This window comes from Mus caroli, unplaced genomic scaffold, assembly GCF_978045245.1.
Source record: "Mus caroli unplaced genomic scaffold, Mus_caroli_1 scaffold_16, whole genome shotgun sequence".
NCBI lineage: Eukaryota > Metazoa > Chordata > Mammalia > Rodentia > Muridae > Mus > Mus caroli.
This window is the reverse complement of record NW_028227271.1, coordinates 86,787,914-87,076,271: the sequence shown is the minus strand read 5'-3', so window position 1 is coordinate 87,076,271 and position 288,358 is coordinate 86,787,914.

The window sequence follows — 288,358 nt, the reverse complement described above, 5'->3', positions numbered from 1 at the left end:
ATTCATGACATCCTTCAAAGCCAATAATAAGATCAACATTGGGAAAAAAAGAACATTTCATTCAAATTGAGTAATGCAGTTGAGGAGCTCATTGACACCCTTCAAAGTAAATTGATTTCTGCTTAAGAGTCAATAATGAAAATCACACTGGGAATTCGGAAGAAAAAATTGTGTATTATGAAAATATTTATTTTTTATACCAATAGATTAAATAATTTGATTTCAAACAAATAGTGTTGAATTGTGAAGATAATGCATATTTTAGCTTCTTATTATGTAACATTTATTAGACTGTCCAGTAACTCAGGGAAGATTTTATTCAACGAATCAGGATATCAAAAATAAAAACTATGTGGCTGGAGAGTTGGCTCAGTGGTTAAGAGCACTGGCTGCTCTTCCAGAGGTCCAGAGTTCAATTCCCAGCAACTACAGGATGGCTCACAATCATTTCTAGTGGGATCCAATGCCCTCTTCTTGTGTGTCTCAAAACAACTACAGTGTATTCACATGTATAAAATAAAAAAATAAATAAAATAAAATCTGTAAGAATTTTTCCTAATTGAGGTTAAGTTATGATATTACTGTCTTATAATAAATGTTTTATGTATAGGACATGTATCTGCTATGACAAATAAATGATGTGTAATAGAATTTATACATATAACATGAATAATATATAATAAATTATACACATAATACATAATATTCACAATAATATATATTAGAAATTATAAATACTATCATATATACATATATATGACATATACAAGATACACACAAACACATATATATGTAATTTGATTTTGCTTGTTTATGTATGTATGTTATGTATGTATGTTTGCTAAATTTTGATGTATTTAAGGAACATCTAGATCAAAGTACAAAGAATATTATAAGAATGAATTTATCAAGAGCTAACAAAAGGAGAAATGCCTTACATGTATATATGTAGTACTCTTCATATACTATAATCTATGCAAAGTATACATGTTGGGAGCGACCCTATTTGAATGTTAACTGCCTTGTCAGCCATAATCGCTTACTTACAAAGTTGTGGCCTTAGTGGAAAAGTATGAGCTTAGTTGAGATTTCTGTGGGGAAAAGTTGAGGCCTCTATGGGAAAGTGCTACCCCCAGTTAAGAACAAATACCTATAGATATTGTGGACAGATACCTCGCAACCCATTCAGTTCTGTTCCTCCTGCTGAACTTTTTACCTAGCCAATATCCAGCTTTTGGGAACAGATGCGTTCTCCCAGAAACAAAGCGATTCTGAGTCATCCCCTTCCCCATACCCTGCTTCTTTGGGCATACAACTTGCCTGGGAATAATAAAAATTTGACAGCTTGATCAATCAGACTTGCTGTCTGTCCTTGTGTTTCTCCCCTCTCATTCTCTCCACAGGTGGTTCCCCAGACCCTGTTCAACTGTCCTGCGGGCCAGGACATATACATGTGCATGCTATCCTATATAATAATTTTATTTTGTGTATATACATATATGTGTGTGTGTGCATCGATGTGCACATATATTCATGTAACAGACACAAACATTCTTACTACACAAATGTACAAAATAAACCAATTATCGAATATTTACAAACATACAAATACTATTTTAATAAGAATTTTTGGTGTATGTACTAAAAGATAGTATTTGATTATAAACACTTATGGTGCATTACTAAGAAATTTGAAAATTATGAACAAAAATATTTATGGCGAATAAAACAGTCTATGTGCATAAAATAATATTATTGTACTATATCCAAAGTGTAAATGGCTCAGCGTTCTTGATTATCGATTGCAGAAATAAAATGTCTTCTATTGAGAAACATCATGGATTCCTATTGCTGCACAAATAAATCAAGAACTGGCTGATAATAACTTCAGCAATTTCAGCGTAAGCAAATCTCACTGATTTTATGATCAGTAAAAACTCAAATGTTATCACAAAGGGCTACATAGACATTTTTGTCATGTATGTAAGACTGAAAATGTAAATGATAGTGGTGCAGAAATCTTCACTAAGGCTTGGTGTTAAGAAATGACTGAGGGGTTTCATGGTGGGATTGCTGTTTCTATGAAATCATAATCACTCATGTACCCCCCAAATTAAGCTTGTAAAACCTCCCCAAATCATATACTCTACATAGATTTCTGTATAAAACAATACTAAGTTGAACTATTATATATTTATCATTTCCCATTATTATAAAAGATACTATTCATTGTTGAACATGAATGATCTGTATTGTTTTAGCAAGTATTGTGCTAAATATTCAAACTATTATATTTCAAAACTAAATAAAATATAGCCATTATATTTCATATTGATGAATTAATATGTGCTAAGGAAAGGTGATGATGGCAGGAGAAATAGCTAAGTGTTTAAGAGCACTGCGACTATTGTATAGTACTTAGATTTGGTCCTAGCCCCTTACCTTACACACCTGTCACTTCCTTTCTGGAGAATCCAAATCCCTCTTTTAACCTCTCTTAGCATCAAGCACACATGCAGTTTTTATTCATACATGCAGGAAAATACAATGAAAATCAAATGAAAAGAATTGTTAAATTTACTATGCACTGAAATAACTGTAAAATTAGTAAAATTAGAAAACACAAGGAAGCCACAAACGATCACATATTTGAAGTTAAATAATCAAGACCTGTGATATAAAAATAAAGGCTAGCTGATCAGTGGTGGCACACGCCTTTAATCCCAGCACTTGAGAGGAATAAGTAGGGAGATTTCTGAATTCAAGGCCAACCTGGTCTACAGAGTGAGTTCCAGGACAGCCAGGGCTATACAGAGAAATCCTATCTCAATAAATAAATAAATAAATAAATAAATAAATAAATAAATAAATAAATATTTTGTAAAGTAAGGCTATTGTTACTACCTGTCTATATTTTACTTATATCTGCGATGTGCAAATGATGGAGTATATCACAAATGAAGAATAATTCTAAACTGAATGAATCTTTGCTCTTTTCTTCTCCAAATACAAAAGAAAATGTTCCTCTAAAATTGGTGTTGAATCAATTTAGACTACTGGTCATGATTCTAATGGTTTTACCTACTACAACAGGCAAAGGAAGAGAAATGAAAATGTTAGTACTTTATAGGAACCGATATTATTGGAAAATAATATGATTGATTAGAAATCATAAAAAAATTCATGACAAATATTAGTAAAAATGGTAACAACTATTTATGTTCATAAAACTATTGACTGTAATAAATATTTTCTACCAATAATGCAAACAATTATTTTAGAAAATGTTAGAAAACACAAAATATCAACATTTAAATTAAAAAAATAAAATGGCAGATCATGTATGAAAATCTACAAGAGCACAAGCCTCTTCCGGTCTGACCAGCACCGGGTTAGCTAGAGCCCAGGGTCGGCTGACACCCGCCAGCTACCCACAACACCCACCAAAGGATCTTAAGACTTCTGGTGAGTGGAACACAGCTTCTGCTCCAGTCCAATCGTGCAGGACCTGAGATTGCTTTGGTTGGGGAGGCAGAAAACTGGCCTGAGTAGGGCCACAAGCCTCTTCTGGTCAGACCAGCACCTGGGTAGCTAGGGCACAGGATCGGCTGACACTCGCCAGCTACCCACAACACCCACCACAGGATCTTAAGACTTCTGGTGAGTGGAACACAGCTTCTGCTCCAGTCCAATCGTGCAGGACCTGAGATTGCTTTGGTTGGGGAGGCAGAAATCCGGCCTGATTAGGGCCACAAGCCTCTTCAGGTCTGAACAGCACCGGGGTAGGTAGAGCGCAGTGTCAGCTGACACCAGCCAGCTACCCACGACTCCTGCCACAGGATTTTGAGACTTTTGGTGAGTGGAACACAGAGTCTGCTCCAATCTTTAAACAGTGACAACAATAACAACTAACCCCAGAGATTACCAGATGGTGAAAGGTAAACGTAAGAATCTTACTAACAGAAACCAAGAGCACTCACCATCATCAGAACCCAGCACTCCCACTTCGCCCAGTCCAGGGCACCCCAACACACTGGAAAAGCTAGACCCGGATCTAAAAGCATATCTCATGATGATGGTAGAGGACATCAAGAAGGACTTTAATAACACACTTAAAGAAATACAAAAGAACACTGGTAAACAGGTAGAAGACATTAAAGAGGAAGCACAAAAATCCATTAAAGAATTGCAGGAAAACCAGACCAAACAGGTGATGGAATTGAATAAAACCATCCAAGACCTAAAAAGGGAAGTAGAGACAATGAAGAAAACCCAAATGGAGGCAACACTAGAGATAGAAACACTAGGAAAGAAATTTGGAACCATAGATTCGAGCATCAGCAACAGAATACAAGAGATGGAAGAGAGAATCTCAGGTGCAGAAGACTCCATAGAGAACATCGGCATGACAATCAAAGAAAATACAAAATCCAAAAAGATCCTAACTCAAAATATCCAGGAAATCCAGGACAAATTGAGAAGACCAAACCTACGGATAATAGGAGTAGATGAGAATGAAGATTTTCAACTCAAAGGACCAGCAAATATATTCAACAAAATTATAGAAGAAAACTTCCCAAACCTAAAGAAAGAGATGCCCATGAACATACAAGAAGCTTACAGAACTCCAAATAGACTGGACCAGAAAAGAATTTCCTCCCGACACGTAATAATCAGAACAACAAATGCACTAAATAAAGATAGAATACTAAAAGCAGTAAGGGAAAATGGTCAAGTAACATATAAAGGCAAGCCTATCAGAATTACACCGGATTTTTCACCAGAGACTATGAAAGCCAGAAGGGCCTGGACAGATGTTATACAGAAACTAAGAGAACACAATTTGCAGCCCAGGCTACTATACCCAGCCAAACTCTCAATTACCATAGATGGAGAAACCAAAGTATTCCACGATAAAACCAAATTCACACATTATCTTTCCACGAATCCAGCACTTCAAAGGATAATAACAGAAAAAAACCAATACAAGGATGGAAACCACGTCCTAGAAAAAGCAAGAAGGCAATCCCTCAACAAACCTAAAAGAAGACAGCCACAGAAACAGAACTCCAACTCTAACAACAAAAATAAAAGGAAGCAACAACAACTTCTCCCTAATATCTCTTAATATCAATGGACTCAACTCCCCAATAAAAAGACATAGACTAACAGGCTGGCTATAGAAACAGGACCCAACATTTTGCTGCTTACAGGAAACTCATCTCAGAGAAAAAGATAGACACTACCTCAGAATGAAAGGCTGGAAAACAATTTTCCAAGCAAATTGTAGGAAGAAACAAGCTGGAGTAGCCATTATAATATCTGATAAGATTGAATTCCAAACCAAAGTCATCAAAAAAGACAAGGAAGGGCACTTCATTCTCATCAAAGGTAAAATTCTCCAAGAGGAACTATCAATTCTGAATATCTATGCTCCAAATACAAGGGCATCCTCATTCATTAAAGATACTTTAGTAAAGCTCAAAGCACACATTGCACCTCACACAATAATAGTGGGTGACTTCAACACACCACTTTCACCAATGGACAGATCATGGAAACAGAAACTAAACAGGGACACAGTGAAACTAACAGAGATTATGAAACAAATGGATCTGACAGATATCTACAGAACATTTTATCCTAAAACGAAAGGATATACCTTCTTCTCAGCACCTCATGGTACCTTCTCCAAAATTGACCACATAATTGCTCACAAAACAAGCCTCAATATTTACAAAAATATTGAAATTGTTCCATGCACCCTATCAGATCACCATGGACTAAGACTGATCTTCAATAATAAAATAAATAATAGAAAGCCAACACACGTGGAAACTAAACAACACTCTTCTCAATGATACCTTGGTCAAGGAAGGAATAAAGAAAGAAATTAAGGGCTTTCTGTAGATTAATGAAAATGAAGCCACAACATACCCAAACTTATGAGACACATTGAAAGAAAGCCTTTCTAAGAGGAAAACTCATAGCTCTGAGTGCCTCCAAAAAGAAACTAGAGAGAGCACACATTAGCAGCTTGACAACACACCTAAAAGCACTAGAACGAAAGGAAGCAAATTCACCCAAGAGGAATAGATGTCAAGAAATAATCAACCCAAATATAGCTGTCTCTTGTGAGATGATGCCGGGGCCTAGCAAACACAGGAGTAGATGTTCACAGTCAGCTATTGGATGTATCACAGGGCTCCCAATGGAGAAGCTAGAGAAAGTACCCAAGGAGCTAAAGGGATCTGCAACCCTATTGTTGGAACAATATGATGTACTAACCAGAACCCCGGAGCTCTTGTCTCTAGCTGCATATGTATCAAAAGATGACCTAGTCGGCCATCAATGGAAAGAGAGACCCATTGGACTTGCAAACATTATATGCCCCAATATAGGGGAATGCCAGGGCCAAAAGAATGGGAATGGGTGGGTAGGGAAGTGGGGGGCGCTATGGGGGACTTTTGGGATAGCATTGGAAATGTAATTGAGGAAAATATGTAATAAAAATATTAAAAATTAAAAAAAAGAAATAATCAAACTCAGGGGTGAAATCAACCAAGTGAAAACAAGAAGAACAATTCAAAGAATCAACCAATCAAGGAGCTGGTTCTTTGAGAAAATCAACAAGATAGATAAACCCTTAGCCAGACTCACTACAGGGCATAGGGAAAGTACTCTAATTAACAAAATCAGATATGAAAAGGGAGACATAACAACAGACCCTGAAGAAATCCAAAACACCATCAGATCCTTCTACAAAAGGCTATACTCAACAAAACTTGAGAACCTGGATGAAATAGACAGGTTTCTAGAAAGATACCAGGTACCAAAGTTAAATCAAGATCAGGTTAATGATCTAAACAGTCCCATATCCCCTAAAGAAATAGAAGCAGTCATTAATAGTCTCCCAACCAAGAAAAGCCCAGGACCAGAGTTCTATCAAACCTTCAAAGAAGAACTAATCCCAGTTCTTCACAGACTATTCCACAAAATAGAAACAGAAGGTACTCTACCCAACTCATTCTATGAAGCCACAATTACTCTGATACCTAAACCACATAAAGACCCAACAAAAATAGAGAACTTCAGACCAATTTCCCTTATGAATATTGATGCAAAAATCCTCAATAAAGTTCTCGCTAACCGAATTCAAGAACACATCAAAACAATCATCCATCCTGACCAATTAGGGTTCATTCCAGGGATGCAAGGATGGTTCAATATACGAAAATCCATCAATGTAATCCATTATATAAACAAACTCAAAAACAAAAAACACATGATCAACTCATTAGATGCTGAGAAAGCATTTGACAAAATCCAACACCCATTCATGATAAAAGTCTTGGAAAGATCAGGAATTCAAGGCCAATACCTAACCATGATAAAAGCAATATACAGCAAACCAGTAGCCAACATCAAAGTAAATGGTGAGAAGCTGGAAGCAATCCCACTAAAATCAGGGACTAGACAAGGCTGCCCACTCTCTCCCTACCTATTCAACATTGTACTTGAAGTCCTAGCCAGAGCAATTAGACAACAAAAGGAGATCAAGGGGATACAAATCGGAAAAGAAGAAGTCAAAATATCGCTTTTTGCAGATGATATGATAGTATACATAAGTGACCCTAAAAATTCCACCAGAGAACTCCTAAGCCTGATAAATAGCTTCGGTGAAGTAGCTGGATATAAAATTAACTCAAGCAAGTAAATGGCCTTTCTGTACACAAAGGATAAACAAGCAGAGAAGGAAATTAGGGAAACAACACCCTTCTCAATAGTCACAAACAATATAAAATACCTTGGCGTGACTCTAACTAAGAAAGTGAAAGATCTGTATGACAAGAACTTCAAGTCCCTGAAGAAAGAAATTAAAAAAGATCTCAGAAGATGGAAAAACCTCCCATGCCCATGGATTGGCAGGATCAACATTGTAAAAATGACTATCTTGCCAAAAGCAATCTACAGATTCAATGCAATCCCCATCAAAATTCCAACTCAATTCTTCAACGAATTAGAAAGGGCAATCTGCAAATTCATCTGGAACAACAAAAAATCTAGGATGGCAAAAACTCTTCTCAAGGATAAAAGAACCTCTGGTGGAATCACCATGCCTGACCTGAAGTTGTACTACAGAGCAATTGTGATAAAAAACTGCATGGTACTGGTATAACGACAGACAAGTAGACCAATGGAACAGAATTGAAGACCATGAGATCAACTCACATACCTATGGTAACTTTATCTTTGACAAGGGAGCAAAAACCATCCAGTGGAAAAAAGACAGCATTTTCAACAAATGGTGCTGGCACAACTGGCGGTTATCATGTAGAAGAATGCGAATTGATCCATTCCTATCTCCTTGTACCAAGGTCAAATCTAAGTGGATTAAGGAACTCCACATAAAACCAGAGACACTGAAACTTATAGAGGAGAAAGTAGGGAAAACCCTCCAAGATATAGGTACAGGGGAAAAATTCCTGAATAGAACAGCAAATGCTTGCGCTGTAAGATCCAGAATCGATAAATGGGACCTCATAAAGTTGCAAAGCTTCTGCAAGGCAAAAGACACCATCAATAAGACAAAAAGACCACCAACAGATTGGGAAAGGATCTTTACCCATCCTAAATCAGATAGGGGACTAATATCCAATATATATAAGGAACTCAAGAAGGTGGACTCCAGAAAGTCAAATAACCCCGTTAAAAATGAGGCTCAGAACTGAACAAAGAATTCTCACCTGAGGAATACCGAATGGCAGAGAAGCACCTGAAAAAATGTTCAACATCCTTAATCATCAGGGAAATGCAACTCAAAACAACCCTGAGATTCCACCTCACACCAGTCAGAATGGCTAAGATCAAAAATTCAGTTGACAGCAGATGCTGGCAAGGATCTGGAGAAAGAGGAACACTCCTTCATTGTTGGTGGGATTGCAAGCTGGTACAACCACTCTGGAAATCAGTTTGGCGGTTCCTCAGAAAATTGGACATAATACTACCAGAGGATCCAGCAATACCTCTCCTGGGCATATATCCAGAAGATGTTCCAACCGGTAAGAAGGACACATGCTCCACTATGTTCATAGCAGCCTTATTTATAATAGCCAGAAGCTGGAAAGAACCCAGATGCCCCTCAAGAGAGGAATGGATACAGAAAATGTGGTACATTTACGCAATGGAGTACTACTCAGCTATTAAAAGGAATGAATTTATGAAATTCCTAGGCAAATGGATGGATCTGGAGGGCATCATCCTGAGTGAGGTAATATATTCACAAAGGAACTCACACAATATGTACTCACTGATAAGTGGATATTAGCCCAAAAACTTAGGATACCCAAGATATAAGATACAATTTGTTAAACGCATGAAACTCAAGAAGAACGAAGACCAAAGTGTGGACACTGTGCCCCTCTTGGAATTGGGAACAAAACACCCATGGAAAGAGTTACAGAGATAAAGTTTGGAGCTGTGAAGAAAGGATTGACCATCTAAAGACTGCCATATCCAGGGATCCATCCCATAATCAGCTTCCAAACGCTGACACCATTACATACACTAGCAAGATTTTGCTGAAAGGACCCAGATATAGCTGTCTCTTGTGAGACAATGCTGGGGCCTAGCAAACACAGAAGTGGATGCTCACAGTCAGCTATTGGATGGATCACAGGGCCCCCAATGGAGGAGCTAGAGAAAATACACAAGGAGCTAAAGGGAACTGCACCCCATAGGTGGATCATTATTATGAACTAACCAGTACCCCAGAGCTCTTGACTCTAGCTGCATTTGTATCAAAAGATGGCCTAGTCGGCCATCACTGGAAAGAGAGGCCCATTGGACTTGCCAACTTTATATGCCCCAGTACAGGGGAATGCCAGGGCCAAGGGGTTGGGTTGGATGGGTGGGGGACTGGGGGGGGGAGTGTATTGGGGACTTTTTGGATAGCATTGGAAATGTAATTGAGGAAAATACCTAATTAAAAAAAATTAATATTAAAAAAAGAAAATCTACAAGATATTGTTGTAGTAAACATTAGCAAAATTTAAATGAATGGAATCTTAATGTATTATAAATTTAACCAGAAGGGTTTGAGTTCTGCTGAAACATTTTCTGACATTCAGTAGAAATATGCAGTTCATATTGGGGTGGAATGTAGGTATCTAAATAAATAATTTTTCAGAATCTTATTACATTAATAAAAATCAGCTTATTGTTGAAAAGAAACTAATGATACAATTATCAAAACTAAATATGGATAAATAAAAGTAAATATAGGTTAGTCACAGGTATATTCATATAACTAGTACCGCTTATATTATATTATAAAAAGGAACCAGATGTAAAATAATATTTATATATATGAAAACTCACCTTAGAAAAGAACATTATTTCAATAAATACTGATAAGGATCTGGGATGTTCAAATATGAAAATAGTATCTGAATATTTAGAAAATTCTCAAACACATTTTAAAGAATTCACATAAAATGGTTGAAAAATCTTAGACTTAAGAAATTCTTCATCTCCTTTTGAAAAGAACAATGATGCAAAACTTCAACAGTTCTGGGTTCTGAAGAAAGTAAAAAGTAGAAGGAAAATATATATTGGGGACAGTCTGGGATAATAAATTCTAGGCCACCACCTGTTGAAGACATAGACTACCATTTATTAACCAACCATGCAACAAAAACCAAACAACCAACCCAACGAACAAACAAAACAACAAAATATTAGATAATATAAGAACATTTTGCATGATTTTGAAAATGTTAACTATATTTTGTCATAGTTTCTGGTCGAAGAAGAAGAAGAAGAAGAAGAAGAAGAAGAAGAAGAAGAAGAAGAAGAAGAAGAAGAAGAAGAAGAAGAAGAAGAAGAAGAAGAAGAAGAAGAAGAAGATGAAGAAGAAGAAGAAGAAGAATTGAATTTACCTTCTTCCCTCCAGGTACCAGAATTATGATTTAACTTGTTTATCAGTAAAATTCGTCAGAAGTTAGCAGGGTACCACTTGTGATTTTCTATGACTTTGAGTGCTTCACTTCCCACCTGCCATCTCACCTGGTGTAGTACACTCACCAGCAAGCCATCTCAAATTAGGAAAGGATGAGAGGTACTTGGAAAGCCACACCAACTGTGCTGAAGCCAGCAGATGCAGCACACTGCTGCACAACAGATGCGGATTGAAAAGTAGTCATTCTGCCAACACCAAACCCCATGAACACATTGTAGAAAAATGAAATGCTCTTTGCAGTCACTGAATAAAGGAGTTGTTTGACATTGGGTATTCTTTTGGAAAAAGGAAGTATGAATATTAAGAATAAAGTATGTTTTTTTCATAAACCACTTGAACTAAACATAAAGGAAATACTGTCAGTCAAATCCTCCGCCAGAATTCTGAAATCTACTACAATGTATAGGAAAGCTTATTTGACCCTGCTTTTTAAATATGTCTTAATTTATCTTTGAAACATAGCAGAGATAAATATCATGTGGAATAAGTACTGCAAAACCATCCTCACAGGAAGATAATTCATAAACATCAAAATAGGCAAGATCACTAGATGAGAAAAGCATGAATTTACCAAAAGAATATTGTTATATTAGGTACTTGCCCATTTCAAAGAGGAAAGTGGATAAGAGAAATGCAAGAGAATCAAAAGAGGAAAATGATATCACAATGAATGGAACAATGCAACAAGAACAGGTCAAATTCTGATTTAAAATAGCATTTTCTTATTACTAATCTGATTTCTGTCATAATTAAACAAATAAGACAATATTGAAAGATTTGTCTTCTGACTGTGTACTTTAAGTCAAAGACTGGGCTGGCTCATCGATTGACAAACCCATAGTGCACATGAATGAGAGAGAAATGATCATGTCTAGTAACAAGTGGACTAGCAGACACAGCTGTCTACATTTCTCTTGATTTTCTTGATTTTCATTGTTTGTGTATTTACAGAAGGCAGGGAACATAGAAGAACACTAAAAGCACTGTATGTGTTATTGCTATGGAATGAATGATTATCATAGAATGGCTTATGACAGGAGGCCTCTAAGATTTCTAATGTATGGCTGAAGTAGTCCATCTTTAATGAAGAAGATATAAAATTACCTAAGCTCATCATTATTTTTTTTTAAAGATTTATTTATTATATGTAAGTACACTGTAGCTGTCTTCAGACACTCCAGAAGAGGGCGCCAGATCTCGTTGCGGATGGTTGTGAGCCACCATGTGGTTGCTGGGATTTGAACTCTGGACCTTCGGAAGAGCAGTCGGGTGCTCTTACCCACTGAGCCATCTCACCAGCCCCAAGCTCATCATTATTAATCAAATAAATCGCTTCATATATTTTTCTTATTAGTTGACTACCCTCTGAAGGAGAAAGAAGTCAGCAAAAACACAAACTGAAAAAAAAATGAATTAGTGAATTATTTTGAAGTGAATGTGTTAGTTTGAATTAGGATGGCAACCACTGGTCACATATTTGAATGACTGCTTAATCCTCAACTGGTGGAACTACTTAGAAAAGATCAGGAACTGTCATCATTTTAAAACTAAATGTTTTAAATGATTATATTAATTATTATTTCTTAATTAATTTTCCTAATAATTAGCCATTTGAAGTACAGTGTAATCACACCTTAAGCAAATAATGTTGTTTTAAAAGTTGAAGAAGTGATTACTTTATTTATTTACATTCCAGTCTTTGCCTCCTTTCAGTTACCCCTCCCAGTTTTCTTTATAATATTCCTCCACCCCTTTCCTCCTAGAGTGTGTTCTCACCCCATCCAGACCTCCCTCTTCTCTGGGGCCTCAAGGTTCTCAAGGATTAAGCTCATCTTCTACCACTAAGGTCTAATCAGGCAGACCTCTGCTACATTTCTGCCAGTGGCCTTGGACCAGCCACTGTATACTACAGGCTGCTGGCTCATTCTCTGGGAGCTCCCTGGACTCTGGGTTAGTTTAGATTGCTGATCTTCCTATGGGGTTGCTCTCTCTTTCAGCTTCTTCAATCCTCTCTCTAATTCAACAGTAGTTGTCCCTGACTTTAGTTCAATGGTTGGGTGTAAGTACCTGCCACTGTCTCAGTCAGTGCTGGTAGGGCTTCTGTGAGGACAGCCATGCCAGGCTCCCTTCAGTAAGCACATCATAGCATCAGTAATAGTGTCAGGCCTTGGTGTCCTGCCATGAGTTGGATCCCAAGTTGGGCCAGTCAGTGGACCTCCTTTCCCTCAGTCTCTTCTCCATCTTTGTCCCTGCAATTATTTTAGACAGGAACAATTCTCCGTGAGGAATTTTGAATGTGATTTAGTAACTCTGTCTTTCCACTTAAGGTCCTTGTTTATCAATTGGAGGTGGACTCTTCTAGTTCCCAACGTTGGGCATTTTGACTAAAGTCATCCCCAGTGAGTCCTAAGAGTGTTTTACCGCCAGGGTCTCTGGTACTCTCTAGAGGGTCCCACCACCTTGCACTCCCCAAGGCTTCTTATTTCCATTTATTTCCTTGGCCCTCTGGACTTCTCTTCTGTCTGCCCTATATCTGATCCTGTTCTCTTTTTCTCTTGCCACTCTCCACTCCCACCCACATCTCTCCCTCCCTCTGCCTCTTGTGATTGCTTCCTTCCCCCTTCTACATGGAATCGAAGCCTCCATATTTGGACATTTCTGCTTGTTAGACTTCTTACAATCTGTAGGTTGTATCCCAGGTCTTCTGTACATTTTTGGCTAATATCCACTTATCAGTGAGTACATACCATGTATGTCCTTTTAGGTCTGAGTTACCTCAGTCCAGATGATATTTTCTAGTTCCACTCATTTGCCTGCAAAATTCATAATGTCCTCATTTTTAATAGCTGAATAGTATTCCATTTTGTTAAGGAACCACATTTTCTGTATCCATTCTTTGGTTGAGGAACATTTTTTTTTCCAGATTCTGGCTATTACAAATAAGGCTGCAATGAACATATGTCCTTATAGTATTGTGGAACATCTTTTGAGTATATGCCCAAGAGTGGTATAGATTGATCTTCAGGTAGAACTATATCCAATTTTCTGAGAAAACAATAGATTAATTGAAAACAGAGTTTTCAATACCACCAGCAATGGAGGAATGTTCCTCTTTATCCATATCCTTGTCAACATCAGCTGTCACCTGAGCTTTTTATCTTAGCCATTCTCACTGGTGTGAGGTAGAATCTCAGGGTCGTTTTGATTTGCATTTTTCTGATGACTAAGGACTTTTGAACATTCCTTTTTTTTTTTTTTTTTTCTTTTTTCTGTTTTTTTTTCGAGACAGGGTTTCTCTGTGTTGCCCTGTCTGTCCTGGAACTCACTCTGTAGACCAAGCTGGCCTCGAACTCAGAAATCCGCCTGCCTCTGCCTCCCAAGTACTCGGATTAAAGGCATGTGCCACCACACCCCCCCGGCTTGAACATTTCTTTTTTTTTTAATTTTTAATATTTTTTATTACATATTTTCCTCAATTACATTTCCAATGCTATCCCAAAAGTCCCCCATAGCGCCCCCCACTTCCCTACCCACCCATTCCCATTCTTTTGGCCCTGGCATTCCCCTATATTGGGGCATATAAAGTTTGCAAGTCCAATGGGCCTCTCTTTCCAGTGATGGCCGACTAGGCCATCTTTCCATACATATGCAGCTAGAGACAAGAGCTCCGGGGTACTGGTTAGTTCATCATGTTGTTCCAACTATAGGGTTGCAGATCCCTTTAGCTCCTTGGGTACTTTCTCTAGCTTCTCCATTGGGAGCCCTGTGATACATCCAATAGCTGACTGTGAGCATCCACTCCTGTGTTTGCTAGGCCCCTGCATAGTCTCACAACATTTCTTTAAGTGATTCTTAGCCATTTGAGATTCTTCTGTTGTGAATTCTCTGTTTAGCTCTGTACCTAATTGTTTAACTGGGTTATATAGGTTTTTGGAGGTTGACTTCTTGTGTTCTTTATATATTTTGTATATTAGTCCTTTGTAGCATGTAGGGTTAGTGAAGAATTTTCCCCAATCTGCAGGTTACTGATTTGTCCTATTAGTTGTGTCTTTTGCCTTACAGAAGCATTTTGGTTTCATGAGGCCCCATTTATCAATTGTTGACCTTAGAGCCTGAGCCATTGGAAAATTTCCCCTTGTGTCAGTGAGTTCCAGCTTTCCCACTTTCTCTTCTATTAGATTCAGTTTATCTGATTTTATGTTGAGGTCCTTGATCCACTTGAACTTGAGTTTTGTGCATGGTGATAAATATAGATCTATTTTCATTTTCCTATATACAGGCAGCCATTTGGATCAGCACCATTTATTGATGATTGCTTTCTTTTCCCCCTATATGTTTTTGTTTGTTTGTTTTTGTTTTGTTTTGTTTTGTTTTTTGGCTTCTTTGTAAAAGATCAAGTGTCCATAGGTGTATGGTTTTACTTTTGGGTCTTCAAATCTATTCCATTGATGGACTTGTTTGTCTCTGTACCAATACCATGCAGTTTGTTTGTTTGTTTGTTTGTTTTATAACTATTGCTTTGTACTATAGTTTGAGGTCAGGGATGACAATTCCCCTGGAAGTTCTATATATTTAACTATTATTTACTTAAAATTTACCAAGAGTTTATTTTCCTTCACTTTTCTGAAGTCTACACCATTTGTAATTCCTGACATTGGTCTTATTCACTTTAATTACTCAATTCTTCATGTTCATGAAGAAATCATAAAATTTTCTTAGTTTCAGAGAAACGTCCACATTATTTTTCATTATTTTTAATTTAAAATATAACTTATTACTGCATATTCTTATTTTAATTATTTCAATGTTTTGGGATTTGTATGTATTTGCTTTACTTTTGTATTCTCTTAAATTTAAATATTTCATTTTACTTATTTCATTTTCTTCTAATATATCCAGTAAAGTCTATAATGTGTAAATTATCTAATGAAGTTAACTTGCTTTCATGAATCACTACATACTCATATTTTCCCATGGAATATTTTTATATTTCTTATTTACCATTAAATATTTTTAATAACTGGTTTTTATTTGTTCAATTTAAGTTTTTTTTGTTTTTTGTTTTGTTTTTTGTTTTGTTTGTTTGTTTTTTGTTTTTGTTTTTATTTTTTCTTTCATTATTCGAGACAGAGTTTCTCTGTATAGCCCTGGCTGTCCTGGAACTCACTTTGTAGACCAGGCTGGCCTCGAACTCAGAAATCTGCCTGTCTCTGCCTCCCAAGTGCTGGGATTAAAGGTGTGCGCCACCACCACCCGGCCAATTTAATTTTTTAATTAAAAACATACAACATAGTTTGGTCATATTCTTTTCTCTCCTTAGCTCATCAATGACCCCCCCCCTTCCCATATTTGTACTCTTGTGTTATAGGGATACATTTAAGGTACTAGCTGCTCAAAACTGTCAACCCGAGTCCCAGACCTGGTAGCAAATTTCACAAAACCCTGTACCCTCTCCAAGAGTATAAAAGTATGATGACAATATAGAGGTTTCCAAACCAGAGTCTGAATTATAGTACACAGTAGAAACTCTTTTCAAACAATCTTGTGAAGGACACATTCACACACACACACATACACACACACACACACACACACCCCACATGCATAAACAGGCAAGCACACAGAATACAAATTATATTAACTAAACTGTATGACAATGTTTTAAACAAAGACAAATATTCACAGAAAATTCTTTCCTGCAGAATGCATCATCTTTCTTTCTTTCTTTCTTTCTTTCTTTCTTTCTTTCTTTCTTTCTTTCTTTCTTTCTTTCTCTCTCTCTCTCTCTCTCTCTCCTCTCTTTCCCTCCCTCCCTTCCTCCCTCCCTCCCTTCCTCCCTCCCTCCCTTCCTTCCTTTCTTCCTTCCTTCCTTCTTTCCTTTCTAGTAGTTTTTTTCAAAATCTACATTATTTAGGGTTCTTAAACACATCAACCTCTCTTGTAACCCATAGGTAGGGATAAAAGAAGGTTAATAGGAAAAACAGTGTTAGGAATTTGTTTAGAAGTAGTTCCCTTGGGGTAATTCCACTCCTTGTTGTCAGGATACCAGCAGTCCAGTTCAATTGCAAACACCAATCATGAAACTGTAATGGTGGCATGATCCAGTCCAAACTGCAAGGCTTTGCCAAATTGGCATGCATGCGTGGAAGCAGACAAACTCAGCCATTATAGCATATGACTTTTTTGGGGGGGCCCATTTATTTCTAGGAAGTGAAGACCAGTGGAGACTGGCTGTATAGAGAACACATAGGACACTATTTTATTATTTCTTTGGCTTCTTGATAAAACTTTTATTTCTTTAAATCATTCTCATTAATGTGATGTTCATCATGAAATTTTGAGGCTTCTTATACAATTCCTATTAGTAGTTTATCAATTTTCTCCTTCCCTTGTGCAAATCTGTAAAGAATTGAATGTTAGTCATATGCAATGGCTTGCTTCTACTTCAGAAGGCATGTTGTAATTATATAAATAAAAAAGTTAATTATGAGTTATCAGAAACACATTCATCACTCACTTTATACAAAACCAGTTTTTATGCAATAAAGAATCATTAATTATATTAAGATATTCTGAATCATCTAATAATACCATACAGAGTGCATGAAATTCAGAATTAGAACTATGGCATGTAAACACTTGTTCACTGTTCTTATTTTGTCTGACTTATAACCTGCCATACCCATGGTCTTTGAATCAGCACAGAATGGTGGTACTTCGGAAATTGATGTTCTCTTTACAATATGTGGAAGAATAATTATATTTTTAAAAGCATATGATGGATGGATATTTCTTATTAATCTCTCTCAAGTATTTACTACAAGCTCTTTGCCAATCTTCATTGATCACCCGAAATGACATGATCTCTACATTAATAAGAGGTTGTACAATTTGGGCCGGATCTGTTCCTGACAGTGGGCATAATCATATTCTCTTCTTTAATTAATTCAGAAAAAAAAATATATTCATTTTTAAGTTAATTATTTTATGTATCTACATTCCAGACATTGCTACACCTCCTGGTCCTACCTCCCACAGTTCCTCATCCCATTCTCTCTCCACTTTGCCTCTGAGAGTGTGTTCCCACACTCTGGTATCCCCCTCCCCTGAGACCTCATGTCTCTACAGGATTAGGTACATCATCTCCTACTCAGGCCAGAAAGGCATTCCTCTGCTACATAAGTGCCTGAGGATGCAGACCAGCCTGTGTATGCTCCCAGTTTTGTAGCTTAGACTCTGGGAGCTCAGGGGTCCATGTTAGTTTCCATGGGGTCATCCTCCCGTTCAGCTCCTTCAATCTTCCCCCCAATTCCTCCATAGGGTCCCTGACTACAGTCCAATGGCTGTATCTGCATCTGTCTCATTCAGCTGCTGCTCGGGCGTCTCAGAGGGCAGCCAAGCTAGGCTCCTCTCTATAAGCAAGGACATCATAGCATCTGTAATAGGGTCAGGCCTTGGCACCCCTCATGAGAGGGATCCCAAGTTTTGTCAGTCACTGGACAGCCTTTTCTTCAGTTTCTTTACCATTTTTGTCCCTATATTTTGTTTAGACAGGAACAATTCTGGGTCAGAAATTTTGACTATGGGTTGGTAACCCCTTCCTTCCTCTTAGAGTCCTGTCTATCTATTGGAGGTGGTCACTTCAAGTTCCTTCTCCCTACTGTTGGGCCTTTTGTCTAAGGTCACCTTATTTGATCCAAGGTATCTCTCACATCCCAGGTCTCTAAGCTTTCCTAGAGGGTCCTTCCACCCCATCCCCACACCTAGAAGCTGCATATTTCCATTCATTCTCCTGGCCCTCACCTTTGTGGTGAGTGGGAATGTGGAAGAGAACTCTCTCAGGGTTAAATGGGAGAGAGAATGGGGTGAAGAACTTTGGAAGGGGGGACTTGAAAGAGGGGGCAACATGTGGAATATAAATAAATAAAAAAATTTAAAGAAAAAAAAACAAAACAACCAAACCAAACCAAACCAAACCACCACCACCACCACCACCACCACCACCACCACCAACAACAACAACAACAACAAAACATATAAAAGTAGTAAGAATCTAACCTTTTAGTTAGAAATCTAGCATTTTCTGTTTATTGAATTTTCCCTCTCTGCCATCACGCTAATTTGTAGTTATGAAAAACTGTTTACTTATTCAGCCACCAAGCTAAAACCAACTAGAAGAGGTCAGCATCACATAATTCACAAAAAGACACATCCCTAAGAACTTAATGTAATCCCACAAGTATGCACCCGTAGCATCATTTAACATTTCTTTCTTAATTGTGCTGTCCACATCATATAGCCTTTTAAATTTTTCTTTGTATGACATTCAAGAAAGTAAGTACAGTTCGATTATTTGCCTACTTTTCTATGTCTTTTTTATACCTATGGACTATTAACATTTTTACAGTACAGATAACTTTCTGGCATTTCTTATCTCAAACACATGAAGAATAGAGAGCAACTTAGATGAAACTTTAAATATTGGTTAACTATTTTTTAACGTTAATATCCATATCAGCATAGGCAGGTGCTACCATCTGTTTTTAAAGCCCTTAGGAACATTTAAGCTAGGATTTAACTACAAACAGAAAACAGCATTTGTTCCACATTAAAGAGAAGGGACACTGATGTAAGTAAATTTACAATTTACCAGCAGTCCTCCAATTAAATCACTGTCAATCAAAATTGGTCCTGGACATTCTAAAATTTGAAAAATAATTAACTACATTGGATGCTCACTTTGCAGTATTTTGTCTTTTATTCAAATATGAGTAATTATTTCCACGCATCTATCTTTCTTCAATAATGAAACTGCAATTTGCCATCCTATATTTCCCTTTCAGTTCATCTTTTCACCATCTATATTACCTTATGTGATTTTATAGAATTGTCCAGTGCCCTCAGATATATATATATACATATATATATATATATATATGCTGTCATGCATTAAGACACAACCAGCATCAACTCTGACTAATCTGAGCTTTTCTATATCTACTTTAATAACATCTTCTTGTTTGTGACTAAGTCATTTCACTCTCCATATCATATTCCTTACTAACCACTGAAAAATTGAGGAATAGAGCAGAAGAACAGTGAAGGATTCTAAAATCCATAGATCAAAAAGTAATAGATTGTAATAATATATATTTAATACAACATGACTCCCATGCATTGGACCTACCTAAACTGTGGTTGATTCGATAAGACCTGAATGTAAAATAGTCAGTCAATATTCTATCATGGAAGATAGAAGGCCTCTTAAGTCCACAATTCTAACTGACTAGGGATTGAAGATGGATCCTTGCATGTTTATCATGCTACAATTACTGACTCTATCCACACTGAGTATCTGAGCAACAAAAATTGTAATCCTTGTTTTTGGTTTTTTTATTGTCATTTTTTTATGGTTTTAGAGCTTTATTGTAGAAAGGCAGGGGGAAAGAGAGAAGGTAGAAAGAGGGAGAGAGGCTGGCCATGGCCATGTGAAGAGAGAGGGGAAGGGAGAGAGAGTTGTCATTTTATTTTTAAAGAAGTCATGATTTCGAAGTAGGGAAGGATGGCAAGATTAGGTATGAATCTAACATTGTACTTAAATTATACTGACGATTCTTCATTTAGTAAAAGTAATATTTTACATTTTTCATGATTCATTAGTCAATCAACATGAAATATGGAAGATACATTGTGTTTATTGATTATATATCTATCACTGGAGTGGTTTCATAACTCCCCAAAAGGAACATTCAAGAAACAATTATATGTGAAATAGTGGAGAGAGATGTATTTTCATTTAAGGCGAAGTATATGAGTCTAATGTTTTAAATAAAAACAAGAATAGAGGATATCAATATAAATAATTTGTTAAAAGAAATAGAAATGAAAGCAACTGAATTTCACATGAAATTTATATCTCTACTAGATTTCATTTAGGAGATAATTAGTGAATATTAGTTTTCATAAGGACATAGGATAGAGATATTCATAAGTTTCAATTGTAATGCAAACCAGTAAAGATGTCTCAATTAGCATCTCTAAACATATAATGCCATTTCAATATTAATGATTATAGAAACACAGAGACTTTTATGCTCTAGAAACAGTTTTTGTTATTTATTTTGTTGTCAAATATAGACATATATTTGACACACATATAACAGACATAGTTTCATACTTAATATTGTAACATGTGCTCATCCAAAAGCCTGCCTCTGAAAACCATGTCCTTAGTACATTGTGAACCAATCCTGATAGAATTCCTCTAAGAAATTAAAATATTAAATGTTAAAATATTAATTAATATTGATACACTAGCACTCTCAAATAGTCATTCATTTTTGAAATATAGTACAGATAGCCAGTTTTCAGAGAATGAAAACAGAGGTCACCAGTATGCAAAACAAGGATAAAATTGTGGCAGTTTTTGTAGTTCCTGTTTATTTCCTTCAGGAAGCCTGGCTTTTGCTAAGTTTTCTTTCAGAAGTTACAATCCTCTTTCACAGACAGGTCTACTGTTTACTTTAGTTGATATAGGATTTGCAAAAAGGTTCCTTGTTTCTCTTGTCTTTAATTTCCTGCTGCTGTGCACCAACTGTGTACCAGAGCCCTTGTTAGTATGTGAATGAAATCACTTTTAACACTTGGTGATTTGGATGGCAACTATCTTAATATATCATCCTGTAGGCAACAGTGCTTTTTCTCTCAATGTGTGACATAATCACTAAGCTTGCATATGAAGCTGAAGAACTTACATATATCCTCTGCTTTGGAGATATTGTTTATTGCCTACTTGGCATATCTTTTCATAAACACAATACTTCAAAAACAAATTATCCATATGGTTGGATTAAAGAATTACACTTTCTAACTATATAGATAATATTATAAGGATGAACATAGAGGGCATTGAAGTTTATAAGATTTAATATTTTTTCACTAAAATTAATAATTAATGTTTATTTATGTATATGTCTTGACCACAAGAAATCTATAGCTCAGAAAAATTACTATATACATTTTCAATTTTCTTTAAAATTCATATATTATGAACTCCATCTTCTAAACTTAATAGTATGATCCATTTAACTATATGAACACTGTTTTTCAAAGCTCTCCAGAAACTTCTCATTTACATGTCTGGAATTCTACAGTGATTAAACAATATCTCCAGATTTTCTCTTCCCTCAAGACTTTGGAAATGTTTACTCCACTGATTTTATGATTCTGGCCCTATGGATATACAATGTCCTTAAGGCTTTTCTATATTATAACAACTATCTGTAGCATATTTTCTCCATTCAGCCACCATTGGATATTTAGTTGGTTACTATGGATCAGATATTGTCAATCATGCTACACAGGCTCTGTGTGAACATGTTTGGAGATTTGTCACTCAATTACTTTAGGTAAATAGAATTGTAAGAAGTACCATATGCTTGTTTCATATGGCAGCTCTAATTTTACCTTTTCAGTAATTCTGATGGTGACTTCTAAAATTGGTACACCAGATAACATCCCTTTAAGCATTATACTAATGGTAATAATTAGTACTTCTTAAGACTTGTTAGTATTTACTATAGTCATTATATATATATATATATATATATATATATATGAGTTTTTGTCTGCATTACCCCAATAATACAATTTCACTTTTTTAAATCATTTGCACTCTCACTATTGAAATTTAATTATCCACCTACATAATTCACACAACTGAAAATCATATTGTATGATGAAAATTTATTTAAAAATAAAATTTTAAAATATAATAAAATTGAGTTATCTTTACTAGATAGTATATAAATAATTTTGATACTTTTCTGTTGTTTTTATACTATGTGGTTTGTTTCTTTATAGCACTAGATATTTTAGTTGATATATTATCTTCTACTCTTTCTGCTTTTCCTGGTAGTATGATTCTGATTACCACAAATATTTCAATACCTAGATAAATATTTTAAACTTTTTGTTGATTTTAAAAATTTCATAGCTTTTGTTTAGGTTGATCAATTTAGAATTTACCTATGCATTTGTTTAGATATGTTTGACTATTTTATCTTTTTCTTATAATCAAGTATTATTGCATTATCTAATGCTCCTAATTAATTTTGAATAGTAAGATTACCTCATTCATAAATGTTCCATTACTGTTGGACTATGGAATCTATTATTAAATTGTACTTTTCCTCTACAATAGACTACACTATAGTAATTACGTTTCTGTTTCTCTAATACAAGGTAATATACAGAAAAAAGATATTTATTATGGGATTACAACTCCAGAGAGATGAATCCAGCATGACTGAGTCCAGTGACAGTAGCTGGGGAAAATGGTATCAGTACTATCTGAGAACTCACAACTGTAATTACAATCAGGAAGCAATGATAGTAAACTCACAATCTTGTGAACCTTTTAAAACCTTAAGGTACTTGTCTTGTTATCTACTATTGCCGCTTCTTAACTTTGCCCTAACAGCATCACCAATTTGGGACAAATTATTCATATTCCATAGACTATGTTGGATATCTCACTAAGATCAGCCACACCCCCTATAGTGAAATCAGTTCTCTAAATTGCAATTAATTATATTCTAATACATTTAACAAATATATTTCATAAATTCTTTAGTGAACTATCAGTTTCATTTTCTTCACTTTTAGTCTTTCACAATACTCTATAGACAGACTACAACATCAATAAAGAACATGATATAAATACAGTTCTATATGTACATTCTATAGTTTTGGTCTAGTTGTATTGCTACAATATGATAAGGTGCAATATGATCCTTCTCAAGGGGAGGCTCCAAGGCCTGACACTATTACAGATGCTATGGTGTGCTTACAGACAGGAGCCTAGTATGGCAGCCCTCCAAAAGTCCCAACAAGCAGTTGAACACATACACACACACACACACACACACACACACACACACACAAATAAATAAATAACAACCAAAAAAAAAAAAACAGTCTAGAGGAATTTTAATCGAGCAACATGGATGCTCTTGAAAGGGATCACATTTCAAGACCTTCTATGTATGTACAACCTGGCTAGAATGCCGACATGCCACACACCTCTATTCCCTCTGGCTAGAATACAGAGATATGCTTAGAGCACACCTTTAAATCTTAACAATAAAGACAAGGTTAGTTTGTAGAAAGAAGGAGCCATACTGAAATGTGATATCTAAGTTGGGGACAGACAAAGTGATGAACTAGAGAAAGATTTGATAGAATGAATCAGATATAGAACATTACCAAAATTAACCATACATACAAGAAGAAGAAGAAGAAGAAGAAGAAGAAGAAGAAGAAGAAGAAGAAGAAGAAGAAGAAGAAGAAGAAGAAGAAGAAGAAGAGAAGAAGAAGAAAGAGAGAGAGAGACAGAGATAGAGATAGAGAGAGAGAGAGAGAGAGAGAGAGAGAGAGAGAGAGAGAGAGAGAGAGAGAAAAGAGATGGGGGATGCAGCCTTACATATACAGTTTTACAGAGACAGGTTGCAGGTGAAGGCAGGAAGTCAGAATGAATTAGAAAATTAGAAGGAACCAGAAGATTAAAACAGATTTCCCAGAGTTCATTGGAGGCTAAGTGGAGTTATTCAGTCAGAAGTCAGCTTGGAGGGGAGTTTGGACCAGAACAGCCAGAATTCCAAAAGAGCTAGAAGGGGTGAGCTTATCCAGCAGCATCAGAGCTTATCCAACAATTCCATCCTTAGATGCAGACACCAAAACCCAGACACTATTGTGGGTGCAGAGAAGTGCTTGCTGACAGGAGCCTGATATAGCTGTCTCCTGAGAGGCTCTGTAAGATCCTGACCAACACTGCTGCTGGTCATCTCAGCCAACCATTGAACTGAGTACAGAGATCCCAATGGAGGCATTAGGGGAAGGAATGAAGGAGCTGAAGTGGCCTTATCTGACATCATTAGGAGAAGAGGCCCTTGGTTCTCTGAAGGATTCATGCCCCAGTGTAGAGGAATGCTAGGGCAGTGAGGCAGGAGTGTGTGGGTGGGTGGGAAAGCACCCTCAATGAAGCAGGGTAAGGAGAAATGGGATAGGGGGTTTGCAGAGGGAAAACCTAGAGAGGGGATAACATTTGTAATGTAAATAAATAAAGTATGCAATATGTTAAAAAAAAAAAAAAGGGAAGACTTACTGCAAGAACAGATACAATGGTTTCATAGCAGACCAGGTGTAGAATACTCCCAACCACTTGTTTGCTACAGGCCTCTTCTCTCTCATAGTAGCATGCAAACGATGTTTATTGGATTAATCTTCAATGTCAGCATTCTTAGATCTTTTTCATTTTGACAAAGTGATTCACAGAAGACTCTTTGGACTGCCTTGTTATTTTCCTATACTACGAGGTATTATATGCTTCAACCTGTCCCCAATAGTTTCCTCACAAAAAGTGTCATGAGGGTGGGTGGAGATGAGAATTATAATTTATAGATGTTTTTTAACAGTTTTTTTTAAAAATGGTTACTTTTTACAAAGGAGGAAAACAACAAAACTATATCTCTGTAGTGGTGAATTAGTTAAGCTGCTTTGGCTTGCTGTGGGTCGCCCTTCCAGTCACCTGCCAAGAGCATTCAGTATTCATGAATGAAAGACACACACACACACACTAATTCCAAAATTGCCTTGACTAGCTCAATGACTGAGCATTTTGAATTCTCCCCATGGCTGGCATACATTCTCCTCTCCAACTTTCCTGTGTCAATTTGCTAAATTAACAGTTCATCTCTGTTACCCCAGACCCAATCTGGGAAGTGCCCACTGGGGCCATTTTCCCAAATTCTTCCATGGCTGGTTGCTTTCTTCTCTGCAGCTCTTACATCTGATCCTTCTCCTGCAAGGTCAAGGTGACTCTGTCTCTCCTTGCTCTCCCGGACCCTTAACCAATGCAATCTGATAGTCTTGCCTCCATCCATCAGCCCAGCCAACTGACTGTATGGCAATTCTTTATTATCAATCCACTGACGGCTGGGGACAGGGACCCTCAGATCTGGAAGTGTGGATATTTAGGAGCTGAGATAAGACAAAGCATTAGAACCAGTCCTCAGCATATTTCAGATTGACTGGAAGAGAAACTCTCAGCTGTATTTTAGAGTTCACAATGTGTGTGGTGAGACAGTGGCTGGTTGCTTTCATCTTTCTGTTGTTTTCAATCTGCCATTCTATGATTACCATGAGAATCTTAAAAGCCAGACTGTTACATTCTCCTGCATTTGTCTTCCTTTTGAGTTTTGTAATATTATTATTCATGTCTTATCACGAGAACTATAGTTGTTAAAGCACAGCTGAAGAACTGTGTATGAAGAGGAGAACTATGTATGATTGAAGTATTTTTAGTATAAAATATTATAAGTAGAGAAATGAAAAGGATTTTTTAATTCTGATACCTCCTTTATCTATTAAGTGGTAAATCAAGGTGGTATATACAAATATTAATTGACATTTCCATGACCTTTGTTATTGTTATTCTAGAAAGTCATTAATGATAAGACTTTTTTTTTTTGCCCTATGGGGTGGTTAGTTTTGGTAGTATTAAATTTGAAGCAGTGTAGGCAACCAAAATTCATGCATACTGGTTAATATAATAATTCATCTGCAATTAATTTAATTTCAAAAGGTACACTCATTAATATCTATATTAATTGTCAAATAGTATAATTTAAGACTATAGGAAGTATAATTAACATTACAGAAGTGTCAATTTTATTAAAATTCATTATTTCATAAGAGTAAGTGATAATGTAATAAAAAAACTTTCTCAGGATTATTTAAATACCATTTTATGATGTTTTGACTAGAATTTTAGTCTAAAACCTCGTGAGGATTAAATCTTTCTCCCTGATGAAAAACTATATCTGTAATATTGTTAATGTATAGTTTTGTTGAAATATGTTCAGGTATGTCTAAAGACTTAAATATGATAGGTCTCTGTAGGCTTTCTTTGACCTGCTGGTCCCCCAACTTATGGATCTGTTTTGGAGGCTGTGAAACCGTTAGGATATCTCACCTGGTTGAGCTCACTGTGGGCGAGCCTTTCAGGATTATGTATGCCCACTGATCTGATCCAAAAGAACAACCTCTGTCCTGTAAACTCACTGATGGCCCCTCAACCACTGTAGTGTGTATTCTCTGAAGCTATGAACCAAAAGAAATCTCCCCTCCCTTGAGAAAAGTATATTGTATGAAACAACATTTAGTAAAGGGATTTGTTAATAATTATATGCAGGGAACAGAGAGGAAAATTTTAAAGAATGTTCCAGTTATCTTCTAGTTTGTCAATTTTCACTGTATCATTGTGTCAATATTTACAAATATGGACATAATTATTAAAACTTTTCAAAAGCAACCTTAATTTTTTTGTAGCTTTTGAGCCATATCTTAACATACAAGCATCACTTTCAATCCATGATAACTCAATCTTTATATCAGGATAGTAATTCTAAAAGATTGTCTCTCTTCTTTTTATACTCTTTGTCAAAGTGAAAACTTATCTTGGTAAAATTGCAGTCTCTGCAATTAAGAGGCATCATTTGCAAGTAATTAAAAGATAACTGATTTTAAATCTAAAACCAAACCGTTACTGGTGCCTTCATGCTAGTGTCTAGTTTTATAGATAGAGAAGGTGCTAATTACTTAGAGGTTTCACAACGCTAAGTCCTGTCAAATCCTTCAGTGCTTATAGGATCTTGTGAATGCCAAGGTAATAAAATCTTCTTACTTTAATGCAAATGTGTGCTCTGAATTATATAGTAGTTCTCAATTTGGTGAAGGGAAACCAGTAAGTATTCCAAATGCCCATACATGTGAGCTCTGTAAATTTCCTGTGAGAGATGATTCATTACTTTGAAAACATTGATCAGACAGATGTTACATTGAATTATTTCCTGTAGTTTCTCTCAGTTTCCTTCATTTGTCAGTGTATAGGAGAAATACAATTTTATTTTTCTGCTCCAATATTTCTACCTCATGTTCATCTTTTGCTTTGAATGTGTATGCAGCTATGTTTTTGCAAAGAAATCATGGCAAAATTAATCTTTCAATCATGATGTTCTGTGAATAATTACTCATAAAATAATCATCTGGTATTATTCAATAGTGTATATTTTTGGAAATTAAAGTTATACTTTGAAATCTTTTCTAAGTTACATTTTAGTTTAAAGACTTTTATATGCTTAATTGGTTAGTTGTATTACTGATATGTATTATTTACTAAAGACTATCCATTTCTAGCCCAGAATTAAGAAAAAATTCAAAATATTAACTTTAAATATACACGATCATTGTTCTAAAGGAGAAAGGAGAATCTCTGCTACCACAATATATATTGTAAGCTTGTCACAATACAAATATTATTTCAATAACAAATAGCATGTAAGTTACAAAGGGGCATAAGATTGTTAACCAAATTATTCCTAAGCAAAATTAAAATTAAACAATTAAGGGATAGAGCTATAACTTACTGATCAATAATGTATAATTCTTTTGGTATGTCCAGATCCCAGAAATGATGTAAAATTCTGGATGCAGTCCTACTTGTAAACCCAAACAGTGACAGATTAACCAGAAGGATGCTAGGATATCAGCCTGTTAAAAAAGTAGGAGCTGAAGGGTCAGAGAAAGGCCCTGTTTCAGAGGAATTTACACCAAACATGAAACCCTGGAACCTGCTTCATACTTCCATGTGTGAATGAATATGTCTCAACACACATGGGAATAAATCAAACACAAATCATAGGATTAATTCCATATCATAAGTTAGGATAAAAATTTAGTGTCCGGAGAGAAAGCACAGTAGTTAAGATCATTCTTCAACCTGGCATAGAACCTTGGTACAGTGTCATCACACACAGTGGCTTACTAACATTTGTCACTCTGGTGCAAAGGGATCACAAAACTCCTTCTGATGTCTAGGAGTATCAAGCCTGAGTGTGGTGGACATACATAGAAGATAACCAAACACTCACATACATAAGTTCAAAACACAACAAAATGTCTTAAAAATGAGTATAAATTTTAACATCATTTTATGAGTTATGGACAAGGTCTAAAGGTTAAGTTTTCCTTACTTGAATTTTATATAAGTTTCTTTTTTTTTTAATTTTTAATATTTTTTATTACATATTTTCCTCAATTACATTTCCAATGCTATCCCAAAAGTCCCCCATAGCGCCCCCCACTTCCCTACCCACCCATTCCCATTCTTTTGGCCCTGGCATTCCCCTATATTGGGGCATATAAAGTTTGCAAGTCCAATGGGCCTCTCTTTCCAGTGATGGCCAAATAGGCCATCTTTCGATACATATGCAGCTAGAGACAAGAGCTCCGGGGTACTGGTTAGTTCATAATGTTGTTCCAACTATAGGGTTGCAGATCCCTTTATCTCCTTGGGTACTTTCTCTAGCTTCTCCATTGGGAGCCCTGTGATACATCCAATAGCTGACTGTGAACATCCACTCCTGTGTTTGCTAGGCCCCTGCATAGTCTCACAAGAGACAGCTATCTTTGGGTCCTTTCAGCAAAATCTTGCTAGTGTATGCAATGGTGTCAGCGTTTAGAAGCTGCTTATGGGAAGGATCCCTGGATACGGCAGTCTCTAGATGGTCCATCCTTTCATCACAGCTACGAACTTTGTCTCTGTAACTCCTTCCCTGGGTGTTTTGTTCCCAATTCTAAGAAGGGGCACAGTGTCCACACTTTGGTCTTCATTCTTCTTGAGTTTCATGCGTTTAGTAAATTGTATCTTATATCTTGGGTATCCTAAGTTTAGGGCTAATATCCACTTATCAGTGAATATATGTTGTGTGAGTTCTTTTGTGATTGTGTTACTTCACTCAAGATGATGCCCTCCATGTCCATCCATTTGGCTAGGAATTTCATAAATTCATTCTTTTTAATAGCTGAGTAGTACTCCATTGTGTAAATGTACCATAATTTCTGTATCCATTCCTCTGTTGAGGGACATCTGGATTCTTTCCAGCTTCTGGCTATTATAAATAGGGCTGCTATGAACATAGTGGAGCATGTGTCCTTCTTACCTGTTGGGACATCTTCTGGATATATGCCCAGGAGAGGTATTGCTGGATCCTCCGGTAGTACTATGTCCAATTTTCTGAGGAACCGCCAGACTGATTTCCAGAGTGGTTGTACAAGCTTGCAATCCCACCAACAATGGAGGAGTATTCCTCTTTCTCCACATCCTCGCCAGCATCTGCTGTCACCTGAATTTTTGATCTTAGCCATTCTGACTGGTGTGAGGTGGAATCTCAGGGTTGTTTTGATTTGCATTTCCCTGATGATTAAGGATGTTGAACATTTTTTAAGGTGCTTCTCTGCCATTCGGTATTCCTCAGGTGAGAATTCTTTGTTCAGTTCTGAGCCCCATTTTTTAATGGGGTTATCTGACTTTCTAGAGTCCACCTTCTTGAGTTCCTTATATATATTGGATATTAGTCCCTTATCTGATTTAGGATAGGTGAAGATCCTTTCCCAATCTGTTGGTGTTTTTTTTTTTTGTCTTATTGATGGTGTCTTTAGCCTTGCAGAAGCTTTGCAGTTTCATGCGGGCCACTTGTCAATTCTCGATCTTACATCACAAGCCATTACTGTTCTATTCAAGAATTTTTCCCCTGTGCCCATATCTTCAAGGCTTTTCCCCACTTTCTCCACTATAAGTTTCAGTGTCTCTGGTTTTATGTGAAGTTCCTTGATCCACTTAGACTTGACCTTAGTACAAGGAGATAGGAATGGATCGATTCGCATTCTGCTACATGTTAACAACCAGTTGTGCCAGCACCATTTGTTGAAAATGCTGTCTTTCTTCCACTGGATGGTTTTAGCTCCCTTGTCGAAGATCAAGTGACCATAGGTGTGTGGGTTCATTTCTGGGTCTTCAATTCTATTCCATTGGTCTACTTGTCTGTCACTATACCAGTACCACACGGTTTTTATCACAATTGCTCTGTAGTAAAGCTTTAGGTCCGGCATGGTGATTCCACCAGAGGTTCTTTTATCCTTGAGAAGAGTTTTTGCTATCCTAGGTTTTTTGTTATTCCAGATGAATTTGCAGATTGCACTTTCTAATTCGTTGAAGAATTGATTTGGAATTTTGATGGGGATTGCATTGAATCTGTAGATTGCTTTTGGCAAGATAGCCATTTTTACAATGTTGATCCTGCCAATCCATGAGCATGGGAGATCTTTCCATCTTCTGAGATCTTCTATAATTTCTTTCTTCAGAGACTTGAAGTTTTTATTATACAGATCTTTCACTTCCTTAGTTAGAGTCACGCCAAGATATTTTATATTATTTGTGACTATTGAGAAGGGTGTTGTTTCCCTAATTTCTTTCTCAGCCTGTTCATTCTTTGTGTAGAGAAAGGCCATTGATTTGTTTGAGTTAATTTTATATCCAGCTACTTCACCGAAGCTGTTTATCAGGCTTAGGAGTTCACTGGTGGAATTTTTAGGGTCACTTATATATACTATCATATCATCTGCAAAAAGTGATATTTTGACTTCATCTTTTCCAATTTGTATCCCTTTGATCTCCTTTTGTTGTTGAATTGCTCTGGCTAGGACTTCAAGTACAATGTTGAATAGGTATGGAGAAAGTGGACAGCCTTGTCTAGTCCCTGATTTTAGAGGGATTGCTTCAAGCTTCTCACCATTTACTTTGATGTTGGCTACTGGTTTGCTGTAGATTGCTTTTATCATGTTTAGGTATGGGCCTTGAATTCCTGATCTTTCCAAGACTTTTATCATGAATGGGTGTTGGATCTTGTCAAATGCTTTTTCTGCATCTAACGAGATGACCATGTGGTTTTTGTCTTTGAGTTTGTTTATATACTGGATTACGTTGATGGATTTCCATATATTGAACCATCCCTGCATCCCTGGGATGAAACCTACTTGTTCAGGATGGATGATTGTTTTGATGTGTTCTTGGATTCGGTTAGCAAGAACTTTATTGAGGATTTTTGCATCAATATTCATAAGGGATATTGGTCTGAAGTTTTCTATCTTTGTTGGGTCCTTTTGTGGTTTAGGTATCAGAGTAATTGTGGCTTCATAGAATAAGTTGGGTAGAGTACCTTCTGTTTCTATTTTGTGGAATAGTTTGTGAAGAACTGGGATTAGATCTTCTTTGAAGGTCTGATAGAACTCTGCACTAAACCCATCTGGTCCTGGGCTTTTTTTGGTTGGGAGACTATTAATGACTGCTTCTATTTCTTTGGGGGATGAAGAATAAAGGGTAGCAAGAATGTGGTCTCAGGAAAGATGCCATTAATCATGATTATACAAGACTATTTAGAGAGACATGAAATTCTTATGAAAGTTTCTCTATCACTAATGACTTTTAGATGGAATTCTGAAGTAAAAAATAATGTATCATAAGGTAAAACTAGTACATAGAAGTGTGTAGATATGCTAGCTAGCAAAAATATGAATGTATTTATTGTGAATATTTATTAAATAACATATTATAAATACAAATTTACTTTATATCTTTAGTTATTACACACTAAACAATTTGTTCAAAATGACAATCATATATATAACAAAAATGGTTGAAATGTTTATTCTCAATAAAACTATGTTTTCACAAGTATTCTGATCTTTTTACATCTAGTAGTTTACATAGTATTAACTTTGCATTGGGAAAAAAATATATATATGAGTTCAAATTTTTATTTGGGATGATCCTAGTACCAACTTGTTTATTTATCATAAGATTCATCACGTAAGATTCATGTGATTTAATAAAACCACATTTCTACTTACTTATTTGTAACTATCTTTTAAAATATTTTTTTAGGATGAGATTTATATCCACTGAAGAGCACAGTATTTATGAAAAGGTAAATCCAGTATGAAGAAAAACAATGTGATTTTTGTTGGATAATTTACTATTTATTTCATATTTTTCACTTCATATAATATTTTCAGTCTGTCTTCCATATAGTATTTAGGAGGGGTATCTATGATATAGTCTACCAAGGAATTATTACTTTTCAAACCAAAAACAAAATTACTATTTTATGACATTTCTTTATATCTACCTAGATGCTGATCCCAAGTTTTTATATTCTATAGGATGATGGATGAGAAAAGCAGGATATATTTTAAAGAAAAAAACTACTGGTCTAAATAAATGGCTATGTGTCCTCTTGGATTCAAGGGTCACCATGACAACCAGGAAAGAGGGGATGTTGCTTAGCAACTGGTAACATTAATGAAGAGATTTCCAAGCTGTATTTAGAAAAAAAAAATATTCTTGGAAGGACTTCAAGACTTGGCATACATTTATAGTAGGACTCATTTATGGAACACACTGAGAAATAAATCACAAATGAAGAAGATATAATGCTACAAATGTTAAGATGCCAATTGAATATTTTCTTGGGTATTTTATCATGTTTACTAATAAAATATAAACTGAATATATGAAAAATCAAAACTATTAATATCTTTTTACAGTTTGGTAAAAAACAATATTTGCTCTACTGTAAAATCTGTTATATATTATTCTATACTTGTCATTTTAGGTGGGTCAGGTATTATTCTGGTTGAATGAATCACAAATGCTGACACTGATAATAAAAGTGACCTTTAATTTTAAAGGTTTGTTTTTCAACCTGATAAGCATGCAGCAGACATAAAAAAAACACCCTATAATTATGATCACTACAGGTCTTTCCTCACTGAAAAGATTTTCACTAGCAGTCTCTTCGTTAAATGATGTAATATTAGTCAAATGGCCCATGCATAATTTCTTCATTTCAATTGTGGAAGTACCACTTAGCTGGATCTGAAAGCTAGGTAAAGAATAATTTTATCATTATATAGTTCAAGTTTTAATGAGTGGACTAAGTAAAGTTCGGTACATTATTATATACATCGACTTTATTATGTAAAGTGTGATTTCCGGTCCCACCCATGCATTAACTCATTGATTTTGGTAGTGTAATGCAAAATCATCAATATCCTCACTTTCATATCATGACATTCTTCAGTAATGGAGATGAATATATTCAGAACCAACATTTTGCAAATTAAGTACAGAAAGATGATAATCTTCAGAAGATATCTCTAAATTAAAAAAAGTGAATCTAAACTTTGGGTATATATAGATATAAATGGGCTGATATAAACTGTTTGTGTTATTGTTATTATTCATGTTATCCATGACAGTAAGATGTTCTCCTCAGATTTAAGTTCAGGTTGATGTACACTGAATCTATTACTTTTATAAAATTATGTCAAGGAGTCTTTATGTTAATTGACATTAGAAACAGGAAATACTTAGCTTTGAAATAATATTCCTTCTTCATTAGTTTATGGTTTTCTCATTAAACATCCACAAATGAAACCCGAAGCAAATAAATGACTCATCCAACTAAAGGTCTTGATCTTCCTTGCTTTATTTGGTTTATTTCGTTTTCAATATTGTCATTTCAAGTTTTTAAAATGCTATAAAATATTTTAATTACTTAACCTTTTAACTCTGTTCCATAAGGATTGTTGAAAAATAGAACATGGATTTCATCATTTTTATGGGATACACGAACATATTATTTCATAAAAATCAATGTATAATTACTTCAGTGTTTGGCATAAACAATGAAGATTACATCACTTGTATTATTGTGTCTTCTCAAACAGCTCATTGATTCTTTTATTAAGAGAAAATAATGATGATTTTTCTCACTTATTTTAAATAATTGTCATATTTTTTTACTGTATTCATTAAGAAATTTTCGGTAGAAATATATACTAATAGAGAAACGTGAACCTCACAAAGAGAAGTATTGACTTACAGTTGTTTGGAAATCCATCATTATTCTATTAGAAGTGAAAAGCATTATCAGAATTGCGAAAGAAAGCAGGTTTTGAATTTAAGGTATGTTTCTCATAAATATCAAAAGTTACCCTGTTGGAGTTAAGAAAAGGAATAGACAAAATTTTTCTTTTTTTTTTATTAAACATTTTATTCTTTTACATTTTACATGTTATTCCCCTTTCCCAGTTTCCCCACAGGAAATGCCTATCTTGTATTTTGCTTCTGTGATGGTGCTTCCCACTCACCCACCTACTTCCACTTCACCGCCCTGGCATTCCCTTACACTGGGGTATCTAGCCTTCACAGGACCAAGGGCCTCTCCTCCCATTGATGACCAACAAGGCCACCCTCTGCTACCTATGCAGCTGGAAGCCATGGGTCCCTCCATATGTACTCTTTGGTTGGTGGTTTAATCCCTGATAGCTCTGGGAAGTTTGGTTGGTTGATATTGTTGTTCTTACTGCAAACACCTTCAGCTCTTTCAGTCCATTTTCTAACTCCTCTGTTGGGATCCCATGCTCAATCCAATACAGAGGGTCAGGAATTTGAACAGCAGTGTGTGGCAATGGGGGATAGGGAACTGAGGGTAGCCACCAGCAGGTCCAAGATGCCAGAAAGCAAGAGACTCCCAGGACACAATGGGGATGAGATTAGCTGAAATGCCAACAAAGGGGAGGGAGAAGCTGTAGAGACCATATCCAGAAGTTAGGCAATGCCCCCCGGTTGGGGGATGGAGCCACCCACTCATCTCCAAATTTTTGACCCAGAAGTGCTCCTGTCTAAAGGAATTATGAAGACAAAGTGTGAAACAGAGACTGAAGGAAAGGCCATCCAGAGACTGCCCCACCTGGGGATTCATCCTATATACAGACGCCAAACACAGACACCATTGCTAATGCCAAGAAGTGCTTGTTGGCTGAACATGGTGGCCCATACGTTTAATCCCAGCACTCGGGAGGCAGAGGCAGGCAGATTTCTGAGTTCGAGGCCAGCCTGGTCTACAAAGTGAGTTCCAGGACAGCCAAGGCTACACAGAGAAACTCTGACTCGAAAAACCAAAAAAAAAAAAAAAAAAAAAAAGTGCTTGTTGACAGCAGCCTGATACAGCTGTCTCCTGAGAGGCTCAGCCAGAGTTTAACAAATACAGACATGGATGGCAAAATTTTTACTAAAGGAGAATAATGGAGAGATATGGAGAAGAGGGAGAGAAAGAGAGGGAGAAGAATCTAAGAGATGGAAGGAGTTTAAGAGGATTATAATTATTGAAAGTATATCATCTGTTTAGAGAATGACAGGCTGAGTCAAGAAAACAATGAAGATAGAAAAAAATCAGACTGGAGGCTTACAGAAGGGTGAAGAATTTCTAGGATGTATCAGTGCATGAACAAGAACTTGCAGCGAAATAGAAAGTAACAAGAAAAACTTTCAGTAAAGTTACACGTAATCACTTGTGATATATATATATACATATATATATATATACACATATATATGTATACATATATATAAATTTTCAATTTAATTACTGTCAATTTTTACTTGTCGGTAACACAAAGCGAGCCAATATATATCATCAAAACAAAATGGCAAATGAACAAATATGTGTAAAGGATTACTATTCATAAATATGTTCAGAATGTCATTGATTAAACTTAAGATGGTTAGACTTTTTGCCTCACTTTTCTGTAATTAATCAATAATATAGAGCATATAGTTGCTATTGGCATGAGAATAAAATCTAAACCAGTTTATCTTGGAAAAATCTTAAGGTATGATTTTCATAAACAGCTTTCACTACTGGTTTTATTACTGTTGTAAAAATTACTAGCCAGAAATTGAAGTGGAGAAATGATGACCTCAAGAATAAGATATCCCAGGGAGAGAATTAATGTCAAGATAATTACATGGTTCACAGTCCAGGCTGTATGGTTATTAGCAGCTCCGGAGAAGCTAATTAAATAAGTCAAAAAGTGTGTTTAAGCCAGTTAAGTCAGAGGGATTCTGTGGCTTCTGAACAAATAGGTAACACCTGAGAGCTGAGGATGTACTCATTAATCAAAGGACCTGAAAATTATATCACACCGACCAAAACCACATGTCGTCAAGATGCCTATTTAGTCTCTTTTAAGTGAGATCTGAGCAAACACAAGACCACTACAAATTATAATTCACTGACAGCTGGACAAGATTTTCATTTCTATTCCTTATTATGTTTAAAAGTATCTAATTTAGCAATTTTTAGTCTCCTTTTATTAATATGCATTTTTAATAATCAAAATTACAGTCTAAAAGAGCTAGACCAAATTCTTTTATGAGGCAAAAATTAAAAAAAAAAAAAACACAGAATAATAAAAGATGCAACCAGAAGTAGAGTGAATTTAAGAACTGAACAAAATTTTCCCACTGATAACAAAATTATTAATGCAGGTCATTAAAATTAATTAAAAACATTCCTAATATTCTGATTGAAAACTCTCTTATTTTCTCCCATGGTTCAATAGTACATTTTTTTCCATTGGGGAGGCATGTTTCTACCATGCACAATTGAAGACAGAAGTACAGATCACACCAAATAACTAATGTCATGCTTAGGTTTTATTTTATTTTTTTTTTGTAATGAAGAATTATATTGACCTATATTGTATAGGTTTTAAAAATTGCTATTAATATGCACCATAGATTTTATTTCATTTTTAGGCTGTTATTTGTTTTAGAGTAAACATTTGAAAAATATTTATCATATTTTCAGGAGATAGTTAAAACATGATAAGTTACCCAAAACTTAAAGCTCTATAACACTCAACTTTTATATTCTCCCAAATATTTACAAAAATGAATACTGGTAGTTATTTAGAATGACTTGTTTTCAGAGATTTTTTTTAATTCAAAATGATTTTATTTCAAAATGATTAAAGTTCAACACTATACTATTTGAATTCACAAAAAATGTTTAGAACTAATTGTTGGTGTTAATCATTATAAATCGTTTAAGTATTATATGAAGAATGATTTTTCTTTAAGAAAAACTGATACGATATGATATATTCCAAAGGAAATTAATTTTTGTCAGATAGAAAAATAGAAGAGAATCAGATAGATAAAATTTCTGTTGGAACTTAGATTAGTGATTCATTACGTTTTTGGTGTTTGAATTTTATGCTAAAATAATTATAATTTAGTGTTCTATTAATTTCTAATGGAAGAATAGATTGTCTAACTTTAGAAATGTTTAAATATTTATATTGATATGAGCATAAATGCATGATGATGGTTGTCCTAAACTGCATGTTAAGGACCATGGAGTCTCTTCCAGCTTTCAGACCATAGAAACTGAGGAGAATGAGTGTTCGAATCTTAAATTACATTTAATCATGCTTGGTAAATTATCTGATAAAAGGCTTAGAATGATGATCAAGTTTTCTTAATACCTGCATCTATTTAATGTTTATATAATAATATCAAGAGTTTTAAAATCTTCTGAGAATTAAAGATACTACGCACATACTTGGTGAAGCAAAGAATGAAGACCACTTGCAATTTGCTTTGTCATAATTTAAGCCCCTAATCTGGCAACGTACCAGAAGATGCTATAAAGCTCTTAATACTTCTGAGTGACCTTGCTATTCTCCAGTCTAATATTGTAATACATGTGGAATGGGTCTAAATAGTCTTTTTCAATCCCTTTGAATCATTTATTAGTCCAGCTTGAGAATAAGTGTTTTAAACTAAAACAAACTGACCGCATTTCACCTGTAATATTTTCCATTTTTGTGGGTTAAGGAAAACCACTAACAAAACATTGGATCATTAGTAAATGAAATAAAACTGTCAAGCTATTTTTATGATAAAGATACACCAAGATTTTATAAATGTGAATGAGTCTGTAGTCTTTCACGAAGAGAAAAATATCGAAGAAACAGCATTCCTCCCTCAAAGAAAACGGAAGCATTCCAGAATTAACACATTCCTTTTATACATTTAAAAAAACTTTAATCAAAGTGGAAAAACAACTTTTAAGGTTAAGTTTTGAAAGTTACATTTAATGACTCAGAAAGCTTACAATTGCATATGCAAAATGGGAAATTTTGCAGGTGATCTACAATGTCCTATGGCTTACTTTGAAGTATAATTAAATTATTTCCTACGCTCATATGTTTCTAGTATTTTTACATTTAAGATATCCTAAATTTGTTTACTTTCATTTGGCTTTGAAATGTATAAGTTGATTGTAGTTTTAAAATATTACTATATTATTTAGATCGGTTTCATAGAAACAAGACAATTTTAATTGACTTGGATTTCCCAAAATTAGGTTGATTGCAAAATTGTATATATTACCATGTAAATAAAGATGCAATTTATAAAAGGTATTGGTGAAAATATTATTGTGTATATAAATAATATAATGCTAATATATTTTAATTATAATACAATCTAATAATATATTCATTCTCTTAGATAAAAATACAATTAATTTTCTTATGTAGCAGCTCTCCGATGGTGACTCTTCCTTTAATAATTGTTTTGAGATACAGATATGTATATACATATATAATTTGCCCATATATAAATATACATATAAATAGTGTTTGCATGAGATGTTGAGATTAAGATTTGTTGGGAATAGGAAAATTTCACTTGCTCCATGAAAGTAATTTTATAATTTAATGTTAATATGATGTTGAAGTATGAAAAACATTTTGATTTAGCCACATAAACCTGATGCAAATTATGTATCATGAACCAAAATACATAAAATATGTATTTTCCCCAATACTCAGAATTTGATTTTTTTTTAAGTTGATTATTGAACAACTCTGCTTTCAAGTATTTGAACAAATGCAAATAGATGGTGGGACAATTTAGAAAAAATTAGTACTTACTAGATTGAGAATTAGTCTAATGACCTACTTCTTCTTTGAAAACATGGGATAATTGCATATTATTACAAGAAACACTTTACATGTAAGAATTTCTTCCATATCAGCATTTACTTATAAATTAATTTTGTTATACAATAATTATTCAAATAATTTAAATAATTAGTTTATTTTATACAATAATTCATTCATTGGTAATTAGTAGACATCATAATTTTCTCCTATTTTCCAAAATGTCAAAATTATTCATGATGTATGCAGTTGGTCTTCCTAGCACTGACATTTTATCAATAGCCCTTTAGGTGTTAACAATTAAAATGAGATATTCAAATATTTGTCTGTAGCTAGGTTTGAATCCTGTGCATGATTACTGAGAGATTTAGCTAGTAGATTCATTTTTGCCCAAATAAATACATATATAAATAATGTTGTCATAAGATATTGAGAGATCAGTAGATCAGTAGATTCTGAGAAATTTTCACTTGCTGGATGAAAGTAATTTTATAATTTTAATTACAATATTGTTTTGAAATACATTTACCATTGGAATTATCCAGATGAAATTAATACAATTGTCTGAGTTCTCAAAGCAATGAATTAAAGAAAGAGTCGCTGTCTGAGAGATGCTACATAGGAAAATTAATAGTAATTTTAGCTAAGAAAAAAGGAAGGGTTATGAACTTTTCAAAACATGGTGGTCTCTAGGAATTTTAAAAGACAAACAGATATTCATATGACTGATAAAAGTTACACTTTGTTTGCAAAAAATCATTATGAAACATGTTTCTAGAAATGAAATATAAGTGTTATTGTTTTAAACTAATTTTATGCCAAATTATTATTAGACATATTATGATACAGAAATATATGCATTTGTATACACACAGATGTAGTTATATAACTCATACAAACACATATATGTCACAAAGACTACATGTATTTTAAAATTTAAAATAAAATATTTTATATAAATATAGTTTATACTCCTAAAATGCATTTTATATGAAATATTAATTTGAAATTAAAATAATTTGAAAATAAACATGCAATATTTTTGGACCTAATTTTTTTTCTGGGCATCTATCCATATATAGTTAAGAGCTTAGGAAGATAATTATGATGTCTTCAAAAATCTGGGTTACAGAAAAACAACCTAAAAGGAACACACGTTAGTAATTTTGAATTTTTTAAATTCTAAGATTGCTATGCTTACCTTTGAGTATTTGGAGATGTTTTTAGACTATAGTTAGGGATTATGCTGATTTAGCAAAAATGGTTGCTCTATGTTTGTCATCTAGATCTGTGACTCAACTAAAACCTTGTGGTCAGCAGGGTTTTCAGTACCAAGAATGATTTCGCTTTTGTTGAATGTACATTAAGTCTAATTAGAGAGCTGTTGGTTACTGGCAACGCATATGTACCAATATTAATGTATCCATAAATGTTCAGAGAGTGATCCTGAATATTCTCTGCTGTTTGAAAGGATTATATCTGTCTGAAACCTACAAGAGGCTACCAAAGACACTAGCCATGTCATGTTCTTTGTATAATGCTTTCAAATTCCCAGTCTCCTCTGTCAAGAGAAATAATCCTCTGTTGTTCTTAAGTCCCACAGGTTTCATTATTTAATTATAACATCCTAAAGAGAAACAAGAAGACAAGAAAAAAAAATATAGAAGACAATGTTTAATTAAATATTCCTTTAAAACTATGAACCTCTAGTAGCTTTAATGGTACATAGTTGGAGAGAGAGAGAGTGAATGGATGGCAGAGACAGAGAAAGAGTGAATAAAAGCAAAAGAGAAAGGGAGATGTCAAGAAAGAAAGAAAATGAAAGTAAGCAAGTAGGATGGGATGGGGAGGGAAACAATAGAGAATGTAGAAGATGCAGAGTGGTTCATTCAATGAAACATGAAAAGTATGTATGTAAATAATGTTCAAGGGCTGTTGGCTTGCAATTATTATCACCATATATAAATGTTTAATAATCCCAGCCAAGAAAATGTAACACCTACACAATAAAACCTTTAAAACTGGAGAAAATAATTGAATAATACACTAGAAGACAGTAAGTCCTTTGGTGCATATGAATTGGTAGAATTAATAGAATGTCAATGGACATTCTACCAACAGAAATTGAACAACTCAAAACAACATTGTAATTCATCACATAGAATAAATCTATATCACAAAGCTCACAGAGTAGGTGAGCAATTCTGAACAATAAAAGCTCTGCCAGGATTATGACAATAGTAGACTAAAATTTATATTACCGATTCATAATTGTGAGAACACTAGCACTTACTTAAAAGAGACCCATTCATCAATGGGATAGGATTGACTGCACAGGTGTAAACCTATATCCATACAGCCACCTGATTGTTGACCTTGATGCCATATATTGGAGGGAAAAAAAAACCCAACATCTTTAAAACACATAGAGTATGGAAATCTGGAAATCTTCAGGTTGAGGAAGGAAATATTATCTTTCTCTCTCATAGATAAATCAATTCCAAATTGATCAAAGATAACAATGTTTGCTCTGAAACTTAAAATTCTGGGAACAAAGAAAAAGAGTGAAAAGGGATGCACATCAGGAGATAGACTCAGGTAAGGACTGACTTCATTTGTTTGTTTGTTTGTTTGTTTGTTTGTTTGAAGATATATCACTGCCTCCCCAATGATTTATAAATGATCATTCAGAAAAAAAAATGCTAAACAGAAACTGAACATTCTAGGAAATTTAGAAATAGTTTAAAACCTCTCTAAAATATCATGTATACTAGCCACTTTTACCATTGTTAACACTTGCCTTTACAATGATATTGTGCTCTACTTTAAACTGTCTTGTCCCCTTCTTATAGCATCTTGGTGTATTTTGCCTATATTTTGAAGGATGTCACATGAATCAAGTAAATGAAGCTGGTTAATGTAGAGATATGAATAATAATAGCAACTGACAATTCTTTTCTATATGTTAGCCTCACAACCTTGATAAAAAATATTTTTAGGTTAAACATGAAAGGTAGTCTGGGTAGTTTGTAATCATGAAAAACAAAGAAAACTTTACATGCTTCTTCTTCTTCTACTTCTTCTTCTTCTTCTTCTTCTTCTTCTTCTTATTCTTATTCTTATTATTATCTTTCTTCTCCTCCTCCTCCTTCTTATCCTTCCTTTCTCCTTCTCCTTCTTCTTCTTTAATTTGTTGTTTTGTAAGTAATATTAAGAAACAATATCATAATCTATTATCTAGAAGAAACTACCTACAGCATCCTCAGGTTCAGAAAACAAAGGGCATCTTAGAAAATGCATGTAAATCCATCAAGAAATTTGGTTCTAGTGTCATCATTCATAAATTAATGTCTCATAGGAAGAGGATAGGCTTCATGTAAAACCTAGAATGATTGCTGTATATTTTCAGTAGTCTATGGATCATATTTGTTAATTCTCTGTTCTGAGTGTTCCTTTACTTTCTATTTCCATATTCTGTGATAATGCCTAAGCAGTGAATAACGGCAGAAAAATAGTCTTAGGATATAGAATAGGTAGTGCATTTGAGGCATATTATATTGTCACCTATAATTTAATGAAGTAAAAGCCAAGAAGAAAACATATTTTTGTAGTTTAATAAAGAATTGGTAGAAATAAAAAGTGATGAGATCAAGTGTTAGAAACACAGAGGTATTTACATTGAATAAGATCCAACACCAAACAACAGAGTATCTTGACAAAGGAACATAGGGAGGAAGCATTATAAAACAGTCAAGAAAATTAATATATATTAAGCACAAAACATCAGTTAGGGCCTGCTTGGAATGTATGTGATATTTGTCAATATATCCTTAACCAAATAAGGAAGTGTCCCTACTGTTTAATAATTTGAATCATTTATCACATAATCTCTGAACCATCCAACTGTGATTCTTTTCATCTCAGTGAAGTTCAATTGGGAACAAAACCATTATCTGCTGAAATGCTGAGACTTAATGAACAGAAAGTATAATTGTATGATTTTAGTGAATTTCCTCAAGAAAAAAAAAAGGACATATAAAAGAGACAAACAACTTAAAAAAATTGAAACTGTCTGACTGTGGCATGGCATTTGGTTATTTTAGGAGAAGAAACATTAAATTGCATGTCTTTAGAAATACAAAGAAAGGATGCTTATGACTAATTCTCATGTACATGCTATCCAGACAATTCTCTGTTCTTGGGAGAAGTAATTATTGTTACTCTTCTGAACTTTAGCTGCCTGCTATTAACTCAGTAGGAAATTCTAAATTGTAACTTACCCTGAAGTCTACTACTCACAGAAATCCATGAGCTCCTCCTTCTAATAGAAAAAACATACACTGCAGTCCTCCTTCCGTTAAGCATGAGGGGCCTCACATGGCATGAAAATAGTAGGTATGCCTTCTAAGTGTACTTTTGGGCTCAGTAGTTCACTTAAACTCAAGAAAAGTAAAAAGAAAGAAAGAAAGAAAAACAGTTGGCAATAAATACAGTGTTTTCCTCTTAAATATTAGTTTGTGGCCCTACTAAATGCAGAGTGAATTGGGTACAGAAAAGTATCAGAGCCAGTACATTTAAACAAAACTTTCAGAAAATAACAGAAATCTTTGTCTATTTTCTCATGGCTTCGATTTGGTAATGATTGTGCTTTCCCTCTGTGAAGTATTTACGGTGTACTGATCACACTCAGCTGTAGCAAGCTATATCAGGTGCAATACCCTGCCACTCTGAAATGGTATTTCTACAAAGGGGGAAAAACAGTCACACCATGTTAAAGAATATGCACATCCCTAATGCTTTAACATAGTTGAGTGTGCTGGTCACCACTATAAAGTGCTGTCCTTTTTACCTGCATCTATTTCCCTGGTTCTTGAAGCTTATCTCCTTTGCTTCACTGCCTCAACAAATACCAACTGAGCTTCTGAAATGTATTAGACACTGGGCTGTTGTTGGCAGCACAAAATTAAATAAAATGACCAAAATATCCTCTATATAAAGGACACCATTACAAACCAAAAGTGTCACCAAATTAATACAGGGGTGATATTGATCGAGGAAAGGCATAAATCTGTTTAGAAGTAGTATCCCTCTTTGAGTACCATTTATCCCTCTTTGAATTTCATTTGTTTTTATAATTTATTCAATGCATGGTTATGAAATATTGCCTACTAGATGGAACTCACAGTACTTGTTCATTATGTAAACATAAAAAGATGGAATCTGTATTCTATATAGAAGTTATAGATCAGTAAAGAATACATTATTTCTGAAACAGACAAACAAACAAACAAAAAACATAGTTGAGTGTGGAGAGTTAGAACACTAAATATACAGAGTCAAATTATAACAGGCTTTCTCTACTCTTATTTTCCAGTTTGTATTAATAATGTTTTGCTATTGCTGTTAACATAATGTAATATAAATAGCCTAATATATATAACTCGAACATATCCACCTGCTATTTCCTCTCTAGCTTCCCAAATATGATACGATTCCCAAAACTTTTCCTTTCACACTTCATATTATACAAAAATAATCCTAACATTTTAAATTAATATATAATTAAGTAATCTTACCCTCCACTTACTTTCCTCCAACAATTTTACGCACACCCACTGTTGCTTGAATGGGATTGGAGGCATGAACAGGAAAAAGTAAAATGATGTGATCTTTTTTCTTCTTAATTTTCACTTATTGTCCCTCTCTGTGTATAATCTAAAAGTCATTTTTTGCTTATGTCAAACACTGTAATGCATTCTTAGCAGACGACGAGCTCCCATCAATCAAAACCCTCAAAACATCATCACATAGCAAATGAATTCTGTAGTAAACTTTACTGGCTATGCTGTTATACACCTAGCTGCAAACTCCATCAATCTGTGGCATACATTCTATAATTTACTTTTTTTTTTTTCTGTAACTTTTGCCTTCATGACACTGATTCCAGATTGAAACAAGTTAATGAGGCAATGCAAATTCATGCTTCTGGACTGCAGTTCTCCTATTTGGCTCAGGATATTTGACTGCCCATTTATTTTCAAGAGGTGATGTATTTTGCACCCACAATACTTTCATATTTAGATTTCTCTTATCTTCAGACTAAATTGTTTAGAGGGAACTAAGGATATTTAATTTGTAACAGATGATATCAGGAAGTGACAAAATTTTGTAATCTATGTGTTTCTGTGATTCCACTCAGTTGTGTTCATGTCTGTCTATGTATTTTCTTCCTTCATATTCTCTGATGCTCAATACCACCTTGAGAGTAAGAAAATATTTTCATGATGTGTACCATAGTATGCCAAACTGAAAACCAGCCAATAATGTATACATGTTCTGATATGCATTACTATATAAATTTGTTGTACAGACACACTGGCATTGATTGATGGGCTATAGAAGAGTTGATGCCTCTCATACCAAAATCTAGACTATTAGTGTCAAAGGTAGCAAAGTTTTTCTAGTATTTTAAATTTTGAGATGACAGGAGCATATCATTGAAAATAATCTTTTGTTTAACCAGATTCCATATTAAAGTGGGTCCATGAAAGCATATTTGCCTTAGAATTTTATGCCCATTCTGTGATTTGTTCATCCAGAAATTCTGTGATATCCCAAGGCATTTCGTACTTCAAGGTGGAGTCAGCTGCTGACATTTGAATCATAATATTTGCAGTAATAACTGTCTTCACCCACTTCAATAAGAAAGTTTGCTCTGAAAATATGTACTATGTTAGGAAAAATGCTTACATGGAAGTGCCAAATTCTCCTTTTCAGTTTCATCCGTATCATGGCATATATTTGATAACTCTGAGAGGAATAATCAAGCTTCATAGGTATTCATAAGTTTAATTTGTTCAATATAAACTCAATTATTCTGAGAAAATTCCATCAACTATTTTTGTTGGTGTGATTACAACATGTGCTAGGTCAGAACTGGTACAGTTTTTTTTTTTTTTATTAGAGTTGCTATTTTAATAGAAATTCTAGTTCTTAAATTTAAATGACTTGATTACTCTGCAAGAAGGATTGTAATATATGTGAAATTTAAAATACATCTGCAAAGTAAAGCTAATGATGTAAGCAAATACTAAAATGTCCTACACTTAAATAACGCTGCAATGCAGACTTATCAAAATAGAAGTAAAATATTATATGCAAAGCCTTGAAACAGTGAAGCATTGAAAATAATTAATGAATATATACCTGAATTTTAAGTCACTCTTTTTGAGATATCAAGTTCATTGTTGTTCTTTTCTGTGAATAAATATATACGTGTTGTGTGTATTCATTGGATGTAAATGTTTTGTTTATATATTTATATCACTTTAAATCTTAGACAATTACTCTCTTATTATAGTATTTTGGGGCATTGTTAAATTTAAGTTGATAACAATAATGTCATTAAGCAGCAATTGCATTCATTTTAACATTTGTGTGTTTGTAGTAATATTGTATTGAGGTATGAGAGCTGGACATTCTTCTTTTTAAATTTTTTTATTAGCTATTTTCTTCATTTACATTTAAATGCTATCCCAAAAGTCCCCCATACCCTCCCCTCACACTCCTCTACCCTCCCAATCCCACTTCTTGGCCCTGGCGTCCCCCTGTACTGACGCATATAAAGTTTGCAAGTCCAATGGGCCTCTCTTTCCACTGATGGCCAACTAGGCCATCTTTTGATACATATGCAGCTAGAGACAAGAGCTCCGGGGGGTACTGGTTAGTTCATATTGTTGTTCTACCTATAGGGTTGCAGGCCCCTTTAGCTCCTTGGGTACTTTCTCTAGCTCCTCCATTGGGGGGCCCTGTGATCTATCCAATAGCTGACTGTGAGCATCCACTTCTGTTTTTGCTAGGTCCCTGCATAGTTTCACAAGAGACAGCTATATCTGGGTCCTTACAGCAAAATCTTGCTAGTGTATGCAATGGTGTCAGCGTTTGGAGGCTGATTATGGGATGGATCCCCGGGTATGGCAGTCTCTAGATGGTCCATCCTTTTGTCTCAGCTCCAAACTTTGTATCTGTAACTCCTTACATGGGTGATTTGTTCCCAATTCTAAGAAGATGCAAAGTGTCCACACTTTGGTCTTTGTTCTTCTTGAATTTCATGTGTTTTGCAAATTGTATCTTGTTTCTTGGGTATTCTAAGTTTCTGGACTAATATCCACTTATCAGTGAGTACATATCATGTGAGTTCTTTTGTGATTCGCTTACCTCACACAGGATGATGCCCTCCAGGTCCAACCATTTGCCTAGGAATTTCATAAATTCATTCTTTTTAATAGCTGAGTAGTACTGCATTGTGTAAATGTACCACATTTTCTGTATCCATTCCTCTGTCTGGGTTCTTTCCAGCTTCTGGCTATTATAAATAAGGCTGCTATGAACATAGTGGAGCATGTGTCCTTCTTACCAGTTGGAAAATCTTCTGGATATATGCCCAGGAGAGGTATTGTGGGATCCTCCAGTAGTACTATGTCTAATTTTCTGGGGAACTGCCAGATTGATTTCCAGAGTGGTTTTACAAGTTTTCAATCCCACCAAAAAAGGAGGAGTGTTCCTCTTTCTCCACATCCTCGTCAGCATCTGCTGTCACCTGAATTTTTTGATCTTAGCCATTCTGACTGGTGTGAGGTGGGATCTCAGGGTTGTTTTGATTTGCATTTCCCTGATGATTAAGGATGCTGAACATTTTTTTCAGGTGCTTCTCAGCTATTCAATATTCCTCACTTGAGAATTCTTTGTTTAGCTCTGTGCTCCAATTTTAATGGGGTTATTTGGTTTTCTGGAGTGCATCTTCTTGAGTTCTTTATATGTATTGGATATTAGTCACTGATTTGTTTTAGGATAGAATACTTTTCCGCTGTGCCCATATCTTTGAGGTTATCCCCACTTTCTCCTCTATAAGTTTCACTGTCTCTGGTTTTATGTGGAGTTCCTTGATCTACTTAGATTTGACCTTAGTACAAGGAGATAGGAATGGATCAGTTCGCATTCTTCAACATGATAACCGCCAGTTGTGTCAGCACCATTTGTTGAAAATGCTGTCTTTTTTTCCACTAGATGGTTTTAGCTCCCTTGTGAAAGATCAATTGACCATAGGTGTGTGGGTTCATTTCTGGGTCTTCAATTCTATTCCATTGCTCTACTTGTCTGTCACTATACCAGTACCATGCAGTTTTGATCACAATGGCTCTGTAGTACAGCTTTAGGTCAGGTATGGTGATTTCACCAGAGGTTCTTTTATCATTAAGAAGAGTTTTTGCTATCCTAGGTTTTTTGTTATTCCAGGTCAATTTTCAGATTGCCCTTTCTAATTCATTAAAGAATTGAGTTGGAATTTTGATGGGGATTGCATTGAATCTGTAGATTGCTTTTGGCAATATAACCATTTCTACTATATTGATCGTGCCAATTCCTGAGCATGGGAGATCTTCTAATCTTCTGAGATCTTCTTTAATTTCTTTCTTCAGGGACTTGAAGTTCTTATCATACAGATCTTTCACTTGCTTAGTTAAAGTCACACCAAGGTATTTTATATTATTTGTGACTATTGTGAAGGGTGTTGTTTCCCTAATTTCTTTCTCATCCTGTTTATTCTCTGGGTAGAGAAAGACCATTGACTTGTTAATTTTATATCCAGCTACTTCACTGAAGCTGTTTATTAGGTTTAGGAGTTCTCTGGTGGAATTTTTAAGGTCACTTATATATACTATCATATCATCTGCAAAAAGTGATATTTTGACTTCTTATAGCATTAAATGAACTCTTTCACTTCAGATTGTAAGAGGATTTTTATCTTTTCATTTGATTCTCCAGAATTTGTATTAGGAACTATGGAAGAACCTTTATTTATTTTTAATTTTTTTACAAACAGCAAAGTCGTGAATGGTATATAAACAATTGAAAGATTTTCTCATTTGAAGAATATATTTTTCTCAATTCGGCCATTGGAAACATTAATATGTTGATATAATTTCAGCTGAACAAGGATATTGCCAATGAAAATAACAGTATTCTCGTGAGTACATTTGAATGCTCTCTCATGGAATAACAGTATTTCCAGGAGAAAATTTCACCAGAAGCATTAATTAGCACTGAATCATTACACCACTCTCTATGTGCTTGTTTCTCAAGTTGTGAACTCTGAGTTAGATACATGCACACAGCCATGGCCTTGATACATTCTCAGCTTAATCAAAGTGGTAGCTTGTCAGACCATTAATGGAAAAGTAGTGGAGAAATATTTTCAACTATCATAAAATATAGTTGTAACCAAACTATTGATTGAGGTTATACTTATAAGCCATTTGAAGAAGAGGTTATATTTTTCAACATTGGAGAATTTTAAATCAGTCACGTACATAATTTAAGGTGTAAGAATATTTATTTGTTAACTTAAAAGATTGAGAACTAATACATATGAAACTTGCATGGGGCTGCATAATCCTCCTGTCACATATACATTTTTACCTTGATATTATATTTAAATTTTATTGTTAATTTAAAAATAATTGTATTTATTTATGAGATATAACATGAAGCTTTGATCTCTGGAATACATACATACATATATGATTTTATATATATGGAGAGAGAGAAAGAGAGAGAGAGAGAGAGAGAGAGAGAGAATACTATATTATTTCCCTTAGTATGATACCTACCAAGTCTGTTACTGGGGTAGACTCCGCATTTTATAAATATTTTCTAGATTATACTGTATACACTATACCTTAGCTGGTGTGAATTTGCCTGTAACAATTTTTTAAGTACAGATATCTGTTTGATATATCTGTGTTAACTTTTATATAAATTGTCAAATCAGTATTTACTAATTATAAAAAATTCTAAATTCCAAAATATTTATACAAATATATATTCCCAACAACATACATTTTTTGAGTAAATTATTGAAAATATGTTTCAATTCATCTATTCTTATAATAATCAGTTTTATTAATGGGTGAAAGGACAGTACCAAGGTTGACTTTACAGTTCCCTGACCATGAACATGGCTGAGCAATTTGACATTGGCTGCTGTTTCTCATCCTTCCAGCAATGGTTGTTAAGATACTGGCTCATTTTAATTTATTATTTAGTATTGAGCTGAGTTTTCTATACCTATTATAATAAGATTCTGAACAGTTTTCTTAGTTGAAATTGCTTTTCTCTGACCCAAAATTTGCCTTTTCAAACAGGCTTTTCTTTTGATGTTGATGAACTCTCTCTCTCTCTCTCTCTCTCTCTCTCTCTCTCTCTCTCTCTTTGTTTTAGGATTTCTCTGTATAGCCCTGGCTGTCCTGGAACACACTCTATAGATCAGGCTGTCCTTGAACTCAGAAATCTGCCTGTCTCTACCTCCCTAGTGCTGGGATTAAAGGTGTGTGCCACCACTGCCTGACTTGAACTTTTTATTTATTATAACCATGTTTTCTATTTTTAGTTTTTTTTTTTTCCTGTGCTTTTGAGTCTTGGAGAGTATAATAAACAAATGTTAGGGAGGCTTTCTCTTATACTTTTTTTTTCTCTCAGCTTTTTTTCTTTCTTTTTTCTTTTTTCTTTTTTTTTTCTTTTCTCAGCTGTTTTTCTTTTTTTCTTTTCTTTTCTTTTTTTTTTTTTTTTTTTGATCTTTTACAGGTCTTGCTTAGATGTTTGATCTAATGTGCATACAACTCTGCAATGTCCAGAAGTAAGCCTTTTTATGACCTCTCACCACACATTGCTTTTACATAATTCTACCCTGCTTTCATGACTTTCCCTGAACCATGGGTTCTGTATTTAATATTAATGACTCATCTACAGCTGAACAATCATAGTTTCCTTTAATCTGAGAAGTTATGATTTTCTGAATTAGTTAAAAACATGTGAAAAAAGAAGCTTCCCTGAAAAAATAATTATGGTAGCCCATATATATAGGCATAAATATGAAACACTTATCAGGAAAATATACAGTATGAACATTTAACAAAAAAGCATCGGCATTCTAGTAGTGCCTGTGATACTGTTAGATGTGGACATGCAAAGCCAAACATTGGACTGATCACGGGGACCCCAATGGAGAAGTTAGGGCAAGGACTGTAGGAGCTGAAAGGGTTTGCAACCTCATAGGAAGAACAATATCAACCAACCAGACTGCCCAGAGCTCCCAGGGACTAAACCACCAACTAAAGAGTACACATGGTGGGACTCATGGCTCCAGATGGATATGTAGAAGCAGGTTATCTTATCTGGTATCACTGTGAGGGAAACCTGTTGGTCCTGTGTAGGCTTGAAGACTCAGGATAGGGGAATGCTAAGCAGCTGAGGCAGGAATGGGTACATGGGTCGGGGAGCACCCTCATAGCAAGATGGGGGAGGTAAGAGGGTATAAGTGGCTTGTGAAGTAGAAACTGTGAAAGAGGATATCATGTGAAATGTAAATAAATAAAATAACCAAAAAAAAAGGGGAAAATAAGCCATAAGTAGTAAATTAATTCTGTATGCTTGTTTGGAATCAGACTTGGGCATGTCCAGTCTGAGATTGGAAAACAGGATGCTTCAAAATAGTTAAGTATACAGTTCCAGGGAACCCAAATTTCTTCAATAAGTGATGTGGTTATCAGTCTAAGGTATCTTTTTTCCTCTTTGCTATAATTGTCTTATTTAATTCTCTTGGACAATTCTGTCTGGCAAAAGGATTACAATACTATACTTCTTTCTTTTTTGCTTGTTTGCATTATTTTATTTGCATTTATTAATTTAATGAATACTTACTGAGATTTAAAAACTATTATATTTTAAAATTTTTTATTGGTTAATTTATTCACATCACATGTTATCCCCCTTCCCGGTTTTCTCTCCAAAAATCACCCATCCCAAACCCCTGCCCCCATCTCTAAGAGGGTGCTCCCACAACCACCCACCCATTCCTGCCCCACCTAAACTTCTTAATGAATTTACAGAGTAAATGTTACCAGCTTAGGGAAAACTTTCCTGCAATCTTCCTGCATCATGATTCCTCATTCCTGGTACAACACTCCACACTTTGCCATTAGGAGCCCTTATTTGTTTGGGTTCATGTCAGTGATGCTTACTAAGTATATTTTGTTATGGTGAATGCCTTTTTTGGGAATTAATCCATTTGGCATCTCTTGTCCAGACTATGGTTTATTGCTTCTCTCTGGCTTGTGTTGCCACAACTTCACTTGCTGTTATAATGAATTTTCCACAGAACACAGTTCATAAAACCTATGATTCAAACTATCAAGCAGTCTTTGTTCTAACCATTCTCAGGCCATGATCATGGAGATTGGATTTAAAAAAATTTTAATTGACTCATATAATTGAGACATAAATTTGGAATTTCACATACTATTTCTATGCTTATATATACCATATCATATTAAGCAGGATAAAAATATCTACCTACAGAACATTGATTATTTTTATTATAAAACCTTCAAAATACTTCCTCTAGCTCCTTAGAATGTATTGTGTGCATGATTATCTGTGAAAGCCACATTTAGCTATATATAACACAGAAGAATTTATTCTTTCCTTTTTGTAGCCTGGAACTTAATGATCACTTTGCTTATGCCTATAGCACCTATTCTCCTAAACATCTAATATCAATCATTCAATTTTTAGTCCACTATTAAAATCTTCCTGTCACTCTCTTCACTAAAGACATCATTTATTTTGCTGCCATTCCTCCTAAGATTTTTTTTTACATCATCAGACTCACTAAACCCATGTAGTGTTCAGCATAGTCAACTGAAATCTGAAATTCCTTAGCTACAGCACCCAAATGACAATTTGCAACTAAAGTGTATTGTCTACTCTGCATCAAATGAATATATTTATTTTCATGCCCCTTAAAGATTTCAAAGACAATGAATATTAATCATATATAGTATTATTTTGTAAACTTTTCCACAAATCTGCTTGAATTACGGCCAGAGCTGCATTTTATTTTTCATTTGAATTACATTATATTCTAAACTTAAAACTTACTTTTATGTCCTTTTAAAAGATTTATTCCATTGGATAAGCACTTTACTAGTAACACAAAAGTAAACACTCATCAAAATCAAAGGCTAATCAGGACCCTCTCATACTTGAGATATTCTATAGAAGAAGCTGTCAGTTTTTTCTCTAATTCTAATTTTATAACAAAGATCACAGTAATTAGTGAACTTATGCCATGGCTTTTAAGTTGCCAGTCACAGTGATGGATGTACATTAATCAAGTTGTCAATCCCCAAACCTACAAATACACTTTAATATGTATTTGTTTGAACTATTTATTCTATGGCAAGGTATAACATCATATAAATATTTCTCTATAAAATGTTTATGACATGAATAATACAAAGTCATTTGCCTTTCAATCATAGCATTAATTTGAAACAGGAATAGATATGAATTTTCTATGCAAATGAAGAAACTCAAAAGATAATTGGATTTCTTTGCTCTATAATGGAGATTCCACTTAATATCTTCTTTCAATTATAAAACTGAACAGGTATAAAGCTGTTGCTAGGAGCAGGAGATATTCTTCATTGACACTGTAAGGATCAGCAAACTTTCTGTTAAATTTCCTAATGATTAATTTTGTAAATAGTCAAACTCTCTGATTCTCTGAATTTTATTTTTATAGTTATGTGGAATCTGTTGCTCTCAATTAGGTGGATTCTAATTCATCAGAACATTATTGAATGTGCAAGACTATTACCAATATTTAGTACAGGATACCACTATAGAAGGTTTGTAGCATTAGTTCAGGTAGCAGTTTGATTTTAAAATATTTTCCAAATAACATAGAATGGAAAGTATAAAGCCAAGAGATCCCTGCCAAACTGTTCTCAACATATTGTTGTTTTATTCGCTTTAGTTTAAATCTATATGATGACTGCCATTGTATGCTATAATTTACCAACACATTAAATATTATTATTTAGTATAACCACAATCAATATTTTTCATATCTCCGTTCATGTGCTATAAATATTAGTTATGAAATACTCTTTATAATAGCCAGAACAGACCAAGGGTTAGAAGAAGCAAATCATGAAATCAACTACTTCCTGAACAACAGAATTAAAAATAGGAGATTCAAATTCTGACGTGTGGGTTTTATAGAAGTGAGGACTATTCACTTTTACTTTACATTCCGCTTTAAATTTCTGAGTGTAATGTGTTTTACTTTTTAGATCGTTGCTGATCCAAAACAATCCATATTGTCCTGTATAAAAGCGGGCTTGTATTACTTCAAAAAAAAATACCAGATATACTGCTTTCTGAGGAATGATTTTGATTTAAAGCACAAAGTTGTAGACAATCAGAAAAGGATGACAATTTCTGGTTCAGAATATAATGACAATGTGGCATACAAGCATGAAATAGTGGCATAATTTGACCTAGGGAGTAGCCTATGGGTCAATGTAGTGACCCATTACAATGTCCTTATTCAGAACAACCTCTGTATCCTTTCCAAGGAAATCATCTCCAAGCATCTGAGAATTTTACATGTTCTCACTTGCTTGTCACATTAAACTGGGAATTAAAGCCTTTTATAGAGATTATTATGTGGACTTCCAACTCAAACCTTAGACAATGATCTACCCCAATAGAGACAGGTCCAACTGTCAGACCATGTGCTTCAAATTATCTCATTAAGCATTCATCATCAACACTATAGCCTTCTTCATCCTGTTCATGTAGAAAATGTTCAGTGTCATAGCAATTTTAAAGCCAGGCAAATGTATGAGGAACAACATTAGGGACATATTTTTCTCAGAGTTTCAGGTATAATCCTTTAGCATTTAATAAGTTGCCTTATGATGGATTTAGATATTTGGTTTCTTTTTTTTTCTAGGAGTTAATTCATGACTGATAATAGAACTCTGCTTAAAAAGCAATAGCAGAGGAGATCATGGACCTTCAAGAGGAACTTAATACTGCTTATCTAAAATACTCTAATGTCAAACTGCCTTCCAAAGATTTGTTTATATAACTATAGACAAATGTTCCTCTTGGCTTAATTAATGAAGCCTCATTTCTCAGTGAAGAATTATGAATGCAGAAATTTAAAGTTTCAGAGTGTGTTGAGAATGAGTGACAAATAACTGCTAAGTCCCCTAAAAGGCATGTAGTGTAAGAGGACAGAGTGCATGGATTTACAGTCCAGTATCTCTTAGATGGGGGAAAAAATGACATGTTTTATGTCAGTTGTGTATGCACTTGTAACTCCAATGAGTTACAAAATAAGGCAGAGCTTGTGAATCTGGGGAAAAACTGCTATTGAGAAGGGGGGTTATTGGTAAAAGCAGGAGGCTGATGAGGATTTGAGAAAAGCATAGTCAGAATGCATTGTTAATGTGTATAAAAACTGTCGACAAAGGTCATGAAGAAACATGCAGAAAACACTGCCTTTAAACTATCTCATAGAGAAAATAAAGACAACAGAGAAGAACACAGAGAACAAGAGAGATAGAGACACAAACAGAGAGAAAAGGAGACACAAACAGAAAGGCAGACTGACAGAAAGATAAGCAGACAGACATGCTTGCAATAAAACTCACAATCTCTCTGTATAGCCAGGCAGTGAATGTTTGTCCTCTTAAACTTTACTCAGTTTTCCAATTAGCAGAAAGTATATGCTTCATTCTGCATAAATATCTTTTTAAAATGTCTTTGTAAGAACTGAGTGAAATCCTCCCTCTCACATTTGAAGAGAAGGTAGGTTTGAGAAAACATCCTTTTAATTATCTATTCGCTGAAATTGTTTTATCTGATAATCATAAGAAAACTTCTGCATGGAGGTCAGAGAGGGAGGGTAGAAGTTCAATGAAGCAGAATGTTTCTCTTCAAACAAATTTCCTTAGATTCGAAATAGTTTCGTTTAACCTTTACAGGTGACCTCCTTCTCACTGGCAAGAATTAAATTTCTACATGGGGGATAAAGCTGTAAATATAAATCTTGGTTTTTATTTATATTAGCCCAAGAAGTGAAAATTGTCATTTATCACTGTTCTTCCCAAACAAAAGAGAGATGAAAATGCTTTTATGTTTCTGGAATGTCAAAGAAGTGGTCTGTGATCAATCTTAAATTGCTCATCAACAAGAAAGTTGAAGCTGTCATAGTGCGAATGTGAAAACAGTCCATGCAAGCCACAGTTAAATACACAAAAATTAACTATTCTCATTTATTATTGGAAATTTAATCCAAAGTTAACAATGTATGCTTATTCTTCTTTGGGAAGAAATATTCACTTTGAACATTTTCAAACTAATATATGCCAACATCAACTCACTATGAAACATTCAAATTAGGTACTCAGGCCTCTTCCCTCATTCTATCTGGGCCCCTCATCGTATCTCATTTTTAGTGTCAAAATGAGGGTACAACTATCGTCTGTATTCCTACCAACCACCAGACACAAATGCTACAGAATAACTGGTTCTTTGTGTTTCTATTAGCATTAAGAAAAAAATTTATTTCAAATCATCTTTTGTTTCTCCAAAGTTTTGCTTATTACTTTAATATCTAATGAAAATAATACATATTTAAAATATTTATAACTAAAAATTCTATAAAGATATATATTTTATTAAGTAATATAGCTGTATATAGCCTGTTCATTGAATATGTAAAAATTTAATTTTAATTCTTATTGAAGTTATTATAATGTATTATATAAATAACACTATTTATGTGACTACACATCATGCAAGTTCAACTATAAATATGATTTAGTACTTATAACTGCCCAGAACTTAATGCGTTTATTTATTTAATTTATCTTTAGTTAGAAGGTATTATTGGAATTAACTTCTGTAGGGGAATGGCATCATTTATGCTACAAAAAGGGTATTTTGAAGAAAAAAAGCTTAAGGTTTTTTAAAGATTATTATTCTGATCTTAATCCCTATATTTTAAGGTAGTAAATTCAAAGGATTTCATTTAGTCCAGTGGTGGTAAAAATAAACAACCATTTTTAAAATTAATGTATTCTGATACATATGCAGCTAGAGACACAAGCTCTGGGGGTACTGGTTAGTATCAGAAAATGGCCTAGTTGGCCATCAGTGGAAAGAGAGGCCCATTGGTCATGCAAATTTTATATGCCTCAGTACAGGGGAACGCCAGGGCCAAGAAGTGGGAGTGAGTGGGTAGGGGAGTGGGGGCGGGGGTCTGGGGGACTTTTGGGATAGCATTTGAAATGTAAATGAAGAAAATACCTAATTAAAGAATAAATTTAAAAAAGGCTAAGAACTCTGAAAAAAATTAATGTAAACATAGCAGTACTCAGACCTTATTGTTTTTGTATACTGAAGAGGCCAATAAAATAAGCAAAGAAAGTTTCTAAAAGTATTAAAATGTCTATACACTATACACTACAATGTATTATTTTCAGAAACTTTTAAAAAATCATATTTAATCCTTGCATGATTTTAAAGCAAATTTTATAATCAGGCTACTAAAGATGAAATCTGAGTTCTGTCACTAATATATATATATAATATATTATATATGTATATATTATATATATATATATATTCATTTGGAAAGTTCAAGATAATATAAACAAAACTCATGCCTAATACTTAACATTTAGACTAATGACATATGGTTGGTCCTGTGGAATGGTTTATTTTCATCGGTACTTGTGGTATAACATAGCGTTAACTGTGGAAGAATATCAAAAGTGTCATCTTCTTTAAATTCAATTTAAAATATAAGGAGGTGAGTTATTCTAGAAGTTATGAGTCAATTTCAATGTGATTTATTGTAATCATACAAAATGAGAAAAATGTTTGTTAAAAGGTATGCTACTTTAATATTATATTATTGTACTGATTTAATATGCTCTTGATTACTCGGTCAGTAGAATATTATTTTACAAATGACACAAATATGTTGACCCCTCATTGTCCCAGAATTATTTTGTAGCTAAATTGTTTTCAGCTTATTAGTGTCCTATTCGGAACATAACATTGGTCAGTATAGTATCTGGTTATTCTAAAAGTATATTTTAAGAGTCGGTGGCAGTTTAATTAAAGTTTAGCAACAGTTTCAAAACCTTATATGTTGGCCTGAAAAAAATTGCAATAAACCATGATTTTAGTCTTTCCTGTAAGAATGAAATTCTGTGATTACCACCATCTTTGTACAGAGTATTGTTGTGTCTCTCAAACTATAATATTTTCTATAGAAAATAATGTCTTCCTCATCTATGCCCATTTCTCAGGTAGCTTAAACATATTAGTGATGATAAAGAGAGATATAGGTATTGGCATGAGAATGCAAAGAGATAAATATAAAGTACTAAACAAGCATGGCATTATTTAACATCGCTTCACTAATGTGAAGTCTCTTTTTGATGTGTCAGCTTTAATGAAAGCCTTGTTTTATTAAAAATAGAACAAAACTCTAAACTTTAATTATCAATACTCTCTTTCTAATAAAAGTCTAAAAAAGATTCTGTCATGATTCAGGAAATAGTGGAAATGGTGTAAGAATTCAATAATTTATAAAGGAAATATTTTAAAACAAAACTATTTTAAAATATCAGACATCTTATGCCACTCAAGTTAACCAATGGCATGACAATTCTGGATCTTTTCGATCATGTTATTGAAAGATTGATATTTAATGCTACCTATTCATTGACTCAGTTCTAGAAGAAAAGGACTATTCTAACAGTCAGTGCATTATATGAGCTTTCTAAGGACAAAATATGGAATCAAGGGGTAGCTTATACAACAGAAATGAGTCATCTTAAAGTTATCAGAAAGTTTTAACCAAGATCAGGCCCACAACCCTTTAAATCCTCCAATGAACAAAGCTTCATTCGCCCCTTGCAGTATCTGCCTCTCCTTGACTTACATTGGGTTACACCAACATATTTACTGTATTTGCATGTAACTTTACATGTGTGTCTCCATTCATTCTCCCCTGTTCTTGTATGTGTATTGTAGCTAAGGACAAGGACTTGTTTATTTATTCATTCTTTTTTTTTTATTTTAAGGTGGTCAAAATCTTCATTGAATCTGTTTTAACAAAACCACATATCATTGAAATATGGATTTGATATTACTCTCAGGATTATATTTTAAAGAAAGATCACTTTATGGAGAATTTGCTGTGATAGGATAGATTTAGAAATATCTTGGACTCAAAAGGTCTCTCAAAATAAATACTATTTAATAGTAATGTTAAAACCTATTTTTGCAGTTACTTTTTTAGAATATAAATGTGTTTTCTCTGTGTTCATGTCAAAATATGAAGTGATTTAAGACACATATATCATTTAAATTATTATTTCTATTACCCCAATATAAACATGGATTATCACAAATAAGCTCTGCAAGTACATGTTAATTACATGTAAATAACAAGGAGTAAAGTATATTTCATGCCTAGAGGAATTGATCTGCATACTTAAAATCTTCGAGTCAAGCCTCAGAGATACAAATAAAAACCAAATTGTCTTGAAGGCTGAGGAGACAGTTAAAGTCTACTAAAGGCTTGCCATTAAATCATGGCCCCTGATTTGAATGCCTTGAACCCATGAAAAACCAGGCTGGGAATATTTGATGTAGACTTGGAATCTCTGTATTGCGGAGGCAGGGACATGTTGATTCCCAGAGTTAGTCGGCCATAGACCCTGCCTTATATGTATGTCTTAGGCAACTGTGAGACCCTATCTCTATAAACAATATGGACACTGAATAAGGAATATAATTAGAAGTTATCCCTGTCTTGACACATGTGCAGTCACATGCACATATATTCACACATGAATACTCACCTGCATACACATGAACATTCATACACTGAAATTCACAAACACACACCAAAATAAGCCAGAAAAATGTAAAGTATAGTATATTAACTTAAAATTAGTTGTACAGTATATAAAAATATGATAGAACCAGCTAATTATTGCTTATTAAGGAATCTATTTTATTTATTTTTCAGACATTGTTATAATTATCATTGCTTTATTTATATAACCTTACAAAAGTGGGCATAATAAAAAGCATTTTTTATTCCAAATTGTTAATAATATAGGTTTTTAGTACATATATATATATATATATATATATATATATATATATTCACTTATAAGTGAGTACATATCATACATGCCCTTTTGGGTTTGTGTTACCTCACTCATGATATTTTCTAGTTCCATCCATGTGCCTCCAAATTTCATGATGCTCTGTTTTTACTTTCTGAGTAGAATTACATTGAGAGGAGGAACCGCCGTTTTTTAATCTATTCTTGTGTTGAGGGACATCTAGGTTGTTTCTAGTTCCTATCTATTAAGAATTAAGGTACTGTGAGGATAGTTGAGGAAGTGTCTTTGTGGGATGCTGGAGCATCTTTTGGGTATTTGCTCAGGAGTGATACAGCTGGTTCTTGAGGTAGAAATATTCCCCATTTTCTGATAAACCACTAAAATTATTTCCAGAGTGATTGCATAACTTTGCAATCCAACAAATGATCCACAGACCAAAAGAAGGCAATTAACAAGGAGGGCCCAAGGGAGGATTGCTGAAACTTTCTCAGAAGGGGAAATAAAATAGGTATTGGAGGTGGAGAGAGGAAAGGAACTGGGTGGAAGAGGGGGAAGGGAGCCAAGCAAGGTGGGAGTTATCAGGTGTAGGTAGGAAGGGGGGGGGGCAAGAGTGGAAAATGGTGGTCAGGTTGTGGATGGCATCTCTAGGACTTGCCAGAGATTTGAGACAGGGAGTGGTATGGTGAGGAAACCACAATGTGTCTATGGGGGTTACTCAAGCTGTTATTCCTAGCATTGGGGCATTTGGATCCTGAAATGGTCACTTCCTATAAACAGGCAGGACTCCCAGTGTGGATAAAGACATCAACCCACAATACCTTAGAACCAAAATGTGTCCTGTCTAGAAGATGTGCAAGTATGAAGATAAGAGTAGAGCTGGTAAGAATGTCCAACTAATGGTTATCCTAAATGGAGATCCATCCAATGGGCATGAACAATTCCCTGACACTATTAATGAAACTCTGTTATATTTGTATACTGGAACCTAGCATAATTGTCATCTGAGAGACTCCACCCAGCAGCCAATGGAAACAGATGCAGAAACTCATAGCAAAACATTAGATTGAACTTGGGGTATTTTGTGGACAAATTGGGGGAAGGATTAAGGGTCCCCAAAAAGACAGGGACTCCAGAGAAAGACCAACAGTGTCAAATAACTGGGACCCTTATTGGGTCCCAGAGATTGAACCACAAACCAGAGTGAGAATAGATAGGACCTAAGCCCCACATATTTATGTAGCAGATATGCACCTTAGTCAACAAGTAGAGCAGGGGCTGTCACTGTCCGTTGCCAGCCTGCCTATGGATCCTGTTCCCCTAAATGGGCTGCCCTCATTGGGAGAGGATGCTCCTAGCATTGAGGTGACTTGATGCCTCAAAGGTGATGATACCAGAGGGCAGCTTTCTCTTCTCAGAGAAAAAGGGGAGTAAGGAATGCGGGAAAATCTGTGTGAGGAGGTAATGGGAGGAAAGAGGAAACTGATATTGGAGTATAAGCTGAAAAAAGGAAGAGAGAGAGAGAGAGAGAGAGAGAGAGAGAGAGATAGGGAGGGAGGGAGGAAGGAAAGAAGGAAGAAAGAAAGGAAGAAAGAGAGAGAGAGAAAGAAAGAAAGAAAGAAAGAAAGAAAGAAAGAAAGAAAGAAAGAGAGAGAGAAATAGGGAGGGAGGGAGGAAGTAAAGAAGGAAGGAATAAAGAAAGAGAAAGAGAGAAAGAGAAAGAGAGAAAGAAAGAAAGAAAGAAAGAAAGAAAGAAAGAAGAGAGAGAAAGAAGAAAGGGAGAAGGAAGAAACAAAGAGACAAAGAAACAAACAAAGAAAAGAAGCATATGCATATTTTGGGAATGATACACTTAGGCTAAGGAAGGTAAAAGAAGCTGAGTAAAATAATAACAGTGCTTCGGAACCCATACACATTTTAATTAATATTTGGAATAGTTTTGTTTAAAATATAGTTGGAAATATTAAAAACAAAGTCTTTCCTTTATTAAATTCATAATCAAACCTAATTTACTGTTTATATTATATAAGTGAAAACATAAAAATTGGAATAATTTTGGTAAGAAAATCTTCAAAGTATTAGAAAATTATCCAGTGACAGTATTTATGATACAATATGCATGGGCAAACTCCGCAAATCCATTTATGTGTTTGCAACTGGAGTTAACAATAGACACATAGCATTAAGCATAAATCAGCAAGGTGTTGAGAGTATATAGACCAGATGTGGAGACATCTGTTTATGAATCTTAATTACAAGATATAATTTAGAGTATTAATAAGTACACATAAAAATATAGCTCATTGAATCTACCCTAAAGTGATTTCCATATGGATACAAACTAGCACCTAAAAGAATAATAATTATGGAGCTGTTGGCAATATCAAAACACAATAAATAGTGAACTACCATAAATGTACATAAATTATGAATATACTAAATAGATTATTGTATTGTCTAGAAAACTATTTTATATAACTTTACAAAATGAAGTCACTAAATGCATGGTGTTCATTTATCAAAATATCACAGGCTGGAAAAAATCAGAAAAATATGCCAGGCAGTGGTGGTGCATGCGTTAAATCCCAGCACTTGGGAGGCAGAGACAAGCTGATTTCTGAGTTTGAGGCTAGCCTGTTCTACAAAGTGAGTTCCAGGACAGCCAAGGCTGCACAGAGAAACTCTGTCTCAAAAAAAAAAAAAAAAAAAAAAAAAAAAAGAAAGAAAGAAAGAAAAAAAAAGAAAAATAACCCCAGAATATTTGTTATTTTATAAGTGGTTCTGTTTAAACATCAGTAATTTCATACAGTTCTTCTTGATCGCTTAAATTCCTAAATCTGTGGACATTAAGAAGTTTTTAAAATGTAGGACTTATATTTTCCCAAACGCAGAAAGAATAGTTGTGCCTGAGGGGGGAAAAACAAAAAACAAAACAATCAAAAAATAAAATAAAATAAAAAAGAAACAAAACAAAAACAAAAACACTTCACTCTTTTGACACAGAGTTGGCAGACAAACCCAAGGTACCTAGAGGACTCTCCATGCAATCTTAGGACCACTGGTAAGTGGAACACAAGTTCTTTTCCATTCCAATCCCACGGGACCTGAGACAGCATTAGGGAAGCAGAAAACCCGATCTGACCAGAGTCACAAGTCCCTACCAGTTGGCACCAGCACCTGGTCACCTTGGGCACGGAGTCAGCAGAAACCCCCAAAGTCCCTAGAGGACACTTTCTGAGGCAGACCCCGTTTCAGGCTCCAGATATCCAGGCACCTTCCATGCCAGAGGAGAGGTGTCATCCAAGCCCAGGAGGGCTTCACCTGAGCACCTGGGGGAGCCATCTTGGTTCTCTAATCCCTCTGAGACTATTCTGAGCATGTGAGAGTGTGGACTACAGAAGCTAACAGCTGCTGGGACAGGCCCTGTTTTGGGCCTTCATCTTCTGCCAGGAGGCAGGTCTGAATGCCAGATATCTGTGTACCTTCCCTGCAAAAGGAGAGCTTGCCTCCAGAGAGTGCTCTGACCACTGAAACTCAGGAGACAGCTAGTCTCCCAGATCCGCTGATAGAGGTTAACAAATCACAAGAGGAACAAGCTCTACCCAGAGACAACTATAGCAACTAACTTCAGAGATTACCATGTGACTAAAGGCAAATATAAGAATCTTACTAACAGAAACCAAGACCACTCACCATCACCAGAATGTAGCACTCAGACCTCATCCAGTCCTGGACACCCCAACACACCTGAAAAGCTAGACCGGGATTTAAAAGCATATCACATGATGATGGTAGAGGACATCAAGAAGGACTTTAATAAATGACTTAAAGAAATACAGTAGAACACTGCTAAAGAGTGTTCTACTCTTTAAAGAAAAACAGGAAAACACACCAAACAGGTAGAAGTCCTTAAAGAAAAACAGGAAAACACATCCAAACAGGTGATGGAAATGAACAAAAGCAAACTAGACCTAAAAAGGGCAGTAGACACAATAAAGAAAACACAAAGTGAGGCAGCGCTGGGGATAGAAACCCTAGGAAAAAAATCTGGAACCATAGAAGCGAAAATCAGCAACAGAATACAAGAGATGGAAGAGACAATCTCAGGTGAAGAAGATTCCATAGAGAACATGGGCACAATAATAAAAGAAAAAGCAAAATGCAAAAAGATCCTAACTCAAAACATCCAGGAAATCCAGAGGTTGAGAAGACCAAACCTACAGATAATAGAAGTTGATGAGAATGAAGATTTTCAATTTTAAGGGCCAGCAAATACCTTCAACAAAATTATAGAAGAAACCTTTCCAAACCTAAAGAAAGAGATGCCCATGAACATACAAGAAGCCTACAGAATGCCAAATACACTGGACCAGAAAAGAAATTCCTCCTGACACGTAATAATCAGAACAACAAATGCACTAAATAATGATAGAATATTAAAAGCAGTAAGGGAAAAGTGTCAAGTAACATATAAAGGCAGGCCTATCAGAATTACAGCAGACTTTTCTCCAGAGACTATGAAAGCCAGAAGATCTTGGACAGATGTTATACAGGCACTAAGAGAACACAAATGCCAGGCCAGGTTACTATACCCAGCCAAACTTTCAATTACCATAGAGGGAGAAAACAAAGTATTCCACAACAAAACCAAATTCACCCATAATCTTTCCATGAATCCAGCCCTTCAAAGATAGTAACAACAACAACAAAAAAACAATACAAGGATGGAAACCACGCACTAGAAAAAGCAAGAAAGTAATCCTTCAACAAAACTAAAAGAAGACAGCCACAAGAACAGAATGCCAATTCTATCAACAAAAATAATAGGAAGCAACAATTACTTTTCCTTAATATCTCTTAATATCAATGGATTCCATTCCCCAATAAAAAGATATAGACTGGTTACACAAACAGGATCCAACATTTTGCTGCTTACAGAAAACCCATCTCAGAGAAAAAGACAGACACTACCTCAGAGTGAAAGGCTGGAAAGCAATTTTCCAAGCAAATGGTATGAAGAAACAAGCTGGAGTAGCCATTTTAATATCAAATAAAATCGACTTCCAACCCAAAGTTATCAAAAAAGACACGGAGGGACACTTCATACTCATCAAAGGTAAAATCTTCCAAGAAGAACTCTCAATTCTGAATATCTATGCTCCAAATGCAAGGGCAGCCACATTCATTAAAGAAACTATAGTAAAGCTCAAAACACACATTGCACCTCACACAATAATAGTGGGGGACTTCAACATACCAGTTTCATCAATGAACAGATGGTGGAAACAGAAACTAAACAGGGAAACAGTGAAACTAACAGAACTTATGAAACAAATGGATTTTTCAGATATCTACAGAACATTTTATCCTAAAACAAATAAATATAATTTCTACTCAGCACCTCATGGTACTTTCTCCAAAACTGAGCATATAATTTGTCACAAAACAGGCCTCAACAGATACAAAAATATTGAAATTGTCCCATGCATCCTATTAGATCACCATGGACTAAGGTTGATCTTAAATAACAACATAAGTAATAGAAAGCCAACATTCATGTGGAAACTGAACAACACTCTTCTCCATGATACCTTGGTCAAGGAAGGAATAAAGAAAAAATTAAAGACTTTTTAGAGTTTAATGAAAATGAGCCACAACATACCCAAACTTATGGAACACAATGAAAGCATTTCTAAGAGGGAAACTCATAGCTCTTAGTGCCTCCAAAAAGAAACTAGAAAGAGCACACACCAGCAGTTTGACAACACACCTAAAAGCTCTAGAACAAAAGGAAGCAAATTCACCCAAGAGGAATATAGGGCAGGAAAGAATCAAACTCAGGGGCGAAATCAAACAAGTGAAAACAAGAACTATTCAAAGAATCGACCAAAGGAGGAGCAGGTTCTTTGAGAAAATCAGCATGATAGATAAACCCTTCTCCAGTCTCACTAGAGGGCACAGGGACAGCGTCCTAATTAACAAAATCAGAAATGAAAAGGGAGATATAACAACAGATTTTTCTGAAGAAATCCAAAACACCATCAGATCCTTCTACAAAAGGATATACTCAACAAAACTGGAAAACCTGGATGAAATGGATAAATTTGTAAACAGATACCAGGTACCAAAGTTAAATCAGGATCAGCATACTGACCTAAACAGTCCTATATCCCCTAAAGTAACAGAAGCAATCATTAATAGTCTCTCAACCAAAAAAAGCCCAGGACCAGATGGGTTTAGTGCAGAGTTCTATCAGACCTTCAAAGAAGATCTAACTCCAGTTCTTCACAAACTATTCCATAAAATAGAAGCAGAAGGTACTCTACCAGATTCATTCTATGAAGCCACAATTACTCTGATACCTAAACCACAGAAAGACCCAACAAAGATAGAGAACTTCAGACTAATTTCCCTTATGAATATCAATGCAAAAATACTCAATAAAATTCTTGCTAACTGAATCCAAGAACATATCAAAACAATCATCCATCCTGGCCAAGTAGGTTTCATTCCAGGGTCGCAGGGATGGTTTAATATATGGAAATCCATCAACGTAATCCACTATATAATGAAACTAAAAGACAAAAAACACATGATGATCTTGTTAGGTGCTGAGAAAGCATTTGACAAAGTCCAACACATTCATGGTAAAAGTCTTGGAAAGATCAGGAATTCGAGGCCTAAACATGATAAAGCAATCTACAGCAAACCACTAGCCAACATCAATTTAAATGGTGAGAAGCTGGAAGCATTCCCACTAAAATTAGGTACTAGACAAGGCTGTCTACTCTCCCTACCTATTCAACATTGTACTTGAAATCCTAGGCAGATCAATTCAACAACAAAAGGAGATAAATGGGATAAAAATTGGAAAGGAAGAATTCAAAATATCACTTTTTGCAGATGATATGATAGTATATGTAAGTGACCCTAAAAATTCCACCAGAGAAGTCCTAAACCTGATAAACAGCTTCAGTGCAGTAGCTGGACATAAAATTAACTCAAAAATGTCAAAGGCCTTTCTTTACACAAAGGATAAACAGGCTGAGAAAGAAATTAGAGAAATGACACCCTTCACTATAGTCACAAATAATATAAAATACCTTGTTGTGACTCTAAGGAAGTGAAAGATCTGTATGATAAGAACTTCAAATATCTGAAGAAAAAAATTAAAGAAGATCTCAGAAGATGGAAAGATCTCCCATGCTCATGGATTGGCAAGATCAATATAGTAAAAATGGTTATCTTGCCAAAAGCAATCTACAAATTCAATGCAATCCCCATCAAAATTCTAACTCAATTCTTCAACAAGTTAGAAAGGGCAACCTGCAAATTCATCTGGAATAACAAAAAAACCTAGGATAACAAAAACTCTTCTCAAGGATAAAAAACCCTCTGGTGGAATCACCATGCCTGACCTACAGAGCAATTGTGATCAAAACTGCATGTTACTGGTATAGCGACAGACAAGTAGAGCAATGGAATACAATTAAAAACCCAAAATGAACCCACACACCTTTGGTCACTTGATCTTTGACAAGGGAGCTAAAACCATCCAGTGGAAAAAAGACAGCATTTTCAACAAATGGTGCTGGCACAACTGGCAGTTATCATATTAGAAGAATGTGAATTGATTCATTCCTATCTCCTTGTACTAAGGTCAAATCTAAATGGATCAAGGAACTCCACATAATACCAGAGACAGTGAAACTTATAGAGGAGAAAGTAGGGAAAAGCCTCGAAGATATTGGCACAGGGGAAAAATTCTTGAATAGAACAGCAATGGCTAGTGCTGTAAGATCAAGAATTGACAAATGATGACCTCATAAAATTGCAAAGGTTCTGCAAGCAAAAGACACCGTCAATAAGACAAAAAGGCCACCAATATAAATCAGATAGGGGTCTAATATCTAATATATATAAAGAACTCAAGAAGGTGGACTCCCGAATATCAAATAATCACATTAAAACATGGGGCTCAGAGCTAAACAAAGAATTCTAACCTGAGGAATAACGAATGGCTGAGAAGTACCTGAAAAAATGTTCAGCATCCTTAATCATGAGGGAAATGCAAATCAAAGGAACCCTGAGATTCCACCTCATACCAGTCAGAATGGCTAAGATAAAAATTCAGGTGACAGCAGATGCTGGCGAGGATGTGGAGAAAGAAACACTCCTCCATTGTTGGTGGGATTGCTAGCTTATACAACCACTCTGGAAATCAGTCTGGCGGTTCCTCAGGAAATTGGACACAGTACTACTGGAGGATCCCTCAATACCTCTCCTGGGCATACATCCAGAAGATGTTCCAACTGGTAAAAATGACCCATGCTCCACTATGTTCATAGCAGCCTTATTTATAATAGCCAGAATGTGGAAAGAACCCAGATGCCCCTCAACAGAGGAATGGTACAGAAAATGTGGTACATTTACACAATGCAGTACTAATCAGCTATTAAAAAGAATGAATTTATGAAATTCCTAGGCAAATGGATGGACCTGGAGGGCATCATCCTGAGTGAGGTAACCCAATCACAAAAGAACTCACATGATATGTACTGACTGATAAATGGATATTAGCCAGAAACTTAGAGTACTCAAGATACAAGATACAATTTTCAAAACACATGAAACTCAAGAACTTATACCAAAGTGTGGACACTTTGCCCCTTCTTAGAATTGGGAACAAAACACCCATGTAAGGAGTTACAGAGACAAAGTTTGGTGCTGAGAGGAAAGGATGGACCAACTATAGACTGCCATATCCAGGGATCAATCCCATAATCAGCCTCCAAACACTGATACCATTGCATACACTAGCAAGATTTTGCTGAAAGGACCAGATATAGCTGTCTCTTGTGAGGCTATGCTGGTGCCTAGCAAACACAGAAGTGAATGCTCACAGTCAGATATTGAATGGATCAGAGGGCCCCCAATGTAGGAACTAGAAAAAATACCCAAGGAGCTAAAGGGGTCTGCAACTCTATAGGTGGAACAACAATATGAAATAACCAGTACCCCCTGACCGCATGTCTCTAGCTGCATATTTATCAGAAGATGGCTTAGTGGCCATCATTGGAAAGAGAGGCCCATTGGTCTTTTAAACTTTATATACCTCAGTACAGGGGAATGCCAGGGCCTAGAAGTGGGAGTGGGTGGGTAGGGGAGTGGAAGGGGGAGGGCATGGGGGACTTTTGGGATATCATTGGATATGTAAATGAAGAAAACACCTATTAAAATTTTAAAAAACCTTCAGTCTTTTATTGCATATGTGATATAATTTTTAAAAGTTGTTTGCTGATCAAGTCCTTAATACTGTCTAGATAATGATTTTCTAGAGACAGCGCACAGTTGGTATTCCTTATTTCTGGTAGGAAGTATATCTACATGTTTACAGATAAATAGTGAAAGTGATGACATCTTTTTATTAAAATTAAAATATAAAATTAAAATTTATATAAAAAATTCAAGCTGGGCAGTCGTGGCACACAGCTTTAATCCCAGCACTTGGGAGGCAGAGGCAGGTGGATTTCTGAGTTCAAGGCCAGCCTTGTATACAGAGTGAGTTCCAGGACAGCCAGGGCTATACAGAGTAGTCCTGTCTCAAAAAAACAAAACAATAAAAACAAAACCAAAAACAAAAAAACACAAAAACCAAAAACAAAAAAGCAATCAAACAAACAATCAAAAAACAAACAAACAAACAAAAAATCAACTATTTGAGATAAGCCTAAATGGAAACCACCATGATATGTTATATCGTGGGCAGTACCCTTGCATCCACATGCCTCTCACTCTGTCTCTCTGTCTCTGTCTGTCTGTGTCAAGTACACATTAATATCAAATTAAAAGGGATAACTAAAATATAAAATTCAGTTAGACTCATTCTTTTAATCACATAATGTACCAAGGGATCCCTCCTGAATACACGGGAGAGAAACGAGCTTCAGAATCCAGCAGAGAATGATTCTATATTTAAAGTGCACATTCCAGAGTCTAATTTCCTTGGACACTAATGTGTATGGGTAATTCTGTTAACCCAAATTTATCCTGAGCGCTGAGTAAACTATTTTAAAACCTTTCACTTTCTATAAAAGAAGAGAAGATATAAGTAAACTATAATAATATGGACTGAAACATGACATTAACATTAATCTATATGTGTAAACGTGATACATGTATACTTTCTGGTTTTGCTCTAAATGGTGACATAACAAGGAGTTAGGAAGTTCGTTTCACTGTTGAAATCCACTAATATGAAAATAAATTCTTTATGCTCTGTTCTTTTCTTCATTGTAGACTTTTTGATGTGGGTGAGTTGAAATATCAAAGCCCATTTGATTGGCATTTCCTCAACCGCTAGGGATGATGACTAAACAGTAATGAAAACTTAACATACCCACACCTATGAAATAAGATGTACAAGGTTGGCCTTTCCTTCAGTCTCTGCTCAACACTTTATCTCCATATTTGCTCCCATAAGTATTTTGTTCTCTTTCTAAGAAGGACTGAATCACTCACACTTTGGTCTTCCATCTTATGAGCTTCATATGGTCTGTGAAATGTATCTTGCTTACTCCAAGTTTTGGGCTAATATCCACTTAGGGAGTGCATACCATGTGTGTTCTTTCGTGATTGGGTTACCTCACTCAGGAAGATATTTTCTAGTTCTATCCATTTGCCCAAATATTTCATGAATTCATCATTTTTAATAATGTAGTAGTACCCACCTGGAGATTTACTCCTTATACCAAACCCAGACATTATTGTGGGTACCAAGAAATGTATTGCTGTCTCCTAAGATGCCCTGCCAGAGCCTTATGAATACAGAGGCAGATGTTTACAGCCAGCCATTGGGGTCCTCCCAATAGAGGGAGGAGTGAAGTTAGAGAAAGGACTGAAGGAGTTTAAGAGGGTTGCAACCCCATAGCAAGAACAACAGTATCCAACCAACCAGGCCCTCCAGAGCTCCCAGGGACTAAGCCATCAACAAAGGAGTACACATGGCTCCAGCTTGCATATGAAGCAATGGAAGGCCTTGTCATGCTTCAATGGGGGGAGAGGTCCTTGGTCCTATGAAGATTCAACAGATGCCCCAGTATAGGGGAATGGAGGGAAGGGATGTGGGAGTGGGAGGGTGGGTGGAGGAACATCTCATAGAAGCAGGGGGAGGATGTGATAGGGTGTTTCTGGGAAGGAGGGAAACCAAAAGAGGATAACATTTGAAATGTAAATAAAGAAAATATCCATATGTAGCAGAAGATGGCCTAGTCTGCCATCATTGGGAGGAGAGGCCCTTGGTCTTGCAAAGATTATATGCCCCAGTACAGGGGAATGCCAAGGCCAGGAAGCAGGAGTGAGTGGGTTGGGGAGCAGGCCAGGGGGGATGGTATAGGGGACTTTTGGGGGTAGCATTTGAAATGTAAATGAAAAAACTATTTAATAAAAAAGTTGTTTAAAAAAAAAGAAAATATCCAATTTTAAAAATGTACATGGTTTTAAGAGGTAAATTGAAGGCATTAAGTGCCATCACAAAATATTTGGAGGGACTGCATGTTAGTAACATATCAGCACATCTGAAAAATGTATAACAAAAGAAAGAAAGAATACCCAAATGGAGTGCAAGAAATGATAACCTGAAAGATAAAATCTACAAAGTAGAAAGAAAAATTACAAAGAATTAATGGAATATAGAGCTGGTTCTCAAAGAAAATAGTAAGACTAATATACCTTAGCCAAGTTAATTAAAAGATGTAGATAGAAGATCCAAATTAATAAATTTAGAGGTGAACAGGAGAATATAGCCAGAAACACCCAAACCTGCACAACACTAAATTGAAAAACTTGAAAAATTAGCACATTTCTTGATATATACCACATTCAAAAGTTGAAAGATCATATAATTATTTTGCATAGACCTATATAAACACTAGTAAAACAGATGTAGTAATTAAAAGTCTTCCCTACAAAAAAGCTCGAGGCAAGATGGATTCAGGACAGAAATCAATCTTTCTTTCTTTCTTTCTTTCTTTCTTTCTTTCTTTCTTTCTTTCTTTCTTTCTTTCTTTCTTTCTTTCTTTCTTTCTTTTTTTTCTTTAAGTGGATATTTTCTTTATTTACATGTCAATTGTTATACCCTTTCCTGATTGCTCCCCAGAACCCTCCTATACCCTCTCCTTCTCCTGCTTCTATGAGAGACTTCCCCAATTTACCCACTCACTCTTGCCTCCCCTCTCTAGTGTTCCCCTACACTGGGGCACCACTTCACAGGACTAAGGGCCTCTCCTTCCATTTATGCCCAAGAGGGTCATTCTCTGCTACATATCTGGTTGGAACCGTGGGTCCCTCCATGTGTACTCCTTGGTTGGTGGCTTAGCCACTAGAAGCTCTGGGAGGGGGGGGTCTGATTGGTTGATATTGTCGTTCTTCCTAGGGGGTTGCAAACTCCTTCAGTCCTTTCACTAACTCCTCCATTGGAGACCCTGTTCTCAGTCCAGTGGTTGGTTGCAAGCATTCAAATCTGTATTTGTCAGACTCTGGCAGAGCCGCTCAGGAGACAGCTATATCAGACTCCTGTCAGCATGCACTTCTTGGCATCCACAATATTCTCTGGGTTTGGTGTCTGCATATGGGATGGATCTCCAGGTGGGACACTCTCTGGATGACCTTTCCTTCAGTATTTATTCCACACTTTGTCTTCGTAGTTCCTCCCATGAGTATTTTGTTCCCCCTCCTAAGAAGGACCGAAGCATCCACACTTTGGTCTTTCTTCTTGAGTTTAATGTGGTCTGTGAATGGTATTTTGGCAAGTCTGAGCATTTGGGCTAATATCCACAGTGAGTGCATGCATGTGTGTTCTTTTGTGACTGGGTTACCTCACTCAGAATTATATTTTCTAGTCCGATCCTTTTGCCTAAGAATTTTATGTAGTTTTAGTAGCTGAGTAGTACTCCAAACTTTTTTTTTCTTGTTTTGAGAAATTTGTCCAGATCCTAGACAAATATTCTGAGTTGGTCACAAACTCTTTTTTTTTTTTTGTGCTTTGTAATTAGAGTTATTTATATCTTCTGGGTCTTAATCCTCTGTCATATTATAGCAACGATTCTCTCACATTCTTTGACCTCCTCTTTAGTAATTTGATTGCTTTGTTATCTGTGAAGAAGCTTTTAAATGTTATGAAGTTCCAACGTCAATTGCAGGATTTCATTCTTGGGCAAATGAGTTGTACTGAGAATAATTATTATGTTGTCTGTGTCTTCTCCATTTTTTAATGTATTTCAGTCTTCATATTTGGGTATCTGATCTGATTGAACTAAGTTTTGGTGTAAAGTGATAGATACATGACTCATTTCAAAAGTAGACTCCAGAGTTTCAGAAAATAATCCTGAGCAAAATGAACAATGCTGGAAGTATTACCATTCCAAACCTAAAAATATGTGTAGTCTCTTTTATTTTCATATTAATTTAAGATAGATTTTTTTTTATTTCTGTGAAAAATGAAATAGGCATTTTGGTTGAGATTGTATTGAACCTATGAACATCTTTGTTAATATAGTTACCCTTATATTTTTTAATTATAGCAATCCACAAGCCTGAAATGACTTTTTATTATTTACTGACATTATCGCTGTTTTCAGAGGTTTAAATTTTTCATTTTAAAGAGATTTATTCATGGGTATTTTACTTTCTTAGGTGCTATTGTGAATGGGAGCACACTCATAATTTCTCAGTGCAGCTATTGTTAGTATAGGTTAGCAACTGATTCATACACATTGAATAGTTCTCAATGTTGCTTGCTCCTCCCTCCCTGCCTCCTTCCTTCCTTCCTTCCTTCCTCTCTCTCTCTCTCTCTCTCTCTCTCTCTCTCTCTCTCTCTCTCTCTCTCTTCACACCAGAAGCCCACATGAGCATAGCAGCAGATGGACACACACACACACACACACACACACACGATGAATAAGTAAATAAAAGAATAATTTTATACTGATACATAGTTCAAGTTTTTGTTCTCCACAATATCTGTAAGTCTGAGAGATAGCAGTCCTGGCATTTGTTGTTTCTCTCTTTATATCATGTGGGTTTCTGGGATCTAATTCTGTCTGTCAGACTTAGTAGCAAGAGTCCTTTCCAGCGGAACCATTTTGCCAAATGTGGATTATTTTTAATTCCACAATTTAGGCAGTTTATTTTGATCTGCTTCAACATTTAAAGATAAAGTGAAAGGCTGAAGTGATATTATAAAAATGTTGTCTTGCAAGAATAGAAGCATCAAGGCAAAGATGAAACTGATAACTTATAAGTAATATTTCATTTCTCAAAATGATGACTTTTTCCTTTGTGCTGACACTAAAAAAAAAGAAAAAAAAAAAAAGAATCGATTCCAACATTAGAGAACAGATTTTATTTATAGTAAAGCAATCATAAAATTCTCCATTTTAAAAGTTTTCTGAAATGTAAAGAAACTGTTAAAACACAATCACATATATACCAGGTTTCTGTTCCAGCCATCAGATCCTGAGTGCTCAGGGGAAAGCCACCGCCACTAAATAAATAAATAAATAAGAGGGTAGCGGGAGCGCAGGGTTGCCTGACACCCGCCAGCTACCCACGACCCCCGCCGCAGGATTTTGGGACTGCTGGTGAGTGGAACACAGCTTCTGCTCCAATCCAATTGCGCAGGACCTGAGACTGCATTAGTTAGGGAAGCAGAAACCGGCCTGAGTAGGGCCACAGGCCTCATCCGGCCGGATCAGCGCCTGGGTAGCGGGAGCGCAGGGTTGCCTGACACCCGCCAGCTACCCACGACCCCCGCCGCAGGATTTTGGGACTGCTGGTGAGTGGAACACAGCTTCTGCTCCAATCCAATTGCGCGGGACCTGAGACTGCATTAGTTAGGGAAGCAGAAACCGGCCTGAGTAGGGCCACAGGCCTCATCCGGCCGGATCAGCGCCTGGGTAGCGGGAGCGCAGGGTTGCCTGACACCCGCCAGCTACCCACGACCCCCGCCGCAGGATTTTGGGACTGCTGGTGAGTGGAACACAGCTTCTGCTCCAATCCAATTGCGCGGGACCTGAGACTGCATTAGTTAGGGAAGCAGAAACCGGCCTGAGTAGGGCCACAGGCCACATCCGGCCGGATCAGCGCCTGGGTAGCGGGAGCGCAGGGTTGCCTGACACCCGCCAACTACCCACGACCCCCGCTGCAGGATTTTGGGACTGCTGGTGAGTGGAACACAGCTTCTGCTCCAATCCAATTGCGCGGGACCTGAGACTGCATTAGTTAGGGAAGCAGAAACCGGCCTGAGTAGGGCCACAGGCCTCATCCGGCCGGATCAGTGCTGGGGTAGCAGGAGCACAGGGTTGCCTGACACCCACCAGCTACCCACGACCCCCGCCGCAGGATTTTGGGACTTTTGGTGAGTGGAACACAGCTTCTGTTCCAGTCCAATCACACGGGACCTGAGACTGCTCTGGTTGGGGAGAGAGAAATCCGGCCTACATAGGACCACAACCCTCTTCCAGTCAGAAAAGCACCAGGGCAGCTGGGGCGCAGGGTCAGCTGACACTCACCAGCTACCCACAACACCCACCACAGGATCTTAAGACTTCTGGTGAGTGGAGCACAGCTTCTGCTCCAATCCAATTGCGCGGGACCTGAGACTGCATTAGTTAGGGAAGCAGAAACCGGCCTGAGTAGGACCACAGGCCTCATCCGGCTGGATCAGCGCCTGGGTAGCGGGAGCGCAGGGTTGCCTGACACCCGCCAGCTACCCACGACCCCCGCCGCAGGATTTTGGGACTGCTGGTGAGTGGAACACAGCTTCTGCTCCAATCCAATTGCGCGGGACCTGAGACTGCATTAGTTAGGGAAGCAGAAACCGGCCTGAGTAGGGCCACAGGCCTCACCCGGCCGGATCAGCTCCAGGGTAGCGGGAGCGCAGGGTTGCCTGACACCCGCCAGCTACCCAAGACCCCCGCCGCAGGATTTTGGGACTGCTGGTGAGTGGAACACAGCTTCTGCTCCAGTCCAATCACGCGGGACCTGAGACTGCTCTGGTTGGGGAGAGAGAAATCCGGCCTACATAGGGCCACAACCCTCTTCCGGTCAGAAAAGCACCTGGGCAGCTGGGGCGCAGGGTCAGCTGACACTCACCAGCTACCCACAACACCCACCACAGGATCTTAAGACTTCTGGAGAGTGGAACACAGCTTCTGCTCCAATCCAATTGCACGCGGGACCAGAGACTACATTAGTTAGGGAAGCAGAAAAACGGCCTGAGTAGGACCACAGGCCTCTTCCGGCTGGACCAGCACCGGGGTACCATCTGCTCCAATCTTTAAACAGTGACAACGATAACAACTAACCCCAGAGATTACCAGATGGCGAAAGGTAAACGTAATAATCTTACTAACAGAAACCAAGACCACTCACCATCATCAGAACCCAGCACCCCCACTTCGCCCAGTCCAGGGCACCCCAACACACCGGAAAAGCTAGACACGGATTTAAAAGCATATCTCCTGATGATGATAGAGAACTTCAAGAAGGACTTTAATAACACACTTAAAGAAATGCAGGAGAACACTGCTAAACAGGCAGAAGACAATGAAGAGAAAGCACAAAAATCCCTTAAAGAATTGCAGGAGAACACTGCTAAAGAGTTACAAATCCTTAAAGAAAAACACGATAACATAATCAAACAGGTACAAGTCCTTACAGAAAAACAGGAAAACACATCCAAACAGATGATGGAAATGAACAAAACCATACTAGACCTAAAAAGGGAAGTAGACACAATAAAGAAAACCCAAAATGAGGCAACACTGGAGATAGAAACCCTAGGAAAGAAATCTGGAACCATAGATACGAGCATCAGCAACAGAATACAAGAGATGGAAGAGAGAATCTCAGGTGCAGAAGATTCCATAGAGAACATCGGCACAACAATCAAGGAAAATGTAAAATGCAAAAAGATCCTAACTCAAAACATCCAAGAAATACAGGACGCAATGAGAAGACCAAACCTACGGATAATAGGAGTGGATGAGAATGAAGATTTTCAACTCAAAGGACCAGCAAACATCTTCAACAAAATTATAGAAGAAAACTTCCCAAATCTAAAGAAAGAGATGCCCATGAACATACAAGAAGCCTACAGAACTCCAAATAGACTGGACCAGAAAAGAAACACCTCCCGACACATAATAATCAGAGCAACAAATGCTCTAAATAAAGATAGAATACTAAAAGCAGTAAGAGAAAAAGGCCAAGTAACATATAAAGGCAAGCCTATCAGAATTACACCAGATTTTTCACCAGAGACTATGAAAGCCAGAAGATCCTGGACGGATGTTATACAGACACTAAAAGAACACAAATTCCAGCCCAGGCTACTATACCCAGCCAAACTCTCAATTAACATAGATGGAGAAACCAAAGTATTCCACGACAAAACCAAATTCACACATTATCTCTCCATGAATCCAGCCCTTCAAAGGATAATAACAGAAAAAAACCAATACAAGGACAGGAACCACGCCCTACAAACAACAAGAAGGTAATCCCTCAACAAACCTAAAAGAAGACAGCCACAAGAACAAAATGCCAACTTTAACAACAAAAATAACAGGAAACAACAATTACTTTTCCTTAATATCTCTTAATATCAACGGACTCAACTCCCCGATAAAAAGACATAGACTAACAAACTGGCTACACAAACAAGACCCAACATTTTGCTGCTTACAGGAAACTCACCTCAGAGAAAAGGATAGACACTACCTCAGAATGAAAGGCTGGAAAACAATTTTCCAAGCAAATGGCATGAAGAAACAAGCTGGAGTAGCCATTCTAATATCTGATAAGATTGACTTCCAACCCAAAGTCATTAAAAAAGACAGGGAGGGACACTTCATACTCATCAAAGGTAAAATCCTCCAAGAGGAACTATCAATCCTGAATATCTATGCTCCAAATACAAAGGCAGCCACATTCATTAAAGAAACTTTAGTAAAGCTCAAACCACACATTGCACCTCATACAATAATAGTGGGAGACTTCAACACACCACTTTCACCAATGGACAGATCATGGAAACAGAAACTAAACAGGGACACAGTGAAACTAAGACAAATTATGAACCAAATGGATCTGGCAGATATCTACAGAACATTCTATCCTAAAACAAAAGGATATACCTTTTTCTCAGCACCTCATGGTACCTTCTCCAAAATTGACCACATAATTGGTCACAAAGCAGGCCTCAACAGATATAAAAATATTGAAATTGTCCCATGCATCCTATCAGATCACCATGGACTAAGGCTGATCTTCAATAACAAAATAAATAATAGAAAGCCAACCTTCACGTGGAAACTGAACAACACTCTTCTCAATGATACCTTGGTCAAGGAAGGAATAAAGAAAGAAATTAAGGACTTTTTAGAGTTCAATGAAAATGAAGCCACAACATACCCAAACTTATGGGACGCAATGAAAGCATTTCTAAGAGGAAAACTCATAGCTATGAGTGCCTCCAAAAGGAAACTAGAGAGAGCACACATTAGCAGCTTGACAACACACCTAAAAGCACTAGAACAAAAGGAAGCAAATTCACCCAAGAGGAGTAGACGGCAGGAAATAATCAAACTCAGGGGTGAAATCAACCAAGTGGAAACAAGAAAAACTATTCAAAGAATCAACCAATCAAGGAGCTGGTTCTTTGAGAAAATCAACAAGATAGATAAACCCTTAGCCAGACTCACTAGAGGGCACAGGGAAAGCATCCTAATTAACAAAATCAGAAATGAAAAAGGAGACATAACAACAGATCCTGAAGACATCCAAAACACCATCAGATCCTTCTACCAAAGGCTATACTCAACAAAACTGGAGAACCTGGATGAAATGGAGAAGTTCCTAGACAGATACCAGGTACCAAAGTTGAATCAAGATCAGGTTAATGATCTAAACAGCCCTATATCCCCCAAAGAAATAGAAGTAGTCATTAATAGTCTCCCAACTAAAAAAAGCCCAGGACCAGATGGGTTTAGTGCAGAGTTCTATCAGACCTTCAAAGAAGATCTAATCCCAGTTCTTCACAAACTATTCCACAAAATAGAAACAGAAGGTACTCTACCCAACTCATTCTATGAAGCCACAATTACTCTGATACCTAAACCACAAAAAGACCCAACAAAGATAGAAAACTTCAGACCAATATCCCTTATGAATATTGATGCAAAAATCCTCAATAAAGTTCTTGCTAACCGAATCCAAGAACACATCAAAACAATCATCCATCCTGACCAAGTAGGTTTCATCCCAGGAATGCAGGGATGGTTCAATATACGGAAATCTATCAACGTAATCCAGTATATAAACAAACTCAAAGACAAAAACCACATGGTCATCTCGTTAGATGCGGAAAAAGCATTTGACAAGATCCAACACCCATTCATGATAAAAGTCTTGGAAAGATCAGGAATTCAAGGCCCATACCTAAACATGATAAAAGCAATCTACAGCAAACCAGTAGCCAACATCAAAGTAAATGGTGAGAAGCTTGAAGCAATCCCTCTAAAATCAGGGACTAGACAAGGCTGTCCACTTTCTCCATACCTATTCAACATTGTACTTGAAGTCCTAGCCAGAGCAATTCGACAACAAAAGGAGATCAAAGGGATACAAATTGGAAAAGATGAAGTCAAAATATCACTTTTTGCAGATGATATGATAGTATATATAAGTGACCCTAAAAATTCCACCAGAGAACTCCTAAGCCTGATAAACAGCTTCGGTGAAGTAGCTGGATATAAAATTAACTCAAACAAATCAATGGCCTTTCTCTACACAAAGAATAAACAGGCTGAGAAAGAAATTAGGGAAACAACACCCTTCTCAATAGTCACAAATAATATAAAATATCTTGGCGTGACTCTAACTAAGGAAGTGAAAGATCTGTATAATAAAAACTTCAAGTCTCTGAAGAAAGAAATTATAGAAGATCTCAGAAGATGGAAAGATCTCCCATGCTCATGGATTGGCAGGATCAACATTGTAAAAATGGCTATCTTGCCAAAAGCAATCTACAGATTCAATGCAATCCCCATCAAAATTCCAAATCAATTCTTCAACGAATTAGAAAGTGCAATCTGCAAATTCATCTGGAATAACAAAAAACCTAGGATAGCAAAAACTCTTCTCAAGGATAAAAGAACCTCTGGTGGAATCACCATGCCGGACCTAAAGCTCTATTACAGAGCAATTGTGATAAAAACTGCATGGTACTGGTATAGTGACAGACAAATAGACCAATGGAATAGAATTGAAGACCCAGAAATGAACCCACACACCTATGGTCACTTGATCTTCGACAAGGGAGCTAAAAACATCCAGTGGAAGAAAGACAGCATTTTCAACAAATGGTGCTGGCACAACTGGTTGTTAACATGTAGAAGAATGCGAATCGATCCATTCCTATCTCCTTGTACTAAGGTCAAGTCTAAATGGATCAAGGAACTTCACATAAAACCAGAGACACTGAAACTTATAGAGGAGAAAGTGGGGAAAAGCCTTGAAGATATGGGCACAGGGGAAAAATTCCTGAATAGAACAGTAATGGCTTGTGCTGTAAGATCGAGAATTGACAAGTGGGACCTCATGAAACTACAAAGCTTCTGCAAGGCTAAAGACACCATCAATAAGACAAAAAAACCACCAACAGATTGGGAAAGGATCTTCACCTATCCTAAATCAGATAAGGGACTAATATCCAATATATATAAAGAACTCAAGAAGGTGGACTCCAGAAAGTCAAATAACCCCATTAAAAAATGGGGCTCAGAACTGAACAAAGAATTCTCACCTGAGGAATACCGAATGGCAGAGAAGCACCTGAAAAAATGTTCAACATCCTTAATCATCAGGGAAATGCAAATCAAAACAACCCTGAGATTCCACCTCACACCAGTCAGAATGGCTAAGATCAAAAATTCAGGTGACAGCAGATGCTGGCGAGGATGTGGAGAAAGAGGAACACTCCTCCATTGTTGGTGGGATTGCAAGCTTGTACAACCACTCTGGAAATCAGTCTGGCGGTTCCTCAGAAAATTGGACATAGTACTACCGGAGGATCCAGCAATACCTCTCCTGGGTATATATCCAGAAGATGTCCCAACCGGTAAAAAGGACACATGCTCCACTATGTTCATAGCAGCCCTATTTATAATAGCCAGAAGCTGGAAAGAACCCAGATGTCCCTCAACAGAGGAATGGATACAGAAATTATGGTACATTTACACAATGGAGTACTACTCAGCTATTAAAAAGAATGAATTTATGAAATTCCTAGCCAAATGGATGGACCTGGAGGGCATCATCTTGAGTGAAGTAACACAATCACAAAAGAACTCACACAATATGTGTTCATTGATAAGTGGATATTAGCCCAAAACTTAGGATACCCAAGATATAAGATACAATTTGATAAACACATGAAACTCAAGAAGAATGAAGACCAAAGTGTGGACACTGTGCACCTTCTTAGAATTGGGAACAAAACACCCAGGGAAGGAGTTACAGAGACAAAGTTCGTAGCTGGGATGAAAGGATGGACCATTTAGAGACTGCCGTATCCAGGGATCCGTCCCATAATCAGCTTCTAAACGCTGACACCATTGCATACACTAGCAAGATTTTGCTGAAAGGACCCAAATATAGCTGTCTCTTGTGAGACGATGCCGGGGCCTAGCAAACACAGGAGTGGATGTTCACAGTCAGCTATTGGATGTATCACAGGGCTCCCAATGGAGAAGCTAGAGAAAGTACCTAAGGAGCTAAAGGGATCTGCAACCCTATTGTTGGAACAACATGATGTACTAACCAGAACCCTGGAGCTCTTGTCTCTAGCTGCATATGTATCGAAAGATGGCCTAGTCGGCCATCAATGGAAAGAGAGGCCCATTGGACTTGCAAACTTTATATGCCCCAATATAGGGGAATGCCAGGGCCAAAAGAATGGGAATGGGTGGGTAGGGAAGTGGGGGGCGCTATGGGGGACTTTTGGGATAGTATTGGAAATGTAATTGAGGAAAATATGTAATAAAAATATTAAAAAAAAAAAAGAAAAAAAAGAAATGTAAATTAAAGCATCATGGGATCTTCAAAAAAAAAAAAAAAGAAAGGTCAGACTTCCCTCCTAATGCAATCCTCCCCCAAGTAGCACAAGAGCTTTCCCGGTACTAAAGAGCCCCAAAGAAAAGGAGCAGAAGAGAGTCATCCCCTTCCCCGAGGCAGCCAACAGTCACTGGAAAGCAGAGCTTGTCAGTTCTCCAGTCCTCCCAGAAGGAAAGCCCAGGAGGCCCTGGAACAAGGCCCAGGACGGTGGATGGAGGAGCCCCAGCAGCAGAGTGTCCACCACATTAAATCTTTTTTTCTTCCCCACTCTCTCCTTCTGCCTCCTGGAATCACCATGGAAATAATAAACTGGCTCCATCCAGGCAAGGCCAGCTCTTCCACGCTCAGAACTAAACCAGACTGTGAGACGCAAGAACACAGGAGATGTCCCTAAAGGTGCTTTCTCTGCCATGAGCTCAACTACCTCCTCTGAAAAAGTCCCCAGAAAACTGCAGTGCAGGGGTCAAGAGGCACAGGACACAGGTTGCTACAACTAGACCAAGCAAAGGTCTTGCTTAGCAGAGACTCTAACTGTAAGGGATCAGTTTGATTTGATTTGCCTGTTAAATTCCTGAGTTATTGTGAACTGGACCCCTCCATCCAGAAGCAGAACCTGGATGCTAACTTCCTCTGTGCTTTTTATGCTACCTTTCCCTTGGTCTCTGCTGTTGGGAAATCATGATGAATTGAGAGTTGTTGAAATGCACACCCTCTGTCTTCCAAAGAGACATCTCTCTTTATTGCCTGGTAGCTATTAAGAAAGTAATGATTTTGTAGCTGAAAGGACTACTTATAGGGAAAGTAAGCAATAGGGAAAACATTCACTCATAATTTAAGACATAAGGAAATAAAACCAGCCTCAAAGATAAAATGTCAGACTCACCAAGAGCTCAATCCTTACATCACCAGTAGCAGTGAGCTCTTAATTACAGAGGACTCTCTGGCTTTTATTTCTTTACCCAACTCGAGTGGAAAGAAATGAGTTAGGAATCCTCAGAGTAACGCAGAAGGGACTACACACACACACACACACACACACACACACAAACATGCACACTCACAGGTGAACATGCACACTTACAGGTGAACACGCACATGCATGCTCAGACATGCGATCCATCTCCAGTGTCAGAAAGAGGCTGAATTTGAACTAGCTGCAGCCTCTCCTCGAGGGGAACTGGCAAGCATGTGTTTGTGTGTATGATTTATATAAACATGTATGTGATTGTTTTTTTTAAATGAATTAACTATTCATAAATTCCAGGCATTTAAAGAAGCAATGCACCTGTCTGACATCTCCTTGCAGGAAGTCTATTTTTAAATATCACATAAAACCTTTCTCCTGGAAAACATTCACAGATTCCACTCTCTTGGGTTGTTTCCCTTCAAAAAGGAGGAGAAAGAGGAGGAAGAGGAGGAAGAGGAGGAGGGGGAGGAGGGGGAGGGGAGGGGAGAAGGAAAAGAAAGAGAGAAGGAAGGAAGGAAGGAAGGAAGGAAGGAAGGAAGGAAGGAAGGAAGGAAGGAAGGAAGGAAGGAAAGAGAGAGAGAGAAACCTTCCTTGGCTGTTTGCCGTCAATATCAATAAATGTAGCAAAGCAAAAAAAAAAAAAAAAAATAAATAAATAAATAAATAAATAAATAAATAAATGTAAGCAAAGGATGTATATCAGAGCTATCTATTTTTATATGTACTCCGATTTCTTTTACAGGAATGATAATGTGAGGAAATATTTAATTTAAATCAGTGTAGATTGCCTCATATTTAAATAATCACTTGACATAAATTGTGAATGAAAACATATTTTATATTAATTTGATTTGTCCCTTAAAAAAACCTCATAAATATGTACAATGCATTTTAATAAGTCATGCCTGCCAGTTTCCTGTGTCATGAAATTCTATCAACCATCCCATCTTCAAGTAATTCCCTTTCTTACATTCACATTTTCTGTTCTGGTTTATGAACTTTTCATTTTGTGTCCTTTTATTTCATGTTCTCCTCATCCTCATCCTTCTGTCATTTACTATTAGAGTGGCCTGTCCTGACCTCCTGTTTCCTGTTGAATATGTCTATAGTCTATGAATCAAGAACCTGTTTCATGAGCTTCCTTTGCTGGATAGGCCAGTCATTCTCTCTCACATTTTTCATATCCCTACCACCATCTCATACCAAAAGTATCTTTCTGAAATCCTCTCATTTCCTGTCATCAGTTCTTCTCGCTACGCCCCACCCTGCCCCACCCCGCCCTGCCCCTCCTCTCTCTTCTGTCCTGTCCTGTCCTCTCCATTCCACTCCCCTCAGCCCTTTCTTCCTCTTCATAGAACAGACTGATTTTTCAGTGATTTGTACAGGATGGCCTTGAGTGTCTTGCCATCCTGACACAAGCCATGTGACTTACATGTCTTTCAGATTCATTTTGAAATGATTACTAATGAATGTGACAACAGTGCAGACTGGATTTTTAAACAGCTACTTCTTTCTTAGAAAGTACTTTTCAAAAGTCAATCTAATGTCATTAATCATACTCAGCTCTGAATCCTATGAGCCATAATAACAATTGGTCCAGAAAATATCCAGGAGTACAATAGTCATATGAACATTATCAATGTCACATGTTATTTCCTGATTGGATTTAATTTTCCTACAAATGATGAAACCAATACCTGGCATGATTATTGGGCCAAGAATCTATGTCTAGATAATTTATAGGTCTAAGAGAGCGCTTCATATTCTATTATACATTACACATCACACATAACACCTTATACATCATATACTATATATTATAATTATACCATTATAATACACATTACATGTTACAAATTACATATTATATATTACATAGTGTATAATGTATAGCCTACAGTTTATAGTATATAATATGTTGTGTTTAGCATATAGTATATACTGTATATGATATATAATATTATACATTATGCATAAAATATTATAGTATATGTCATATATTATCGCAGTCAGTGTTTGTGTTCCTGCACAAAATATCATGACCAAAAAGCTATTTCAGGAGGAAAGGGTTTATTCAGCTTACACTTTCACATTGTTGTTCATCAGCAAAAGAAGTTAGAACAGGAACTCACATGAGGCAGGAAATTGGAGGCAGGAGCTGATGCAGAGGTCACAGAGGGGTGCTGTTTACTGGCTTGCTTCCCCTGGCTTGATCATCTTGCTTTCTTATAGAATTGAGAAATACCAGCCCAGGGATGGCACACAAAAGGGGATGGGCCCTCCCATACTTGATCACTAATTCTGAAAGTGCCTTACAGCTGGATCTCATGGAGACATTTTCTCGAGGGAGTCTCTTTTCTCTATAATAACTCCAGCTTGTGTCAAGTTGAGACACAAAACCTGCCAGTACATATATCAAGTATCCTGTATCTTGTCTCATGGAGCATGTAGTGTGTAGTGCAAAGCTTGTAGCATGTAGTGTGTATTGACTATTGTATATCATGTATATTATATGTATATGGACTATATATGTAATTTTTGGAAATATTATAATTTTCCTTTGGATTTTTCAAATATCCTTAGTGTTATCCATCTCTTTATTCCTCTCTCCCTATACTACTCGTCTTTCCTCCACCCAAGTTCAAATGTTAGACCCTATATTTCCCATGATAATCATTCCATATCATCATCTATTTTATCAACATTTTGACACCCAATATGTATCACTTTCATAAAATATGATTATTTTAATTGATAAAAGAGCTATACAGTTCATTCCATTAAAACACATTTGTGAATGTTTCAGTATAGAAAGAACTTTTTGTTTACTATACTTTTACTTATCCATAGACCACATTAACCTTATTAAATTTTATTATTTTAAAGCATTTAGTAATTTTCATAACTATTACCTTGATATAAATGACTCAAGGACAATATACATTATTTAATATAAAGTTTTAAAGGCTTTAGTTTATACTAATGATAGGTTATCACGTGAAAGATCAGGAAAATTCAGGGTGGATAAGAAGCAAAGAGAAGACAGAAAATATCTGGGGCATGATATACCTTACAAAACCTGTATCTCTGGTGACCATTTCCTTTAACTAATCCTTCTTCTAATTTTAATACTTCTAGTGATCATTGTTATATAAACCTATCAAAAGTTTTATTAGAAAGTGGTTGTGTCAGAAACCTCATGGTCAGTTGTCTCTATAAACTTAGCATAATGTCTAGAAATATATTTAGTAATCTCACAAGAATTTCCTAATATAATGAGGTTGACATCAAAATTAACTATTACTCAATATAAAAACATAGTCTATATTAATATATGTGTATACAATATATATGATAGATACAAATCACTTAATTTTAACTATGAAACCTTGGATAAAATTTAAATTGCTATTGTATTAAATCAAAAGTAAATCATTATGGAAATAATAGGTTTCACATCACTAGTATTAATAGGGAAAAATTGCAGCTAAGAGGCATAGAAATAACTACTCTTGTGATTTATCTGCTTAACTACTGTTTGTGTGTTCGTGTTGGTGTGATAGCATGATCACTGTTGTCTAGGATTTTGACATTTTTGTGTAATTATTTTATCTTCATGTATACCTAATTCCATTTCCACTGTGAAGGATGATGAATCATCCCATTGTAGTGATTTTAAAAGTGTGCACTAAATTGTGCAAAATATGTAGCATGATAATATTTGTATTTTATTTATATATGCTGCTACCTCATTGTATTAGTTAGGATTCTCTAGAGTCACAGAACTTATGGATTGTCTCTATATAGTAAAGGAATTTATTGATGATTTACAGTCTGCAGTCCAATTCCCAACAATGGTTCAGTAGTAGCTGTGAATGGAAGTCTAAGGATCTAGCAGTTACTCAGTCCCACACGGCAAGCAGGCGAAGGAGCAAGAATGAGACTCCCTTCTTCCAATGTCCTTATATTGTCTCCAGCAGAAGGTATAGCCCAGATTAAAGGTGTGTTCCACCATACCTTTAATCCCGGATGACCTTGAATTCAGAGATTTAATCTTCTGGAATCCATAGCCATTATGCCTCAAGATCTCCATACCAAGATCCAGATCAGAAACTTCTATCTCCAAGCCTCCAGATAAGGGTCACTGGTGAGCCTTCCAATTCTGGATTGTAGTTCATTCCAAATATAGTCAAGTTGACAACCAGGAATAGCCACTACACTCATAAATGCATTTACATTAACAAAGGTTGGGACACAGATTGATAAAACCACTGTAAGTTCAATTTTGTAAGTTCAACTCTGTCTGTATTATCAGGATACCGTTCCACATCAACAAAATAATTTCCATCTGATAAATATGAGGATGAAAACTGACAGATAGGGAGCAAAACAAATGATTTTAAATATATTTTTTAATTTTATATATATGATCCATGATGTGGAAATGTTAATCGATGCAATTAATAATAAAAATACTTTTTAATTTATTTCAGTTAAGAAAAAAATTATTTGGTTATGGAAAAGAAGCCTAGATTATCTTTATTTAATGATAGGTTCAAAATTTTTAACTATGGCTATTCATGGAATGATTTCTGCACCTGAGACAAGCTCATCTGCCTCAAAAATTAGCTGATGCCCATAAAATTCACAACAGAAAAATTTTGTAATCATGAACGTACTTTCAACATCATCTCAGAGACAACAGCTCTTCTAAATGACACATGTTACACTGTCCAGAGCATCACCTTTGTATTTTTTATTTGCTATCTTTAAAATAGATAGATAGATAGATAGATAGATAGATAGATAGATAGATAGATAGATAGATAGATAGATAGATAGACTGATAGACAGATAGATAGATAAATGGTTTATCTGGAAGAAAATTTACAGAATAAAATATCTGAGGCATTGGAAAATGCTTAAGTAAAGGGATTTAATGTGCAAAGCAATTTGTATTCTAGTCATACATATGGTATATAATCATGTACTGTATGCAACTAAATGAGTCTGTTGTCTGGCTGTAATGAATGTCTACATCCATCCTAACAGTTAATGAGGAATAAATGACTTATTATCCTTGAATGGCTGTATCTAAATAGCTCAGCATCAAAAACAGAATATTAAAATGTGTAGCTAAAATAGATCACAAATGATAATGAACTCACTCAGTTTATTAATTAATTTTTTAAGCATGAGAAGGTACACTTCTTGAGTATAAAATCACCAGTGGTGTGAATTAATCCACAACAAAAATCTGTTAAGTTCCCATTTTTAAGTAAATAAGACTGCAAATGCATCAATATGTATGTATTTGGATACAAGTGTATAAACATATAAACATACTTTAAAATATTTCTGGAAGATGGCTTTACTACACTGAAATAACAATTTATTAAGTTAGTTTAAAAACATATTAATTCACATTTCATATATTCATTTATAATTTGCAAACCCAATTTTCAAAGGAAATTTCTATAATCTCATGTCATAAATGCTGGTTTCTTTTACTTTTGATTTTTTTTTTTTTGTCTCATGTCCTTTGATCAACATCTGATTATTTATCCTATCCAAAGCTTTGATTTGGTACCCAGGATTCTGTTCTCATGCTTTTTAAAATCAATTTAATTTTGTCATTTTTATACATGCACTTAATACTATACACTCACTCCATACAACTCACTCCATTCTACACTTGACATGATATGGCCCCTTCCACTATCATGTCTGCCCATCAAACTGCATTGTTTAAGTGTAGCAAAGCTGTGTGCATGGGCATGCTACCTAGACACTCTCGTTCCATTTTTAACTAGCTAAATTTAGAGTCTCCATTGAAAACCAAAATCAACATCAAGAGTGTAACAAATACTATTAATCACTCCTATGAAAATCAAAGGCATAATATTTCTGTATTCATGAGGATAAATCAGACAAGTACACATTTTGAATAAATTGGACTTGGTCTTTCCCAGTATTGAAAGTTTTGAGAGGGTATGCCAATTATTGTGTGGTCTCTGTGTTACTTACTAATATGATTCAAGAACACTGAAGATATCTAGTAAGTAAATCCAGTGGATGATGGAATACTGGAACATAGACTAAGAGAAAAATAAATGCTTAATAATTAAGGAATTATGAATTTTGACAATAGATTATATATTATATCTATTTCTCTATGTTACTTCTGGATTTTTACATTTTTACTGTGCTATGCATGGTGGAGTGAAAGAGAATGGCTCTAATAAGCTCATATATTATGCTTAGCCACTACAAAGTGAAATTGTTTGTAAAATATCAGTAAGTGTGGCCTTGTCGGAAGTCATATGTCCCTAGAAGTAGGTGTAGGAGTTTCATAAGCCCATGCCAGACCCTTTGCCTCTCTGGTTCAGCTATTGCTACAGTGCCTTGCCTGTTTGCTTTCTACCATGATGTTCATGGACTACCTCTCTAAAGCTGTAAGCAAGTGCACAGAAAATTCTTCCTTTTATACTTACCTGTCGTCATGGTATTTTATCATTGTAATAGAATATTAACAAAGATAGAAGTTGATACCAGAAGCAGACATTTCTATGATAGTCCTGACAATAATGTTGATTAGAGGTATATGGAAGAATTGGGAACTTTGACTTTGTAAGTTAGGAGCCTTATATAGCTGCCTCTTGAGAGGCTCTTAAGTGGGACCCATGACTCCAGCTGCATATGTAGCAGAGGATGGCCTTGTCAGGCATCAGTGGGAGAAGAGGTTTTTTTGGTCCTGTGAAGGCTTGATGCTCCAGTGTAGGGGAATTCAAGAGCAGGGAGGTAGGATTGGGTAGGTAGGAAGGAGAACAGCCCCAAAGAAGCAGGAGGAGGGGACTGGGAAAGGGCATAACATTTGAAATGTTAATAAAGAAAATACCTAAGAAAATTAAAAAAAAAAATAGAGAATTACAATTCAAAGATTCCTTCACTCTCAGAAAAGAGTTTTAATTTTGATTTTTTTCCCTAGAAAAAATTTCTATTGTTAATGACATTAGATATTAAAATAAGTCAATTTATAAGAAATAGTGGGTAGTTAAATAATCACAAAGAAATAACAGCCAAATCTTTAACATAGGTCTTCAAAGTAATTAAGCCCTGCTCTTTTTCTCACGAACAGACTATACATTAACATTATGATGTTGCCAAGGGTGCAGCCTGGCAGAAAATATACTAAGGCAGTATACAGAAGAACCTTGAACTTATTAATATAATATTGAGGCACATAAAAGTTAAAAATGTTGAAACCCTTCAAATTTAGCAAGCGCTTCCTAGTCAGACATCTATAGCACTGAAAGTGTACATAAAAATGAAAGATTTAAAATAAAAATTCTAATATTAAACCTCAGGAAAAATTTTAAAAGTAATGATCTAAACTCCAAATCAATAGAAGACAGATAACAAAGACAAGTCTGATATAAGTTAAACAGAGGTAGAACAAGACAGATCTTTAGCAAGATCAACTTCTTAAAGAGAGAAGAATAATATAAATAAGTGACAAAGTGAGATATAAATGAAGACACATGGAAAATTGTATCATTAGAAATTATTTTGAAGACAATATATGATAATGAAAAATCTAGAAATTATAGAGAAATTGCTCTATCCTTTATAGCCTTATCAAAATCTAAGCATGAATGTATATTAGATTAATTTCATGTAATGATACATAATCAGTAATAAAATCTCCCAGCAAAGGAAAGCCCGAGGCCAAATAGATCTATATTTGTTGTTGATGGTCTTGTTTTGGTTTCAGAAACAGTGTTTCTTTTTGTAGCCCTGGCTATTCTAGAATGGACTCTGTAGGCTAGGCTTTAAACAGAGATCCATATGCCTTTTCTCCTGAGGGCTAGGACTAAAGATGTACACCACCAAATAACCATTTATTATGAGCTTTGCAAATGAAAGACTCCAAACTCCCAAAGGGAGGCACTTACTCAAGCCTCGGGTCAGCCGCGCACCCAAGAAGACACTGAGACCGGTACTTAAGATGTATAGAGAGTAAGATTTAATACAGCAACGACAAGAAAGCACATAAAAGCACATATACCAGATATCTGGGGTCGAACCTCATGCAGCAGGTGCAGAGGAGATTCGGCCACTAGCCCAAATTTTCACAGGCTTTTATAGGAGAAGGATAAGGGGGGAGCAGGGCAGGGAAAATACAGGTTTTACGTCACTAAGAGATTCAGCCAAGGGTTTTTTTCAAAGTGCTTTTGCAACCGCGTCCCACACTTTGGCCATGTACTTGATTCATTGGAACTGAGGTTTTTACTCACACCCTTATCTCAAAAATGTCCCTGGCACAGTCCTTAGTTGGGAGGGGTAGGACTGGGTTCGTTCCAGGAAACCCTTATCTCAGAAATGTCCCCGGAACAGTTTTCATTTGAGAGGGGGTCTGACTCTGGTGTGAGAGTTCAGAATGTACTCTGGGGTGAGAGTTCTGGTGGTCAGTAATTTTCCTCTTTCATTCCCCACTCCTTCTAGTGAGTAATTCTAATCTTAGAATTTCAGAAGTCTATATTTTATGCGGAGAATACTGCATTTACTCTATTTTAACATGGGAACAAAAACAGAATAAGAAGCATTAGTAAACAGAACTAGGCAGGGGCCCTTTTAGCGAGGCTTGAGGGTCTGGGCATGATGTAGGTGCACGTAGATCAGATCTCTGGCTGGAACTGGTGAGATGTCCTTGGGGTACCCAGCTCGTTCACTGTCTCAGCTGTTGGGATCCCTGGAGCAATGTCGTCCGCGTACTCAGTCCAATTTTTCCCAGTTGTGACCAGACCACCTGCAAGCCTTTTAACTTAGCATACAGATCATTATTATAACAACATAGGTTTAAACACATCATTTGAGACTATGATGGGCATAGGAGCTTCATAAAGGATTTTAAACAGAGTAAAACTGGATCAAGAGATAGGGCATAGGGAAGGAACACCAAGTCTGTGCCAGTCTCTACGATTAATTTAGTCAAGGTCTGTCATAGAGTTTTAAACTAATTTTTATCTATCCTGAGCTCTGAGGTCTATACACACAATGTAATTTTTGACCTCTGAATACTTGGCCACACCCTGACTTACCTGGGCAACATTATCTGACAATATTGCTTTTGGCACTCTGAACCTTGGAAAAAATTTTCTTCAATAATCTTCTTGATGACTATGTGAGCAGTCTCATTTATCCATTTTGAGAACGTTTTTTTCTCAGTAAAGTTTATTTCTCAGTTGATGTCAGGTCTGTCTTTTCAAGGGAGGACTAGTTTTCTTTCTTTCAGTTTTTACCATTTTATACAGGGTTTCTTTTTCCAGTCTTAATTTGTCTATAACTTGATAGTCTTCAGACTGCCAGGATCATTGCTCTTTGGGATGCCTGTTTTTGGCCACAGCATCTTAGGTCTTTCTCTGTAGATGTCAACAGCTCTCTTTGTCTGTATACTGTTCCATACAGTGGCAAAAGCATACCTGCTGTCAGTGTAGACTTTTATAAAGCTTGTATCAAAGCCACAAGTTTAGCTTTTTGGGCTGAAGTCCCTTTAGGGAGGCTGCTGGCCTAGATCACTTGCTTTTTGTCCACCACAGCACTGCTGTCCCCGCCTTCCGCTTACCTTCAATCGTGAGGCTACTGCCGTCCGTGTACCAGCTCAAACTCTCAGGCCAAGGCTGATCTGATTCTTCAGATCACTTCAAGTACCAGTTTCTCAGCACAGTGATGAGTAGGTGCAGTCTCACGCAGTGGGACAGCAGGTGGAACGAAGCGAAGGTCACTCGTTCAGTCCACAAAAAGTTCTGATGTGTCACAGGAGCATTGGTAGTCATCCATCAGTCAGGGGAACAATTGGATCATGTTTTCCAGAGCATTAGTCAGCCATCGGTCAGGGGGCTGAACCACACTTTTAGGGCATGTGCCAAGTTTTGTCTCAGAGTCAGTTTATCTGCGTCCTTGACCAGAAGCCACTATGTGCAGAAAGCAGGTCATCTTACAGTCACCAGGTCTAATTTTCACAAGTATGCCACCGGTCTTTTTCAGGGTCCCAATCTCTGAGTAAGAACCTCTTTGGCAATACTTTTGTTCTCAGTCACATCTAGGAGTCCCAAAGTTAGGGACAACATTAGGGCAGTCTCAATAGCATCTAAGGCCATCCAAGGTTGTTCTTTTTTTTCTTATACGAAGGGCTGTTCATCTTTTTAATTCAGCAAAACCTGGAATCCACAGTCTGCAAAGGCCTGCAGTGTCCAGGGACCTTTTAAACTTGCTTTGCACTGGTCAGTGGAGGAATATGAAACACAGTCTCTTTTTAGCTGCTTTTAACAGGTAGACCACCGGTCTCTTTTAAGGACTCAGCTTCTGTGTTAGCACCCCTTCTGCTATTTCCTTACTTTCAGCCACAAACAGGTGAAGGGTTTGGTCATGAGGGGGGCTCCTCTTCTTTTTGTTAGGGCAGTCTCTCACTCAGTGCTCTTTTTCTTTAACAGATAACAGTAAACACTTTGATCTTCAGCCAAAAGCTTGCTTTTGTTGCCGGGTACTAAGTTTTCTAGCTTCCCTGACTTTTGTGGCCGGCATTTTTTACAGATCATCTCTAAGTGCTAGTATTATTAGCAAGTGTCACTTTGCTAGGTTCTAGTCTTTGTCATTTATCTCTCTTTGCTCCTGTTTCTTAACTGCAATAGAGATCTCATATAATGTCTCTCTTTCTATCTATATATATCTCTTTCTTGTCTTTGCTTACTTTGAATGTTATCTAATTATTACATCTATATTCTGTCACTTAACTTTTTTCATAGTTTACCTCTTTTTACTGTTAACCTATCTCTTTTGAGTCTGCTGAAGCTTTGCTCTTAGCTCTTTTTTTGCAGACCTCTATCCTTTTCTTAACCAGATCGTTGTTGGGGCACTTTTTAGTCCCACAGAGACGAGACCTCATCAGAGCCTGGCAGTTAGACCCGTAGGTGCTCCTTACCTTGTATGTCTCCCTCACAGACTCACTGTCAGCAGCTCAGGGCAGAGCCTGAGAAGAGAAAACACATGGGGCAGAGAAGGGAGTGCAGCTCTATTTGGCTGCACCAGACCACTGATATCTCAAAATGAACACAATTTTTTCTGTTAACAGTTAACAAGAGACAGGATACAGGGGACAGGAGAATGAGCCTTTCTCCCACCCAGGAGGCAGGCAAAGGCTGAAAACAGATCCTTTGATGTGAAGAGCCCAGCGCCGAGTCTCCGCTGCGCGCCGGAATGCGGTGTAAACTCCTGGGAGTGGCAAACAAACGCTGGCAGGCAGAGGCAGCAATTTAACTATTTAACTATCTGATAGACACCTGGTGTTCTCTGCACTGTCTTTAGGGAGGGAGCACGCAGCCGGCCGGCACAAGGGAGTGCGGGTAGACTCTGGGGGGGGCCAAAAGAGGGACGCTGTAGTCGGCCCCTCCCCAGCTGTGGCAAGCTTCACGGCCACTCCGGGGCTGGCAGGCGGGGGCTGGCAGGCCGCTGCACTCACTATCAGCATTTTACAACTCATTCGCAGGGCACAGACAGCCTCCGTTGCTGCTGTGTCTGCAGAACTCAGAACCTCAGCACCACTGCGGCAGCTCTGGATCTCAGAGCTCTTTTGAGCAGTCTGGGACTCACCAGCACTGAGTTTTCAAATTCTGTCCTGACGTCAGTCCAAGTCTACAGTCGGCAAAGGGTTAACACACACACACACACACACACACAGTCTGTCATGTGGCCACAAACAAGCACACTCGTCCACGCCTGGACTTATACAACCAGCCAAACACTATTTTCTGACGGGGTCGGATTCCACATTGACTCCTTTTCCTGATAGGGGTGGGATTCCACATCCACTCCCGCTCTGGCAGAGAGAACACTCTCTCTCTCCTTCACTCTGCCAGGCAACAGCCAGGTCTTTTTGACTGTTCTGTACCCTGGGCACTCCTTCCAGGGTCTCCCTTGGAACATCTTTTTTGGGGTGCAGACCGTCCACACCTACACACCCAGCAGATTGTCCCATTTCTAGAATAATAGCAAACAACAAGAGCAGACACAAGACTGGACAGACAAAGAGAAAAAACCAAAGCACGAGGTGGGACTCGAACCCACGATCTCGCAACCTGAAGCACGAGGTGGGACTCGAACCCACGATCTCGCAACCTGAAGCACGAGGTGGGACTCGAACCCACGATCTCGCACAGATTGAGACCCACCCGGTCTCCAGAGGGGTCCACTAAGCGTCCTTAGTCCTCCCCTATTCCTCCCTGGGACGTCTCCCAGGGGCAGATCGGACGGTGGACACCTGGGCACGTCTGCTCCTTATCCACTTCGCATTCCCTCCCGGAGTGTGATCTCTGGTGCTCTTACTGAGCACAGAGCGTCACGCAAAACCAGAACAGCGATCGCTCATACAGAATGGCCTTCCTGGCCTTTCAGAAATTAACAGAACACAGACACCAGACCAAAGCAGAACAGTAAATCTTACTTCTGAGCGGGTCCAGGACTTCTGGGTGGACGCGCTGATTCCCGGCCAACGCACCAAATGAAAGACTCCAAACTCCCAAAGGGAGGCACTTACTCAAGCCTCGGGTCAGCCGCGCACCCAAGAAGACACTGAGACCGGTACTTAAGATGTATAGAGAGTAAGATTTAATACAGCAACGACAAGAAAGCACATAAAAGCACATATACCAGATATCTGGGGTCGAACCTCATGCAGCAGGTGCAGAGGAGATTCGGCCACTAGCCCAAATTTTCACAGGCTTTTATAGGAGAAGGATAAGGGGGGAGCAGGGCAGGGAAAATACAGGTTTTACGTCACTAAGAGATTCAGCCAAGGGTTTTTTTCAAAGTGCTTTTGCAACCGCGTCCCACACTTTGGCCATGTACTTGATTCATTGGAACTGAGGTTTTTACTCACACCCTTATCTCAAAAATGTCCCTGGCACAGTCCTTAGTTGGGAGGGGTAGGACTGGGTTCGTTCCAGGAAACCCTTATCTCAGAAATGTCCCCGGAACAGTTTTCATTTGAGAGGGGGTCTGACTCTGGTGTGAGAGTTCAGAATGTACTCTGGGGTGAGAGTTCTGGTGGTCAGTAATTTTCCTCTTTCACAAACACTACTCCAGCAGTTTGATATGCATGAGGCAGGAAGGAAGTTTGGTTCAACACATCTCTGTTTCCAAATGTTGGCTTAAACTTAGAGAGTTTGATACCAGACATATTTAATAAGTATATCACAATTCACAAAAATCTTCCTGTTGATAATTAATTTAATCTAAAGTTTACAATACAGCTTGAAGTATGATTATGTTAAAACTCTTTGTAAACCAAATATGACATAGTATATAAAAATGGGTTGTATACATTGACCTCATTTGACATCTTAAGGGTCTGGAGAAGAATTGGTGTGTAGCAGCTTTAACGGTTTATTTATCAAAACATTCCATTCTATACGAATGGAACTGAGTGCTGCTATTTATAATTGGTGTATCAGTCAGGCATTTCTGCTCTATGACAGCCTTACAAAGAAGGAAGAGACAAAGAAAACTCTACACCAACATATTAGGTACATATAAATTCAAAATTTATTCATAAAACTCTTTGAAATTAAACAAACAAAGTACCAACCAATGATCTAACAAGCAAGCAAGCAAGCAAACAAACAAAATGTCTTAGTTAGGGTTTTACTTCTATGAACAGACACCATGACCAAGGAAACTCTTATAATGACAATATTTAATTGGGGCTGGCTTACAGGTTCAGAAGTTCAGTACATTGTCATGAAAGTGTGAGCATGACAGCATTCAGGCAGGCATGGTGCAGGAGGAACTGAGAGTTCTACATCTTCATCTGAAGGCTGCTAGGAGAAAACGGGCTTATGATGATGGCTCAGCTAGGATGAGTGTCTTATAGCCCACATCCACAGTGACACACCTTCTCCAACAAGGCTATACCTAGTCAAACAGGGCCACACCTTCTAATACTGCTATTCCCTGGGCTGAGAATAGATGATAGTAAACAACCCAAACCTCAGAAGATCAGACATGGTAATCAGGTTGTGTTTCTATATAGCTCAATAAAAATTGTATGATACATAAGGACTGTAAATGTTAAATATCATACAAGCATCTCAGAAGAAATACAGCGTGAATTGCGTAAAACTCAACAACACTCCATGAAAAAAGCTGCTAGCAATTTGGCATAATGGAAAAGATAGACCCATAATAAAAATATATCCATCATCATCATCACACTGAATAGAAAAAGAAATCTGAAAACATTTCTATTACAATTAGAGACAAAATGCTATTCGTTCTCACCATTCTCTGTTAGCATAATTCTAGAGTCTTCAGAAAGCAATTTTATATATGAGAAAAAGCACAAAAAATATGAAACAAGATGAACTAGTCTCTCTAAATCAACACGATCAAAGTTCAAATGAACTCAGAATGTCTGAAGCTACAAGAACAGGGCCTGCTTGGGTCTGGACCAGTTCCTCTGTGTAACTATCATCTAGATATGTGTATCTATCCATCTCTCTCTCTATCTGTATATCTATCTATCACCTATCTTTCTTTCCAGTTTAGTGTTTTGTTGTATTTCTGAGTGTGTGAACAAGTGTGTGCATTTGTATGAGGAAAAATATCTGTCCTCACTTATATTCACATACACACACATACACACACACACATACACACACGCACACACAAAGTGTAAGTGTGTGTGCGTGTGTGTGTGCCTATGGTGCATCTACACACAAGTGTGTGTGTGTGTGTGTGTGTGTGTGTGTGTGTGTGTGCCTGTGCTATAGACTGTATAAGTCAGTGAGGTTTTTTTTTTTTTATTAACGATCTTTTTTTAAATGGGATATTTTGTTTATTTACATTTTAAACAGTATCTCCTTTCCCAATTTCTCCCCTAGAATTCCTCTATTCTATCCCCTCTCCTCCTGCCTCTATGAGGGTGTGCTCCTACCTACCCATTTACTCTCTCCTCCCTGCCCTTGCATTACCCTACACTGTGGCATCTAGCCTTCACGGGACCAGGGCCTCTTCTCCCATTGATGCACAACAAGGCCATCTTCTGTTACATATATAGTTGGAGCCATGGGTCCTTCCATGTGTTCTCCTTGGTTGATGGTTTAGAATCTGGGAGCTCTGGTTGGTTAATATTGTTTTTCCTATGGGGTGGGTTCTCTTATTAAGCCAGTAAGGTATAAATATTCAGCTCTTAGTTTAACCATTGGGTAAAATTTGTCATTTATTTTTTCACTTACTTACTGTACTGGCTGGTTTTATGTGTCAGCTTGACATAGGCTGGGGTTATCACAGAGAAAGGAGCTTCAGTTGGGGAAGTGCCTCCATGAGATCTAGCTATGGGGTATTTTCTCAATTAGTGATCAAGGGGGAAAGGCCCCTTGTGGGTGGGACCATCTCTGGGCTGGTAGTCTTGGGTTCTATAAGAGAGCAGGCTGAGCAAGGCAGAAAGGAACATCTTTCCATGGCTTCTGCATCAGCTCCTGCTTTCTGACCTGCTTGAGTTCCTGTCCTGACTTCCTTTGGTGATGAACAGCAGTATGGAAGTGTAAGCTGAATAAACCCTTTCTCCCCTAATTGCTTCTTGGACATGATGTTTGTGCAGGAATAGAAACCCTGACTAAGACACTTACTTACATCCCAAATGCTGCACCTTTCTGATCTCTCTGTGTCTCCAATTCCCTTTTTTTCTGAAAACGTGGGCTCCCCTGGGTATATTCCCACCGTGGCACATCAAGTCTCTGAAGTGTTAGGTACATCCTATCCCACTGCTGCCAGACAAGGGAGCTCCTATGTGCTGGGCCTTGGTCCATTCATGTACACTCTGATTGGAGGCTCAGTCTCTAACAGCTGTCAAGTCACCAGGTTGATTGAGTCTGCTGATCTTCCTATGTGGTTCCTATCCCCTTTATGGCCTTCAGTCAACCTACCAGTTCCATAAGAGTTCCAGAGTCTATTCCTTCTAAAAATTCATCCTGTCTAAAAGCAATGCAGGGACAAAGACGAAGCAGAGACTGAAGGAATGGCCAAATAACCCGCTCACTTGAAATCTGCCTTTCGCCAAATGTCAGGAGAGGAGATCAGCCTCCTCCTCAGGTGGGTTTCTTTCTCATCATTGTTTCCCTGGTAACTGGCCAACAGCTCTACATACTTTAGATTATAGGTTAAAGGAAGGTTTGAACAGTGATAAAACATTGTCTTTTGACAAAGTAATGTAATGTATAATGGGAACACATACATTAATAAGCTATATCTCAGCATTTGCAGATGTTCATTGGTCTTCAGCATGTTGTATAATTGTCTCGCACCCATCCTCTGAGATCAAAAAGAGACCATTTGTATTAGCTGTAGTTATCCAGAACTAACATAGTGCTTCTTTTAGTGACTAAATGATAAAATTCAGAAATTGAAGGGCATATGAATTTCAGTAATTGACAATTTTCCAGACTAATTGCATATCTAAAAAAATCACTTGGCAGATTACTCCATATTTGATCTTAGTAATAAGTGTTCTTATACATTTTTTTAATTGTCAATATGTTAGCATAGATCAAATTGATTCACATACCATGTGAAACTTAAATCAATGAACCAAGTGCTTTATTCCTGTAAATAGCAAACACACTACTAGAATTTTATTAGCTCTGCTAACTAATAATAAAAACAAAATAAAATTAGGGGAAAGACAAATACCAAATTAGGGGAGATTTTTTAGTGAAATTATTTAATTTATTATTTAAATGAAAGTAGTATTAAAGTTTTCCATAAATGATAACATATAAAGTGGTCTCAAAACAAAAAGCAAAAAATAAAAAATGATGCAAGACATAAGCAAAATTAGAGATGATATTAAGAAGAGTTACTCAAATTTTATGCTCTGAAAGTTTCCTTAAATCATAAAGTGTCAGTGATTAAGAGAGTCTTCTACTTGTCAAGCAAGAATGAAAATTATTTATCTATGTAAGTACATATTTTTGATCCTAATACTTTCAATTGCTAAAAATTGTTTTCTTAGTAATGAAAAATATATCTACCATGATTATGAAGTCACTACTCAATTTTTTACATATCTGAAGCCACCCATACTGGTAAATAATGCACGTGCATTAGGTTATATTTCATAAATAATAATCTCTTCATTTTATAAAGTGAAGATAAGCAAATCATAAGGGGAAATTATAACATAAATTTCTCAAATACTTTAATTGTTCAATATATTGAAATATATTTAGAATATGTTCAGAACATTTTCTTTCACCACTGTTCAAAGAAAACTTGCAGTGATTGGTGCCGTTAAAGTGTTCTCTATTCAGCTAATGAGACCAGAGCATATAATTCATACTTTTGAATATTTTGACATGTCCTTGTTTTGTTTACTAAAACTTTAAATTTTATATCTGAAAGAAACAGTATATATATATATATATATATATATATATATATATATGAACAAAATCAGCCATTGTGAGGGAAACAAAAACTACATTCAATAAATGAAGACATACCTTAATATTTGAAAGTATATTACCCAGAACAAGCTATTTTATTACACAATATTATCCATCTTTGTCTTCTTCAATTACTTCCAAAAAAGTTGCAAACAGTATATACTCCATAGAATTTTAGCTATAATATAATACCAAGTGTGGATGACTTAATTTAAAAAGAATAGCAAATGGATTTATCATGTCTATAGTGTTAAGTAAATATGAATTAAAAAAGAATGTGAAAATACCTGTGCTCACAGCAATGCTATCCAAAATTCCTACAATGTAACCAAGAAACTCACTGTTTCTTGTCAAAAGCCATATTATAGAGTTTTTCAAGGTAACATGCTTATGGTGAAATTTTACTCATAATCTCATTAAATATGATTTTAAGACATTAAAAATAAAAGTATATTAAGCATCAAATATTAACATTAAGGGCTGATAAGATAAAAGCAGTTTTTTTTTCAGTTATTATCAACAAGTTGAAAAAATTGAATTGTTTTAACAGTCTGATGCATTCAATATGATATAGTTATCATCTCAATATATAACCTAGCAATAATGCTTATTTATACATTATTGATATAATTTTTCTTACTGAAAATATTTGAAAAAATACATCTATACAAACCAGGAACATAAATGCTTATTACAACTTTATTAATAATTACTAAATTTTGGAAGCAATCAAATAAAAACCACCATTCAGTAGTAATTATTAAGTCAATCGTAGCATATGCAAATGATCACATATTAGCACAACAAATAATAAACAGGTAAACAACCACAAAGCAATAAAACATGAAAGATATAGTTCCTTAACAAAAGACAATAGAAAAATCTGCATTTTAATATTATAATATTCGGCACAAACAAAAAACATACATTTTATTCTTTGTACAACTGGACTGTATATTCTTTCTAAAAACAGCTTGAACATCCTTACTTTAATAAATTCAATAATTTATTTACTTAAACTTGTGTTTATTTCAATAAAAATATGTATTTTTATATTTGAGATTTTATCTGGTTCTATGTCCATACACCACACACACACTGTGACCTGGAACTGGGATTACAGAGAATTGGGAGCCTCAGTGTGTGTACTAGAAATTGCATCCTGGTCCTGGAGATGAACTGCCTAGCCATCTCTCAAACCCCAAATTTACTTTTCTATATTCAAAAAAATCCCTTAGTTTCCACATTATTATCTCCTCACTCATATGTGATCAAGGTATTAGCTTATAAAAAATGATTTCCCACCAAAAAGAATTGTGAAGGCAAATTTTAAAAACTACTTTACACTATTCAACCTACAGATGGAGATGTAATCCAAAAGTTTGTTTGAATGTGAACTTCCCAATATACTCATATATTTGAATATCTGGTCTCCAGGCACTGTTTGTCCAATATATATGTCATCTTGGAGAAGGTGTGCTATTGGAGTTAGGTTTCAAGTTTTCAAAAGCCCATAGCACCATTATCCTCTCCTCTCCTCTCTCTCTCTCTCTCTCTCTCTCTCTCTCTCTCTCTCTCTCTCTCTCTCTCTCTCTCACACACACACACACACACACACACACACACTTAGGAATCATGATTAAAGATTGTAGCTTTGCCTGCCTGCATGCTGCCATGCTTTCCACCATGATAACTTGGGTGTCATTTTATGAAACTGTAAACTCTAAATAAACTTGTCTAGTCATCTTCCTTTGTCATGATGTCTTATCACACGAATAGAAAAGTAACTAAGACACTGATCAAAAAGGAGGAGCACGTGTTTCAGGCATGACCATTTTTAATTGGATAATCATTTGCTGTGATCTTATCTGGGATAATCTATTTCTCCAGTACTCCATCCTTATTTGCCTATAGTAATTAGTGTGTGTCTTAGTCAGGGTTTCTATTCCTGCACAAAACATCATGACCAAGAAGCAAGTTGGGGAGGAAAGGGTTTATTCAGTTTACACTTCCATACTGCTGTTCATCACCAAGGAAGTCAGGACTGGAACTCAAACAGATCAGGAAGCAGGAGCCGATGCAGAGGCCATGGACGGACACTGCTTATTGGCTTGCTTCCCCTGGCTTACTCAGCTTGCTTTCTTATAGAACCTAAGACTACCAGCCCAGGGATGGCACCACCCACAATGCCCCTCCCCCCATCAGTAATTGAGAAAATGCCTTACAATTGGATCTCACAGAGGAATTTCCTCGAGGGGATCCTTTCTCTGTAATTCCAGCTTGTGTCAAGTTGACACACAAAACCAACCAGTTCAGTGTGATTAAGGAATCACTGGCTTTTGAACCCATACCCTTTGGCATGTATATTAGTGGTGTTTCCCTTCAATAAACCTGTATAATTATACATAGTAGTCCATATATATATGTGTGTGTGTATTTATACACACATATATGTACATACACACACACACACACACACACACACACACACACACATATATATATATATATATATATATACATATACACACATATGTTTCAATTGAAAGAAAAATGGACATGAATTTGAAGTAAAGAAGGTGGTTGCATGGGAGAGTTTGGAGGGAGGAGAGGGAATGTAGAAATATAATTCTATTACAATTACAATTTTAATTTTAAATATAAGAAAAGCTATAAAATTGACTTCAAATCAGTACAATTAGAGATTTGCTGGAGTAAAAGTGGTTTACTAAAAAATTGTTCAATGTATATATTACAGTAGATTTCCCAGTGACTATTCCAAAATGTTTCAAAGACTTGTGTTCATATTACAAAAAAAATGGAAAAACATTATTAGAAATCTTACAGTTTTGTTACATTTAAAGCTTAGGGTGTGGTGGCATACATTTGTAAACCTGGCATTTGGGAGGCAGAGGAAGGAGGACAGGGAATTTGGAGCCAGCCTGGGCTACATGGGCCTCATCCCAAACCCAACCCAATCCAAACCTTCAGTCTGTGGTTCTTTTACCTTACGTGGAAGGGCCATCACGGCCTGGCTAGTTCCTTTTCATCTTTGGCTTGGGTTGAAAGAAGAAAAGCTGAACTTTTCCTGAACTCTCTTACCCCTCCCATCCAGAGACTGTTCCCGGAGCACTCCTGAACTTTTTACCCCAAGTTACCCCCTCCCAATTGGAAACTGCTCCAGGAACATTTTTTAGATAAGGGTCTCCTGGAACAAACCCAGTCCAAACCCTCCCAACTTAGGACTGTGCCAAGAACATTTTCAAGATAAGGGTTTGAACAAACCTCAGGATGTTCCAATAGATCAAGTACATTGCCAAAATATAGGACGCGACCCCCTTGGTTACGAAAAGTCTCTTGGAAAGTCCCTGAGAATAACCTTTGGCAGAACCCCTTAGTGACGCACATTTGTATCTTCTCTGCCCTAATCCCCCCTTACCCTTCTCCTATAAAAGCCTGTGACAAGTCTGGGCCAATTGTCGATTCTCCTCTGCACCTTGCTTGGTGCATGAGTTTCGACCCCAGAGCTCTGGTATATGTATTTGCTTGCTGTTGCTTTATAAAATCTTACACTCTATATATCTTAAGTACGGTCTCAGTGTCTTCTTGGGTGCGCGGCTGTCCCGAGGCTTGAGTGAGTGTCTCCCTTTGGGAGTCTTAGAGACTTTTAGAGTCTTTCATTTGGTGCATTGGCCGGGAATCAGCGCGTCCACCCAGAAGTCCTGGACCCACTCAGAGGTAAGATTTTCTGTTCTGCCTTGGTCTAGTGTCTGTGTTCTGTTTCTGGAGGCCAGGAAGGTCACAGTGGGCCTTGGAGAGGCCATCTGAATCTGTATCTGGTGCGATCGCAGTTTTGGTTTTGCGTGACGCTCTGTGCTCAGTACGAGCACCAGAGACCGTGCTCTGGGAGCTGGAGACCAGGCAGGTCTCAATAGAGAGCACGGTGTGGATAAAGACAGACGTGTCCAGGTGTCCACCGTCCGATCTGCCCCTGGGAGACGTCCCAGGGAGGAATAGGGGAGGATCAGGGACGCCTGATGAACCCCTCTGAAGGCCAAGAGACCATCACTTTGGTGGAAGGTCCAAATCGGCCGGCCTTGGAGAGGCCATCTGAGTCTGTAAGTTGTCTGTGGGCGACGCGAGGTCGCCGCCGTTTTTGGTTTCTCTTTTGTCTTAGTCTTGTGTCTGCTCTCGTTGTGTCTGCTATTTCTCTAGAGATGGGACAGTCTGCCTCCTCTCCCCTGTCTCTGACCCTGGAGCATTGGAGAGAGGTGAGGGTCAGGGCTCACAACCAGTCGGTAGAGGTTAGAAAAGGTCCTTGGCAGACTTTCTGTACCTCTGAGTGGCCGACATTTGGAGTGGGCTGGCCACCAGAGGGTGCTTTTGACTTGTCACTGATCGCCGCCGTCAGGCAGATTGTTTTTCAGGAAGAAGGAGGTCACCCTGATCAGATCCCCTACATCGTGACTTGGCAGAATCTTGTTCAGTTCCCACCTCCATGGGTCAAGCCTTGGATTCCAAATTCTTCGAAACTGACAGTTGCAGTTGTCCAGTCTGATGCAGCCGAAAAGTCCGGTCCCTCAGCACCCCCCAAGATTTATCCAGAGATTGACGACCTCCTCTGGATGGACTCCCAACCTCCCCCTTACCCCCCACCCCAGCAGCCGCCTGCGGCTGCCCCGCCGCAGGGACCGGGGGGGGGGAACTAGGAGCCGCAGGGGCCGAAGCCCTGGGGAAGAGGGGGGGCCGGATTCAACAGTTGCCTTGCCACTTAGAGCACATGTGGGAGGGCCAGCGCCAGGACCTAATGATCTTATTCCTTTACAGTACTGGCCTTTTTCCTCTTCTGATTTATACAATTGGAAAACTAACCACTCTCCTTTCTCAGAAAACCCCTCTGGGCTTATTGGGCTCCTCGAGTCCCTTATGTTCTCCCATCAACCCACTTGGGATGATTGTCAGCAACTTTTGCAGGTCCTCTTCACCACGGAAGAGAGAGAAAGGATCCTGCTGGAAGCCAGAAAGAATGTCCTGGGACAAGATGGGACCCCCACTAATCTCCCCAACCTCATAAATGAAACCTTCCCTTTGACTCGTCCTAATTGGGACTACAACACTGCGGAAGGTAGGGAGCGTCTCACGGTCTACCGCCGGACTCTAGTGGCGGGGCTCAAAGGGGCCGCAAGGCGACCTACTAATTTGGCCAAGGTAAGAGAGGTCCTTCAGGGTCCAGTGGAGCTGCCCTCTGTTTTCTTAGAGCGACTAATGGAGGCTTACAGGAGATATACACCGTTTGATCCCTCTTCAGAGGGTCAAAAAGCAGCTGTGGCTATGGCTTTCATTGGTCAGTCTGCCTCTGATATTAAGAAGAGGCTGCAGAGACTAGAGGGGCTCCAAGATTATACTTTACAGGATTTGGTGAGAGAAGCTGAGAGAGTGTATCACAAGAGGGAGACGGAGGAAGAAAAACAGGAGAGGGAAAAGAAAGAGATGGAAGAGAGAGAAAATCGGCGTGATCGCCGACAGGAGAAAAATTTAACCAGAATTTTGGCCATAGTAGTAGGTGCAAAAAAGGCAGAAAAAGAACAGTCAGGGTACCTGGGCAACAGGGCAAGAAGACCTCCAAGAGAACAGAAACTTCCACTTGAAAGAGACCAGTGTGCATTCTGTAGAGAAAAAGGACATTGGGCCAAAGATTGCCCCAAAAAGAAGCCAAGAGAAAAGAAGGTGTTGACTATGAAAGAAGACTAGGGGAGTCGGGGCTCGGACCCCCTCCCTGAGCCCAGGGTAACACTCTCTGTGGAGGGGACTCCTGTTAATTTTTTAATAGACACAGGAGCAGAACACTCAGTCTTGACTAAACCGTTAGGACAATTAGGAAGTAAAAAGACTATGGTAATAGGAGCTACTGGCAGTAAATTTTACCCCTGGACTACTAAGAGAGTTTTGGAAGTAGGAAAAAATCAAGTAACTCACTCTTTTCTTGTGATTCCTGAATGCCCTGCGCCCCTTCTGGGACGAGACTTGTTGACTAAACTTAAAGCACAAGACTGGTTCACCTCAAAGGGACCAGAAGTCACCTGGGGAGAGACCCCTATAGCATGTCTGGTTTTAAATTTAGAAGAAGAGTATCGCCTCCATGAGCAGGGTCCTAAACAGTTACCAGACCCTGAATAGCTGTCCGCTTTTTCTGAAGTATGGGCTGAGCAGGCAGGAATGGGATTAGCTAAACAAGTGCCTCCGGTCGTGGTAGAGTTAAAAGCCGATGCCTCCCCCGTCTCGATCAAACAGTACCCTATGAGTAAGGAAGCTAAAGAAGGCATCCGGCCGCATATTCAGAGACTGATAGAGCAAGGAATTTTGGTGCCTTGCCAATCTCCTTGGAACACTCCTCTCCTGCCAGTGCGGAAGCCTGGGACTAATGATTATCGACCAGTGCAAGATTTAAGAGAGGTTAACAAGAGAGTACAGGATATTCACCCTACTGTTCCAAATCCTTACAATTTATTAAGTTCCCTCCCGCCGGAGCGAACTTGGTACACTGTTTTGGACTTAAAAGATGCTTTTTTCTGCCTTCGACTGCACCCTAATAGTCAGCCACTGTTCGCTTTTGAGTGGAGGGACCCAGAAGGAGGATATACGGGCCAGCTAACCTGGACAAGGTTGCCCCAAGGATTCAAGAACTCCCCCACTCTTTTTGATGAAGCACTTCACCGAGACCTTACACCTTTCAGGGCACAGAATCCTCAGATCTCTCTCTTACAGTATGTAGATGACTTGCTGATTGCAGCCTCAACTCAGGAACTGTGCCTTGAAGGAACTAAGAGGCTCCTGAATGAACTGGGTGAGTTGGGGTATCGGGTATCAGCTAAGAAAGCCCAGCTATGTCGTACTGAGGTGACCTACCTAGGGTACACCCTCCGGGAAGGAAAGCGGTGGCTCACTGAGGCCAGAAAACAAACTGTGATGCTGATCCCAACCCCTACCACCCCGCGCCAAGTACGTGAGTTTCTGGGGACGGCGGGCTTTTGCAGACTCTGGATACCAGGGTTCGCGACACTGGCAGCCCCTCTATATCCACTTACTAAAGAAAAAGTCCCATTCACTTGGACTGAGGAACACCAAAAAGCCTTTGACAGCATAAAGGCAGCCTTGCTTGCAGCCCCCGCCCTGGCTTTGCCAGATCTGACTAAGCCTTTCACCCTATATGTTGATGAGTGGGCTGGAATAGCCCGTGGGGTTTTGACTCAGACTCTGGGGCCCTGGAAGCGGCCAGTGGCCTATTTATCTAAAAAGCTCGACCCAGTTGCCAGCGGCTGGCCTTCTTGCCTGAAGGCCATTGCTGCAGTGGCTCTGCTTGTTAAAGACGCTGACAAACTTACTCTGGGTCAGCATGTGACTGTGATTGCCCCCCATGCTTTGGAGAGTATTGTACGTCAGCCCCCTGACCGGTGGATGACTAATGCTCGGATGACCCACTACCAGAGTTTGTTGCTAAATGATCGAGTAACTTTTGCTCCACCTGCCATCCTCAATCCTGCTACCCTCCTTCCCTTGGCGGACGACTCCACTCCTGTACATCAATGTACTGATGTCCTGGCTGAGGAAACTGGAACGAGGAGAGATCTAACTGATCAGCCTTGGCCGGGTGTGCCTGCCTGGTACACAGATGGCAGCAGCTTTGTGGTGGAGGGAAAAAGGAAAGCAGGAGCGGCGGTAGTAGATGGAAAACAGGTAATTTGGGCGAGTGGTCTTCCAGAAGGAACTTCGGCTCAGAAGGCTGAACTTATGGCACTAACCCAACCCCTGCGGTTGGCTGAAGGTAAGGCGATTAACATTTACACTGACAGCCGTTATGCTTTCGCTACAGCCCATATCCATGGGGCCATCTACCAACAGAGGGGGCTACTTACCTCGGCAGGAAAAGACATTAAAAACAAAGAAGAAATCCTAGCCCTCTTAGAGGCTATACATATGCCAAAGAAAGTGGCCATTATCCATTGTCCAGGTCACCAGAAAGGTCAGGATCCTGTGGCCCAAGGAAACCAGATGGCTGATGTAGCAGCAAAGCAGGCAGCTCAGGGGGTGATGGCTTTGGCAGGAAAGAGTGGGCCTTCGTCAGGACCCTCACCAGTGACTCATCCTAATTGCAATTGTATATTCAGTCAAAAGCAAGCTGCTCTAGAAAAAGCAGTCTTGGTGGAGGGAGGCGAGCCCACGCCAGAACCTCATCAAGGAGCACGCCAGGACCAAAAAGAAGAGTATGATATCAGGGAGCTCATCTGGACTGCGGACCAACTTCCCTATTTTTCCCAAGCACGTATCAAGCTACCTGCCAGAGAGGGAAGAGAATTTGTCCAGAAACTGCATCAATTCACCCATTTAGGGGTTGACAAACTCTTGAGACTTATTAAAAATTCCAGATATCAGATCCAAGAATTAAATAAGGTGGTGCAACAGGTAGTAGAGTCCTGTCGAGCTTGTGCGCTCGCTCACTAATGCTGCCCGGCCTTATAAAGAACAAGGAAAGAGACAACGGGGGGGATCGCCCAGGAGTTTACTGGGAAGTAGATTTTACTGAAATTAAACCAGGAATGTATGGTAACAAGTACCTGCTGGTATTTGTAGACACTTTTTCAGGGTGGGTAGAGGCCTTTCCCACCAAGTCTGAAACTGCCAAGGTAGTGACTAAGAAGATCCTTGAAGAAATCCTACCCCGGTTTGGGATCCCTAAGGTAATTGGCTCAGACAACGGGCCCGCATTTGTTGCCCAGGTAAGTCAGGGATTGGCCACACAATTGGGGACTGATTGGAAATTACACTGTGCTTATAGACCCCAAAGCTCAGGACAGGTAGAAAGAATGAATAGAACCCTAAAAGAGAACCTAACTAAATTAGCTATTGAGACCGGTGGTAAGGACTGGGTGACCCTCCTTCCCTTTGCGCTCCTTAGAGTCCGAAACACACCTGGACGTTTCGGTCTCACCCCTTATGAAATCCTGCATGGGGGACCGCCCCCCTTAACTGAGTCTGGCGGGATATTGGATCCCTGTGTTGACTCTTCCTCACCCTCTGCTCTGTTTACCCATTTAAAGGCTTTAGAAGTTGTCAGAACACAGATCTGGGATCAGATCAAAGAAGCTTATGCACCGGGGACTACAACAGTGCCCCACGGGTTCCAGGTTGGAGATTCGGTCCTCGTCAGACGACATCGAGCCGGCACTCTTGAGCCTCAGTGGAAAGGACCATACCTGGTGCTGTTAACAACCCCCACAGCAGTAAAGGTAGACGGAATCGCCGCCTGGATCCACGCCTCCCATGTCAAGAAGGCTCCTAGCCAGGAAAGAGGCAACCATGAAGACAACTGGACGGTGGCAACTACTGACAATCCTCTTAAACTTCGCTTGTGTCGCAGGCGCCACCCTAAGCCTGGGGAACCACAACCCTCATGCCCCAGTTCAGCAATCTTGGGAAGTGCTTAACGGGGAGGAAAACATTGTATGGGCAATCACTGCAGTCCTTCCCCCTTGGACTTGGTGGCCTGATCTCACGCCTGACATCTGTAGATTAGCAGAAGGATCTCCCAATTGGGACCTCCCCGATCATACTGATCTTGTTAGACCACCCCCTGAACAGCAGTGCGTTCCGAGTGGGATAGGGAGCAACTATGGATGTTCAGGGCAGTTCTATCGAGCTAATCTTAGAGCTGCACATTTTTATGTTTGCCCTGGTCAGGGTCGGAGCGGAAGGCTTCAACAAGAATGTGGAGGGGCATCCGATTATTTTTGTGGTAAATGGACATGTGAAACGACAGGGGAAGCCTACTGGAAGCCTTCCTCTGACTGGGACCTGATCACGGTAAAACGAGGTAGTGGTTATGATAGGCCGGACCAAGGAGAAAGGAACTCCTATAAATATCCAGAGAGTGGGTGCGCTCTTAAAAACAGCCCCCCAGGACCATGCAAGGGTAAATACTGCAACCCCTTACTTATAAAATTCACCGAAAAAGGGAAACAAAATCGGTTAAGTTGGTTTAAAGGAAATAGGTGGGGTTTGCGCATATACATTCCACCAAGGGACCCTGGGTTCATTTTTACAATCAGGTTGACAGTAAAAGAATTGGCAGTAACCCCCATAGGGCCCAATAAAGTCCTTACAGAACAGGGTCCCCCAATAGTACCAGCCCCCCCACAAGTCCCGGCTGTACCAGTTCCACTAACTCTACAGCCCAACACAGCAAGACCTTCCCTAGGGACTAATACTTCCCTCATGAGGACGACCTTAGCTTCCCCATCGTCCCTAGACACAGAAAGCCGTCTGGTCAGTCTAGTTCAAGGAGCTTTTTTGGTGTTGAATAGGACTAATCCTAATATGACTCAATCATGTTGGTTATGCTATGCCTCTAGGCCCCCTTATTATGAAGGAATTGCTCAGATCAGGACTTATAATACTACTTCAGATCATTCTCAATGCCTTTGGGGGGAAAACAGAAAGCTGACTCTGGAAGCAGTTTCAGGAAGTGGGCTCTGTTTAGGCCAGGCGCCTCAGGATAAACGGCACCTTTGTAATCAGACCCAGAACATCCAGCCTAGCAAAAGTGGTCAGTATCTGGTGCCCCCCATAGACACAGTATGGGCTTGCAATACCGGTCTCACTCCCTGTGTATCTATATCTGTTTTTAATAGTTCCAAAGATTTCTGCATTTTAGTTCAACTTATTCCTAGACTCCTGTATCATGATGATAGCTCCTTTTTAGATAAGTTTGATCATCGGGTCCGTTGCAGAAGAGAGCCCATTACCTTAACCCTGGCAGTACTTTTAGGATTGGGAGTAGCAGCGGGAGTAGGTACAGGGACCGCTGCCTTAATTCAGACCCCTCAATACTATGAAGAATTACGTACAGCTATGGACATTGATCTTAGAACTATAGAACAGTCTATAACTAAATTAGAAGAATCTTTAACTATCCTATCTGAAGTAGTGCTGCAAAATAGGAGAGGATTAGACTTATTATTCCTTAAAGAAGGAGGACTTTGCGCTGCCCTAAAAGAAGAATGTTGTTTTTATGTTGATCATTCAGGAGTAATCAAAGACTCTATGGCCAGACTTAGAGAATGCCTAGATATGCGTAAAAGAGAGAGAGAAAGCCAACAAGGATGGTTTGAAAGCTGGTTTAATAGGTCCCCTTGGCTCACCACCCTCCTCTCCACCATAGCAGGACCCTTAATTATACTTATGCTTTTGCTTATTTTTGGCCCTTGTATATTTAATAAGTTAGTAGCTTTTATTAGAGAAAGAATAAATGCAGTGCAGGTTATGGTATTAAGGCAACAATATCGGGTCCTTCAGGAAGCCGGTACCCCGCTCTAAGATTAGAGCTTGTTACTAAAAGAAGGGGGGAATGAAAGAAGAAAAGCTGAACTTTTCCTGAACTCTCTTACCCCTCCCATCCAGAGACTGTTCCCGGAGCACTCCTGAACTTTTTACCCCAAGGTACCCCCTCCCAATTGGAAACTGCTCCAGAAACATTTTTTAGATAAGGGTCTCCTGGAACAAACCCAGTCCAAACCCTCCCAACTTAGGACTGTGCCAAGAACATTTTCAAGATAAGGGTTTGAACAAACCTCAGGATGTTCCAATAGATCAAGTACATTGCCAAAATATAGGACGCGACCCCCTTGGTTACGAAAAGTCTCTTGGAAAGTCCCTGAGAATAACCTTTGGCAGAACCCCTTAGTGACGCACATTTGTATCTTCTCTGCCCTAATCCCCCCTTACCCTTCTCCTATAAAAGCCTGTGACAAGTCTGGGCCAATTGTCGATTCTCCTCTGCACCTTGCTTGGTGCATGAGTTTCGACCCCAGAGCTCTGGTATATGTATTTGCTTGCTGTTGCTTTATAAAATCTTACACTCTATATATCTTAAGTACGGTCTCAGTGTCTTCTTGGGTGCGCGGCTGTCCCGAGGCTTGAGTGAGTGTCTCCCTTTGGGAGTCTTAGAGACTTTTAGAGTCTTTCAGGGTAATACGTAGTCCAATGGTTTAATTTGAGACAGTGCGGCATATCGCCTTCAGCTGTAAGATTTTAAATGTTTACAAATTTCATGTTATAAGTGATAAGCATATCAATAAACAATTCACTATTTTTTTCCTTAAAAAAAGAAAGAAATCATACATCGTATAAATAAGAAGAACACATAAAATTTACTAACATTCTAAAATATGTATACCACTGGGAGTTAAACCTAGTACCTCATGCATAGTCCACATCCTCTACCCCTGAAATGCAGCACATTCAGTCTCTTTTAAATTTAATGATACATGACCTAAGACAGACAAACACCTTTACAAACAACATATTAAAACATGTTAAAGATGAGAGAAAAACATAGTCTTTGACTAAATCAGTTCTCATATCTGTAAACAGTATGCTTCAGAGCCTTTTTCATACCTTTTATAGCCACAAACTTGCTGCTTTTAGTATTTTCACAGCATAGAAAAACTTTAATTTGCACAACAATAGATGATAGAAACATTAGGTATAACTCCTTCTTTTAATGGATATTTGTATCTCTATTTGTTTGTTTCAGTTGGAAGAGTTGTAGGTTTTCTTTTTTTTTTTAATTTTAATATTTTTTATTACATATTTTCCTCAATTACATTTCCAATGCTATCCCAAAAGTCCCCCATAGCGGCCCCCACTTCCATACCCACCCATTCCCATTCTTTTGGCCCTGGCATTCCCCTATATTGAGGCATATAAAGTTTGCAAGTCCAATGGGCCTCTCTTTCCAGTGATGGCCGACTAGGCCATCTTTCGATACATATGCAGCTAGAGACAAGAGCTCCGGGGTACTGGTTAGTTCATCATGTTGTTCCAACTATAGGGTTGCAGATCCCTTTAGCTCCTTGGGTACTTTCTCTAGCTTCTCCATTGGGAGCCCTGTGATGCATCCAATAGCTGACTGTGAGCATCCACTTCTGTGTTTGCTAGGCCCCGGCATAGTCTCACAAGAGAAAGCTATATTTGGGTCCTTTCAGCAAAATCTGGCTAGTGTATGCAATGGTGTCAGCATTTGGAAGCTGATTATGGGATGGATCCCTGGATACAGCAGTCTCTAGATGGTCCATCCTTTCATCACAGCTCAAACCTTTGTCTCTGTAACTCCTTCCATGGGTGTTTTGTTCCCAATTCTAAGAAGGGGCACAGTGTTCACATTTTGGTCTTCATTCTTCTTGAGTTTCATGCGTTTAGCAAGTTGTATCTTATATCTTGGGTATCCTAAGTTTTGGGCTAATATCCACTTATCAGTGAATGCATATTGTGTGAGTTCCTTTGGGATTGTGTTACCTCACTCAAGATGATGCCCTCCAGGTCCATCCATTTGGCTAGGAATTTCATAAATTCATTCTTTTTAATAGCTGAGTAGTACTCCATTGTGTAAATGTACCATAATTTCTGTATCCATTCCTCTGTTGAAGGACATCTGGGTTCTTTCCAGCTTCTGGCTATTATAAATAGGTCTGCTATGAACATAGTGGAGCATGTGTCCTTCTTACCGGTTGGGACATCTTCTGGATATATGCCCAGGAGAGGTGTTGCTGGATCCTCCGGTAGTACTATGTCCAATTTTCTGAGGAACCGCCAGACTGATTTCCAGAGTGGTTGTACAAGCTTGCAATCCCACCAACAATGGAGGAGTGTTCCTCTTTCTCCACATCCTCGCCAGCATCTGCTGTCACCTGAATTTTTGATCTTAGCCATTCTGACTGGTGTGAGGTGGAATCTCAGGGTTGTTTTGATTTGCATTTCCCTGATGATTAAGGATGTTGAACATTTTTTCAGGTGCTTCTCTGCCATTCAGTATTCTTCAGGTGAGAATTCTTTGTTCAGTTCTGAGCCCCATTTTTTAATGGGGTTATTTGACATTCTGGAGTCCACCTTCTTGAGTTCCTTATATATATTGGATATTAGACCCTTATCTGATTTAGGATAGGTAAAGATCCTTTCCCAATCTGTTGGTGGTCTTTTTGTCTTATTGATGTTGTCTTTTGCCTTGCAGAAGCTTTGCAGTTTCATGAGGCCCCACTTGTCAATTCTTGATCTTACAGCACAAGCCATTGCTGTTCTATTCAAGAATTTTTCCCCTGTGCCCATATCTTCAAGGCTTTTCCCCACTTTCTCCTCTATAAGTTTCAGTGTCTCTGGTTTTATGTGAAGTTCCTTGATCCACTTAGACTTGACTTTAGTACAAGGAGATAGGAATGGATGGATTCGAATTCTTCTACATGATAACAACCAGTTGTGCCAGCACCATTTGTTGAAAATGCTGCCTTTCTTCCACTGGATGTTTTTAGCTCCCTTGTCGAAGATCAAGTGACCATAGGTGTGTGGGTTCATTTCTGGGTCTTCAATTCTATTCCATTGGTCTACTTGTCTGTCACTATACCAGTACCCTACGGTTTTTTATCACAATTGCTCTGTAGTAAAGCTTTAGGTCTGGCATGGTGATTCCACCAGAGGTTCTTTTATCCTTGAGAAGAGTTTTTGCTATCCTAGGTTTTTTTGTTATTCCAGATGAATTTGCAGATTGTACTTTCTAATTCGTTGAAGAATTGATTTGGAATTTTGATGGGGATTGCATTGAATCTGTAGATTGCTTTTGGCAAGATAGCCATTTTTACAATGTTGATCCTGCCAATCCATGAGCATGGGAGATCTTTCCATCTTCTGAGATCTTCTAGAATTTCTTTCTTCAGAGACTTGAATTTTTATTATACAGATCTTTCACTTCCTTAGTTAGAGTCACGCCAAGATATTTTATATTATTTGTGACTATTGAGAAGGGTGTTGTTTCCCTAATTTCTTTCTCAGCCTGTTTATTATTTGTGTAGAGAAAGGCCATTGATTTGTTTGAGTTAATTTTATATCCAGCTACTTCACCGAAGCTGTTTATCAGGCTTAGGAGTTCTCTGGTGGAATTTTTAGGGTCACTTATATATACTATCATATCATCTGCAAAAAGTGATATTTTGACTTCATCTTTTCCAATTTGTATCCCTTTGATCTCCTTTTGTTGTCGAATTGCTCTGGCTAGGACTTCAAGTACTATGTTGAATAGGTATGGAGAAAGTAGACAGCCTTGTCTAATCCCTGATTTTATAGCAATTGCTTCAAGCTTCTCACCATTTACTTTGATGTTGGCTACTGGTTTGCTGTAGATTGCTTTTATCATGTTTAGGTATGGGCCTTGAATTCCTGATCTTTCCAAGACTTTTATCATGAATGGGTATTGGATCTTGTCAAATGCTTTTTCCGCATCTAAGGAGATGACCATGTGGTTTTTGTCTTTGAGTTTGTTTATATACTGGATTACGTTGATGGATTTCCGTATATTGAACCATCCCTGCATCCCTGGGATGAAACCTACTTGTTCAGGATGGATGATTGTTTTGATGTGTTCTTGGATTCGGTTAGCAAGAACTTTATTGAGGATTTTTGCATCAATATTCATAAGGGATATTGGTCTGAAGTACTCTATCTTTGTTGGGTCTTTTTGTGGTTTAGGTATCAGAGTAATTGTGGCTTCATAGAATGAGTTGGGTAGAGTACCTTCTGTTTCTATTTTGTGGAATAGTTTGTGAAGAACTGGGATTAGATCTTCTTTGAAGATCTGATAGAACTCTGCACTAAACCCATCTGGTCCTGGGCTTTTTTTGGTTGGGAGACTATTAATGACTGCTTCTATTTCTTTGGGGGATATAGGGCTGTTTAGATCATTAACCTGATCTTGGTTCAACTTTGGTACCTGGTATCTGTCTAGGAACTTCTCCATTTCATACACGTTCTCCAGTTTTGTTGAGTATAGCCTTTGGTAGAAGGATCTGATGGTGTTTTGGATGTCTTCAGGATCTGTTGTTATGTCTCCTTTTTCATTTCTGATTTTGTTAATTAGAATGCTTTCCCTGTGCCCTCTAGTGAGTCTGCCTAAGGGTTTATCTATCTTGTTGATTTTCTCAAAGAACCAGCTCCTTGATTGGTTGATTCTTTGAATAGTTCTTCTTGTTTCCACTTGATTGATTTCGCCCCTGAGTTTGATTATTTCCTGCCTTCTACTCCTCTTGGGTGAATTTGCTTCCTTTTGTTCTAGTGCTTTTAGGTGTGTTCTCAAGCTGCTAATGTGTGCTCTTTCTAGTTTCTTTTTGGAGGCACTCAGAGCTATGAGTTTTCCTCTTAGAAATGCTTTCATTTCGTCCCATAAGTTTGGGTATGTTGTGGCTTCATTTTCATTGAACTCTAAAAAGTCCTTAATTTCTTTCTTTATTCCTTCCTTGACCAAGGTATCATTGAGAAGAGTGTTGTTCAGTTTCCATGTGAATGTTGGCTTTCTATTATTTATTTTGTTATTGAAGATCAGCCTTAGTCCATGGTGATCTGATAGGATGCATGGGACAATTTCAATATTTTTGTATCTGTTGAGGCCTGTTTTGTGACCAATTATGTGGTCAATTTTGGAGAAGGTACCATGAGGTGCTGAGAAGGTATATCCTTTTGTTTTAGGGTAAAATGTTCTGTAGATATCTGCCAGATCCATTTGATCCATAACTTCTGTTAGTTTCACTGTGTCCCTGTTTAGTTTCTGTTTCCATGATCTGTCCATTGGGGAAAGTGGTGTGTTGAAGTCTCCCACTATTATTGTATGAGGTGCAATGTGTGCTTTGAGATTTACTAAAGTTTCTTTAATGAATGAGGCTGCCTTTGTATTTGGAGCATAGATATTCAGGATTGATAGTTCCTCTTGGAGGATTTTACCTTTGATGAGTATGAAGTGCCCCTCCCTGTCTTTTTTGATGACTTTGGGTTGGAAGTCAATCTTATCAGATATTAGAATGGCTACTCCAGCTTGTTTCTTCATACCATTTGCTTGGAAAATTGTTTTCCAGCCTTTCATTCTGAGGTAGTGTCTATCTTTTCCTCTGAGATGAGTTTCCTGTAAGCAGCAAAATGTTGGGTCTTGTTTGTGTAGCCAGTTTGTTAGTCTATGTCTTTTTATCGGGGAGTTGAGTCCATTGATATTAAGAGATATTAAGGAAAAGTAATTGTTGTTTCCTGTTATTTTTGTTGTTAAAGTTGACATTCTGTTCTTGTGGCTGTCTTCTTTTAGGTTTGTTGAGGGATTACCTTCTTGTTGTTTGTAGGGCGTGGTTCCCGTCCTTGTATTGTTTTTTTTCTGTTATTATCCTTTGAAGGGCTGGATTCCTGGAGAGATAATGTGTGAATTTGGTAGGTTTTCTTTAGTATCTTTTCCTGTATATTTGATCCTTCTCTCTTGTTGGTTTGTCAGACCATTGTTAGTAATATATTTATTTACAGTGTGCATATTTTCTCTTTGTCTCATTTGTTTCTGTCTTAATGGTGGTGGCAAATTAAATGATTTCCAAAATAATTTTGTGCCAAAAGAAAGTTAAAAATAGACACTAAAACAGTCCAGCTTTTCCTTAAAGAACTAAAACAAAAACAAAAAATCAAAACGATACCCCGGAGTTCTTGACTCTAGCTGCATATGTATCAAAAGATGGCCTAGTTGGCCATCACTGGAAAGAGAGGCCCATTGGACTTTCAAACTTTATATGCCCCAGTACAGGGAACTTCAGGGCCAAAAAGTGGGAGTGGGTGGGTAGGGGAGTGGTGGGGGAGGGTTTGGGGGACTTTTGGGATAGCATTGGAAATGTAAATGAGGAAAATACCTAATAAAAATATTAAAAAAAAAAGAAAAAGAAATCAAAACAAAGACACAAATGGAAAATACTATTGCTTACCTAAATTAGTGTAATAAGGATACCTTCTCTGCTTTCAGTTTAGAAACAAGCCAGGATAAACCCACGGGGACAAGTATATTCTGTTACTAAAATTCTCTTTGTCATCTCACGCAAGCTATTTCTCTGTGGTTCTGCTTCTCATCCTACACATTCTAATTTTTCCTTTTGTAGCCCAACTCTACTTTGTAGAACAGATATTTCCCCTGTCAGTGAATAATGAATACATTGGGATAACATCTATTTTGTTATATTTGATTTTGGGTGGTCAACTGCTTTGTAATAATAGTGAAGGCAAAATCAAATGAATTTCACTTTCAGATATAAAAACTGTTAACTGTAAAGGTTTTAAAAAGTCCTTCAAGTCAGTTAAGTATTTTATCAAGATAATATTGTTAGCAAAACTCTTAAGTAAGATGTATTGATATGGGAAAATAAATTGTTGACATTGCCCATGTTTGTCTGGCTTTCAGTTAGTTAATTGTGGACTTCCTTTAATTCTACAGAGAAAAATAATGAATTACAATTTGCCCACCCTACTTGGAAGATTAATGGATTCTTTATGTTAATAATGTCAAAAGTATGGCACAGAATGCAGCATGTTTAGTTTGCTATAGGTACCATTCGTGGTGCATAAATACTTTTCAGAGACTTTTTGCTTTCTTTGTGTTTTGCTGTCATATTCTATCAATCAGTTAATCTTTTAAAAACAAACAAAAAGAGACTTACCAGGTCACCTTTATTTTCAGGCTTTGCAAAGAAAGCATATTTAAAGGAAAAATGTTTTATTGAAGGATTCTCTGTCCTTTATATTAAATATGTAGATTAAGTCTGTCAGGCCCTTTCTAGGCATTGCCTGTCCTGCAGGATTTTTTGAGAATCTGTATGAACCCAATAGTCTTATTACATTATGAATCTGACATTAATGCCTCAGAGAGTTGATGTGAAGGACTCTTTTTAAGTTGGAAAAGGTAATTTTAATGCCTATAAATGAATGCTCACCTTCAGTAAAATTAAGAATAATACAATAAAGCTACACTTTAATGTCTTTCTTCATTAGGAAATGAAGTTTCAGAGAGTAAATTTTAAACTCTTTGCATGAAAGGTTTACCAAAACATGCTGGATCAGTGTGTTTCTAGAATACAAAAAGTAATTTAAAATAAATTTAATATTAGGTTTTACTATACAAAAAATTAAAGAAATTCCTTAAAATAGAATAATTTAGCATTTCTGAAAAATGTTTATTGCCACTATCCCAAAAATACAAGTGAAAAGGTACATTAATTTATAAAGTTAACTTGATAAGGTATTATAACATTGTTTATTTTTGAACTCCATTTCCCAACATGATAATTTAAAAATTGGTGTGTTTATTAATTGTAGTTTGATAAATGAATATATTTTTAAATAAAACGGTTCTTGTAATTTTTATACTATTAAATTACATTAATAATTTCTTAATCACCCCTGACTTTATTTTATTAGGCTGGAGTGCCTCTGACAATATTTTTTTGTTGAAATGACACTGATTTGTTTAAAATGGTCAGTATTTTATATTTCATTCATTACTTTAGTTATATCATTATGTCTATTTTCATCAATTTGCATTTGTTAAATTTAATCCACAGCCAAACATTTCAAATAACTTCTTCCCACTGATCTAAGTTAACTTACCAGATGATCCAAATAATAAAACTTTGTGGACAAAAATGATGTACATTTGAGATTAAAAATAATATCAAGATTTGATGTTAAAGTTGATGAATATCAAGTGAACATGAAGACAAAATTTTAAGAAAATAGATTTAAGTATGGAAAGATGGTACAGATTTCTAAGTTATTATATTAATATCAATCTATCAGGTCCTCTAGGGAAAATGGACAGGATAATTCAGAGTGATTATATATATCATATCATACAAGAAAAAGGCATATAACGTATCCACATTATGATCTCTTTTCAACTTATGAGTATCTGTGTTTCCCTTCAGAGGCCTTCTTTTTAAATATGGCTGATTAATTAGCTCCACTGTTGTCCTTGGTTACTTGAGATATACTCATTTACAAACTGTGGTATTTACAAACCCTATAAACTATTTCTTTCGACCACATTATACATACTCACATCATGGATTGGACTTATCTAATATCCCTTGAACTAACTGGTTAAAAAGAAATTACTAATATAAGGAAAAAATTATGAACATTTAACCTTCGTCTCCATCACCATTTTATTAAAATTCAGCTCCTGCTGACAAAGGCTGCAGTCTATTTCTATGTTCAAACTAATGCAGCATTAGGCAATACAATGAAGATATTCTTAAGGACTTATGCTTACCCACTCACTCCAATGCTTTTGTTTTTAAATATTTGATTTTTTTCCAAAGAAAACATTGCATGCAAATATGCCTCTTAACATTCTCTTCATCAAATATCTTCTGAGTTTTAAATTGTAACCTTAGATATTTATAAAATCATATTTATATTTTATGAATTTTCAAGAACCTCAGTACAATATAGATGTGGAAGACACATGCATAAGTCACACTGGAAGACAAATGTTAAAGCCATTTTCAAGATATTGAATGAACCTATATTAGTATGTCATTTGTGCTTCAGGTAATGTTAAATATTCAGTATTATATATTTGATAATCATATGCTTTAAGCGTAATTACAGACATTTTCTTGAGTTTAAAGACTAAAAATTCCCTTTGAATGAAAGAAAAAATCATTTTATCTTTCCCTATTAGATGCTATTTTCAAACATGGCTGGTTACTACTGCAATTTTACCTCAATCCTGTGTACTAAGAGTGTGTCTATATTCTAGCCAGAGAAACTGAAGGTGTGTGGCTTGCCTATCTATATTAGAGTTGGATAACAACTCTAGGTCTTTGGGTATAGTTAATCCCTTTCCAGAGCAACTATATTGGTAGACTAAAATTCCTTTAGAAATAAACAAACACATAAACACATAGAACAATATAAAACCAAAGATAAAAGATGCCAAAACAAACAAAGCAATATGAGCTAAATAAATAAATAAAATATAGAAAATCTAGGAAAATTAGTGGTTATTGTACCTTGTGTGACTCCATTTCTAAAACTTACATTTTCATGCCAGATTCAGTTACAGTTATCTTCATCATTAATGGTGGGAGCCTTTCTGTTCATTACTGGTAGAGGTACATATTGCCTTTCTGCTCTTACACTGAGATCCTGTCTAGTTTGGATCTGTGCAGGCTTTCTTCAGAGTGCTAATTAGTACGTGAATTCATATACTTATCAGTCTTATTGTGTCCATAATACACTCTTTTCTTGCTTTTGTATATCTTCTCTTGCTCTTACAATCTTTCTACTTACTACATTAAACACTGTACACTAGTAAAAAATTAGAATTGCTTCTTCTATGCACTTGTGATGGCTTAACATAAATACTAGCATAGGAAAGTCTACAAATACCTGGGAAGAGACTCTTGCTTGAAGGACTGAGTATGTCAGTCTGGCTTATTTGATTTTCAGTAGCAAATGTCTTAACTAGTGTACGTAGAAAAAACTTTCTAAAATGTAAGCAGCATCTTGTGATATGATCTCATGGACAGAGGCATATTGTGATGGTTTGAATGAGATTGTTCTACACAGTATCATAGGAAGTGCACTCCTATGAGATGTGGCCTTGTTTGAGTGTGTATGCCTTTATTGGAGGTATTGTATCACTGGTGTTGTACTTTGAAGTTTCAGATACTCCAGGCAGGCTCAGTGTCACTCTCTCTTCCTGCTACCTTCCAATTTCAATGTAGATCTCTCAGCTGCTTGCTGCCATGCTCCCCACCACGATGATAATGGATAAACCTATGTAAGGTAAGTGTCTCAGTTAGGGTGTTACTGCTGTGAAAAGACACCTAGATCAAGACAAGTCTTATAGGGACAACATTTAATTGGGACTGGCATACAGTTTCATAGGTTCAGTCCAGTACCATCAATGTGTGAGCATGGCAGCATCCAGGCAGGCATGGTGCAGAAGGAGCTGAGAACTCTACATCTTCATCTTAAGGCTGCTAGCAGAATACTGACTTCCAGGCAGGTAGGATGAGGGTCTAAAAGCCCACACCCATAGTGACACACCTACTTCAACAAGGCCACATCTCCAAATAGTGTTACACACTGGGTCTAGCATATTTAAACCATGAGAGTAAGCTATCTCAAATAATTTTTTATAGTAGTTCTCTTGGCCATGGTGTCTCTTCACAACAATAGATTCCCTATCAAATAAAGTCATTGGTACCATAGACTGGGATATTGCTGTGATAGGCTGCATCTTTTTTTTTTTTTTTTTTTGAGGAATGTAGATTTGGGGACTTGGGTTAAGAAAGCAGTGGAATCATTTAAGTGTTGCATAATGAGTCATACTACCAGGAGTATAGAAGACAGTGGGGCTGAAGGTAATTTGATAATGAGGTCCCAGCCAAAAGGATTATAAGAGAGAAAAATATTAATATTTAGCCTAAAGACTGTTATTATAATCTTTATTGAACAACATGGCTGCTTTCTGCTCTTGGCCAAAAAAGTCTGCCTAAGGCTAAGTTTAAAATGTATGAAGTAATAATGGCTTTTTTTTTTTTTTGCTGGTTTTTTTTTTTTTTTTTTGGTTTTGTGTTTTGTTGTTGTTTGTTTCCTTCCTTCCTTTCTTCCTTCCTTCCTTCCTTCCTTCCTTCCTTCCTTCCTTCCTTCCTTCCTTCCTTCTTTCCTTCCTTTCTCTCTCTCTCTCTCTCTCTCTCTCTCTCTCTCTCTCTCTCTCTCTCTCTCTCTCTCTCTCTCTCTCTTTTTGAGACAGGGTTTCTCTGTGTAGACCTGGCTCTCCTGGAACTCACTTTGTAGACTAGACTGGCCTCAAACTCAGAAATCTACCTGCCTCTTAACAGTTGTTTCAGAATGCATTTCAAAACAAACTAGCATTGACTGTTTTGGTTGGTTATTAATGGTCATTTAAATTTAATGCAGGTATATAATGCATAGGATCAAGTTGAACAAGAAAATAAATACAAATTATAAAGTTTGAGGAGTAAAGGAGCACCAGGGTAAAGATTAAAGAAAAGTTAGATGTTAAATGGAATAAAAGGAGTGGTGACATATGGTTAAGACCCATTCCAGCTAAGCTTCCAAGTTGTGTAATAGAACAAAAGATCAGTGTATGTGCAAGTTTGTTGATACATACCTTTAATCCCACACTCAGAAGACAGGAAAGTAGATCTCTGAGTTCAAGGCCATCCTGATCTACAGAGCAAATTTTAGCACAACTAAGCTTAAGCAGTAAAGAAAACCATCAAAAATATACATCTGTTTAGGCCTAGGTAAAATATGAAAGCCTAGATGAAATGCAAAGTTCTAGTAATGGTTACCTGGCTACTCTGCCATTATAATGAAACTTTTTCATACATTTCTGCTGTTACTATGAAACATTCTAATGCCAAGTTGATTGCACGACCTGTTATGTTCTGTGCCCTTGGAAACCAATAAGCCTAGAAGTCAGTAGAACTGCATTGTATAATTACCCACAATAAGTTTGGACCAGAACCAACCACCCAATACACTTCCTGCAACTATGTATAAGCTTCTATGGCATGTGCTTTTATAAGCTGCCCCTGAATAGACTCCCAGCATAAGGGATATAAGAAATCACTTCAAAACTACTTCCGTTCTGAGTAAGGTTTCAAGTAAAGTTTAAGTTCCCAAGACCTCCCTGGGAACTAACACCCTGGTTGCCAAGTTAAGACATGAATGTTAGACAAAACAAAGGCCATCATGGTAGACAAGTTACGATGTGAATATGAGACAAGGCAGTTTCCCTGCTACAGTTGAATTCCCCAACCAATATGAGCAAGATAAATTAACAACGAAGATCTGTTCCTTTCTAAATCCCCCTATCCCTAAATCCTGAATGGGTAAATAGCTTGTCACAGATGTTTCTAGATCTCAGGCTTAAAAAGAAAACTCTAGAGACTTAACTTGGGGTCACGGTTTAGTTCTGGAGTTTGATTCATGTCCCTTATCACCCCTCAGGATGTGCCATTCAATAAACTATCCTGAGTCACTACCATCAATGTCAAAATTGTTTGTGTGGTGATTCTGAAACCACAACAAAGCTGATGAAGATGAAACTTAGCAAGAGGGCCATGCTCCAGTCCCAGCAAGCAGCAGAACTTGGCAGCTTCGATCATATGATTATGGCTTTAGAGACAAATGTAGAATAAGGGTTAATGGAATCCCTTTCACAGCTAGTGAGAGATGGTGAGGCCAGACATACAGCATGGCCGTCCCTGCATGGAAGCCTATAAAGCCATGGTCATCTGATGGTCCTTGCCCCAGAGAGAGAAACTATTAGGGGGTGTGGCCTTGTTGGAGTACATGTGGCCTTGTCAGAAGCAGTGTGTCACTGGCTGTGGGTTTTGAAGTTTCATATACACAAACCAGGTTTGGTGTTACTCTGCCTTCCTATTGCCTGCAAATCCAGATGTAGTAGAACTCTCAGACACATCTCCAGCACAATATCTGTGTGCTACCATGCTCTCTGTCATGCTGATAATGGAGTAACTCAATGAACTATAAGCCATTCCCAATGGAATGTTTTCTTTTATAGGAGTTGCTGTAATCATGATGTATCTTAGAAACCCTAAGACAGGCACCAGCCAATATTGGCTTTCCTGATATTTTTCTCTTGCTTGAATGAACTTTTGTTGCTGCTGCTTTCTTCACTGATATTTCAACAATATTTTCTTTATTCCAAGTGTGTACTGAGGACCAGTGGCTCTCAAAGAATCACCCAAGCTTCCAGCATCACAAACAGACCACTGAAACTCCTTGTCTTGTGAAACTAAGCAAACTTGGATTCTGGGTCATTCTCATATCAGAATCACATTGTTGTACTTCTCTAACACCTGATTAACTCAGCATCACAGAATTAGAATCTGCCAGGTTCTTACGCTCCAGGTATGAGATAGCCATTTTCATATTACTTATACTGTATTGTATACAAAGATTTTAAGTCATATTTACACACACACACACACACACACACACACACACACATATAGTCCATATATACATATATTACACTTGAATTCATATATTTATTATGCCAGTTCTGATTTTTGCAAACCCTGCTTAATACAAGGTCATTTTCCCTAAAATATCTGATCAATTTCAGTCCCTCTTCTCAAAAAATTATCCATTATGTTTTTTCTTTTCATACCAAATATATTAGAAGTATATAGATAGGCTTTGATGCTGTGCATAACATCATGTTTTCATTTTGTTGAAATAAAAGTATATGTATTTCAGACTTCTTCAAATGAAGAAATGGATTTCACCATGGCATTTTCATTCATATAGATCAGGATTTTTTTGTTCTCATTTATTATTGTCCTTAACTGTCCTGTTTCAACTTGCTTCATACCATATTAAACTGGTGTCTCTCCACTTCTAATAAATCTGACTTTTATTAATGTACTTGTTTTTAAATATTTTCATCTACTCACTTTATCTGTTTTCTAGGTTTGTGGCTTCAATTCTCCTGTTTCCAACCCCTTCAAGATCTATTCATGCCCTCCTATGACATTTTTCTTAAAAATCTGATGTAAACTTATAAACACAAACAGACACACACAGACACACGCACACACGTGTGCACACAATTTAAATGTATGTGTTTTTCTGTGAGCAAAATCAAAGTATTTTCAGTTAAAGTTTATTTTGCTTAAAATAATAATGCTGTTTATAGTGAAAAGGAAAAATTATATTAGTTAGCAAAATATTTATAAACAGAGTAGTTGTTTCTTCAAATAGTTGACAAATGCAGTATATCATAGAAGTGGCTGACATTTTAGAAGAACAGTTGTCATTTCAAGAAAGTTTGTTATTGATGCAATCCTTACTCTACCATGCCAAGTTCCTGAAGTAATCCTCTGAGTGACTTATAACTAATACTGAGCCCATATAATAATTTGGAAATATATTGAATGACATTATCTCTATCAGCTACCAGTCTGATGTATTAAGAAGCAACACTGAATGGTTGCTCATTCTACTAATAGCATCATACAGAATATTTTTGAAGCAAACATCTTTAGTAGCAGAAAGGCTGTATTAGATCCCTGGTCCACAAAACCTCTTAGGTAAACATCCTTGCAATGGTTATTACATTTAAAGTCAGAATCCCATGGTTAAGTTGTCTAATCAGGTTTAAATCCTCAAGGACAATCTGGTTAATCTTTTGATCCCTGGCACGCTCCTTATTTGGTACCAATTTACTGCATGAATTATTTTTCTCATTGCTCTGACAAATTGCTTGGCAAAGGTTGCTAAAGGGATGAAAGCCTTACTTTGTCTCACAGGTTGAGGGTATGGTCATTCATGCCAGAGAAGCCATGGAGCACAAGTACAAGCCACCATTGCTATTAGAGTCAGGAAACATCCTGCTTTCTATTCAGCACAAGACTCCAGCACATAAAATCGTTATGCCTAAAGTTAGGAAAGATTTTCCCACTCCAAAACCTAATATCAAAACTTTCTCTCAGAAATATCAAGAAATTTTTCTTCTGGGCTCCTTTAAGGTGAAAGTCAATAATAACCATGGTATTGCCCTTTCCTATACAAAGAAACAAAATATTGGGTCCTATAATGTTTGATCTCATTTGTTTAAAATAATCTTTTGAGAGTTCAAGAAAATGATACTTGATGTCATGCCTAGAGGATAGTATTTCACAAACATGGACTAACACAAGCAAGCGAGCAATCAAATAACAACCACAAACGAACATCAATGATACAAACAAAAACTTAAACCCATAGGCCTTTGAAGATTATCTCTGCCAGTGAAAACATACTCTCTCTGCCACGCACTCCAGTCGAGTCAGTTTGACAGGCCAAGAGGCCTGGAAGCCACTCGAGAGGCAGAAAGTTTCAGGGAAGCTCACCTCCTGGAGTCTTGGCGTTCTCTTTAACCCATATACTCATATTCTATTCCCACATTAGTTTGGTGTATGGATCCACGTGCTCTCTTTTAGTATTATCCTATTATAAGTGCCTTTTAAGATTGAATTCTGACATTATCTAAGCCTTCACCAGTGTTCCAATGTCCTAGAAAGTCTTTGAGCTGACCATGGGCTTGGAATTCAGGAAGAGTGTTGCCTATTCAGTGACATTCAGAATTGCCTCTGGTATTACACTATCATTTTGAATAAAAGCTAAGTCACTGCCCTACACAGGAATTTACCATCATCTAGGAAGAAGGAAGTTTGAAACCTAAGGAGGAACCAGAGTAGATACTTAGAACTATAGATATCTGAGTTACACCCATACACAAGTATTTACAATGGCCTAGGGGGAAGGTGGACTATACAATAGACTAAAATAGGAACTATGGCAAGGGTACAAAGCCCTTTACCCTGGCTTCTAAGATTAAGTGGATCTTAGGTGGAGCTCTTTTTGATCCCAGTTGTTAACAATGAATTCTATCCCAGGTGGTTCCTCTTAGACCTTCTGTGTTTGTATTCCTCTGTTTTGTGTAAGAATCCAGTAACCTCTTTGTACCTTGCTGGTGTGTCATCCAACTTCCCTATTTTCTTCTGTATAAAAAGCTTGATGTTCGATTTGAAAAATTACATTAAGATTCTACACAACCTCTCCTGTGTGCATCTGTCTGTCATTCCATCTGACGCTTTGCCCACCTGCAACTAGAGACCCATTCCACGCAGACAACAGGGCCCAGAGGGTCCGCAGCATCTCTCTCTCTCTCTCTCTCTCTCTCTCTCTCTCTCTCTCTCTCTCTCTCTCTCTGATATATATCTATCAGTTTGCATATTTGATTGCTGCTTTGTCCTACAACCTTAACTGGATTCCACATTTGGAATAAGAGAATCTATTCCCACCAAACTCCAACAGTACACAGTGGCATCTAGGTGTCCATTCCCCATATAAGTAGGTGAATAAGTAAGTAAATAAGAAAGTAAGTTAATGAATAATAAATGAATAGATAATAAACAAACAAACAAACAAACAAATAAATTTCACCTGGAGAGGGCAGGAAGTGGCACTTACTCTCTTGCATAGAACTATGTTGCAACCCATGGGCTCACATTTGAAGGCAACCAGTGATTCCTACAAATTGTCTTCTGACAATCATGTGAGTGTTTTAGTTCTGCACCTACACACACACACACACACACATCCCATGTGTATATGCAAACACATAAACACATTCTACAACATATATGTATATCCCCTCTCCACAACTTACAGATAAGCACACACATATATGCATCCTACATACATAAAGACAAATACACATCCTATAGGCACACACACACACACACACACACACACACAGAGTCACAAATACACATGCAAACCTACAAAATAAATGCTTAAAATATAATTTTATAAATTTTGTCTTTAAATGTTTTTGTCAAATTATACTTTCTCATCACTTCTAAGACTATCTAAAATTTTTCTTCACTTTCTTGAATGTGTATTTGTTTTCTCTATCTCATTCATTTACTTTTTATTCACATGATATGCATTTATCACTATTATTTGTATTGTTAGTAGCATAAAGCTTCATATAAATAATTATTTTTCTTTGGTGCCTTATTTCATTTTGTGCTTTTTAATTAGGGATTCACAATTTTACACAGCTAAATTAAAAGAATCATCCTTTCTCTACTTTAACTTGAGAAAATAAAAAGTGAGTAGGGATTTATGGCTTTGTAATTGAAGTCAATGGATATATATATTGCCTTACCTATTTGTCACTTTTTGTGGTGAAAACATTAAAAAAATCTGTATATTCAACTGACCATGTAGATTAATGTATCTGGAGTTTGTCTAAAAATATATGCATCTGAGATTTTCAGCAGACCACAGGTCCTTTCATAGTCTGCCTTACCACATGCTCCTTTAAATCTTTAGGCAGTACTTGTCATTCTGTATCTAATTTAGTTCTATTTCCACAATGATCTCTAATTTTATAACCCTTTTGTGCCTGAATATAATCCCACTGTGTGTGTGTGTATGTTTAACTACTCATAAAGAAATATTGTCAGTTTGCATTTTAAACTTCCAAGGATTTTAATTTCATTACAATTTAACTGCATATTTTAGCAGTTTGTTAGTCTTACTATATAATTTTTATCTTGTAGGAAAAAATAAATTACTGACTTGTGAATTAATTCTGTTCAATTTATATAGTGAACAAAATTCTGATATTAGGCAATCCATTCAGAATCCTTTCTGCCCCCTGATGTTTTAACTTCCTATTTCTTAATTCAAAGGCCATCTGATTTATTACTGACAGATACCACATCCATACATTCATACAGACAGTTCTACATCTTGACTGAAAAGAAGCCAGAAGAAGAGTTCCTCTTTTTCCTTAGGTGGAGCCTAAGACAAGGACCTCAAAGCCTATCCCCACAGTGACTCACTTCCTCAAACAAAACCACACATCCTAAGAGTCCCAGTTCCCATGGACCAAAGATATTCAAACCAAACCAAATTTATACAAATATACAGTAAAAAAATAATATTGTAAGTGGGGTAATCTTTTGCTTCTTAATACATATTAATTTTAGGGCATAACTGTCAGGCAAATCTGATTGAAATGAATGTAAAATCAACGGATGGCTCAAGAACTTCCCAATCCCTCACATATTCTATTTGATGTGGATTTGTAATAAATAATGTGAATGCTTAGTTTCTTTATGCTAAATTTCTAAATTAAATGTTCTGAATGAGTACCATTAAGTAGCTAATTTTTTTAGTTCAATATATCATATTTCTTTAATTGCATATACCACTAAGTAATAGCTGATGGGAAACTTCTAAAAATGACAGAATTTCCAATATATTTTTATGATATAAGGTAAAAATTAATATGCCATTCTTGCTAGTGAATTATATGTGATGAGTATTATATAATGTTTAAATGTAATTATAGATAAAAAGTAGATAAAATTTATAAAAAAGAACTGAACATAATAAACATATGTAGTTTATTCTATTTTTATAGTACTTGATACACAACAGAATGGAGAAGTAAATAAAATAACTGAATTTAGTTTGGGGTTGTCTACTGATATTACAGAACTGAGATGGACTGTGGAGACCCAAAGATTCAAATGCTGTGAGTGTCTGAACTCCATTTTAGCTGATGCTCTGCTTCACAAACATGTGAGTTAAGATCCTCTTTGTGGTATATACTACACTTATGGTCACTCTCTGTCTTGGGATCTCTAATGAAAATATATTCCTGCTTGACAATCTGTAAGAAGATAATATCTTCATTACCTCATTTAATAACCTGGTAGCTCGTCTGACGTCTCTGAAAACACTACAGGAAGCGGTCAGTTAAATAGGCCAAACTAGAGCTAATAGATCCATTGAACACCTAAGAACTCGGGGAGAGACAAGAGACAGGAAGGTCAAATATCTTTTATTTAATCATCTCTTCATGAGGTCTAGGTTATCTAAAATTGAATCTTATAAAAACCTAAGTCTTCCCACATTATAAACACTGTTAGCCTGATAACTCACTATTTTGAAGTTATTGCTGTATTCTAGGGAAAAAAAACTACCTAAAAGAACAAAAAACAACCATGTGTAGCATGCTAAAACAGGATTTTATTATGCCTATAATTCATAATTACTTCATGAACAAAAATCTGTAAAAGAGGAATGTGAATGCTTTATGAGGAACGTATGGCAGTCTTTGTGCATACTCTATTGGATTTGAGGAGTTAGGGATTTGGTTAGGAGAACTGCAAACTATCACGATATTTGAGGCACTGAAAACAATGAAGTAATTTTATATTTACTTTATCCTACTCTTAAGATCATGAAGAAAATGTATGTTTGCAATAATATAGCTATCTTCCCTGGTTTTATAGGAAATGTTGATATGTAAATTTTATTTTATCTGTATCATAAGTTATTATATGATTGTCCTCTTCATGACATTTCCTTGAGTTTCCTTGTGGGGATCTATCTAATAATTCTGCATGCTGGTCTAAAATTTCTTATCTGTAGTTTCATATTTATAAATATCTTCTAAGTTTATAAACTCAATTATGAATAAAACTAAAAGCAAACTGTATTATTTGAATAGGTATTTATTCTCTCTCTCTCTCTCTCTCTCTCTCTCTCTCTCTCTCTCTCTCTCTCTCTCTCTCTCTCTCTCTCTGTCCCCCGTGTGTGTGTGTGTGTGAAGAAGCATGATAGTGTATTCTAACATCCTAACCACAATAACACCACCATTTACAATATCACTGCATATATTGCAAGCCTTTAACCACCTTGGCCAGTGTATCATCCCAAATTAAAGGACCTGTTAACATAGCTTTGAAGGAGCAAAAAGTATATTGAGATGAAGTTCTAATAAAGATAAATTCCCTGGAAACAGGCACAAGTTACATAAAGTCGGCAATAGCAATTGTTGATACAATTAATGAACACTAGAAATTATTATAAATGTAACTTAAGTACGTGTTCCATTATAATAAGTCAAATGACATGAAAGAAGCCAGAACAAAAGCTGTGTGATCATACAACTTCACTGACATAATCCTCCTTGAAGAGATATTTAAAGTTGCATTATGAATATGGATGAAGACATGTTGACAGAATATCAACTCCACTTTTGTAGAAGAGATTATATATTAAAACATTTGTTCCACTTACTTCTCAATGTTATGGTTACTTATTTCATGACTAAAAGGATATTTATGTATTTATCGAAAGTTTTGTTTATCTGTGCATATGAAATGCTAATTTTCATAGATGAAATACTTCTTAGAATGTAAAACTGATCCAGTAGTACAAATATGAAGAACACTTCTTGATGCCGGGTATAATGAACTATATGTCTATATTCTTTGATCTGTTTCTGAGAAGGAGCTAGTTTAAAAATAATATCACTAACTATTTCAGTTTATCTTCTTTTATCACAGGGCATCAAATCATGTAATGAAGGCTAAAACTGCATCTAGCATTGTAATAGATTCTTGTCAATTCTCATACCTTGACAAGAGTTTTAACTATAATTCTTGTGGGCAGTATTGATTGTCATTATTAAGCATTTTTTACACCTTAAGATTTAAAATTGAGGCTACATACACAAAATGTAGAAAATTATGTGGCAGTAGTTGCCATTAAGATGCTTTTTTTGTTAGTAAATAATGTATGGAATGCTGGTCATTCCTCCCAATGCTAATACATGTGATGTAATATTGCATATATTATACACACACATACAATATATGTATGTGTGTGTATAATATATGCAATATTACATACAATATATGTATGTGTGTGTATTTGTAAGCATGCACAAAGGCCCAAACGTGCATGTGTGTGAATGCACATGTGTATTTTCTGATATCTACAAACAAAGCAAAGCCTTTATTCTTTAGCATTCTTAGAGTATTACAGGAAAATATATAAATACTGAAGTTTACTGAGTCAAAAAAATGGAGAAGTCACAAGGAGGTTTCTTTACTACTGAATAGACTTCATAGTTGTAGAATGTACTACGTTTACATATGTATGAATTAAAACAATATAAATAAAAATAATTGAAATTCATCACAAAATAACATTTTGATCTGCATGCTATCAAAAGAGAAACCTAAACAGCAAGCAAGCTGCAAAGCATTGTCTATAGTGGTGTATGTACTAACTGAAAGATATGCTAGGGCAATGGTGGCACAAAGCTTGTGGGAGAAACCAACTAATAACTGATGTGTTTTAAGGCTCACTCCATGAGATAAAGCCCATACCCAACACTGTATGGGAGATGAAGTTCCTGACGTAGATAGCACAGGGACCTAGGGTAAAACAAAATGATACCAATATATGTTTTATTTTTTAATTTGTTATAACATGATTCAGGGATAGTACCTTGTCCAACTGTCATAGAGATACATCCTCCTGAAGAAGATGGGAAAATAGAGACCTACAAATGACATCATTTGGACACAGTAAGACTTTGGGACACACAACTCTAAAAGGGTGGCCCAATCAAACCCCTATACTGAGAGCTCAGAGAACCCCTTGGATGTGGAGGGAGAAAGACTATATGAGCCAGAGTGGAAGTAAACATTCATCATGAATAAATATTAGCAAAACTCATCTGGACTCAGAGACTGAAACAGGATACACAAGGCCTGCATATGTCTCTGCCAGGCCCTCTGTGTATATATTTGGTTGTCAGTTTAATGTTTTTAATGGGAATCCTGAATTTGGGCAAGTTGGATCTCTGATTCTTATGCTCTCTTTCAGAATGTTTCTTCTGTTGATTTGCCTTTTCCAACTAGATTGTGATTATTTTAGTTTTATCGTATTTTATTTTATATTGTCATATTTTTAGCATGCATCAATAAACAAATGAATGAAAACTTAGTCACTAGTGTAAAGGTCACAACTGAGCTGTCACTCATGCTCACTGGGTGAAGGAAATCTATCTTCTTTAATGAAGAAGTCACTGGTATATTAACAACTCCACAATAGGTCTCATATTCAGAAGGGGTTAACTACCATACAGTGGACTCCTTGTTTTCTTTTTTGTTATTTGGTTATTGTTTGGTAACTTTGTTTCTTTGTTTGTTTACTTTTGAGGTTTGGTGTTATTCTACTCTCTTGGTTTGGATGTTTTATTGAGACTTTGTTTTTTGAAAAAGAGTTGAAAGTTAGGTGGGTAAGGAGGGTAATATGATGGAGCAGAATCTGTAAAGACTTGGTGGAGGGAAAGAATGTTATCAAAATTATATATATATATATGACTTACTCCACTTGCCCAGCCTCACTCAGAGCTGTCAATTGGAGGGTATAGGACAAGATAGCTACAAAGTCTGGAGACTCATGTTCTTCTAAGCTTCCATGCCAGACTTGTGTCTTCTTTATGTGTAGAGATTGCGGTAACAGGCAGAGTGATTGGAATTTGGTGATGCTTCTATCCTGGTAAGAGTGAGCCAAGGTGGAGAGAACATCATTATGAATTCCTCATGAAGAAGATGGGCATGAACTATATACCTCTGCCCTGTAAGCAGAACAACTAGCACCTTAATAAGACCATCTCTACCTGCTTACAGAAGATCCTAAGAGCTGGGCTTTTTGACTTTTGACATCCCTTTAGAGACAGTGTGGGGAGGACGTCTGGACACTTTTGATAATCGAGTGGAAATTTTAAATCACTTGTATGTAATTATTCATTAATTGTGCATGGTCTGTTAGAGTAGACAGTGGGAAAGACCAAAGGAAGGGGCAACATCTGTGAACAAGTAGGAAACTGTCATCTACACTGGCTGCAGACTCTCCAATACGGCTACTAAGTGACTAATGCTAACTTTTCCTGATCTTAACCCTAACACCATTTTATATCTCCTCATGAGTTTTCCAAACAAACCACCCTGAAAAGTCATGTATTCCTTGGAAATAGATTCAGAAATTTTTACATCCAGACCATGGAATAAATATAGAAGCAAAATATCTGCTGTTTGTATAACCAGAACACATGCTACAAGGTTCCCATGACCACTTCCTAAGCATGATATTATGGTATTTTGGTGTTGTTGGTTTTGAGTGTTTGCCTTTCTAAACAATGAATCTCTGTGCTTCAGTTCCCAAAGTTCTTTAGGAAAGCGCCTATTTTCAGCTGTCTTCTTTGAAAAAAAATACACATATTTAACCTGAAATAATTTAATTAAACACAATGTCATCCTTTATGCTCCTGATATAAAATTATCTTGCCAAAAAAGGAATAATCAGTATAAGTTTTGATTATACAATACCTTTGGATTATGAGTAAATCATTTTAACACAGACACACACACACAAACACACATCAAATAAGACAAAGCCCCTAAAGTCATCCTCTACATCTTTCTAGGCCCAGGATTATAGGTGGGACTTTTATGGATTTAGCTATATTATGAATACATAACATAATTAGTTACTCTTCTGTTGTATTTGTTTTGAGTTGGGAATGTCTTTATGTGGTCATAAACATATTTTCTATTGCCCAGGCTAGACTTATAAGAAAAACTTATAGTTTTTCTGTTCCTGAATTCCAAATGCTGAGACTAGAGTTGAGTGCCACCAGGTCTTGCTCAAGTCATGTGTTTGTGTTCTTTAAGAATGAAAGTGGTACTTTTATCCTTGAGAAGAGTTTTTGCTATCCTAGGTTTTTTGTTGTTCCAGATGAATTTGCAGATTGCCCTTTCTAATTCATTGAAGAATTGAGTTGGAATTTTGATGGGGCTTGCATTGAATCTGTAGATTGCTTTTGGTAAGATAGCCATTTTTACAATGTTGATCCTGCCAATCCATGAGCATGGGAGGTTTTTCCATCTTCTGAGATCTTCTTTAATTTCTTTCTTCAGGGACTTGAAGTTCTTGTCATACAGATCTTTTAGTTCCTTAGTTAGAGTCACGCCAAGGTATTTTATATTGTTTGTGACTATTGAGAAGGGTGTTGTTTCCCTAATTTCCTTCTCTGCCTGTTTATCCTTTGTGTACAGAAAGGCCATTACTTGCTTGAGTTAATTTTATATCAAGCTACTTCACTGAAGCTATTTATCAGGCTTAGGAGTTCTCTGGTGGAATTTTTAGAGTCACTTATGTATACTATCATATCATCTGCAAAGAGCGATATTTTGACTTCTTCTTTTCTGATTTGTATCCCCTTGATCTCCTTTTGTTGTCTAATTGCTCTGGCTAGGACTTCAAGTACAATGTTGAATAGGTAGGGAGAGAGTGGGCAGCCTTGTCTAGTCCCTGATTTTAGTGGGATTTCTTAAAGCTTCTCACCATTTACTTTGATGTTGGCCACTGGTTTGCTGTATATTGCTTTTATCATGGTTAGGTATGGGCCATGAATTCCTGATATTTCCAAGACTTTTATCATGAATGGGTGTTGGATTTTGTCAAATGCTTTTTCAGCATCTAACGAGATGATCATGTGGTTTTTGTCTTTGAGTTTGTTTATATAATGGATTACATTGATGGATTTCCGTATATTGAACCATCCCTGCATCCCTGGGATGAAACCTACTTGGTCAGGATGGATGATTGTTTTGATGTTTTCTTGAATTCGGTTAGCCAGAACTTTATTGAGGATTTTTGCATCAATATTCATAAGGGAAATTGGTCTGAAGTTCTCTATCTTTGTTGGGTCTTTATGTGGTGGAATCACCATGCCTGACCTAAAGCTGTACTACAGAGCAATTGTGATAAAAACTGCATGGTACTGGTATAACGACAGACAAGTAGACCAATGGAACAGAATTGAAGACCCTGAGATCAACCCACATACCTATGGTCACTTGATCTTTGACAAGGGAGCAAAAACCATCCAGTGGAAAAAAGACAGCATTTTCAACAAAAGGTGCTGGCACAACTGCGGTTGTCATGTAGAAGAATGAGAATTGATCCATTCCTATCTCCTTGTACTAAGGTCAAATCTAAGTGGATTAAGGAACTCCACATAAAACCAGAGACACTGAAACTTATAGAGGAGAAAGTAGGGAAAAGCCTCGAAGATATGGGTACAGGGGGAAAATTCCTGAATAGAACAGCAAAGACTTGTGCTGTAAGATCGAGAATCGTTAAATGGGACCTCATAAACTTGCAAAGCTTCTGCAAGGCAAAAGACACCATCAATAAGACAAAAAGACCACCAACAGATTGGAAAAGGATCTTTACCCATCCTAAATCAGATAGGGGACTAATATCCAATATATATAAAGAACTCAAGAAGGTGGACTCCAGAAAATCAAATAACCCCGTTAAAAAATGGGGCTCAGAACTGAACAAAGAATTCTCACCTGAGGAATACCGAATGGCAGAGAAGCACCTGAAAAAACGTTCAACATCCTTAATCATCAGGGAAATGCAACTCAAAACAACCCTGAGATTCCACCTCACACCAGTCAGAATGGCTAAGATCAAAAATTCAGGTGACAGCAGAAGCTGGCGAGGATGTGGAGAAAGAGGAACACTCCTTCATTGTTGGTGGGATTGCAAGCTGGTACAACCACTCTGGAAATCAGTTTGGCGGTTCCTCAGAGAATTGGACATAATACTACAGGAGGATCCAGCAATACCTCTCCTGGGCATATATCCAGAAGATGTTCCAACCAGTAAGAAGGACACATGCTCCACTATGTTCATAGCAGCCTTATTTATAATAGCCAGAAGCTGGAAAGAACCCAGATGCCCCTCAAGAGAGGAATGGATACAGAAAATGTGGTACATTTACACAATGGAGTACTACTCAGCTATTAAAAGGAATGAATTTATGAAATTCCTAGGCAAATGGATGGATCTGGAGGGCATCATCCTAAGTGAGGTAACATATTCACAAAGGAACTCACACAATATGTACTCACTGATAAGTGGATATTAGCCCAAAAACTTAGGATACCCAAGATATAAGATACAATTTGTTAAACGCATGAAACTCAAGAAGAACGAAGACCAAAGTGTGGACACTGTGCCCCTTCTTGGAATTGGGAACAAAACACCCATGGAAAGAGTTACAGAGATAAAGTTTGGAGCTGTGAAGAAGGGATGGACCATCTAAAGACTGCCATATTCAGGGATCCATCACATAATCAGCTTCCAAACGCTGACACCATTGCATACACTAGCAAGATTTCCTGAAAGGACCCAGATATAGCTGTCTCTTGTGAGAATATGCCGGGGCCTAGCAAACACAGAAGTGGATGCTCATAGTCAGCTATTGGATGGATCACAGGGCCCCCAATGGAGGAGCTAGAGAAAGTACCCAAGGAGCTAAAGGGAACTGCAACCCCATAGGTGGAACATTATTATGAACTAACCAGTACCCCAGAGATCTTGACTCTAGCTGCATTTGTATCAAAAGATGGCCTAGTTGGCCATCACTGCAAAGAGAGGCCCATTGGACTTGCCAACTTTATATGCCCCAGTACAGGGGAATGCCAGGGCCAAGGGGTGGGGGTGGGTGTGTGGGGGACTGGGGGGGAGTGTGTCGGGGACTTTTTGGATAGCATTGGAAATGTAATTGAGGAAAATACCTAATTAAAAAAAAAGAATAAAAGTGGTAAACCAGGCAGTGTTGGCACATGCATTTAATCCCAGCACTTGGGAGGCAAAGGCAGGTGGATTTCTGAGTTTGAGGCCAGTCTGGTCTACAGAGTGAGTTCCAGGATAGCCAGGGCTACACAGAGAAACCCTGTCTCAAAAAACCAAAAACCAAAAACCAAACCAACCAACCAACCAATCAACCAAAAAAAGAATGAAAGTGGTGACCAACCTTGCATGAATGTGTTTGACTTTGCTATAAACACATACTCTGGGATAAATTGTGTTTACATCTTAAGAGGCAAGTGATTTTCATTTTTGTTAATTACTGAATGTAACATGTTTTTTCATACAGTTCATTTCCAAATATTTTCTTCTTGCCTATAAATTAATTTTCAATAATGCACTCAGTGTCTTTTAATGAGAAAACATTTTGATTTCAATGAAGCAAACTTTGTAATTTTCTTTTTCCTTCTTTGATAACACTGCATGTGCTTTGAATATTATATCAAATAATCTTTGCCAAGTATAGATTGGATATTGTTCCAAGATATCTTCAAAGAGATCTATAATTTTAGCAAGTATTTATAATTATATTATCCACTCTAATTACAGCATATGGAATGAATAAATGTAGAGCTTTAATTCTATTGTAAATCCATTAAGAAAACTTTAAATATTTACTATATTAAAATATTGTTCCTTCCAATAATATAGTGTGGCATCATCAACAAAATGAATTAATTGTATATGAATGCACATAATTAATTTACTATTTTGTCCCATTGTACTTTTATCCAGTTCCATTTTAATAGCACATTATCTCGATTGACATATATTTAAATTAAACTTTAAAATTACTATCCATAGGCAATTTTAAAAAACATTGTAGCCTAATCTAAGCCATTGCTTATAAATATTAATTATAGGAAGATTTTCTCAGACAATGGTGACTAAGAACTTGTGCGTAACCAATAAATTACTTTTCTTTTCTTTCTTTCTTTCTTTCTCTCTTTCTCTCCTTCTTTCTTTCTTTCTTTCTTTCTTTCTTTCTTTCTTTCTTTCTTTCTTTCTTTCTTCTTTCTTTCTTTCTTTCTTTCTTTTGTTTTTTGTTTGTTTGTTTTTGTTTTTTTGTTGTTTTTGTTTTTCGAGCCAGGGTTTCTCTGTGTAGCACTGGCTGTCCTGGAACTCACTCTGTAGACCAGGCTGGCCTCAAAGTCAGAAATCTTCGAGCCTCTGCCTCCTAAGTGCTAGGATTAAAGGTGTGCGCCACCACTGCCAGGCAAGGAATTTTCTAACTAAAGAAACAAGTCATAAGAGGGAGCTTATGCTGGTCACTGCTGGAATGGCCAGGACTCAGAAGCTGGATGCAAAGACCTATGGTCAAACCAAGCATGACTGGCAGAGAAACAAAGAAAATAATATGCACACCACACACAATACTAATGACTATAATAGTAAATTAAATGATTCCTAATTATATTCATCTGTATTCATAATTTGGTACCAAACTCAATCAGCATTAAAGAGGATTCCTACAGCAGCTGATGGGAGCAAAAGAAGAAACTCACAATCTCACATTAGACAGAGCAGAGGGAACCCTGCACAAGTGGAGGTAGGAGAATGAACAGAGTCTAGGATATTGGGAGAACAAGACACAAGGAATGAATGAAGCGAAGCTCAAAGGGACTCACAGAGACCATAGAGCCTTCATGCACCTGATCTAGGCCCTCTGCATACATGCTGTGGTTGTTTATCTTAGGGGATTTGTTGGACTCTTGTTTATTTGTTTGTTTGTTTTTATTGGATATTTTATTTATTTACATTTCAAATATTATTCCTTTTCCCTGTTTCTCCTTCAGGTTTCCTTTATCCCATCCCCCCTCCTTCTGCTTCTATGAGGGCCCTCCCACACCCACCCACCTACCCACTCCAGCCTCCAAGCCCTTGCATTTCCCTACAGTGCAACATTGAGCCTTCATAGGTCTAAAGAACTCTCATCCTATTGATGCTTAACAAAGCAATCTTTTGCTACTTATGCAGCTGGAGCCATGGAACCCTCCATGAGTACTCCTTGGTTGGTGGTTTAGTTCCTGGGAGCTCTGGGGGTTCTGGATGGTTCATATTGTTGCTTTTCCTATGGGGTTGCAAACTCCTTCAGCTCCTTCAGTCCTTCCCTTAACTCCTCCACTGGGGTCCCCGTGCTCAGTCAGATGTTTGGCTGTGAGCATCTGCATCTGTATTGGTCAGGCTCTGGCAGAGCCTCTCTTGGGACAGCTATAATCAGGCTCTTGTCTTAAACCTAAAAAATACCAAAAAAAATTCAAAACAAAAATAAAAGTAATATAATTTTAATACGTTCTTATTACAGTGTGTGTATTGTATTTTATTATATTGTATATTTGTATGGGCATATGTATGAAACTGAGCTTGTGTGGCTATCAGAGGACAACTGTCTCTAATTTTGTCAGGTGGGTGGTGGGCATTAGGATTGATTTTAGGTTCTCAGACTCTATATTTATTCTCTGGACAATGTTGCTTGATCTATAATAAGGCTCTCTTTTGTACTTTTAGCATTTTGTTTTAGTTAGGCTGTAATTTTGTAGCAGTGTTTGTTCTGGAGCTTGCTATATGATGAATATTAGCCTTGAACTCAGAGAGCTTTGCCTTCTTTTTCTTCCCAAGTGCATGGATTTAAATTTAGTGTCACCATGCCTAACCACTATATAATTCTTACTATCAACGAGTAATTTGTAATTCAATAGTATAGCATTTACAACTTCATTAATAATAATATAATAAAAAGATCCAATTAAAGTTTTAGTTTTTAATAAAATTTTATTATCAAATTCAATTGGTAAGCTTAAATTACCAAATAGAATTAAAATATCAGATTTTTAAATAGTTAAGGACATTAATAATTTATTAAAAATATAAAATTTGTTTTTATATCCTGAATAATATTTCTGGTGACTCCTCCACCAGTTCTGAAATAATGATAAAAGATAATACTTCAATCTAAAAATTTAAAAATAAAAGTGACATTAACGTATAAGAGCCATATCATAGAACATTCTGACACAACTTGAAGTTGTTAACCAGTACACCAAGATACTCCTGATTTGTACTAAAATTAGGAATCCTATTGTCAAGGAGACCAATGCAGGAAGGGTTTCATTTTAGCCTAGAGAAAATAGTAACTATAGAAATACATGTATAAAACACATGAAGTTACAATTTGTCCTAATGACATTTCATAGTTGCCATAATCATTTCAGACTGAGTGACTAGTGTATTTTGAACCACAGACATATTGTTCAGCAATAAAAAATACGGAAGTTTGAAGTACCTGACACATGGCTGCTGGATCTTATCGCACAACTACAAAGTAAAGATAAGCCTCCATTTAACCAGGGATGCCAAACTCCAGTCTAGGAGCTCCTAGATACAATTCTTCTCATTTCCTTTTAACCCTGTAATTCCCCTACACATTGGTCTCTGCTTTCACTTTCTTTTGGAATAGTCTAGATATGATTAACATTAACACTGTGCTTTTATATTTGTCTGAATGTTGTTTCATTTTAATTTCAATAAATATACTTTCCTTTAAAACCCTATTTTTTTTTCTATTTTCTATTGTGAGAAATGCCAGATCTTACTGGTAAATAATCTCCCTGTGATCAATGGCTTGAACACCTTGAGTTTTTTTTTGTTAGACATTCCATGGAGCTGAGAGATACTTGAGCTGCCAAGTGTCAGAGTATCAAATGAAAGAACACTAAGCAAAGTTGTAAGTAGCAACAAAGACTAAAATCATTTATTATGATGTATAAGCCTAGGGTCGCAAAAGGAAATGATACTAGTTTCTTTGTCCTGCTTGTTCCCATATAATGATGTAATAAGGGGTAAAGGTCAAGGATATGGGAATTCTACACTAATGCTATGTAAACATTTCCAACCAATACCCCAGTAGAATAACAAATGTAACTACATGTAGTTCCAGGTATAATACAAAGACAATATATGGTCTGCAAATTGAGAATGAGAGAAAGTTTCTTTCATTGTCCTTCCTATAGCATTGTAAAGAGACCTCAATAAAGGGCTTACAATGAAGTCAAAACATCTAGACCTAGGAAGACTTTTAGCTAGAATTTAGAATTGTTAAAGTATGTCCTTCAAAAAGCTGAAGATTTTGACTGCTTGTCCCATCAGAAATTATAGTTTACTGATCTTTTAACAAGCTCATATTGTGTGGACAAAGAAACAACCTCAGTGGTACTTTCCAAGTGATGTTTATATATATATATATACACATACATACATATATAAGTGTGTGTGTGTTGTGTGTGTGTGTAATTATTTAAATTTATGGATCTTATTTTGTGACTTGGATTGTGGTTGCTGCTTCTTGCATTTCTTCAAAATTAGTGATACCTGAGTTACCAATCTTTTTTTCCTAATGGACTTTTGCCTAAATGGACTCTGTACTTTTGCCTAATTACACATGCTTGTTTATTAATGATTTATAATAAAATTATCCTATCTAATGTATCATGTATTATAACAGGTTAAACGTGAGAGCTATAAATGGATGCTGGAGCTATTAGACAAAAAAGAACCTATGTAGGAGAAAATTTAAATATTTTTTCTTTCAAATGGAAAAAATTAAATTAGCGACCATGTCACTCAGTGTTCACACATACAGAGGGTAACAATTAGGTTAAATATTTCAGAAAGTATAAATGATCAAGGTTATCAAAACATGTTTTTAAGATTTATTTCTGTATAATGCTTTGCCTGCTTATTTACCTGTACATTATATGCATGGAGTGCCCATGGAGGCCAGCAAGAGAATGTCCGAGTCGAGTCTCTGGAACTGGAGGTAGGCACAGTTGTGAGATGTAAAATGAGTGGTGGGAACCAAGTCTGTGTCCTTTGGAAGAGCAACAAGTGCTGTTATTCCCACCAGACATCCTTCCAGCCTCAGAAAGTATCATTACCTAAATGGTGATACACATTTCAAACAGAATTTATTACACCTGTGGAAATCAATAATGACATCTCTTTCTCTACTAGAGAAGTTAACTGAAGTTCCAATAATGGAATTGAAATCATAGATTTGACCTAACAATTTAAGATCAGTTTTGGACAAAGTTGAGAATTAAACAGATACACATTTCATTAAATGTATACTTCCTTGTGTTTAACCAGAATCAATAAATTAATTCAGAGCTGGTAATCAAATACTATAATTAGAGCAAAATGTGTAGGAAATTATTTACTCCAATAAACATTTTCAATCTACTAATCAAACCCGAGACTGAATGTAATTATACAAGTTGGTGTGTGTGTGTGTCTGTGTATGTGTGTGTGTGTGTGTGTGTGTTTAAATGTGTTTGTATTCAATATTACTTTCTACATGACCTAATGTCTCCTTGGCCCCTAACAGTATTTTTCTCTTGGTGAAAACTAATGTAGATTGTAAAATAATACATGCAGAGTGATATTTGACATTTCAGAATAAGATTTTTAAAGACATATTTAGTTGTGGCTCTCTTGTTCAGAGCAACTAAAGTGAGATGTTTTTCCAAATGCCCCGACTCTCTGAATTTCAATCTAGAGTGAAGAAAATTGTGGAAGGCAGCCTACTGTCAACATGTGATATGATGGAAAAGTAAACTCCTTCTTCCTATGGCTATCAATCCATTTTGGATTTATATGCTAATGATGAATAGCCAAGTGAAATTAGGTGGATTTGGAAAAGCCTCGATGTGTTTGGAGAAGGAATACACACTAATACCTCAATCAATATTGTTGGATATATTTATTCTAGATTTATCCAAAATGGGTATGCTATTCAAATGCGTGCCAAGGTAAGTAAGCAGAAATTTCTGGGTATCTTGTAAATTCTTTTATTAACTCTTGAAATCTTATAATAACATTGAAGACTGACAGGTAGAGAAGGACCTTATTAATGGTCAGTGATGAATTATATTGTCATTTCAATCACAGTTAAGATTATCCCAAAATATTTCAAATCTCGTTTTTATATTTTTATGTACTTTTATATCTAAAAACAAAATGCTTACTTACAAATTATAAGAAGGAGTCTTTTGTTTTCCTCCCTAGCCCAGACATGATTTCTGTAGAACGTTATGGATAAAATACATTGAGTTTCCACTTGAGATTCTATCTTATAATAGAATAGGGATCTAGATAATAGGGAGTTTTCAGAGAAGAAGTAGGGTCTCCCGAATATAAGAAGCAATGAAGGCAAGTAAGATATAAAAGGAGGTGACTCAAGAGAGTCAATGCTAATGCCATTGGCATTCAAAAATGAATATTTTATGAAGTACTTGGAAAAACAATGAGCCAAACATGATTGACTATGATTAGAAACTTGTATAGTAGTTATTATCTGGTTTGAGTATTCAGTGTCAGCAGAATGTAAGAAGGAAAATACTTAAAGAGATTGCCGTTCCTACTGAATTCTAATTCAAATTCATACAACATTACAATTGCAGACTTGAGAAATTATGTGGAATGACGAGATGCTGGGAGGAGGTCCAGCAATTCTAAACATAACAATCAGAGAAACACAGGAGTAGATTGGCTGAGAGGACTAAGTACAGGAGAGTACAAATCTAAGCACAAAGTGTCCATATTGAAATTAAATGGATTTTTGACCTAAATGTAGGTGCGCATACTGAGAGAGAGAGAGAGAGAGAGAGAGAGAGAGAGAGAGAGAGAGATGCACACATGCAGACACACACACACATGCACACACACACACACACACACACACACACACACACACCTCTGTTACAATCTGTTTTGTTTTAATACAGTTGTGTTTTTTCCATAGTTTATGTCAAATTCCTAGTTCTCTGATTTTATCGTTCCATTTCAACCCTACTGATGAAAATGAGGTGCTATACACCTTAGAATTTCCCCCTCAATTTAAATAGTTTTATTGAATATATATATGTATGGAAAAATCCTAAGGGTACAGCTTGATGAATTGTCACACAGAGAGCACTGCCTTGTAAGCAGCAGGTAGGTCAAGAAACAGAACATTAACTGAAACCCACAAGCCTCCTCGGCCACCTTTCATTAACCACCCAGTGCCTCAAGGGTAATCACTATTCTGCCTCTGTTAGCCTTAGAAATGTTGCCATTTTTAAAATGTATACACATTTCAAAAGGCTACAAGTCTAGGTTTAAATAGCTTTTCCTGTTTGTTCCATACTATTTGTGGGTCTTAAATTTAACAGAGGTATGTTACTTAATTCTTTTCTATAAAATTTCTTTTTGTGCTATTGTAGGCAGAGGGCTAATTATTTCTTTGAAAATAATGACTTGCAAAAAATAGACTTAGAGTGGTACATGAAGTCAGTTGAAGGTATGTATCTGGATGCAAGAAAAGGAAATTCAAGCGGGATTACATGTTTCCATAAAGTTTGAATGTTTGATTGTTTCCACAATAAAATTCCAATGTGCATTTCATAAAACTGTTAATATGAGATGGCAAGTCATGGCAATACCTACTTTATTTTTCGTTGTGACTACAAATAATTTATTATAATATCAAGCACAATCGACATTTTCTTTGCCTTGCCAGCAGCTATTCTGGGTTCCATAATAAGTGAGTTCAGACTACAATTCTAATATAATTCTAGTATAAAAAATTATTTCAGTCAAACAAGAAAGTTAAAATAAAACCTGCAATCCTGTTAAGCAATAGACATGACACAGAACCAATTAGGAGACTTTCTATTTTTCAGAAAATGCATCTGGGTGAACTTATACACTCTATGAAAAGAGCAAAGTATCTTTAAATTATGTTAAGCAGTCTATATTTACAAAATATTTGTTATAGAAATATCAAGCTCATTTCAAATACTCACTATTTAGGTTAATAAGATGCCTGTTTAACCAATATACAATATTTTCTCTTGTATATTAATTAGAAAAGTACTAAATTTTGAGTAAAATAAGATTAAACATAAGATAATTGATAGATCAACCTAAATTAAGAAACTTTCTCTTATAAAGGTCTGTAGCTGCCTTAAATTAGACTGCTCTACAGAACTAGCTATCAATTAGGACTTAACATAAGTGCTAACATGACTGATGAACAGAACACATAATAAATATTCCATCAATATGGCAAAGAACATTGTATGAATTATCTTTCTTAATGCATGACAATAGCACTTGTTTGAACACCATAACACATAGTCAATGTGGGGTGATTTAACCTCAAATATTACTTTGACATGATGAAGCTCTTCTGGCTAGAAATATGACTCTGTAGGTAAATGATATATCAATTGTGTATGAGTTTGAATCTCCAGAGCTAGTGTGAACCTGGAAAACCAATGCATGTCTGCAATCTCAACATTTCAAGCACATTCTATCTGACTAGTCATGAACTAGTGAACAACAGAAGACTATGGATCAAGCAAGATGCAAGCTGAGCACAGACATCTTAGGTTGTCTTTTCACCTCAATGCATGTTTCTTGACCCAGATAGACTTGAGATATTATCTTCACATTAGTATGTACCTATCCCAAAACACAAAGCTTCTTTAGAGTATTGTCTTCATGGAAATTTTAGAACTCTAGATCTAATAAAGCTTACAAATTGCTATATATAATTGTTTTAAGAAATTAAATATCTCCTGAGCCTGTAATAGCTATCAGTAGAATTACCAAAAGTAAGTATGCATTGGACAAGAGAAATTTAATTAAGTTTGCAGTGCTGATCATCCACAAAGGGAAATTTGATGAACATAATGGACCTTCATTAACTTTTAGACTCGGGGTATTTTGATTTTGACAATTTTATCAGAATATAGAATTGTATCAAAATGCTGAAACTATATAATAAAATACTATTAATCTGGGTGGTTACATTTTTATCTGTAGAGATCATTCACTCTGGAATTGGTACAGGAAGCTACCAGTTGATTTCTCTTGCTTTAATTAACTTTAATCTTTAATCTTTTTTTTTTTTTTACAGTCCAGTCCTTATCGCTCTCCTGTTGTGCCCTCCAACTGTTCTTCATCTCATCCCTCCTCCCCCATCTCCAAGAAGATGTCCCCAATCCCACAGCTCCCTACAACCTGGCAGGCCTTCTCATTCCCTGGGGCCTCAAGTCTCTCAAGGGTTAGGTGCATCTTCTCTCATTCAGGCAGGTTCAGACAGTCCTCTCCTGTGCATGTGTCAGGGGCCTAGGAACAGTTAGTGTATGCTGTCTGGTTGGTGGCTCAGTGTCTGAGACTCCTGGTATTCCTATGGGGGTTGCACTTTTCCTTGACTTCTTCTAGCCTTTTCCTAATTTAACCACAGGGGTCCCTGGCTTCTATCTACTGGTTGTGTATAAGTATCTTCTTCTGTCTCATTCAACTTCTTGTTGGGACTTTTGGGGGGCAGTCAGGTTAGGCTCCTGTGTATAAGCACAACCTAGCATCAATAATAGTGTCAGGCCTTGGAGACTCCCCTTGAGATGGATGCCAATTTGGACCAGTCACTGAACCTTCTTTCCATCAGTCTCTTGTCCAATATGGCCCTGCAGTTCTTTTAGACAGGAACAATTCTGAGTCAATTTGGGCTGTAGGATGTCAACCTCATCCCTTCACTTGATCCCCTTTCTACTGGAGTTGGACTCTACAATGTCCCTCTCCCCACTGCTTGACATTTCATCTAAGGTCCCTCCCTTTGAGTCTTGAGATTCTCTCACATCATGGATCTCTAGTACATTGTAGAGGGTACTCCCACCTCCCAAATCCGAGGTTGTATATTTCCATTTTGCTGGCCCTCAGAGTTTCAATCCTGCCCCCTCCAATACCTGATTTTGCTCCCCTTTTCCCCTGCCTCTGCCCTCTCCCACCCAGTTACCTTCTTTCTTATGCCCTCTGCTTTCTTCTCTCTCCATAGTGGGATTGAAGCATCCTTACTTTGGCCCTATGGTTTGCTAACTTTCTTCAGCCCTGTGGGTTGTATCTTGGGTATTCTGTACATTTTTTTGGCTAATATCCACTTATTTGTGAGTACATTCCATGCATGTCCTTTTAGGTTTGAGTTACCTCACTCAGGATGAAATTTTCTAGTTCTATCTATTTGCCTGTAAAACACATGATGTCCTTGTTCTTAATAGCTGAGTAGTATTCCATTGTGTAAATGAACCACATTTTCTGTTTCTATTCTTCCATTGTGGGACATCTGGGTTGTTACCAGATTCTAACTATCACAAATAAGACTGTTATGAACATAGTGGAACATTGCATCATGATGACATTATGGGGCATCATTTAGGTGTATGCCCAAGAATGGTATAGCTGGGTCTTCTGGTAGGCCTATTTCCAATTTTCTGAGGAACAACCAGATTGATTTCCAGAGTGGTTGTGCCAGTTTGCAATCCAACCAGCAATGTAGGAGTGTTCCTCTTTCTCTGTATTCTCACCAACATGTGCTGTCACCTGAGTTTTTTATCTTAGGCATTCTGATTGGTGTAAGGTAGAATCTCAGGGTCGTTTTCATTTGGATTTTCCTGATGACTAAGGACTTTCAACATTTCTTTAAGTGCTTCTCAGCCCTCTGAGAGTCTTTTGTTGTGAATTTTGTTTAGTTCTTTACCCCATTTTGTCTCTGTCATTGTTTGTATGGGTAGTTGGTTCTTGAGCTTTCCCAAGAATCATTATGGTAACAACTTGAAAGTTGTTTTACTTCTCTGCTATCAAATAGAGTGAATATCCTGACATAACAATGTTGTGTTCTTTTTTCTTTTAATTCTTTATTTATTTTTATTTATTTAAATCACAAACATTGCCCATTTACTGTCCTTCCTCCCAGAGTTTATCTCACAATCACCCCTGTCCTTCACTCTTGAAAGTGTGAGTGCAATGGGTCATGGACCAGGCCAGGTATGCTCTTTGGTTGGTGGCTCAGTCTGTGAGAGCTCCCAGAGGTCCAGGTTAGTTGACACTGTTGGTCTTCATGTGGGCTTGCCATCTCCTTGAGGGCCTTAAATTCTTCTAGTTTTTCCATAGAGGTCTCCAACCTCAGTCCTGTGCTTGGTTTTAAGTATCTATCTCAGGTAGTTGCTGGTAGAGCCTCTCAGAGAACAGCCTTGCTTGCCTCCTGTCTACAAGCACAAGACAGTATTAGTAACAGTGTCAGAGATTGGTGCCTGCCTATAGGATGGATGCCAAGTTCAGCCTGTCACTGTTTGGCCATTACTCAAGTCTCTGCTCCATTTTTGTCCCTGAATTCATTTTTTACAGGAGCAATTTTGGGTCAAAGGTTTTGTAGGTGGGTTGATGTTCCTATTCTTTCATTAGGGCACCTGTCTGAATACTGCAGGTAGTCTCTTCATGTTCCATATCCCTTATGTTCAGCATTTCTGCTGAGGTCACCTACATTGAGTCCTGGGAGTCTCTCCTATCCCAGGTCTCTTGGATTTTTAAGAGATCCCCCTGCATCTAGCAGCTTAGGTTTTAGGGAAATGAAAATGAAATATCTGTAAGATTCTACCTTACACCTATCAGAATGGCTAAAATAACACACTTAAGTGACAGCACATGCTGGCAAGGATTTAGAGAAAGTGGAAAACTCCTTCATTTCTGATGGGATTGCAAATTGGTACATCTACTCTTGAAACCAATCTGATAGATCATCAGAAAATTGGAAGTAGTTCTACCTAAACCTAACTATACCATTCCTGGGCACATACCCAAAAGATGCTTTACCATACCACAAAAATATGTGCACCGCTATGTTCACAGCAGGCTTATTTGTAATGGCAAGACTGGAAGCAACCCAGATATCCCTCAAATGAAAAATGGATATAAAAATGTTTTTCATTTACATAATTGAATACTATTCAGCTACTAAAAACAGAAACATCATGAATTTTTCAGACAAATGGATGGAACTAGAAAATATCATCTTGAGCGAGTTAACCCATACTCAAAGGGACATTCATGGTATGTATTCATTAATAAGTGGATATGAGATAAAAATACAGAATATTCATTACACACCTCACAGACCCTAAAAAGTTAAACAAGAAGGAAGTTCACAAGTAAGGAACCTTAAATACCACTTAGAAGGGTAACAAAATAATCATAATAGACAGAGGTAGGTGGAATCTAGATAGGAGAGTGGAGGGGAGAAGCATAAAGAGGGCAGGATCAGGTATCCTGAGTGACAAAAGAAACACACAGAGGGTCAGGAGAATAAATGGAAATATATTATTGTTGTATGAATGAAAGAAACAGGAGAGTGACTGCCACAAAAATACGGAAATGTTTGGTGTAAAGATAAAGAAAAGTCAGAGCTGAGTACTATTATGACACAGAGGTTCTTCATACTAATATTTCAGAAATGCATGCTGCTTTGTTCCTTCCTTGCTATCTATGATAGTCCTGAGGATAGCCCTGATCTTACACCATAACCTGACCATTCAATCGTTTTTCTTTCTTTCCTTCTCTTGTCTTTCTTAACTCTGCTCTTGAATCTGTTACCAAAGGCGCAGGGGCTGCTTCATCCCCTTACCACCTAAGGGTCTTGTACATACTCCTTTGACTATTGATAGTCCCTTTCTCTCATCTCCTAGGGAATGAAAATTTCCTGTCTTCAAGTGATATTTAAAAAGAAAATCACATTCAATTCTGACAACTGGTCATTAATGTCCACACGTGGTCAGCTTGCTTACTTACTACCTGAATCTGAGCTTACTATAATATCATTCTGCAGCTCAGCTGTTAGTTCCTATGGGTCTTATCCATTTTACCACAAATAATGCTTTAATGGATACATAAATATACTGACAGATAACAATGACTCTCTACATTCTGTCACTCCATTTATTTTAGCCTATGTAAAATTAACTTAAATTATGTAAAATCAATTTATTTCCGTAATTTACTTGCTCAAAACTAAATGTAAAAAATGGTAGCAAGAATATTTTTATTGAAAATTTTATATAGTCATACATTAAAAAATGACGAATCTTCTATCATAAGTAGTTTTCTGAACTCCATGTGCATAGTGGTTTACCTGTGCAGAGAAATCTCTCAAAGATAGACATGAAACTGAAACCCTGCCCAAGAATGTGTAACACCTCATAGAAGCTAAAATCTGGGAACGCATTATGTCACCTGCTGGTCCCTCTTCACATTAAGAGTAAGTTTTGTAAGACATCTCTGATATTCTGACTGTTCCTCTCAAGAGTCCTTTCTGCTTAAGAATTAAGAACCTCCTGAATCTGCTCAGGTTCAGAAACTCTGTGAAACCAATGAGTTAATTACTTCCTAATGTCACCAAGCTTCCTTTTAGAATGGAATGTTTTAACTCCCCTTAGAGCAACCCATCATTTTATCTTAAATTTCATAACTTCCATTCAAGATATAATGTTTTATCTCCAAGTAAATTTCTAAATAACAACCTGTATTAACATCATTATCTCCACCCTCCCTCTTGTTCTTTCCAATCAGGAGTTATATTTTGTTCTTATTATTTTATCATATCATTTGTTGAGGAAGAATGAAAAAAATTCGGTATATTTCATATTGGGCATGTTCAACAGAACAAATAAACAATTCAATATACCTTTATTTGATAAGACAATGATGTTTATTGGCATTGCTTACAGAATAGAAGAGACAGGTTATTTACAGCAACCATACAGATCTGAAGAAGACATATTTTGCAGCCACTGTTAATTGATTATAACTGTTTACGGGGTGATTAGGGCAGGGTGTATCCTCATATGTCACTAAGTCATAAGCGGCTTCCATTTTCATGCTATATAGTTAATGAATTTAGTCTTAGTCAGGTCTCTTGCAGATAAACACATCTCCAGACCATTAAAAAAGAATAATGGGGCCACATTGCCATGACCCTCCAGACAATTTTCCACAAAATATTCCCTGAATAAAACTGAAATATTCAGCATTTGCTCAAACTTTGCCCATTAAACACAAAACTGTCTCAGATCTAACTTATGGTGATGTTTCCTTACACCGTACTGTCATTATTCTTCCATCTTGGAATAAAAGAACATTATTCTTCTGTTTCTTCCTATGTGATTTTTCTGACTTTTATTCAAATTTCACTTGGAGGCTTAAGCAAGGAAGACCTAAAATTATCTTAACATCTAATCTAACTTTATTATTAGTCAATGGTATCATTACCACTGCCTTTAGCCTGGAAAAGGCATATGTATGTATGTATATGTGTATTTATATTCATATACTTTCCCTATTAAAGTATGTTTATTAAATGTGTAATACATAAAATATATAAAATATTTCTATATAAGCAATGTTCTATATTGAGCAAATGCTGAATATTTCAGCTTTATTCAGGGAATATTTTGTGGAATATTGTCTGGAGGGTCATGGCAATGTGGCACCATTATTCTTTTTAATGGGCTGGAGATGTGTTTATCTGCAAGAGACCTAAGACTAAATTCATTAACCATGGAAATGGAAGCCACTTATGACTTAGTGACAGATGACGATACAATCTTCCCTATACACCCTGTAAACAGTTATAATCAATTAACAGTGGCTGCAAAATATTTCTATATAGTATTTCTATAACATGTACATATATCTATATCTTTACAAATATAAAAATGAAAAAATCATCAACATAAATATTCAATTTGTATTTTACAGTTCATAGCTTAGATAAGAAAATTGTCCCTCCACTTTCATCTTTTAAAGACAAAGCATGAACCTGAATGAGAAGTTCATTTTAAGTATTTAACAAATTTGATATCTTCAAATTTCCTTATATAAGCTAATGTGATATTCTAGTAATGATACGAATATGTGTGTTGTTGGCTTTTCCTCCTTTAGTTTTATTCGTTTATTGCAGGTTGTTTAACTTGGTTACAATTTGGCAGATAGTAATGAAAAGCACACAATACATATGTACAAAGCAGAATCCTTTAATTAAAGAAAATGATAGATTATTTTTAATGCAACACTTCTATTAGTATAGGAGAGTTTATAAGCATTGTATTATTTATGATATAATATAAATTAAAATATCCATATCTATATATTATCTATCTATTTTAACAGGCCATGAAACTTGAAATGGCACTTAAAAAGCTGCTTTGATGCTTAGTGTGAATTATTTTTATTGTACTGCAGTCTATTGTCATTTTTCCGTGATATGGCTTCAGTAATTCGAGGAGAATTTATTTTTCAGACATTGAAATACTATGGGATAACACCAAGGTGACGAGGAGGAAGGGACACTAAGACAACACACACATTTTTCATCCACTCATGAAAATGGATGGGATGTTCATTTGCATATGTTTTGCTGAGATGGGCAAATTGAAAACAATGGTGAAGGTTTGACAAATTAGCCAATCTAAAGTACTTTCCTAAAACTCATGTGTATCATCTCATAGGTTTATACTAGCTATGGCTTAGAATATTTAAATGTGTCACTGTTTAACTGACTATAAGAATTATTTAAGGAATGAAAAAAATTGTGGTTAGAGGAATGAAACCATAAAAATGTACTTTCTGCTTTTTATTAGGAAACATTGGAACCAACTAGCATAAAAAAAATCAACACATGGCATTAAATTAACTCAAAATTCTTCATTTAAAATGCATTTATACTTTAAAAACTCATCAAATTTACCTAAACTGAATTGGTTAATGTTCAAAGTTTTTAATATCAGTATGGGCATTCTTGTTACTTACAAACCTTTTTTTTCCTCATCTTTTACAATATATCTTGCCACTTATAGCACAGACCATCCTTGAAATGATTGTAGGGGTCGCCTCCCCGTGCCTCAGATTTAGGTTGCTGAAATTATACTTATAGTTTTATACAGTATGACAGGTAAAAGTTGCAAAATGATAAGTTATAAGACAGAAATGATAGTTATAAAAGAAAATTCTGCTTTTAATGTTTATTGGGTATACATATGCACCTAGTTTAGGTTTTTCTACAAGGGTTAATTGAAAAATAAAATTCATTTAATATGTCTACTGGCTTTTATGCCAAATTTTCATTAGGACCTTTGAATCCCAGCAGTGGAGATTGTGTGAGCTAACAGAAAAGACTGGGGAGTGGATGATATATGTGAGTAAAGATATTACTAGGAGATGTACAAAATATTAAATCTACTGTCAAATCCATGAACGCATTGTAGGATTGCTTGGTAATAGAAAATAATTTATGTGTTATTTAATTTTTAAGGAGTGGTATGACATAGACTAAAGAGAAAGTAATTACTGGCCTTCAGTCATCTTGATGGCAAGATATTTTTCCTCCTTCTTCTATTCATTTGCTGATCATTGTTGATTTGTGATGAACTCAGTAATAAATCCATGTCAAGCCCAATACTTATCTTCCAGTGAAACATGTGTGAAAATAATAAAGTACTTATCATTTGCTTTTAAAATTTATGCTCTTAAGAAGTATTAACTCATATTTGTGCTTTTATTTTCTCACTCTATGTTCTCTTGTACCTTAAGACAAGGATGTCAATGTATCCAAATATTTGAGTAGGCATAGAAGAAGCAGATAAAACATACTGAATTTGATCCCTCTGACTTGTGAAACACAAACAGGGTTATAGGAAAAAAACATCTGCAAGGTGCATAGGTACAGAAGACTCATTGGAGGATATGAAGTGTATCTGTATGTATGTTGGAAGAAAGAGGGAAAGCATCCAAAGAAATGTAAGGCAAAATAAACCCTCAAAAGATCAAAACAAAAGCCTACAGAAGGGGAAAAGATTTTTACCATCTCCACATCTGACAAAGAGCTTATATGAAAAACATTTAATGAACTCAAGAGACTAGACATCAGCAAAACAAATAATCCAACTTAAAAGTGGGGTGTAGACCCTGGGAGCTCTGAGTTGTCCTGTTACTTGATATTGTTCTTCCTATGGAGTTTCATTCCCTTCAGCCCCTTCTGTCCTTTCCCCTAACTGTTCCACTGTGGTAGCCAGGTTTAGTCCAATGGTTGGCTGCAAGCATCTGCAGCTGTCTTAGGTGCTTGCAGAGTCTCTCGGAGGACAGCAATACCAGGCTCCTGTCTGCAAGCACTTCTTGGCATCAGCAGTAATGTCTAGGTTTGGTATCTGCAGATGGGATGGACCTCAGAGTAGGGTGATTTTTGGATGTCCTTCCCTTTAGCATGTACTCCATTTTTTGTTCCTTTATTTCCTTTAGATAGTAATAATTCTGGTTTATAGATTTTGAGATGCATGAATATCCCCAATTGTCAAATGTGGGCCATGTCTATCTACTGTAGGTGGTCTCTTTAGGTTCTATCTCCCTGCTGTTAGGTATTTCTGCTAATGTTATCCCCATTGATTCCTGGGAGCCTCTTGCTTTCCTGGCATCTGGGACTTTCTGGTGGCTACACCCAGTTCCCAGTCTCCTACTGCTATACACCTCTGTTCAATTTTGTGACCCTCTCTCCATTTCTCCAGTCTCTTTCCCCTTATTCTGTTCACCTTTACCTCCCCTTCTCTCTCCCTCCCAACTCTATTCCTCCTTTTACTTCTCATGATTATTTTGTTCCCCTTTCTAAGTATGAGTGAAGCATCCACACTTTAGTCTTCCTTATTCTTGAGGTTAATATGGTCTGTGAGTTATACCGTTGGTATTCTGAGATTTTTACTAGTACTCACTTATCAGTGAGTACATACCAAATTTTTTAGTGTATTTGGGACTGTTTAGATAGTTTATCTGATCCTGATTTAACTTTGGTACCTGGTATTTGTCTAGAAAATCATCCATTCATCTAGATTTTCCAGTTTTGTTCAGTATAAGTTTTTGTAATAGGATCTGATAATTTTTTGAACTTTTCTTAATTTCTGTTGATATATCTCTTTTTTCATTTTTGATTTTGTTAATTTGGATACTGTCTCTGTGCCCAGACTAAGGGTTTATCTATAATGTTGTTTTTCTCAAAGAACCAACTCTTAGTTTTGCTGATTCTATGCATGTTTCTCTTTGTTTCCAATTGATTGATTTCTGCCCTCAGTTCATTTCCTGCTTTCTACTCTTCTTTTCTGTGTTTGCTTCTTTTTGTTCTAGAGCTTTCCGATGTGCTGTTAAGTTGTTAGTGTGAGTTATGTCCAATTTCTTTACAAAGGTACTTAGTTCTATGAGTTTTCCTCTTGGAACTGCTTTCATTGTCTCCCATTAGACTAGGTATGCTGACTTAATTTTCTTAAATTTTAAAAAGTCTTTAATTTCTTCCCTTATCAAAATGTCATTGAGTAGAGAATTATTCAGCTTCCATGTGTATGTGGGCTTCCTTTTGTTTTTGTTCTAATTGAAGTTCAGCCTTAATCTCTGATGATCTGACAGAAGACAAGCTATTATCAGCACCTCATGGACCGTCTCAAAAATTGACCATATAATCAGATATAAAACAAGTTTCAACAGATAAAAGATGACTGGAATAAACCCATGCATTCTATCAAAATGTGAGTATCATGAACATATTAGTAAATTTAATTCCTTGCTAATATTCATTATTTGTTTTCATTTTTAATTGTATGTACTGAAGCATATTGGCTAAATATGCTTACAAGTATTGGGAATAATATAGTGGTATTGAAAAAAAATATAGTAAAAGAAATTTACATTAAAGTCAGTCTAAAAGTTACTCTTGCCATGACATTTGTGTCTTAATGGAATATAAACCAACAGATAATAGAAGAATGTAATGTATTATTGAAGATCGTTTTTATGAGGAAATGTGTGTAGAAAAAGTTACAGGGTGGAGAGTGTATTCAATTTAAGAGTGATACTATATCTCCTGATTAAGTTACATGAAGCTCAACTTTGTAAATTGTGGAAGAATGTTTATAGCATATACATTAATAGAAGATGTAAGCTAGCATTTCACAAACTATGAATTTTAGATGTTATGTGAATAGGACCTATGTTTACAAAGGAAAACATTACTGCATGCATTTAGAGGTGTAAAATATTTATTACCATTCAATAATGAACACAATTTCTATAGTGAAATATTCAACCTTAGGTTATTCTAGAAGTTCTAATCTTTCTTACTTAGTAGGAATTAAAGCACTACAATCCTGATACCCATGCCTTTTCCAATCACTTTGAAGTTTAACATGCTTGTTAACATAATTACTGCTTGTGATCCCAGAAGGCCACTCTTATTAAATTGTATTAAAATATTCATTGTATTTATTTTCTAATTTATAAGACAAACTACCATTTGAAATCTGTTTATGTACACTAAGGAGGGAAGAAAAATTAACAAGCAAGAGGCATGTTCCATAGTTAGAAACTCACTAGTTCATTTCTTAAATGGCTTTTAATAGGATTTAATTAAAATCTTTTACTAATATATATGAAAAATTAGGGAGCACAGACCAGAACTTCAATTTCTATGAATCTATCATCTATTGTCTCTACTAATGATCATGTCTCAAACACTGAAGTCTCCTGTTTTTAAATGTATCATATTTATTAAGAAGTGTAAATATGTAGACACTAAAACACTTTCTTGAATATTTTAATATCACTTATAAATGTAAAATTCTGATAAAAAGCATCTTCTTATAACTACATACTTAATTCTAAAACCATTAAAATATTGATCTGTAGATATCACATATTTGTGTTGTTATGTCATATAAAAATACATATATGCTTTTTATATCATGATTGCCAAACACCATGGATTTGGAAATTTCTAGGTTTAAAGAGACTCTATTATAAGTTTGGAATGGTACATTGCATTACAGAATATATATAAAATTATATTTGAGCTATACTTAAAATCATAAGTAAAGTTACACTCCTTTAACTACTATTAGAAAATCACATCAATATTTTTGTAATTTATGAAATGTTCTTAGCTGAGCAATGATCTAGGTCATATATATATATATATATATATATATATATCATACATATAATATATATAATGTTTGAAAACTCATTGTTAAAGGCTCTGTATGTCCCATAGAAGTTACAATTATACAGTTATTAACAGGAGACTAGATAATTAATGAGAAGGAGGCTAGGCTGATTCCATGACAGGTTTCAAATTTGCAGTTTAAGATACTTGGCCTAAGACCTGGGTAAATTCAGGCAAACCCAAGTAAGTCAGTTACTAGAAGAAACAAACAAACTAACAACAACAACAAAATGGTATTCCTAAGAAACAGTTTCCAGCCACCATACTCAAGAATTGGTTCTAGAATGCCTAGAGATAGAATAAGACCAGTCCCACCTATCCTGGATTCCCCTAATGTGCATTAAATCAGTCCTGTAAGCTCACATGGTTGCCTCTCTATCTGAGTAATAGGAGATCCCAGCATGCAGAACTTCTGCAGAATAAAACACCCTCTGAATTTACATACTATTTGAGTCCTGGGTATAATTTTTTGGAGAATCATGGATTACATTAAGATGCTTAATTCATCAAGTGATTAATCAATAAATGAGTTCATTGTTGAATGGATTTTGCTAGGAATTCAATGTTGCTAAAACTACCATAACAATTCCATCTGAAGGCCTGTCTTGACTTGGACCTTTTCACTCTCTGACTCATGAAGAGATAAGGACACGCATATCTCATTTAATTTTTTCTCCACTAATCTTTTAAAATGTACATGAACTTACAACAAGCTTCTCCAGTTAAGCACACAAATGTCAAAAAAGATTTAAAATTAAGTTTGATGTTATAAGGGGTTGTGATTTATACTTCTCTTCCTAAAATAACAAGTTACTTTAGAAGAATAACACATATAAGTTCACACACTTATGGCAACTATATTTTTTCATGAAGAAGCTAGAGATCCTCTGGGTAATGGCAACTTTTCCAAATCATGAGGGGGAAATTAGATGGCTTCAAGTAGAAGAAACCATCATTTCTTCCTTATCTCCTTGCATAAAACTCAACTCCACATGGATCAAAGACCTCACCATCATAAGTTTAGATATACTAAACCAGAGAGAAAAGAATACAGGGTATCGTCTTCACCTCAACAGCATTGCACAGGACTTTCTGAAAAAAACACCAATAACACAGGCCCTAAAATCAACATTTAAAAACTGAACCTCAGGAAACTGACAAGCTTCTTGAAGACACTCTCATTAGGACAGACAAACAGGTTACAGAGTGGGAAAATGTGTTAACAATTGCACATGGAATAGAAGGATAATAGCTAAAATAGGCAAATACAATAAAACTTTCCATCAAAAAATAAATCTTTAGAATTTGGGTATAGATCTAAACAATACTTAGAAGAGGAAACTCAAATACCTAAGTAGAATTAAAAGAAATGTTCCATGTCTTTAGTCATCAGGGAAATGAAGATCAAAATGTCCTTGAGATTTCATATCACACTTAGAATGTCTAAGAATAATAAAGCAAATAGCCATTCCTGCTGGTGAGAACATGGTTTCAGGACAACACTCATCCATTGCGGAAGGGAGTGCAGACTTTTGCAGCCACTATAAAAATCAGCATGGTGGTTTCTCAGGAAGATAAGAGTAGATGATCTCAACAGCTAGCTATATCACCCTTAGACATCTATCCAAAGGAAACTTTAGCCTACCATAGAAACACTTGATCAAACAGTTTTATTTTGTTCTATTCAGAAGTCCAAGAAATTGTAAAGAACCTCAATATCTATCAATGAATGAATAGTAAATACAATATACTACATTTAGACAATGAAATATTCCTAGGCTGTTGGGGAAAAAAGAAAGAAAGAAAAGAAAAAAAAGAACAGAACAAATCACAATATTCACATGTAAGTGGATAGAATAAGAAAAAAAAAAAGCAAAGAAAAAAACAAAGGGAAAAAAAACAAAACAAATCAAAAAAACAAGACAAACAAAAACTCAATAGATTGAGAGCAAAATCCATACTACTGATTCTCAATGGAAAGTCCAGCAGTTTTAGAGGGCATAGTCTATGTTATTAGGTCTTTGTGTGGGTCCTGAACAACTGGAATAAGGGCTATTCTAAAAGCTGCTGCCAGAACATGGGATATGGTCTTCTAACTGGGCTGCATTGTCTGACATCCAAGGGAAAGGAAGCATCTATCCTCAAAGAGACTTGAAGTGCCAGAGATGGGGGATACCTGGGGGTGAGGAACACACACTCAGAGGAGAGGGGAAGGGAAAGATTGTGAGGGGGTGACCAGGAGGGGGGAACATAGTATGCTGTTTACACACTACACTGCATTCCAGTCTTCAGTTATTTGAATATGTACCAGCTTCTGATAATTTAGTAACTTGATTTAGCTTATAAAGAACTAGGGAGGTGGCTCTTTAGCTACATAATATTTTTCAATATGATCACTAGAGAGTCCCAGAGAAATCATTACCATGTACTATAATTTTTAATACTGCTAAAAATTAGATAAATCATTTACCCAATTGACAAAGTATAAGAAAGATACAGTTTTTTTAAGACTTATGTGTACTGGATGTAATAAAAATGACAGCTTCTTATAAAGAAGTTCTAACAGAAAACCAGCAGGCAGTGACAAATGTAACTAATGTAAGTAAGCAGATAGCAAGTATTCAATGAAACCGTTTTTAATTAAATTCATTTTAAGTTTATTCTCTTTATGTTATATAATGATTGTGAATTTTATTCACAAGCAGAAATAGTACAAATTATATTTATAAAAAGGATTATGATGACTATGTACTCAGATATACCCATGATTTTTGTTTATTTAATATATTGTTACTTTGTCTTCATGACTGAATACATTTGTAAAACCTGATTTGAATAAAGAGCATATAAAATTATAAAATATTTTCTACATTCCCTAACTTTATCATCTATGACAGTGAGCACATTTTCAAATTTCTGTTTCATTTTATGTGCATATGCGTTTTTGTGCATGGTTTGAGAAAGGGAATTGATGATGTAACCATTAATATGTGCATAGTGAAATGAGATGACTTTGGATGTGGTTACTCTGGTGCCAGCTTCTTTATGTTTTAATGAAACTTTAAATTCACCAAGAAAACTAGACTAGCTGGATAGTGAACCTAAGGTTGTATGTTTGTCTATATCTATACACTAGAATTATGAGTCCATATCACTAGAACAGATTATTTTAGTAGGTTCTAGGGATCAAACTTGGTGTTCATGTTTGCATGGCTTGCATTTTACTAACTAAGCCATCTAAGACTATAATTACTAAGTAATAACTTGAAACTCTAAAATGTGTTCCTACCCCACTGTCCCCGTAGTATTTTAAATTTCAAATATATACTTTTAATGGACTTTACTCTACAAGGAGTCATTAGGTATGAATGTTATTATTACTGCTAAGTACACAGATGTCAACAAAGAGGTGAAATTGTTGTTTAAATATAGAAAAGTATAGCATATTACCATATCAAACACAAATTGAAGACAATATATATAAATTAATCTAAATTAACATATCTATAACTATATACATATTTATACCAAGATGCAGCAAAATTATAAAATTTTATATTTGTGCACTGATATGTATTTGTACCAATAAGTTAGTGATTAAAAGATCAGCTACCATACATAGAATGAAATTAAGATAATTTCTTTTCCTTTATATTAGAATTCTCTCACAGTTAGAATTACTGATCTGGATTTCTTCATTACTATTTATATATTTTGAAATTATGTAGTGAACATCGATTCAGCCCTGTCCTACTATAGGTAAAAATAAAATACATGTAATTTTAATGGAATATATGTTGTTAAAAGATTAACTGAAAAACAAATAAATGATTGCTATCATGTATATTTTAAGCATCTATATTGATGGTGTATAATAGTATATGTAGTTGGAAGAAATAACCATTAGTTTGCAGAATGGGTGTGAAGTAAACTTTTCTTCACATGTGTTTAAATAAAACACATAAAGCCAACATGAAATCCTCCCCTCTCACCTGAAAATTTTTAAATATTCTAAAATTAAATTCAAACCTTGTTAAGCACACAGTGAATTTTCTTTCTTCTCTTACTGAGTCGCTGTTGATATACTTTTGCTCCTTTGAGTCTAGATTATAAGGACATAGCAACTATTCTTCAAACTTTTCACCTACAAATGATGCTACCTTCAGTCACATAAAGAATGAGGCAAATACAATTTCTACCTACTCTTCTTTCTTCACATTACCTAAGAACATGAACTTATTTATTTATTTCTTATTCTAAAAGAAATAGTTTCCTGAATTAACCTTACTACTGCTATTAGTATACTTATACTCTACTTTTGAGATTTCTATGAAAACAATTTTGAAGCCAATACCTTCAAGTCATTCATATTATCCTTTTGAAAATCACTATTAGAACACTTTCACACAGTTTCCAAATAAATCAGTCGTTTTAGAGTCACAAATATTGTCTCAGTTGTGAAACTCATTCTTGGGCCCTCATTTGGCTTAAGATCTAAACTGACTATCTCCAGACTGAAGAGATCTACTTGACTTTGATACACTTGATATTTTCATTCATTCATCTTGCTAATACACACTCTTCTAACAAGTTAAACTAGAAAGTCTAGAGCTCACTCATACAGTAAGATTAATAATTGGGTTTCATATATTTAAGTATCCTCCATTTTGTGCACTTGATGACTACAACTTGGTAAGAACTAATGATTGCTTTGTCTGTTCCCTTTTGTCTTTATCCTCCCATCATATCTATGTGAATGAGAATAGTTGTTTTAAAAGATCAGTGTCAGTTACTCATCATTTTTTATTATGTTCATTAAATTTATAATCTGTACTTAATTCCCATAGTAGTTATTATCATTAATAATATTAACATATTGTATTAGCTTTTTTGAAATTTTATATGTGCATTATATATATATATGTATATGTATATTACAATTACCCCATATTCACTCACTCACTCTTTTATGATATGATTGTCACTTCTAACACAAGCCTACCTTCACTTTATCTTTTATTATACGCCATTATATCCTTTTGATACCACCCATATAGTTGTGGGTTTGGAACTGCTGGAGCATTCACAGTGGTATACCTTTGAAGCAAACTCTTTCTTTGTCTTCCAAACAACATGAACTTTTAATCATGCATAACAGCAGTGAGATTTCATGATGTTCCTGCCTCCTCTTTTCATTTTTAATTGGATATTTTATTTACTTAACATTTCAAATAGTATTCCCCTTCCAAAGTTTCCCTCCACAATCCTCCATCACCTCCTATGTCCCCCATGCCTCTGTGAGGGTGCTCCACTACCTGCCCAGCCACTCCTGTGTCAGCATCCTAGCATTCCCCTATTTTTTTTAAAGATTTATTTATTAATTATATGTAAGTACACTTATATGTAAGTACACTGTAGCTGTCTTTAGACACACCAGAAGAGGGAGTCAGATCTTGTTAGGGATGGTTGTGAGCCACCATGTGGTTGCTGGGATTTGAACTAAGGACCTTTGGAAGAGCAGTCGGGTGCTCTTACCTGCTGAGCCATCTCACCATCCCGCATTCCCCTATTTTGCGTCATCAAACCTCCACAGGACCAAGGGGCTCCACTCCCAGTGATGCCAGATAGGCAATCCTCTGCTATATATCCAGCTGGAGCCATGGGTACCCTCTGTGTACTCTTAGGTTGGTAGTTTAGTACCTGGGAGCTTTGGGGGGGGGGTTCTGGTTGGTTGATATGGTTGTTCTTCCTATGGGGTTGCAAACCCCTTCAGCTCCTCCAGTCCTTTTGCCAACTTCTCCATTGGGGTCCCTGTGCTCAGTCCAATGTTTGGCTGTGTACATCTGCATCTGCATTGGTCCAGCTCTGGCACAGCCTCTTAGGGGACAACTATACAGGGCTCCTGTCAGTAAGCACTTCTTAGCATCAGCAATAGTGTCTTAATTTTGGAACGTTGATTAGCAATGAAGCTACTCCAACTCGTGAGTACAGAGGACTTTTAACGACACAAGTATTATTCCACCATTGTCTCCTCTAATTCTTTCTCTTACAATCTTCCTGCTTCTGTTATTGCTGTGCCCTTTGACTAGAGTATGATGTATAGGTATCCCACTTATGATGAAACACTCAGAGACACAAGTATTCCATCAGTTGTGTCTGAGTTGACTATCATTCATCAAAAAAGAAACAACTTGATAAGCTCCGAGGGGTGCATAAATCTATGTGTTCAGAGAAACAAATTTATTAGTAGTAGTATGGTAGTAAGAGAGAGTTGCTTCTGTTTTCAAATAATATACTACAGATGTATAAATATGTGCATGGTTGTGAAGAGTGAACATTTAAGTTGTCTTATTTTTCATAGTGACTTTTTATAACATTGGGAAAAATGATTTAGAAATAAAAAGATATGAATGTGTCTGCATGCTACTTCATAATCTTTCACCATCCCATTGTTATCTTTCTTTCATCTGTAAGGAAACTCATTTTTTCCTTTCCCTGTGTGATAACACTTTTCTCTGGTTAATTTCCCTGCCTGCCCACAATCTACAAAACCTGATATTCTTTTGTATTAATGTATAGGTACATACTCTATAGTGTGGTTATATATATATACTTTCTTATCAGGTTTGAAATTAATGAATGTATTGAAATGCACCAACTTGGATCTAGAGGTATGCATTCCATATTCTAAGAGGTAGACATGAAAGAACTATTTCTGCCTTTATAATTAAGGCTAGACACAAGGTTTACATATTCACACAGTGATCAAAGTTTCATGTTTCTGAGTGTACCCTGGGGATTTTTCCTAGGTGAGAGAAAGTGCATGCAGAGCAGAAAAAGTAATTGTTAACTTCATGCCAGCTTTGTTTGCCTACATACACCAGTGTCTTTCCATTGAGGTAATAGGGTATAAATGTGTAAGAGAATCATCAGTCTGTTCACTATGCCTATTAATAGAACTAGGATTGAGAAACATTTTAACAGTCATATCACAGGCTCCTTTAGGAGTGTGGTCTTCCTATCATAGTCAGCACTGCCAGAAAGCTGCAGTGTATTTATGAAAGGCACCTGGACATACCAAAGATTTCTTTCAAAATGATTGAAGAAGGCAAACTAAATTCATGTATCAAATGTCTGAAATCTTTCTATTAATTATTATGAATGAATGTATCAAACATCATAGTTTTAAATAAAATTGAAGAAATAATTTTTTTCCCTGTTTTGGCACTTTGTCCCTTACTAGCTGATATTTACTATCAAATTAATTCCAGAATGAATAATGTTACTTTTTCTTGTCACTCCTCAAGACAAATTAATTTTTATTTCTTAGAGATGTATCGATTCAGTCACTTCTAAGAACAATTTTTTATATGTGTCATGAAGCAAAAGATTAAGGGTCTTCAGGGCCCCAAGAGGACAGAGAAGTGACAACATTTATATAAAAACTTATACCATTGTCAATTCCTTACTAAATATAAGGACAGGTAATATGTTACCCTGTTACATTTGTTACCTTAAATAAAATCTTAATTTTTCAGGAAATCCCAGAGACTGTCTCTAAACCTAATAGCAGAATACAATCCAACAAGAGCACAAGAAATTTACTTTCACAATGACACTGAAAACTTTACTCAGTGTAAACTGTGGCTTGCTCTGTAACCAACTACTAATCAACCATTATATGGAGTTTCATATCTGCAAGATCAGTGAGGATCATAGTGATGTCTAATGATAAACATAACCTATTTAGTAAATGCCAAGTAATTTCTGAAAACAAATTGTATATGGTATCTAACTAGAGGACCTTTAATTCAGGTACACAGAGTATAAAATAGGTGACAGGTAATTTTAAAAGGAGGTGGAGACTGATAAAGGGTTTGAACAGCTTCTGAATTGAATATATGAGGTCCTATGTTAGATTTCCAGCATATTAAAAATTATTATGGTGATAAAAAGTAGATTCAGTTATTTGATCTCATCTAATCTCCAATGTTAAAAATTATATTTTTGGTGTTTTCTATTTTTCTAAGTACCCAATAAGTTCTGAAATCTTTTCTGATTTGGTATATGTGATATATCATATAAAACTAATACCTGCCTTATGCTGTTATTTATATAAATAAAAGGGTTATAGATATAGATTAGATCAAAGATAGATTTGCCATATAACAACCATTGAATATGTAGTAATCATAATCCCATATCATATCAATAGCATTTTCATTATTTTCAATGTGATCTTATGTCTAGTATTATGATTTCTACTATTTGATCTTGATGATTCTGAAGCAATTTTTTTATATAACAAAAGATAGAAAAAGATTAAATGCTGGGCAGAATTCATTGATATTAATAAAGACTTTGTATCTTGTTATCTCAGTAAAGCTAATTTGAAACAGAAAACATCACTCACACACACACACACACACACACACACACACACACACACACACGAAGAAATAGAACCCTTAAAAGTCAGAGCATGTAACTTTTTCCTGGTAAGTAGTTTGAGTGTGTCTATTTTTCTTTGTCCACTTTAACTCATTCTCAGGATTAGCACTGCAGTACCTACATGTAATACTTTTATTTAAGGAACTTTTCAATGAATTAAACATGTTTAAATATAATAAAAAATCTACTGTGTACTCGGTAAAATTATAAAATAATTATTGTCTTAAATTTAAAAAAAAAAGAATCCTGTAATCCTTTAAGATAAAATAATTAATTGAAAAGAAAATTAGCAGCCATATAGAATTGGTAGAATGAAGTCACCCTCTCCGTAGAAATAGTATAGTAACTATTTTAATGCTAGAAAGAAAGATACTGCTGTCGTTGTTAAGCAAGTGAAAAATAGATCTATGCTCAATGGAGGATAATTTTGTTATGGGAATCAACACATAAAATTGTGAGCTTCCCTTTATTCTTGATAATATTTGTGGTTCAAGTTTATTTATACTTGTGTTGTTAAGAAGTAACAAGGTCTTTAATATATGATATTTTGGTGTGTGTGTGTGTGTGTGTGTGTGTGTGTGTGTGTGTGTGTGTGTGTGTATGTATCACTTGATGTGCTGGAGGAGGGACTGGGATGGGAGATTAGCAGGAGGTGACATCCAGGTGGGGAGGAACTGCATGAGGGGGTACTGGGAGGAGATCAAGGCCTGATAGTGGGTTGTAAGTTCAATAAGTAAGTAATTATTTTTTTAAAAAAGAATTCTGCCATCATCTAAGGTCTAGGACTCAAATTCATATTATCAGTGTAAGGGACAAGTGCCATAGAACTGAGACATTTTGTTCATTGTCCCAAAAATATTCCACTCAAGAGATAGTCATCTCATTTCAATGAGTATAAGCTTTTATTGTTTGAAAGGTAATTCTTTTGTAAGTCTCTGCCCTGTTTCTTGCTTAACACAATCTGCAATTGTAGTAAAACTTATGAAAGGAAGATGGTGATATTATATTTCAAATTACCAAGACTAGACAAATATGTTTTTAAAAATAGACAAGTGTAGAGCTTATTATTATCAAATAAATTTTAGATACATACTTTGCAAACCACATAAACTGGAGACATATTCTATAATATATGAAAACAATAGTTTCATAAACATTTTAACATAAATATAAACATTTATGTGTATTAGTGAGTGTACAAAATAATATTGAAATAGCTATATTTCCAATGGCAAACAGAATATTGTTTCTGATTACTCTTCCCACTTTCTAAATAAAACGTTTTAATGCTTGTTTGTATCTTTCTACATGTGATAATACTCTTTCTCTCTAAAATGGGAGATCTCTAAAAACAGAGCTTTTTGTTTTGAGTTGGATCAATTTGAAATGTTGTAAAAAAATCTATCCTACTGTTCGCTTAAAAAATGACAAAATTATTTATAAAGTTGGAAAATGAAACTATACCTAATATTAAGATAGGAAATAAGGGAAATAACGTTTAAAAGAAAAAAATTAATATTCCAAATACATTATATAAATATACAAATGTTAAGGTGTGTGTATCAGTTACTTATATTTATATACTATGTAATTTCCAATCTTTCTTATTCGAGTGTAAATTATTTCTTTGCAAAACAAATAATTTGCTATAGTTATTAATAATGTAACCTCTAAAATGCCTTTCTGAATGTTTATCTTTGAAATTGTAGGTTAATCCAAATGCAATTCTTGACAAAAATATAGGCATTTTGACTGAAATACTTGTTGTGAGCAAATAAATTTTATAAGAATTTAATATTGCTACACTTTCTGATCTCTTCCTTGTGAGTAGAATTTTCTATCAGTAAAATCTTAGGTTCTGGGATCTTGAGAATGTATGATTACTTTCTGACCAAATGAAGTTTGGTCACTTGGGTGATTATATGCTAGGATTGGGTCTGTTTGATCTTTCATCTTAAAAGTACCTGTTCAAATTTTACAATTCATTTTTGCTATAATGATGCATTTTTACATTGGAAACTCTTCAAAGTTTGGATAACAACCAAAATTAATTAATTAATTAATTAATGAAAATAACCACGCTTGTTTTGTTTGTTTTGTTTTTAATTGTGTATAATTGTGTCTAGTTTTCTTTCCAATAACTTCTTTTGAATAACAGATAGTTTATATCAATTCAGTTAAGCATCATTCACTTTATATATAGAACAGCAATATTTTTGTATTGAGAGATATTCTAATTGAATTATTTTCAAATTCTCAAAAACTAAGCTATCAAACTAAAAATATGTCATTCTTGTGTTTACATTATAATAAAATAATTTATTTCTTGAAATTTTAAGAGCAAGTTCAAAACAAATATTTTGAGGTAATAATTTTACAAGTAATTTAAATGCATCTAAGATTAACTATCATAAATTCGTACTGAAGTGCTGCCTCCTGTTCATATTTGATGATCCTTGAACATTTGATAAATTAAGCACTATAATTATGCTCATATCAGCACATTATGTGAAAGTCTTCAGGCCAACACCAAGGTCATCGAGGGCAATGGAGATCACATCATAGATCTGGATGACACACAAGTCACATCCCAAAAATCTGTTAGGACAGAAGCATTCTGGCAGATTACTCTGAAAGACATATGCAATATTAATTGTGTGGAATGAAAAATGTCTGAAAACTTCAAGGAGGAAATGATGAACCATATACCCAAGATATTCAGGTTATAAAAACATTGGAAGAGAAGATAGCTATAAAACTGCTTAATTCTCTATATATTTAGTATGATGAACACCTTAGAGGTTTTGAAGATGTACTAAAAATATTAGGAAAGTAGACAATTTAAAATTAGAAGGAAATCAATTAATTACTATCTATATAAAATCATTGCACTTATGGGTGTCAGTCCAGCTTTCATTACTAAATACAAGGAATATTTTTGGCCATTAATATCTGTGACAAAGCTGGGCAGTAGTGGCACAGACCTTTAATCCCAGCACTTCGGAGGTAGAAGCAGGCAGATTTCTGAGTTCGGAACCAGCCTGGTCTACAGAGTGAGTTCCAGGACAGCCAGAGCTACATAGAGAAACACTGTCTCAAAAAGCAAACAAACAAACAAAAACAAAAACAAAAATCAAAACAAAAAAAACAGACAAACAAACAAAAATATCTGTGTTGATGATGCTATTTTTTTTTCCCTAAGGCATATGAAAAGCAGAGTAAAGATTGCAGCAATAGGATCCTATAAAATTTACCAGAGAACTGGGAGGTGAGATACTCTCGAGACTCAAAGAGAGGGACCCAACATTAAATGTCCTACAGTGGGGTCTACTAGAACCCACCTCTAGTAGAAAGACAGGACACCAAGTGAGGGATGGGGTTGCCATCCCACTGTCAAAAACACTGACCCAGAATTGTTTCTGCCTAAAAGAACTACAGAGATAAAAATGGAGAAAAGACTGAGGGAAAGGAGGTCCAGTGACAGACAAATATTGGGTTTCAGCTCAAGAGGAGGCTCCAAGGCCTGACACTATTACTGAGGCAATGGTGTCCTACAGACAGGAGCCTAGTATGGAAACCCTCTTAGAGACCTAATAAGCAGCTGGAAGACTCAGATGCATGTAATTACACCCATGCAATGGACCTAAGCCAGAGCCTCCCGTGGTCGAATTAGGGAAAAGCTGGAAGAAGCTGAGGAGGAGGGTGACAATATAGAAAGGTCAGTAGTCTCAATTAACCTGGACCGCCACACACCAGGTCTCTCAGACATTGAACCACCAACCAGGCAGCATACACCAGCTGATATAAGGCCCCCAACACATTTACAGCAGAGAACTGCAGTGTTTAGACTCAAGTCAGATAAGATGATCCTAACCCTCAAGAGACTGGAGGCCCCAGGGAGTGGAGAGGTATGGCTGGGTGGGGGTGGGGATAGAGACAGCCTCATGGAGATGGTATGGGATTTTCATGGAGGAGGTACGGGATTTGGAACAGTCAGAGGCTGAACTTGGATGGGGATAAAATCTGGAATGAGAAAACAAGATTAAGTAAACAAAACAAAACAAAACTGCATCAATAACATTATAACATTAGTAGCAGACTGGATTATTAGAAACCATATTTTTTTTTAGATATTATAATGCACTCTCATAGTAGTATTTCACTAAAACCATTTCCTTTAGAGTTAAGAAAGACTTGCGGTGATTAGCTTCAGTTACCTCTTCACAAACTATGTATGGTCTATGAGGCAGTAAAATTATGTTATCCTAGCCTACTCTCTGCTGAATATTTCTAGATTGCAGAAAAGTAGAAAGAACATAGTTGAAGATTAACTGATTCTCAAAATCAAGTACAGAAGGAGCTGAAAGCCAGGGAACAATGTTTTGTTTTACAAGAATAAGCTCAGGAAGTAATGAATGCACAGAGCGCACTGGTGAGTGGAAGCCACCATCTGTCCCAAAACAATCATGAGGGGCCTGTAACAACAGGAGCAAGAACACAGCAGACCTGCCTGGCCAGCAGCTCCAATTCCTTCTGGTCAGTGCTGGTCTTCCTTGGTTTCAAACGCAGCAGACAGCATCAAGGTCCCCAAAAGTGATACCACTTCCAGTTGCTGTAACATGCCCAGGATCTTAAGATCCCAGGATCCCAGGATCCCAGGAGCTTGGTCATACCAGGATCTCAGGATCTCAGAGGAATCTTTACTGCCAAGAACCCTGACACACCCAGAATCTCAGATTCACAGGATCCTGGAATCACTGAATCACAGAGAAAGCTGGACTCTGAGGAGTTCTAAATCAACTTTGATTACAGGAAGGACAGGCTCCAATCAGATATATTGAGGGCAGCAAACACTTGAGGTAATCAGATGGCAGGAGGCAAGTGTAAGAACAGAAAGAACAGAAACCAAGGTTACTTAGTATCATCAGAACCAAACTCTCCCATCATAGCAAATCCTGGATACACCATCACATCAGAAAAGCAAGATACAGATCTAAAGTCACTTCTTATGATGATGATGGAGGACTATAAGAAGGAAATAAATGACTCCATTAAAGAAATACAGGAGAACACATTCAATAAGGTGAAGAAATTGAACAAAACCATCCAGGATCTAAAAATGGAAGTAAAAACAAACAAACAAAAAACAAAAACAAAACAAAAAAACCAAAACAAACAAACAAACAAACAAAAAACCACAAAGGGAGACCACTCTGGAAATAGAAAACCTAGGAAAGAAGTCAGGAGCCATTGATACAAGAATAACCAACAGAATATAAGAGATAGAAGAGAGAATATCAGGTGCAGAAGATACCATAGAAAACATGGGCACAACAATCAGAGAAAATGCAAAATGCAAAAAGATCCTAACCTAAAACATCCAGGATTTCTAGGACACAATGAGAAGATCAAACCTGAGGATAATTGGTATAGACAAGAAGGAAGATTTCCAACTTAAATGGCCAGTAAGATCTTCAACAAAATTATAGAAGAAAACTTCCTGAACCTAAAGAAAGAGATGCCCATGTACACACAAGAAGCCTACAGAACTCCAAATAGTTTGGACCGGAAAAGATATTCCTCCTATTACATAATAATCAAAACAGCAAATGTACAAAACAAAGAAAATATTCAAAGCAGTAAGGAAAAAAGGTCAAGTAATATATAAAGGCAGACCTAACAAAATTATACCTGACTTCCCTCCAGAGTCTATGAAAGCCAGAAGATCCTGGGCAGATGACATACAGACTATAAGAGAACACAAATTCCAGCCCAGGCTACAATACCCAGCAAAACTCTCAATTAGCATAGATGGAAAAACCAAGGTTTTCCATGACAAAATGAAATTATTCAATATCTTTCCAAAAATCCAGCCCTTCAAAGGATAATAAAGGGAAAAATTGAACACAAAGAGGGAAACTAAGCTTGAGAAAAAGCAAAAAAGTAATCTTTCAACAAACCTAAAAGAAGAGAGCTAAATGAACAGAATTCAAACTCTAACAACAACAATAACAAAATAACAGGAAGCAACAATGACTTTTCCTTAATATCTGTTAATATCAATGGCCTCGATTCCTCAATAAAAAGACATAGACTCACAGACTGATTACATAAACAGGACCCAACTCTTTGCTGTATACAGGAAACCCACCTCAGGGACAAAGACACTACCTCAGAGTGAAAGGCTAGAAAACAATTTTCCAAGAAAATGGCCTCTAGAATTAAGCTGCAGTAGCCATTCTAATATTGAATAGAATTGACTTTGAATGTAAAGTTCTCACAAAAGATAAGGGGGAACACTTCTTACACATCAAAGGTAAAATTTATCAAGATGAACTTTCAATTTTAAACATCTATGCTCCAAATGCAAGGGCAACCACATTCATAAAAGAGACTTTGCTAAAACTGAAAGAACACATTATGCCTCACACAATAATAATGGGAGACCTCAACACCCCACTCTCATCAATGGACAGATCCTGGAAACAGAAACTAATCAGAGACACATTGAAACTAGCAGAATTAATGAAACAAATGGCTTTAACAGATATCTACAGAACATTTTAACCTTACACAAAAGGATATACGTTCTTCTCAACACCTCATGGTACCTTCTCTAAAATTTAACATATAATCAGTGGCCAAACAGGCCTCAGAAGATACAAAATGATTGAAATTGTCCCATGCATCCTATCAAATCACCACAGACTAAGGCTGATCTTCAACAACAACAACAACAAAAAGACCAACATACGTGTGGAAACTGAACAATTCTCTACTCAATGATAACTTGGTCAAGGAAGAAAAAAAGAAAGAAATTAAAGACTTTTTAGAGTTTAATGAAAATGAAGCCACGACATACCTAAGCTTATGGGACACAATGAAAGAAGTCCTAAGAGGAAAACTCATAGCTCTTGAGTGCTGCCAAAAAGAAACTAGAGAGAGGATACACTAGCAGCTTGACAGCACAACTAAAGGCTCTAGAACACAAGGATGCAAATTCACCCAAGAGGAGTAGACAGCAGGAAATAATCAAACTCAGGGCTGAAATCAACGAAGTAGAAACAAAAAAGAACTCTTCAAATAATCAACAAAACCAAGAGCTGGTTATTTGAGAAAATCAATAAGATAGGTAAACAAACACTTAGCTAGACTAACTAGAGGGTACAGGAACAGTATCCTAATTAACAAAATCAGAAAAGGGAGACATAAGAACAGAACCAAAGGAAATCCAAAACATCATCAGATCCTACTACAGAAGGCTATCCTCAACAAAACTGGAAAATTTGGATGAAATAGACAATTTTCTAGACAGATACCAGGTGCCAAAGTTAAATCAGGATCAGATTAATGATCTAGACAGTCCCATATCCCATAAAGAAATAGAAACAATCATTAATAGTCTCTGTACTGGCTGGTTTTGTGTGTCAACTTGACACAGCTGGAGTTATCACAGAGAAAGGAGCTTCAGTTGAGGAAATGCCTCCATGAGATCCAACTGTAAGGCATTTTCTCAATTAGTGATCAAAGGAGAATGGCCCCTTGTGGTTGGGACCATCTCTGTACTGGTAGTCTTGGTTCTATAAGAGAGCAGGCTGAGCCAGCCAAGGGAAGCAAGCCAATAAAGAACATCAATCCCTCCATGGCCTCTGCATGAGCTCCTGCTTTCTGACCTGCTTGAGTTCCAGTCCTGACTTCCTTTTGTGATGAAGAGCAGTATGGAAGCTCAATAAACCCTTTCCTCCCCGACTTGCTTCTTGGTCATGATGTTTGTGCAGGAAGAGAAACCCTGACTAAGACAGTCTCCCAAACAAAAAAGCCCAGGACCAGATGGGTTTACTGCAGAGTTCTATCAAACCTTCAAAGACAACCTAATTCCAATACTCCTCAAACTATTCCACAAAATTGATACAGAAGGTACTCTACACAATTCACTCTATGAAGCCACAATTACTCTGATACTTAAACCACTCAAAGACCCAACAAAGATAGAGAACTTCAGACCAATTTCAGGAATGGGAGTGGTTGGGTTGAAGAGCAGGGGAATGGGGGAGTGGATAGGGGATTTCAGAAGGAAACTAGGAAAGGGGATAACATTTGAAATGTAAATAAAAAAATATCTAATTAAAAAAAAGAAAGAAAGTAAAAAAAATATATACATCTTTCTAGACTGGTCTTCAAGACTGTTGATGTTTAATGATTCACTGCTTTTACTCAAACGTGTTCTGCTTCGTTAAAGAGGCATTCAGATTTTCTTCCTACAAACTTGAAAAATGTGTGTTTCTGCTCTCAGTCTCGCTGCTCTGACTAACTTATGCTGCTACTTTCATTTCATCAGTAGTCTTTGAGTCAGTGATGCTTTGGCAAACAGGCTTTTCTTCATGGCAGTGGCAGTATGGTGCAGAGTTCATTACATAGCCCTTTTTGTTTCTGTATTTCTCCTCTAGTTATTCTGAATGCATAGCTTAGTTAATGCCCCCTAGTTCACTCAGTTTTATATGTATAATTAAAATTGTAATTTTATATCTGTGGAAATAATATATTTGAATATTTAAAAGGGAATAAAATGAAACACACAGAAATATCTAATAAAATTTCTATTTAATTATTCCCAATTAATTGTATATGTGGAGAGATGGGTGGGTATTGTGCTTTCTCTTTATTGGTATATTATAATATCGTATAGTATTATGGTTATGTTGTGATATTAAATTCTTTTTATTTCATTAAATGAACTCTTTCTTAGTTACTGAATACTTCTTTTTCAATAAATAGTTTCTCTATCATATTATTTTTGGGAAATTAAAAATGTCTTCATAGACAATAAAGTTTAAATCTCTCCTACTCTAATAAGTACAGTTTATGCTACATTTTTATGCAAGGGGGGTGGAGCCATTCATTGAAGTATAACTGACCTTCCAGTGACCACAACTCCAAAGAAATTGACTCCCCCTTCCTTAAACATTACTAAGTTTCAACAATTGCTCATAAACATGTCATGGCATCTCTAAAGTCCCTCCACCCTTCATGCTAAAATGTTGATGCAATAGTCTCTTCTGTTGCTGTGACAAAATAAGATGACAAAAGTTGAGTAATCTGGACTTACATTTTGAGAGAAAGGGATGAGCCCATCACAGCAAGGAAACACGGTGTGAGGACAGGAAGCTAAGAGAGAACATTTTAAACCATAAATGTGAGAACCTGCAGAACTACAGGTTCTAAAAGCTTTTATTCTTAAAGACTAACCACAATAACTATTATTCTGGCGATGTCCAATCACCGAAACCTATATTTCCTGTATCTTGACATTTGAGTTTCTATGTTAGCCACCATCCATTGCAAAATAAATCTTCTATGAAGAAGTGAGACCTGTACTAATGTACAGGTAAACATATACATTCTCAAAGAAATATATGATTCTCTGTCAGTGTAGCAAAATAATAATACTAGATTCATTCCTGGGACCTATGGACAGCCTCGCAATAGTTCTTGGTCATATTTACAGTATAATACTTATATTTCATCCCGTAGAGTAGATCTTAGATTTATAACACCATTGTATGTATTAGCATATTGTGCCAAGCATTGTCATACTCATGAAGTTTCACAATCATGAACTGTTCATGGCTTTCACTCCCAGCATGCTGGATGTCACCTTAAGATATTCAGTAAGCGCTGGTGAGTGGAGCACAGCTTCTGCTCCAATCCAATTGCGCAGGACCTGAGACTGCATTAGTTAGGGAAGCAGAAACCGGCCTGAGTAGGGCCACAGGCCTCATCCTGCCGGATCAGCACCAGGGTAGCGGGAGCGCAGGGTTGCCTGACACCCGCCAGCTACCCACGACCCCCGCCGCAGGATTTTGGGACTGCTGGTGAGTGGAACACAGCTTCTGCTCCAATCCAATTGCGCGGGACCTGAGACTGCATTAGTTAGGGAAGCAGAAACCGGCCCAAGTAGGGCCACAGGCCTCATCCGGCCGGATCAGCACCAGGGTAGCGGGAGCACAGGGTTGCCTGACACCCGCCAGCTACCCACGACCCCCGCCACAGGATTTTGGGACTGCTGGTGAGTGGAACACAGCTTCTGCTCCAGTCCAATCACACGGGACCTGAGACTGCTCTGGTTGGGGAGAGAGAAATCCGGCCTACATAGGGCCACAACCCTCTTCCGGTCAGAAAAGCACCAGGCAGCTGGGGCGCAGGGTCTGCTGACACTCGCCAGCTACCCACAACACCCTCCACAGGATCTTAAGACTTCTGGTGAGTGGAGCACAGCTTCTACTCCAATCCAATTGCGCGGGACCTGAGACTGCATTAGTTAGGGAAGCAGAAACCGGCCTGAGTAGGGCCACAGGCCTCATCCTGCCGGATCAGCGCCGGGGTAGCAGAAGCGCAGGGTTGCCTGACACCCGCCAGCTACCTACGACCCCCGCCGCAGGATTTTGGGACTGCTGGTGAGTGGAACACAGCTTCTGCTCCAATCCAATTGCGCGGGACCTGAGACTGCATTAGTTAGGGAAGCAGAAACCGGCCTGAGTAGGGCCACAGGCCTCATCCGGCCAGAGCAGCGCCGGGGTAGCGGGAGCACAGGGTTGCCTGACACCCGCCAGCTACCCACGACCCCCGCCGCAGGATTTTGGGACTACTGGTGAGTGGAACACAGCTTCTGCTCCAGTCCAATCACGCGGGACCTGAGACTGCTCTGGGTGGGGAGTGAGAAATCCGGCCTACATAGGGCCACAACCCTCTTCCGGTCAGAAAAGCACCGGGGCAGCTGGGGCGCAGGGTCGGCTGACACTCACCAGCTACCCACAACACCCGCCACAGGATCTTAAGACTTCTGGAGAGTGGAACACAGCTTCTGCTCCAATCCAATTGCACGCTGGACCAGAGACTGCATTAGTTAGGGAAGCAGAAAACCGGCCTGAGTAGGACCACAGGCCTCTTCCGGCTGGACCAGCACCGGGGGTACCGTCAGCTACCCACGACCCCCGCCGCAGGATATAGAGACTGCTGGTGAGTGGAACACAGCTTCTGCTCCAATCTTTAAACAGTGACAACGATAACAACTAACCCCAGAGATTACCAGATGGCGAAAGGTAAACGTAATAATCTTACTAACAGAAACCAAGACCACTCACCATCATCAGAACCCAGCACCCCCACTTCGCCCAGTCCAGGGCACCCCAACACACCGGAAAAGCTAGACACGGATTTAAAAGCATATCTCCTGATGATGATAGAGGACTTCAAGAAGGACTTTAATAACACACTTAAAGAAATGCAGGAGAACACTGCTAAACAGGCAGAAGACAATAAAGAGGAAGCACAAAAATCCCTTAAAGAATTGCAGGAGAACACTGCTAAAGAGTTACAAATCCTTAAAGAAAAACAGGATAACATAATCAAACAGGTAGAAGTCCTTACAGAAAAACAGGAAAACACATCCAAACAGATGATGGAAATGAACAAAACCATACTAGACCTAAAAAGGGAAGTAGACACAATAAAGAAAACCCAAAATGAGGCAACACTGGAGATAGAAACCCTAGGAAAGAAATCTGGAACCATAGATACGAGCATCAGCAACAGAATACAAGAGATGGAAGAGAGAATCTCAGGTGCAGAAGATTCCATAGAGAACATCGGCACAACAATCAAGGAAAATGTAAAATGCAAAAAGATCCTAACTCAAAACATCCAAGAAATACAGGACACAATGAGAAGACCAAACCTACGGATAATAGGAGTGGATGAGAATGAAGATTTTCAACACAAAGGACCAGCAAACATCTTCAACAAAATTATAGAAGAAAACTTCCCAAATCTAAAGAAAGAGATGCCCATGATCATACAAGAAGCCTACAGAACTCCAAATAGACTGGACCAGAAAATTAATACCTCCCGACACATTATAATCAGAACAACAAATGCTCTAAATAAAGATAGAATACTAAAAGCAGTAAGAGAAAAAGGCCAAGTAACATATAAAGGCAAGCCTATCAGAATTACACCAGATTTTTCACCAGAGACTATGAAAGCCAGAAGATCCTGGACGGATGTTATACAGACACTAAAAGAACACAAATTCCAGCCCAGGCTACTATACCCAGCCAAACTCTCAATTAACATAGATGGAGAAACCAAAGTATTCCACGACAAAACCAAATTCACACATTATCTCTCCACGAATCCAGCCCTTCAAAGGATAATAACAGAAAAAAACCAATACAAGGACAGGAACCACGCCCTAGAAACAACAAGAAGGTAATCCCTCAACAAACCTAAAAGAAGACAGCCACAAGAACAAAATGCCAACTTTAACAACAAAAATAACAGGAAACAACAATTACTTTTCCTTAATATCTCTTAATATCAATGGACTCAACTCCCCGATAAAAAGACATAGACTAACAAACTGGCTACACAAACAAGACCCAACATTTTGCTGCTTACAGGAAACTCATCTCAGAGAAAAGGATAGACACTATCTCAGAATGAAAGGCTGGAAAACAATTTTCCAAGCAAATGGCATGAAGAAACAAGCTGGAGTAGCCATTCTAATATCTGATAAGATTGACTTCCAACCCAAAGTCATTAAAAAAGACAGGGAGGGACACTTCATACTCATCAAAGGTAAAATCCTCCAAGAGGAACTATCAATCCTGAATATCTATGCTCCAAATACAAAGGCAGCCACATTCATTAAAGAAACTTTAGTAAATCTCAAAACACACATTGCACCTCATACAATAATAGTGGGAGACTTCAACACACCACTTTCACCAATGGACAGATCATGGAAACAGAAACTAAACAGGGATACAGTGAAACTATGAGAAATTATGAATCAAATGGATCTGGCAGATATCTACAGAACATTCTATCCTAAAACAAAAGTATATACCTTCTTCTCAGCACCTCATGGTACCTTCTCCAAAATTGACCACATAATTGGTCACAAAGCAGGCCTCAACAGATATAAAAATATTGAAATTGTCCCATGCATCTTATCAGATCACCATGGATTAAGGCTGATCTTCAATAACAAAATAAATAATAGAAAGCCAACCTTCACGTGGAAACTGAACAACACTCTTCTCAACGATACCTTGGTCAAGGAAGGAATAAAGAAAGAAATTAAGGACTTTTTAGAGTTCAATGAAAATGAAGCCACAACATACCCAAACTTATGGGACGCAATGAAAGCATTTCTAAGAGGAAAACTCATAGCTCTGAATGCCTCCAAAAGGAAACTAGAGAGAGCACACATTAGCAGCTTGACAACACACCTAAAAGCACTAGAACAAAAGGAAGCAAATTCACCCAAGAAGAGTAGATGGCAGGAAATAATCAAACTCAGGGGTGAAATCAACCAAGTGGAAACAAGAAAAACTATTCAAAGAATCAACCAATCAAGGAGCTGGTTCTTTGAGAAAATCAACAAGATAGATAAACCCTTAGCCAGACTCACTAGAGGGCACAGGGAAAGCATCCTAATTAACAAAATCAGAAATGAAAAAGGAGACATAACAACAGATCCTGAAGACATCCAAAACACCATCAGATCCTTCTACCAAAGGTTATACTCAACAAACTGGAGAACCTGGATGAAATGGAGAAGTTCCTAGACAGATACCAGGTACCAAAGTTGAATCAAGATCAGGTTAATGATCTAAACAGCCCTATATCCCCCAAAGAAATAGAAGCAGTCATTAATAGTCTCCCAACTAAAAAAAGCCCAGGACCAGATGGGTTTAGTGCAGAGTTCTATCAGACCTTCAAAGAAGATCTAATCCCAGTTCTTCACAAACTATTCCACAAAATAGAAACAGAAGATACTCTACCCAACTCATTCTATGAAGCCACAATTACTCTGATACCTAAACCACAAAAAGACCCAACAAAGATAGAAAACTTCAGACCAATATCCCTTATGAATATTGATGCAAAAATCCTCAATAAAGTTCTTGCTAACCGAATCCAAGAACACATCAAAACAATCATCCATCCTGACCAAGTAGGTTTCATCCCAGGGATGCAGGGATGGTTCAATATACGGAAATCCATCAGCGTAATCCAGTATATAAACAAACTCTAAGACAAAAACCACATGGTCATCTCGTTAGATGCGGAAAAAGCATTTGACAAGATCCAACACCCATTCATGATAAAAGTCTTGGAAAGATCAGGAATTCAAGGCCCATACCTAAACATGATAAAAGCAATCTACAGCAAACCAGTAGCCAAAATCAAAGTAAATGGTCAGAAGCTTGAAGCAATCCCTCTAAAATCAGGGACTAGACAAGGCTGTCCACTTTCTCCATACCTATTCAACATTGTACTTGAAGTCCTAGCCAGAGCAATTCGACAACAAAAGGAGATCAAAGGGATACAAATTGGAAAAGATGAAGTCAAAATATCACTTTTTGCAGATGATATGATAGTATATATAAGTGACCCTAAAAATTCCACCAGAGAACTCCTAAGCCTGATAAACAGCTTCGGTGAAGTAGCTGGATATAAAATTAACTCAAACAAATCAATGGCCTTTCTCTACACAAAGAATAAACAGGCTGAGAAAGAAATTAGGGAAACAACACCCTTCTCAATAGTCACAAATAATATAAAATATCTTGGCGTGACTCTAACTAAGGAAGTGAAAGATCTGTATAATAAAAACTTCAAGTCCCTGAAGAAAGAAATTATAGAAGATCTCAGAAGATGGAAAGATCTCCCATGCTCATGGATTGGCAGGATCAACATTGTAAAAATGGCTATCTTGCCAAAAGCAATCTACAGATTCAATGCAATCCCCATCAAAATTCCAAATCAATTCTTCAACGAATTAGAAAGTGCAATCTGCAAATTCATCTGGAATAACAAAAAACCTAGGATAGCAAAAACTCTTCTCAAGGATAAAAGAACCTCTGGTGGAATCACCATGCCGGACCTAAAGCTCTACTACAGAGCAATTGTGATAAAAACTGCATGGTACTGGTATAGTGACAGACAAATAGACCAATGGAATAGAATTGAAGACCCAGAAATGAACCCACACACCTATGGTCACTTGATCTTCGACAAGGGAGCTAAAAACATCCAGTGGAAGAAAGACAGCATTTTCAACAAATGGTGCTGGCACAACTGGTTGTTAACATGTAGAAGAATGCGAATCGATCCATTCCTATCTCCTTGTACTAAGGTCAAGTCTAAGTGGATCAAGGAACTTCACATAAAACCAGAGACACTGAAACTTATAGAGGAGAAATTGGGGAAAACCTTGAAGATATGGGCACAGGGGAAAAATTCCTGAATAGAACAGTAATGGCTTGTGCTGTAAGATCGAGAATTGCCAAGTGGGACCTCATGAAACTACAAAGCTTCTGCAAGGCTAAAGACACCATCAATAAGACAAAAAAACCACCAACAGATTGGGAAAGGATCTTCACCTATCCTAAATCAGATAAGGGACTAATATCCAATATATATAAAGAACTCAACAAGGTGGACTCCAGAAAATCAAATAACCGCATTAAAAAATGGGGCTCAGAACTGAACAAAGAATTCTCACCTGAGGAATACCGAATGGCAGAGAAACACCTGAAAAAATGTTCAACATCCTTAATCATCAGGGAAATGCAAATCAAAACAACCCTGAGATTCCACCTCACACCAGTCAGAATGGCTAAGATCAAAAATTCAGGTGACAGCAGATGCTGGCGAGGATGTGGAGAAAGAGGAACACTCCTCCATTGTTGGTGGGATTGCAAGCTTGTACAACCACTCTGGAAATCAGTCTGGCGGTTCCTCAGAAAATTGGACATAGTACTACCGGAGGATCCAGCAATACCTCTCCTGGGCATATATCCAGAAGATGTCCCAACCGGTAAAAAGGACACATGCTCCACTATGTTCATAGCAGCCCTATTTATAATAGCCAGAAGCTGGAAAGAACCCAGATGTCCGTCAACAGAGGAATGGATACAGAAATTATGGTACATTTACACAATGGAATACTACTCAGCTATTAAAAAGAATGAATTTATGAAATTCCTAGCCAAATGGATGGACCTGGAGGGCATCATCTTGAGTGAAGTAACACAATCACAAAAGAACTCATACAATATGTATTCATTGATAAGTGGATATTAGCCCAAAACTTAGGATACCCAAGATATAAGATACAATTTGATAAACGCATGAAACTCAAGAAGAATGAAGACCAAAGTGTGGACACTGTGCACCTTCTTAGAATTGGGAACAAAACACCCAGGGAAGGAGTTACAGAGACAAAGTTCGTAGCTGTGATGAAAGGATGGACCATTTAGAGACTGCTGTATCCAGGGATCCGTCCCATAATCAGCTTCTAAACGCTGACACCATTCAATACACTAGCAAGATTTTGCTGAAAGGACCCAAATATAGCTGTCTCTTGTGAGACGATGCCGGGGCCTAGCAAACACAGGAGTGGATGTTCACAGTCAGCTATTGGATGTATCACAGGGCTCCCAATGGAGAAGCTAGAGAAAGTACCCAAGGAGCTAAAGGGATCTGCAACCCTATTGTTGGAACAACATGATGTACTAACCAGAACCCCGGAGCTCTTGTCTCTAGCTGCATATGTATCGAAAGATGGCCTAGTCGGCCATCAATGGAAAGAGAGGCCCATTGGCCTTGCAAACTTTATATGCCCCAATATAGGGGAATGCCAGGGCCAAAAGAATGGGAATGGGTGGGTAGGGAAGTGGGGGGCACTATGGGGGACTTTTGGGATAGCATTGGAAATGTAATTGAGGAAAATATGTAATAAAAATATTAAAAATCAAAAAAAAAAGATATTCAGTAAGCTGGATAGCAGGGATGAGTTTTGGCCACTATCAGCATAATTTCTCCATGTCTTGTGATCAAATTGCATACTATCAGAAGTAAGATTATTTACATCAAATTATGGTGGGAAACCAAGTCCTGTGAAAATAAAGTGTATTGTTTTGTTTTGTTTTGTTTTTTTTTGGGGGGGGCTCTCTCGGACACCAATAGCAAAGCTGGATGGGAAATATTCAAAACCTGGAATAGAGCTTTTTGTGTCCTGATGAATGGCTTCTGATAAGAAAATTATCCTCAGGATAGGGCAATAAAAGTTAAAATATTTTATATATATATATATGTGTATGCCCATTTTGTGTCTGTAGGTATATGTTTATGTATGAAGCTTTAAAAAGTAGCATGCTTCTTTTCTCTTGTTTCCTTTTATTAACTTTTTATTCAATTATTTTATTTATTTACATTCCAAGTGTAGTATTATTTCCTGATCCCCCTTCCCCAAATTGTTAATCACATCCTGCCTTTCCTTTGGCTCTGAGAGGGTGTTCCTTTACCTAACCACTCACCTACCCCCACTCCACCTCCCTAACAGAATGTTATTTCCTTCATTCTCTATATTTCATTATAATTTTTCTTATTTTTCATAGAGCTTCCTTGCTCTTTGAATATGCAGATGACATACTCTGATTTTCCTTTTATATCCAAATTTTATTTTATTTTTTGTATAAGCCAAAATACTTAAGAGCAGAAATAATAGTGGATGGCATACCCACAAGCTTGACTGTCTTTATTGTATTTACTTGTTTTCTATTTATATTATGATATATTCTACTGATGAGGGAAGAATTGTGTCTTAGAATTCAGAGCTTTGAAACTATTAATAAAATACCATTATGACATCACAAAGTGCTGTTCACCTCGTCATCAAATCTAATCCTCATTAATTAAATGCAAAGCTTTCTAATTTGAAATTATGCTTACACATATGAAAATGCAAAGCCATTGAATGTTTTTGTGAATAAATGTTTTTCATTTTGTGAATGACATTTCTTTGATTTTTGTTTTGTTTTGTTTTGTTTTGTTGGTTTTTTGAGAGAGGGTTTCTCTGTATAGCCCTGGCTGTACTGGAACTCACTTCTGTAGACCAGGCTGTCCTCGAACTCAGAAATCTACTTGCCTCTGCCTCCCAAGTGCTGCGATTAAAGGCGTGTGTCACCACGCCTGGCTTTATTTTTTACATTAATTCATTAGTGTAATGATTTTCTTCTCAAGGATATGTTTAAAACATTTCTACACATCTGTATGTATAAATTCAAAGGAACCATTTATATCTTTTGTGACTTTTTCCCCAGAGGCTTAAATGAAAGCCATTTTTATCTTTTGTGGTGAAAATTTCTAATAACATGCTTAACCACAACCTTAAAAGATTAATAGTATCTGGTAAAATAAAATTAAAAACATTATTTTTCATCTAATACAGAAAAAGTAAATTGTTGTAGCAAAGCCATTCATAAAATTAAACCATTAAATTTAAATTCCATGAAGTAAAATCATAGATTTCTTCTTGCATAATATTTCCAAAATACCTTCTTAAAAGGTATCAATCCATGTTCACTAATAAAATAATATCCATTCATAGTTTTTAATCACAATGAGTAGAACTGGAAATAAAAATGGGTCATTTGTGACTCAGGTCTTCCATTCATCAATAAAGAAAAAAACAATCACTCAATGTAATAAAATTTCTATCAGCTACAAATAAAATTGAGTGTGTTTTAGCAGGAGCACTGCTGTCTGCTAAAATCTGCACTGATGTATTTCACTGATAAGATATTCACTCAGGCAGAATATCTTTACTTCAAGTGAATAGCTTAGTTTTTTCCTTATAATTTGTTATATATTTTCTATTTGTGGAATCAGCAAGCAACTTAACAGAATGATAAATTTTATACAGATCTCTAAAGATCAAAGGTTATAGGGCTAGATTTGGTCTCACAGCCAACGATCTGATCTCATTCATAGCATAATGAATGTTGAGGACGATCCATAATGAGAAACCTATTGTGTAAGACCAGACTGAGGCAGAGAAAAGTGTAAAATTTAAAACAAAACAAAAACAAAAAACAAATACTTAGAAAGGATAATAGTACTGAATACCTTTTGAAAACTTTGTTACTTGAACAGCAAATAACTTCAACTTTCAACCTACAAACTTTACCACTGTAAAGCATAGCATGCTCAAGATTCTCAAGTTTTGTCATAGGAAACTATTTTAGTTATATTAGGTTAAATGATATTTATTTAATAATTCAACACAATTATATAATACTCTAAATAGCTTAAGTGTTAATACATTAATATTAAATTCATTCAACTTGCATTCTAATTTGTAATTAGCATCATAATTTTCTATGACTTTACACAAGTTATCTACGGAATTACTGCTCAATATACATTATAACAACATTCAATACATATACACATATATTAGTGTGCATATATGCATACATATATACATACATGGTGTTTCCATGGCTACATGTGGTAATATCATATTGGAGAAATTAAAAATATTTCAATGAAGATGTTCAGAGAATTAACTCACATATAATATTCCTTAGTAACTACTGTTGCAATGAAAAGTTTTTGACAAAAGATAATGCACCGAAATTCACATGTTATAGTCCTACATGTGAACTTTCTTGAGTCAGTAATCTTGAAGAAAATTTCTTACTTTATTATTGCGGTAAATCTCCAACCCCAAAAAGCCCAGGGGGTGAAAACAGAACTCAGTTAATATGAATACATGATTTGTACCTAGATTGGGCAGCTCTGCCACCACACCACCATCTTCCCCATATAATTGATCCCTTATAACTTGTGGTTTACCAGGTCAGGTGCTTCGGCTCCACCTTCCTTCTTCCTCCTCCTCCATAGTCCTCTCTCTCCTTTTCTCCCAAAACCTTCAGCTCCACCTTTCCCTCCTTCTCTGCTCAATCACCACCTTTAGCCTTTATTTATAAATTAAGGTGGGAAGAAGCATTACAGGAAATCACCTGAGTGCTGACTCATTCCTTGTTCACAATCCCTCACAGGAGAACAGAATTAACATCAAATACAATTAGTCCCAGGGCTATCCACAACACTTTATAATAAGGGATAATATGTGAGATCATAGTTTATAACAATCTGATGAAAAAATTCCTTACAAGAAGTAAACATGAAGGAAATATCAATATTCCGTATGTTAGAGATATCCCAGACCTAAAAGGACATGCATGGTATGTACTCAGTAATAAGTAGATATTAGCCAAAAAGTACAGAATAACCAGGATACATCCCCATAGACCATAAGAAGTTAAACAATCAGGAAGACCCAAATGAGAATGCCTCAATTCCACTTGGATGGGGAAACAAAATAATCACAGGAGGTGAAGGGAAGGAGGTACCTTGGTGAGATATGTGAGGTCAAGGGAAGGGGGACAGGATCAGGCATGGGAGGAGAGAATAGGAGAGAAACCCACAGGGCCAGAAGAAGGAATGAAAATATGGTGCCTTTGGTGGTGGAAGATACAATCCTCTAGAATGTCTCAGAATCCTGGGTGATGAGAGACTCTCAGTACTCAATGGGCATGATTTTGGCCAAAATACTGAACAGTGTGGGGAGGGAACTCAAAGAGACCATGTCAAGTAGATAGACAGGCGCTCAAGTGGAGAGACAGATTTACTCAACCACAGTCAAAATATCTGATCCAGAATTGTTCAATTTTAAAATACTATGAGACAAAAATTGAGAAGAGACTGCAGGAAAGGCTGTCCCAACTTGAAATCCATCTTATGGAGGGGCACCAAGACCTGATACTATTAGTGATGCTATGTGTTTACAGACAGGAGCCTAACATGATTGCCCTCTGAGAGGCTCTACTAGCAGCTGACTGAGACAGATGCAAATACTTACACCCAATCATTAGACTGAAGTAGGGGACCCCTATGATGGAATTAGGGAAAGCAGTGAAGAAGCTGACCCCATTAGAAGTGTCAACTAACCTGGGCCACTGGGAGATCCCAGACACTGAGCCACCAACCAGTAAGCATACTTGAGATGGAACCTGGAGATATCACCTCCAGTAGATAGACCCCCAACTGAGACATGGGGCAACCCACCCATCTTCAAATTTTTTGACTGAGAATTGTTCCTGTCTAAAGAAATATAGGGGCAAAAATAGAACAAAGACTGAAGGAAAAAGGCCAAACAGTGACAGGCCCAAATCTGAATCCATCCCAAACACAGACACCAGACCCTGACACTATTACTGATGCCATGTTGTGCTTGTTGACAGGAGCCTAGTATAGATGTCTTCTGAGAACCTCCTTTAGCTGCTGAGACAAATGCAGATACAGCCAACCATTGGCCTGAGGTCTAGGACTGCTATGGAAGAGTTAGGGGAAGGACTGAAGAAGCTGACAGGAATTGCAATCCCATAGGAAAAACAACAGTATCAAGTAATCCTGACTCCTAAGAGCTCTCAGAAACTAAGCCAGAAACCAAGAAGCATACATGAGCTGGACCATGGTCCCAGACACATGTGTATCAGAAGACTGCCTTGTCTGGCCTCACTGGAAGAGGATGAGCTTGATAATGTAGAAACTTGAGGACCCATTGGAGGGGAGTGCTGGCAGGGGTGAAGTGGGTGTGGTTGAGTAGGTGGAGGAGCATCCTCTCATAAGCAAAGGGAAGGGGGGATGGAGCAAATAACTTGGGGGTGGGGTGAGAAATAAGGGGGCAACATTTGGAATATAAATAAAATAATTTTATTTTATATATATATATAAAGTATATATATATATATATATATATATATATATATATATATATATATGTATATATATAAAGTTATGTGGAGAGTTTCCAAACAATATACTCATGTTCTGTTCTGAAAGTATTATTCACATTCTACTTTTGATAAGCAATAAGAAGGCTCAAGTGGGAGGGCCTAATTATCCTGATCACGACAGACATTTGTTACTTATAGTACTCTTCCATTTAAACATTGAACCAATAAAACAATAAAATGTTTCCTGGGTAACCAAACTTACAATGCTTGCCTTTATAAATCTGAAAGTTCTAAATGTTCACACTATTGATGTAGGAATGCTGGTGTGTTGTGACTTACCTGCTTCCTTCAGCATACTGTCTCTTAAATGTCTTTACTTTCTAAGGCAAAAAAACAAACAAACAAACAAAAAAAAAAACCAAAGAATTTTTCACTTGAATGTGTTTTTCTTTTCTTTTACATTTTCCCTGTCAGTTGAAACTGAAGATTACTTTTAGATTTAGCAGCTTTGAATGACATCATCAAACATATGTGCAAACCTCTCATTTGCATTCTCTTAGAGAAACTGCAATACTATTTCTATAATAGCTTTGCTATCATATGCTCACATTATTAATATACAGTAATTATAATTTATCTACATATTCATTAGCAATGACCTGTATTGATTCTTTCAATAGCTAGCCTAAATAATGCTAAGTCGTGTGTCATTGTGGCCTTGAATTACTTTAAAGGTCCTGTGTTATTGATTAAACAGATTCAAGAATTTTATGGACGACATCTTTGCCTTTGTAGCTAATAGATGGTCTAGATTACATTGATGGAGGCTCTAGTGTGCCATAAATGTAATCACAATCATTCCATGGTCTCAGAAAGAGGCTAAATAAAAAGGAGAAAGATGAGCTGATAACCAACATTTATTCTGTTAATTTCCATGATGGTTTTGACACAACAACTACCTGTTTTGAACATTAAAACATCAGCTATTACTTTTTGTTCTTTTCTTAATATTGTCTGTTGAGAACTATTTTTTACTCTATGGAAAAGTCTCAGCTCTTCAGAAAGTTTTAAATTAATGAAATTTTGACAGAATGGATTGAATCAATGAAATAGTCAGCGGTAACAAAAGAAACAGAGAAAGAATAAAAAAGAAGGAAGGTGATATATTTGGCTTATATGATTTAATATTACATGTAAAGAATAGATATTCAAAGGTACAATTCAGAGCCCTCAGAACTGGAGACCTACTGGTATAGATTTCATTCTATACAAGTTGTTCTCAAACTACCAAATGCTCCATCACTTTAATGTATTTCCTCATGTTGTGTTGATCACCAACCATAAGTGTTTTCATTACTGCTCTATATCTGTAAATACAGTACTGTTATGAATCATGATCTAAACTTCTGGTATATAGTATATTTGATATGCTACCCCTAAAGAGTCACCACCCACATGTTGAATTACTGGGTAGACCCAAGAATACTCAGGCACAAAGGAACTGTCCCAGTTAAAGCATTCAGGCAGAGAGAACACTCTATCTTGCATCTCATTTCTGTATATTCAGATTTACAATAAATTGGAAGATAGGCATCTTCAGAGGGACCATCATTAGCATCAATGAATATATAGAATTTAATACTAAACTTTTCAAAAACACTCTCAGGGTGTCACATGGAATCGTTATTTTTACCAGCTCTCTGTAAATCCTATGACCCAGTATAAACAACATGTGACATTAAGCATTACAGTAAATAAAATGTTGTTTATGTCAAAATGGTATAATAATTATGATACAATATAGTACATCAAGGTAGTTGTAATCTACTTTTGTTGATTAGGGTTTAATTACTGTATCAGTATTATTGTTTATGCAAAGTACAAGGAAAGTTGAAATTTTCAGTTATAAACTTCAGTCCTATGAACAAAATAAAACTTGACAAATATTAATTATAAAGCTTAAATATTGTATTTTCTTTAAAAAGAATTCTGTTGAAATAGATATAAAATAGAATCATTTATACCTGGAAACTGTAATATTGAGATATCAGGTTATGATGCGTAGTGCTTGTATTCCAGTCAAAGGATTTAAGAGAGCACTGGAAGTAGGCAATGTAACAGAAGGTTACAATTTAAATCATTTCAAGAGTTACTATTTCGTTAAACATAGACTGCATGTCTGACACTTCTAATAACAGCTTGATATCTGTCAGACATTTAGCTTTAATTCTGTATTTCACAGTTTGTGAGAGTCCTGAACTAACAAAGAAACTTGCATCTATGAATACTCAATTACTGGTTACTCTTCTGGTGCTCTTGTGGTTTTTCAGTGAAAATGATCTGTCCCCGATGCCTGCTCTCATTGACACATATTTCTTCTTCTTCTGTTAGAGTTTCCTCAGGTCAAGTACCTCTGAGATATTTGACTAATTTATTCTTTTATTAAGAACAAAGCTAAATATCTCCCTATTTCTTTTCAGTTCACCATTTTCTACTAAGTAAGATCTTCAGAATCAATTTCTGGTACTATTTTAACTCATTGTTGTGCTCACATTTCTGAGTATATGGGTTATCTTTTGTCTTTATTATTCTCTTTTGTGCCATAATTCTTTCTTCAGAGCTAAAGTAATTTAAAAGTTGCCTTTACCTATTTCAGTAAAAAGACAACAAAGGAGACTTTCAAGGGAAAACAGACATACACACAAACATAGAACAGAGACAGTGCAAGCTCATGTGACCTAGACACAGAACTAAGAAGCAAGCTAGACAGAATCCCAATTGTCTCTATTACATGTATATTTTTAAAAATAAATTCTTGGTAATTGTTGGATAATATGCAGATTAAGGAATGTAACAGATTTATGTTACAAATGCTAAAAGGTGACTTGATTAGAGAACCTGTTAAGATTGGAGATAGATATGTTAAGACTGAGTTCCTCTTTTCACATTATATACACAAATCACATGCATATTTATATATATATATATATATGTATATATATATACACAGACATATATATATGTGTATGCATATGTGTATGTATATGTATGTGTGTATATATTCAAATAAAGTAAATAAAAAAAAGATTAGGCTGAGATTTAGACTATTGATTGGAGTTAGTTCAAGCAGAAAATTAAATATAAGCAAAATAAACTTGGGTAGTGATAAAAGACATTGACAAATTTGTTGGCATTGTTGCTATGTGTTTGGTGTGAAAGTGAAATGTCATCAGATCCTATGGGACACCTGTGAAAGCAAATTAATAAAGAGGAATATTAGGATGTTCTAGACAAAGTGCCCTGAAAACAGGAACTTGAGAAATGGCAGCGTCTCAGTACCAAAGATGTGTTTAAGTCATGTTAGAATTGTCCTGTATCTCCTTAGGGTAGTGTAAAAGAAAACACTTTTTTTTTCATGAACTGTGAAAATTAAGCTTGAGCCATTTCCATGTGTGATCAATGAAAAATCACTCACTTCTTTTATTCGTTGGAGGTTAGTGAATGTATGTCCTTTATAAGTTGTTTACAGGTTGAAGAAGAACCTGAGAGTAGAAGTGTCCTTTGGAGTTTGAGAGGGATGAACAGAGTTTGCTTGATGCTGTGTCATTTGGTTTTTATGCTCTGTGTTTGTGTTCTGTAATCAACATGTCTGATATAAAATAATCACACGACGGAGCTTGAGAGTGATTGGAAAATTAAAGCAAGTAATAACATTTATTTGAGAGAAATTTTCAATCATATAAGTTGGAGAAGTTAAGGATTAGATTACAAGGTATAACCAGAATTGGTTTGAAGTCTCTTTAAATTAATGGCATTAAAATAATATTCGATAATATGATCTTTTAAAACAAACCAGGATAATTTAGGTTAGTGTGTATTGTTTGTGGTAGTAGATATTGGTGTTGTTTTGTACTAAATATTGCTTTGTGCTTTTGCAGAACGTAAGCACCCTTGTGTCATCAGACAAAAACAAAGGAGGGAGAATTCAATTTTAAGCATAGTTTGATTGAGGACTATATAATTATTTTAGAATACTTCTAGGAATCAATAATAATAAGATATTCAGGAGTCTACAAAAACTTCTAGGACTCTCAACAAATGCATGGGGCAATAATTGAAATATGCTCATCTTTAGTTTTGCATTTCACAAGGAACATAGAGAAGGCACTTCTATAAACATCCTTGAAGCGTCTAATTCTCGTGATGAGTTTGATTATGGAATGCTACTTATTTTTAAAGTGTCTATGTTTTCATGCTGGTATGGATATTTGAAATAGCATTTCACTTACTATGCATTCCTGATCTCAGGAATTTCTATGAAAAGCAGATATGATAGTTTATCTAGCAGAAAATTCCAAATTTTCTGTAACATTGCTTGTTAAATCACTATTATAGCATGATATGTTGTGGCACTAAATCATACTGGTCAAATCAAGTGCTCCAGTTACTTCCAGCACCCCCTGGTTGATTAAAAAATTGATGCTAATATCATAGAAGACATGAAAAAAGTTGAAAATCTAGGAGTTCAGTCTAAGTATAAAATTACAAAGTTAATATCTGCTTCGTTTTGTATTTGCCAAAAAGTAACTTTGACCCTCATATACCAACATCATGAGAGCTAGGTAGACACATTATTCATGTCTCACAAAATTGAGTATGAAGTTTATACAATAACTTCCTGATTATCAAAATCTTGAAGAGAAAAAATAATATAGATACCCTTTATTTTCTCATTGGGATAAGTTTATTTTCAATGGCAGAACTTCCTTCAGGATGGTTGTTTGAGACAGAGCAGGCTAAGAAGCTGTCAAATCAACGATGACCACTCCTGCTGCCCTGATTGCTCTTTATTATCATGGGCATGGCTCCATTGACTGCTCCCTGTCATTGAGCTGTTCTGAGTTCACCTTTGCGGAAAACCTGCCTCGATAAGGCAGAAAAACCTCCATTAGAGTTCATCCTCAGGGTCTCTCTCTCTCATTTCATTATTTTTTTCTTTTATTGGATATTTTCTTTATTTACATTTTCACATGTTATCCCCTTTCCAGGTCTTCCTTTCAGAATCCCCTATCCCATCCTCCAACCCCTTGCCGCTTCACCACCCACGCCTGCCTTCCCTCAATGGCATTTCCCTGCACTGGGGAATTCAATAATGTCAGGCCCAAGGGACACTCCTGCCACTTAGGTCAAACAAGGCCATCCTCTGCCATATACACAGCCAGCACCACGTGTCCCTCCATGTGTACTTTTTGCTTGGTGGTCCATCCCTGGGAGCTCGTCGGGGGCCGGGGGGGGGGTGAGGAGTCTGGCCTGTTGATACTATTGTTCCCTCCCCCCATGGGGCTGAAAATCCCTTCATCTCCTTCAATCCCTTCTCCAACTCCTCCATCAGGGACCCACACTCAGTCCAATGATTGGCTGTGAGCATCCACCTCTGTATTTGACAGGCTCTGGGATAGCCTCTCAGAAGACAGCCATGTATCAGGCTCCTGTCAGCAAGCACTTCCTGGTCTCTGCAATAGCATCCTGGTTTGGTGGCTACATGTGGAATGGATCATCAAGTCGGGCAGTCTCTGGATGGCCTTTCCTTTTTTATCTGCTCCATACTTTTTCACCATATTTCCTCCTGTGAGTATTTTGTTCCCCCTTCTACAAAGCACTGAAGCATCCACAATTTGTCTTCTCTCTTCTTGAGCTTCATATGGTCTGTGAATTGTATCATGGGTAGTTTGTACCTTTGGGCTACTATCCACTTATCAACCCACCCACTCCTGCTTCCTAGCCCTGGCATTCCCCTCTATTGGGGCATATGTTCTTCGCAAGAACAAGGGTCATTTTGTCGTATTGACAGTGTACTTTGCCTTACAGAAATGAGAGGAGGGGCCAGCCCCAGGCCCCGATCTACCCACAGCAAACAGCTTATGGGGCCATGAACCTGATGTTCAGCCTAAGAGATACATTTTTGAACTTGTCAGGTCAAACCCAGGAGGCGCAGGATTGGACCTGTGTTCCACCACCCATGCAGTATTAACCACAGAAATGGGAGTTCAAACTCTGCCTACCAGAGTCTTTGGACCTCTACCTGCAGAAACTTGTGGATTTCTTTTAGGACGAAACAGTTCTATTGTAAGAGGTCTGCAGATTTATCCAGGTGTTGTAGATAATGATTATGAGGGAGAAATTAAAATGATAGCTGCTTCCCCTCATGGTGTTATAACTTGTCTTAGTCAGGGTTTCTATTCCTGCACAAACACCATGACCAAGAAGCAAGTTGGGGAGGAAAGGGTTTATTCGGCTTACACTTCCATGCTGCTGTTCATCACCAAAGGAAGTCAGGACTGGAACTCAGACAGGTCAGAGAGCAGGAGCTGATGCAGAGGCCATGGAGGGATGTTCTTTTACTGGCTTGCCTCCCCTGGCTTGCTCAGCCTACTCCCTTATAGAACCCAAGACTACCAGCCCAGGGATGGTCCCACCCACAAGGGGTCTTTCCCCCTTGATCACTAATTGGGAAAATGCCTTACAGTTGGATCTCATGGAGGCATTTCCTCAACTGAAGCTCCTTTCTCTGTGATAACTCCAGCTGTGTCAAGTTGACACAAAAATAGCCAGTACATAACTGTACCGCTAATCAAAGAAATGCTCTACTTGTTTTAATCCCTTTACATCAGCCACTGTCTAGATTCATTAAGAATGAGAGAGGACAAGGTGGCTTTGACTCCTCTGATGTGAATTGGGTCCAATCTATTACTTGTCAGAGACCCAACAATAAATTGACATTTGAAGGAAAAAGCTTTGAAGGATTAATAGATACTGGAACTGATGTAACAATTATTAGAAGACAGGATTGGCCTTCAGCTTGGCCTCTGACTGATACTCTTACTCACCTTCAAGGAATTGGTTACCCTAATAACCCAAAACAAAGCTCCAAATTGTTAACCTGGAGAGATGGAGGAGGCAAATCAGGACAAATTCAGCCGTATGTTAAGTCAAATTTGCCTGTAACCCTATGGGGAAGAGATCTCTTGTCACAGATGGGTGTTATAATGTGCAGTCCTAAGGAGATGGTGACTAAGCAGATGCTTAGACAGGGACTTTTGCCTGGTCATGGGCTAAAAAAGAAAGGACAAGGAATTAAGACTTTTGAAGATCCTAAACCTCATTCTAACACAAGAGGTTTGAGGCATTTTCAGTAATGGCCACTATCTTGCCAGCATCCCACGCTGATAAAATTCAGTGGCTTAATGATATTCCGGTGTGGGTGGATCAGTGGTCTTTACCTAAAGAAAAGATAGAAGCCACCTCTTCGCTAGTGCAGGAGCAACTAGAGGCAGGACATTTCGTAGAATCTCAGTCCCCTTGGAATACACCTATTTTCATTATCAAGAAAAAAAATCTGTTAAATGGAGATTATTACAAGATTTAAGAAAGGTTAATGAAACCATGGTATCTATGGGACCTTTCCAACCTGGGCTTTCGTCCTAAAGGTTATTATAAAATTGTGATGGATCTGAAAGATTGTGTCTTTACTATTCCTTTGCATCCCAAGGATTGTGAAAGATATGTTTTTAGTGTTCCTTCTATAAATTTTAAGGAACCTATGAAGAGATGTCAATGGACAGTCCTCCCACAGGGCATGGCTAATAGTCCTACCTTAAGCCAAAATTTTGTGGCACAAGCCATTCAGCCTGTGAGACAACAATGGCCTATGATCTACATCATTCATTTCACAGATGATGTTTTGATGGTTGGAAAATATCCTCAGGATTTACTTTTGTGTTATAGAAATTTACAAAAAGCTTTAGCTGATAAAGGATTACAGATTGCTCCTGAAAAGATACAAACTCAGGATCCTTATAATTATCTGGGTTTTAGACTTACTAATCAAGTTGTTTTTTCCCCAAAAGATAGTTATTCTCAGAGACAACTTAAGGACTTTAAATAATTTTCAAAAAATGTTAGGTGATATTAATTGGCTTTGCCCCTATTTAAAGCTTATTACAGGGGAGTTGAAACCTTTATTTTGATATTCTTAAGGGGAGTCCTGATCCTACCTCCCGTAGATCTTTAACCTCAGAAGGATTGCTGGCCTTACAACAAGTGGAAAAAACTATTGAAGCAATTTGTCACTTATATAGATTACTCTTTACCTTTACATCTGTTAATTTTTAATATGATTTCTATGCCTACAGGATTGTTATGGCAAAAGTCTCTTCTAATGAATGATTATAAAACAATGTCCTAAATGTATTATATTATCTCCAGTGCCACATTTAGGACTTAATCCAAAAGGTCTTATGCCTAATCATATTTGGCAAATGGATGTAACTCATTATGCAGAATTTGGAAAATTAAAATATATACATGTTTGTATTGACACCTGTTCGGGATTTCTTTTTGCTTCTCTTCATACAAGAGAGGTCTTTAAAAATGTAATTAATCATTGCTTACAAGCCTTTAATGCCATGGGATTGCCTAAACTTATTAAGACAGATAACAGGCCATCCTATTATAGCAAAAATTTTACTTCATTTTGTAAAGAATTTGGCATCAAACATAAAACTGGAATTCCTTATAACCCCATGGGACTAGGAATAGTTGAACGTGCTCATAGCACTTTAAAAAATTGGCTTTTAAAAACAAAACAGGGGCAGTTATATCCCCCAAGGTCACCAAAGGCACATCTTGTTTTTGCTTTATTTGTTCTAATATTTTTGCAAACTGATGTTAAAGGTCAGTCTGCAGCGGATCTGGATCGCCACTGGCACCCAGTTACTTCTAGTTCTAATGCTGTGGTGAAGTGGCAGGACAAATCAAAGGGTTCAGACCCTGTCTTAATCTGGGAGGGGCTCGGTCTGTGTTTTTTCACAAAAAGAAGATGGAGCTCGATTGCTTCCTGAGAGATTAGTCAGTCAGCGGGACACAGATCCTGAATCTTCTAGTAAGTATGATTCTAACTTTGATTATGGCTAAAAGTCCTCTTTAGCCGAAGAAAAGTTAATTTGAGGCACAGCCTCCACTCCCAGAGTAGCTGCAGCCTTTCTGCAATTCTCAAGTCTAAACTTGATAATTGCTAATTTGCAATTGAATGGAGTACCTGGACTTCTCCTAAGAAGCTTTTAAACTGTTGCTTTTCACTGTCCCACCTTTGTTTCTCAAGCAGGTCAGTCAAGCCATTCAGCCTGACTGCAGCAGGTGTGCAGTTATTAATCTTCATGAGAAAGCATTTTAAGTACATATTGTGGCTTTGGTCTGAATTGGGAATAAAGTGTGCTAATGAGGGCCAGACAGTCAATGACGGGCACCCAGATCTCGGAACCATACCAATCTAAGACAGAGGTACATGCCAAAAAGCCTTGGCTGTTGATAACACACCACAGAGCCATGTTTTGTGTGAAATAAACACAAACTAGCTGCACATAGCCTCCATGATGGAATTGGATGGTTTAGGAAGATCTACAATTTCCTAAAACAGGTGGGGCCACCAGCCACCATAACTCCCAGGCAGGACTATAGAGCATAAATAAATTTTATGCCTCAGTCCAGTTTTTTTTTCTTTAATTTAATAACAGGGGGGAGGAATGTAACCTCCTCCAGCCTAGTTCTGTGGGTTGTGTCCTGGGTATTCTGTACTGTTTTGGCTAATATCCACTTATTAGTGAGTACATGCTATTCATGTCCTTTTGGATCTTAATTACCTCACTCAGAATGTTATTTTCTAGTTCTATCCATTTGCTTGCAAAATTCAAGATCTTATCATTCTTAATTGACTGACTAGTATTGCATCAAGTAAATGAACAATGTCTTCTGTATCCATTCTTCCATTGTGGGACATCTAGGTTGTTTACAGCTTCTGACTATAACAAATAAGGCTGCTGTGAACATAGTGGAACATGTGCCCCTGTGGCATTGTGAGGCATCTTTGAGGTATATGCCCAAGAGTTTTATAGCTGAATCTTCAAGTCTATTTCCAATTTTCTGAGGAACCTCCAGATTGATTTCCAGAGTAGCTATATCAGCCACCAGCAATGTAGGAGTGTTTCTCTTTCTCTACGTCTTCACCAGCATGTGCTGTTACCTGAGTTTTTGAACTTAGCCTTTAGCTATGGTAATCTAAAAAATACAAAATACAACCATATTTTTAAAATGTCCTCATGAAAATTTGTATTTATTATATTTTACTTATTATATTGCATATATTCATAAGAATGTTAATATTGTTTAACATGTTTATTATAACAATGTCTATTTGGCAGTCCAGGTGTGCTGATTCATATAATCAGGAGGAATCATTTTATAAACTTAACGGTGACGAAACATGCTGAATTATTCATTAATTATTTGAAACCATTTTCTGTTTAAAAAAGACTGACATAATTATATAGATTATTTGGTTTCTTAGACTCTCAGAATTCATCTTCTTCCAAATATCCTGCCCATTCCTTAAGTTTAAGTGTTTATTGCTGTTATACTTTTATAACATATGTTATCAATTAATTCATATTTCTCCATCTTTGTGATCAGAGCCTGGGTATCTAAATTATTAAGTAAACTCTAGCTAATTCACACTAGCTAAATTTAAATGAGATACTAATGTATGTATAATTTACTTATTTCAAGGAAACTTGAAAATTTGATTAATAATGATACTGTGTGTTTCTTTTTTCTATCTACCTTTTTTTTTTTTTTCTGTTTTGTTTCTTTAAGACAGGTTTTCTCTGTTTAGCCCTGGCTATCCTGGAACTCACTTTGTAGACCAGGCTGGCCTCAAACTCAGAAATCTGCCTGCCTCTGCCTCCCAAGTGCTGAGTGCTGGGATTAAAGGTGTGTGCCACCACGCCCAGCCTTTGTGTGTTTCTTCTTATGTATTCATCAAAGGATAATGTTTTCCTGCATTTTTCTACATCCAAGATGTATTGAGTTATTTGTATTGGGTACTGTGAAATCATGTGTTAATAAATTAAATGTCACTTTTTTTTTATAGGAATCATTATTTATTTATTTATTTTTTTTTTGGTTTTTCGAGACAGGGTTTCTCTGTGTAGCCCTGGCTGTCCTGGACCTCACTTTGTAGACCAGGCTGGCCTTGAACTCAGAAATCCGCCTGCCTCTGCCTCCCGAGTGCTGGGACTAAAGGCGTGCGCCACCACGCCCGGCTTTATAGGAATTATAATGTCTCTAACATCCCTAACTCTATCCAATCTTTTGTATAACCTGTAAGCACTACTCATTCCTTCATTAATTGCCCAACTTTCAGTATTACTGAAATAAATCTTTCCCCTTCTTTCTCTTATCTAAATTATAATTTGTTATAATATGTAAAATATTTAAACAAGCTATATAAATACTTTTTGGAGTATACTCTTTCATATTTTATCATTTGATCATATTTTGTTTTATTTATAATTGATGGTACACAATTTTAAATATATATATAAAATACATATCCACATATTGGTGATGAAATGGAGCCAATGCTAGTCTGTTACTTTCAACTTTGTGTATATGTGTGTGATGAAATCATTAAAAAAAAAACCAAAAACCTGTCATCTAGCCACTTGGAAGACATTAATGTTAACTGTGATCACCTTCTGTGCAATAGAATATCAAAACTTGTTCTTTGTTACTTACAGTGTATTTTCTGCCCTCCTGGAAACCAATTTTAAGATTAGAGTAGCATAAGGGAAGACTTTTTTTTTTTTTTTTTTGGATTCTTAACTTATTATTCTTTTCAAGATTGCTTTAGAAAATCTTGTCAATCATGTTGGCCTATTGTTATAGTTATTATTCCTTTCTCACTGATTTAATAGTTTAATTTTCACATTTTTGTTGCCTTTAGTTATAACTTGGCTGTCAGATATTTCATTTATTAATTTTCTACTTATGTACTTGTATTTATGTTTTTATATTATACTCCGTCTAAATTCTTAGAATAGCAATTTCTCTTTTAAGGCCTTTTTATGTATATTTTTATATATTTCTCCTCTAAATTTCTTTTAAATAGAGGTCCTCTTTGGGATAATATTTTAAAACACAATGCCAACTTGCGAAATTTGTTTCTGCTTATTTAATTAAATTTGCTTATTTTTCCTTGATTTTATAATTTTATGTATTAACATTCCAGCCCTTTGCACCCTCTCTACTGCACCTCATCCCATTTCCCCTGCCTCTTGCCTCTGAAAGGGTGCTTTCCCCACCAGACCTTGTCTTTCCCTGATGCTTTAAATCTCTCAAGGATTAAGTATATCTAAAATTCTTTAATCAGTAACTGCATACCTTTTATGTCCTTTTGTGTATGAGTTACCTCACTCAGAATGATACTTTCTAGGTCCATCTATTTGTCTGCAAAATTCATGATGTCCTTCTTTTTAATATCTGAATAGTATTCCATTGTGTAAATGAATGTTTACATTTTCTGTATCTATTCTTAATTTGAGGGTCATCTGGAATGATTCTAGTTTCTGACAATTACAAATAAAGCTAGGTACATGGTAGACCATGTGTCCTTGGAGGGTGTGGCATCTTTGGTGTATAAGCCCAAAAGTGGTATAACCTAGTCTTCAGGTATAAATAACTATTTCTAATTTTCAGAGCTTGCATTCTCACTAGCAGTGTAGGAGTGTTCTTCTTTCTCCACATTCTTACCAGAATGTGCTATCCCTTGAGTTTTTGATCTTAGCCATTCTGATTGGTGTGAATTAGAATCTCAGGGGTGTTTTGATTTGCATTTCTCTGATGACAATGGACTTTGAACATTTCTTTAAGTGCTTCTCAGACATTCAAGATTTTTCCACTGTGAATTCTCTGTTTAGCTCTGTACCCCATTTTTATTTGCGTTATTTGGTTTTTTAGAGATTAACTTCTTGAGTACTTTATATATTTTGGATATTAGCCATCTGTCAGATGAAGGTTTAGTGAACACTTTTTTCCCAATCTGTAAATTTCCCAATCTGTAAGTTTTATTGTTGAGAATTGTTTTGGCTATCCTGTTTTTTGTTTTCTTTTGTTTTGTTTTTCCAAATTAAGTTGAAAATTACACTTTCCATGTCTGTGAATTATTGTTTTGGAATTTTGATGAGGGTTGCATTGAATCTCCATATTGCTTTTTCTAAGTTGGCCATTTTCTTTCTTTTTTTTTTTTAATTTATTTTTTATTAGGTATTTTCCTCTTTTACATTTTCAATGCTATCCCAAAAGTCCCCCATACCCACCCCCCCAATCCCCTACCCACCCACTCCCACTTTTTGGCCCTGGGGTTCCCCTGTACTGGGGCATATAAAGTTTGCAAGTCCAATGGGCCTCTTTTTGCAGTGATGGCCTACCAGGCCATCTTTTGATACATATGCAGCTAGAGACAAGTGCTCCGGGGTACTGGTTAGTTCATATTGTTGTTCCACCTATAGGGTTGCAGTTCCCTTTAGCTCCTTGGGTAATTTCTCTAGCTCCTCCAATGGGGGCCGTGTGGTCCATCAAATAGCTGACTGTGATCATCCACTTCTGTGTTTGCTAGGCCCCGGCATAGTCTCACAAGAGACAGCTATATCTGGGCCTTTTCAGCAAAATCGTGCTAGTGTATGCAATGGTGTCAGCGTTTGGAAGCTGATTATGGGATGGATCCCTGCATATGGCAATCACTAGATGGTCCATCCTTTTGTCACAGCTCCAAATTTTGTCTCTGTAACCCCTTCCATGGGTGTTTTGTTCCCATTTCTAAGAAGTTGGCCATTTTCACTATATTAATCCTACCAATCCATGAATATGTGAGATCTTTCAATCTTCTTCTTTTTTTTTTTTTGATTTTTTTTATTAGGTATTTTCCTCATTTACATTTCCAGTGCTATCCCAAAAGTCCCCCATACCCTCCCCCACCCACTCCCCTACCCACCCACTCCTACTTCTTGGGCATTCCCCTATACTGAGGCATATAAAGTTTGCACGACCGAACAATGAGCCTCTCTTTCCACTGATGGCCGACTAGGCCATCTTCTGATACATATGCAGCTAGAGACACGAGCCCCGGGTGTGTGTGTGTGTGGGGGGGTACTTGTTAGTTCATATTGTTCTACCTATAGGGTTGCAGATCCCTTTAGCTCCTTGGATACTTTCTCTAGCTCCTCCATTGGGGGTCCTGTGGTCCATCCAATAGCTAACTGTGAGCATCCACTTCTGTGTTTGCTAGGCCCGACATAGTCTCATAAGAGATAGCTTGTGAGATATCAGAGTCCTTTCAGCAAAATCTTGCTAGTGTATGCAATGGTGTCAGAGTTTGGAGGCTGATTATGGGATGGATCTAAGCTCTTCTTAATTTCTGTTTTCAGGTATTTGAAGTTCTTTCTCTACAGATCTTTTACTTGCTTGGTCAGAGTTACACCAAGATATTTTACACTATGTGCAGCTATTGAGAAAGATGTCTTTTCCCTATTTTTTTTCTCAGCCTGTTTATCATTTGTGTATAGGAAGGATACTAATTTGTTTGAGTTCAGTTTATATCCTGTCACTTTACTGAAGTTGTTTATCAGGTATAGGAGTTCTCTGGAGGAATTTTTTGGGTTTCTTATGTATACTATATTATCATCTGCAAGTAGTGATACTTTGACTTCTTCATTTCCAATTTTTATCACCTTGATCTCCTTTTGTGTCTATTTGTTCTGGCTAGAACTTTGAATACTATATTGAATAGATAGAGGAAGAGTAGGCAACCTTGTTTTGTTTAGTGGGATTGCTTCTAGATTCTCTCCATTTAATTTGCTGTTGGTTGTTGGTTTGTAATATACAGCTTTTATTATGGTTAAGTATGTGCCATGAACTTCTGAACACTCCAAGACTTTTAACATGAAAGTATGTTGTATTTTGTCAAAGGCATTTTCAGTATCTAGTTAGGAGATCATGTAGGTTTTTTTTTTCATTGATTTTGTTTCTGTGGTTTAATTATCAGAGTCAATGTGGCTTCATAGAATGAATTAGGTATTATTCATTATGTTTCCATTTCATGGAATAGTGTGGGGAGTATTGGTATTAGCTCTTCCTTGAACGATATGTTCTCCAGCTTGTTCATAGCAGTTTTATTTCTTATAACCAAAACTGGAAAGAATCAAAATATCTGTCATCAGAAGAATGGATACAGAATAAGTGGTTCATTCATAGAATACAATACTATTCAGATATTAAAAACAAGGACATGAATTTTAAAAGCAAATGGATGTAACGAAAAAATAAATTATCCTGAGTGATGTAAAAATAACCCTTAATATACATGGGTGGTATATACTCAATGATAAGTGGATATTCACCATAAAGTACAGCCATATTACCCATAATATTCCACACACACCCAAAAGAAGGAAAGCCCAAGTGAGAAAGCTTTAATAACACGTAGAAGTAAGAATAAAATAGTCACCAGAGGCAGAAGGAGGGAGGGAAGTCTGGGATTGGGGCAGCTCCCAAGAGTCAATTCAGGTCACTTTAGCTGAGATCCCTAAGAGTGGGAACATAAAACCTGAAGAGGCCACCTCCTGTATCTAGGCAGCACCCCCAGTTGAGAGGTAAGTACAGAAACCCACCCACAAAAATTTTAACCCCAAATTTGTCTTGTCAAAAAGAAATGCAGAGACAAAGATGAACCAAAGCCTGAAGGAATTGCCAACCAACGACATGTCCAACTTGAAACCCATCCCATGGATGAGCACCAGTCCTGTTGTTATTAATGATACTCTGTTAATCTTACAGACAGGAACATAGCTGTCCTCTAAGAGACTCTCTACAGCATCTATCTGGAACAAATCTGTATACCCACAGGCAAACATTATGGGGGTGTGGTGGTTGAATGCCCTGACAGAAATGGGAACTTCTTAGGAAGATCAACAGACTCAACTAAACTGGACCTCTGGGAGCTCTTAGAGACCTCGGCACCAAACACATAACATGCTCTGGCTGGAACAAGGACCCTGGCCCATATGTAGTTTCTGTGCATATCCTCCAACAATTGCAGTAGAGTCTCTCCCTAAAGCTCCAGTGTGAATGTAGAATTCTTTCCTCAACAAGACTGCCTTGTCAGGTCTCAGTGGAGAGAATGTGCCTAATCTGGCAGAAATTTGATGACAGCTATCCAGGGGGCCCCAGCCTCTCAGAGGAGAAGGGAAGGGGGTAGGGGGAGGAACATTGTGAGGGGAGCCCTAGAAGAAAGTGCAGCATTTGGAATGTAAATGAATGAATGAATGAATGAATGAATAAATAGCCCAGCAAGACAGAGAAAGCAGGCAATATAAATAGTGCTCCTCTATGGTGTCTGCCTCCAGATAGTTGCCTGGAGTTCTTCTGGGCTTCTTTATGTGACTGACTGTAAAAGCTATGATGTAATAATTGGTCCTTTCCCAAGTTTATTTGTGTATTGGTATTTATCATGGAAATAAAAAGAGTGCAATGGCAAACTTATTCCTGATGTAATTGTCATTAGTTCATGCTAAGTAACACTGCCTATTTTTACATTTGTTTGCATGATCATTTTTAATTCTCTTTATGAAACTAAATTAAATTGAGGATGTATTTTGTCATCAACAATATTTAGGTTATATTTAAAATGATGTCCATACAGTAACCAGCATTGTTCTGAGATTTATTAAGTAATATTGTTTCAAATATAATAACTAGTAAGTATGCATCCACTAATAGTTCTTTCATAAAACATAGTAAAGCTTAAAATTTTATATTTTTAAGATTTACATTACATCTCAAAGTAAATTATATTGTAATTGCTGAAGAAAAGCTAGTTTTTGAATGAATCCAGTATTCATTTGTTGGGTTCATAGACACTTATCCTTTTACGTATGTATGAATTTTTCTATTAATTTCACATGTGGTACAACTTGATACTTATTGTAGAAAGCCATCCTTATTTTGTAGAAAGCCATCCTTATTTTGTACAAAAAGCTAAGTGATTTATTCATTTTACTTAGAACTATGAGTATGATACTTATTAGCCTTTGTCCAGAGATGAAAATTTCATGGGATTCCATCACTAGACAATGATAAGCAGGTAACTAATAATTTCTCTGAGGAGAAGAACTCTCTTCCAAAAATGTGTGCACTGTGTTTTTCAATGACATCACAGTCCACCATGAAATTACATATACACCAAAAACTTGACTCAGGGTGTCATATTTTACAATTTTTATACATACAACATACATATGCACACACACATAAACACACATTTATATATATATATATATATATATATATACATACATACTTACACTTTTGTTTAGCCTTTTGTTTGACACACACACACACACACATTTTTGAACATGCATATAGATATGCTGCTTGAATGAAGAACATTGCCAGTAGGTTCACAGGTCCATGTTTGAAAATAAAGTATATGTATGTATATATGCCAAAGAGACATTGCAGAATTTTAAGGGTAGCTTGAATATGCTGGAGGCGGAGAGAGGGGAAAGTAATATGATCTTATTTTAATCAAAATATATTTAAAAATTCAAAATAAATACAAATTTAAAAATAATATGGTGGCCTTGTGCAGCACATTCATTTTGCTTTGGAATTCTGTCCCTAAACATCATATTTCCTTTGCTTTCTCTTTCCTTTGAACCATTTTTTATAACTTCAGCTTTCATTATTTCTGAATCCCCATCCATCTTCACCATTAGGCTGACTAATTCATTGTGGCTAACTTCCATCACTTCTTAAAACAAATTGCAAGGCTTCACACCCCTCATCTCTACATCTCTGTTGTTCTATGACCAAATGCTGGGAGTTACACTTTAGGATCTTTGTGATTTTTTTTTTTAATTTCTAATTAAATTGTACTTGGTGTGTGTGTGTGTGTGTGTGTGTGTGTGTGTGTGTGTGTGAATATATGTAAGAAATATAGCCAAGAGGCTCACAGGTCCCTGTTTGAATGATGCTATTAAACTTTTAGGAGGTACAGATTTTCTGGAGAAATACATTGAAGTGGGAATTTCTGATTTCTTTGGAGACTCAGTTGTATCATGTGACACTTTGCTGGAAATTGTCTTTTGAGAGGAAATTTTACTTAAACAGACATATGTTAGGATGTTTTGCTGAAGCAGACATGTGAAAGGATGTTTTCCTGAGGAGAGGCAGACATATGGTATTTTCTGGAAGCTTCCTGGTAAAAAGACATATGATGCTTTGCTGGAGCAGACACTTGAGAGGATATATGATGTCTGGAAAGATTTTGGGTATAATCCAACACACAGTGGATGATGCTCTTGCTTTGGTTTGCCTTGCAAGAGTTTGCAAGTCTTCCTTAGGCTCCACTTATGCTGATCTCTGCTGAGAACACTCCTGCATTGATTCACCTTGCTTTCTTCACTGATCTTTGCTTGTTGTGAAGCCATAGAAGGAAACACACCAAAGAACTTCTGGTGGTATCCTGGCTGCCTCTTGTAGTTTTTGCAGTCTTGTGCTGATTGATAGGTTCTTCTGGTGGTTACTGCTGAGTGTTTGGTGTTTTGCGAGTAGATCGACTGCTGACAGCAAAGATTAAAATCACCCCAAAGAAATAATTCTAAACAGATCCACAACCCCTGTTTCCTATTAACCATTCTTTTTCCTTACCTCTCATAGGTGATGGGGTAGAAGGCAGGTTAAAGTGTTAAAGAAGCATAATTAAAGTAGGTTTAAAAAAAAAAACTTAGCCCTACAGCAGATGACTGGAGTAGGGCACTCAGAGTTTAGACTCTCACTCACTTCTTATTCTCTCACTGCTTTGAATTTCTGGTTGAAAATATGATCCTCAGCTACCAGCTGTCATGCCCACCCCCACTTCTCATTATGTGTCTCCATATTAAATTACAAGCCAACATATGCCATTGTTTTATCAGTTGATTCTGGGTATGGTTTTTGTTGTGACAAAACACCATATTAAGTAATATTAATACCTACAAAAAGAAGTAGTGACAGTGTAAGAGTAGGTCTCAATAATTCACTACCTTGATACAAAATTAATTTCTTTAGGGAACTCTCATGTTTGATCAAAATGGGAATAAAGACACATTTCAACATAAACTTAATGGCTAGCTGTATGGTTGCATGGTTCTTTATGAACCCTCATCAAACATTAGTTGAATTTAGTGCATGATTTAAGATATGTATGATCATTTCAACAAACATTTTACTGAGGACACATATCTATTTTCAAATTGTCATTTTCCCCTGAAGCCTCAAAAATGTTATTATAATAAAATTATGTCTTTGTTTTTTATTTTTATATTTGTATGAACTATGAACAATAATTTCTTAAGATATTTTCAATAATTGTAGTGCTTTTGTTTGGACTGAATTTCATCAAAACAGCATAACGGCTCTATTAACATGGATACTGACAAATGAAAATGTCATTTATAAGGAGTTTTTAATAAGAAAATTTAAGCAAGTTACAAATAAATATCTATGAGTCTATTCATTTCTACTTATGGCAGAAAATGGTCCTAGATCTGTTGGCATAATAATATCTCAGACTCCAAGTGATTCTGGAGGCTAAAAACCAAAACAGTGCATTATTTACATTCATTACTTGCTTGCTTTTGAGGAAAATGACATCTGTGCAGTTCTTTCTTTCCAAATAAATTTATTTCCACATAAGCTAAATTTATAACTGTGACAGCTAATGTAGAATAACATTCTACTCTGTCACACGTTAAACACCAAAATTTAAAATATTATATATTTGTACATATTTGTATATATATATATTTGTTTTAGTAGGAATACTTCAGTAATCCTACATTGTAAATGTGTGACTTTCACACTCAAGTCTTTAAAAATTGTACTTTCTCCTTGTGAAATCACATAATCTGTATGCCTTTCTTTTGAGCTATGCAAGTTTGCAATCAATACTTGGAGTAATTTATGTGCATGTATTCACATCAAACAAAAGTAGTTTGCTTATCTGCAATGTCACCTCATACTGACTGATTTGCCCTTTTGTAGGCAAATCTTTCACCACTGGGTTGGGTAAAACTTTGTATCTATTGACTTGACTTGCTTCTGTACTTGTTGGGATATATAGAACTTGGATTATGCTGTCTGACATGTTACTCTGTTCTTATTTAACTTAAGATACTTTTATTTATAGTTCTTTAGCCCTACTATGACAATATTTTTTTTCCTACTAGGAAGTATTCACCTGAACAGAAGTAACAGATTCTGTCCATTCATTCATATATTGAAGGAGCTTCCATTTGCCCCCAGTTTTTCTTGACTAAATGATAGTCCTATAAATATTTGCGTATAAATGTTCATGTCTAGTGGTTTTATTTTATAGGGATCACTGCTGATTGAGAGGTGGCTTTGTGAGTCTTTATCAAATAAATTTGAAAATAGTGCTATCTGTAACCCTATCATACTTGCCAGTGGTTGGTAACTTTCCTTCTTGGAAAACTTTTAATTTTATCTTAAGTATTACATTAGCAACATTTTTCATAGTTTTTTTTTTGTTTTTGTTTTGTTTTGTTTGTTTGTTTGTTTGTTTTGTCACAAGCCACTATGTGGTTCTTTCCACAAATTTGCATGCAACCACTTTCTATGTCCTAGGCATATACAACTTGTGAGTGGTACCTGCTTGCCTTCCTTGCTATAGAGTCTGTATGATCATGGACATAATCTTGTCCATTGATTTTCAGTAAATACATTGGGAAGTTTTGTTTTATCTGAATTTGTGTGATAGGAGATGTCCGTGTAGTTTGCCAGAGTCTGTAGTTGCTCATTTTAAATACCCATTTCATCACCCAGCATAAGCATACTAAGGATGAGAAGAAGCTTCAAGGTAATTAAACAAGAAAGGACTGCGTTCAGAACTAAGAAGTAGCTTAATTTATTTCAAAAGATATTGTTTCACAAGAATATATATATATATATATATATATATATATATATATAATGATAAGACTGAAATCACTATTATAATTACATAAAAAAGACACTTTCTACAATGCATAACCTATAAAGAGATATTTAGACATCAAATATTGATTACTAAGACAAACTTGACCAATCCTTGGATTAGCACAAGTGTTACATTGCTTCTCTCTCATGATGGTGCTAATCCATCATTATTTTAACCATAATATATACTTTAGTTCAGTGAATTATTGTATTTATACAAGCATTCATTGCTTGATCCACTAAGCATCACTACCTACTCCAGTTACAGCCTATGAAATAGCTTCTTTTTCTGTTTTTTGTTTTTGTTTTTGTTTTGTTGGTTTTTTTTTTTGGTTGGTTGGTTGGTTTTTGTTGTTCAAGACAGGGTTTTTCTGTATAGCCCTGGCTGTCCTGGAACTCACTTTGTATTTCATGCTGGCCTCAAACTCAGAAATCCGCCTGCCTCTGCCTCTGCCTCCCGAGTGCTGGGATTAAAGGCATGCGCCACTACACCCAGCTTCTTATATATTGTGAAAATTAGTTTCCCTTGGTTATTTCAACATTTCCTTTTCAATTTTAATTAGTTTCAAATCCCTCTATTACACACAGTTCAACGAGTAGCACCTATACTCTGCATTTTTAACATAGGAAGAATACTTCTTTTTGTTGTTATTGTACAATGTATACCTTGTTTTTTATGTTATTATTATGATGGCAAAGACTTCTCTTGGTATTTGCACATGACTTTTTCAAGAGAGCATTTGTGAATTGCATGTGTGGGAGCAAAAAGCAAAGTACATCACAACGGATATGTCACTGTCCGGAACATGACTCCATGATGACAAAAGCAACTCAGCAGTGATTTAAACACTGCCTGCAGTAGATGAAAATGATAAGTTCCTTTCCTGCTGTTGTCAAGATCAGTTATTTGTTTGAGAATGGTAAAGCCATGAAGCTGTTCACAAACATAAAAGGATCCCTAGTGTCATAAATACTAAATATGTGGAGCTAAGTCAACACTTTTCACTTGCACTAAAAGACTTCCTGGATTCAATGACCCCCAAAGTTGCTTCAGCTTCTCTGTCAACTTAAAGTCTCACTTTAAAAAACTTATAAGAGCTTTTCTTTTTTTTCCCAAACATGAATGACAAATATTGCCAGCCTTTTCAGATTTAGTTAGAGGTATTAGTTCATGGTTACTAATGTCTCATAAAGTAAAGCACATCATATGTAAATGTTGAACTACATTGATATTTTCTACTAAAAAAACGAGAAACTTTAAAAATCCCGAGAGGGCTAAAGAGATGGCTCAGTGGTTAAGGACATTGGGTCCTCTCCCAGAGAGCCTGAGTTCAATTCCCGTCAACCACACGGTGGCTCACAACCATCTGTAATGGGGTCTGATGCCCTCTTCTGGTGTGTCTGAAGAGAGCAATGGTGTATTAATGAGATCAAATGTGTGTATTTGCTTCTGCCCTCTGAGTTTATTATTAGGAGCACAGTCTCTGCAAATGCAGCCTCAGTGCACTTACTGAAGAATCATGGAGGCAAGAAAAAAAACAAAAGAGAAAACACAATTTTTTATAAACAATTTCTAACAAAAATTTAGGAAAATCAAATTTGAAGAATATCTTCAGTTAGACTGCATCTATTAAAAGCATACACATACTTATTGAATGCACACATAAATATTTGTAACAAAAATATTTTACTTTAAAATTTTTCTTAAATATGAATTTAGAAATTTATTTTGCTATATATATGTATGTATGTATATATATAATTAATAAAGTGGTTTTAATGTTAGACTATGGTAATAATTAAATAAAATGCATACAGACATTAAAACATCTAAATTAGTAAGTTTGGACACATGAAAAAAAAAAACAATGATATATTAAACCAATTTCTGTAATTATTAGAACCATATTTAAAAAATAAATTTATACACTTTATAGCATACATAAAAGCAGGTTGTCAAACCTTTATCCAAAAGTAGAAAACAAATAAAACAAGAAAATTTCATTAGTAAGTTGGATATATATTTGTTATATATACTAACAGGAGCTACATACTTAAAATTAAATCAATTGTGCCACTTAGATTGTAAATACTATTTGTTATCTAATGATTTAGATGCTCTAAAATAACTTCATGACAATGTAAATCTAAACTACAGGTTTAGAACAAATATTTAAAAATCATATATCTAATAATATAAGTACATTTAGTACCCATCCCAAGATTAAATTCTTACCATATAATCTGAAATAGAAAAAAATAGAATAGATATTTAATATCAAATGCCTTTCCTAAACATATTTGTGCATATAACCATATTGTTGGTTACATTAGCATATACTAGTTTCAGTAAAATATTTAATAGATTATTTCTTGATATTTCCATACAACATAATATGCTTTTCTGCATATTTTTAGCTGACTATCGTACTTACATACCAGAACATACAATATAGTATTGACACCAAAATTGTCCACTTGTATATTTAACTTGCCTATATTACTTGTGGTTTAATATTTTTATGTTGGAAAAAATTATGTTTCTCCATAATACTTTTAAAATATTACAGAAAAATTCTTAAGTATCCATTTTACAATTGTAAGAGAACCACATATTTATATTTATGAAAAGTCTGTTTTATTATTGATCATGCCTATGATTTTCCAGTTTGGGTAAGAGTACATGGTGTGATTGTGGCTGCTGATGCTAGCGTGATATTTCTGTGATCCATTTCTGAAGCATTTGTTTGCATTCTTTGATTCAGATCAATGATTAGATGGCTAACAACATCATTTTGTAATCATGGATACATTCTTTAACCATTTACCAGGCAACAAGAAAATTGCTAATTTATATGGAGGGGGTAAACAATTGTACAATTCATTTTCTCGAGTATGAGGTAAATGTTAATAAATTTTCTAGCTGCCACTGTTTCTCCTCCAGGAGAGTTACCATCAAGTCAGTTTTCTAACAGATATGCTGAGAAAATGTTATCACATTTGAAAATGTTGTAAAAGTAATTGACACGAAAGTGTCTGCGGGGTGTATCATGGTGATATAAATTGATAAATCACACATTAAAGATAAGCATTTTCAGAAATGATGCCTCTTGGGATTCATAGAGTCTTAGGTCCAGTAAAACTTTCTTATATACTATTTCATGAGAATGCCTTCAAAGCAGATTGGGTAGATTGGTGTGGTTGATGGGGGGGGGTGTCAGACAGAGTATTAATACATCAGTGGTGCCAGGTGAATGGTGGAAACTGTTCAATTTTGCGCTATAGTAATTTAAAAACGTTTATTTTGCTCTGGCTGCATGTTACAAAGGATAAACATAGAGCATATTATCACAAATTTTGGAAGAGTTCAATTCTGTCATTTTATCTGCTACCAATATTTTAAACTGAATATAATGAAATTATACCACATAAAGAGATCTCTTCCTCCATGCATTGAGATTTTACTACTCACCTGAGCTGACACTTTGATAATTTTAAGCAATAGAGATAATCTATGAGTTTACCTGAAAGTTTAATTAAATTTTTCTGGAAGTGCCACACTGTAAATAAATTCTCTGATTGTGAATTTAAGACATAAATGACTCGATATAAACTCTCAGATTTGGATTAAACACCAGCATGTTCTTGAACAAAGCAGTAAGCAAACAAGTTTTATTGTATGTCAAGAGCTAGTAGTCTAGGATTTTATAATTATATTATTACAAGCATTACTAACTATTCAAATAGGTAGAATTCTATATGCTTATTTCTTTTAATTGTTGCTGGTAAGGTCCTGTCAGATAAAGTATCCAGTGTTCTTTCTTTTTCCCTTTACTTTTTAAACTCAACTTTGTCAAGTGTAAGTAGGGGGCATTAACATTTGGAACTGTACGAAGCATCTGTTACAGACATAAGAGAAGAGGAAAATGAGTCTCTATGGACAATCTGGCTGCAAAGTGAATGCCATAAAGAAGTCATGCCCATTATTAACAAAGTTATCGTGCAAGCTGCAAGATAATACTCAAGTCCCCAAGATCACTGTTCAGAATATTAGTTCCTCATACATAAAGAGCTCCAATTTGTGAATTTTATCTATTTATCCTTAGGACAGTTATAGACAAAGAAGGTGATGGGGATTGGTGTAATTATTCTGTTCATGTATTTTAAAAAAGTGATTTTTCAGTTATAACAATAAATCTATTAACAAATTACACAACTGAATTTTACATGTTGAAAGCTTTTATGAGACTGTCAAAATGAGATGTGTTCATTGTTCTGTCTCACAGAGTATACACTTATATTGGCAACACAAGAGAATATGATTGTTTATTGACTCTTGGAGCAAATGCGTGAAGTATCTAGAATGACATGTCTACTCTTAAATAACTTCATCCTGGGAACTAAGACATTGACTCACGCGTGTTGCACTTACTGCACAAGCATGTTGTTTGTATTCTGATGCCCAGCTTCTACATAAAAAAGCCATATCCTGAGGACCCAGCTATACCACCTCTGGGCATATACCTAAAAGATTCTCCGACATATAATAAGGACACATGCTCCACTATGTTTATAGCAGCCTTATTTATAATATCCCAAAACTAGATGTCCTTCAAGAGGTGAATGGATACAGAAAACACGGTACATTTACAAAATGGAGTACTACTCGGCTATTAAAAACGACGAATTCATGAAATTCTTAGGCAAATGGATGGAACTAGAAAAATATCACTCTGAGTGAGGTAGCCCAATCACAAAAGAACACACATGGTATGCACTCACTGATAAGTGGATATTAGCACAAAAACTCGGAATACCCAAGATACAATTCACAGACCAAATGAAGCTCAAGAAGGAAGACCAAAGTGTGGGTGCTTCTGTCATGTTTGAGACTTTTTCCTCTGTCACTCTGGCTGGCCTAGCACTATGTAACACAGGATGGCCCCAAACTCATGCCAAACATTTTGCCTCCCTTTCTCATTCTAGGTGTGGGCTAACTGGCTTCTTTTATGAAAATGGAATTGATGATCATATTTTAAAACTTAGTGACTTTTCATGTACCTACATGTATCTATCACTGATTTAACAATAATATTTTGATGCATCAATAAAAGCACAATTTTCTTCTAAAAGGGTGGGGGGACGAAATACTCACAGGAGGAAATAAGGAGACAGAGTGTGGAGCAGAGACTGAAGGAAAGTCCATCCAGAGACTGCCCTACCTCTGGAACCATCCCATATACAGACAATAAACCCAGACACTCTTGTGGATGCTAAGAAATACATGCTGACAGGAGTCTGATATAGCTGCCTCTTGAGAGGCTCTGCCAGAGCCTGACAAATATAGAGGCAGATGCTTACAACCAACCATTGGACTGAGCATGGGGTCCCCAGTGGAGGAGTTAGAAAAAACTGAAGGAGCTGAAGAGGTTTGCAACCCTATAGGAAGAACAATAATATCAACCAACCAGACCCTGCAAGGCTATCATGAACTAAATTATCAACTAAAGAGTACACATGGTTGGGTCCAGCCTCATATGTAGCATAGGCCTTGTAGGGCATCAATGGGAGAAGAAGCCCTTGTTCTTAAGAAGGCTAAATACCCCAATGTAGGGAAATTAAAGAGCATGGAGTGGGTGGGTAAAGGAACACCTTCATAGAAGCAGGGGAAGGGGAGATGAAATAGGGGATTTCGAGGTGGGGGTTGTAACCTGGAAAGGGGACATTTGAAATGTAAATAAAGAAAACATCCAGCCGGGCGTGGTGGTGCACACCTTTAATCCCAGAACTCAGGAGGCAGAGACAGGTGAGTTCGAGTCCAGCCTGGTCTACAGAGACAGAGTGAGTTCCAGGACAGCCAGGGCTACACCGAGAAACCCTGTCTCAAAAAAAACAAAAAAACAAAAAAACAAAAAAACAAAAAAACAAAAAAATCAAGAAAGAAAATATCCAATAAAAACAGGATAAAAAACATATGAGGATTAATGGAGAAGGTAAAATGATCACATATGTTTACGAACTGAATTTTCTGTGCTACATGGAAATGTAAACCTATGTAAGTGCTTTTGTACAGTACCTTCCAGAATCTGTATACACAGTAGAGAAGTAACCAAGGAACTCTCTGCTTGCACTATAAGAGGAGTATTATATTTTGTGATCCTTTTGACGGTATATAAATAAAGGAATGATTTTGTGCATTTACAAAGTTTGAAAAAAAATGCATTGCATCAAGAGGTTCAAACATAAGTGATCAAGGGAACAGACACAGGCGTATACCTGAAGCTCACAGCCCATCTTGTCTCATTAAATGGGTGGGCTTTGATTTTAGCCTGAGTCCCTACCTAAAATAATAAAAAGAAGCAAGTGAGAAATAGGAACTAACTTTATTCTCTGACTTCTACACAATCAAAATATGCATAAATACTTCATTAATTGAAGTTCAGTCTACATAACTCCAGCTCAGCTTCCTCTTTCCTGGTAGGTCCTATTCTCACTTTTACTTCCACACAACCAACTTCTGCAGTGCTCACAAGGGAGAACACATGATTCCTGGATCTTTATATCTGACCCAATTTACTTAGCACTGTGTTTCAAATTTTAGTTCATTAAGCACAATTGACAAGATTTTCAATTTTATGAATGAAAAATAATTCTGTGGATATGTACAACACATTTTCTTTTTAGATTATTTTAGCTTTTTTTTTGATGCTATGACCATATGTCACAGCAGATTGTCTTTTTTTTTTTTTTTCCAGAGATGAGGACTGAACCCAGGGCCTAGCGCTTGCTAGGCAAGTGCTCTACCACTGAGCTAAATCCCCAACCCCCTTTTTTGTTATTTTGTCTTTTTTTTTTTTTTTTTTTTTTTGTCACAGCAGATTGAAAATCAGGACAATGAGTTTATTTTCACTCATGGGTTTAGAGAGGAAGTGGTTGACTGTGATGAGAAGGCATGACAGGGAAGCAGTAGGTCACAATGTATCTACAATAAAAGAACAGACAAAAATTAACCATGCTGCCAACCTCATGTTCTCTCGAGTTCTTCTGGTCTGGTTCTAGTTCTTAAGAAGTTGTCCTCTATGTTCAGGGCGAGTCTTCTTCAGCTAAAGCTCTCTGTAATACCCTGTCAGATGCTCCCAGATGTTAATCTGTTACAAGATTCGGTATCTAGTCTAATTGAAAATAATTGCTAAATATCACATTTTAAGTAGTATGGTAACATTTAGGTTGATTCTGTAAACTTTCATTTGTGAATGGTTCCATGAAAAGCATAGTCATTCATTCATTTGTTTGTTTGCTTGCTTGCTTATGTGCATGCTGATATCATGCCCTACCCTGGAACAGATTTCCTTGTTATTGTGAAAATCGCATTTTGAGAATTTTGGAAATTGTCAAAATGCTTTCCACAGTTGTACTAATTTACATTCTCAGTAGCATTATATAATTATATTGTCACTGGCATGATTTAATGCCAGTAATTCTAACATGATTGAGGTGAAATTTCACTATACTTCTGAATAAAATGCTTTTCTGATGTCTTGTACTTTACTCTGAATATATGAATGTTATTTTATCACAAGATTTCTCTACTGGATGTATAACATGACAGCGATTATCAATTCATTCATTTACACAAATACTGCTGATTACCCATAGGGTAGAAATTGCAATATACTCTGTTTATTTTATTATTCACAAATTTATTTTATAAAATTCAATCCTATTGGTTATAAAATACATTTTTATAATTTTAAAAGCACAAGATTTTTTAAATATGTAAAATGTTTACTCTTTGACAATGTATAAAATGCATCCTTATTATTTTCACCTCCTTCATCCCACTGCTAATCCTACAAATCCTTATTCTCCTTCCTATAATATTTTCCTCATAGATATGTCTTCTGGTTTGTTTTATGACTCACTTAGTTTAGGCATAGTTATCTGTTAAACCATGACTATGAACCATGTAGTTTACTGACTGATGGGTTACCAATGTGTATACAAGTGAGAACAGTGTTTGTCTCTCCCTGAACAGGTAAGAGTGCTGCAGTGAGGTTTAGGGCCATTTCCCCCTTCCCCTACTTGTGACTGACTGTTCACAGACACAGTCTTCTACTGACCCTTTCCAGATGACTGCATCACTGAGTCATTATCAAGTTTTTAAAGACTTCTCAACATATAATTTATAAGCAATATAAATGTATTCATTTGAAATACTCTTTTAATTAGTCATTGACAAAACACAAATGTATTTCAATGTACTGTGTACTTTGGCAAATTTACTAGTATATGATTGAAATGTACCTTCCTAAAATCTATAACAAAATAAGATATTGAAGATTATTTAATGCAAATAAATATATGATCAGTAAAAACAGATAAAAATTCTAGCTGAAGACCCTTAGCAATTGAAAGAGTATGCTGATATATTTCAGCAGGGTGTACTATCTGTAATTTCCCATTTAACCAAAGTTTTAAAAAGTTGAATTCACTGAGATATACAAAATATGGATTTTATTTTTTTGAAGTTTCCATACGGTTTATGTTTTGTTGCTTCTTATGAGAAAACAATACCCTGTGCAATAGCTAAATAAAAAATATCACTAAGAGCCATATTTGAAGCCAATAATGCAAATTGTGAATTGATATAAACAAATTGTTTTTTTCAGCTCCAAAGAGAGAGTTCTTGGCTGGAAGCAATGCAATGGAAAATATAATCAACTAGCAAATTAATTAATAGCTTGGAGCTTCCTTGTAGGAAAGTTTGAAAAATTCCCTGACATGTGAATGTAGGAAAATAGATGGGAACTGGAAAAATTCTCAATGTGTGTTATAGCAAATAACATAAAGTTACTTAGAACACAGCTGCAAATGAGTGCATTTCAAAGCACTTAAGAGGTATTTCGAATAAAATAAGGTCGGGGATGTTTTTAAAGTATATAAAACAACAGGTTTCACTTCCAGCAATGCACCAGTTGGATCATGCTTCTGTCAATCATCTCTGGAACCACTCTTAGACACACCCACAGGCTACACCTACAGCTGATCCAAATCCCATCAAGTTCACAGTGAAATGTTACCCATAGCATGCATTGATACAAACTTGGAAATAAGTTGATTCTATATTTTAGCTGTTGTAAGTGATGCCCTAATAAACATGGAATACTGATTTAATTCACTTTGTGTGTGTGCGCGCGCCTGCATGTGTGTGTGCGTGCAACAGGGTGTTCTTCATCAGGATTGCTCCATAATGTGTGTAACTTATTTTAGAATTCTGGGATTATCCAAAATGTTTATAACTATTGATGTGCTAAAATACATTCCTGTGTTTCTATTTATGTGTATCCAAAACTGATCAAGCTAATAGTTGAAAATGTTTCATAATAAACAAATGAAAAGCATGTATATATTTTAACATAAGCAAAATTTACTATAGGAAAATTATCATATTATATTAAAATTATAATATTCAAAACTTAATTTTCTTTAATGATAATTAGCCTAGGAATGAAAAATGTAATGACTTATACCAGAGATATTTGAATTTTAAGTACTACAAAAACTTCAAAATACTTGTAGAATTTTGACACAATGTAAAATTCAAAACTGTTAAATATTTAAGACAGAATCATAACATTGAACCTTTAAAGAAAATAACAACATATGTCACATACTGAAGGAGAAATATGCTAATGAGTTTCAATACTTAATTATATGCAATATTCAGCATATATATTCCCCTTATGTCTTACTACATTTTAGGAGTAGAAGAACGAAGGCTTATGATGAATGAATAAATTGACCTTGCTGTCACTAGGTAATATCAAGATTTAATCTCCAGCAATGTCTAGCAAGCAAACAAATCTTGTGTCTATTATGTTTGGCTGACTTCTGGTGAAGTAAACAGTGCAATTCCGTTTACTGAGAAAATGGTATTATTTGCTACTGCTCTTTTTATTACTAGAGACAGAATTGTGATGACTGCAAGTCTGTGAGTGATGATTTTCTATGATTTTGCAGAAACTGGGATAATACTTGACAAGGAGATAGTGTCATTGTTGATGGCTTAGAATATCATGTATACAGCATGTGAACAGAATGAATTGTAATGTTTGTCCACAGAATAGTATTCAATTCCTTACACTGTGTTATTGAGAGAATTCACTAATGATGCTATGACCCATGTTTTCTGAGAATGTCAGTTAATAATTTATACATGACATTGCATAAGTGGACTCTCTGATGGCAATAGGTAATTAAGAATAAAACAGTTGGTATGATACCATCCACTTTTTTACATTGGATTGAAGCAACCAATGAGGCCTTCTGCATGCTCTTCTGGTTTGTTTTTAATTGACTGCACAACTCAGGGTGCCTTGAACTTATGGTTTTCCTGACTCTGACTCCTAAGTTCTTTTTTTAACTGGGTATTTATTTCATTTACATTTCCAATGCTATCCCAAAAGTCCCCCACACGATCCCCCACCGACTCCCCCATCCACCCACTGCCCCACCCACCCACTCCCACTTCTTGGCCCTGTTGTTCCCCTGTACTGATGCATATAAAATTTGCACGACCAATGGGCCTCTCCTTCCACTGATGGCCGACTAGGCCATCTTCTGATTCATATGCAGCTAGAGACACGAGTTCCAAAGGGGAGGGGGTACTGGTTAGTTCATATTGTTGTTCCACCTATAGGATTGTGGATCCCTTTAGCTCCTTGGGTACTTTCTCTAGATCCTCCATTGGGGGCCCTAAGTTCTTTAATTTCTAGTAAGCAGCAATACATCCAGGCATATGCATATGGGAACTGAATTCTTGGTAAGGATTCTATTAAGTAAGGTGCATCTTTATTTGCATCTCATATTTTTATTAGATATTTTATTATTTACATTTCAAATGTTATCCCCTCTCCCTGTTTCCTCTCCACAAACCCCCTATCCTATCCCTCCCTCCCTCTGCTTCTATAAGGATATTTCCCCACCCACACACTCTCACCTCACTGCCCTGGCATTCACCTACCCTGGGGTATCATGCCTTCACAGGACTAAGGTCCTCTTCTCCCATTGATGCCTGATAAGGCCATCCTCTGCTACATATGCACCTGGAGCCATGGGTCCCCCCATTTGTACTCTTTGGTTGGTGGTTTATTCCCTGGGAGCTCTGTGGGCTCTGGTTGGTTAATATTGTGGTTCTTCCTAAGGGGCTGAAAACTCCTTCAGCATCTTCCATCCTTTCCCTAACTTCTCCATTGGGGTCCCCATGCTCAGTCCAATGGCTGACTGTGAGCATCTGCCTCTGTATATGTCAGGCTCTGACAGAAACTCTCAGGGAACAGCCATATCAGGCTCCTGTCAGCACACACTTCTTGGAATCTACAACAGTATCTCAGTTTGGCGTCTGTTTATGGAATTGATCCCCAGGTTGGACAGTCTCTGGATGGCCTTTTCTTCATTGTCTGCTCCACACTTTGTCCCCATATTTCCTTTAGACAGGTTCAACAATCTCATTTTTTAAAAATGGTCAAAGATGGAGGAACTGTCACAACCTCACAACTGATAATGTACAAGTCTACATCTGTACATAAAGTACTAATATGTATATACTTATATGCAAATTTTATACATGCATAGTACAAAAATATGCAATTATCAAAGTAGCAAGAAACATTGCCATATAGCTTTCAAAGAGCCCAGTTCTGAATAAGAAGACAAAAGATTCTAATATAGTAGTTAAACAAATATGTTTCTTGGGAAACAGTTCCAGAAAGATTGTATTTCAGAAACTTAAAAATAATTAAAGCGTTGTCCTAAAAGATGGGACATCTTGAGAAGACTGAGTTAGCCAGAGCCAGGCTGACTATATGAGAGGCTGCAAACAGGCAGTTTGGGAAACCATGCCTCAATTTCTGTTTTCCAGAACTGAAAACCAGATCCAGGCATATGTGATCAGCCAACCAGAGCCTCCAGCAGTCATGCCTAGGACAACTTGTCCTCTGGCCTGAAGTAAGACTAGGTAGCTAGAATGAGTAGGCAATCCCACTGGGAGGTCTCCAGAGCCTAACCAATGGGAGAATCAGAATCCTAGAGATAGAGCTAACCAATCAAGGTAAAAGGCACTTACCACTCCATGGAATTCCTCTAACTGACAATAAAAGCTGGGCCTGTGGGTTCTCCAGGGCTGTCCATTCTCAAATGGGAAGACCCCTGCATGTAAGAAATTCATCAGAATAAACACTCTTTGCTTTTGCACACATTTAATTCTCAGGCCATCCTTCAGTGATTCTTGAACCTTAGTATTAAACCTCAAAACTTCTATTGAAAATATAAAGGAGCAATCAGATGCCATTTTTATGATTTCAACATCCACTGGTCAGTTGATTAAGTCTTGTGAAATATATACATATATATTTACACACACACACACACACACACACACACACACACACACATATATATATATATATATATATATATATATATATATATATATATATATATATAATTTTAGGTTATAATAGTAGTAGTATGATTTTAAAGGTAAAGATATTTTTAACATTTTTCTTTTTGATTTGTTTGTTTTGCATTTATTTTGATGCAAAGGGATACCTATCACTAGATCTAGAAAATATTATAGGTGGTTAGCCTAGCCTTTATAGGTGAAACCTAGGAGAGAACCAGGCAGAACTGGCACAAAATAAATGAATAAAAAAAAAAAATCAATGAAATGGTTCCTAATGATATTCTTGGTACTTAAAGACTGGAGCATAACTTAATCATCATAATAATGTATTAATTAAGCAACTACTGGAAACAGATGCAGATACTTGTCCAAACACTATGTGAAGAGCAGTGAATCCCTCAGAATATGGTGAGGAAGGATTACAGGAGCCAGAAGAGCCAAAGACATCACAACAACAAGCTCTGCAGAATCAACAAGCCAGAAGTGCTAGTGTCTACCTGAAGAGGTCGCACAGAGATCCTCTGCATATCTCTTGTGGTTGTGAAGAATGGTTTCCTTGTAGGACTCCTAACAATCGGCTGTCTCAGAATATTTAGCTTGATTTGGGGACCCTTTCCTCCTACTGGTTTGTTTCATCCAGACTTAAAATGAGGGTTTGTGCCTAGTCTTTTTTTTTTTTTTTTTTTTTTTTGGTAGTATAAAATCTTTTTTTTATGTGCATAACATTTTATTTTTTTTAATTTTTAATATTTTTTATTACATATTTTTCTCAATTACATTTCCAATGCTATTCCAAAAGTCCCCCATACCCCCCCACTTCCCTACCCACCCATTCCCATTCTTTTGGCCCTGGCATTCCCCTATATTGTGGCATATAAAGTTTGCAAGTCCAATGGGCCTCTCTTTCCAGTGATGGCCAACTAGGCCATCTTTCGATACATATGCAGCTAGAGACAAGAGCTCCGGGGTAATGGTTAGTTCATCATGTTGTTTCAACAATAGGGTTGCAGATCCCTTTATCTCCTTGGGTACTTTCTCTAGCTTCTCCATTGGGAGCCCTGTGATACATCCAATAGCTGACAGTGAGCATCCACTCCTGTGTTTGCTAGGCCCCGGCATAGTCTCACAAGAGACAGCTATATTTGGGTTCTTTCAGCAAAATCTTGCTAGTGTATGCAATGGTGTCAGCGTTTGGAAGCTGATTATGGGATGGATCCCTGGATATGGCAGTCTCTAGATGGTCCATCCTTTCATCACAGCTCCAAAGTTTGTCTCTGTAACTCCTTCCATGGGTGTTTTGTTCCCAATTCTAAGAAGGGGCATATTGTCCACACTTTGGCCTTCATTCTTGATTTTCATGCGTTTAGCAAATTGTATCTTATATCCTGGGTATCCTAAGTTTTGGGCTAATATCCACTTATCAGTGAATACATATTGTGTGAGTTCCTTTGTGATTGTGTTACCTCACTCAAGATGATGCCCTCCAGGTCCATCCATTTGGCTAGGAATTTCATAAATTCATTCTTTTAAATAGCTGAGTAGTACTCCATTGTGTAAATGTACCATAATTTCTGTATCCATTCCTCTGTTGAGGGGCATCTGGGTTCTTTCCAGCTTCTGGCTATTATAAATAGGGCTGCTATGAACATAGTGGAGCATGTGTCCTTCTTACCGGTTGGGACATCTTCTGGATATATGCCCAGGAGAGGTATTGCTGGATCCTCAGGTAGTACTATGTCCAATTTTCTGAGGAACCGCCAGACTGATTTCCAGAGTGGTTGTACAAGCTTGCAATCCCACCAAGAATGAAGGAGTGTTCCTCTTTCTCCACATCCTCACCAGCATCTGCTGTCACCTGAATTTTTGATCTTAGCCATTTTGACTGGTGTGAGGTGGAATCTCAGGGTTGTTTTTATTTGCATTTCCCTGATGATTAAGGATGTTGAACATTTTTTCAGGTGCTTCTCTGCCATTCGGTATTCCTCAGGTGAGAATTCTTTGTTCAGTTCGGAGCCCCATTTTTTCATGGGGTCATTTGATTTTCTGGAGTCCACCTTCTTGAGTTCTTTATATATATTGGATATTAGTCCCTTATCTGATTTAGGATAGGTAAAGATCCTTCCCAATCTGTTGGTGGTTTTTTTTTTTTTTTTTTTTTTTTTTTTTTTTTTTTTTTTTTTTTTTTTTTTTGTCTTACTGATGCTGTCTTTTGCCTTGCAGAAGCTTTGCAGTTTCATGAGGTCCCACTTGTCAATTCTCGATCTTACAGCACATGCCATTGATGTTCTATTCAAGAATTTTTCCCCTGTGCCCATATCTTCTAGGCTTTTCCCCACTTTCTCCTCTATAATTTCAGTGTCTCTGGTTTTATGTGAAGTTCCTTGATCCACTTAGACTTGACCTTAGTACAAGGAGATAGGAATGGATCGATTTGAATTCTTATACATGTTAACAACCAGTTGTGCCAGCACAATTTGTTGAAAATGCTGTCTTTCTTCCACTGGATGTTTTTAGCTCCCTTGTCGAAGATCAAGTGACCGTAGGTGTGTGGGTTCATTTCTGGGTCTTCAATTCTATTCCATTGGTCTACTTGTCTGTCACTATACCAGTACCACACAGTTTTTATCACAATTGCTCTGTAGTAAAGCTTTAGGTCCGGCATGGTGATTCCACCAGAGGTTCTTTTATCCTTGAGAAGAGTTTTTGCTATCCTAGGTTTTTTGTTATTCCAGATGAATTTGCAGATTGCACTTTCTAATTCGTTGAAGAATTGATTTGGAATTTTGATGGGGATTGCATTGAATCTGTAGATTGCTTTTGGCAAGATAGCCATTTTTACAATGTTGATCCTGCCAATCCATGAGCATGGGAGATCTTTCCATCTTCTGAGATCTTCTATAATTTCTTTCTTCAGGGACTTGAAGTTTTTATTATACAGATCTTTCACTTCCTTAGTTAGAGTCACGCCAAGATATTTTATATTATTTGTGACTATTGAGAAGGGTGTTGTTTCCCTAATTTCTTTCTCAGCCTTTTTATTCTTTGTGTAGAGAAAGGCCATTCATTTGTTTGAGTTAATTTTATATCCAGCTACTTCACCGAAGCTGTTTATCGGGTTAAGGAGTTCTCTGGTGGAATTTTTAGGGTCACTTATTGCATCTTCTTATGACGTCTTTGGTTGACATCTCTGGAAGGCTTGCTCTTTTATGAAGGGATATGAAACTGGTCAAGATGTAATATATAAGAGAAAAATTATCTATCTATCTATATCTATCTATCTATCTATCATCTATCTATCTATCTATCTATCTCTTATCTATCTTATATGCAAGCATATAGTGTTCAAATTTTAGTAAATCATAATATTCTTACTATCTGTAATCATAATAAGCACTCAGGAGCTGTCATTCAGATGTTCTGTTGTGTTGTAATGTTTTGCAGAACTTTGTGTCCAAAGGGGAAGCTGAAACTTGCAAATTTTTCTTACTTGATGAATAAACATGTGAACCTCCCTCCCAGCGGTTTGCAAATTTTTATGAGGCCTCATACTGGCAAGAGTGTGAGGACTTCCAATTCTCTTCTCAGTTTATTTTGCATCTATTGACCTCTGTGTTTTCAACACCTGTTTCTGTATTTCAGTTTTGAAAATTCTACCTAATTTGTAAATAAAACAATGAAATGTGATATTTGAAGCAAAATATGTCACATACCAAAAGATGAAAACAAAGTCTTTCAAGATAATTATGTAAAAGAACAAATTGAAAGTTTAAGTTTTATATGCTACAAATAATGAACTTCCATTTCATTTTTTAAAAGATCACATTTTTAATGTGTGAGGCTAAAATTGAGATTAAACCCTTAATCAGTAGATAGTTGTGTGAGCCTTTAGACTCACATTAATAGTATAACAGGAAAATTACCTACTTCCATTGAACTTACATTATTGAGGAGAAAATGGAAGTCATAAGGGGAAAAGCCTTGCTAAGAGAAGAGAAGGCCTTCAGTGCAATGGCCGGTACCTATGCTCTTGTGACTAACTTGAGAAGATAGGGTTGTCTGAAGCTGAAGATCACAGAAAACTCTCTGGGTAATTGGCTTTATGCTCCAGTCCCAGGAACTTTTTAAACAAAGTGTATGAACAAAGAAGAGTGAGTTCAGGATTGTTATTACTAGAGAGTATTTGAGAGCTTTGGAGGAAGTACACAGAGTACAGCAGAAGTGGGTATTAAGAAAGAAGAAGAAGAAGAAAAAGAAGAAGAAGAAGAAGAAGAAGAAGAAGAAGAAGAAGAAGAAGAAGAAGAAGAAGAAGAAGAAGAAGAAGAAGAAGAAGAAGAAGAAGAAGTACACTGAACTACATGCAGAAATTTGCAAAACTCAATGGCGCCACCAGGAGGCTGTTCTCTGTTCTCTCACCTCTGGTAAATGGGGGATTTTTGAATCAGTATTGTGATAGAAAATGCTCAGAGTATTCTATCTTTATTTAGTGCATTTATTGTTCTGATTATTATGTGTTGGAGGAATTTCTTTTCTGGTCCAGTCTATTTGGAGTTCTGTAGGCTTCTTGTATGTTCATGGGCATCTCTTTCTTTAGATTAGGGAAGTTTTCTTCTATAATTTTGTTGAAGATGTTTGCTGGCCTTTTAAGTTGAAAATCTTAATTCTCATCTACTCCTATTATCCATAGGTTTGGTCTTCTCATTGTGTCCTGGGTATCCTGAATATTTTGGGTTAGGATCTTTTTGCATTTTGCATTTTCTTAGATTGTTGTGTCCATGTTCTCTATGGAATCTTCTGCACCTGAGACTCTCTTCCATCTCTTGTATTGTGTTGCTGATACTTGTTTGCATCTATGGTTCCTGATTTCTTTCCTAGGCTTTCTATATCCAGAGTTATCTCCCTTTGGGTTTGCTTCATTGTTTCTACTTCCATTTTTAGATCTTGGATGGTGTTGTTCAATTCTATCACCTGTTTGGTTATGTTTTCCTGTAATTCTTTAAGGGATTTTTGTGTTTCCTCTTTTAGGACTTCTACTTATTTAGCAGCAGTGTTTTCCTGTAATTCCTTGAGGGGATTTTGTGCTTCCTTTTTAAGTGCTTCTACCTGTTTAGCAGTGTTCTCCTGTATTTCTTTAAGTGATATATTAATGCCCTTTTTAAAAATCCTCTACCAGCATCCTGAGATATGATTTTAGATCCGAATCTTGCTTTCCGGGTGTGTTGGGGTATCCAGGACTCGTTGTGGTGGGCGTACTGTGTTCTGATGATGCCCAGTGGTCTTGGTTTCTGTTAGTAATATCCTTAAGTTTGCCTTTCGCTATCTGGTAATCTCTAGTGTTACATGTTCTAGCTGTCTCTGGCTGGAGCTTGTTCCTCCTGTAATTCTTTAGCCTCTGTCAGCACTCCTGGGAGACCAACTCTCTCCTCTGTCCCAGTGGTCAGAACACTCTCTGCAAACAAGTTTCTCCTCTTGCAGGGAAAGTGCACAGAAGTCTGGAGCTCAGATCCACCTCCTGATTCCTGGGGTCAGAGCCCTCCCTGGAGGCCAATTCTCCTCTGGCAGGGAAGGTGTCCAGGGGTCTGGGTCTCATCTCTGTCTCCTGGCAGTGATCTCAAGGTCTTGGGTGTGCTAGGGTGCCTGCAGTGTGGAGAGTACTCTGGGGCCCTCCAGCAAGATCACACTGAAGTTGGCACTAGGTTGGAGCCGACCAGAATGAACCCCAGATTCTGGTTTGGCAGGTGTCCTTTGTCCCTGTTCCTGCTAGCACAAGACCCTCTGGGTTGTTTTGTAACTTTTATTTTCCAATCACCAGTGATCTCAAGGTTCCGGGTGTGCTAAGGTGCAGGTAGCATGGAAAGTCCTCTGGGGACCTCTGCAGAGATTGCATTGAACTTAACACATTTTCAAATAGTGAGATAAAAGCCGAGGTCAGATGATTTACATGTTGACAAATAAGAGCTCAGCAACTCGGGTGCACATAATATATACTCAATATTGTCTTCTTATTTTGAACACTTTGTAAAGCTGTTTTTTGAGTTATGTTGTTAACTGTTGTATAAAATAGGAAATTGCTATTAGATAATACTACAATGCTATGGGTTTTAATATAGGTTAATATCTCAAAAAAAGAAAAAAAGAAAACGTAAGTTACATATTTTATGTACATATCTACTCAAGGACACATGCTCCACTATGTTCATAGCAGCCTTATTTATAATAGCCAGAAGCTGGGAAGAACCCAGATGTCCCTCAACAGAGAAATGGATACAGAAAATGTGATACATTTACACAATTTACACTCAGCAATTAAAAAAAAATGAATTCATGAAATTCTTAGGCAAATGGATGCATCTGAAGGATATCATCCGGAGTGAGGTAACCCAATCACAAAAGAACACACATGGTATGCACTCACTGATAAGCGGTTATTAGCCCATAAACTTAGAATATCCAAGATACAATTTGCAAAACACATGAAACTCAAGAAGAAGGAAGACCAAAGTGTGGATACTTCGTTCCTTCTTAGAATGGGGAACAAAATACCCATGGAAGGAGTTAGATAAAGTTCAGAGCTAAGATGGAAGTAAAGACCATCCAGAGACCGCTATACCCGGTGATCCTTCCCATAAACAACCACCAAACCCAGACACTATTGCATATGCCAGAAAGATTTTGCTAACAGGACCTTGATATAGCTATCTCATGTGAGTCTATGCCAATGCCTGTCAAATACAGAAGTGGATGCTCACAGTCATCTATTAGATGGAAAACAGGGACCTTAATGAAGGAGCTAGAGAAAATATCCAAGGAACAAAAGGGGTCTGCAACCCTATAGGAGAAACAACGATATGAACTAACCAGTACACCCCAGAGATGTGTCTCTAGTTACATATGTAGCAGAAGATGGCCTAGTTGGCCATCAATGGGAAGAGAGGCCCCTTGGTCTTGGGAGGATCATATACCTCAGTACAGGGGAATTGCCAGGGCCAGGAAGTGGGAGTGGGTAGGTTGGTGAGCAGGGCGGGGGAGGGTATAGGGTGCTTTGGGGATAACATTTGAAATGTAAATGAAGGAAATATCTAAGAAGAAAGAAAAAAGAAAAAGAAAATGCCCAGAGTATGTGTCTATGATGTTATTGATTTTGATTTTGATTTTATTCTGGTGAATGTCCTTAAACTCCTTCATTCTTTTATTTTCTTTTGTTTGTTTGTTTGTTTATTTATTTATCTTTTACATTCTCTAGCATGACTAGAGTAATGGAATTGTGACAAAACTTCAATAAAACATCATTTTCATGTTTTCTGTTTGAACCACTTGTTAATATCATTTTCATATCAAACTTTTCATTGCCTGTTGATAAGTAGATTTTATTGGATTATATTATGCTTATCTTCTAAACTCAAAATTGCAAAATATCTTTATGCTTTTATCATCTTTCCTTTTTTATTTGAATGTGGTACTTGTGGGGTTCTCTTCTTGTTTTCTTTACTAGTATTTTACTAATTTAATTTTAACTCTTTTTTGTTGATAAACATATTTTTGAATATTTTAGATTTATTGGTATTTTACACAAAAGTGAATACATTTCCTAATTTCGTTAATCATGCATGATCTTTAATTGACTCTTTCTTTTCTTATTTTAATTAAGCTCCCTTTTCTATGAGAATTTTTATTTTCTGAACTTAGGTTCCCTGTAATAGTCAATGTTGTTACACCAATTTTTCTCACACATTCCTTCAGGATTTCAGGATTTAAAACTGTAAATATTTCTTGTCGGTTTTAATTGGTAAGTACTCCATGCTTCCTGTTATAATGTGTTTGCTAACTCCTGCAGCCATAGTTACACAGAGATCTTGCTTTGGAAGTGACTATGCAAGTCACTTCCATGCTGGCTACTTTCATACCTTGGTAGAAGGAATTCTGTACTTCTGTATTTGGTCCTCTTTCAAATACCCTATATCTATTGTTACCGAGGGACAGGACATGCAATCTTTACTACATTGGTCTATTTAAAGATTCACTTATTTTATGTATATGAGTGCTCTCTCTTCATGTACACATGCATGCCAGAAGAGGGCATCAGGTTTCCCTGTAAATGGTTGTGAGCCACAATGTGGAGGCACAGGAATTGAACTCCAGACCTCTGGAAGAAAAGCCAGTACTCTTGATTTCTAAGCCATCTCTCCACTTCTATCATGGTCTATTTAAAGAAAGTTATTTTGGTTCCATATCTAGTTATCCGACTATAAAGATCTATTTGTCCTCGTCTATGAATTCAGATGCATTGCTAAATAAAAAGTAAGCTACATTCATCCCTTCCATTGAGTCCTCTTCATTATTCATGCTGCACTTTGTGCTTATTGACATCTCCATTATAAATAGAAGTTGTTTTATCCGGGTTATTTTTGTTTGTTTCTTTGTTTTAGATTAGACTTTAAAGCCACTTAGCTTGAAGAAAACTGAATCAGATACATAGGTAACCATGACTAACTCCCCATGAGTTTTAGTGACCAATCTCATCATTTTAAGGTCTATAAATAGAATGTATTCATATCCTAGCTAGCTGTGCAGTTTCCATGAATTTTATTCTCTTTCTAGAAGCCTCTTCGCATATCTTGTTACATTTAAATAGTTGATGGTGAAAATTTAGTTTCATGCACTGTTTATGCACAGCGCTCCCCTTCGTAGCTTTATTTTTATTATATGAAAAATTAGAATTCGGCCTATGCTTTGTTTTGATCTCCAATATAGGCAAATAATTAAAACTCAAGATGCACTCTCCAATGATTATAAAATACCTCCAGGCAGCTACACACTTCAAAGCATACTTAGCTCTTTGAATTCACGCTTTGCCGTCCTCTCAAGCCTATATGGCTGTCTTCCTTACTTTCCTGCCTGCAGTTAAATGTGCTTGAAATGAACTTTTCATTACATTTTTTTTCTTTTTTTTTTCTTCCCGAGCATTTTGGGTCTTTTTCATTGTGAGGTTAGTTCAACTTCGTAAAATTGTGAAATTATTATTAACAGAATTTTCCAGCTTTATACAATTCATATTTTGAAAATTGAAACTCATACACACATATTGCCTGTTATACTCAGTGTTTCACATTTCTATTTTAAAGTATATTCCTGGCCTATTCATTGTTTTCTATTTTATTTTATTTTACACAATCAATATTTCAAAATATTATAATCTTACATAGTAATATTTAGAACAAAATGACTGTCTAACATTTGTGGATACTTAATATACAAATGAATAATATGTAGAGATATAAAGATAGATATAGATAGTTTTAGATATGTTGATATATTGATATATTGCTTGGAATCTCTTGTTTTATACCTTGCATGTTGTATGGCCAAATTATAAGTAGTATTACACAAGGTACATGGCTGTATTGCTCAGGAATAGAAACATATTAATTACACAATACTTAGTAATCACAAGTATTTACTTTCTGCCATATTTTAGGTGAACACACCTAGGCATTTACAAAAGAAATTACTAAAGCACAATTTGTGTTTTGTTTTATTGAAGTTTTATAACTATCTTATTTCCTGGTAATTTTTGTTACAAAATACTGGTGTTAGCAGTTCTACAGAAATAGAATAGAGCCAAACTAATTTTGAGCAGTAAAGAAAGTACACAAAGATAATTTAAAGAGAAAAAGTAGATTGGAATTTATCAAAATCCAGAAACATGTATGATCTAATAGTTTCAAATGTATACCAAAAATGTTAACTAATAATGGCTACCACTTCTTTCTTAAGACTCAAATTCTGAAATATAATAGAGAAATTTAAGTCAATATCAGAATTTTTCAAACACATAGATAGGGTTAAGGTTCAGTGAAAAAAAAGCTAAAAGTGAGGTGAGAAAAGAGTTATTAATTTTAGAATGCACGAGGAAGTCTTCATGCAATCAGTCTGTTTAAACAGTGTGTATAGTCTATAATGTATACAACCATTTTGGGAGGGTATATCCAATACTGGATAAAAATATAAAGGAGTTTCTTTTAATCTAGAATTTCCCTAAAAGGGAATTATTAAATGGGAAATATAATAAGTGAGTTGTGAATTGCAGCTAAAAATATCAATTGCTTAAAAATATAAAATACTCAGAATTTCCAAAAATAGCTCTAAGACACCAATGACCTTCTATGGAAACATCTGTCTTGTACCAAACAATGTTGAGAGGAGTGTATAGAGCCTACTGTCCTAAGTTTCTTTTTCCTAATTTTATCTTGGTAAACATTTTTCCTTTTATTTTACAGCCCCCAAGGAAGATTTGTTTCTTTGAATTCCTTAATCTTTTTACTTAAACCCCAGCAGTAAAGGGAAAGCTAGAATCTTTGTTGCCAGTATTTTGATACTAATTTGAATACATAATGAGCTCATGGGCCTCACTTTCAGGTTGTAGGCAGAGAAATCAAGGACTCTTTCTGTTCAGGTTTATACTATCCAGCATTTACTTGTGGATAAATAACGAGCAGCAGAGAATTATGTGCATATAAAATTACTGTGCATAAAAACATGTATTTTTCAAGTAGTTACCATTTTTTCAATTGACAGCAGAGAAAATTGCAAGGTATAACTATTGATAGATGTTAAGTTGATGTAAGTAAACAGGAATTTCAAGGAGGTTTAACCTCTCTAATGCCCCAGCAATATCAAATTTCCTTTGTGTAGTAGTCTTTTGTTTTCTCTCTCTCTCTCTCTCTCTCTCTCTCTCTCTCTCTCTCTCTCTCTCTCTCTCTCTCTCTCTCTCTCTCTCTCTCTCTCCTCTCTTTCACTTTAGGGCCTGCTCACTGCACCTCCTCCTGGTCACCCCTTCCACAATCCACCAGTTGGTTCCTCCTTGTAATCCCCCCACACTGGGACATCAAGTCTCTTCAGGGCTAGGCACAACTCTTAAAGTATTATTAGCAGTGCTTTCCACAACTCAGTGCCAGCCAACAAGAGCCATTCTGTGTAAAACAGAGCGAGGAAGAGTATATGTGACTCTATGTTCCAGAGCTGTAGACTAGAGAGATACAAGAAAAACTATATAATCTATTAAAATGTTAACTATCTGTTGCCATAATATGAAGAAAAGTAAATTTGCTTTAAATTCTGAAATCCTGAAATATTTTTTTTTTGGGGGGGAGAGGATGGGGGACAAGTCATGGTTTCTGTAAATAGGTAAGGTGTGTTAAGCTCTGCATACATTCTATGGTTCTTTAATTTAGTGGATTCTGTTATTTGTTTGGACTCCTACCAACAGAAGGGGTGCTGTCACAGACTGTTTGTGGGCCTATTTTCTCCTAGTGGGTTGCTTCAACCAGCAAATAGCCATATGGCATCTTCTTATGCGAAGTTCAGTTGATATCACTGGAAACCCTCCTCTTTTCTGAATGGAAACTGAGATGCACTGGATCTGGTCACAGGGGTTAGGAGAAGATTGGCAGGAGGGGATGGAGAGAAGGCTGTGGCTAAGGTATATAGTATGGGAGAAAAATAATATAAAAAAATGTTTCATAGTAGTGATGTAAGTGGTAATGCACAGGGAAAGGAGTCTCTCACCAACATATATGTTCACCTCAGGGAAAGATGTTTCCCATGATCCTGTAAACAAGTACAAATTACACAAGGGAAGAAACTTTTACCAACCACAGCTCAAAGCTAAACCACTCCATGACTATGAATAAAATGTAGAGTTGACTTATTTCATTTATTTATTTAAGTCAAGGCAAAACAAAGGACAGAGGAGAAATAATATGAGAGCCAATATGTTTATTTTCTCACTTTCAAGGGCACATATCACTTCACTACACCTGTTATCAGTAGTGGAGAGGTTAACTCTTTCATAATCACCCAATCTAATAGGAGTACACGCAAAACTCTTCTCATGGGTTGGTAATTGAGAAAAAGAAATCCTCAGCTCTTTGTTCTTGTTTTATGCGGTTATGCGAATATCATCATTGGTTCAATTCTATGGGTGATAGAAATTGTTGGAAGATGCAACTCTTTGGAATGTAGCTATGTACATATATTATTAAAAACAAACAAAAAACTGACACCAAGACTAAGCTCATATCAAAGGCCAATTAAATTATCAAACACTTCATCAGTGACAAAAGTCTATTTGAAATTAGACACTTTTAATGGAATCCTCATAGCTCATTCCTAATGTATTATTAAGAAAACTAATTTCTCTCTAACATGGGAAAGATAAACTCATTTTTTCTAGGAGGGTAGAGATGTCTAGTCATATATTCTTTTGACTGACCCATGGAAAATATCAGTACACATTTATAGTTAATATATTTAAGTTAAAAACACAAAGTTTATCCTCTGTGTCTATTATGGATATAAGATTACCTGGAGGTATCTAAAAATCATTACTTACGTTTCACCAAAATTAGTAATCATATTATCTTTAGTAGAGGTAATATTAGACTAAATAATATTAGAACTAATTTGAGTCTAGGAAATTAACAGAAATATGAGAACATAATTTAATTTTATGCAAAAGAAACTCTTGTACTGTAAACATATTATGTGAAGACCGTCAAATAAGTGGCCTTAAAATATATTTAAATAGTAAATTTGGTTGCTGTTTTGTCCTTCATGGAAAATTTCTGCTTTTAACCTAAATTGAACTTGTACAGTGAAGGCACTTCATAGACATTTTAATGTGAACATAGTAAGTAACTCTCTTTGATAAGTCTATTACGTTCCGAGAGGCTTATTAGGAGGTTGTTAAGAAAAGGATCAGTTTGTCCTTCATTTTTAACTTTTACATAAAAATATACTTTCTCATTCACATTTGTTTTAATGAACATACAGGACATTTGAGAAAATGGTAACTTCAGAACCAAAGCAAAATCATGGGATACATTTGACATCTCTGCAGAGAAAGGTCCTTTTATATTTTTTATCCTGAAGTCTCTTTTATTTTTTTATCCTGAAGTCTCTTTTATTTTATTTTATCCTGAAGTCACCAAGAAGCAGATATAATGTTATCTCTACTGACATTGAATCATGATGAATATCTTCTATCACTTCAAGATTAAAAGGCACAAGTTGGCAACTACAGTCTTTTCACTACAATTGAAGACCTTTAAACATATGGCAAAATACATTGACACATGGTAACTCTAGTGAGAATTTTAGTTTCTTTGAAAATCCCAGAAATGTTATAGGAATATGTTTTGGTTTTAATCCCACATGTGGGATATGGGACAGCTGTAGACGATACCCAGCAAGTAACTCTGAGTTCCCTCTCACTCTATCAGGCGCTTGGTTTTGCCAGCTGCAGAGTGTTCGACGGGGTATGTGTGACATTTGGAATACTGGGTACTCTTGTAAGGAAATACAGATGCTAGTTCACTAAGAGAAGCAAAGGCTCCTACTGCTCCTCCTGCTGCTGGTGGCTGTTTACGTTTTGTTACTGTTAGCCAAGTGGTCCTAGGCAGAGATGAGAAGGAATTTGGTATCCTGACAGCGAAAATCAACTTGCCCCAAGGAACTTTATACCTCTCATCAGCAGGAAGTCATCTAAAGATTTCAACTCCCCCTTTCATTCCTAGCCTTCTTTATCACCTACCTACTTTGTATCTACCCATACTGCTGTGGGGGGCAGGGTAGAATGGTGGAATATGGCCGGAGAAGGTGATAGAAAAAGGAACCCATAAAATAATCAAAAGTCTGGTTATAGATAACAGATGTATGTGTTATTTTTAACAAAGTGGAACAAACTATGCATTCCATGGTTTCAGGATTCACTTTAATTTCTATAGCCCAGGCACAGGGAATAAACATATTTTATCCATGTTTTATCTAATATTATTCTGTTCTGTGACTATATTCAATTGAGGATAACTCCATGATAAGATTTATTCTTCTGCCCACTCTCTGCTCAGTCTGTGGCTCATTGACATCTTTGTGTGTCACATATCAGATATCCTGCATATAAGATATTCTCATTACAATTCATAACAGTAGCAAAATCACAATTATGAACTAGCAATGAAATAATATTATGGATGGGGCTCACCACAACCTTACACACTGTGTTAAAGGACTTCAGCATGAGGAAGGTTGAGACCAACTGCACTAAGGTATAAAACATATGTTCTTCATCTTGCATTTTTTTTATAAGTTTGTAAAATGATCCAAAGCCTTCAATAAAAAATAATTACCAACCAGTCATTCACATATATTATTTCATTAGTCGAAATGACTCAGTATATAAACAGTGGTTTACATAATTAATTTTCTATCAATTCCATATAAAAATATGAAGTAGCAAATCAGTGGGAGCTAGATGAAACTTTTATAGCTGGCAATGAACATCTCATCGATGAATTTATTTGATGCATTTATGGGGAGAAAATATGCATTTACCTTTTTTTTTACTCTAATATTGCATATATAGAAGAGTATATAAGTAACAAAACAGCTAATTGTTAAAATTTACTGTATAAATTATTTGTCCCTATACCTATTCATCTGTCTTCTATTATGTTTCTTCTATGTACATAGCTATCTAAATTCAGGAATTATAGCTCAGAAATTATTGCAAACTTACAAGATCTTACATTGTAGATTATTTTAAATTAAGCAACAAAATGAGTTACTTTAGGAAAATATAGAAACATATTTTGCATCTAGAAATCAGACATCTTTTGAAGCATACAACCAATTTGTTACTCTAGTACCCACTTTTTAACTATTTAACTAAGCTGACTTCTGAGAATATAATTCAAAGTCTGTCATAACTCCTACATGCTGCACAGTCCATGTTTCCAAATGCATTGCTGTTCTCTGCATACCATCTGCACCTGCGTCTATGGTGAATTTCCCAAGGAAAATGTAAGTGCACTGGGTAGCAGATAGCCTAGAAAGACAGAATAAACCTCAACTTCCAGCAATTTGGCATAGCTGCATACAGCTGGGAACTGAAAGCAGCAGATGGGTTATGTTGACTTCCTGAAATCAGAAATGAGAAGCCTTAGATCTAACAAAACATTTGTACTGCCTCTAAGGGAAAAATATCACAATGTCAGGAAAGTATAACTAGAAAATCATCAGGTGGCATTCGTGAATCTGAATAAGGACAACCATACAATCAGAAAGAATTCTATCAATTCAACTGCAGAAGCATCTGTTCATTTTTTTTAACCAATGTTAATATAGAAGACCTATTTTAGCTCACAAAGCATACATTTCAAATGAATTTTTCATTCATATATGGATTATAGTGATGTTTGCAATTATGAAATTAAATGTTTAGTACAGTCTAATTCAAAATTCAAAATCAGGATTAAGTGTAGACTTAAATGTTTACTTTTCTATTTTCCAAAGGAAATACCTGTTCCAAGACTATGAGAATAAGGAAAACTAGATGATAATTGATAAACTAAATTCTGAGAATTATTTTATAAAGATCTGATACTCATTAATATTCTGTACAATTCCCACACAATATATTGATGTGATTTATAACACCTTGTCATTTTTAAGGTAAATAATTTCAACTCTTCCTACAATTCTGTTATTAAATTACAAATATATATATATATATATATATATATATATATATATACTCTAAGAGCTTTGTCAACTTAAGCTAAATATTTAATCACAGTTATTATGTATGCATACATGTGTCTTCAGGCAAAACATACACAATAGGATGGCTGCAGAATGAAATCTAGGTGTATAAACGATAGTATAGTTAACATCTGTTTAATTTTGCACTGAATAAAATCTACAGGCAGCCTTGTAAAGTATTTTCACTGATGTAATGTTAAGGATCAAGGCATTACTATATTATCACTTGATATTAGATACATTGCAGTATTTATACATTATCTAATTCTCTTCTATGTTGGGTATTAGCTTGCTTTTGTAACAACTGCTAAGGTTTGTGCAAGGATCAGAGTGGCAGGGATCATATGTTAAGTGTTTTCCCACACTTACCATTTCCTCACGTATATCATCTTGGTTGGCTTTATCTATATCACTTGAAATTTTACAAAAATGAATTTTGATCTTTAAACGGCCTTTCATTTATTTGCCAGAAATAACTTCTACTCATATTGTAAAGAAAATATAGAGTTTTTATGGCTGCTTCTGTAATAAAAAATGTCAAAACATCTATCTCTCAAATTAGTTTTATATTCTACTATGGTCCATCCTAGTTTCAGTGGTCATTTGGCTGTCTGGAATCTGAATCCCTTCCCGTTTGAAACTGCTTAGTTCTTGATAAAATTGCTCTGCTGTTCTTTTTCAAATGGTTCGAATGGGCAATCATTGTCAAGGTGATCTTGAGATGCTGAAATAGAAAAAAAAAAGGGCAAGAGTTATACTTTCAGAAGAGAAATAGGAAAACACATTTAGAAGTGTCAACCATGGCTTCCTGACAGAAGCATACATTTTTTCCTAAGGGTGTTAGATATTTCTCATTTTAATATTTATAAGAAGCCTGTTGTAATATTTTTTAAATTTCACAGTTACTTGTATTTTTTTTTAAAAAAATTAGTGTAATAATGGATGTTTTAGAAACAAGCAGAATAAAAAGTTATTTTGCACAGTAAAGTAGGCTGAAATATTTTCTCTCATAAATATTTCTTTAATTATTTGAATATTCATTATTATCTTATATTATTTAATAGTGACCTTAACCATTTAAATATACTAGTCAAAATATCAGGGATTCATTGAAGCTCATTCAACGTTTCTATGATCTGCTAATGGAGAAATATAACCATTAGTCCTACTCAATTTTGACATCTATATACCACAAGGAGCAGGGTTACAAGCTACACTAGTGGAACAGTAGTAACACTCACATATTGAATGTAACCAAAGCCCATCTAATTGAATTTTTATCCATTAAACAGAAGGGAATCATCTCTGGGACTGCAAACATAACCCAACACTGAGACAGTGAGTTACTGGAGCTCAGAGAAGAGCACAGTATCTCTGCCTTCCTAACCCAGTGTCATTCCTGATACTGTGTTTTCTCCTGTGTGTTCAAATGCATGCTTTTGCAACACATGGAGTATGTGTCAAAAGCCAAAGTAGTAAAGTGCAATGAATTCTTGACTGTAGGTTGGCTGGCCACAATAGATACATCTACAATGCAACTCTGATACCTACGACTCAAGGAGGATTGTAGAAGAAGAGCAACTTCTAACTTCAAGAGTTAGAAGACCAGGAGGTCTGATGTGATATTATGCTGTCTATTATTACAAGGAAACTATACCGCTTACATCTCAACAGTATGCCTATCCAAACCAGACATTAATAACTCTAACTACAGTGGACATCCTCCGTAGATGGGGCAATATTACTGTGGTTCATTTGTAGTCAAACAACAACAAATCATTAAAGGTTTTTGACAAAGGGAGATTAAGTATACTTCAGGGATGATTCCCCAAGGAGTTATTTAATACCAAGTTATTAGACCTTGAAACCTACACATTCAAGCAACATTAGGAGACCTCAGTAGGTTGTGTTTATATGTTTATTTGTTTATATGTATATGTGACAACAGTAGTTTAGAAAGAGGAGGCCTTGAATACAGAACTCTTCTGAGTGAATGGAATGCTGACAGTAAGAGGAATAAAAGGAAGAAGGGGTGAGGTAAAAGCAACAAATGAAAAAAAAATAAGAATCAAAGAATGTTCATACCAAATTAAAATTATACATTTTCTTATTTTGGTCAATTTACTTATAATAATAGATGATTTAAACTTTATTATGCTATTTAAAAAGAAGTAAATTCAGACCAACATGTAGTAATTAAAATGTACTTTAAAGTTAAGAGTGAATTTATGACGCTTCTTTATAAGGAAAATTTCATTTTTATTGCCGCATTATATGTCCATAAATAGAATACATTGGATGTATTAATGCATACTGATGTATTTTATAAAAAATAAATGTTATATAATGAAAACTATGTCTATATACATTCATATGGGTTTTGCTTTGTTCCAAGGTTCTATAATATATTTTCTTAGAAAAGATTGTCAGATAAAAAATATATATTTTGTTGTGTTTTTATTATTTTTTGTTTTATATTAACCTTTCAAACTAAATTAAATTTATGTAAAGAAAATTGTATCTTTGTATTTAGATTACCTTCTAGCTAACCAAGATATTTACACATAACAAATGTGCTACTGCTTATAGGATTCATAAAGATTAGGTAGCTCTTTGCATAACTGAAGAAATATAAGATGATATAAAATGATAAAGGACAGCAAAAGTTAGATGATTTTATTGTGCTAATTTAATAAATTTAATCCTAGGAAACCTATTCTTGTCTTACAAATACTACCTTATTTTAGAAAGAAGAGAACAAAAAAATAATTGTACATTGTATACTACTAATTCACATTATTGTTTGGATTTATAATAATGTTGAGACTATGAATAAATTTGTGCCCTGAAATTCAAATGTACAGCGTCAAACTAATTTGTAAATATTCTATTAACTATCTGATAATAAATACTTAATACTGCAGTCTGCTAATATGAAATACAAAAGTCTTTCCTGTATAGACTCATAAATTTGAGTACTTGGTCCATTAGATTTTGTCACTTTCAAAAATGTAAAACGTTTAGAGAAAAAGAGAGAGACCAAGAGAGGGATAAAGAAAGAGATAAAATGAATCAAAGTCAAGGTATGGGCACATTACATGATGGAGCACCTGAATTTCACCCTAAAACAGGGATACTTTCAGAAACTAGAAAGAACAAGTCCAGCAAACTAAGGCTAGTTAATGAATTATAAAGACAGAAAACAAAAGAAATGTCTCAATTGGCAACAACTTCCATATCTGAGAAACTTACCCTATAATATTAATCTTAGTAGTGAGGAATGCATCTCATAATTCCAATTACTAAAATTCAGAAGGCAATTATATCACTGTTTGACATCATAAATGTAGACCTAATATCTGACACATTTATTTTGAAGGAATAATTTTAGATCAGCTATAAAATGCTAGCAAGAAAAATTTTCAAACATGCTAAAAAATAGTTAATAAATCTTTTAAATTTCCATTATATAACTCTGAATTCTATATATAATGTTTTAAAGTCCCTGTCAAGAATACTCCTACTTGCCGGGAGTGGTGGCACAGGCCTTTAATCCCAGCACTCAGGAGGCAGAGGCAGGCAGATTTCTGAGTTCCAGGCCAGCGTGGTCTACAAAGTGAGTGCCAGGACAGCCAGGGCTACACAGAGAAACCCTGTCTCAAAAAACCAAAAACCAAAAAAAAAAAAAAAAAAAAAAGAATACTCCTACCAATTGCCATACATTTACATTTACCAAAAACTAAAATCTTAGAAAATAAGAGTTTTCTAATATTCAGAATTCAAGAGTAGATTTTTTAATTGAATATATCTATTTACTTTTCAAATGGTATCACTTTTACCCATTTCCACCCCGGAAACATCCTATCTTGTCCTCTATACACCTGCTTCTATGAGGGTGCTCACACACCCACACACTCCCACCTCCCAGCCCAGACATATTCCTACACTGGGGCATCAAGCCTTCACAGTACCTATGGCCTCTCCTCCCATTGATACCAGATAAGGCCATCTTCTGCTACGTATGTGGCTTGAGCCATGGGCCCGTCCATGTGTACTTCTTGGTTGATAGTTTAGACCCTGGGAACTCTGGGGGACGCGGGTCTGGTTGGTTGATATTGTTGTTCTTCCTATGGGTTGCAAATCCCTTCAGTCCTTTCTCTAACTCCTCCATTGGGAACCCCAGTCCCAGTCCAATGGCTGGCTACAAACATCTGCCTCTGTATTTGTCAGGTTCTGGCAAAGCCTCTCAAGAGACAGCTATATGACGCTCTGTCAGCAAGCACTTTTAGCATCTGCATAGTGTCTGGGTTTGGTGTCTGTATGTGGGATGGATACCCAGGTGGGTCAGTCTCTGGATGGCTTTTCCTTCAGTCTCAGCTTCACACTTTGTCCCATATTTCCTCCCATGAGTAATTTGTTCCCCCTTTAAGAAGGACCAAAGCATCCACACTTTGGTCTTCCTTCTTAGGTTTTATGTGGTCTCTGAATTGTATCTTGGGTATTCCAAGCTTTTGGGCTAATATCCACTTATCAGTGTGTGTATCATACCGTGTGTATTCTTTTTGTGACTGGGTTACCTCACCCAGGATGCTATTTTCTAGTTACATCAATTTGCCTAAAAATTTCATAAGTCATTGTTTATAATTGATGTGTAGTTATCCATTATGTAAATTTACCACATTTTCTGTATACATTCCTCTGTGAAGGACATCTGGGTTCTTTCCAGCTTCTGGCTATTATATATAAGGCTGCTATGAACATAGTAGAACAGGTGTCCTTTTTATATGTTGAAGAATCTTTGGAGTATATGCCCAGGAGTGGTGTAGCAGAGTACTCAGGTAATAATATGTCCAATTTTCTGAGGAGCCATCAGACTGATTGCCAGAGTGTTTGTATCAGCTTGCAATCCCACCAACAATGGAGGAGTGTCCCTCTTTCTCCACATCCTGGCCAGCATCTGCTGTCATCTGAGTTTCTTATCTTAGCCATTCTGACTGTTGTGATGTGGAATCTCAGTGTTGTTTTGATTTGCATTTCCCTGATGACTAAGGATGTTGAACATTTCTTTAGGTGTTTCTTAGTCATTAGGTATTCTTTAAATTGTGAATTCTTTGTATAGCACTATACCACATTTTTAATAGGGTCATTTGGTTCTCTGGAGTCTAACTGTTTGAGTTCTTATATATTGGACATTAGCCTTCTTTGGAAGAAAGTTATGAAGCATCCAGTATGAGGAGTAACATACTTTGATACTCTCAGCTCAATACTAGAACTATACTTTAGAAAATCTGGACATAGATTACACTAAAGAATCTATACCTTATACCTGTTATGACAGATGTTAGTATTTCATGTCTTAGTGATACTTTTAATTATGAAAAATAGTATGCATACACCATGAACATATTCTAATTGTGACTCTTTTTCATCACATATAAATTATTTACCTCAAAACTAGTTCCCTGGCATTCTAAAGTGATGCCTAAGCCTCTTGATACCTTATGATCAAAACTAACCTATTTTGAATTATTGAAAAGTTTAAATAAAACTGGTTAAAGGATATGAAGTACTTATAACTTTAACATTGTAGTTGCTCAATATCATCACAGGGAATTTATAAATTCTTACCAGAGTACAGGGAGATGCATCAGGTAATTTATCAGAAAATGGAATCAGGCATCATTATAACATTACAATGATATGACTCTAATCCCATGCCATTACAACATATTTTTGACTTTAGTTCCCTTGTTATTTTCATCATGAGTATTCTTAATACTCAACTCACATTTCTACTGATATGCAAAAATAGAAGTTCAATTTTTATATTTAATTAAAATATTATTACAATATTTCTTTTCTCTTTCTTCCTCAATTTTCTTCACTGTATCTATCCCTTTGATATTCTTGAAATAATGGCTTCTGTTTTAGTTGTTTCTGTTGTGGTGTGTGTGTGTATGTGTGTGTGTGTTTGTGTGTGTGTGTGTGTGCGCGTGTAAATGATACATAAACCAAACCTGCTCAGTCTTATTTAATGTGACTTTTATGTATATGATCTCTGTTCTAACCATTCGATACTTGTGTATTGCTCTAAATTGCAGTTAGAACCCAGTAGAATAAAGCCTAAATGTGAGACTGACTAAAATGTCTCATGCAATAGTCAATTTTATACAGAGCATTTGACAATGTATAGCCTGATTGTTGAGAAAGGTTACCTGAGAAAGCACTCATGAATGCCAGCTCTATGTAATGTCAAAGACAAGGTTAACCTGGCAAAAAACATGGTTTTTTTTTTCCATAGAGGTGGTATATAAACATAAAAAAAATACAGTTGTAAAGAAAAATCTGAAGTAACTCACTCCTATGCACTACACCTGGGAGATACACAAAAGCATTCTCCAAGAAAATTTCCATGTTTTTTAAGAAACTGCTCACAAGATTCTTGTCTTTGTTTCTTTGTGTTTTCTCACAGGTATTCAGAATTCTCTCAAATGACACCGTTCTTTGAATATGTTAGACATCTACCCCTTTTAAAAAAAAAGCTTTAATAAGTGGATATACATAGAGATTTTATAGATAAATGTAATTATCATTTAATGCATGAGTACCATAAGCAGGAAATCATATTAGAACAGGGAAAACATTTAATATAATAATATGCTACCAAAACCAGGAATCCAAACTAACTCCAGTACTATTTGTTACAGTGTTTTACTAATGCGAAAAATGTATAGAATAGACTGAAAAAGAGGCCTATATGTTTGGCAGTTCTAGTATCTTGTAGAATAGAGGTGCATATTTGCATTCAATAGGAATACAAATGTTATAATGTCTTATTCAAATGGGAAGTGATTCAAATCCTAAGGAAAACTTAAACACAGTCCCTTCTCCAAATGTATGATTTAGTCTATTATGGTCCCAACGTTCAAACAAAAATACAGAGTCATTAGTAAAGATAGCAGAAGCTCAATCTATAAACATGCACAGATAACTAATGCACAGCACAAAAACAACTAACATTACCTGAAAAATATTCTCGGTCGACATAGACCTATATGTGTTTCATAGAATAATTTCTTCCTTGATGCACACGTGATAAAGCTGGTATCTCCCTGTGTCTTTTAGCTGGAGACTTGCTATCTGACTGGTGAACTTCACCGTCTTCAGATCCTCTGCCATTGGTCCTCATTGCCCTGGGGCAAGAGTAGACTCAGTAGAATCCACAATGTTTCAATGAATCCATCTGCAATTACAGATGCAGACCCCAACCCAACTTTCTTCTGAAGCAGTAAAAATAGAGGTAACACATCAGCTTGCTTATTTCCATCTTTTGTAAAACCAGAAAGGTTAAAGTATACATGAGTATGAATCTATTGCTAGAAATAATCCTACCACATAAGCAGAATTTGAAAAAATATTTAAGGCTTTATGAATTATCTAGAATAGATGAATTAAAACAGTTGACTTGTTCCACTGAGAAAAAAGTAGTATTAATAGATCAATGAATACCTGAATCATGCACTCTTCCGGTAACCTTTAATTAACCATCAGTAAGATTGGTTTCTGCCAGAGGAATGGGAGACAGTCAGACCACTTTTGTAATTACACATTCAGTTCACAGGACAAAATTTCATAGCTTAGCAAATTGATAATATTTTTGGTGAAAAAAAATAAGTTTAAAAGCAGGGAAGGATCCACATGATACTCAAATACCTCTTTTAGCCTGGATTGGAAACTGAAATTTCATTCTCTCCTAAGCCCTACCTTGCCTCGATTGTAAAGTTAGCATTTTTATAAGCTCTCCCATGTCTTCATCAAAATTTTAGAGAATTCAAGTTTAGATTGAGTATCAAAGTCCTCACCCTATGCTTCAGGGTCATTTTCAGGCAATGAAAGATACATACATAAAGGACATTCCAGGAAAGAGCTGAGGGAACCAACAGCATCACTAGCATAATTGTCAATGACACTGTTTTTAGTTTTTAGTTTTCCCACATGGAAAAATGTCTTTGTGTCTTCTTTATCCAATTCACCCACTTTATTTTTATTTAAGGAATTATCCATTTTTTCTTCATGATTAATATCCTTACTATCTTACTAAGTATTTGAACAATATGAAACAATGCCCAAGTGACCCTAAAATTGAATGGGGTTCCCTGGTTTGTGCTCTATATTTCTCACTTCTTGTGAGGGTCCCTACTTCCTTTTCTTCTAGTTGATGTCTGGTCGTTGTTTGGGCGACACTTGTATACCACTCTAAAACAATTAAAACTGAAAAAAAAATAGAATAGAATAACACAGAATAAAGTTTGTAATAGTAAATTGATTCAGAGAATCATATTGATATACCTGGGAAGTTCCTGAAAGCATATTCCAAGAAAAATTTCTAGTTTTTTTGTTTGTTTGTTTGTTTGTTTTGTCTTTTTAACAAACTTGTGTCACAGAATTTTCTTTGATTCTTGGACTTTTATAACAAGCACAAATAATTCTCCTCAAATGAATCCATTCATGGAATGTGTTCCAGCAATACTGGCTAGGGCCTTTATACCTAAAGTGGAATATTTTTTCAATTATCAGAAACCCCTAGTTTTCCTCCAGTTCTCCACCTGAAGGTGGATATTATGAAACTTGTGCTTTATGTCTTAGCATGTCTACTAGTATTGTACAACTTGGTGTATTATTTAGACAGTCATATTGTTGAATTATAATGGTTGTTGATTGTTTCCTTGTGATTCCTAGAAGCAATTTCACAGCTGGTCCTCTGGCACTATTTGACCAGGTTTCAACAATATCCACTGAGTCCTGGGAATGAGTTGTTTTATGGATCTATCATCTGGATCTGGATCTTGAATGTGTGTGTTCTGTATCTGGACCAGTTGTGTTTTTCTGTAATGGTCTTTTCTCACAGATAGGAGATTCGTGGATGGGAGTTGTGGAGCTACAATTTCTTTGGCTAGACCTCATGCTTTAGAAGTAAAATATAAAGAAAATATAAAGATAGGTAATATAAATATTTTGGATCATAGCAGTATTCCACACCACAGTTTATTATTCTTTATTTAAAAGTGTGATCATTATAGTAGAGCTCAGAAAATAAAAGAATACACAGGAAGAATGTGATTGGCTGAATCTGCCAAACAGCTCTTATGCTAACCTTTCCAGTTCTCAGCATGTGCTTATATGTAGAATTTGACTGTTATCATTTTCTGAGACTTCTTTGGTTACTGGGGGATATTAGGCTAGGTCACAACTTGTTTACATGCTGTGCTTTGCTGGAAAAAGAGGCATATTTGAATCATTTTCAACATTTTAATAATGAGACCAAACTTAATTCAGTTTCATACCACAAGAATTAACCCACCATTAGGTTCCTGGGAGTAATCCATGGGAGTTTGGAAAATCACTTCACAGTAAATACTAAATAATAACAAAAACCAACTAAAAGAACAAACAAAACTAGAAATTGTGCAACTAAATATATAAATATTTGATATTTATTTTTTTATTTCAACATTATTTGAAGTTAAATAACAATTTACTAGTTATTTAATTAGTTTTAACAAAACAAAAAGGTAAATATTCAATTGTAAAATTTTTTACTGAATAATTTTTAATTAATTTATTCTTTTAGACTCCATATTTAATTGACACCGCCGCTGATCCACCCTCTGACTGTTCCACATCCCATATGTCCTCCCCATCCCCATGTCTCCATGTGGATGTCCCCATCCTTCACCCCACCTGAACTCTAAACTCCCTGGGTCCTCCAGTCTCTTGAGGGTTAGGTGCATCATCTCTGAATGAACACAGACCCAGTAGTCCTCTTGCTTTGGGGGCCTCATATCAGCTGGTGTCTGCTTTCTGTTTGTTGGTCCAGCATTTGAGAGATCTTTGGGGTCCAGATTAATTGAGATTGCTGGTCCTCCTACAGTATCGCTCTTCTCCTTAGCTTCTTTCAGCTTTCCCCTAATTCAACCACAGAGGTCAGCAGCTTATGTCCATTGATTGGGTATAGATATCTACATCTGACTCAGCTGCTTGTTGGGTCTTTTGGAGAACAGTCACGATAGGCCCCTTTTTGTGAGTGCTTCATACCCTCAGTAATAGTGTCAGGCCTTGGGACCTCCCCTTGAGCTGAATCCCACTTTGGGCCTGTTTCTGGACCTAGTTTCTTAAAAATAAACTTTTCTAAGTGGCCTAATATGGATGTGTCTCATGTCTAATTCCTATTGTGAAGTGTACAATCAGAATAAAACTAAAACTCTGGTCTTATAGATATTGTCATTACTTTGTTAGAGTTACTTCAAAATATTTTGTTGTTGTTGCTGCTGTTGCTGCTGTTGTTATTGTTGCTGGAAGACATTTAATGATTGCTTCTATTTTCTAACTGGCGATAGGAAAATTTAGATCATTTATCTGAATTGATGTATATTTGGTAAATTGGATCTATCCAAAAATCATTCAATTCATTTATATTTTTCCAGTATTATTGGAGTACAGTCTTTTGAACTAAGCCATAACGATATTTTGAGTTTCCTCAGTGCTGGTTCCTTCTCATCTCTGATTTTCTTAATTTGGTTATTCTCTGCCTGCCTTTTAGTGAGTTCAGCTAAGGGTTTATCTACCTTGTTGATTTATTTTCAAATAACCAAATCTTTGTCTCATTGAGTTTTTTGTATTCTTCTATTGGTTTCTATTTTATTGATTTTATCCATGAGTTTGATTATTTCTTACTGGTTACTCCTTTTCAATGTGTTGCTTCATTTTGTCTTAGAGATTTTGGGTGTGTTAGTATGAGTTTTCACCAATTTTTCACTAAGGTACTAGTTTTGAAATCACCTACTACTATAAACTTTCCTCTTAGCACTCTGTTCACCATGTGACAAAAGTTTGAGCATGTTGTGCCTTCATTTCCATAAAATTATAGCATGTCTTTAATGTATTTCTTTATTTCTGCCTTGACCCAGTGAATATTGAGCTGAGTTGTTGAGTTTTAATGAGTTTGGCAATCAATTTGCTGATTTCTCAGAAAGTAGTGAAGAGATCCATCCCACAATCCAGCTATACCATTCTTGAGCATACATTCAAAATAAGACCCACCATCCCAGAAGAACACTTGTGCCACTATGTTCATAGTCCATATGTTCATTTTTGGCTTTATTCTTAATAGCCAAAACCAATCTACATATCCCTCACCCAAAGAGTGGATAAAGATTTAAACAATGGAATATTTCTTAGCTATTAAAAACAACCACATCATTCAATCTGGAGGCTAATGGAAGAAACTGGAAAATATCATCCTCAGTGAGTTAATCCAGACTCAGAAAAACATGCATGGTATGGTGTACTTATAAGGAGACATTAGAAAGGACAGTATTTCTATAATTCGATCCATACATCCAAAAAAAAAGCTAAATAACAAGGACAGCTAAAGGGAAAATGATTGAATATCACATAGAAAGTGAAGTAATTTAGATATCTGTGATGGGGGGTATATGGGAGAGATGAGGTATGGGAAACATGTAGGGAGAGAGCATTGAGAGCCACGATTAGATTGGGGAGGATATCTGGAACAAGCAAGATATCTAGGACAATGGAAACACACGGGAATCTATGAGGGTGACCCTGCTAACACTACTAATAATGAGGATAGAATCTGAACATGCTATCTCCTGTAACCAGGAAAGACTTCCAGTGGAGAAATTGGGATACCAACTGAACTTAACCCTTACAATTTGTCCTGTGTACAAAATGTGAAGGGATAAAAAATGGAAAAGAATTTAAAGAAATGCCCAACCAATCACTGTTGTGCACATATGAAACAATTGTGAAGTGTGTTTTCATGTTCCACTCTTAAAGCACTAGCAGAGGCTGTTTCGGACTAAACTGCCTGCTTTTGAATACCTTTCCAGAAATTGCTGCTTTGTCTATCCTTAATAGAAGCTCCTAGTCTTACTGCACCTTATATGCCAAGCCTGTTTGATGTCTGTGGAAGACCTCCATTTTTCTGAGACATAAAGGAGGAGTGGATGGGGAGAGGTGAGCTTAAAGGGAGAGGCTGGAAGGAGAAAGGAGATGCTAGAATTGTGATGTAAAATAACTAAATAAGTTAAGGAATAAAAAATGGTAAATATAAAAGCAGACTGCTCTAATTTCTTAAAACAAATATTGTATTCTTATATTTTTGGTTGGGAGCCTAGCCTTTAATGGCTAAGCCATCTCTTCAGCCCCAAATATTGTATTCTTATAGAATCAATGTGTATTTCTTACGTTTTTAATAAGCAGAAAGCTGAATTCACATATATACCATGAAAACTAATATAAGTAGAATTGGGTTTAAAAAGAAAACAGTTTCATCTTTCTTCATTACTCATAGGGCTTATTGTATAAATTTATGATTATTTATTATTAAATATAATTTAATATATTTCATTTCAAATATTAACTAATATTAATACTAATTACATTAAAAATGCTACAAAGCCTGATATTATGTTCATTCATTCAGGAATATAATCACTTAATTATTCAAATTTGTACTTTATGTCATACATTTATAAATATTTTGAAATAGGATAGCTTGCATTATATTATTTTTCACATATAATTTTTCTCTATTGCTTTGAACATAAATTATAATGAAATATATTTGACAAATTTCATTATATTCGGTGCAAACTTTGAGAAATGTTTCCAATAATTCAAAATATAAAAACAAAAATTAGTAAAAGTGGCATAATATAAATTCAAGCTAAAGAATAAGTTATAATTGTTTAAGAATACGGTAACTGTTTCATGATTAAGCTTATGAATTACTGCAAGACATCCATGAATGAATATATTTTCCCATTTGATAAAAGTTAACCATTAATTAATTAATCAAAGATTTGAAGCCTTTACTGAATCAAATTGGTATTATGAAACATCAATAAATGACTCTTAAATTCCACATGATTTTATTTTTACCCTTAAATAGAGCATAATTCATTTGGCATGTTGTTCGTGAAGTAATAAATTCCAAAGCTATTAATTACAACCAAATTTTAGTGTCCAGGCTTTTTCATGAAATAGTTGCAGATTATCACTTTCAATCCTGATGGCATTTTTTTTTTTTTTGCAACCACAATCTTTCAATCATTTGTATAAAATTTTGGCTAAGAAAAGTATGATCATCAGCATCATAACATCATTCATATTGCATATTCTTCATTATCATAGTCTAAAATATACTATCTGCTTTTAGATATTAATGACTATAATTTGAATCTGTATCATTTTGAGATTGTTTGATGATCTTTAAGTTAATTCAATAAATCACCATTGTACTCAATAACCTACATGTAATATATAAGAAGCTATATCAGGCATGTAAAACCTCTTGCTGAATCATGGTACTTATTTCATATGCCAAATATGCTGTTCTGTATTTCCCTTCTGAGACTGTTATCTGTTCTTCTCATACTGATTTAATATACTACTACATAGAACACTACTTCCCTTGTCATCTACCATTAATTATTGATTAGTCATACATCATTCATATAGACTTTGGTTTCATCAATAAGAAAACATATTAGTTTCTAATATGCACACTGCTGTCACTTCCAAATTATCAGTAATCTGTTCCTTCAATAAGATTTTATCCTCTTGGAAACACATGACGGTATAGAAATTCTGAACCATGAGTATTTTATCTTATGTTGTTGGATCAGCTTATACAGATGAATTGCCTGCAAAGCCAATTGGCTTCTATAGTTGAGAGATCAGAATAGATGAACGCATATGTCAATTTTTATTTCATTTTAAAACTCAAAATGCAAATTTTACTGTTTCTAAGGTCCAACTGTAAGGGAATTAATTTCAACCTTTGATTTTGTGGCTAGTGCCAAAGCAATAGCATTAATTCAGCAGATTTGCATTCTGAAAAGATGAACACATGCCTACTGAAACATGCAAGTCAAGGAAGCAAAACAGCACAATAGCAAACATATAAGTCACACTATACTTGCTTGCATCACAACTGGGTTTTAATCGTTATTTGCAATGTCAACATTTAAAAAAAAAGCTTTTTGTCATATTTTGGGAAATTCATTTGTTGACAATGAAAATTCAACCTCCAAAGAGCAATAGGATCCACTGCAGAGAAATGTAGTTTAAGAAATTTATTTCAAACCAATTCTCTTCTATAAATCCAGCTTCTTAATGTTGGGATTAAGCTCTCACTAAGAATAATTATATTGTTTTATTACTGTGTTTATAGAAAAAAATCACTATGTGATTAAATATATTGTTCAATAGAAATAAATTGGAGAGAATTGGTATATTTTTACTTTGTAAAGAACAATTTTATTTCTGAATTTAAAGTTAAATAAGTATATAAGAGCTGTAACAATTCTTGTTCTCATAAAGTCTGCTAATTCTTCACTATCATTTAGTCATGATATTCAGCCTTAAATTAAATTTCTGTTGCTCATTCAGAATATAATATCAAGAGTAAATAATTTTCATGCCTTTTTTTCTAAAAAAAAAAGTTTAGGGAACATCAACATTGTAAATGTAGCTAACAACAAGCATTCAAAAGTGCAGGAGGAGGATGAATAAGTTCCTTTGTTCATTCAAATAACAGACAAAAGAAGGTAGCCAGAATTGCAAACATCAAATTCCTTTGACATTTCCATGATACTATCACAAGAATTTCAACTAGTATTAGGTTAACTTTCCCTTTTTATGTCAGCATAACGGGTTAATAACTCACAGCTTGCTAACATGGTGAAATTTGAATCTACTTTGATAAGTATATTATATGTTAAATTATACCTTTCTTCCTAAATATCTGCCTATTCCATGTTCTACACTATAGTTGATGGCAGTTATGAATTGATGTAATCACAGAGATAATAACATCTGGATGCATGAAATGTTGACCATATTCAAAAGAGTATATTTGATCATGACTTTAGTAATAGTCCTTTATAACATAGTCCTCACATTAAAGTCAAATAGATGTGACACTACATAGAAATTAGGAGTCTTTTCTCCAATTATTCATGTTTGGTCTAATATAAAGAGGCAGAAGAAATGAGAATTCTTGAAAAAAAATAAACCTCTCCAATTAACAATTTAATTGCCTCCTATGGACCTCTTCTTTTCTGAAGAGGAAGCAAATGGTGATTGGGAAGTGGGAAAAAACTAAGGTTTGGGGCTATTTTATGAGAGAATAAACTATTTTCAGCAAACGAACAAACAAACGAATAGAGATTCAGGTTTAACAACTATTGTAATTATAGACAAATAATTTTACAATTTTAAATAAAATTAAAAGCTACATATTTCTTATACAATAATGCAATTGATTTACTTGATAGGTTGGAAACCAATAATATCCCATAAGTTAACAAGGTTACTAAATTATTTCTTACTAAATTATTAACAAGAATATTATGCTATATTATTAAGGGTATTTGTATTAATTCCTTCTGTAGAGGCTTCAAGAAGGATTATGTCACAAGCATAGTGACAAAAGCCAGTAATCTCAGGAGTTTGTTGAAGGAAGATGATAAATTTGAAGCCAACCTGAGACACACACTGATTATCTTAGTCAGGGTTTCTATTCCTTTACAAACATCATGACCAAGAAGCAAGTTGGGGAAGAAAGGTTTATTCAGCTTACAGTTCAATATTGCTGTTCATCACCAAAGGAAGTCAGGACTGGAACTCAAGCGGGTCAGAAAGCAGGAGCGGATGCAGAGGCCATGGAGGGATGTTCTTTACTGGCTGCTTCCCCTGGCTTGCTCAGCCTGCTCTCTTATAGAACCCAAGACTACTAGCCCAGAAATGGTCCCACCCATAAGGGGCCTTTCCCCCTTTATCACTAGTTGAGAAAATGCCTTACAGCTGGATCTTGTGGAGGTATTTCCCCAACTGAAGCTCCTTTGTGATAACTCCAGCCTGTGTCAAGTTAACACAAAACCAGCCAATACACTAATGTTCTTATCTTTAAAAATAATAATCACAATGAGGTCATAGAGATGGCTTATCTAGAAAAGGAATTTGTCTAGAACTTGAGGTAGACTTGAGAGACCCACAAAGTAGAAGGAGAGAAAGTTCTGCTACCTCAAATAATCACACACATAGTATGACATGCCTGTATGTCCACCTCTCACAAAATAACAAATAAATATAATGTTATATAAGCTATATGTAATAAAAAGTAACAATGTGTATGTAACTGGAATAGACTACTAGAATTGGCGTGCTATATATAATCAAATTTAGAGATACTAATTTGATATATATCAAATGTTCATATATATGAGTGTCTATATATGTATATATATATCAAAACCACATACAGGTGAGAGTAAATTAATATGTTGGAGAAGCATTAAGGTGAATTTGAGGGGAAGATGTGTATAGAATAGAAATGTGTAGACGTGAATGTAATGGAGCAATGGCAAAATATCAAAGTGCCTTCTTGAATTGAGAAACACAAATGCTGTCTGGATCAATAATGTTAAATATAATTTAATATGAAGACCAGGCATGAAGAATATTTTAACAGAAAACCCTCTCTGGTAGTACAGGTGACCATAACTGTGATCAGTGTACAGATAAAATAAATCTGAGGAACTAGTTCTTATACATGTGAGCTTCAAGGAATAAAACAGAAAATGAACTCAGTATATTTAAAACAGCCAAGAATTTATAAACCATGGTATGTTCTATAAAATAGACCAAACAAGAAAACATTAAAAATGAAACCTATCAATTACTAACATCTACATTCACATTCATGCCACTGTGCTTCATAAGAAAGCCCTGTTCAACCTTTTTTTTGGGGGGGGGGGTTGGTTTTTTGAGACAGCTCAACCACTTATTATTGAACACAGTTACTTAATGATTTCTTCTGTGCTCAAAAAGGCTTATTTCACTGATTGTTTATTTTTATATGAGTGTATGTAGCATATGTATATAGAAGTACATGAAGGGACACATTTACATGTGTAAAGCCTGTAGTTGATAGCAAGTGTCTTTTACTTCCTTTCAAATACTAATATTTTATGAAAAATTATTATGTCATTTTTTCTTTCCTTCCCTCTAGACAGTCCACTCTGTGCCTTCTTCTATCAGTATACATATTTGTAATTCTGTGTCTAGAGGTGAGGCACCTTGAGATTCCTTTTACTTGGTAGCATGTTACCACTGTTGTCATTGGATTGTGAGGAGAGACATGTTGCTGCAGTATTGTGGGTAGAGATTTCTTGTCTTGTAACACCTATTAACTGTATCATTAAGAATCTTAACAATGTATTCCCCAAAACATGCCTAAGACCAAGAGCTGTCTGATTGGACCAAAGCCCTGCTCTAAAAGAGGGGAAAGCATGCCTGGTATTGTACTATTAGTCAATTACTCCAGGTTAGTGAGGTCATGAATCTCAGAGGAGATCCTTCAGTTGCTATTACTTTACTCTCTCAGCATAATCCCTTAACTGAATTCTCAATGCACATCATTATAACAGTGGATAAATGTAATTATCACCCACCTTCCTTCTCTGAAAGACAGAGACAATCACAGAAAGTGCAAAATGACCAAAACCAGAGAACAAGTTTTAGGATGTCTTGTCTCAACTGATATACCAACAAGAGAAAACCTGAATGTTAAGACTTCAGGATTGTCAAGGAATTGGGAGCAGAATGATTGGAAAAGCCAAAATTCTAGGAGGTTGTCTGTGATATTACAACTCCTAAAAATTATATGAGCATTATACCCATAATATTTTATTCACTCTTTCCTTTATTTTTGTGAAAAGATCTTTCATTCTAACTAGAGCTTGTCAGTTCAGCTGGACAGGCTGTAGAATAAACCCCAGGAATTCGATTGTTTTCCCCTCTTCCAGTATTCCCCCAGATATCTGGGATGTGAACCTCTTGGTAATGTGTTTTTTTTTATTTATTTTTAATCTAAGTTGTGAGAATGCAAACTCAGGTCCTTGTGTTACAATGCATTCATTTTACTGACTGACTAGTATACCCATTCTTGCACTTGTTTTATAAATCTGAAAATACAAGGAACAGTTGCATTTATATGGCCATTAATTTCTAGAAACAATCATCTATGTGATTTTTTTAAAATAAAGTTTAATGCCCATATCCCAGAAAATAAAAAAATATGATAAACAATTGAACTTGAGACAATGTCATAGATGAAAGAACATGAATGCATTTTCTATACATGACTTTTACTTTTGATTAATATTAGGGTTTTGTTTTAGTTTTAATTTGTCTAACTCATGCTTGAAGATACAAAAATATCAGTTGATTTCAAATAATTAATTACTGTGATAGGATAATTAAGGTATGTTTGAGGATGTTACTTTGATCATACTTGCATGGAACAAATAGTAGAAGTATCCCTTTGTTACCAGGGGTTTTTGTATAGACCCTTGATCTCAAGTACTGGCAGGTCACATTGAAATTGAAATGTGAGTCCAAAAACCTGAGAAGACATTCATGAGCATCTTATTAAAAGAATCAGATTTTAAGCATCAATCAGTCTGTAATACTGAGGGCAAGTCTGGCTCCCACACAACTTCTAGTTTTCTCATCATGCAACATGTTAGGCACAATGTTGGTCCCATTTCTAACCCATCATCCTTTGATAAAACCAAATTTTAAATTGTTGCTTGAGTATGTCTGCAATCAGAATATCCAGCCAATAAGTTTCTTTGTAAAGTACCCACCATTGGGCATTTTGTCATGCAATAGAAAACAATGTAATACAGAAAGGTTTTGTGTTCTAGTACAATGTCATAGAATCAGAACTATATGATACATATTGCTGTATAAATTATCAAAATTTGTGTCTAGGTAACATAAAACTAGAAAATAGAATAAATTAGAAAGTGATGGCCATGTTAGTGGGGATTAGATTTCAGAAATAAATAAATAAAACAATACAAAAACATTTAGAAAACATCCAACAATAGTAACAACAAAAATAAACTTACTAGAACATGCCTGGAAAAATAATAAAATTGTAAAAAACACTAGATAGAAAAGCTACAGTGGCATAGGCCTAGAAATGGAGGTTCAGCAACTCAGGGGGTCATTGTAAGTGAAAACTGTTTCTTGAAGCAGAAATGATTGCTCATTGCCTGTCTCATGTAGCCTCTCTACCATATACAGTGCTTCTTTTATGCTGTCTCTTTTGCATATGCAGGGAATGACTTGCCTGCTTTTAATCCAGGATTATCGAAGAAGATTCCAATGCAGCCATCTGGGAACACATCTAAGCCATGTAATGCCAAGAACTGTTGCAGATCAATTGGATCAAATTTTCAGAAGAGGACATTATTACTTTTAAAAGTTCCCTGGGTGATTCCCAGATATACTAGGATTAAAAGGTATTGATCAACCAGATTAAAAAAAGTTAACCAACCCCCACATCCTGAAGAGTTTTGACATAGAAATGAGTCTTTTTCAAGGCATTTGAGAAAATGCCACTAATGGGTTACTATGCCTATGTTCAATACATAAGTTTATTTCTTGAATATGTGAAGGATTTAAAAAAATCAATTGAACATAAAACTATGAATCTAGAATAGTTGGTGAATGTTATGACAACTAACTTAGAAGTGAACAAAATCAAATGTTCATGAAACCATCAAAAGATGTTCCGCTTTACTCTGATTATGATAATAAAGTTTAAACTCAGAAATTTCACTTTCATAGCAGCATTAAACTTTTTTGTGAATACCTATGTTCTAAAAATTATTAGAAAATAAAATACAATAATACTAAATATAATTGCAGATGGGAACAGTGCTGAAATAAGATGGCACTCTAACACCATGTTTGACATCAATTTATAATCTCTACAAACTGATACATAGTCAAACACACCACACAAGCATTAGTGCACTATATACAACACACACACACACACACACACACACACATACACACACATTTATTTTATAAATTTTTAAGATAAAACTAACTACTTAATACCCCCAATGAATGTAATTTTATCCCTCATAAATAGTTTTGGAAATGTTTAATTTGTCCACCTAATATATAAATATTAAGAATATGTAGACCAATTTCAATATATTAAAAATTTTAAATAATATAGGATTAATCAGCATATGTTTTATTATATCCTTATTAAATTTAAAAGTTTAATATATTAGCATAAGAATATTTTACAAGTATATCTATTTGAATATGCATAATATTGATAAATTACTTCTGTAAGGAGCATCTCTATATTGAAACATAAAACCATCTGTGGGAGAGAGGCACAGGAAACCACTATAGAAAAATAGTCATGGGAAAAAATTAGCTGTAGATCAGGAAAGAAATGAAAGAATGAGCATATAATAAATCCTTTAAAAAATAGTGTGCAACAGTTATCAGCTACTGAAGATTGCAACAAATATCTCTGTGATTAGTTGAATTTTGGATAGACAATTATTTGCATGTAAGGTAGATATATGTATTATTGTCATATGACATATTTAAGAAAAAATCACTCACTGAATTGGAGATCATAATTTGATGGACTGGGCAGCATCCCCCCAGGAGTTGGGATTGCATGTGTTAACTTTGGAATCCTGATTTAATTGTAGGTACTGGGACCCAACCTGATAATTTCACTCAAGTTTCACTCAAATTTCTTCACCCATACTCAATTATATTGTATTCCATTTAATGTACACATGCATTTTATTTTCTCCTTATCATTAATATATTGTAAATATTTGCATACTCTGTAGACAAGATAAACATTTCCAAAATTTTTATTAGATGCATAATCACAGCCATTTATGATATTCAGGTAATTAAATTTGATGGAAATTCAGATACTTGTTTTATCTGTGTGTCTATTTTACTTAATATTTTTTATATAATTACTTTGCAGATCATTATTTATTTTTAGTGTACATAATACAATTGACAATAATAGATTAGGAGTTGATTTTCCATAGTCCATATGCAAATTAGTGACCACTATCATTCTTGTTACTGTAGCAAAAGACTTGTGACAGAGCATAGTAATTTTTACAACAGCAAGTACGCAGGGCAGAAGTTAAACATAAAGAAGAGGTTAAAATTTGGGTTTGTTTCTTTAGAATTTGAGTTATACTTAATTGAAATGAATGAGAATTCCCAATAAAATTAATCTAACAGTTAGGAAATTTTTCCTTTCTGCTTATTCCTATAACACTAGTGAATGTAAAGATAAATTGTCAAATCAGCCCTATAAATACTCTAAATAAAAGCCATTACAGCTAAGCATATGCGATTTAGTTTGGGAAAGTCTTACATCTTTCAGAAAAAATGAGACCAAACTATGTCTACATGTTTTGTTTAGATACAACTATGAAGTTTAAAAGCACAATTTCTTATCTAATACAATGTAAAAACTGTCTAAATACAGGACTGAGGAAACTGTGAAAGGAAAAATATTGACATTAAGTACAGAACAATTCCCCTCAGTCTTGCCTGTTCCCATTTCACCGCATGTAAGGAGCCATCTAGTATAGGTAAGCAGGTGGCCTTCCTGGAAGTGGCACAACACTTTTACATGGTCTGTGATAGGTGAGCTCTATGAGGCTAGGTTCCAAAGAGACATTATCTCAGGATTGATTCTCGCAATTGTTATAGCTTCCATGTCATTATTAAATTAATATAACAATCCCTGGGCATTAGCCCATCCTCTCAGTCAGATTTCCTGCAGATCATCATAAAGATGAACTTTCATGAGTTAATACTATTTGGATGAATTAGTGATTCTATAGATATCCTGATTTGACTCAAACAATTTTAAAAAGAAAGTCTTAAGAGACAGTCTTAGTTTCTTTGCTAAAACAAAGTAATAAAGTTAAAATCAAGAATAGAAAATGTTCCCACTCCTCATATAGTCAGTAAATGCTGCATAATAAGAAGTACAATGAGCTTTAATAAATACACTAAAAAGAGATATAGATTTGGGAGAAATTTGAGTTCAATGAAAAACATTTAGGTCCACAGGTGTGTACTATGGTGAGGTAAGGCCATGGAAAACTGTTGCATTGAACTTATAATGAGCATATTATAGTAAAACAATGCTTTGAAATTGATATTAACATTCTTCTGTAACTCTCATTTTATGTAACATTTTATCTCTGAAGTAATTTTTCAAAGAACAGTTTTATCTAAGAAGGTAGAAAAAGGCCAGAGAAAATAAATAAAGGTTTTTTTTTTTTTTTTTTGGATTATTTGTCTTGGAGGTCTCTGCCCCATCCATCCATCCATCCATCCATCCATCCATCCATCCATATGTCATATGTCTGTTTGTCTGTACATATGCCTGTATGTATATATGTATGTATGGAAGCATGCATGAAGGTAGTTGTGCCCAACAAAATGTGAACACATTAATGTCTAAATGAGAAAGTAAATGAAAATGTAAATGTGTGTATGAATGTATGTTCCTGCACATATTTGCCTGGTTTCAAGATTTTGATTCTTTCACTTTCATTCCTGTCTGTTTCACAAAGCCTTAACCAGCACAGAGAAGTCAGTAAGGAGCTCCTAGCTGCAGAAAAGGAAGCTCTAGCAATAAATCCTTTACCTAGTCACTCAGCTCTTAGCAACCAATATCAATACATCCAGAGGCCTGCAGCTTCTGCCTTCAGTGTAACTTAAAGTCAAGACAGGCATACATTCTTATAGAAAGCAACGCTACTCTCTCTCAAACCAAGTTTTGAACTCTGGCCCCCAAGCTCTTCCCTGTTGGCTACTTCAGAGAGGAGCCAGTTCTGTCCTAAGCTCTTGACATCTGCTCAATGGATCAATGGGTCATGGGAAATGAAATTCACAAATATGTGGAGTTGACTGAAAATATTCCTTGTGTTTCTACATTTTACTTAAATTTCTTAGCTCAATAATTCTTTGTAAACCTACTCCAATGTCATTTTTATGAATCATTATTAGTTTCCTTTCAAAGGGTTTTTCAAATATTTCCACCCAATATCTATGATTTGTTGAACATTTTGAATAATAAAAAAGAATTGACACTATTGAATGAATCTTATTTGGAGATTATAGTGATTTAGTCACAAAAGAGTTCTGAATCAGCAGTTCCCCTTTAAAAGAGCACAGCTGATATCTCCCTTTCCCACTGCCTGCTTCGGAGTTTTGGTCTTTCAGTGATAAAATCTGTGCTTTCTTGTTTTCACCCAACAAATTGTGAGTTCCAGAAAAACTTCTTTTAAATGCAAGGCTATCAGTTACTGTGTAAGAAATCCCATCTCTAGCTACAAGAGTCTCCAGACTTTTGGTACTCCCCTGCATGGGTGACTGACCAGTTACAGAGTCTCCAGGTTAAAGCATGACATGATTAGATTCTGTTCACTTAGTAAAACAGTATGACAGCTCATGAGGACTCTGTGTCCTGTACTGAGTCTGATGAACAATTTAATATGTGGAACCCGTTTCCATACAGAACCAATACTCTTTCATTCGTTAGACTCATTAAATGTATTGAGTAAGACTGGCTACTTGGGCCTATTTTTCCTTACATTTAACAGGGTTTTTGTGTTTTTGTTTTTGTTTTCAAATTTTACTTTTATTACTGGGTTATATAGGACTGTTTCCATGAAAGTAATATACTTTGAACAACCCCCAATACAGGCCCTGCCATCTTCTCCTTTTCTTCTCTCCTCCTCTACTATTCCTTTTGTTCCTTCACACATTTGTACTTCTACAGTCATGTCATCTGTATGTGACATTATGTATCCATTTATCCATCCATTTATATCATTTATTTATTTATTTATTTATTTCATCTTATTTTTATTCAGGACCTAACATATTTTTGAGACTCAACATCTGAATACCCTTTTACAGCTAATATTCCCCATCTAATACTGAAAATCAATATGAAATCAATTGTCTTCTGTATCCCTCAGCATGTTCTGATGCCTGAGCACCTTTGGTTACCAATTATTACTAAATATTAGGACTCTTAATTTACATTTGTGTTCTTCTCGGTTAACTTAGGTTACAAACTCCCATAAAACAACTCTAGCAGTGAACGTTTGACTTCTTACAGCCAACATGTTTTTCAGCAAGGAGTTTTTTTTGTGTGTGTTTTTCTTTAATTTTTTCCAATTTTTTATTAGGTATTTTCTTCATTTACATTTCAAATGCCATCCTGAAAGTCCCCTATACCCTTCCCCCGCCCTGCTCCCCTACCCACCCACTCCCACTTCTTGGCCCTGGCATTGCCCTGTACTGGGGCATATAAAGTTTGCAAGACCAAGGGGGCTCTCTTCCCAATGATGGCTGACTAGGCTATCTTCTGATACATATGCAGCTAGAGACAGGAGCTCTGGGGGTACTGGTTAGTTCGTATTATTGTTCCACCTATAGGGTTGCAAACCCCTTCAGCTCCTTGGGTGCTTTCTCTGACTACTCCATTGGGGGCCCTGTGATCCATCCAATAGCTGATTGTGAGCTTCCACTTATGTGTTTTCCAGGCACTGGCATAGCCTCACTACATACTTTCTCCCTTCTGCCAGTTCTCTCTACACCCCCCTCTCTCTGTCTTTCTGTTTTTCTCTGTCTCTCTCTCTCTCTGTAGCTGTCTCTCTCTCTGTCTCCCCTTCTCTCTCACACACACACTCAAGTTAATGAACATTAAATGATTGCTTGTTATTCGCAGAGTCCTTCCAATTTCTTCCTGCATGGAAACTATTTCCAAATATGTAAGGGTTGAATTTGCTCTGAGAGGATATGTCTCTAGTTGGTGTGCATGAATATAAGTTAATTTCAATTTTTCCACTTTGGGCTCTGTCTTAGTAAAGGTTTTTATTCCTGTACAAACATCATGACCAAGAAGCAGGTGGGAAGGAAAAGATTTGTTCAGTTCACAATTCCACACTGCCGTTCAATCCCAAAGAATGTCAGGACAGTAACTCACACAGGGCAAGAACATGGAGGAAAGAGCTGATACAGAGGCCATGGAGGGGTGCTGCTTACGGGATTGCTTCCCCTGGCTTGCTCAGCTTGCTTTCTTATAGAATCTCTCAGGACCACCATCCCACTTATGACAACTCCCACAATGGGCCACTCTGCCTTGATCACCAATTGAGAAAATAACTTACAGCTGTATCTCCTGGAGGCATTTCCTCAAGGGAGGCTCCTTTCTCTGTGATAATTCTAGCTTGTGTCAAGTTGACACACAAAACCAGCAAATACAGGCTCCTTTGCATCTAGAGGTAGGAGTTTTAAGGACTCACCAGCAGGCTTGTTGGCAAGTGCTGGTCCCTTCTGGACAGAATTTTTACTCACTCTCCATCCCTTTCAGTTTTCCAGGGCTCTCCCATGTCCCTCCCACAGCTTTACTCTAATGAGAACACTCTGAGCTTCTGGATTGTCTAAATCCAGGAAATGCCCAGTTTCTGCTTTACGCATTTTCTGCTGTCTGTAGTTATTCTGTTTCATGGACAGAATCACAGAATGATCCTATGTTGCTCAGGGAATAATAACAAAAGAACATTCTGTCAGTACAAGTTTGTGGTGCACCTGGGGAAAAATATCTGCATGTGCTTCTGCAATCCATTCTCCTGATAGAATATTTTTGTGCATGTACAAAGACATGCATAACTATTTGGTAGTAATACCAATTAAAGAATGATTGTCTATCAAAAACTTTAATGTGGTACACACTTATCTATATCTATCTAACTGAATATGATAATGCATGTATAGCAATTCACAAAACAATTGTCTTTTACTTTATGATCTGTGAATGTGAACATTTAAATGCTAAATTATATTGGTTCTTTTTTGTGATGCAATTTTCTCCAAGATAAACCAGGGAGAGAATCTAACAAAGACAGAAGATAATTTAAGGGGAGGTAATACTCCTTCATCCTCAGCAAAGTTCACCAAATTTAGGAAGTAAATAACTAAAGACTTCAGAAAATGTCTGAAATTAACCAGATTCAGGAGGTCCCTCCTTCCTTTGCTTCTTCTGAGAAGCTGAGGGAAATAGCTTAGCACCCAAAAGTAACAAACCATTGAAACTATCTGGAGGCAGCTCAGATCACCAAAGCTAAATGAAAGAGACACTATTCCAATTGTAGAGCAGGCTACCAGTTTTACAGCGCTCTTTAGGTTTCCAGGTCTCATGAGTTGTCACTCATGGCACAGTGGACTTTGGTGATGCAGTTGCCTTTGGGTCATTTCTGAGCTTCCTAGGAATCCCTTATCTATATTCTTATATTAAGCCACAAAGAAGTTTCACTAAATTGATTTGGGTGATATCCTTACTTTGGCCTGTCAATATTTCCTCATCTACTGTGAATATACTTTTTTTCCCCCACATCTCCATAGGAGTAGTGTCAAATTACTGATAGTAAGGTAAACATAATTATAGATTCCTTCCAATCAGAAAGACTTTATTTAACAAATACTACTGGGTTCATTTGAATCGGCATGTTGAATATAAATATTTCACTAATTCTAATGTTTAGAATACCTACTTTATTATGTGACATAAATTTGCAAAAAAATTAAAAATTATTTTTGGATATTTTAGTTTTAGATAGTTCTGTCATAATTTGTACTTTTGTGTCAAAAAAAATACAAGGAAAAATAAAAGGAAAAGAGAGAAAGAAACAACCTGATCAAGGGAAAATGACCTTACCAGTTTATCAGCCTGTATTATTTACCTCTAATATAAATAATGCTGAATAAATGAGAAATACATTTTTCTGGATAAATGTATAAACATGAAAATGAGTCTATATTTAAGACAGTGTTCCAAGCACAAACAATTAACACTTTATGAAACAATCAAATTTTGATTAGAATAAAAATAGTTGTAAATGTAAAATATGGTTATTGAATTATTCAGTAAAAATATTCCACTGTTCAAGTATTCAAGGAACATTAAAAGGACAAAAGAAAGTGTCATCTATAATTTAGTCAGTAGCTGGAAGCAACCAAGCAACAAATGTACATAATTTTATTTTATGTTTCATTGCTGTTACTGCTATTTTGATGAAATTTCATTTGGAATGAAAAGAAACACATAGCAAAACAATTAATTGGATAACTACTAATTACTGTGAGCAATGAAAATTACATCGTTGCCACTTAACTTTGTAAGAGTTGTGGCACCAAATAATCCTAAAGAGCATATGTAAATGTGAGATTTCCTACGAAGTCACTCTCCAACTGCTCAAAGTTTTTAAACAATCTATGTCTGCTAATTATCTAATTAACTGGGAAAGACAGTCCAATTATAATCCTGAAGTTCACCGTAGATATATAATTATTTTTGTAATCATTAACTTGGCTTAATCACCTTTAACACTAGTCTTATAGGTCCTCAACTAATTAGTTTTACCAGCTAATTACTGAATATAGAAAAATTTGATTTTCATTAAGATCTTATAAGGTCTATTGTCTTCTGGGTAGGAATGTGAGGGCATTGTGTGCCCGACTCTAAATAAAGTTCACTGAAGGTCAACTTTTGTGAAACTCAAAATTCCTAAAACTACATTGATTTTGTAGGAAAACAGTTGGATACAAACAAAATAGACATCCATTAATCTGTGGGAAAATCTTTGGATATTTATCTATATATAAACACAATTTGAGATAAGATAATTAATTTTAGAACTGTCAATTTTAACATTTTCCAAAAGAAAATCTATTTTTACTAATTATTATATTTATTTACATCCCAAATGTTGTACCCCTCCCAGTCCCCCTCACAGGGATCTTTTAATAATATATCATTAAATATTTCAATGTTGGGAAAATGGGATATTATGTGGATTATATTAAGAATTATATATATGAATATATGTAATTCTTCAGAAATTATATATAATTTTCCTCCAGAATGCACCAGAGACCAGGGAGGTGAGAGACTCACAGGATTCACAGGGAGGGAACTTTGGTGAAATGGCAGAGAATAGGGAGAGGAAAGTTATAGAGCCCACCTCCCGCAGGAAGACAGGACATCAAGGGAGGGATGGGGTTGCCATCCCACAGTCACACCTTTGACCCATAATTGTTTCAGTCTGAAAGAATTACATGGATGGAAATGGAGAGGAGCCTGAGTAAAAGAAGGTACAGTGACAGGCCCAAAGTGGAATCCAGCTCAAGGGGAGGTCCCAAGGCTTGACACTTTTACTGAGGCTATGGAGCACTCACAAAAAGAGATCCATCATGACTGCACTCTGGAAGACCCAACAAGTAGCTGAAAGAGTGAGATGCAGATATTTGCACCCAACGAATGGACAGAAGCTGCTGACCCCTGTTGTTGAATTAAGAAAAAGCTGGAAGAAGCTGAGAAGGGCCAGCCTGTAGAAGGACCAGCAGTCTTAATTAATCTGGACCTCTCCCCCCGAGATCTATCAATCACTGGAACACCAACCAGACAGCATACAACAGCTGATAGGAGGCCCCCAACACATATACAGTCGAGGACTACCAGGTCTGTGTTCATTCAGAGATAATGCACCTAATCCTCAAGGAACTGGAGGCCCCAGGGAGTTTAGCGGTCAGGTGAGGTGGTGGAATAGGAGCATCCACATGGAGACAGGGTTGGGAGGATGCAGTCTGGAATGTGGAGCAGTCAGAGGTGGATGGGGGTTTGGGTAATGGAATATGAATTGTAAAAAATGAATTACAAATAAAATTAAATTTTAGAATTATAAAATTTAATTAAATCAAAAAAGAGATTTAATTTTATGCTTGTTATAAAATTATTATTCTTTATTTTCTCATTTTAGTGTCAATGCCAAATGTTTTCAGCATCAGTATACAGACACTACATTTCTCTCTGTGATTCAATGCTCACTTTCAAAAGTCAGATGCTGAAAGTCATTTACTTTGGCAAATTAGGTTCATTATAAATTCTGGAACTGAGTTCAGTAGATATTTGTTCCCCTTAGATCGTTATTTGGATGTAATACACAGATTTGGTCCCCAAAGATGAAACAAAATATTTACATATTTATGAAAATAAGTAGTCAAATATATCTGAAATTATGCATATGAATACCCAATGGCAAATACACTATAATTTATATTTATAACTTTAGAAATATTGCCATCTGTCTTGCAAACAGCAAGAGACTATCTAACATATCTCTGTGATTCATTTTTATTAAATTTTGTTACTTATAAGTTATATAAAAATTCATACAAATATTAACAATTAGAGATTTTAAAATATGCTGTCTTTGTCTTCATTCTATTTACTTAAACTAAGAAGAAAATGCTGAGAAAAGTTTTTTTTTAATCAATGTATTTACAAGTGTCACAACCTATGTGTTAGAAATATTATAAATCAGCGCAAAGAATTCTATCAGCAACTGAGTGATACATTTACCTTCGTTGAGAACTCTAGATTTAAAAAAAACACTCAAAAATTATTTAAAAGTTTACTCAAGATCAAATGACCTTATGTGTTTGAATATATGGGAGTTTAACATTTTTGAGTCATGTGGCATTTTAGATAAATATTTTAACATATCAGAAAAAACTACAGAAGACATATTATGAACTCTGTCTTAGCGAAAAGAATGCAGTCACTAAATACTTAAGTTAAAGTATGGTCAGGATCCTGAATTAATTCAAGTATACAAAGCGGTGTAATTTATACAAACATGTGCCATGAGCAATCATCTTACTATTCTGAATAAGTTTTATTTTTAACACAGAAAAAATAGCATGTTGAAAGATAACAAAAATAACTAGCTATTTTGACATAAGTAACATATGGTTACTTTTAGTTATTATTGTTATATCCACAGATTATTAAAGATAATACATAATAATTCAAGAACACAATGAAATCTCATGTAACAGTTGCAGGGCCATGGGACATTATGAGACTACATATATTTCCTTGCTATAATATTCATTATGGTAAAAATAACTTTTATTCTAGAAAGATTAGTACTTTGCTGGCTCTCACAGTCAAAGAAAACAATATATGTTGAGGTCACTTAATACTTATTACTATTATCCCACTGTGTACTCAGCTTGCTTTTATGTTTAACCTGCCCTTAAGAAATCAGTATAACAGCTGGAGAGATGACTCAGAGGTTAAGAGCACTGACTGCTCTTCTGAAGGTCCTGAGTTGAAATCCCAGCAACCATGATGCCCTCTTCTAGTGTGTCTGAAAACAGCTACAGCGTACTTACAAATAAATAAATAAATAAATAAATAAATAAATAAATAAATAAATAAATAAATAAATAATAAAATTTAAAAAAGAAATCAGCATAACAAAGAACCTGGCTTTCACTTGATTTCTCATAAAATCAATGTTTTTACATAATCTTAAGTTATGCACTTTTCATGAGTATTGCATGTTCTTGATAATCATTTGCTGAAACCAGCAAATAAGGACTGAGAGCACTCATCAATTACATATGCCCCCTATATTGTTGAACACAGTATATTAGTATCAGTTGATAGTCAATCTATTTGTAGTATTGCTTGCTATTTTGGTCAGTTGTAATTTGTGACTAATCCTTTGTAAAACTCTGGGAATTGTTTCTCATTTCTTCCCTACATTCTGCTTTCTCTGCTGTTCAATAAAAGATAGAACAGACTTCTTTGTTAGGGCAGATACACAGAAACAGACACAAATTCACAAAAAAAAAGTATTCAGGTAGGCACAGATTTATACTTATGCGAGAGGAAAGAAGACAGGGAGAGCAAAGTAAAGAATAAAAATCTGGTCAGACCCTTGGTTCAATGACAAAGGGAGGAAGTGCTTTGATGTTTTCTTCTTTTTTAAAAATATAGCATTGACAAATTATTGATGCCTATGAATGTATTATTAATTTCTCAAACTGACTACAACAAAACTTACCATTCTACTATCTAAAGTCAAATAGTTTTAAGCACTTAGCTACCATGATGACTTTTTACTGATTGCAACTTTACAGGATAACAAATGGCTTTGGAGTTAAATCTCTGGGGATGTGTATAAAAATATTCTAGGTTAGATTAACCTAGTTAGAAAGACACACCCTACTTGTCAGACTGAATCAAGTGGAACATGAGGAGCTGAGTAAACAGTACTTTCCTCTTTATGTGACAAGCTGCCTTTTTTTGTTTTTTGTTTTTTTCTGCTGAGAGTTTGCCATGAAAGAGTCCATGAACTATACAATGAAGGTAACACATTATGCATATGTTTCTTTCAAGTATTTTACCACAACAATGAAAATCCACCAGTAATATTCACTATTTTATTCTAAAGACATTTAAGAATATATCCATTTTTCTCTGTAGTTTTGGGTATATCATTTCAGCTAAAAAATATTTGTGTTACAAAAGATCTTCAGTGATTTCAAAAAATCAATTTGCATGTATGTTATACAATCAGTTTATCACTTTTGACTCTTAGTTAATGTTATTGTCATAGATGTTTTATCTACTATAAAACATATATCATTAAAAATTTCTACTGCTAGATTCTATTAATAAGTTCAGCTCTATCATTGGAAGTGCCAAAATTTTAATAGATTATTAGGGCTCTTCTTAAACTCCATTTCTGTATATATTTGATTTTTTATTAATATTAGTTCTTGCTGTTTGTCATGAGAAAGTATGTTAATTACTATATTCACTCCTAAGTTCATATGTTTTAAAACATGACATTCAAATTAATCTCAATAAAGAGATTGAATTTTGCCTGAGGCTACAATTCAGTTAATGGAGTGTATTTCTTCCTTATATGAGGTAATAGTTTGATCCTAACCTTGAGAGAAAAACAGAGGTAGATTTTCTTTTACAATACCTGTTTTGAATTCTAAATTGCACCTCAATAATAAAGTCCAGACAATGCTAGAATCTCACCATTCCAGACCACTGGTTGGTAGTTGTACTGGCTAGTTTTGTGTCAACTTGACACAGTTGGAGTTATCACAGAGAAAGGAGCTTCAGTTGAGGAAATGCCTCCATGAGATCTGGCTGTGGGGCATTTTCTCAATTAGTGATCAAGGGGGAAAGGCCCCTTGTAGGTGGGACCATCTCTGGCCTGGTAGTCTTGGGTTCTATAAGAGAGCAGGCTGAGCAAGCCAGTGGAAGCAAACCAGTAAAGAACATCCCTCCATGGCCTCTGCATCAGCTCCTACTTTCTGACCTGCTTTAGTTCCAGTCCTGACTTCCTTGGTGATGAACAGCAGTATGGAAGTGTAAGCCGAATAAACCCTTTCCTCCCCAACTTGCTTCTTGGTCATGATGTTTGTGAAGGAATAGAAACCCTGACTAAGACAGTAGTCTTCCAGAATTCAAAGTTTAGTATGCTTAATCACCTGAGTTTGGGAATTTTTTAATGGTATTAGTGGGTATAAATAACTGCACTTGTATGCCTCATAAAATATTGCAAATATCATAAGCTGTGTGATAAATTCTATAGAAATTCTTTTTTAATTTAATTTTATTTGTAATTCATTTTTCACTCTCCATATTCCGTTCTCTGGCCCTCCCCATCCACACTCTCATTGCTCCACATCCCACACCTCCTCACCACCCTACCTCATGTCCACATGGATGCCCCCACTCCCTGCCCCATCTTCTTTACACATGAAAGAACAAAGTAAAATAATTGTAAAAATTGATATTTTCTACAGATCTGATGTATAAATTTATCATTTTATAATTAGAATTTATCATAAAATTGTTGAAGTTTGGCAAAATACTGACTAAGACGGCTTTGTGAGTTCTTCCTGAATGATATATTTCTCCCCATCTTAAAAAAATGATGTTCACTATAATATATAAGCTGTAATATTTAGAAAAATTACTAATCCTGTTATTTGATATTTCTGTTGGAATATCCAGATTTTTTTCTTTATTCCTTATCTTATATACATGTCTTATAAAAGTGCTGATTTGTCTCTAATTAAGTGTTAATAATAACCAGAAGTAATTATTTCACTAAGTAATATTTTGGTATGCATGTCTCTAAGAATGATCGTGGTACTTATAGACTTTGATGGTAGAGTTGACTTCATTGCCCAATGAGATTTTATATAGACAAAATATTGACCAGTTATAACTTTAATATCTAGTTCTTCAATCTTTCTCCATCATTTATGTAAAGCTTAAAGGAAACAGGTTGTGAAATTATCAAAGAACAATAGCAATGCATTTAATATTGATTTTTACATAAGTTAACAACATGTAAGGGCAATTCTGTAAAATTTGTGCTCAGACGTTTTTCCTTCTATATGAATTGTGGAGCCCCTAGCTGACATCCCATTAAACATTTGAACTTGAGTATTCTTTTAGTGTCGTGAATACTCAAAGGTTAAAAAATGCCAATAATTCGCTTAGAAGTATAATAAATATACTTTCTATAACAATGGGTTTAGAACTTAAAAGCGGTACAAAAGCCAGCCAGTGGTAACTGCATCACTTCAAGGGAATGAAAATTCACTGAGCAGATCAGTAAAACTCTAAGCCTGTAATATAAGATAAAATTTCACTTGATAGGAAATCAAATGGAAACGTCTAATTATTTAATAATACATTAGTGTGAAGCAGCTCATTAAAGGAAATGAAACAATGAATTCTGATCCTTTAATGTAATAAACCCAATTCAAGTTAAGTAATTCTTAGGACTCATTACAGTTTTCTCCATCTTTTCTCTGAATTTGCAAGTTTTATAATAACTGATTTCAATTAAATTATCTTTTAAAACTTTTATTTCCTTTTACTGTTAATTAATATGCTCGGTGTGCACTAATCTATTTCAGAGACAAAGATTCTCATAATGCATTTTATTGATAGCATGTATACATAGCTTGTACTAATACATTTTCTACTTCATAAATATTTTAAAATTTTATGTTATATATACTAAATAATAAACAGTTAAAATGCAAGGATGTCTTTGGAAACCAAATTAGCTATAATGATATGAAATAGCAGCACTCCCAAGTAAAAATACCATTATGTTTTATGTTTTAGTTGTTTTCCCAACCAAATATATTCAGTTTTCTTAGATTTCCCCAGGGCATTTGCTAGATATATAAATGTAAGGATGCCATACACCTGGTGAGTCAGAATTGATGAAAATACAACTTGAATATACTGAAAATTCTTATTGAAATCCTCTCCCCCCCAGAAGTTAATAGATTCCTACATAAGAAGCAACCAAAGTAGAAAGAATCAAGATATTTGCTATGAACAATATTTTCAAATATTTTACTTTTATCTGAATTCATTTGAAGTGTATGATAATTTATTATTAATTCTAGAATAACATATTTTTATGAAATGACAACTTGCATTTAGTAAACAAAGGAGAGTACTTTGTAATGATAGGTGTAGTTATTTTCACTTTTTGGAGAATGAAACTGAAATTAAAGTAATTGAATAGTTAACAGAGTGAAACTAATCATGCCCTTAAATTCCATCAAAAGCATTTTGTCCTCAGACCAGTTTGAGGCTTAGCTGCACGTTGTAACTGTAATTAGCATCTTGTGTATGATCAAATGTGTAGATAAGGGCTGGGGATAATTCTGATAGAGCATATATATTTAACATCTTGGAACATCTGTACTCATCCCTCATTTCCTCCATGACAAAACAAACACAAATGGGCAGTAAACGTGGGATATGAATATGTGGCCATCATGTGTTATTTTGTGGTGACTTGGACAAAATTACCATACAGGGTCATGTATTTGAACACATAGTCCCCTACTTATACCTTTTGTTGGGGGAGGTTACAGAACTTCTGGAGATATAGACTTCCAGTAGGAGTAATTCCTTGGAGGAAGGTTTTGAGAGTTAAAGATTCTTTCTCCTTTAACTTGTTCCCCTCTGCTTGTTGTGTGGGTCTTGAGATGTGATCCTTCTTACTCTGGCTACCCTGGAATGCCTCCCAACTATTATGTATGGTCTCTCCATCTTAAACTTTAGGCCAAAATAAGCTCTTACCTCTATAAGAAAAAGCTGTAAGCATTGCTTCATTCTGAGACACCAGTTCTCAAAATAATTAAGCGAACAGAATCACAACAACAAACAATAGGGAGGAAATACAATTTGCAAAACACAAGAAAATCAAGAACAAAGATCAAAGTATGGATACTTCATTCCTCTTTAGAATAGGGAACAAAACACCCATGGAAGGAGTTACTGAGACAAAGTTTGGAGCTAAGACAAAAGAATGGACCATCCAGAGACTACCCCACCTGGGGATCCATCCCATAATCATCCACCAAAACCAGACGCTACTGCATATGCCAGCAAGATTTTGCTGAAAGGACCCTGATATAGCTGTCTCCAGTGAAGCTATGCCAGTGCCTGGCAAATACAGAAGTGGATGCTCACAGTCATCTATAGGATGGAACACAGGGCCCCCAATGGAGGAGCTAGAGAAAGTACCCAAGGAGCTGGAGGGGTCTGCAAGCCCATAGGTGGAAAAACAATATGAACTAGCCAGTACCCCCAGAGCTTGTATCTCTAGCTGTATATGTAGCAGAAGATGGCCTAGTTGGCCATCATTGGGAAGAAAGCCCCCTTGGTCTTGAAAACGTTATATGCCCACTACAGGTGAACACCAGGGCCAAGAAGTGGGAGTGGGTAGGTATGGGAGCAGAGTGGGGGAGAAGAGGTATAGGCAACTTTCGGGATAGCATTTGAAATGTAAATAAAGAAAATATCTAATAAAATAAAATAAAATAAAATGTATACTGATAAAGGAATCTGAAATGTTAAATAAGAAAGAAATAGGACCAAATATAATATATGCTTCCATTTCTAATCATTATGATCTTTTCTAAGAAGGGATATAATGCCTTTCACTGTATCAGATGAGAACTGTATCTTTTCCATGTTTTGAATGTGTTCCTTGATGTTCACATAGTGTAAAGAGTTTCTCTAATTCTCCACTGTAACAGCATTGAAAGGTGGAGCACAAAGGCAATAATAGTACAAATTATGGGAATAAGTTCTTGCAACAGAGGCTTTTTTATGCTTGGCTTTGCCTGCTATGTCCTTCTCACTGTCTCCCTAGGTCTATACGTGAGGGCTAGCATTATCTCTGTCTCGGTGTCTCTCATTTGTGATGAATTCTTCCATGAGATGAGATAACATAAAACTTTCACCAGACTTTACAGCCAACGTGAGATATATGCTTTAATAAGTGTCCATTCTTAAGATTATTGTTATATTATTTTAAAAAGACAATTTTGAGCCAATGATCTACTTGCATTGACCCTTTCTTCACTTCTCTTGTGCTATAGAACTATGAGACACCCTGTATTAATCAAGAGTATATGTAATGGACATGAAAATTGTGGAATCATTTTAACATGTTTATTAACTTACAGAAAGAAAGAGAAAAGGTATATTGATTTACTCATGATAAAAGTAGAAACTTTGGGGAAATTATATATGAATTAAAGTTTAAAAATCAGTTATTAGTTTTCTCTGAAACTAATACAATTTTAATAAAATATATATTAAGTTTCCCTTTATGTAATGACATTTACATTAAATTATATTTAAGATTATTAGAGTATTCTAGTTATTATAGTGTACTTTGTTGTGTTATCATAATATCATACAATTTTTACTTATTTATAATTTATTTTTGCATACACTATATTAGTGTCTTTTTCCAATAAAACATTGTATGCTAAATGAGTTCCAGCAAAAATAACCATACAGCTTATTAAATCAAAATTGTCATTGAGGCATGGAAGATAGTTGCTTTTTAAAAATGTGTACTATTTTTGCAAAAATAAACAAACGAAAAGAATCAGTGTTCTTTTTAAAACTTTCATACTGGGAGGCTCACAATTGCCTGTAACTTCAACTGCATTGGATCTAACACTTCATCTTCTGGCTTATGTGCACACACCAATCCATGCCTGCATACATATAATTAAACATAAAATAAAATGTCATTTATGGTTACATTGTATGAGAAATACTACTTATAAAACATGTATTAACTTAAGGATTATTTGTCATCTAAAGTCTTCATTGAATGACTATACATTACTGAACAGAAAACAATACAAATTGACAATAAAATATAATTTATTGTATGGTATCTGTCAGTTCAGTAGAAGGATATTACGTTTAATAATAGCAAAGAGGTAAGTATGCACTTACTTCTATGATTAGTAAGTGAAGCATTCCATGTTGAAATATTTTTTCTTATAAGTACATTTATTATACAGCAACAAAACAAAAGTAAGCAAGTTATGGTTCATATCATAACAATTCTAAAGAGATGTCAAACAAATATATCAAGATATGCAAGGGTCAAGATATGAAGAAATAATGCACAAAGGTACGAATGGTTAGAGGAAATATTTTAGTCCAGAAATATGTAAAGGTTTACTGAGATAAAAGAAATCCTCAATTAAAAAACTCTTTCACCTTTATATATCCTTGCAAAATTTGTGAATTCTAAGTAATAAAAAGAAAAGAAACCTCTTAAGCTTAGTGACATAGAAGTTACTTAGAAAGTAAAAGATTTAAACACTAAACTTCTCATCTCTAACACCAGAAGCCAGAATAAATGAAAAGCTTCCTGCAACTGAAAGTCATATATCAAGTTAAGATGGGGATATTTTCACATATATTTCACCTTCTCAAGGTGGAAGACAATTTTTAATAGGTTTCCATGAATGAAAAGTATATATCTAAATGTAACTCACCTGCAGAAAATACTTTGTGGAAGACTTTCCAAACTAACCATAAGTTAATTTAAAAATTAAAAATACAATAAAATAAGAAACAATTAAAAGGGATCAAAATGGTGAGTAATGAACTTTAAAAAGATATGTAAAATTCTTTTTAGAAGAAATTATTGCAGGAGGACACAAGTTTAACCTGACTCAGAACATATTATCCATTTTTTCAAATCCTTAAAACTGAAATCAGCTTAACAGAAATAAACTTTTAAATAAAACACTATTCAAAAACATAGTGGAAATTTAACCTGACAATCTTAGGAAAAGTTAATAAAACAATAAGCATTTAGACTTTGTCTCTTAATTTTATTTTTGTAGTATCAATATTGGGAATTTTAATCATACATGATATGAAATCATCCCTTAATTTCTAGATCCATCACAACTTTATAGCACCTTTTCTTTCTTTTATTCATTCTATCAAGTATTTTTAATTTTTTTATAACCAACCAAATACAGTTAGGATTGGCAATATGTGCATAGGTATGAATCCGTTCACAGTACCATGGGCAATCTCAAAATGGCCATATACTTACAAAGATGTGATTCTTTCTCTCCTAGCAATAAATCACTGCCAATAGCCCCTCCATATCTGGTAGAGTTTGGAGATCACCTGTTCCAAGTATCGAAAGACTTGGGATAGCTTTATAAGATGTAAATGATGAGGGGTAAAGCAAAGGTGTGTTTATGATTCTAAGAGTCAAGCCATTTCCAAAATGTACCAACCAGCTCACGGTACTTATCCCCATGTTTTAGCTATTGCAATCTTTCTGTGTCCTCTTCCGTGATATTTCCTGAGACTTTGCAATGGTGGGGTAAATATACACATTTTGTTTAGAGACAGGCATTTAGTTTTCTTTTTCTCAGCTCTTGACCAGTCGTACATCTTTTCATTGACTTCTGTCTACTTCCAAGAAAAAACTAAGGTTTGAGCAGAACTGCTATATGGACTTAAAGTTAAATATTTGAAAGATAATCGACATTGTCACATAACAAAATTACAATGGCTGTTTCTACTCTTGGGTCTAAGATCAGCCATGGATTTTCAGCATGTATCAAATTCTCTGTGGAACAGACACCTAATCAAATTGTCATTTTTCCCTGTTATTTTTCGTTTCTTGGCACTTATGTCCAGATATTCTCATCTACACATGCCATTTCTTAAAATAATGCAACTATTAATTGAATTATAATTAATTGTCTTTATATTCACAGAAATGTACCTCTCAATTCAACAAATATTCTCTTTGCAGAAAATAGAAAACATAATGAAAACCAGAACTGTTTAAAGTAAAGAGAACAAATTTCTGTGTAATCAAGAATTAACATACACATCTGTAGCACATCCATAAGTCTCAGGGAACACTCTGGAATAGGTAATGAAATATTATGAAAAGCAGAGTTCAAGATATATTTTATAGCATTGTATCTTCTTCTTTATTAATTTAATATTTTCTTATTTACATTTCAAATGTAATCCCCTTTCCCAGTTTCTCTGAAATCCGCTATCCCATCTCTCTTTCCCTGCTTCTATGAGGATGTTTCCCGACCAACCCACCCACCCATCCACCCACTCCCAACTCTCCATCCTCAAATTCTGCTACATTTGGCCATTAAGCCTTTACAGGACCAAGGTACTCTCCTACCACTAGTGCCTAATAAGATCATCCTCTGCTACATATGCAGCTGGAGCCATGGGTTCCTCCATGTGTACTCCTTGGTTGTTTAGTCCCTGGTAAGTCTGGGAGGGGTCTGCTTGGTTGATATGATTGTTCTTCCTATGGGGTTGCAAACCACTTCAGATCCTTCAGTCCTTTTTCTAACTCTTCCATTGGGGACCCCATTGGGAACCCTGAGCTCAGTACAATGATTGGCTGCAAGTATCTACCTCTGTTTTTGTCAGGCTCTGGCAGGGTCTTTCAGGGGACAGCTATATCTGATTCCTGTCAGCGAGCACTTCTTGACATCCACAATAGTGTCCGTATTTAAGAGGAACACTCCTCCACTGTTGGTGAGATTGCAACCTGGAACAACCACTCTGGGAATCAGTCTGGTGGTTCCTCAGAAAATTGGACATAGTACTACCTGGTTACCCAGTTACATCACTCCTGGGCATATACCTAAAAGATGCTCCAACATGCAATAAGGACACATGCTCAATTATGTTCATAGTAGCCTTATTTATAATATCCAGAAGCTGGAAAGAACCCAGATGTCCTTCAACAGAGGAATGGATACAGAAAATGTGGTACATTTACACAATGAAGTACTACTCAGCTATTAAAAACAATGAACTCCTGAAATTCTTAGACAAGTGGGGGGAAACTAGAAAATATCACCCTGAGTGAGATAACACAGTCACAAAAGAAGACACATGATATGCACTCACTGATAAGTGGATATTAGCCCAAATGCTTGGAATACCCAAGATATAATTCACAGAACACATGAAGCACAAGAGGAAGGAAGATCAAAGTGTGAATACTTTGGTTCTTCTTAGAAGGGGGAACAAAATACCCATGGGAGGAGTTACAGAGACAAAGTGAGGAGCAGAAACTGAAGGAAAGGCAATCCAAAGACTGCCCCACCTGGAGATCCATCCCATATACAGCATTGCAGCTTCTATGTAAGACAAATATGCTGAACCCGTGAAATCCAATAATATGGTAGACTAAGCAAGACTTGAACAATTATAGTAGATAACATGCAATCATTAATAAGGGAATTCTCAGATACTCTAGCTATAGAAGGAGCACTAAAGGCAATTAATGACTGCTTACAGAGAAAATGTCTTCTCCAGGTATGATCTACTAAATTAGCTAACTAATACTAAGTGGTCATCTCTCAATATATACACATATGAACACATTAAGTGAACTCAGCAGATTATATTTATATATGTAGATGTATGCATGTGTTACACTAATAAATAAAAGGAGAAATTTAAAAACTATAAAATAAAACATCCAATTAGAATGTAAAGGAACATTAGGGGGAGGAGCAGTATAAATAAGGATTGACTGAAGATTATATGTCTATTTTATATAAATATTTGAAATGTCATAGTGAAACATAATTTTCAACTATGAATAAGAATGAAAAAAGATGAATACCAATTTCATCACTGATTCTATGTCTTCTAAAGTGGATATAAAAACAGGACATAGTTCATGGGTCAAAATTGGTTTAAACAGGAATAGGTACATAGTGTGCACACTTTTTCAGTTGTATAAGATCATGCTAGAAATGTGCTTAAAATCCCTTCATATTTAATTTGTTTGTTTGCTTAACTGTTTATAGATTATCCATATAAAATCACCAACCTATGTATGTAAATGCATATAAAATATTTTCATCTGCCAAAAACTTGAATGTAGCCTATAAACTCATGACTAGTAAAGTGTAGAAGTAAAACAAAACCTAACAAAAATGTAGAAGTAGTAAACAACATATGCTAAAATATGCCATTTACTTAATTGAAAGAAACTGTATTCCCATGTGAAAATGTGTCTCTTTCTCTTTGATCATTCACAAAGGCTCATCCTTTTTGCAGGATACATTATTTTTATCATTTTATATTTGTTTTGTTGCTTAAAACTGTCTAAGTACCAATATTATATATTTATTCTGTTGAAGAGCAAGGAACGTGAAGAATATAGGTCTAGTACAAGAGACATTTGAAAATTAATTTAAATATAGCACAGTATGTATTATTTTGTTAAAATGTCTCCAAACAGAGTTTTTAGCAGTTGGGGAAAAGCCATCATTTCACTTAAAAAAATGAGAATTGTGAATACATTCTTAGTATGCGTGTTTGAGTGTTTGGAGGTGTCAAGGATTTGGATCAATTAATGGAGTTCCCGTGAGGGATGGGGAAGAGGGCTTGAAAAGGAGCAGAAGTAGCTCCCATTTTACCTCTACTTTCTTTATATCCAAAATTAAAGATGCATAATAGCAACTGCAAATTGATCCCATGTCTACTTTCTGTCTACTCCACCATATGATGGGAGTTGCTGTAGAAGTCAGATTTACACTGGGGAAAGCTGTTTAGCTTATGTGTTTTAAGAATGAATTCTCCACACATCCATAGAAAAGGAATTATTCAATCTACAAGCAATAATAAGGTATTAATTTAAGGCTTGGATGATCATATATATTTATATACTAAAACTCAATATTATTTTGTCTAGATTAATAAATCTACACTTTTAGACAATAATCATGTGTTTATAATATTTTATTAATATTATTTATATTCATTTTATTAAAAGTACAAGAAGTATTCTTTCACAAAACACAGTCACTTAGAATTTATTCTCCACTTTTTCTGATTCCTAATGTGTGTCTTGCATCAGAGTTGTTGTTGTTTTTTATTTTTTCTTTGTTCACAGGTATTAAGAATTAAGTGAAGATGCAGTAACCTAAGACAGGAAGAAAAAAATAGAATCCTGCAGAAGTCTCTCAACATGTGGTTTCAGGGGAAGAAATTAGTTTTCAATGTAGATGTTTGAGTACAAACAAACTTTTAGGAAAATATCGAACTACAGTTTAAGTGAAAGCCAAAACTACTTCCCAGACCTAAGTGAAATTCCCTTGCTGTGCTAGTCAAGTTGCCATTTAAAGCACTGCCTGTCCAGCAGTTATACACATGCTTCCTTTATCCCCTTCAAACCCTTTACCATAGGTATTAAGAGGAAATCGTTTCCTTCTTTCCTAGGTCTTTTCCTTTTGCTGATTTCCATAGCTTTTGTTGTATATGTAGAGTTCACTTCATCTACTCTGAACAACATAACTTATTTTTTGTATTTCTCATAGGATAGGCAAAAACTGCCAAGATCTTCTCTTTCTCCCAGATTTAAGGTTTTTTCCCCTAATTTTTACTTAAAATCAATTTTTATAACCCACAAATAAAATAAACAAGAGTTTCAACAAATTCTTAGGGAGAAAATATATTTTTATCACCACATTTCAGATTTTTACAGTTTTGTTTTATCATGGAGCAAAACACAGCATCTGAAATTTGTGTAAGAATGGACCAACAAGATGTAGAGACTGTGAGCATCTGCCTCAATACAGAGGCACAGTGTCCGCAATAGAGGAGTTAGAGAAAGGACGGAAGAAGCTAAAGGGGTTTGCAACCACATAGGAAGAACCACAATATGAACCAACTAGACACCCTAGAGCTCCCAGGGACTATACTACCAACCAAAGAATACACATGGAGGGACCCACAGGTCCAGGCACATATGTTGTAGAGGATGGCCTTGTTGGGCATCAATGGGAGGAGAGGCCCTTGGACTTTTGAAGGCTCTATGCCTCAGTGTAGGGGAATTTAAGGGCAGGGAGGCAGGGAGGCAGGGAGGCAGGGAGGCAGGGAGGCAGGGAGGCAGGGAGGCAGGGAGGCAGGGAGGCAGGGAGGCAGGGAGGCAGGGAGGCAGGGAGGCAGGGAGGCAGGGAGGCAGGGAGGCAGGGAGGCAGGGAGGCAGGGAGGCAGGGACTGTGCGATTAGTTGGGGGAACACCCTCATAGAAGCAGGGGAAGGGGAAATAGGATAGGGGTTTTTTGGGGTGGATCGCGAAGGAGGATAACATTTGAAATGTAAATAAATAAAATATCCAATAATATTAATAATTTTAAAAAGACCTAGAGTGTATGATGTGCAAGTTTGATCATGAACTTTTTCCACTCAATCGTGTGGTCAGTCCCCTTAACCTACAAATATCAACTCCACTGTAGATACTTTCCTGCTAGGGAGATTAATGTACAATTTTATTTTATTTTATTTTATTTTATTTTATTTTATTTTACTTTTTCTTTCTTCCCCCATCTTTATTTTTTATTTTAAGAAATCAATCTAATTCACAGTTCAGGCCAGACTAGACTGTTATGTAATCAAGCTGATATTAAATTTAAGGTATTACTTCTACCACAGCATCCCTCTTATGACATTATAAGGAAAGGCAAAATACTGATATAATACTTATTGTCTGCATAAATATCTCTAAGAATTAGTGTTGGGAACTAGGGGCCAAGGGGAAGGGGAGGGGGAAGAAACTCATGCCACGCCAGAGTTTTCCCTATTCTCTGGTCTGTCAGGCATGGGAGAGCTGCCATACACTTTCAACTCATCCCTGGGTGGGCATCAAAGCCTCTGACCCCCTCTTCAGGGGGAGGCCAGGGGAAGCCCTACCTGGGGACCTTGCTAAAGCCCCAGGCCCCAGGGTTATGGGAGAGAGGGATGAGAAAAGAGAGGTTCCCAACACCTGCAAGACTGTGCACAGCCATGATGGAGCAGAGACTCTCTATGACTTAAGAACTTTATTATAGAAATGCAAGGGGAAAGAGGAGAGAGAGAGAGAGAGAGAGAGAGTAAGATAGAGAAGAGAGGAGAGGAAAGAAGATAAAAAGAGAGAGAGGAGAGAGGGGGAGAGAGTGAGGGATAAGAAGTAAGAGAGTGAGAAGTAAGAGAGCAAGAGAGCAAGGTGGGGCTAAACAGCCCTTTTTATGGTCTTCGCTGTTGCTAGGTAACTGGGGAGGAGTTTAGCCTGAAGGTCAGAAGTTTGGGCCATTGCCTACATGACTACTGATCATGCTTTTCTTGTGTCTGCTGTAGGGGGTGGGGTGGGGGGGTGGAGGTGGGAAGTGGTGGGGGCAGTAACTTAGGCAGTAGCCAGAGTTCCAGGAGCATAAGAGATTGCCTACCATGTCATGAAGGTGAATTATCACCATTCCCGGGGGTCAGATCTCAGCTCAATTGGAGACCACCCTGCAATTACCCACAAATTAGTATTTAGCTATCTTAAATTCTCAAATAATCTGTTATGTTATGTCCATTAAAGTATAAGTCCTCTGATAACTTATACTAAATTATTGAATGACATTTTAGTTAAGCATAACATGTCATTGCTTATACTTGTAGTAATTGTTCTATATTATGAATGTTTTCTTTATTCCATTGTTTTGTTACCACCATGAAGTTCCTATAAAGCTTTTGGAGCTTTGATATATTGAAATAGTTGCAAAAATACTCTTATATACATTCCTCTACATGTCAAGTTAAGGGTAGTGTAATTATTTATGCTGATGAATAATGATAAAATATTGTGCATATCAAAGGGAAAATTAAAAGTTTTTTTCTTTTCTTCTGAGACCTAATATGCTGAAAAAATGAAATTGACAAGAATCATGTGAAATATATTTGCCAAAATGCAAAATTAAACTTTTAGCTTATATTTTCAGCATTGTATAGTTACTTTACTACATATGTACATTGGGTTGAATTTTGTCCTCAATATATTTAGGTTGACATCATAACTGTAGTGTTTATAGATATGCTCTTCTTTCAAGTGATTCCTTAACAGTTTCATATGCAATATACACTAACAGGATCCTGTGTTGAAGGTTTATTCCCCCACTGTGAAGCAATAGACTCAAAACATAGTCAAATATATTAACCCATTGATTAGTTCATAGCTGAGCAGGTGTCATAGGTGGGAGGCAGATTACTATGGACACTCTTTTGAAAGAAACTGTGGTTCTGGTTCCTCTGCTTGCTCCCTGTCAGGAGGAAGCACCTGGAAAGGGCAGGATCTGGATCTGGCTGTGAGAGAGAAGGCTTTCTCCTAGCATCTTAGTGTTACAGCTCATTAAGGCAAAGGCCTTCTGTGGTCTTCCATGAATGAGCTCTCTGTGATGATCTTAGCTTCTGCATATACTCCTATTCAGGGTAGGCTTATACACATATACTTTATTCGGGATGAACCAAGGGTTATCTAATTTTAGGGAAGGGAATGGGAATATCCAGGACAGGCAATTGTCATTGGTAGAAGGCTAAGGATACTGAGATGCCTCAGTAGCATAGGGAGGCATTTCAGGAATCTTAGGTGCAGAACTATGTGACATTCCTTTCAGGTGGTCAGTGTGCAGTATGTGATTCTCTCAGAGAGGAAGAAGATTCACAAACAAAGGGCATCACAATTTTGCACCTTGCTCTGGACTCTCTGGTAAAGTCAGATTAAGACCTTAGCAGCAGGCTTTCCCTACAATTCATTGTCTTTTTAATGCTGTTCTTCTCTGTCCGTCTCTACCCCAAGATATTATGACATGAACAGTTTTGCTTTATTAATATCAGCACCCTTACTGTGGTGCTGAAAGTTGAAAAAAGTATATCATAGACTGGAACACCTAAAAAATTGTTCACAGAAACACATTTTGCTCTTTTAAAATGCTTGTCTGGTATATTCTTCTTGTGTTTTTTTTTATTTAATTTTTATTTTACTTATTCACTTTATATATCACTCATTGCCCCCTACCATTCATCTCTTCCCACAACACGTTGCCACTCCCATTCTCCTCTAAGTTGGTAGTGCCCCCCTTCCAGTGTATCACCTCACCATGGCACTTCAAGTTTTTTCAAAGCTAGGTACTTCTCCTGTTGAGGACAGAGAAGATAGCCAAGGTAGAAGAATATATCCCATAGACAGTAAATAACTTTTGGGATAGTCCCCATTCCAGTTGTTCAGTACCTATATAAAAACCAAGCCGTGCATCTGCAACATATGTACAGAGAGGCCTATGGTCAGCCCTTGCATGTTCCTTGGTTGGAGGTTCAGATTCTGAGAGCCCCAATGGTCCAGGTTAGTTGGCTGTGTTGCTTTTCCTATCACCTTTGAAATCCAAAATGTTGCCTCCTACTCATCTATAAGAGTCCCTAAGCTACACCTATTGTTATGATGTGGGTGTCTGTATCTGTCTGAGACAGGTTCTGGGCAAAGCCTCTCAGAGGACAAAATGCTCCTGTGTGGAGACATAACAAAGTATCATTAGTAGTGTCAGGGATTGATGCTTACCCATGGGATGGGTCTCAAGATGATCTGTTTATTATTTGCCCTTCCCTCAGTCACTGTTCTATCCCTACTATATGAATTTCTTGTAGACAGGATAAATTTTGGGTAGAAAGTATTGTGGGTTGGTTGGTGTTTCTGTTGCTCCACTGGGGTTGCTGCCTGGTTATAGGAGGTGGCCTCTTCAGGTTCAATACCCCAATGTAGTGAGAGTCATAACTAAGGTCACCCGCATTGATTCTTGAGCACCTGCCCTCCCCAGGTCTCTGCCTTTTCCTGAAGATACTTCCAACCTCCTCTTCCTCTTCAGTTGAAGATTTCCATTCATTTTCACGGCCATCTATCTATCTCTCTTGTCTTTTCCCACACAAAGTCCTGAACACCCCAATAACCCCCCATCACTTCTCCCTCCCAGTTTTCTCCCTTTGTCTCCTTCCTAAGACTATTTTATTTCCTTTTTTAAAATTAGGTATTTATTTCATTTACATTTCCAATACTATCCCAAAAGTCCCCCACCCGCTCCCCCACCCACTACTTCTTGACCCTGGCTTTCCTCTGTACTGAGTCAGCTAAAGTTTGCACGACCAATGGGCCTCTCTTTCCAATGATGGCTGACTAGGCCATCTTCTGCTACATAAGCAGCTAGAGACACGAGCTCTGGGGGGTACTGATTAGTTCATATTGTTGTTCCACCTATAGGGTTGAAGATCCCTTCAGCTCCTTGGTTACTTTCTCTAGCTCCTCCATTGGGGGCACTGTGATCCATCCAATAGCTGACTGTGAGCATCCACTTCTGTGTTTGCTAGGCCCTGGCATAGTTACACAAGAGACAGCTATATCTAGGTCCTTTCAGCAAAATCTTGCTAGTGTATGCAATGGTGTCAGCGTTTGAAGGCTGATTATGGGATGGATCCCCAGATATGGCAGTCTCTAGTTGGTCCATCCTTTCGTCTCAGCTCCAAACTATGTCTCTGTAACTCCTTCCATGGGTATTTTGTTCCCAATTCTAAGAAGGGGCAAAGTGTCCACACTTTGGTCTTCGTTCTTCTTGAGTTTCATGTGTTTAGAAAATTGTATCTTATATCTTGGGTATTCTAAGTTTCTGGGCTATTATTTCCTTTTCTTACTGAGATTCAAGCTTCTTCACTCTGGCCTTCCTTTTTGTTTGGCTTCTTTTGGTCTGTGATATGTATATATATATATATATATATATATATATATATATATATATATATATATATATGTATGTATATACATCCCAAATGTTTCCTCTACCCCAAGTACCCCTTAACAGAGTTCTTTCACCTATCCTCCTCCCCTTTGCTCCTGAGAGGGTGTACCCTTACATTTTACCCCACCCTGAATTATCAGGTTTCTACAGGATTAGGCATATTATCTTCCACTGTGGCCAGACAAGGCAGTCCTCTGCTACATAGGTGTGAGAGCCTTGGGTCAGCCAGTGTATGCTCTTTGGTTGGTGACTCAGTCTCTGAGATCTTCCAGGGGTCCAGTCTAGGTAAGTTGATACTGTGTGTCTTTCCATGTGGTTACCATTCCCTTCAGTCCCATTAATCATTCCCCTAACTCTTGGATACAGGTCCCTGACCTCAGATCAGCTTGGCTGTGAGTATCTGCATCTATCTCAATCAGCTGCTAGGTATATCCTCTCAGAAGGTAGCCATGCTAAGCTTCGGTCTGCAAGTACAACATACCATCAGTAATAGTGTCAGGGATTGTAACTCACTCAAATTGAGCAAGCCACTGGTAATACATTCCTGCAGTCTCCTCTCCACTTTTGTTCCTGTATTCCTTCTAGACATGATTAATTTGGGGTCAAAAGTTTTGTAAGTAGGTTGGTGTCTCATCCCTCCACTCAGGTTCTGGTCTGATAAGTGGCGGTGTTCTCTTCAGGTTCTATATCCCCATTACTGGGTATTTTGGCTACAGTCACCTACATTGATTCCTGGAAGCCTGTCCCATTCTAGGTCTCTAAGACTTTCTAGATGGTCCCCCAAACCCTCATCCCCTGAAGATGCATGTTTACATTCATTCTCCTGTCAGTCTGGGACTCTTTTCTGTCTCCTCACATATCTGATCCTCCTCCCCATGCCCCTCCCCTTCCCCTCTCACACTCAGTTTCATCTCTCCCTCTACCTCCTGTGATTGTTTTGTTCCCCTTCTAAGTGGAATTGAAGGATGCTCACATGGGCCTTGCTTCTTGTTTAACCTCTTAGGTTCATTGGGGGGTATCATGGTGTACTTCTTTTGGCTAATATCCACTTATTTAGAAATTAAAAATAAAGACTAATGTAGGAAATATAAGGTTAAAGAGTTTAATCAAAATTTCATGTCTCATGAAAGTTAAAATAATTTTGTAGAAAAAAAGACAATTTTCTAAGAAAAATATGGTGTGAGAAAATGGAGAGAAAAGAGTGAGAAGATGCAAATCCTCTAATGGTTACTGAATCAGTATCCTTAGAAGAAAACATCCAAACTAGCATCTTGATGAGTGCATCTAGCTCTAGTCACAGACACTGTGGGAAAGAACTTTATTTTTAAGTTTTAGCCATTTTGTTTCAATTGGACTATAGTCCAATTTGTGGTAATCATCGTCTGTTCTTGTCAATCATTTTCTGTTCAGGAATCTACCACAGTATGTTACTTGTCTTACATACATCTCTTGATTACCTATTACCTAGTTTCCACTAGTGTTGTACAATGACAAAAGCTGCTTTTGCAACTAGACGGTTTCATAAGTTGCTTGTCTGTTGACTCCCTCTTTTTCAGAAATGATTTTCACTTTCTACAACCTGGGTTATAATTATATGCATATTACATCATACATATTCCATTTACACTTATGTCTTTCAAAGCAGAATTCTCTTTGATTTGGGGGTTGTGCATAGATTTTAATGCTCAGTCCCTGTGTCTCAGGACCAGAATTAGAAATCTATTGCTCATAAGATCCACAAGATAACAGAGCCTCTTCTTCCCACTTATAATTCAATTTTTTTGTCATGTTCACATTTCTTTTCATCTTTCAGTTTGTTAAGATTTCTGACATAGTAACTGTTGGGAAGCACAGAAGTGGATGTGAATGTATCTCTCTTCCGTATCTAAAATATAAGTCATTCAACTTATTTCTTAGTGATTTTGTCTGAGTAATGAGCTGGTTAGGTAGCACTGAAAAGTAATGCAAAGTTCCTTTCACATTTCAGAACATTAACAGCCTATAGTCATGTAATTTCTGGAGGAACCTATGTTGTAACTAAGATGTCATTGA